The following is a 255,354-nucleotide window of genomic DNA, read 5'->3' as shown; positions in this document are numbered from 1 at the left end:
GAAAAATCTTGTAATTCATTAATAGAAAGAGAAAAAAGTCCATACTGAAATATCAAAGAAAGGGGATGTGGAGAAAGATGAGGGAACTGTAAAATGAATACTTATAAGGAAATTCAAGTAGTTCAGTCATCTTTTATTGCTGGTCAAAATTGAGAAGTTTCTCCATAGTTGTTTATTTTTTATTTTGACAAAAAGAGACAAGAATATATATTAAAACTTATCTTGCTTTATTTAAAAGAAAGGCTGAATAGCAAGCATGGAATTAATCTGTTTTGTTCTAAACTTTACACATTGAAAGGATAACTTATGTTGCATCTGATCATCCTGTTTTGACACCTATTTAAATTAGAAAACCTGTAAACTTAATTCGACAACAACAACAACAACAACAAAATAATAGGAAGTTATTTAAAGCAGAAATGCATTTCTCCTAATCCATTTTCCCTAGTGTTTGAATTAAACAGATGGTGGGTTTGGGAGGAGGAGGTTAAAAAATCTAGTTTTGAAAAAATACCATTTTGGTTTGGTTTGTTTTCTTTAAATAATTCTCTCTGGAAATCACTTTCCCTGGAAAACACCAAATGAAAACCTCCAATTTCTTCAGTCACCCATAGAAAATATCTCAACAAGACTTTTACATAAAGGAAAGCAGAACAAGAAAATAAAAATTCTCCTATCTCTCCCTTCTCTAACATCATGTCAATCATAGTCTGATTTTTGGAGGGAGTGAGCTATAGAGGGGGTGATTGAGATACTGAACTTCTAAAATAGGTGTAAGACTTGCCTCTGACAAGTGTTTCTACCACAAGAGAGGTGAGTTGGCCACATGGCAGACTATGGGTTGATGTGTCCAACTGTCATGGCTGGTGACCCACCCATGTGTTCCCTCTTTGTGCAGACACACAGCCCTGTAATCATGACCCCAGGTGACTGAAGATAAGCCTTCATACACTCTATCCAACCCTGCCCAGCAGCTGCCACCACTGACTGAGCTTCTTAAAACACCTTTCAGCAGAATATCGAATTGAGGAAAACAAAAAGGGGTATAACTTTTCTTTCCCCGTTCCCTCCCCCCCAAAAAATGTTCTTTACTTCGTGGCAACTTCTTTTTTTTGAAAACACAGGGGGAAATAAGCATAAGAGAAGTAGGGAGAAGTGTTTCAAGTCTATCCTCTGGAAAGCAATTTTTGTGATTTGAAAAGAGCTGTGGCACTTGATATCACTGAGGGTTTGAATCAGTAAATAAAAGTGGTGTTTGATTTTTCTCTGTTATGATCACTATTGCAACCTGGAGTCATTCAGTGCCCTGTGTTTCATTTCAGAAGCTGTGCAAAAGAGTGGTTGGACCAGACAGTAATCACTATTTAGTGAAGCACTTACGGACAGCCAGTGTGGTCGGCCAAAAGATCAGCAGGCCATGGATAAGAAGGGTCTGAAGCCCAAAAACCATTTTGCAGGAGCTGAAGTTGTCCCAAAGAAAGAAGTTTTTGCATCACTTTCCTCACAACCATCTTCTGAAGCTTTTGCAGTACCTCTCCCACCAGAAACAGAAGACAGTGAGAGTAGTCCAGTATCCAGTGTTTGGGGAAAGCATACGTATGTGCATGCGGAATGGAATGAACAGGATTGCGGAAAACAGGATGAGGTAAGGCAGGTACCAGAAGAGAACATAAATCCTCCTCAGTCTTAACCCTACGTTTCACTTTATGCCACAAAATTAATTCCCTTATCTCCTTGGGCACTCTGCACTTGTTAGGTCTAAGGAGAGGAGTACTTTTGGGATCAGGGCCAAACAGTCATTTGTGTAACTAGGAAGACAGATACATGCAATTAATCTACAGGCATAAAAAATACGGGTATAAAAAGGAGAATGGCAACAGCCTAGCAAACAACTTGATGTGCATCATGTATCTGTTTCGTTGGTAACAATTAGAAAATTTTAAATGGAAACCTTAAATTCTGAGACATTTTGTACCTGAGCCTCCGCTACCTTCAACAGAAATATGAAGAAAGGTTAATAATAACCTGTGTTGAATATTTAGCAAGAAAACCAGGTTGATTTTAAGTCTGTGTCATAGTTAATGGAGTTCATTGAGAATGGTTAAGATTTACTAACTAACAAACATCATAATGAAAATAGTGAGGAGGGGTTACCAGTAAGTTTTTTTTAACACCTGCCTCCAGTAATGCATGCTGTCTTTCTCATCTTGAAAGAAAAACTTGATCTGGTTGCTTAAATCTGTTTGATAGCCATATTTTCAGGGGTGGCTTTCTTAGACAAAGGTTATGTCGAGAAACTTTATATTTTCTTTTCAAAATACCAGATATGGATGTGCCTGGCTCATTAGGGTCTGTAAAATATTGATGTTCTCAAAATTGCATTTCTAAATGGAGCAGTCTGACTGCAATATGGACAGAGGAACTGGGAGAAGAGATCAGGCTAATCTTTATACATTTTAGCTGGGCATATTTAACAGCAGGTAGAGCAGTTTTGTGAAGGGCTGGAAAATATTCCGATTATTTTCATGAAAATGAAGAGCTTGTGCTAATATCTGGCACATGTATCAAAACCAAAAAATGACAACAATCAGTCATTTAAAACAAATCACTCATATGCATCCATTACCCTAGCCTGAAGCGAGGCAAAGATAGAAGAGCCATGATGACCTGAAAGATTTTAGCCACCTGTTAAGGTTGCTACAGCAGAACGTTTTGGGTGTCTGTGCACAAACTAAATCTTCAAACTTTAAAACAAAGATTTACTAAGCTATTCTGTACTAAATTATCTTATTACTGGGACTAGTCATCGTTTGCATACACATACTTCAGTACATCTGTAGATGAGTGGAAGAAAATAGCAATTACTTTAAAAAATAATTTCACAAAGCATAGTTAACAATGAGGTCTCCTTTTAACTTTACCTTTTCAGGATAGCTTACAAAGTTTGGTATTTTTACTAAGGATGGCCATTGAGCCAACTTGGACTGATTTTGTCATGTTTACAGACACCCGTTTGTAACACAGATGTGCAAGGATGCACAGTGATATGAAGTACAGCTTGATGACAGTACGTAAGGGTTACTAGAGAATGATGAGCTGGAAAAGATACCTAAAAGTTTATTTGTGGAAACAACTTATTTTAAAATTATGGAAAATTCATTGTAAGTTTAACTCTAACAGGCAGCAGAGCATACCTTGTACAATCAATATGAGGAAAAGATCCGACCCTGTATTGATCTCGTCGACAGCTTGAGAGCTCTTGGAATAGAAAAAGACCTGGCTTTGCCCGCGATCGCAGTGATCGGAGACCAGAGCTCTGGGAAAAGCTCTGTCCTAGAAGCCCTGTCTGGTATTGCTCTTCCTAGGGGAAATGGTAAGAATTCACCTTCTCAGGATTTTGCTTGCATTTCATTTTGATGAGGTGGAAGGTCTTTTTTTTTTTTTTTTCCTTTCTTTTTTTTTTGGTCTAGGAGCGGATAACTCCATGACTGAGACTATATCTAAATTGTGAGACTCCAGGGGACTTTTCAGCTCTGATTTCCAATAGAAGAAATAGATGTGCAGATGGGGCACTGCAGGGTAACTCCAACTTTATACATGTTCTGGGTGGTCAAGAGAATAGCAGTAAGAAGAACATAGTGTAGCCTACTTGTCCCAAACTGTGGACAGACTGAAAGGAGGGATCAGCTGAATCTGTGCATTTCCCAGCAATGATGGCTACAGAAAAGTATCAGTTTTACATGGAAGTCTAGTTTTGAAGTGTGCTTTTGGGGTTGGTTTGGGTTTTTTGAATGAGGTTTTCTTACAGATACTTTTTTTTTGGAAAAAAAAAATTATATATATATATACACAAATATCTTTATTTACAAACACGGGCCTTGGATGTATTTTAAGTCATACTAGATTGTTGGAAGACTTTGCAGCTCAAAGAAATTCACTTTCCAGCTCTGTATGTGTGTGTGAGTGTATACACATACATATAGGTTCCCAAATTCTGTATGAGTTGTCAGTACCATTGAGTCTTCCAGGCTGGACTTGAGGAAAAGGTTTTTACAGGATGAAACAGAATGTCCAGGGTGGTGCTAATCTCCATCCTCAGAGATCTTCAAGACAACATGTGGCTGGACAGAACCACGGCTGACCACATCTAGTGCTGGTGACAGTCCTAGTCTGAGTGGGAAGTCAGATGAGAGCCCTTTTGTCTCTTGGAACATTTCTGTGTCTCTATGTGAACTATTAGGCAACCCTGTGTAGGCCACACAGTCCATGGCTGTCTATCATGCATAACAACTGCTGAGGGAGTTAACTCTGTCTTTGGAACTGCTGCAGGTATTGTTACTCGATGTCCCTTGGAACTTAAACTGAAAAGAATACCTGCTGATCAGGCATGGAAAGGGAAAATTTCTTACCAGGACATCAGCAGAGAGCTCCAGAATGCCTCTGAGGTGGAGAAAGCAATAAGAGAAGGTGAGTTGTAATGTATTCCCCACTGATTTGGCTTGCTCAATCTCCTCCAAATCCTTTCTTCCCTTGGGCTGAGCAGCAGTCCCCAGACTAATACAGGAATTGTAGACACAAGTGACACCAAAAGCTGAATTCAGAGCAGAAGATGAGGTAACATAATATAGCTCTCCCAAGAGAGCTGTACTACTTACTGCTTTGGTGGTGAAGGGGATTCATGATGTCCAATAAATGCTTGGGCCGTGTCCTCATCCAGATGCCATCTGCCTGGTTTCAGGAGGATTTTTGTCAATTTATAAACTTGCAAAGCTATAAAAAGTTTCTGACAGTTCAAAAGCTCATGGAATGTTTGAGGTGTCTGTGGCTGGAAATCCTATTATTTGGCAAAAATTGTGAGAAGGCAGCATGGCAAGCATATGGGCCTTCTGTCAGCTAGAGGGACCACAGCCTCCAGCATTACCCTTCCCATGTCGCAGCTTTACTGTTATGGTATTTCATGCAGTGTGAGAAAACATTTTTCTCACCCAAAGGGTAGTAAGCACTTGCCATAAATTTGAAAGTTGGGTGGTCCTTATTTCCTTGATTAGCACAGCTCTAAAACAGTGCTATTCATCCTACTGTTTTTTCATTAGCTTTTCAATATATTAGTTGTGTATTTTCAAGATATCCTTCCAAAACTGGCAAGGCAAGTGGAATGAATGGATTAAGCTAATTACAGAGCTGAAAATCTCCCATGAGAATGACTACAGGGTTTACCTGCTCCTTTGTGCTGTCCGCAATTCTAAAATTATTGCATTATAAGACCTGGGATGAATCACTTGATCTCTCAACCTCACTATCAAAGTGTGAAGAATATAGAATAACACCTAATTTGTCTTTCAAGACAGTCAGTCAATGCCTAAAATGTGTCCTGATGTTGAAGAAGCTTTACTGCAACTGCCCAGTATCTCATCTGATCACTTTCATTGTGGTTTATTTACATGTATTTTGTCTCCATAAAGTCCATAAGTGTATGCTCTGTAAAACATTACAGTTCACGTTCCAAAAACACTCCACATATCCATGTATTGCATAATAATTTCCTTAGATTTTTGCTAGATACAAAAAAATACCAAGCCTAAAAGAACCTTAGGTGGTAGCAGATACTGTATGATGTCATTGTGTTCAACTTCATTTTCACGCATTTTCTGAAGTTTGTATTCATCAACTTGCTCTTTTCTCCTTACAGCCCAGGATGTCGTGGCTGGTACTAGAGGTGCCATTAGTGAACAACTAATTTCCCTAGAAATTCGGTCCCCAGATGTCCCAGATCTGACATTAATTGATCTTCCTGGAATTGCCAGAGTGGCTGTGGGGGATCAGCCAAAAGACATTGGGGAACAGGTAAAACTCAGTCTCATAGGCTGACCTATGCACAAGGTCACTTCTGTAACCTACCTCATATGCAAGTCTTTGCTATAGGACACTGGAGTAGTTCTGGTGAAGGTACACTAACAAACAGGCCTATTTTTCAGGCCAGGAGTTGCTGATAGGACTCCAGGATCTTCTGTCTGCTGTATCATGCAGGAGGGAGCTGCCCACACTAGCCATGAAGGAGCCACCTCATGTGCCTGGCACAACCTAGCAATGGCAGCATGGAATAACCCAGCCATGTGCACCCTGAACACAGTGCTGCCCCCTGTCCCTCAGCTAGACTGCAGTCTGGAAGCTAGATAAATCCCAAAATGAGTTGTATCTTACCAACTTTGTGATATATATTTGGCAAAGGTGAATACATCTGAGTTCTTGTAAGCCCTTTTGGAGCAAGGCAGCAAATTGGCTCTCATACAGGGTTGGGGCTCTGTCATCCCTTACTTACAGGGCACATCAGAATCAGATCCTTCCTGAATTTTCTCATCCTTTAAGGGATCCCAGCAGACCCTTTTTGAAGTAAACAAAATCTGCATTAAAGTGAAGGGGCTTTCTACTCTTCTTCTGGCTGCTTTTAGAAGAAACACTGAGGAATGTAAATAAAACCCTAGTTGGACAAGGCCAGCTGTGAGGGTGATGTGCAGGAGCTGAGTGTATTGTTTATCCTAGGATACCTTTAGATAGGAACGTGGAATAAGAGTAGAACAAACTAAACTAAGCATGTCAATAAAACTAGACAAGATTAGATTGTCTGGGCTTTACTCACTGTGAGAAGAGTAATTTCATTTCACAATTAGATAGTAATCTTTCTATTGTACTCAGAAGAAAGCAGCAGGTGTTACAAGATCTGCACATTTCCATCATCCCCAGCAGCCTGCATGCTTCAGAGATGGAGGCTATAGCATTGTAGCATGTCAGAAATTGGGATGGGTGGATGGATGGATGGATGGATGGATGGATGGATGGATGGTAGAAAAGAGAGGTGCCTTCATTAAAACTCAGGAAGACAAAAAAATAACTTGCTTTGGTATAAGCACAATACAGCTGTGTGAACCTTTTGCCATAACACACAAACTGTGAGAAACTCTTCTAGTTTGGCATTGAGACATAGGAACAACTCCAACCAGACATTATGTGTGACTTTTTTTTTTCACAAATATTCCAACGAAATGTAAGCCAAAGACATTTGTTCTCCTTTCAGAGATCCAGTTTTAGATTTACCAGCATAATCTAGCTTGGTTTTTTCTGTGTGTACCTAGACATCAGAACTTGTTTTTCTTACATGTGATTATTTATGAACTATCTTTAATATTTCCATAACGAAAGATTATATGCATGAGAGGTTAAACGTTACATAACTTTCAGGACAGGCATAGAAACAGTCTAGTCTCCTTCAAGCAAGATGTTTGGATTAACCTTGACATCGGAAACGAGGCTGCATTCTTCTGCATTTCCATGCCATCTTTTATCATGTAACACTATCCTCAATATTATGTAATCAGACAATGGTCATATCCTACATGCAAGAATCTGTTTTCACTGAACGTTGTTACTACTGTATTCTACTGCAGATCAAAAGACTACTTAAAAAAATTATTGGCTGCAAAGAGACACTCAATTTGGTAGTGGTGCCATGTAACGTGGATATTGCAACAACAGAAGCACTGAAAATGGCTCAAGAGGTGGACCCCAGTGGAGAAAGGACACTAGGTGAGGCAATTTTAAACTACAAGTTGAAGAGAAGTGCAGATCATCTTTTCCATGAAGGTCTAATGTTCTGTATGCCACACCAGATCTGTGAAATTAACTACTAGAAATAGGGAAAAGGAAAAAAAAAAAAAATAAAAAAAAAAAAACAACTACCAGCCTAAATAAACTACTTACAAGCTGGACTTGACCAGCAGCTCTAAGAATCCCTCAATTTTGAGTCCTGCTGGCATTCATGTTACGAGTAACTGGAAATTGAAAATATCAGAGTTAGTAGTGGGAAAACTTTGCTGCTGCCTGTTAAAAAGAGTTTGCAAGGCCAAAGGCATGGTCAGAGGCCAACTGCAACTGTAGAGCGTGTTTTACAGCACAAGGCTCAGGGGCTGAGAGCTTTCTAGGTGAGAGAAAATGAAACAAAGTTGCTTTTTAAAAAACACAGTACATATTCCCACTCTGGCAGCGGGGTGTCCTGCTGCACCTCTCTCACCTTTAACTTGTATATTTGACTAACTTTTTCTCTGGGTAACTACACAGGGATCCTAACGAAGCCTGACCTGGTGGACAGAGGAACAGAAGAGGCTATTGTTAACATAATACGAAACCTGGTCGTCCCTCTCAAAAAAGGTTACATGATTGTGAAGTGTCGTGGGCAGCAGGACATCCACGACAACCTGACCTTGGCCACTGCAATCTCGCAGGAGAGAAAATTCTTTGCGAGTCACAAACATTTCAGGTACTTCTTGCAGAAAGGACCTAACTGTAAACATATTAATTTCTAAGCTTCCTGTTGACTTACTGAGATTTAAAATAGGGTTACAAACAGGTAGTAATTATACTCGCTATTTCTCATTTCCCATCTACTGTTGCATTTCAGTAAGCCAGAAGAATTTTACATGTCAAATAATCTTTTAAAATGTATTTTGGATGCAAGTTCAATATACACCTCTCCTTCACCCTTGGAGAAGTGCAGTGAACTTGAGAAGTTCAGAATAGTCTCAAATAAGTCAAGTTAAGCATATGAGCACTTCAAGTCAAGCACTGAAGTATTTCAGTTTACTGGAAAACATGGTGAGAGATGCTACCTGTGCTGAGGCCACAGATTTCCCAGATGATGGCTCAGCAGCAAATCAATCATAATATGGAGAACAGCAGGTGAAAAGGGTTTTGAATCAGTGTACTTCCCACATGCAGAAATAATACAGCAGTACGTTAATCTGCTGTTAGAAATTGCTATTTTCAGGTGGTTCTTTGCCTCCCTTTGTAGCTATCAAACAACTCTTGCACAAAAGCTGTGGTGCCCAGAGGGTCCTGGGCTGGTGCTGGACCTGTGCTAGTATTCCCTAGAGGGCCCTTTCATTACTCAATTTGTGTAGCAGAAATGTGGAAAAGAAAAAAAAAAATAAAAAAGAAAACAGACTGGAACATCAGTGCTGCCTTCTTGACCTGCACACATGCTCTATCCAAAATCACCTTTTCCAATTTTTTACAGTATTCTTCTGGAAGAAGGAAGGGCTACCATCCCTCATCTGGCAGAGAAACTCACAAATGAACTTGTGAGACATATTATTGTAAGTTCCAGAGGTTCCGTACTGAGCAGTTTCTATCAGTTACTATCTAAAAATAAGTTCAGTCCTTCAGCCTTGGATTGCAAAATATTTTTTTTTCTTTATATGCATAGGTACTACTTAATTATCCTTCAGTCCAGGAATCTGAGAACAAATTGAGCTGAGAGGTATGGAAACCCATGCTCTGTCCTCAGATTTGCCTTTAAACTGAAGATTGGAAATAGGCAAATTATTTAATCTACTTGTGACTCATAACCTCTGCCTTTTCAATGGCAGCCATGATATTTCTTTTTGTTTGTGAAGAGCATTGATTGGCTGAGTGACAAGTTACTGCTGTGAGCTTATTAAAGCACAATAATTTGTATTCAACTGAAAAGGTCTTCAAAATTTAAAGATGCAATTGTTTTATTATATTACTATACTAATGTAGGTTAAGAAAAAAAAATAATATATATATATACACACACATGTACCTGTAAGTAATGCATTTTTTTTCCATCAAGTACAGGGAACCTCTAAATTCAGTTCTGAAGGAGAAAAAAAAATAACGCATTTGTCTAACCTTACTTAAAATAAGCAACTAGACAGTGATGTTCAGTCAGGTATTTATCAGGACTGGAGGGGTCACTACATTCCCTGCATCACCACCTCCCTGGCACAACCTGTCAGGACACAGTTTTTGGCTCGCAGTAGGTGAAATTATGCCCTAGACTGCAGCTACTCTGCCTGCCTTGCAGTGAGGTCCAGCCTAATACCTCAGGGAGATCCTAACCCCATGCCTTTCTCACTTAAGGCCATATTTGCACTTCCATGCTATCCCACTATCACACATGGGATGCATGTGTGATGCATGGAACTCCTAAGAGCTGCAGAGACTATGTGCAAGCATAGGTCACTCTTAGAGGGATTTTGTTTCCTCCAAAACCAGATGTATTCAGCCTCCCTAAGTGTCCTTCTTTACTGTCTACCTCCCCAGAAAACTTTGCCAACACTAGAGAATCAAATACGTGAAGTGCTCCAAAAAACATTCAACGATCTACATAAGCATACAAGAGGAGCACCCACAACAGAGCCTGAGAAGCTGATTTTCCTCACAGACGTGAGTATCAATATTGATTTTGTCATAGAACAGAGTGAGGAGGTAAATATGGGAGTTGCTCACCTAAAGTTAGCAAACCATTAGCATGGACCATCAGGGAGCTTGCGGCGTTTGTCACTTAAGCATTTTGAGAGTAACATAGACAAACCTCTGGCAGGGTATACCATACCTGGAAAAATAATGGACTACAAGAGCTCATGGCCCCTTTTGGCAATTTTTTTTGTTTCCGTGTGATTATGTGACAAGAGAACTGAGCAACAACTCAGCTGATTAATTGATCAGTCAAAATCAAGCATCTCAGAAAAGGAAAATTTACACTCCTGCCTGCCCAGCATTTTGAAGGATTTCCTTTGTTCACAGCACTCATAATACCATGTGCATTCAAAATACAGTTTGGAAGTCCATCTAAGTGTCTTCTCTTGGGGAGCTCATCCCTCACAGTAAGCTTCCAGCAGGCCAGCAGAGATGTTCATGAAGGTTCATCAGCCTTCAAAGACTCCATACAACTCCGATCAATTAGAATTTAGTAAATGGTTCTAGGAGTCCACAGGAAAACAAACCAAAAAAGTTCATCCTTCCCTAGTTGTGCTGGCTTTGGAAAAAACAAAATCAAACAAAGCAAAAACAAAATCAGGAGCTAAGAGCATAAAAAGTGCAAGGAAGGGATGTTTCAAATGAACCATGTCCCTTCTTTAATGTCAAATGTCTGTACATTAATTTAACATATGTAAGTTAGTCTGACAAAATGAAACTTTAACACATTGCTTGTTTGTTCTTTAATTCATCACAGTTAATCAGGACCTTTAATCAAGACATCTCTCAGATAATGCGTGGAGAGGAACAGTCGTTTGGAGATGAAATCAGGCTGTATACAAAAATCCGCAGAGAGTTTCAAACATGGCAGTTGTTTATCCTGAAGTCTGCTGAAAAGTGTAAGCATAAAAAACCATCACTTGCAGGTGACCCAAGATGCCATTTCCTTGCTTTTGATTAAGATACAGCATCATCAACAGGTTGTTTCAAGAAAGTGAAAATCAAAATCTGAGTATTCCTCTGCTGTAGTGTTAGGCAAGCTATGCTTTGGTCCCTAGGGACAAAGACCCAGATTGTGTTAAATGCTGGAAAGATCAGTGGATGTCTCTCTTCTCCGAGAAAAGCAAAAAAAGCAAGACTCTGAACCCCGGCAGAGAATCAGTTGGTGATTCTCTGAACCATTCTTCTAAATAACAGCAACAAAACTGATAATAATAATAATAATACACAGTGTTTCAAAAAGATTGACCCAGTTTCAAAGCAGTATATTTTACTATGACAACATGTCACAATTACATAAAAAATTACAAATGGCTTAATGAGTTATCATTTAGTAATCATTTGAAACCCTATGCCCCATCCTTTCAAGTGGGCAGTTTGTGGTTGCAGAGACAGTGATTTCAAATTGGGTCCATCTTTTTGAAAGACCTTGTATATTTTCATTTACAACAATTATGTTACTATTATTGTTATTATTATTAGGAGTGTTTTAGAATTTTCATAGAATTATAGAATCGTTTTGGTTGGAAAAGACCTTTAAGACCATCAAGTCCAACCGTTAACCTAGCACTGTAAAGTCCACTTCTAAACCATGTCCCTAAGAATTACACCTATGCATCTTTTTGCCTTTTTTGTCCTACATTAGCTCTTGTCGAATGTGTGGAGAAAGCAATTCTGAGCTCAAAAAAATGACAGCCTTGTAAAGAGTACCCCTTTTTTTGCATCACCCACCTTGCTAATTGCTTGACTGAACTCAGTTCTAAACTGAGTCGCAGGGTGACACATGCACACGAAACTCTGCTGCAAGCTCAACATCTTTTGCAGCATCTTTTTCACATCCCTCAGAGACCCCATCATTTGCTCTTAGAGACGAAATAGCATCAGCTGCTGGTCAAGGAATAGCTCCTGAAACAAGTTCTCTTAGTCCTTGATGCACACCTATGTCAACATCATTAGTGACTCTAAAATGATACGTACAAATAGGCTGCAAAGGGGCTATCAACCAGATACAAATATATATATATGTATGTGAAGAAAACCAGAGAGACAGACATCGGCATATATCAGTGTCTCTTATGTCCCATCCATGAGGTACCAATCAACATGATTTCATGGAGGGGAATAAAAGAGTAAGACAATGAAGGTGCAAAGAAATAGATGTAAAAATGGCAAAAAGCACCAGCAGAATGATACAGCTTCTTCAGAGGACAAAGAGCAACTGAGTGGCAGAAGACATACAGGGCATCATATGGCATCTGAACCACAGCACCGAGCCCTCTGGGCACTTTTGTATTATCCCCATTGATTTAAACTAATATGTCCAGCTTCACAATAGGATCAGATTAGCAGCACACAGCTGCAGAGTAAATTCACTCACATAGCTTGAAAACTAGAAGTAGCCTTAGCAAGTCCTTCCTCAATTAAAAGCATTGTTATTAGCCACCGCTAGGATTTCTGAAGGTACAGATTATTCCGTTTAATTTCTGCTTTCTTATAATGGATTAAAGTAGTAAAAATAGCAGATACTTTGGATACCTGAAGCCTTGAACTTTCTGTTGTAAAGCTGAAAAAAGTTCTTGTGGCCATGCTACAGCTTTGCACTACCTTAACTGTAAAGGTACATATTGAGACTCTCAACAAGATACTCAGCATTTACTTCTTTTTTTGCTTTTTGTCTCTTTTGTTTGTTTGTTTTTGTTATTATCCAGTCATGAGCTTATCTATCTGAATGTTTGAATTGAATGTATTCATGGCTTGACTTCAGTTTCTACATGTTCACTTGATCCATGATTCACAAATTTGACCCCAAAACAGATCAATATCAAAACGTTTCAAAGCGCTGAGTGCCTGAATATGTAAACTAATTCCAAGGGCTATATCTCATTTAAGATGGCAAATTTGTATAATGTTAACAGTGAAATATTGATTGTGATATTTTAAATAAAAATTGCTAGACAACAGTACATTCCCTGAAATAAGACTATTTAGTGAGTTTGGGATTTTTATTTAGTTCTGAAGTGACTGGTAGTGGCCACTTCTGTGAGTGGCAATTTGAAGGGACATTTTTGAGCCCTATTATCATTTCTGGATTGCTTTCTGTCAGTTAGATGCTTGATTCGGTGTGTGAGGTGGTTCACTCACAGAGTTGTAATGTGTGATAGCTCTGTTCTGTAGTAACAATATTGCTTGAAAGGTTATCTCAGTAGTTGTTCTTCTCAAGAGCTTTTCAAAGAGAAGAAATAGACTTCTCTCTTAAATCTGGAATTTGTAAATTGAGTGACTTAGTAGTAAAGTGATGTCATTTTAATATTACAGTTAAAAAAAATGTACCAAGTAAAGCATGGAAATACGAAAAACACTATCGTGGACGGGAGCTCTCAGGTTTTACCAATTTCAGGACATTTGAGGACATTATAAAAGAGCAAATCATAGAACTGGAGGAGCCAGCCATTGCGATGCTGAACAACGTCGTGGGTACGTCTCACAGACCACATGAAGCTTTCACATGGGAGACACTGGTGTGCCTGGCAATTTTTTTTTTTCTGGGATAAGTTGATGTGTTTACTGCTGAAGCAAGAGCTTCAGCCAGGGTACTTCAGAGTGGGAAGTGAATCTGATTAAGCCTGGGGGCTTGCTTCTTCTCTAGAGTCTTCCATCTCTACACGTGGTCTCCAGACTTTGTTAATACTTTTCCTAGTGGCTCGTGGAAGGGAGTTAGATAGTAATGGTAATAAATAACACAGTAAAGAAAGAGCATCATAGAAGTACCTGGTATCAGCCAAGTGGCTTGGTATTCCCAAGCCCAGGGAGGGGTATTCACAAACTTGAACTGGGAAACCAGATTCTTTGTCAATTCTTTGCATGAAGTTGTATGTATTACACAGCAGCTGCTGGGGCTGGGGGAAAGGCTGCACAATTCGTCCAGTAAAAAGCATCAAAGGAAAAAAAGCATGTCACAATCCTAGCCCTCCTCTGTTTGCCTTGCAAGGCAGCTATGGTATCTGTGCCAGACTCAGTGCATGCCACTCAGAGGGGAAGATGCAGATGTGCTTACATGGCCAAGTGATGACACATCTGGTCAAACAGGACTGTAAGCACAGAACTTGCTTTATCAAAGAAATACCAGAGATATTCAGTCTCTCAGGTGATAAGTGGTTACAGGAGGTCTTTAATGCTCACACTCTGGGACACAGACATCTAAACGCCTACATTGTGTTGGTAATAAAGGCATAGCACATCAGTACAGCTGCTCAGCTATTTCCGGATGAATACAGAAAATGAGTAGTTTTCCCAAGTCTTATACTAACAATAGCTTAAAAACTTCACTTGCTTCCTGACTTTCTTTTGTCTATCTGTTCTTCCCTCAGGCCTGGTTGAAGAGAGATTTCTGGAGCTTGCTAAACTGCATTTTGCTAATTTTCACAATCTGAACAGAGCTGCTAAGGTGAGAGACTGCCTATAACCTAAGATAAGACAAGAGCAAGACGGAATGTCACTTGCAAATACAGCCGTGCTTACAGTACCTATCCCACCGTATTATCTTATGCGAGCATGGAATTTCTTGCAGGCCTGCGGTTTTTGTAAAATAAGGAAGAGTTTGAAAAAAATAGCATGTTTATAATGGCACTAATGAAAGTGCGTTGTGCCTGTCGGTACAACTTTGACTAGATCTGAAACATACATTCCTCATTCATTCTGGTTACATTCTTGGTGCATACCACATAATGCAAAGAAAACCTGGTATGGCTGCCTTGAAGAGTTTATCATTAATTTCAAATTTAAGTCCTGCAATGTAAGCATGTGGGTAGCCTTAGTGCTTTTCCCTCTCTGAAAGGCAAGCCAGGATGTCAGACAGTGCAGCAATTTCATCTTTGATAATTGGGAGCAGCAAACAAGCTGAAAATCGCTCAACCATGAGAGAGAAAATGACTGTTCACAGTTTGGGGGCTTGCCTGTTTTGGGTTGGAGTTAAATGATATGGATGTCACTGAAGACCTTTTCTCAGAAAGAGTTTTGGGGAAGAGATGAGAAGCAATGCTGGACGGCCAGGAAGCAGAGTCCACTCACAGGGTACTGCTTAAAAAGGAAACTTAAAGGTGAATATGAGTGAAATAGATGGTTTGCTGCTTGGCTTGCACAACCAAACCTTACTGAGCTCCCACACCAACCAGACAGCAAGCAAATAAGCTAGTTCAGTCAAACACAGAGGTGTTCAGAGAGGGGTCTTAGGCATAACACAGTGAGAGAAATGAAGAGGGAGGAAGTTTCAGTAGACACTGAAGATGAGGAAAAAAGATGGGATGTTTTCTTAGGGATGCTAGGAAAGCATTTTAAGGGAATTTGAAGATGACTGAGGGTACTTTGCTGCCTCCACAGACTTTTAGATGAAAGTATCAAAAAGGCCAGAAAGCATTAGAATACTGCAATCAAAGCGCCAGACAGGGAGGGGTTACCCAGGGTTGGTTTACTGACAACAGACAGAAGACTGCAGTTTGTGAGAAGGACAGGAGGTGCAATGGAGTTCACATCAGTGCCTGCTGCCACTGCCTACTGCGACAGGGAGACACAAACAAAATGGATGCAAAAAATGAGGACAGGCTGCAGGTCTGGCCATTGCTAATTTTTCTGATCCAAATACCAGGTTTTGATGGATCCCACTCATGTTTAGGGAAGGGACAAAACCACCACATTTTTCTGCTCTTTCACAACAGAGGAACCAGAATCTAAAGCATTACTTAATGTTTCCAAGAACCCATGTGGGATTACACTAGGCTGCCACAAGGATTGTTGAACATTGTTCCCACCTTGTCATTCCCTGGGGACACTGCTAAGCACAAGCACCTTTGCAAAGGAAGGAAATGCCTGAGACTTTGTTGTTCTTTTCTTTCCTAGACCAGAATTGAAAGTATTAGAGAGAAACAAGCAGCAGAGGCTGCAAAACGCATCCGGATCCAATTTAAAATGGAGAGAATTGTATACTGCCAGGATGACATTTACATTAATGATTTAAACTCTGTTAAGGAAGAAAACACTACCAAAGATGGCAGTGGGAAAGAGTTTCAGTTTGGACCTGTTTCAAATCAAGAGCCCACCTTTGTCCAGGAAATTGTTGCTCACACGAAGGCCTATTTTCATGTAAGTTTACAGACTACAGTACTTCCACACCCTGAATGCTATAGCATATACCCCTCATCCACATCTCGCTGTAGTCAACATGAGTCTTTCATACAATACCGCTATGCAAGGAAGAGTAGCCAGAGGGTGTCTCTTGTCCAGGTATACACGTAGTTTCTATACAAATTAATCGGAGCTTCTGACCAGTGACGAAAATGCCAGGACAAAGCTGATCTGACGGGCTCTTGTGAGCACAGTCCCTGGGGAGAAGCAGTTGCACACTGTGGGATCTGGTCATTAGAAAAGCCTGCAGGCTGTTCAAATGACAACTAGCTCCTGAACTACTTGTCAACTACTCCCCAGCTGGCATGGCTCCCTAATGTAGCTGCCCCTTGCCCAGGGAACATGCCATTGGCAAGTAAGTCCTCTTCTCACCCTCCTCCAGCCTTTCATGGAGAAGGGGTGACTCCCTGCTGCCTACAAGGCCCACGCCACTACAATACTCTCTTGCTGGCTTTCCTACAGGAACAAGAGTTTGGGGGAGGAAAGGACAGTCATTTACCAGCATAGAGGAGAGAATAGGATGGGGAATAATCCTCAGTCCTGTAACTAGAAATTATTGTTATTCAGTGGATGGCAAGTCCCCTTCTCCAGAAAAGAAAGTAACAGTCCTAGGATTGCTTTCCCTCACTGCAAGTTTGTTTCATGGTTTTCAAATGACACTAGTTTCCACAAACTTAACAACATTGTGTAAAGCACTTCTGCATTTGGCACAGCTTCTGAGAGCTCAGGTCAGCCTCAAGATCCTCTGCAGACTCCTGCTGACAGCAGAAAGTGGTGTCAGTCAGCAGTTTGCAGTCAGATCCTAGACCAATGTGTCAGGAGGAGCGATAAGTAAAACATTAAGTTAAAATGGATTCAGATATCCATAGAGATCAGAGCGCATAGGCTGTATTGCAGGTAGCTCCACAGAAGTCTCTGAAGACAAATGAGGTGTTTTAACAAAGACTTAGTCAAAGAAAGACAGCAAAGAGACCACACAGTATCAGGATTTGCTTTTGATCTTTGTTTTGTAAAACTCCATCAGAAAGCAACAAGTGTAGTATTAATAATGCAGTGAGGTAGGTAGCAGTTCACCTTGAACTTCAATTGCAAGGTTTTGACAAATTCCTGCACTTAAATGCTCAGGCTGCTCAGTCTGGTTAGGAGAAATCAGAGAGCAGGAGACAAACGCAGAACTGAATAAGCTCTTCCCTCCTGCCTTGCTGTACTCTGCTATGACACAAATGTCTTAGATGCTAGTTACACATTTTTTGTAAACTCCCTGAGAGCTATTATCAGCAATAAGAAACGCCAGGGCATCATGTCTCCATGGGGCTTTTGCATGGCCAAATACACTTTGGATGAGATGGAAACTCATAAATGTCCACGGCCCTCAAGAATGGCATGCATGAACCTATCTCACCTATGGCAGACCTGTCAAGATTCTGGGTAGAGTTGGCTCCAGAAAAACACCCATATTTAAAGCACCTAGGCTTCCTCCAGCCAGGGTCAGTACTGCCTAGAGAACTAGCAGGCTCAGTAAGCGCTTTAGCTTACTCAGCTGAATTGCTTGCTACTAACTAGACCTCCACAAAAGAGTAGTCTTAGGTATTTTCACCTTGAGCTCAGCTCCATCCTTGTCCGTGAGAGATTTTCAGTCACTGAGCTCCAGAAGTATCTAAAGCCAGAAACACCTTAGACGTTTCTGGAAATTGACTGCTTAAACCCTGTAGGACCTACAAATCAAAAGTGCCTCTAGCTGGTCTTCCCACTCTATTTTCAAGTCATGTGCCACAAAAAGAAAGGAAGACAGCACCTCTGAATTTTAGCCAGTTTCTCAGGCATAAGTGCTCACCTGGCACCAGAAGGCCTGGAGGGAGCTCCCTCCCAGTGTTGGAGAGGTTTTGAACCTCTCATTGCCCAAGAGCACGAGCTGAGCGACCAAGTCCTGCAGATGTCTCTGGGGAAAGGGCGTCCCAAACTCTTCTAGGTCCATCTGTTTCAGTTTGCACAGATAACTAAGACCAAATAGTTTGTCAGGTTAAAGAGATAATTTTCTCATTGAGGTATTGATAGATGTAATGTAGACACAGCGTAGTCTCACTATTGCTGAAGACATTTTCCCTTTAAGGCTAAAGCTTACTCCAGAGCTGTCTTACACTTTAAAGGACAATCGTATTGTTAGAATACCATCTAAATACAGGAACTTACCACCTTTGGGAAAAAGCACTGTTTGATATCTTGTACCATAACATATTGTTAGTGTTCAGAGAAGACAGATTTGACGCCAGAAGTTGTTCACAAGTACTATCCATCAGGTATGTCCTCATACAACTCTTACTAATGATAGGTTGCAGAGCTAAGCAAAGAACAGCCTGCCTTGGGTTTAGATCACAGAGGAAAAAAATGCAATAGCTGACATTCCAGTAACTCATAATTTTTAGATCTTTAGGCACAAAATAGACTAATCGCAAATATCTTTTATTTCCTGGAAGAACTCACTTCTTGAACAGTAGCTCAATAACATTTTAAAAATATGCTGTCACTTTTCAACAGGTTACCTATATCCCCTTCCTTTTGTAATTACTTTCAGGAAACAATTCTTCTGCCTTTTTTTCCCTTCTTGTAGGGAGCAAGTAAACGCCTCGCCAATCAAATACCTCTCATCATCCTGTCCTCTACCCTTCATGACTTTGCGGATAACTTACAGGTTGAAATGTTGCATCTTTTGCAAGAAAAAGACAAGTTAAGTCATCTCCTTCAGGAGGACGCTGAAGCTTCTAAACATAGGAGCTACCTCAGTCAACGAGCTAATCGTCTCACCAAAGCCATCCAATACCTGAGAGACTTCACCGCGCTGTAGAGTTCTTAATTTTTCAGAAGTATTCTTCTGCTCCTATTTTCTAGAATTAATGAAGAACTTCATAAAATGCCCTAAAGATGCAATGTCAACATAGAGCTTTAATACTAATTTGTAGTGTTCCATTCTGCTTCATTTTCCATAATCATTTGCACATAAACACCTGCCCTTATGTAAAATGCTCCACTGGAGTTGTGGTTAAATAAATGTTATCCCATGTTATCTGATGATTATGGTTTGTGATTTCTTGATGTTTTTTTAAATGAGGATGAGGGCTTTCAGCTGTATAACCCACAAATCATAGAAATCAAATTATCTAATCTTCCTAGATGAAGTTTACTTCACAGCCCTAACAATCACTCACTTCCCTTTGTGTTTTTGCCTATTTTGTTGTCCTTCTGGCCATTGCCTGAACAATGACTGTGCAAGGTGTCACCACAGTTAAGTCCCATCCCAGTAGGTACAGGGTGCACACAACAGGCATGAACAGTTCCAGCCTAGAGGGAAAAGAAAGTCAACTCCACAGGATGCCATAGGGGCTGTTTCTCCTTTTTCAGTTCTCTGATTTTCACAGAAAGCAGAGAAAGAGATTTTTTCTTTTGGATACCTGAAATTTTGGGACTGATGAGCTATTCACTAGATGGCAGGATTTGAATGTTCAAAAGGGATTATATCAGCCAGGATGTTAAACATTAAGGAGAGTGTCTCAGCATGTGGCTTGCTGCCTCTCTCCTTCTGTTCCCCAGGGCAAGGAGAAACTTTCCAAAACATCTTTTGTTTCATGGAAGCCACTGCAAAATAAAATCCTGCACACTGTATTCATGACATTGAAGCCTTGTGGGTCCCTTCCAACTCAGGACATTCTGTGATTCTATGACATCTTTCATATGGATGATTAATTTTAACAAGCAAAGCTGTCCTTTGTGTAGCAAAAGTGATGTCTTCATTCAGGTAAAAAAACCAAAACAAAACAAAACACAAACCACGGTGTCTGTACCAGTGTGATGTAGTAATGTCCAGGACACTTAGAAGAGAAGCCTTTTCTTCAGGCTAGAAATGACAGAAAGTGTTTGCCCCTCTGACATAAAACTACAGCAGCAGAGAGCCGACTTCTGTGGCACAGTGTTCACCCTGGTACAGCATATGGCTTTCTTAACCCTGTTTAGCACTACACGCAGTTTTCCACATTTCAATATACTGTTTTGCTACTATTGACTTGCAGTGCTGCAGGTCAGAAGCCAAAAAAAGAGCCTGATAACAACTTATTTAATTTCTATTTTGAAAGCATTTTAAACTTGTTGACTACTTGATGGTATCCCCCAAGGCACCCTTGATGCTCATGTGCTGTTGAAAACACCCTCTGTCTCACACCTAGAGAAGAGAAGCAGGTACAAATTGCTTCAGGAAGCATGAGCGTAAATAACAAAATAGGGTGCAACTCCCTCAACCCACTGCCTTTAGGCTAAACTTCCTTGTTTAATTCAATTTCACAAGTCAGAGTAATTTCATCAGACCCAGCTACCAAAGACATCCAACATTCCTAGACACCTAGCTGTCTCTACCAGGGTTTGTTCAAGGACCTGAATTATTGAAATTAAAACAAAAGAGGATAACCCTCTTGTGTTATTTTGCTTTGGGATTTTTCTTTAGTCGTTTGAGGTTTTTTTGGTGTTTTGATTGGTTGGTTTGGTTGGGGTATTTTTGTTGGTTTTTTGGTTGGTTGGGGGTTTTTTAAATCAAATTTTCAAAACACTTCAGGCACTGAATCCAGCAACTGCTCCCAAAAAATCCAAGTAAACAGATATAAACCACTACTAAGGAAGACAGGAAGACTATTTGTGAAAAAAAAAAAAAAAAAAAAAGATTTATTATTTATTTGCTGCAGTGTTTACATGCAAGATAATTGCTTTCGGTACCAAAAGAAAACAAGACTAGTAGAGTAATTTAATTTAAAAGATTTATCCTTCTTAACAAAAGTGACTTGGTATGGCTTTTTGATCCTCTGTACTATGATTATAAATTATCTTCAAAATCCTAGTTGAGGTGGCACTCTGAAATTAATCACATTTGCTAAAAACATACATGCAGATACATAAAGGAGAGCTCTAAGGAATTAAAAGCCAAATTTAATAAATGAGGTAGTTCATCTGGTTAGGCAGAAACGTAGATTTGTGTTTCTTTGTATAAAACATCCACAACCTCTGTACGTGCATCTGCACTCAGAGGTCTATCGCTTGCAACACAGCCTCACTGAAAAACTTTGCCCTTTGCCTTTCACAGCAGGGAGGGGAGTTCAAGAGATAACCTCGATGTGCGCAGCCAAAGACTTCACCATCAGAACTCACTTGCTCCTGCTACAGCTCCGGAGCATCCCTCTCCACAGCCTACAGCAAGAGTGATGGCCAATCTTGCCCTTTTTTGGAGTCAGAGCGGATTAAGGCAGAACAGTACTTTTAATTACTGAGATAGTCAGACTGGTCTAACTTCGAACAATCTGACTTGGATGACTGCTGTGTCCAGATCCTGAGGATTTTTAACTACCTGAATGTATGGTATTTTTTTTCCTGTGCCTCTACCATAGTGCATTAAAACTTCCCTTCATATATACCACAAAACATTCATTTCTTTTTAAATTGCCAACCAGCAGCTCAGAGATTCAATGTTCACATTACTTAGCATTTAAAACACTACTAAACCATCTCAGCATTCTGCTACAAAAATCTTAAGTTAAATTGTGATTAAAAATGCCATTATAAGTCTGTACCTGATTATCAAGTGAGAGTTACTCAACTAAAGAAAGACATTTCAGCAGAGAGTTGACAGAACAACTTTCTGCCAGGCACCACATCAAGCAGAAAGGTGCTCATTGTCATTATCCTTCTCCGATTAAGGTCAGTCACTGTAGCCAGCACAGAACCAAGTGTGCAATCCTTCATGTTATCTTTAAAAAGAAACTTCAAAGAGAAAAAAAATCATTTGCAAAGTGAATAAATATCCCAGGCACCCATGGCTTCATTTATTCATGTTCTCTGAAACATCAATCAGCAAGAAGGACAGACAGCGTTGTCATCTGTTTGCCTGTTCAAAAAACAAAACAAAAAACAAAGGTTCAAGTTCTGCTTATCAATTACTTGGAAGCTTCTCAACAGCATAGCTTAATTACCAGACAAACCACATGTATGTATTTTTTATAAATAAAACCAAGTTTCAGGATTTGAGACATTTAAAATTATTAAAACCACCCAAATGTTTTACCTGCATATTTTTATAAATCCAATCTGTAAACACAGTCATGTTCCCATACACTCCAGGTCTATTGGGACTAGCACAGCCAGTTCCCCAGCTGGTATCTCCAACCAGCCACCATATGGAGTTTTTGTTAGTTACTAGAGGACCTCCACTGTCACCCTGCACAAAACACAAGCATATTGTTAAAGAACCTGCCACCATGAAAGACACAATTAATTTCACTTCAGGAATACAGATTAGGGTTCAAAAAAGGCTAGCCACCATTTTAAGGCAGTCACTAAAATAAAATGCAATAGCAATTACAGTATTAATTGCAAAAAGGATGAAAATTGTTTGCCCAAAGCACTAAATGAGATAGAGATTATTGATTTTCTTGTTCATAAGCATAATGCTAAGGTGTCTCTGTGATTATGAAGAGCATTCATTCACTTTCAAGTACCAGAAAGCAAAACATCCTCGAAGCATTAAAAATTACTGCCTCACCCTTTTTGGGTATTTAGCAAGAACTCTGGCAGCCTTGCAGAAGATGGAACAAAAGCAATCCATTCTAAAGGGAGAAGCCCAACCAAAATGCTACTTTTTTTTTTTTTAATTGGCATAGAATCTGTTTGTAATTAATAAATTATTAAAAAAACCCAACTAGTGAGACTGAAAATTAATCAGATTATTAGGTGTTAATATAGGAACAATTACCTGACAAGAATCAACTCCTCCTTCTAGAAATCCAGCACAGATCATTGTAGGCAAAATCATGCCATTATAGATATAGACAGAGTTACACCTAGAACGTTCTATTAGGGACACCATAACATAATTCAAGGTATTTGATGTTTTGCCTGAAATTGAAATGCACAAACATACAAAGACAAAATTAGAACAAGCATCATATTACAGGGTGTTTCAAAAAGATGGACCCAATTTGAAATCACTACTGCTTTGAAATTGGATCGGTTTTTTTGAAACATCCTGTACATTGCTATTACAAATCCCAGCAGCTAACACTGTTCAAAACAAAATAAACTTACTAGAAACATCAGAATGGACACTTAAGATGTATGATCCATTGCTCAGAGACAACTATGACATTAAAACTCCCTTCCAATGAATTACCCAGCTTTGCTGTGTACTATAAAGCAAGAGAACATGGCACCCACCTGCCTACTCCAGCCCTAAATCAACTGTGTTATCTACAGGGCTATTAAAAGCACATGGAGGCTGCAAGAGGGGAAGAGGAGCTCCCCACAGTTTCACAGTCCAGCACATGCCACCAGCAATTCCCATACTCTGTATTCAGCTACATCCAACATCCCCATCCCCACCCAGTGGTCTCTAATACTGTAGGAAACCTTTCCGCCCTTCTCATTTCTTGCAAATTTACTTGCATCATGCTGATTTCGCTTGAGTCAGTGAAAGGACATGCTCCTGCCCTTTTGCATGTCCACAGGGGACTGGCTTAGCATACAACCCTTGTTATAAGAGAGGGTATATGGGCACTGAATTGGCCAAGCTAGCAGGGGCACAAAATTGTTTCCTGTGTGGATATTTCTGGCCCCTGGCACTCATTTGAGGCTCCTTTGCAGCCTGCTGAATGCAACACACTACAAGTTGCTTTGGGACAGAATGCCTTTTGTAAATATTAGGGGCTGTAAAATGAGTGAAAAAACAGCATATCAACAGACCTGGTTCAAACTGCCCAATCAGCCCATATAACTATTATTTGTAGAATGAAGAGGACTGTTTTTTTATGCAGAAGACCGAAATATTCCAAAGCCACTCTTACCTCCTTGGTACTCTGCTCCCCATCCAGATATCCAGCACTGCTGATTAGGTTCAAACATCATTCCTGGATTAGGCAGACAAACTGGCCGTACAGTATCTACAAAACAAACGCAGTAACATCAGTAATCCCAGATGTCCAGACATAATGCAAAACAAATGTACATGAAATATCTCAGCATGACCACCACTTGCATACACACAAGCATTTTTGCTGCACTTTACTTTCCTTGCAGACAGGCAATACCATGCAGGCAGCAGCAGAAACTCAGCAGTTACCCTTTCCCAAATGGCTACCTAATCCTGATCTCAAAGTGAGGAACAAGCACAGTTAAGGGTTCTAGCTCAAGTCATCAGGCTACCCAGAATGATTAACACCAGCTCTTATTATCAGTAGAGGAGGACAAAGAAGAAGAAAGACTTCTAACTTCCTCTCTGCACTCTTTTTGCAAAAAACACTGTTGAAAATAATCACAATGCAAGCAGGATTCCACACCTGTATATAAGAAGTGTGAAGCAGAAAACCAGACAACCTTGCTACTCTCAGCAGCAGAAGAGGCCCTCCAGATTATTTCTAGTAGCTTTAAGCTGATGCACGGAAATACAAAAGACCTGTACAGACAGCATCTGTACACAGAAAGCACTTCAAGTGCAAATAATGCTTTGTCTGTTTTAACCACCTGCTTACAAACAACCCACATCTACATTTAAGAAAGGATCACAGTATCACAGTATCACAGTATGTTTGGGATTGGAAGGGACCTCAAAAGATCATCTAGTCCAATCCCCCTGCTGGAGCAGGAACACCTAGGTGAGGTCGCACAGGAACATGTCCAGGCGGGTTTTGAATGTCTCCAGAGAAGGAGACTCCACCACTTCCCTGGGCAGCCTGTTCCAGTGCTCTGTCACCCTTACTGAGAAGAAGTTTCTTCTCAAATTTAAGTGGAACCTCTTGTGTTCCAGCTTGATCCCATTACCCCTTGTCCTATCACTGTTTGCCACCGAGAAGAGCCTGGCTCCATCCCCATGGCACTCACCCTTTATATATTTATAAACATTAATAAGGTCCCCCCTTAGTCTCCTCTTCTCCAAACTAAAGAGACCCAGCTCCCTCAGCCTTTCTTCATAAGGGAGGTGCTCCACTCCCTTAATCATCTTGGTTGCCCTACGCTGGACCCTCTCCAGCAGTTCCCTGTCCTTCTTGAACTGAGGGGCCCAGAACTGGACACAATATTCCAGATGTGGTCTCACCAAGGCAGAGTAGAGGGGAAGGAGGACCTCTCTCGATCTACTAACCACCCCCCTTCTAATACACCCCAGGATGCCATTGGCCTTCCTGGCCACAAGGGCACAGTGCTGGCTCATGGTCATCCTGTTGTCCACCAGGACGCCCAGGTCCCTTTCCCCTACACTGCTCTCTAATATGTAATCTCCCAACCTATACTGGAACCTGGGGTTGTTCCTGCCCAGGTGCAGGACTCTACACTTGCCCTTGTTAAATTTCATCAGGTTATTCCCCGCCCAACTCTCCAGCCTGTCCAGGTCCCGCTGGATGGCAGCACAGCCCTCCGGCGTGTCAGCCACTCCTCGCAGCTTGGTGTCATCAGCAAACTTGCTGATAGTACACTCAATTCCCTCGTCCAAATCGTTAATGAATATATTGAATAATATTGGCCCCAGCACTGACCCCTGAGGCACTCCAGTAGATACTGGCCTCCAACTAGACTCCGCACCATTGACTACCACTCTCTGGCTTCTCTCCCTAAGCCAGTTTGCAACCCACCTCACTACTCTATTGTCTAGACCACACCTCCTCAACTTAGCTGTGAGGATGCTGTGGGAGACTGTGTCAAAGGCTTTACTGAAGTCAAGGTAGACCACATCCACCGCTCTGCCATCATCCATCCACCTTGTTACATTCTCATAAAAGGCTATGAGGTTGGTCAAGCATGACCTACCCTTGGTAAAGCCATGCTGACTGCCCCTAATAACCCTCTTTTCCTTGATATGCCTTGAGATGGCACCAAGGACAAGCTGTTCCATTACTTTCCCAGGGACAGAGGTGAGGCTGACCGGTCTATAATTACCCGGGGGTCCTCCTTCTTGCCCTTTTTGAAGACTGGAGTGACATTTGCTTTCCTCCAATCCTCGGGCACCTCTCCCGTTTCCCAAGACTTGGCATCTTGGATCTTCTTGAAACATTTGGGTTTGGGTTTTTGGGTTGGGTTTCTTTTTGTTTGACTGGTTTGGCTTTTGTGGGTTTTTTTTCCCTAATTGTTATTTGACATAACTTGGTTTAGGGTTTAGTCAGTTCCTCTACCACTACATCCTCACTCTGCACGTACAGGAACGGTGATACTTAAGCACTGTACAGCATTCTGGAGTAAAAGCTCATGACTGAGTTGAACCCACACACCATTCACCATGTTCCAGATTTAAATAAAGCCTAATTAGAAAATTAGAAGTTGTGCCCTCTGTCTCCACCTCCACCCTGTCTCTGCCTCTAGGTTGCCTCTACCCACAGTTTGTGTTCTTCCTGTAAATATTTACAAAGCTTTCTTTATGAACTTCAGAAGTTTCAAAATATGTGCTTATAGCTATCAGACTTTTGTCTTAAGAAAGGCAGAATACATACCAGTAAAACTCAGCGGTGTCTCTAACTTCATAAGGGCAACGTCATTGTCTTTAGAATCTGTATCATAATCCGGATGGGAAATGATCTGTTGCACTCTGTACCCATATCCTAAGAACATCTCATTCTGGTTCAGAATCCCAGCATAAACCCTCCAGTTGTATGGGTCAGAAAATTGTCTACAGAAAAAAGACAGGTTAGAAGGTCTGCTTCTCTGCTAACGAGTCACAGATTACAACCATCAAAAAAATTGTCTCCAGAAATGGCAGCAAATGCATGTGCAACCAACAATGCACATACATTTGACTACCATCTCTGAAGAACAAGGCAAACAAATTGCAAGACAACTAGCTTTGAGAAAGCTTGACTCTAATTTCATAAATATATTAAAAAAAAAAATCTTTGAAACGGGTTAAGTATCACTGTCACTTGACCCTTAGTCACTCAGCACAGCAAATTATAGTCTGAGACTGCAACACTGAAGTCTATTGATTTCCATGGCTGGGGGATCAAGCAGGTATTTCTGAGGTCTCGCATGTCAGTGGTATCACTCACATGTACTATCCAAAGCATGCAAGGGCAGGAGAAACCAGAATCAGTAAAAACATAATCTAGTGAAGGAATTTCACTATCTTGAAAAAGCTAGGGGTTTTTTGTTTCATTTTTGTGGGGTTCTTTTTAAATGTTAAGCATGCTCACTAGATGTAACTTAAGTAGCCTCTTGTGCTCCAGCACAGTTTACAAATGCTCAACAGAAAACTTTCCACAAGTGTTAAAACTCCCTCCATGAGAACTGGCAAGGCAGTAGTGCTCACAAGTTGCTCCCCCTCCAGGAAAAAAAAAAAAAAAATAAAATAAAAAAAAATCAAGACTTAGAAACCATTTTTCTGCCCTCTACAGCTTGGTTGCCATTCCTAAAGCTTTTGCATACTACAGAGATCAAATAAAAAAATGAAGGATAAGATCATCACATAAAAATAAACACTTACATTCCTTTCTCAAGGTTAAGGACAAAGTTATTTTTCCTCAGCTTAGCCTCACACCATGATTGAGTCAACTAACCGTTAAAATGTTATTGCTTAGTGGGTTTTCCCTCTAGCAGAAGTAGACAACTTTTAAACACATTCTTCCACTATACACAAGGTACAACAACACCCTCAATGCTCCTTTAAACTTCTATTTTCATCAGTTAAAAATAGACAAAGCACCATTTCTTTTTCTTATTGATGCCTATGTAAGGTATTCCTTGGACAGGTATAAATCTACATTTAATGCTGACTTTGGCTTTATTACCCCGTGGCATGAAGATGTGAGGAAATAAATGGTACAGGCATCTTCAAATTTATTGTGTCTACGGTTGTGCAATATTTGAGGGTTTGGCACATTTTTTTCCTTTTGTTTATTTTTCTGCAAAGTGTAATTCACCATCTTCATCTGTCTGGCATAACTTTGGTGTTTTGAATTTGTCTCTTAAGTTAGATGAGTATCTGTGCCCAACACCACTATCCAACTTAATTTCCGCCTTTAATAAATAAGTAAATAAGATTTTCTTCCTATAGAAAGCAGACAGACAACCTGCAGCTGACCTTCTGTGCAACAAGCTTTCCCTTAATACCTGAAAACCACACTGTTACACAGCCAAAATATTGTACCCAGTACCTGCATTCAAGGGAGTTTCAAAGCAGAAAGTCAAGAGACTTAAGTAAATCTGTGCTTTTCAGCCTGGAGCAAGAAAAACAGCCATTTGAGAGATGAACAAGTGAGCTGGTGGTCACAGTGGCCACATGGGCCAAGACTCACCCTTCCACGCAGTGTGCCGCCGTCACGATCCACTGGGGGGTGATGATGGAGCCCCCGCAGACGTGGGTGCCATGTACATGGAGGCTGACCTGCCACGGCCACTGCCCCAGCATCGCCCCGCTGCCACCCACGATCCTGCTCATCATGTTCACGCTTTTAGTGGACAGGCCGCACTCTAAGGGGTCAGTCACACACACGCAGGTGTTAGCTAAAGGGTGAGTTGGTCTGGAAGATGCTGTCTGCAGCTCAGGGTTTGTTGGCAGAGGGGAGCGCAGGCCATGTCTGACCTCTGCTTTGCTGCCAGTCAATAGGCTGCAGCTCAGGCCCCTGCCCTGGACACCGAAATCCTGAGTCTCTCACAGCCCAGACCCCCTTTGCAATGCAAACGTCAAGATGAGTATTTGGTAGCCACTGCCCTTGGTTCACCACGAACCATAAACCAGTGGTTCATTTCACCTTTGAGTGTGGTATGCAGGCATCTCTGGTGAGCCACACAGACACATGCCTTGATGCTGAGCAATGAAAGAGATGTCGTCTCGTGACAATCATCACCATCAGGAACATACTGCCTACCCAGACATTAGATGCACCACAGACATCCCACCACGGCTGCCAGGCAAGAGCTACAGAACTTCACCACAGGGAAGTAATTTAAAGGAACTGGTGGCAGCAAAGACAAAAGCAACTGGGGATCTAACAACCCTCTGGTCTCCTCTCACACGCTGCTCTTTAAACTGCACGTTTTGAAACTTGACAACCACAGTTAAATCACCAACCCATCAAAAGAGGGCAGTTATTTATGTAGATTCAAACCAACTTTCCAGCCAGAGCATTTCAAAGCATGAAAAGCAGTTTGATAAACAGTCACTTACCTATGCAGCGCAGAGAAACCACATTTCCTGATGCACAATAATCACTGCAATAGAAATAATAACAGAAAATAAAATTAAAACTACCCAAACAAAAAAACCCCACAGTATTTTAGGCACACAGTGAAGCAAATGGTGGGTAAAGTTCACCCTTCAGCTGCTGCCTACCCTTTCCAGCTATGTGCCCTGCCTTCACCCTCATCTTCCTGCTGAAGGTTCCCTCCTTTCTTCACTCTCTCCAGCTACCCTACCAGCAATCATCCAGCCTCCACCATTTCTCGCATTCACCAAAACTGTCATGTGGAAGACTGCAGTCACCAGTACAAAAGGTTTGTAAGCCTATTGAGGAGCAAGATGAAGAACAGCATGAGAAAAAGTTGAGCTGATTTATGAAGTAGTTGTAGAAGAACCTAAACAAGGGAACCACAGGAACTTTGCAGGCACAGCAGTCTGTAGGTTTAGAAACTAGACACTTCAGAGCTGTTTCATGAGTACAAAAATGATATTTTCCACAGTGAAAGATCCATTTGGCATGCTATGCGTTCACGTGACTGAAAATAAAAGCTGTACCAGCCTCTGTGTTACAGCTGGTAGCTATTGTCACCATACAGAAACTCCTGTTGATGGTCAAAGAGCCTTAGAAAAGTATCTTTCACATGGCAACCTTCTAACAGCAGGGAGGGAACAGGATGGGCCATCTCTTCTAAAAGAGGAGAGGAAGAATGGAAAAATGAAAGCTGTGTTTTTATATAGAAGGGAATGCAGTTGCTGCAATCAGATTAAAAATAAAGTCTCTTTCCCTCTAACAATTCCCATTGAAAGATGTGCTTACGTTATGCTACACCTCTTACAACAGCTAAAAAGACCGCTGATAAAAGGAAATAAGTTTGTATTAAAAAAAGATACCTGCTATACAGCTTTTTGTACAGGTCTATATTCCCAGCACTTGTGTTCAGCTTCATGTAGCTTTTAAAGCTGGCTTCAGCTGCTACTCCTTGACTGTAGTAGTATGTATCTCTGCAAAACAGAAAGTCCATTATGAAACCTGGTAGTTTCAGTTTTCAAACAGGCAATAAACTGTGCCAAGATAACATTTCTGACATGAACACTAAAAATATGATTTTTTTTTTAATTGAATGCCAATGTTGTAGTACAGTGCCAGAGACTCAGATTCTCTAAACATTCATCAAGTTCTGTTTCCCATCAAACAGTTACTAGATTAAAATAATATTTTCATCTAACATGCATAAAAGATAGGAATCCTCAGCCTCATGGAACACCGTATGAAAAAGGGATGGCTTTGCTGGTACATTTACACCGCACAGTTCCAGGTCCAGGCACAACAGAAGACAGTATTTGCCAACTGTATCAAAGAGAGGCAACATCAAGTATTTCAATTGCAGAAGAATTCAAGCTACAGCATTACATGGGGAGAACATGGGCAGCACTCTGGGCCATGAATGCTTATGGTGATCTTCCACACGAGCAGGAATTCCTTGTGTCCTCAGAAGATGAAGGCTTTCTATGCAATACATGTGATAACAGGTTAAGCCAGACTGGATGTTACTGAGCAATTATAATGATCTGCTACTAGCTGAGGCAAGCTCTGGAAGATGGTTGTGAGTGAATGTATTTAGATATCAGTGACCCCACTGAGTAACGACTGCATGCATGCCAGATGCTGTTACTCGGAGCAATGCTTCATTTTGATTCTGTAACAGCTATGATTGTTAAAATCGTACCCAGCAGGGTCCACAAGAACTAGATCACTAAATGCTTTTTCTTTCAGATATGCATTCTTAAAAATGACAAGAGGGAAATGTTAACTTTTCTATGCATGTGCAAAGGCTGATGAAGGTTAGACTTACACACTGTAGCCCATGTCTTTACATGCAGTCTTCCCATAATCATCATTCCAGTCATCTTGACAAACAGGATACCAGCATTTGCTGACAGGTGAATAAACTTCCAGGATAAAGTTTGGTCCGAAAAGTCTAACTGCCAGAAAAGGAAGAAGAGGAAAAAAAAACAAACCTGAGAACACCACAAGCTATGTTACTGCCCATTCTTAATACTTAAAGGTATTATTACACACAATTTTGCTTGTATTTACAAACTGGTGTTAATGCTGCCTTCAACTTAGACTATGAGTAGATATCAAGCAAACAGAAATATCACAATTACTTAATTCTTTTGTGTAAGGCAATTTAAAAGAACTACCACTTTAAATGCAAGACTGTTCATCTTTTCAGCTGTTATGCTCAAAATTCTTTCTCCTTCTACCACTGAGAAAGATTACAACAGCCAGTCTTATCTTTTATCTATACAACCATGTATTTCTTATCATATGTTGTGTATCAATAAAATATAATCTATTCTGCTATATTGACATACTATATCTTAGTACACCAAATTTCTCAGACAAGTGTTTGTAGAGCAAGAATGTAATAAGGAGCAATTACCTCTGACATTCTATGCCTCATTATGTATTTATTTGCAGAAGAATTTAATATAAAATAGCTCAAGCAAAAGAACAGATTGAACAAGCTTCTCCAAAATTGCATTATTCAACCAAATGGAGTGGAACATGTTTGGAGCATTCATCAGTAAATGCTAACACTGTATGAGGCATGTGCAGAATAAAAGTTCCCAAAGAGAGAATAAGAGCAGAGCAGTTTTCCAGAGTGGCACTGGTGCAATACAGGTGCTAGAAGCAGGATGCCACATCTTTGGAATGAACAAGTAGATTATATTTCCACCTTTCACCTTCAGCTCTGCACTAAACCTCCCCTGGGCTACTTCTCAGTTAGAAACACTGATCAGATCAGGCTTTCTTACACAAAGGAGTTAGGAAATAGCTGAAAATAAGTATTGGGAGAACAGGGAATGCAAAATATATGGACAATCACAAGCCTGATTAGAGACCACCAGATCTCTGTTATCACCTGAAGTTCTCCTAAGGAGTCAATGATGACTGTTCATTCCACAGACAATGTTACATCAGTTTTGCACAAACTCCATTCAAATCAAAAGGTAATATTTTAAAAACTGATTTAAAGTTAAGCCAGCTCAAACCCCTGAATCAGTGATTTTCTTTCAGCTTTTTAACTGGACTGGAAACAGACAATATCTAGATGTAGGCTTCAAAGCACTCAAACACCTTAAACCATTTTAGCAACATAACTTGGTCTAAAATGTAACTCATGCAAGCTTTGGACAAAGAAATTTGCTCAAAAACCCTTGCAGTTGACTGAAGGTCCCCTGTCTTGGCTGCCAGCACTCACCACACCGGTTTTCATCCTCCCCGTTGGGGCAGTGGTTCACTCCATCACACCAGCGCGAGGGCTGTAGGCACACTCCTGAAGATCCACACTCTATCAAGGAGCCGAGACAACGATTCTCTACTGCAGGGAGAGAGCAACACAGCTGTTAGGCTGAACATCAGCTTAGCTTCAGGTGACTATTGCCAACCCTCATCTTAAGGAATATGCCAGTTTGGCAGAGCAAAAGATCAGAAAGTGCTCTTAAATCCAGAAGTGGGAGGAGACCTAACCCAACACAACAGAAGATGTATTGCTCTATCCTTTACATCACTTGTCAGATTAAGTCGCTGATGCAGCTGTTTGGATTTTGCCCACAGCCTCCTCTGAATAAGTGAGCACCATTAAGTTGTGTAAAAGCAGTCAGCTTTGCACTGACAAAGCATAACATTTATAAACAGAGAAGGAGGAAGAAAGTGATTACTCAAATTACAACCTTTTGCTTTCTCTGCCATTTAAAACAAGATTACATTCATCTTGTATAAATCAGAGTAAAAAAAAAAATACCCTAACAACACAAAGCGTCATCCTAACTGTTTTAGACTAACTCCTCTCTTGCACAGAAAAGAATGAAGAGACTCCTAAAAATATAGCAGATTGGTTTTTAATTTCTTTTGAAAAGTGTCTTTCATTGAAAGGAAAATTAAATCAAACTTCACCTGAGCTGAGCAGAATTGCTCTAGCCCAGCCTCAGAGCTCACTCACCCCCGTTGGGGATGACTTCCAAGGCAAAGATATCATCTCTGATACAGCTTACAGTGGTGAGACAGGCTGGACTCACACAACTTTAACACACTTTCAGAGCAAAAGCTTCACAGAAACAAATAAATGGACATTAATTACTTCTGCTCCAATAAAGATCCCATTTTACCAAAATAAAACATATCTTGACCATTTACACTCTTGCAGTTAAGGTACACAAATTTAATTCAGTCTCTTTCCTTTATCTGAAATTAAGTGAAGTTCAAATTTGGAACAGAGCTCCATTTCAGAGAGGGCACATAGCAGTGACTTCCCTAATGAAATGCAGCACAGAATGTGTTGTCCACGCACAGCTATGTGCCAGCTATTCTCCAATGCAAAAACACTTGCAAGAGGTCAGACTAGTCTTTACTGACAGCTATGGCCCCATACCAGCTTTTGCCAGATAGACTGGAGCTTTCCAGAGAAGCCACCTGAATAAGCCACTCCAGAAGAGTCAAAGTTCCTTACTTCACTCAACGTCAAAAAGGGAAGGGGAAGGGGTAGGGGAAGGGGAAGGGGATCACAAACAAACAAAACTGAGTCATTAGGAAGCAATATTAGTTCATCTCTGGAGATAGGCAACAAAGAATTTCCTGTTCCTTAGTTCAGAATAAATTGGAAGAATGTATATTTCTAACTTTAAAAGTTTAATACATCTTTTCTTTCAGAACTGAAAAAAAAAAAAAAACACCTTACCAAAATACCAGATGAAGAAAGCAGCAACTGCACAACAAATGACTAGTAAAATTGATAATATAATGACTATGGTTTTCTTTGCACCTGAAATTAAAGAAAGGAGAAAAAGATAAAATAGTTTCACAAATAAGGCAACTTCCAGCCACCAGTACTATCTGTTTCCTTGACATCAAACCCAGACATCTTTTGCCAGACAGACTTTTCTCCATTTCACCGCCCTTCCTCCAAATTGCCCAGGTTCTTATCCAGTTACACTGGCATCCCATCCAGCTATTACTTCTTCATCCACAGGGAGGTGGCTCCTTCAACACAGGACTTGGAAGATCTCTTTTATTTTTTATATTATGTTGGAAGACCTTAAGTCTAAAATTGGAAGAAGTCCTGACAAAACTTACTTGGTGCACATGTTCTTCTGGATGAATGTGCTACTGGCCTAGTCGACTGGTAGGTAGCAACCCTTGGGACGTAGCTTGGCACTGATGGAGCATTTGTTGAGAAGTTCTGTGGATATGGGTAAGCACCTACTGGCTGCCTGGCAGAATAGACATTTTCTGGCTGAAAGCCACCATTTTCATAATATGGCGGAAGACTCTAAATGATAATGTTGAGGGGAAGGAAACAGGGAAAAAATGAAAAACAAGAGACAAGACCTCATTAAGGACAAAATAAGTTTCAGATGCCATTTACATTCAGAACCCTACTAAGTAATTCTGCCAGTGCAGAAATTCACCATGCATGCATACACATGCTAGTAACTCCAATTTGCACAGAGAAGGAGATTTACAGTATATGACAAATAATACCTTGCACTTTGAATAATAACAGAGATTGAGGCTGGAAGGTGTATAAATAGATCAGTTTCCTGCTCCAAAGTAGCTCAGCCTAAGGACTTTTCAGCCCAGCCCTCCAGCTGGCCACACAAACCACTGCACTGGAACACTTGACAGGGTAGAAATAAGCAGCAAGGATGGTTTTAGGCAGTACCGTCAGCAAAAGAAATCCTGAAAAGTAACAGCCTTTGTGTTCCCCGGTTGTCCAGGTCTAAGATAAATGCTCTACTGCTCTGTTTTGTCCTCTGGCAACACCAGGTATGCATAAGCTATTTCTGAAACCCACTGGCCTACAGCAGGTCATGGAATATTTACCCTGGAAGGGTTTTAACAACTACTTAGAAGCCATTCCAAACTATTCCTCCACAATAAGCTTTAAAAACACAAATCTCTCCTAGGAATACCTGAGCACCTGCCATGCTAGTTAATTCAAGCCTCTTACACCTGACTCACAGTATGTCTTTCCCTTTTTGCAGAAAACACAACAAATACTTACATCCACATTTTAAAAGACTTGCTAACCAGTGCGTCACTTATAATAGGCTATTACTGGTAAAGAAATAAAAACCCAATTAAAAAAAAACAAAAAAAAAAACAAAAAAACAAAACAAAACAAAAAAACAAAACAACAACAACAACAAAAAAAAAAAAAAAAACAGAGATTAATATTTTGAATATTTTGTTTACTTACTACAGTAGAGGTCATCTTTCCTGTGTCAGCAGTACCAAAAAAATTCAAGTGTTTGGAAGTAAAGTGTGAACCTGTATTTAAAAAAAAAAATACATAAAGGGAAAAAAAAAATCACAACCAGAATCTTTGTTTACCTCTGCTGTCAGTTTTTCCTTTGGAAAAACCACCAAATCTGGAGGAAAAAGGAAAATACGGAAGTATTTCAAGAGACGATACAAATCAAGAAGGTGCAGCATGAAATCGGATCTCAATAGCCTCTCAATACAACATTGAGGATTATACAGTGGCAACTATTCATTAACACGAGCGCCACACAAACCAAGAAGGTTAAGTTAGTGCTCACTCTCGCTGACAGAATGAGAGTTAAAGAATATCCTGGCAGCAACCCACACAGTGTCAGTACCAAGTTCAGGTCCTCCTGTCTCTCTCAACACTTACTCATGTATCGCTCAAGGTTTATGACACAGAAATGAGAACATGAACAATGCATCAGGAAATATACATTCAACTAGCTCATTTGATAACATCATGACTATTAGCCCCACAAGCCACATCTTTTTCACTCTTCTGTGTTACAAACAATTGTTTTCTTGGTTGTGTGTTGTAGCCACCACACCAAAAACAGGGAGAGAAGCACAACAAGGAAATACGCAACATCAATATGAAAGTTTTTCAAATAAAACAGAAGGAGCTACATCTGATGTTTCAACCATATAGCAGTTTATTTTAAAGTTAAACATTAACATTAAGTAAAACCACAGACTATCAAAGACACATGAAACATTAAATGTTTGCTGCCACAGTTCTAATATAAGCAGTTATAGACCTCCACAAGCAATAATTTTAAGAAATAGTTTAATCTATTGAGTCCTCTCATAATGTTACTACATATGAAAAAAGCCTAGACGTGCCTCAGTCAGGCACTGAGAAGTACCTTTCTCCAGCTCCCAGAGCAGTACCCTGAACACAGACACACTGGCACGATCCCTGTTGAAAGCCATGAGTATGAAGAGCAGTTGCATTAAGACACAGCATAATTCAGTTCGACGTATAAGGTTATCTTCTAGAACCTGTACCTAGGTGTCACCTCACTGCAAACTGAACTGCAAATGCTTTTGAAGCACCTCGAGCGTGCCAATACTTCGTGACAGTTTAGAAAGGCTGATTCTGGTGTTTGCCTATTAGCACTAACAACAAAAAAATAAAAGGTAAATAATAACACACTCTTGAACTCTTATTTGAATGGCAGACAGGGGAAAAACAAGTCTTTCTCCTACTTACAATAAGTCCATCAGTTTGGTGACTAAGGCTTCAGGACTTCTGCTTTATGTCGCATCCATTCTTACTCAGCTCTTCATAGCAGAGTCCGGAAGCGCAGCTTTGCCCAGACTTGGGGGACAAGTAACAAGTTGCAGGAAGGTATTTTTGTTCCTTGTTCTCTGAAAAGGAGGGGAAAAAAAAGGATTAGGAAGTTTGGTGATAGCAGACGGAAGAATACATCAGGTGATTCTGAGGTAAGCCAACAAGTACTACAACCAAAGAAAAATCCAAATATTTTTTATGTTACAATTTGAAAGGACTTGCAAATTGGCATGTGACAGTCTTCCTCATTATTTTTCTGGTTTGTTTGTTTTATATGAACAGAGGAAAAAAATATCTGGGTTCCTCAACTGGCTTTCAATGCCCACTCCCAATTCAGTTATTTTTAGTATATTTTTCCAACCAGCTTCTGATTAATAATAGTTTTTCCATTATCACACCACAAAATACAAGGAAGTTACAGGTATACGCAGATTTCCATGGTATTACACATAAACATTTGACAGCGTATTAAAAACAGAATAAACCAAAACCACTAGACTCCCATTAGTTTGCAAACCTTTAAGGCAAAAATTGATGGGTAACATCCAATAATGATAAAATCTAGTTTTCTTAAATGCATCACTGACATACTTCAAAATATTCTACAAACACATCAAGGGTACTGCAACAACTTCATAGATAAGGAAGCTGGGTCACGGAGAAACAAACTGACCTGTCAAACACTCTCCATCCCAACAACTACAGAGCTAGAAGAGACTGGTCTCTCTTATCTCAGTCCAATACTTTGGCCTCTAAGTCACCTCGCACACCAGACAGATTTAAATAGTTCCCACATAAAAGTATCATAAACCCACTCTGGTGCAGAATAGTGGGAAGATACAACTATCCTTCCTTCTTGCTGCCAGTCATTCCTCCTGATGTCTGTCCAGCTATAACAACATTTTATTGGGTACATCTGACAAAAGAAACCTCAAGAGTCCTTTAAAGTGAACAGGTGGAGTTAAAGTGTACAGAGATACCCAGACAAGGAAACAGATATGGAGCTCACCCCTGCAGCAGGCTTGAAGGAACAAGAGACAAGGCCCAGGGAGCCAGAGCCTTGTAGGTCAGCTTGCTAAACCCTTCTAGCTTTGGAAAAAGCATAAAGCAATGAAAGACACCCATCACTCATATGCCCTCAAGCCCTTCAATTTCAAAAATTTCCATTTACTCCAATGTGGAACAGAACCAGAATTTGGACCTCCAGCAACACAGAAGGTCCAAAATTGAGTATACTTTCGTTTCGTAAGTCTGAACATAAAGAAATAACAGTGCTGTTTCTAATGACAGGCAGTAATAAGAGTATAAAATATATAACCGTCACTGATATAATATACTGATGAATTCAGTGAGAGGTACTGCCTCACAGCTTTTACTTGAAATATTTTAGCTTCTTCTCACACGTGGCTTAGGAGTACTATAATTAACATTCTGTCATGGGTCATTAAGATTAAAAAAAATACTCTTTTTTTTTTTCCAGTAAAAGTTGTTTGAATTAAACAAACAGTAATAAAAAAAAAAAACTGAAAATACTACCTGCATCCAAGAAAAAATTAATCCAATAGCTTTTATAGTTTTTCTATGGATTTCTGCAAATCTACTCTTTATATTTAAGCAAAAGTTGCAAGAGAGTTGTTCTCTCCTTCATTTGATAACACACTACTTAATTAAAGAAGGACTTCCAAGATTATTAGTCTGCCAAAGGCTTGTCCCCCTGCTTCCGGAGTGACAGCCATTCTCTAACTTGGACAGGAGAAGCATTGAGCACAGAGTTGTGCTGCTCAGCTGTAAGTGGTCCTCACCACCCCATCTTCCTAATCCCTTCACCTCACTACTGGTGGGTAAAGGTGAGCCTTTGCTTTTACCTCCTTACAGCAGCATCAAGTAATGGCTCCTTTATACTGTGTGTGTCCTTCACTAGTCAGAAGCCAACATGTCCAAAAAGACAACAGAAACAACGAAAGACAAAGAAACCATGATTTTGTTAATAAAAAACAACTTGCTGGCTTTTACCCTTATTCTCCATGCAGGCAATAATAATGGTACACCCTTATGACACACTGTGATGTAGCTATTAATTAAGAGCAGTACTATGTCTTGGAGGCCTAGGTTTCCACAAGCACCACTAGCTATATTAGTTTCCATTAGCTTTTATACAGAAATCACTATATGTTGTTTCCATGCCTAGACACCTAAGTCAATCAATGGAACTATTACCTTCAGATATCCTACTAAACACTGTGAGTTCAACTTGGCCAATGAAGCCAGAGTTATATTTGCAATAGTATACTTCCTGCATTGACCTATGAGTTCAATACATATTTTGCATTATTTCCCAAAATAGAAACATCATCAGCTGTGTGCTAAGCTTTATGATACGTATCAACAATTGAAAAAGCAACCACCGAAAAAAAACAAACTAGTTCTTCACAGTCAAATCTACGTAAAAGCAACCACCTGCAAACAAGGAAGAAGGGAGAGGACAGAACAGTTAAAAGCCGAATGCATGAAGTCCAGTTCAGCTTCTAAAAGGAGGAAGCATGAAAGCATCCAAACACTCTACGTGAACACTGAATAACACAGTGTCACATCCAGAAAAACTAGCAATTCCCTTTATCTGGATAGAGAAACACAGCACATGCAAATGAAAGAACCGGCAAAATTCATTAAGATAGCAAAGGAGTAATTCCAGTGCAAAGATCAACTGTAGAAAAGAGTAAGTCAAACAACTATGGCTTTTGTTGATGATGCTGGGAAGGAAGTATGCTTTCATATTTTTTTTTTTTATTACCAACACTTTTATGACCACCTAGAAGTTTCGGTAGCATAATCTTAAACACAATATAACCATGATACCAACATGAGGAGGAAAGGGAGAAGGGGCAATAAAAAAATAAGAAGAGATAAAACAAGCAAAGACGTAATTCCAGGTTCACTTACATGGTCTTTTCCACACACTGGGCAATTTCTGCCTCTGCTACCTGGACAAAAGAGAAGAAACACGGTCAAGATTACTGTTGAACAAGCAACACTAAAAATTATCATGACCTGTAAATGAAGTATAGAAAGTTTTAAAAAAATACTGCTATGTATGAAAAAGGAAGGTAACTCTTTTTTTTTTTTTTTTCTCATCTCATTAACAAGATTTCCTTGATATTTCTTCAGGAAGTAGTGCTGAATATTTGTATTGCAATGATTTTAAAAAGTGAAAGTAATTTACTCCACAGGGTAAAATGTATCCTCTGGAAAGGGTCAAAGATAAATCAACAAGCAACTGAATGCCTCAAAGTCATCAAATTCAGTTTCTTCCAACATCCTGGCCTTTCAGCTAACCTTCTCGATACGGGTAAGGCTCTACTCAGCATGCCTATGCAGTAACATTACACACCTTACAGAGAACTATATGAGACTATATTTACGTGAAAGGTTGCCACAAATAGAGCCTCGGCATTCTTAAATCTCTTAAGAAATCACTTTGAAGCTATTCTAGGTTAGCTCTTAAAATATCATTAAACTGTAGAACTATTTATCAACAGGGGTAAAAAAAATAGTGCCTCTGGGTAAGCACTACCAGCAACTTGAATAAAGTCCAGAACAGAATTTCCAAGAGTGGCAAACCAAGATTAATACTACTTCCACATGCAAAGGAAAAATAAAAATTTAAAAAAAAAAAAAAAAAGCATTAAAAAGCTCTGAGCAAAAAAGCTCTGAGCGTAGCAGTCTCATTTTAAACAGTTGTAGGATGTTGTATTCATACTACGAATAATCATCTATGTGTCTTATCTGAAAATAAATGTTACCATGAAAAGACCATCACAAGCACATCACATTCCTTTCTTAGCAAAGATGGGATGGGAAAGGAAGCTGAAAAGATGTTGCCCAGCTAAGTGGATGACGACTGGCAGAAGACCCTAGACACACACACACAAAAAGACATTTCTGAAGTAGAAAGGGCCAAGGTAGGAGATGGACCTATTGGTCAAGGAACAACTGCAGAGGAAGCTATTGCCTACAGCACCCACCACCCCCCACACACAGATCAGTGTTGCTAGGGGGTGCAGCAACAGCCAGCCTGGCTGTTTAGATACTTTCTTCCCCTACAGTACATCCCCAGTTCTGCCTCTGCCCTTCTCCTTCTATGGCAGAAATAAATAACCTCATCTTCTGGTAGTAAAATTCAAGTCTCTGTCAGCAACACTGAGGGTCTTTGGCTGGTCCTGGTAGGGAATAAAGCTCTCAAGAATATTTGTTTACCATATTTCAGTTGCAAATGAGTATTGTATGAATATGGTACCAGTAGGTACCCACTCTGCAGAAAAAATAAAAATTAGTAATGTTAACAAATCAGACTTATTAAGATATTTGTCCACATCACCTGCTTTCAACATGTGAACTACAGGTCCTGAGGAGCTGTAAACCACTTCCAAAGGGTCTATGGCAGATAAGAAAGAAAGGCAAGCCTGCTGGCAGGAGGTTTAAATTCGCTCCACAGGGAGGCCCATACCGCCAGAGACAGGTTTAGGGATCCATGCATCAAAGACATGGGAGAAGTACTGATGTAGTAGCACAGACACAGCTGAGCTACCACTGCAGTACTGGAACTACTCAACATGGACTGATCCTTGACTACACAGATTGTCCATACAGGAAGAGGACCCCATATGTCCAGGAGTGGCAACTCCAAGAGAAATATTTTGAACAGCATCTTAGAATACTGTTTTGATTTGTTTTTCCATTGACATCCTAGAACATCATTTCAACTTATTTCAACTCCCAGGCTGGGCTACCATGATGGATTTGCTCTAAGCTGTCTCTCCTATGCATCAGTATATAATTTTAGAGGTTTAAGAATGAAAGGAAAATGGAAAAAGACATGCTAAGTCCTACTTCGACATCATCTGTTAACTTAGTCCACCTGTCTTTTGGGTTTGCATTTACATTGATACCCTTAGGTAATAGCCACAACTGCAATTGTTTCCCAGTTTCATTGATCTATGCCACACACAGATAGTCCATATCCTCCCCTACCTAACACTGCCTAAGTTGGCACAAATCATCTTTCAGAGGTGAAGCTGCTTCCTTTGGCTCTTTCTAAAGTGTTAAAAGAATTAGTGTCACTTTACTCAGGGCAAACAGGGATACTTTAGGACAAAGGCACAATAGGAGAACCATCTCTTAAATTCACTTACACGCACCCACCCAGAAACCTGAGGTGAAATTCAAAGTCCAGGTAAGCTATGATCATCAGTAAAGCCACCTGAGGGGAGGTGCGGGGTGGGGTTGATTTCAACATTGAAAGTTTTGGCCTGCCAGTTTCAATGATACAGCTCCTGTGGGAAGACTCTTATCAACAGAGTTACTCTTCCAAAATTACTTGATAAGTTGGGATACCCGTAGCTAAAAAATAGCACTTTTGCAAGAAAACAAAACAGCAGTGACATTAATACACAATGAAGAGGCTGCTCCAGTTTATTGTCCTTATGAGCGACTACTCGCTCCATGACCTTGAAAATATCTGCCTAATCTTGCAGCGTCTCGTTTCCCTTCATCACAACAGCAAGAAATGGACAACCTCCACTCTAAGAAGTACCAGGTGGGACGGCACGGGCGGGCGTAGAGCGCTCCGCACCTGGTCTCCAGCACTGCGTCGTATCGCGTTATCCACTTCACAGCACCCATTCACCTTTCCTGCGCTACTTTAGCTCCTGCCTCGCTTACCCACCGCCCCGAGAAGAAGCGCAGCATTTCCGCGCTACACCTACCAGTAGAGAAACCAGCTGCTTAAAAGAGGCAACCAGGTAAAGCAGAAAGGAGCACCGCTGAAAAATGGGAACTTATGTGCCCACACGATTTTATCAGCCGGCGCCTCCACTCTCTGGAGTCGCCGCCGCCTTCCCCGCTGCCCCCAGCTCCGAGGCTGACCGCAGGGTTCTCCGCGCTGACCCCCACCGTGGAGGGGCCTCCGCCCCCCCTGCCCCCACGGGACGGGGATCTTCACAGATGCTGCCCAGGTCCCTCCGCACCCGCCTCCCCTCTTCAAGCAAAGCCAAAGTTCCTTAATTAAAAACCAAAAACCGCAGGCGGAACTCAGGGCGGTGGTGCCCCCAGCCCGCGGGACCCGCCCGGCCCCGGAGGTGGCTCCTCCCGGTCCAACAAAGATCCCGTGCAGGGCGAAAGGGCCGCGGCTGGGAGCGCCGCGCTTACCTGGGTCTGCCCCTGCCGAAGAGGAACCGAGACGGGACGCGGAGCAGCGAGCCGGAGCAGCCGCTGCAGCCGAGGAGGAGTTACCCGGGACGCGGGGGGAGCGACGAGGAAGGGGCAGGTGCCACCAGGTGGATGCGTCGCCCGGCCTCTTCCTCCCGCCGGCGCCTGGGAGGAGGGTGCTGCCCGATTCGCTCAGCCCGCGCCCGTAGGGAGACGCCGCGGGTCTGACACGGGGCGGGGACAGCGGCAGTCAGCCCTCTGCGGGGACCGATTGTGCTGTGTCGCTGCCGGCGTGGGGTACGGGCAGCCCTTCGTGCCCGGTGGGTGCCGGCAGTCACCCCCAACCTGACCGCACAGGGGCTTCCTTTTCTCCCAGCCCTCTGCTTCCTCCCACGGATGTTTGCAAAACAAGACGGAGAAAAGCCAAGGGAGCCCCGGGCAGGGCCCGCGGCACCCCGAGGGGCGCGGCGGTGGCGGTGCCTCCCGGTGTAACCCCCACCCTCTCCCGGGACTCCTACGGGCGGACCTGTCCCAAGTTGTGCTTTCGCTGCTCCAGTCTAAGCGTGCTGTAGTGAGAGGCCCGTACCTGTTGTTTTTTCTTTTCCTTTTTTTTTTTTTTAACGTACACATCAGTCTTTATTTGCCTGCGTTTTAGGGTGTTGTATGCAAACAAGAAGCCAGAACGCTTCCTTCAACAGGGCAGGTCAGGAGCTGATAAAGATTGCTCATAAAATACCCAGGCCAAGGAAAAATACTTCCTTTTTCTGTTGCCTTTTAGGGCCGTTTTAATAAAGGTGCGCTCTGAAAAATTTCTGCGAGGTCCATTTTCACATTACTTATAACACTCTAGTGACTTGTAGTAACTCTTCTGTAAAGCAGATCTACAAATGAGTGAGGTTTTTCTCTGCCAAAGCTGAGCTCCACTGCAAAAATTCCATTGAAATGCAAAACCTCAGAGTATGACTGGCAAAGTGCATAGGTGTTTGCAGAAATTCCACTCACTTTTAAGAACTGCTCCAAATCAGCTACAATATTGCTGCATGCTACACTTAAGATCTCTGTACGGAGACTACAGATAAGGCAAAGTACACACATTTGGCATGATAAGTGTTTGGGTTTGTTTATATTTTCAAATGCATATCAAGCAATTACATCAAGTGCACCAAGAAGCCAAGATCATACTTTCAGTATTTTTCCAGCTCTGTGCTTTTATTCAAAGAGAACTATGTATCTTCAGACCTATTAGTACAAAAACGTTTTGGCTGCAACATCTTTGAATTTTAGGTTAGGCTTTCCAGCTGAACCTTTTTGTAGGGCTATTTCTGCTCATGCTCTCCCAAAAGGAGTCGGTGAGATCCAGTAATTTTTCAGTGTGGATTCAGTTACAGGAATTGGACCTCAAATGTCACCTGAAGTAAATCATAAGATTGTCCCAAGTCACATCTACAACCAAAATGGACTGCATCGTCACCTTCTGTAGTTCTCTGTAGTGTCTGCCTGTGTGGCATGTCCTTGTCTTTCATCTAATGGAACTCTGTCAATGGCCTTCAGAGGTTAAAGTTATTCTAGGTTTGAAGCTGGGTAACTGATCGTAAGGTTTCACAGTTAAGTGAAGATGGGGGAAAGTGGCCTTGCAGATTGTCAGTTGGCATTATGGCCACAAGGAGAGATGACCACAGGACCATGAAGGAGAGATCCCTCAGGATCTATTCTGCTCTACAGGAGAATTTAATCTTTACTTTGGAATTTCACATCTTTTTTTTTTTATTTGAAAGTCATTTGGAGGCTATGTAGTCCTGTACTGGTGATGTCTGTTTTCTAGGATACCTAACAATTTATGTTTCTACAGGTGTTTCTTCTGAGCTCAAGAATGTCCCAGATCTCACTTTGGATTTGTCCAAATGTCTTGCACAACGACTACAGATAAGGAGAAAGTGAGATGTAAAATATATAGGCTGATGACTCTGTAAGTAGGTGTTGTCTGTACACAGCCAATTCTAAGGTACTACATCAATTCAGGTGTTACAAAAAAAACTGGGCAGAAGGACACGGTAACAGGCAATAAGTATGCTGTGTTAAGGAGCAGTGTGCTCCTCTGCCAGAGAAGCTTTAAACTCTTTAAGAGGACCCACATTGCTTTGTGCGCTATAAAATAATAACAGACCTGCCATGGGGGGGGATTTAGTGCAGCTCCATTAAAAGGAATGGTGTTCTGCTCAGTTACAGACTTGAAGATCTGGGCATATGCCAGCAGCTTGTTGATTACCCCTGTTAACACCTTTTCTTCTCAGAGAGAGCTGAGCTGGTCAGTGAACAAGTATTCCCACCCTCTTTCCCCCAGTTTTCCCCTCCCCTCCTTCAGGCAGGTATCTGGCTCACTAAAGGGCTGGCCTTTGAGACCTCTAATGTGGTAAAAGCTTTATTTTTTTTTTTCCCTGGGTTAATATTCTCCATGGTTAACTCAGCTTGCTAACAAAGGTCAGATGAAAAGGAGAGCTGGAGCAGCAGAGGTGTGGAGCGGGACACTGCCTCCACTTGGCAGCAGAAGCGGTCAGGTCTGTTCAGCTAGTCGAGGACCAGGTCGTGGTCCTGTAATCTCTTCCAAAATAGTTGTATATATGTGTTGTTGTATTTCAGTTATGCAAGTTGTCTTTTTGCAGAGCGGGATGCTGCGTATTCGTTTTATTAATGGCTTATAAGCAAACTTATAGGAAAAGGAAAAGGAAAGATCAGGGTAGGGTTTGGTTTTTCAGAGTGGCTGCAATGCTTTAGAAGGGGCAAGTGGGTCTCCTGCCAGGGAGGAACTTTCTCTTGCTGAGGAGTTCATTGCTTGGCATTCAAAGTGTCTTAGAGTTTTAACGTGACCCATCCTAACACTGTTCATCTCCGCACTTACTCCAAACACCTTTCTCTCACTTAAATATGAATAGTTTAAATGTTCAGTGAACAACTTCCTCCTCCATATTTATATGAATGTGGAGCAGGGAGAGGATGTTTGGATGTTTTCTTTTATTTTTCCAGGCGTACAAGCTGATATTTCTATAGACTAGTCTGAATTTCAACATATAAAATAAACTGATTTTTCTAAGTGTCTGTCATCACCTACCATTGTACATCCTATCACATGACACCTTTGGCTTCCTATGACACCTCCTTTACTCTATTCTTTAAGGTAGCTCTGCCCACCCATTAATCATAACTTGCTTTGTTTCTGTGGCAGTTTGTCATCGTAGTTCATTTCATACTCTGTTAAAACCCAACATGTAGTTTGCTCCATTGTGTTCTGTACTTCTTGATTTTTGCCTAACGTCTAATCGAAAACACAGAGGAGTGGGAGATAAGGTCTCTCTAAAGCCAAACTGCAGAATAGGTACTGAAAACACTTCAGAATGATCTTGCCCCTGCCACTTTGGAACTACAGCACAAGCCTTCCTTTTACCTACACTGATAGAACTAGAATTAGAGTTATCTCAGGGAAATTCAGTACTAAAATCCACAATTGGAAAAAAAAAATCAGATGAGGAATTGGATCACCCAACTCAACACCTCCCTGGTTTTCACAACCCAGCTCTAAGCACCAGGAATCTCATTATGCCCTACTGCAGTGGAGTCCTCTATGCATTTTTATAAATCAGTACCATAAGAGAGAACTCTGTGGTTGACTCTTTACAACAGACGCTACAGTTGTGCACTCACCCGTAAAGCTACATCAAACTTGGGAACTTAATTAGTCATTTAATACTAAGCTTAAGCTAAATGTATGTTGACTTTGGAAGTACATTTGCATTTGCCAATATTACCAAGAATACACACACATAAATTTACCTGTTGTAGCTAGATTCGAAAATCAAAATAAATGGTCAGACATCTCCAAAAATCATGGGTTTTTTAAACTATTGAATCCCTGTGAAACAGGAGGTAGTCCTTCGTTAGAGTATTGACTAAATATACTGAAGAACCACAAGTCCTTAAACCAATTACCCTGTGATCTGGGAAATAGGAGAGGGTCTCATGCATCTACAGATTAGAGGGATGTGTCCCTATGAACATTCTCACTTCTTTCCCAGTCTTTCAGAAACATCTTTAGGAATTTCAAGCTGTACATAGATGGGAAAAAAAAAAAAAACAAACAAAAAACAAAAAACAAAAAACAAAAAACAAAAAAAAAAAAAAAAAAAACAAAAAAAAAAAAAAAAAAAAAAAACCAGAAAATCACCATGACTCTTCTTGGTTCTCCTGTTTGTTTGGTTTTTTTTCTTCCCAGTTTAGCTTTCTAGTATTGAGACAAGGAAAGTCTCAGAGTTATGAAATTCTTTGCTCTCTCCCAGAGGGAAGAAACTGTCAGGAATAATAAGTCATTTTAACTTCCCTTTAGGTATATGTTGTTTCAATGGGTTTCTTGTCTGTGATTGTAAAACGAGAGAGAATAAAAAATTCAAACACTGCTCTTGGTTGGATTTTTCTGGGTGTACCATGTAAATACAGCTGCATTTTCCTACATCAGAGCAGAGTTTAACTTGTAAATTTCACCTGCTGTCCACATTAAAATAATACTACTTTTGTGGTACATAAGTTGAATGACAATTTTAATTTGTACGATTTTTTCCTGATATTTAGGACTCCTTTCCCCCCCCCCACTCTTCTGGTTGTTAGCTTTGTCTTGCACTTGTAACACAAAGCAGCCATAAATCCAAAGTTCTCAGCCAGTTAAACCAGATTTATAGTTACTCTTGTGCCAGCAAACAGGCCTGAAGCAACTACAATGCATCAGTGATTAGGGGTTTCGATGAAGATTGATCTCACTGTTCTTATAAAAAGAAACTACGCAACTACAGTTGGACTTAGATTTTAAAATATTTTGTTTAACAAGAATTTGCAAAGGGAAAATTACTTAATTCTTTTGCATTTAACTTTAAACAATTAGTGACAGAGCCATGTTTCAGTAGGAATTAGAATCAAATATATTTAGTTTTGCTCATACATACAGAAAAACACCGACTGGTAAAATAAAAAGAAACAAACCATAATAAATCTTAAATTAAGATTTTTTTTTTTCCAATCAGGAACCACAAGTGGTGTTTTGGATCCAAATTGACAGTGGTTTAGTGGAGCCAGATCTTCCCAACTGATCATTTAATTATAATTTAGTTTTAAAATGTTGAATGTCATGACATCTTATATCAACAAATCACTTGTTTTTTATAGATCCAGGAAGACCACTGATTTTTACTTCTTTGGTAATAATTCTATGCAGCAGAAGTAGAAAAAAAAAAAGGAACAAGGCCTTTTGAACAGCTGAATTTTCTGAATACCTGCATGAGATAACAAGAGGTAACTTGTATTTGAAAAGAATTGCCTTTTGTTTGTCTGAATAATAAAGAGTTAGGATTTTTGAACTTTCAATCCTAGTTCAGCTCCAGATTTGCTGTATAACTTGGGTGAATTTGTTTACGTCTGCCTCCATTTCCTGCTCTGTAAAAGGGAATTAGTAGTATGCATTATCAGGAGTATAGCTGTTTTCACATTTAACCAAGTATTTTTAAAGGTACTTGGAGACTTGTTGATTAACCTGTTAAAAAGGATCACAACAAACTGTGTTCTTTATATTTACCTGCAGCTAGACAAGCTCTTATGGTCTGCTCCTGCAGCAGGTATAAGTATTTGATTTTTATCAATAATTGGGCATTGTTTTAATTCTATGATAAGCTGTTCAGATGAAGTCAGAAAACAGTAAATTACAGATTGGTCATAAACAAAATACTGATCCAGCTGACTGGATCAGGCATGTTACAAGCAAGTGAAAATGCAGTTCATTTTCACCTGTCTATATTCCTCTGCAAGCCCACAATTAATGCATTTAATTTCAACTACAAGAAAACGCTGTTTGCATATGCAAATGCAAGATTTCAGTTTCTGTTATTGCACTTCCGAGCAAATAGTCCTGATGAAGAGACTTTGACATTTCCATGATACTCTGGAAGCTGTTCTTTCTGTGGAAGAATCTAGATGTTTTATCCACAACTTTTCACAGGATAACTTTCTGCTTGCAAGGCAAGATTTCACAGATTGACTCCAATATGTCCAGTTACTTTTCTTAACATTTTTTAGTTTCAACTGAAGTGGCTCAGTGAAACTCTATTTGCAATATGACTATATTTTGGAGTGGATAAAAAATGGTGATTTCTGAAATTATTTCTGAATCACAGTTACCACTATTACACATCTCAGTATAAAAATCATTAACCTGTAGTAGAAAATCACACACTCAACACCCTTACTGCTTGCTACATTTTCTTGTTAATGACTAAAATATGTTTGCATTTATTTGTCTTACCTCATCATTCTTAATTTAGGTTGGACTCCATCAGTTTATTCTGGTTCAGTGGCTACATTAATTCCTTAAGAAAGAGCTGTGTTTGCTTGCCTGTTGCCTATGTAAAGAAGTCTTGTGTTTGAAGGGGCAAATAAAACAAAGCCAAAATACTTCTTATCTTTAGTGAAGGCAGCACGAGAAAACAGATCCTTTCTAGTGAATAATGAGAAATGCGGCATTACTGTTTTCCTCTAAGAAGTGAAAGATTGATAGATTGATGTTTGAATTCTACCTTTGCTTAATTGCCAACACTTCAGCATTAAGCCAGAAAGATTTTGAATAGGAAATTGTTATTCTGTTTTAGCTGCTTGTTTACCAAACCTTTTCTTACTAGTTTTCTATGACCTTTAGGATCAAATCCCAAACATTTTGAAACATGTCAAAGATTCATATGAAGCTAAAAGAAGCTTGCTGAAAGTTTTCTCTGGGGCTGGTTGGACATAGGTCGTCAAACTCCTGTACAGCTACTCGGTGAGTGATTTTCAGAAGGTAATTTGAACCCATCCTTGAGAAAGGAGAACAAGCTGGTTAACACGAGTTCTTGCTGGTGGTGGATGACTTCTCCTAAAGTCTTCTGTGGTAACAACAACAGTCCCCGTAAAACAAATAGTAGCTAGGGCTGGCATCTTCACTGCTGTTTTGCTTAAGATTGCCCAAAGTTTTGACTGTACAATGAAAAATGCTTAGACAGCATTGCACGTACGCTGTAGAAAATGGCCTTGGGAAAGGAGTTTTTTCCACAAATATCCAAAGCTGACAAAGCCCATGGTTTAGGTCTTAACAATGTGCCATTATTACTAATTATAACATTGGCCAAGTGGGGCTTACAGAGTTTCCTTGCAAAATACTGATTTTCTTTGCTCTGTCTGCCCAGGTTTTGAAAAAAAAAAAAAAAAAATAATCGATAGCATAGGTGGAAGTCAGGTAACAGAAGGAAGTAAACTGAGAGCTGATTTTGTGTTTCTACTCATTTTTTTCCCACCTCCAGCACCAGTAGAGCCACATGAATGCTAGAGCTGAAAGGATAACATATAAAACCTCTAACAGTAGGTAGACCATCTATTTTGGAAAGCTAAACAAGCTGCAGGAACTGATAAATATTTGAGGTACTTGGAAGTATAACCTGCCTGCCCTGTTTTGGGATGTTTGTTTGCTCGTTGGTTGTGGGGGTTTGGGATTATTTGGTTTGGTTTTGGTTTTAGATTTTTGTTTATTTGCTTGTTTGCTAAGTATCTTTACAGTTATTTACTGATAAAAATTCAGGTTGCTTTGAAGATATCTGCATGCAGCTATAGCTGTTTCAAAGTTTAATTGCTTCCGACCAATCTGTATTTTCCTGTAACATTTTTGTATTTAAAATTTCAAAAGCAGGCATTTGGTTTGCTTTATAGTAACTCCTTACATAGTTTTACTAAACAAGATTTCAGACTGCATGTTTTTATTATGCACAGAGAAGTTAGAGGTGAAAAATACATGAAAAATTAAGTTACTCTCTCCATTTGCCATGAAAAAAGTCCTGTCTCGAACGACTTTTCATGTTCCCAGACTTTTTTCTACCATTTTGCTTATGTGCCTTTTGTGCTACACTAGATTTCCCTTCCTTCCAATCTTTTTTCTGTCATTCGAACAACTATTTTCCACCTTTCTATATTTGTAGACAGACTCCACTTTTCACTCGTTCTGTTCACTTAGTCCTACTGGATGAAAAACATCCCCTCTCTAATAGCGCTAATCTATTCCTCCAGACTTGATAAGGCTTGTGTTGCTTTTGACCGCATAGCCGTTCATGCACAAACATAGGTATTGCAGTACCCAGGAACACATGGAATGTTGCAAGAACATTTCCTTGAGGAGTAAAAAGATTGCTTGTGAGACAAGCTGCTCCTGTATCTGGACTGGATTAATATTGCCACTTTTTTTGCTGCTATGTTGCTTCCTGATTCTGTAGATAATAAACAACCAAACCAACTGGGTTATAATTGTTTTAAGGGAGTTGTATTTCCTTCTCCTGTTTTATGTTTTGAAGTCTGTTTCTACAAGACTGTCCTCCCTTATTCAGATTTTGTGGGAGGTACACTGTAAATATCTAATGATAATTTCTAGGGGTCATTTTCATTTACTTTGCAATATTTTTTTGGCGATTTTCAGTTACTTGGCCCCCTACTAACGGCTCTGTTTTTGTTTAACTTCTACCTGTTTCTATATACATGTTGCAACTGTTAGTATTACCTATACAATAAGTGAAAAGATTACCTTATTTTCTCTCCATCATTGCATCTTCAAGACAACACAATCCTCTGCCCTGCTTCCTGTGAACTTAGTTCTAATGAACTACCCCAGCCTGATAAAGAGGATTTTCAGACCTTTGAACGCAACACAAATTCTGCAAGGTGCCTATTGTATGAAAACAAGGAGTTAACCTCTTCTTAAACTGTCTGTGCTGAAGTGGGTGAGAGAGAGTTATAACTTCAGATTGCTGCTCAGGAGTGAGCAAGTTCTTCAGAAATTATGCAAGAGCTTGATGCTTTTGTATCCTACTGCTTCCTGAGCTCTCCAGGCTTGTTCCCCAGGAGACTGGCTTATCAAGAGAGACCCAGCACAGAAGCTGAGGGTCAACTGGTAAACACTAAACTAATTCAAGGGATGGTGGATTAGATAGCTCGATAGTCTCTCAAAGAGCAGCAGGAACAGCTAAGATGGACATCTCACCACACTGCTGGCCACACTTGGCTGAGCTAGATAACATATAGAGGTTTTAAACAAATATTTTCCTATGGCTTATAAATTCAAAACAATCATCTTAAAATTATAAAGTTCTTTTGCTCTTGTTTGCATGTTTTAGTATCAGTCAGATTTGTTAGAAAAGCCTAGTCAATACACAATCTTTTAACATTGACTGCACTTAAAACAAGAACTGTGGGATTCTGCCTAGAAAAAATTGTTTTCCTGATGTCCTTGCAGAGACTAGAGTTAAGAGAGGAACTCACCCTTTAAGTGCTGGAAACTGTTAGGTCACCTTAAGGCAAAGAATCTGCAAAATAGCTGGACCTTTAGCAGCCCATCCCATGCCCAGAAGGGCAGGTATGGAACTGGCAATTCAGTAGATTCAGTAGAGTGCCCTGCTTCATCAAGCCACCACTTGTGTGAGCCTTATCTGAGAAGAACTGGAATTGTTGTCATAGATACGCTAAAGGTGACAAATTAGCCCAAATGCCTGTTAGTCATTTCATTCAGCACAAACTGATTGACCTTCGAACATTCACAGTTAGTGACTTACAAAAAGACTGCAAGGAGGCCACAGGGTATCCTGCATCCTGTGCACCCAGCATAGCTTGATAGTGTGTATTTTGAATGCAACCCATCTGCACTAATCCAAAAATTGTAGCACTATACGATGAGGCTACCAGAAAAAAAAAAAGTGAGAGCAGGAAACAGTATAAAGACACACCTCGTGTCCCATGAGAGAGGGACAATCCTATACTAATAGTCTCATGGGCAATAGGGCTCTTTGCCTAGACTCTTACCTAGATGGGATGCCCAGGCTACCTGTCAGGCTCTAAACACAAAACCAGCAGGCTTTGACTACAGTGAAATTTCACATGTTTCCATATAAACAGGGAAGCCTAGTGCTAGTGTATCTGCTTGGAGGCACTTCACCATCATCCTCAAAGACATCCCAGAGGATCAGCAGTAATCCTTTAGCAGCTTCCTCGGATGCTTCCTTCTGGAAGAATGAAGTGGGTTAGTAAAAATTATTTCAGCTGGCTGATTAGCCTGCTTGTCTTGTGAAAGAGGGGCAATGCCGAGTCTCTGGAGCACACAAGCACACAAATCAGCCCTTACGGCCAGGAAGGACTTGTGGTGCAAGCTCAGTAAGTTAGGGTTGTGTATCAGTCCATCTGCTCAAGCCAACTATCCTGATAAGCCCAGTTGCAGGTTGCCTAGACGTAACTAAGTGGAAGATGTCACCCATACCCAGCAGGCTGAAGATGGAGGGATTAGTCCGCTCCTCCTGGGGCAGAGTAGGCCCCATATAGACTATGCTGTGAAATACAGTAGATGCTAAACAAGGGATAGGTTAATAGTGTAAGTACTTCTTAATAGTGTAATGTCTCTTGCTCTCAGATGTGGTATGCGAAGACACAGTGATCCAAAAAGATCCGGTAATTCAGAGAGGAAATCAACCTTGCAAAGCTCTTCAAGGGTCAGGTGTATACTCCCAAAACAGTGCCTCCCAGGAGCAACAGTCTCTGTTTTGAGTCAGGAAATGTTCGTATCCTGTTGTCCTGGGGGCCATCCAGTGTCCCGGTACAGAAGGTGAGCAGTCCTGTGAAACACCGCTGAAACTGAGCATCTGTTTTTGTAGATGTTATGTGCTCATAGCTATACACCCAAAGCTAAAACTACAAAGCCAAAGGCAAGTAGTTTGTCACCCCTGTTATGGCATAACACCCATAACACTGGCAACTTTTTCAGAGTGTTTTTGAAACTGAGAGATGCCCCGATTGCTCTCCCATCACCTGAATAAAAGGAAAGCAAACATTAAAAGATAAGACTAAGAAGAAAACCTGTGCACCTCTCTCAGAGAAGCCCAAAAGATTGAGTCTTCCTTAATAGCAGGAGCTGTAGACACATGCTTGGCCACAGATTGGTTTAAACCCCACAAGAAGGTAATCTCTTTGGTGAGACTCTCAGGAAAAGGTTGCTGTGATGCCCCAGGAACAAGTATCTCAGCCACCTTCACAGCAAACTGGTTACATAGGGGAAAACAGCTTTCGTGGCAATGCTCTACCAGGCACTGGCACAGCAGAGAAGACACTGGGCAAGTCTGTAGCACCAAAAAACAAAGTTGGGGCACTTTGCTTTCTTTCTGATGCTTTTTTGGTTCTCTCTCTTTTTTACTTCCTGGTCAAGTGTCTGCAGAAATGTTAAAGCTTTTCTAGGTTACTCCATTCAGACTGCTCAAGTCAGGAGCTACCTCATAAATGTTGGTATCCACTGAAGCAACTGGAAGGAACACTGTTCGAATAAATGCATGAAATGCACCTTTGGTTATGTGTAAGAATATGGTGCTCACAGCTTCTTACAAGCAGCACATACTCTTCTCAGGCCAGTATTTCTGTCCCTCAGGAGTAGAGCAGTTGCAAATTACCTTTGCTGAGGCTATTGACTAGTGGGGTTATAGATCAGAAACTTGATTTTCCCTTTTGGCTTTTGCATAAAACACACAAAAGCCCACTGACTGAGCCACCCAGGTGACTGACTACCACTCACAAGTTCTGGATCAGTAGGGCATTTTGACTGAACTATAAAATTTATGCTGAAGTAAATTAGAGGGGCACAATGTAGAGAAATGGTACTAACTTCTGTTAACCATCCTAGAAATTGTCACAGACTTCAATGGGATTTCCCCCCACTCTCTCCTAAGAATGTTTATCTGTAAGAAAAATAGATCTATGACAGAGGTTTCTTTTTAACACACCAAAATGTATTCAGATATGTTCTGTCTTAGGTTCAAAGGCTGGTAAGTAGGCATGGCAGATCTGTAAAAAGCCTAGTTTAGCCAATGGAAGTGTTATGAGAGAACATGCAGCCAGCAAGACTTTAAGACTGAAATCAACATCTTTCCCCTACCTTCCCTCACCTCACGTGGTCCACACAGGCTTATGTCAGCTCATACATGAGCATAAAAAACCCCTGCCAAATACCTTATGTGATCTACAGAATCCTTGCCTGGAAAAACAAAATAGGCAAGCTATCCAGGACTACAAATCCATGTTTAATTAAGAAGGAGCTGGTTCTCCTTCCTGGTGCAGACAGAGGAGATACTGTACTTGTGTGAAACCTTTGCCATTGTTTTCATTACTGCACCCAGAAAACCTTTGAGCTTAGATGAGATGTAGACTGCCCCTGAGGCTTTCTGAGAAGCATTTCCAGAAATGAAGAGCAATGTTCAGCCTGAGGACAAGTGTGGAGCTGGCATCCCCATCCATCCTTGGGCTTACTTCTTCATCTTCTTCAGGTGCGTCATTACCATGTGTCAGTCTGACATTTACTCAGGCCAGTCTTAAGAAGTTATTAAAACGCCTCAGAAAGGCTAAGTACTTTATGATCACTGTCTTAATGAAGAGATCTTGTGAAATTCTTCTCCTCACAGATGCTCTTTGGTGTGTAGAAGTCCATAGCTAAGTCTGAGATCAAGGTACCTCATTCTGACAACTTTTTATTAGTATTCTTTCCACTTATTTAAGTGATGTGGTCACCTATATCACTGTGAGTCCTATCTATAGCTCTTGATGGCTGTTCTACATTCACTGCAAAACAAGGGCTTCAGCCTGCTCAAGAATGCTACTAGTCGATGTCGATGTTCTCCTGAGGGGAATGGTCAAGTGCAACCTGGCATTTGTCAGAGTGGTTGCCTTGTTTCAAAGCCCAGTTCCTCGGGATAAAGAGGCAGGTATGTTCCTCTTTTTCCTCATGACCATTTGCAGATGGCCCATCTCATATTGTTCTGCTTTCCACAGCTGCAGTGACGGACTCCATGAAGAATACCACTACAAAAAAATAAAAATAATGCTTTCAGGATCATGAAGTAAAAAATGTCTGCCTCTCCAGTAAAGAATAATCTTGATAAGCAGCAAATATAAGTGCTTTGGAAGGGGGAATCTGTTATTCTTTCAGCAGGTGGGTGAAAAAGACCATTCAGAATAGACCTTATGCCCAACATGAGAGCTGAATATAGCAATGAAGTGCATGGGAGTCAGACCTATAAATGGATCTTTAAGCATATACAGCTGTATTTAAAGGTGTCATGACTAGTTTGGGAAGTTCCTAAGTCAGTGACCATTTCTGCTCTTGGTGACCCAAGCAGGGAATGGTTCTTCAAGAAACGCTGGCTCAGATCTCAGCCAGTGCTAGCCTGTTTGCACCTCTGATGAATACCAGCAGCCCACTCACCGACATCCCACCCTTCAGCAGCTTTCAATAAGAAAAGGTTTGAGCAGGGTTAGAGCAGACCCCTGCACTTCGGAGCTTGAGGGTTGTTCATCTGTTCCTGCAGTTTCTTCAAACTGGTCCATTAGGACCTGCTCAGGGAAAACAGAATTTGTCCTGGGCTGCTGAATAAAAAAGAAAATTTTTTTTCAGGGAAGAGCCTTGCTGACTCTGTGACATTGACCACATCACATATGTCCTCTGGCTTTGTCCCAGATCATCTGAACTCAAAGCAAAATACAAGGGTGAAATTAGGGAATAGGGCTCTTGCAGGATGGTTTGAAAGATGAAAGATAAAGTGTTCACTACAAAAACTCTTCCACATTCTCCAGAGACAGACTGATGGACAGATATCCTCTTTGGGAGGTAGCCTGGCTCCATCAAAGGGGCAGACAGTTGGAACAGGTTTTTCATACTAGGAGTGCACCAACCTCAGAAAAAATAGGATGTAGAAACAACCCTCATCTGACAAATATTTAAAGGAGTGTTGCATAAAAGAGTCTGCCACAAGATGACTTGAAAGACTTGTTTCAGTAAAGCTGTGTGGGAAATAAATAGAAAGGTAGCTATTTTGTGTCACACAATAGATTTTTTCTTTTTTTTTTTTTTCATGTGTGTTAGTGAGTCTGAAGGTAGCATGTGCTTTTTTGTGCTTCAGAAACTAGTGCATATCTTAATTGCTCTGCTAAACATAAGTCAAGGTTGCAAGACACACTTTTGTATAGCTTTTCCTCAGACACATTTGTCCAAAGTGTCAGATGCTAAGACAACATGTACCACTGGTGCCTGCACACATTTTTCATCTTTGTGTTTTTTAGTGTCAGATGTCCCTTAGGAGGAACTAGAAGAACTCGGATCTAACGCAGCATTTCACACACCACAGGAAACAAAGGTTGTTCATGCCCCATCACAGACTCCCTCTGTTATTCAAGTTGAAATAATTCATTTATAAATATTTATCTCTAAAATATACTGCATTGTAAGTAGTATTCACTTATTACTAACTGAAATTAGAGGACATATGCCCAGGCTTTCCTGTGGGAGCCCATGGTGGAGGATCAGACTGCATCATTGGCTGGTTCTCTTTTCAAGGACTGAGGCAAAAGAGGAAAAGGTTTGACGTACTTGTAGGTCTCCAGGCTCGACCTGTAGGTATCAGTGGGGCCACAAGCTGTCCTGTGACCAGTGCTACAGCTAACCTGAGCATCAAGCCGCATGGTCAGCAGTTCTTCCATATCACTGAGAAACACTGGCCTGATGCGCTACATTTAGCTCATGGATTGAGACCTTCCCTGGCTAACAAGAGGGTTAAAAAGTGGGCTATGAAGAGTATTTTTTAAGAAAACACAGGAATTTCTACAGTTTTTGAGGCCTTCAGGGCCATGCAAGCAGGTGAACTGAAAAGGAAGTCACATATAAATTGAGAAGTTATGGCCTTGGGAAAAGTACTGATATATTGTAATAATGGCTGCAAGCTACAGGTATTCATTCACCCAAGGATCTGGCTTGGTCTGCTGTTGGAGACCTCCTTCCTGCCTTTCCTTCCTTCTATGCCCAGCCTGGCAGGTTTCTTAAAAAAAAGAAGTTTTTCTATTCATGCCTTCTGTTTGTTAGCTGCAGCTTTCTTCTCTCCCTTTTTTTTTTCTTTTAAGAAACTCTACCATGAGAACAGAGGCTTTGATAGCTTGCTATTTTATTATTTTATTCCTCCCCCTCCTACAAGGATGAGACCTAGTTTGTCTTCAAATGACTTGAGGATCTTGTTGAGGTAGATGCTGGCAAGATGCATATATAGAAACATAATGGCTCACCAAAATGTTAATGCCTATAAAGAAAAAAATACAATTTTAAAACCTGCAATTAAAAAATCTTTAAATCAATTCCAAACATTCATTTCTGTGAAAGCTACAGTAAAATCTGGATTTCTCCCCTCAAAATTAAAGTGACATAGCCCTGTGTGGCTTGCATATCATAAAAGGTGCTGCAGCTGGCATACCTCTATGTGTTCTGTTCTGCTCTGTAAGTGTAAACTACAATTTTTCCTTCAGGTTGTTCTTCCCACACGGCAGGTTGATTGTAGAGGACCTGCTTTTTGCTCTCACTTGTGTGAGGTGAAGCTTGCTTGACAGAGGATCATTGTTATGTGAACCCAAACAGCAAATAAGTGTACAGGTATCACCCTTGGCAGCTCTCCCTACCTATACTGTTGAAGTGAGCAGTCCAGGGGCTGTTTTGGTCATATTAACAGAGGTCAAGATGTGCTGGCAGGAGTTGCCTAGATGTGGACATGAACCACTTTCTGACCTGATCTGCTTCACTTTCATATGTTCCTCGCTGTGTTATCCACATCCATCTTTTGCTTTTCCAGCAAAACCAACATAGATGACCAGACCAGTTTCTCCCTCTTTTGCCCCAGCTTTTTCTCTTCCTGCTATGTTTTCCTGATCTTAAATTTGCAAGACCATTACATTGCTACATTCAGGTCCTTCTAAAAATGTACTTCCATAATAAAACCTCATCAGTTAACACAAGAGAAAAGGGAAACCTTCTCTCTGAGTGTTTTGTCAATATGAGAGAGAGTTTCAGAATGATCTTTACTTGCATTTTGTCATGAACTTCTGCCAAGTCAACTTTTATCACTATATAAAAACATTTTAATATTAAATCTATAGGTTATTCATATGATCCTCTATGTAACTGCAATGTTATGATCCACTATATAACTACAATGAGCACTCAGCTTCTCATAAACTGTGCTGAAATTACAAAAATTAATACATTGAAAATAAATAACAATACTCAGCTCCTTCAAAATCTGGTTTGTTTCTTCATCACACCCTAAGTGAGGTACCCCATTTTTAATGGAATACAATGTACCTCCATCCTTATCAACAAAGGCTGACCTTAGATAGCTCAATGTGCACAAGCGTGCATAGCTTATAACTGGCTGTTTCCTCTTGCAGTTAATCAGGTGGAACATTTTGCTTAAAAGCACAGGTTTAAGATTGCGAAGGCACATTTTTGTCCTTGATTGCAACACCGGTGAAGTACAGTTAATACCTGCAATGTGGCTCCAGCTATCGGGTTTAAGAACTGAAATTTCTAAGAGCAAACAGAGGCTCTGATCTGAGGGCCCCTTGCTGGGTGCAATACCCCCAGGTGAGCTCCCCTTGGACAACCCTGGCTGCAGGTAGAGCTGCCTCTGTGGTGGGCGGGAATGCAGAGGGCAATAAAGTGAGCCTGGAGAAGACCTCTGCTTTCTAACCTCAGGCATTTTGTCACAGTATAGATAAGGTCCCAGACATTCCCCTGGCTGCAGCTGGGAGACCTCGGCATGGTGGAATCCTACTGGCACTGCACTCCTCCAGGTTACCTTAAGCTTGGGATTAGTGGTGCAGAGAAGAGGCGGACATTGTTTTACATATCATGAACATATGCAAAAATCCATAGGTACTCAAACCAAAATCACTGTTGAAAACACAATGAATAGCTGTTAAAAGTCTTGATGCAAAGTGGAGCTGGGCATTTAAGGGGTTAGATTGGTGATCTGGGGGACACAGCTTAATCAAAGCCATAGCAGAAAATTCAGGCTACTTACAAAATGTACGCATTCTTCAGAAAAGTGTTTTGACTCAACTGCTACAAAGAAGAACATGATTTTCAAAATTAAGAACTTCAGCTTCATTTATCTTTTCCCACCTCCCCTTTGTTTTCTGGCCAAAATCCTTAAGCTTGATTCAGCTCTCAGAAAGACTTTCAGAAAATCAAATCTTCGCCTTTTAATCCAAAACCCAATCAGGAAATTGGGAAATGTAATCTTTTTAATATCATTCAGATATAATTTAATTAATTCCTAAACACTGAAATAACCACCATCGTGGCATTTTCTCCATTTTTTCTCCCTAAAATTTATTTCTTGGTTGATTGACTTATAAGTACCAAGATTTACCTAAAGTTTTTTAATAATAACTCAAATGGAGTAGAAACTGAAAAGCTATTAAAAATAAAATTAAGTGAATTCAATTGTTTTTGCTGAATATGAAAAATGCTGTAGAGAGGACAAAAAACTTGCATGTTTGGCTCCAAGATAGATAGATACATACATAAATAGACACATAGGCAGACCCAGGTTTCAGAATTTAAAAAGTGTGTGGGTTTAGTGCAAAAATTATTGCTATTCTAGTTGTTCAATACTACCTAGTGAAAGAGCTTTCCTGCATAAAAGTGAAAAAAAAAGTAAGTAATTGCACTGTATACCTTGTACTGTATAGTTTGCTAAAGCTTGTATTCTGCTGAAGAAAATTGAAATGATGAGAGTATGTGAGCTTCCCTCCACCTAACTTCTGATGGTAAATAGAAATTCATAATCAAAATGACAGGAAGAGGTATGAATTTTCTTATTCATTAAGTTTTACTTTATTGTTATCTACACTATTTATGGTTACTTGAAAATGTAACAGTACACATAAAGAACAGTACATGTTACCATTCCTATTGTTGCAGGTCCTTTGCTTGGCCATAACTCCTCAAATTATCAAGCAATAGTTCTTTTTAAGATTAGTACATTTACATTTCAAATGCGTGCACAAGCTATTGCATGAGTAAACTGAATTAATCACAAGTGTCAGAATAATAACAACTGTAGGCAATATTGGAAAGAGACATTGTTTTATTTTATGGGTATGTGAAAGAAGAGTGAAATGAGATTTTGGGGGATGGAGGTCTAACTTGAACTTACTGCTTCTCCCAAAATGTACATTTGGCAATGTGATCATAAACTTACTCAGATTATAAGGCAAAATTTCCAAACCTTGATATACATGGCTAAGTATGCTGAGTAATCCTGCTGAATTCCCTCATCCTTTGTGCAACAGGCATTACTGTCCTGCTTAGGTGATGTCAGGACTTGCTGCTTGAACCAGGTTCCTCCCTCCCAAAAGTACTGAAAGTATAAATGCCCATGGATTCTCAGTGGAGGTGGAGATGGCTTGGCTCACCTAAAAAACAGATTCTGATTAGCCACTCACTGGGATTTTTTTTCCCCAGTAAAATTCTTAGCCAAATCTATTTTTCACCTCATTAGCTCCAAGTAAGGTAGAGTGAGTGGTATACTCATGTGGTATTCTTTTTTATGTAAAAGGCAGAATGAAGAAAATCTCATTCGTTAGCCTGTTGCATTATCTATCTGACAATACAGACCTCTGTGCCTTGTCCCAAGAACCTTTACTATATAACAAGATGCAGATGGTAAATATTTATCTGATTGGACAACATCACAAGCTTTAAAAAATATACATTTATTGATACTGATGTATCCAATTAAATGTAGTAAGGCCATATTGTTGGAAGCTAGATGAAATGAACCCCAGGTATAACCAATTAAAGACAATGCAATTATACAAGTATTTAGTTGGAGGTTAACAAACACATATTTTTTCAGTCGCCCACAATTACACTGGTTCAACATAGATTCAAGGGAATATATGGAGGTTACTTTAACAAAATGTCAATGAATTTTAAATTTGGAAGTGATGTCAGCACAAATCAGAGGAGAGGTGATGTTAGAAGACTTAGGAAAAATGAAGACATGACCTTGTGCTTGAGGATAAAAGAGGCTGAGGTGCTCAATGCCTTTTTTGCTCTGTCACTGGTCAGATGTGCCCTCTGGCCATTGAGGTGTCTGAGCCTCCCAGCAGAGCCTGTGGGAGATAAACCATGCTCAGAGTAGAGGGAGACAGTGAATGCTTGGGCTAACTGGCCACAGACAACCTCATGGGACCAGATGGGAGGCATCTAGGGAGCTAGGAAAGCTGTCCCATATCACTGCAAGGCCATTTTCTGTCATTGGTCACAGTGGAGGTTCCTGATGATTGGAACAAGGCAAATATCACAGCCATCCTCAAGAAGGGCAAGAAGGAGGATCTGGGGAGCTAGAAGCAGGTTGGCCACAGCTCAATCGCCAGGGAAGTGACAGAGCTAATGCTTTTACAAGTGCATTTACAATGCATTTCCAAACACGGGAAGGACAAGGTGATTTGGAGCAGCCAACATGGATTTACCAAGGGCAAATTGTGCTCTTCCAGCCTGAATGTTTTCTGTGATGACAGGACCGGCTCTGTGGATGAAGAAAGAGAAGCGGACGTTGTATTCCTAGACTCCAGCAAGTCTTCTGACACTGTTTTCTTCAATATCTTTATTTCCAAACTAGTGAGATATGGACTGGATAACTGGATGATAAGGTGGGTGGAAAACTGGCTGGACTGCTGGGCTCAGAGGGTTGTTTGTGATCCGTTAGTGGTACAAAGTCCATCTGGCAACCAGTTATTAATACTAGCAGTGTGCCTCAGAGATCACTACTAGTGTTATGCCTTTACTAATGACCAAGGCAATGGAAGAGTGGGCGCTGCAAATTTCCACTTTGGGAGCAGTCAATAAGCTGGAAGGCAGGGCTGCTATTCAGAGGGACTGTGGTGACGGTGCAGCTAGCAAGTCCAGGGCAGTGATCCTTCCCCTCTACTCAGCACTGGTGAGGCCACATCTCAAGTGCTGTGTCCAGTTTAGGGCTCCCAGTACAAGAAACATATGGGTTTACAGAAACAAGTCCAGCACAAGGCCACCAAAATGGTTAGGGGGTTGGAGCACAGGACACAGAAGAAGAGGCAGAGGGAGCTGAGAATGTTCAGCCTGGAGAACAGACAGGTCAAGGGCAATTTATCAATGTCTGGATCTAGCTAATGGGCAGATGGAGAGAAGATGAAGCCAGGCTCTTCTCAGAAGTGCAGGGTAACAGAACAAGAGGCAACAGGCACAGGTTGAAACATGGAATACTCTGATTAGATACTAGGAAAAAAAATGTCACTACGAGGCTGGCCAGATCTTGAAATTGGAGCCCAGAGAGGTTGTGGGATACCCACACCTGTAGATACTGAAAATTCAGTTTTGCAAGTCCTGAGCAGCCTGAGCTAAGTGGCCCTCCTACAAGTAGCAGGTAATACTCAACAAGCTCCCTTCCAACCTCAATTCTTCTGTGATCCTAATGATTCTTCCTGTATTCTGGGATGTCCAATATTGTCTCACTTTTTGTCATTAATGTAGGCAAGTAAGCACATATTTTAAACAATTCTAACACAAGAAAAAAGAGTACCAAAGGCCTGGACAGAACTTATTTGCATAGCTTGGTGCAAGGACATGTCTGTGGAGTGTAATAAGAGGAGAAAAACCTAACCTGATTTTCAGGAATAGTATCAGGTCTATTTCTCCATGTTTCCTTTATTTATTATTTTTTAGGATCCAAGCAGATCTTGTTTCAGCATACAGTCTCTCCAGAGCTTTTTTTTCTGATCAGTTTTTTGTCCAAATTAATTTAATGAAGAAGGAAATGCACCTAACACCCTGGTTTTGACACAGTTAAACAAAAACCTAATTATTGTAGAATTATTCTGCGTATTATTTTACACATGCAATAAAGTAATTTTATTTGAAGTCTGAATTAGGTGTACATAATTTCACAATCAGTCATAAGTAGGGGAATATGTTTTTCACATATACCTGGTTGCCTGAGGAATTACCATAGCACGATGAAGGACATTAACAGTTAAACACCAGGCTGAGCTGAAGGTGCCCTTTGGTGCCTCATAATATGAATAAGTCAAAACTTAGAACAGCAACATTTCAGCTGGGCTGTTTTGCTACCAGAGTGCTATTATTTTATAACCTTATAATTACTAGTTGCACAACTCTGTTCCTCTCTGGCATGCTGTGTGTGTGGGTTTGGGGACTCTCAGGAGTTCAAGTTACACAGAACAAAGTTAATGTACAACAAGCATTTAAACAAAAAAACTCATGGAAATAGTTACTAGGAGATAACGTATTCAAATGAACTGTACAAATCTAAGTGGAAACCATGGGATTGTATATTTGGAGACATCCCTAGGAGTGGGTGTGTGTGCTGATGTACTCCTTCATAGGGGTGTGAGGTAGGGCCTGAGCTTGCTTTTCTCCTTACCATTTGTCTTCATTTTAATGGGAAATCAGGGAGGACGGTAAGTACAACTGGAATCTTCTGGACTCTGCAGGAGTTTGAAAGAAAGAAACACTGGGCGTGAGGGTAAAGATGTCCCTAAGGAAGGGCATTGATGTGAGGATGGGCACCCTTCATACCTGTGGAGTAATCATCATCCTGGCACAGGGAAGAGCTGCATTCAAGTTTTGGGCACAAATCAGATGGGAGGTGGACTGAAGTTTTGTTCCCCACCCATGTGCCACCTAGTGTTTCCCAACCTGCTGCCCACCTCATTGATGAGGGCACGCACTTGCTGCATCTGATTATCTGCAAGAGTGCAGTCTGGCCCAGCGAACACATGAAGATAAATGCAAAATTACAGCATCCGGACACCAAGATGAGGAAGTGAGATTATCTTCAAAAAAGGTAGGGAGTAAGGACATTTGGCTTCACTTGGCCTAACAACATGTGTGTTACACAAACCTGTGCTGTGGTGTTTGCATGGCACTGACATCGGCAATCTGCCAACAAGCAGCTATTGATCAACAGGATGTATGTCAGCACCTCTCATGCAGAAATGCTGTACAGGCAGTGCTCTCTCTCAAGAGGATGGGATATCCATCAAGCATTGCTTTCCCTTGTAATTTAATCTAAATTGATGGGAGAACGAGTAAAAATGCTTAGAGATATCTTGTTATAATTTATCACATGCTTTTGTACTGTTTGCATCTCCTCCATTTTTCTCACTTTCCTTTTGCATTGCTCGTTTTTCCTGTCACAACTGGGAGAAGAAGTAGCACAGTTAATAATCTCTGAAGCTTAAGTAAAACATGTTATCTTAAACTGTAGGTTAGCTAAAAAAAATAGCTGCAAAAGTGAACTGTAAATAAATAATAACATATAAATATTACTTTTTTTTAAATCTATAAAATGCCATTTCTTTCCTCAGTTCTGACCAGCTCTGTGTGGAACCATATCCATGCACTTTGGAGACATATGAGCTGGGGCTCATATTCTCCCTCTTTCTGTGACTCTGCAGAGCCCCTATAGCCCAAGGGAGGTGCCTGGATTCTTCCCTTAGCTAATGGTTAACAGAATTAAGTTCTAGATGAGGTGATAAAGACTGCTGCCTGCTTCAACCTATAAAGCTTTTTCCCTCCCACTTCTCCCCCTTCTCCCCCTTTCCAGTAACACTGATCAGTGAAGAGGTTTAACTGGGGATTTACATTTTTCCACCTTCTCCCCGCCTTCACACTGCATCCCTTTGCAGCTGCGTTGGAGATTGCTCCAGATTTGAACAAACTTCAGCGAGAAGAATGTGGGTGGTAGGTGTATAAATAAAAACACATCAGCTCGTGGTGTTTCTGTTGCTGGTCTTGTGCTTTTCCTGGCTCAGTGCCGGCTTAGTTTGCCCAGCATTCTGAGAGAATAGGATTGGATTTTAGGAAAGACAATCCCACCCTTCAACTCTGCAAGTCTGAGATCTTCTGCACGACAAATCAGTCCGATTTCTTTCTGTGAGTGGCAAACAAGCTTTGTTGAGAGAAGGTAGACAGAGATAGACAGAATGACAGGGGTAGGATATGATTCCAAATACAGATGCCTACATTTAGGTTCTCAGAGTGTAGATGATTTCATGTGAGCTAAGCTTCTACATTAGGATGAGATTAATTGCCCCCCAATACTTCTCATTGTATAGTGGAGACCTAGTTTGCATGATTGTTAACCATTTCCTTGCTTACATTTCTGTAGGTAAGTCAGAGAAATATTTTAATCTTGATAAATCTACTGCAGCAGGTCAGGAGTGTATACTGGCTCGGACAGATGTGCCCCAAGATCAGTTTTTGGTGGTTCAGTGTCAAAATGGTGGCACATTCTGCAGAAAAGACTTCTAGGGCTACAACTGGTCGAAAGCTGAGCATCAGTCAGCAATGCTGTGCTTTTGTGAAGAAAATAAACACAATCTGGAAGTATAAATGAGAGGATTGCCTGAAAATGCATGGAGGAATTCTTCCTCCCTGCTTTAGCTTTGGCGGGGCTGAAGTTTTGGGTTTAACATCTCAAGAACTGATCAAGCACATTTAAAGAAAGATCAGTAGAAAACCTCCCTCTCAGGTCTACCAAGGAAATGTTGTAGTACTGTTTATCTTGAAGCAGAGTAAGTCCAGGGGGAGTGTAAATTCTGCAAGTGCATAGAAGCTGGGACCTGTTCTCCATGCCAATGGATTTACAGAATATAGCAGAAGTTTTAGGTCAGACATTTAGGGAAATTGTGTTGGAGTAGAATAGGGGTAGACAGTCCAACATGAGTTTGCACACTTCAGTCATTGCAGCTAATCATCCTCACCAGGCAAACGTCTGTCAAGAGTGATATAAGTACAGCTAATCCTGATTTGGGACAAGAATTTATATTCTCTGGTACAGAAGGTATCTCACAAGCAGTTTTCATTGAATTTATGTGGGGTTACTCCTAGGGAAATCACCAATTTTAGCAACCACTTCTGAACTGTATTGACATATGTAGTTTCAGCATCACTTTAGGATTTTGCATGCAAACCAGGTTCATTTTTATTTCTTTGATGTACATACCCTGGAGACAATCTGCAAAGCAAACAGTATTCAATCAATAATTGCTTTTCTGAAAGCACACTAACTGCATAAATGTTTATAAACCCCAAAGGATGTCACGGTGCAGATGAATGACAGCAGAACAATGGTGAGGGCTGCACTCCTCTGAGCTGTGGAATTGTTCCCTAGCAACTGCCAAGGCCCTGGGCAGCCTTTGAAGCCACCACCAGTGCAAACAGGCCACTACCTGACAAATAATTGAGAAATCATCTCAGTACTGTATTTCACGGAAGAGATATTGTTTATCAATTGCCTATTTGTAATTTACAGATATAACTCTCTGCCTGGGGGTAAACTATTAAGTAAAAAATTCTTCTGATTAGCAACTGCATTGTTATTTCATTTCATATTTGTGTTAGTATTAATCACATACATTTTATATGCTAAGGTATTTGAATTCCAGGGGAATAGCGATTGGTAGCTGCTATTGTGTAACAAAAAGCACACTGAGATGAAGTTTGACATTAAGATAAGCTGATTGAATGACTGCTAAAAACTTGAGCTGATTTTTGAAGCACAGGGCTAGGCTTAAAGGCAAGAAGGAGAAAGGGGAAGAGTAAGGGCTTTATCTAAGACGCACAGCTGCTTATTACATCAGTTAATCATTACATACGAGCCCAATTAATAACTGTTGGTGCAAGGAATGTTGGTGCATGGGCTAAGCCACACTGATGCTTGGTGCTCCCAACAGATGACAGAAAGACATACTCTGTACTTCTCATGTGCCTGACTGCAACAGAGAGAGGATCAGGTCATCTTCTGAAATGCTGCTCCCCACTCTGCCACTGAGTTATTCTGTGAGCCTGGGCATGTCTCTTTACCATTTTATACAGCAAAGTTAATAGGATTTTCCTGTGTTACGGTTAATTACACTGTAGGGGTTTGTGAAGTGCTATGTGGGCAGATCTGGAAGTAGAAGGGCAAAACATCTCCAGTGTAGTCCCTGTCTTCAAACACCCATTGTCTAAATAATCTGCTTCCCTGAAAACCTGTGACTGATTCTGATGTTTGGCAATGATTTTGCTCAATTACTGAAATGAGCATCAGTCCCTCTGTACTCAGGTATGTGGAGACTGTGATGATGGACCCCTCTCCTGTTTCCGGTAAAGTCCAACCTATAGCCTCAGTGTATATACTCGAGATCATCCATGTGATCCTTCTTCAGCCACAGCCCCTGCTAATCCAACTTGTAGTCCATTGTATGAAAAGCTAGATGAATTTAAGCATTCTCCTTATTTTGTATTCCAGTTACCTGTTTTTTTGGAGGGGGAGTTCTGAGTATTTTGTAGTTCCTTATCTGTAGAATAAGCCACTTGAGAACTAGACCAGCAGAATTAAAGATCCACAGCCTCCATTAACCTGGGAAAGAAGAACATTTCCATGCAATTAGCCACCACATTTATATTACCACCAGTGGGAATTCCACAGCTGTTTCTCAGTATACTGCACTGAAAATGAATTTTAAGTCATAGATGGGCTCTTTCAAAAAGAAAGGCTCCTGAATATGCACATAACTTTATTTCTACCTCCGCAAAAACTGCTTTCATTTGATGAGAGGACTTTCCATTGACGTACTCCCTCTCCTCTCCAAGTAAGCTCATTTAATATTTGTACATTTACTGTATGCTAGACATTGGCTTCTACCTTGTATTGAGACAGGAATTGTCATCTTTGTCACTTGTCAATTCAAGGAAAGAAATTACTGCTCTATGGTAGGTCCCAGGATTTGTGGCAACCAATTTGGGAGAAGGGAAAGGAGCTAGAGAGTAAAAAAAATATAATAACGTACATACAAAGTGCTCTAATGTGCAGTAGGGGCCAAATCAATCCAACTTCAAATTTCAAGATTAAAAAGGAGTGCAAAAATCTTCAGCTGCAGCAACATGTTGCCTTTGGCAGGGAAGTTCAGCTTGAGAAATTCTTCCTGTCTTTGGCTGCTCACTCCTCAGCCACATCATTTGCTGCCTCCGCTGCAGAAATGTTAGTGTGGCCTTGCTGTAAACTGGATCTCTGAGATGATTTGGCATAAATATCTCATGTTCTTTTTTAGCTTATTTCTTTTCAGCCTAGATGTTTCAGAATGCAAACCTGAGACATAAGTAGTTGTACTGGGAGGGCAAGAAGTGTGGCACTGGGAACCAACATGTTTTGTAACACTGCCCTCATCTGACTAAAATGTAGTTTATCCGATGTCTTAATCTGTGGAGTACCCTTCACCTCCAAATTAAATAACTCATGCTCCGTTTATTTTAATTTCACAGGTAATGCAGAGAGAGTAGGAAAGGGTGGGAACTGGCAACTGAGGAGCTTGAAACAACAGAGATGGCAGAGGGAGGTATAGCGGCAAATAGCAAGTTTTGTCTAAAGGCAAGGAGAAATGTTCAAAGGAAGCAAAGCTGTCTGAAAGGTGGTTGTGTGGAGGAGCAGCATTATTGAAAGTGAGACGCACTCCTATTTTAAAATATTTGCCTGGAAGCAGAAGGGCAGGCTATGGTGCCACTAGTTGCTTGCCACAGAAAATTCCCCGCTGCTCTTTTCTCTTTTTGCACAAGCTAAGTCCTATTAATTGTTGTATCAAGAGAGATTGTGCACTGGAGAAGTGGGTGTGGAGGGAACACACTTTGTATTTCTCCATGCCAGTTTGGACAACCCTGAAAGCTGTCTTGACTTGTTCCCCTAATGCAAAATACCCATCCAGGTTGTCAACAGAAGAACAAAAATGTGCAGCAACAATCCCCTATTGAAGCTTGTAACTTGTCCTAAAACACCACTGAAGCACTTTCTTCTGCAGAGCCAGACCTTTATAGATCAATCATGTGAGAAAGTTCCCTGCAGCTGTGATTTTTAAAGGCTTCCCAGGTGCTTTGCATCTTCTTTTCAATGCTTGCAGAATTTGTAAGGTGGGGATTGAACAGGTTTCAGGGAGTTTCTCTTTTTCTGTTTTGTATGGTGTATGTAGTAATTTTACAAAAGATAATATTCCTTTTGTGCTAAGAGATGTGGTTATTCCAACTTGCCTCTTTTCAGAAGAGGCCTCATCTTGGAGGGTTAGTCCATGAGATAGCAGGTGAGAAGGAAAGCTGCTTATGGTTATTCGCTCTCTTGTTTGCTTGGTCTTGTTTTTTGTCATTTCACCACGAACTTGCCTGTGGATGCCCTGCTTTCTAAACAAAAGGGTGGGTGAAAGCGTTGAGTTTTGCTTCAGTAAAAGGAAGTTTCTTGCTTTCAGTGATTAGGCCTGTTGGTAGCTGCAGAAAGGTGGATGCTGTGAGATGCTGAAAGAAAATAGGTGATGCTAGGATGCTCTGCCTCTCTGCTATAGCATGAAGTACTAGTTACCATAATGTGAGACGCAGAGGTGCAGAAGTTGGTGAACTCACCAAATAGGGTAAATTGAAGGGCGCAAAACACTGAGGCACTTTGTGCAGATACACTTGAGGTTCAAACTCTGACCAGCTATTTTGGCAATCATAGAATCACAGAATGTTAAGGATTGGAAGGGACCTCGAAAGATCATCTAGTCCAATCCCCCTGCCGGAGCAGGAACACCTAGATGAGGTTACACAGGAAGGCGTCCAGGCGGGTTTTGAATGTCTCCAGAGAAGGAGACTCCACAACCCCCCTTGGGCAGCCTGTTCCAGTGCTCTGTCACCCTCACTGAGAAGAAGTTTCTTCTCATATTTAGGTGGAACTTGATGAAGGTGAGGCTCTGGCAGGGAGCCTGACGGGGTTCTTGTAGGCTGACTCCAGAGTACAGCTATCTGTGCAGCTTGGTGGCTGTATGAGAAATCCCTGTTTCTGAGGAATAACTTCATTCTGAATCGATAGTGCAGGGTGAAGCAGAGGTATATCCTCGCTACCTTGTAGCAACCCACTAATGCCGTCTGCGTATGTCGATTTTTAGAGGAATGAGGTGGAGATGCCCCCTCCCCTGGGCTCCGCCCTCTGAACTCCCGGTTACCCCTCGGCCAGCGCCGCCACACGTTCCTGGGAGCCGCCGCCGCTCGCTCCGCCCGAGGCTCAACCTGCCGGGCTGCGGCCCCCAGCTCAGCCCGGCCCGGCCCGGCCCAGGGAGGGCGGGCGCGGCCGGCAGAGGGCGCCGCCGGCCCGGAGATGGGTGTGCAGGAGCGGGGCCCGGGCCCGACGCCGGTGCTGTCTGTCCCACCGGCGCCGTGCAGTACCGCGGCCTGAGGGGCCGGTGCTCCCGCCTGCCCTCCTGGCTGGGCAGGGTGAAGAACTGTGTCATCAAAACGATCGAGGGGGTTAAAAATAAAAATTGAAGAAAGAAAAATGGTAAACTTCCTGTATGCATTTCTGGCTTCGTTACTAAATAATCATAGGGCTGGAACAGCTCTCCTGTGAGGACAGGCTAACAGAGCTGGGGCTGTTCAGCCTGGAGAAGAGAAGACTCTGGGGAGACCTTATTGTGTCCTTTCAGTGCTTAAAAGGGGCCTATGAGACCGATAGGGACAGAATTTTTAGCAGGGCCTGTTGTGACAGGACAAGGGGCAATGGTGTTAAACTAGAAGAGGGGAGATTCAGGCTACACATGAGGAAGAAATTTTTCACCATGAGGGTGGTGAAACACTGGCCCAGGTTGCCCAGAGAGGTGGCAGATGCCCCATCCCTGGAGACATTCCAGGCCAGGCTGGACGGGGCTCTGAGCAACCTGATCTAGTTGAAGATGTTCCTGCTCATGGTGAGGAGGTTGGACCAGATGACCTTTGAAGGTGCCTTCCAACCCAAACTTGTTCTATGATTCTCTGAATTGGCCTTGTTGCTTTGGGATCAGCCTTGGCTCTCTATGGTCCCTCAAGATGAGCCCAGCCCTGTGCAGAGGAGGGTGCGGTGACTTGGGCAGGAAGGCAGCGGTACCTCTCCCCTCCCTGAGGCAGCAGCTGCCCGGTGAGGGCCTCCAGGTGCCCTGATGGGCAGGGAGGGGCGAGCTCTGCCCTCCCCACGGGGGCTGTCGTGTGTGGCCTCCATCTGTGGGCCCTTCTGCTGAAAGGGTCTGCTGGAAGCACAGGGGCTCCTGCCCTTGGAGACCCACTGTTGGAGGCACGGGGCTTTCTGCTGCAGACAGCTCAGTGCAGCCTGTGGGGGAAAGAATTAAGGTGCAGTGAAAAATGGAGGGCCCCCAAATTGCTAAGACAAAAACAACATTGCCTGCTGTTATTCCATATAGAGGAAATTCCTATTTCCTTTGGGCTTTATTTTAAACTTATGTTAAAAGTTGAGGGGTTTTTTTAACTTTTTTAACCTTCCCAGAGGCTCTAGTGCTGCTGGGTTGGGGTGGGCCCTTTTAGGCCGTTGGAGTAAATAGTGATCCTGACTCTGGCTGCAAATAATTTTTCTTTCATTTTTCTATTTTATATACATAGACTGGAGAAGATTAAAAAAAAAAAAAAGAAGTTACAACAGAGATCATGGGATTGCAGATGTCACATGCCTTCCATGTACCTTTGTTAATAAATATCTGACATTCTCATAGTAGTACGTGACTGCTTAATGGGGAAATGGAATATTGAAAGCACCCCATCCCCAATAAATACATAAGTGAGGCTGTAATTGCACCTAATTCAGGAAGCTCTTGGATGAGAATTTTTCTTGACCAAGTCTCATTTTGAGAGCCTGATTCTGATCTGACCAGTTCTGTGTTTACTCTTTCAGATATTATGCACTGAAATAGTGAATGGCATTGCTACAGAGCTGAAGGGGTTCAGGTCTTACAGTAGTTTGCAAATGTGCCACTTCAGTGGATCTTATTAAATAAATACATAAATGAAATTGCAGACTCCTTAGTGGGCACTCTGCTATGTCTAGACCAGCGTGTGAACTTACTCTCTCCACCTAGTCCTGTTTGTCCACTTTCTCGCCTGTGATATTGTTGCCCAAATTTGAGGCTGTGAACTTTGAGTCTTTTGTGGAAGGGCATGTCTTTGTGCTGCTTGTTTAGATGGTGCCTTGTGTAATGGTGTCCTCATCTGAAGGTTCGTAGTGCTCTCGTAGGGTCACAATAAATAAACTCTTTGAAAGAGTCCATCAGGTGAGGTAATCTGAGTAATGTGTTTGTGTGAGAGCTTGCATGTATGCAACAGAGCAGGGACACATGCAAGTAATAGATGATATTTAAGCATTTTGTTAGTGAAGACACTAGCTGTCCGGTAGGAATAGGAAAGCTATTGTGGACTTGAATCTGCCTGTCTTCCTCTGGTGCCAGTGCTCCCTAAAGTATGCATTTTGAATCTTTAATTCTATTCAGCTTAGCAAAAGGTACAGCCTGGGACCTGTCAAAGGACATAATTAAAGAGCACTCAGCTTCCATCCCTCATATAAAGGTCGTGTATTCATATTTCAGTTATTTAAGTCAGCCTCCAGTGTTCATAAAGTGTCTGATGTTCTCTTAGTACTGTGTAAACAATAGCAAAAATAAAGTAGAATTAATTTTCAATTAATCTGAGACATTCATAGCAGGGATTAGAACAATAAACAACTTTAATAACCATCCTTTCTCCTTGCATATGAGATCAGTCAACCTGTTTAGACTAATCAGGTTTTATTTGTCAAATTCAATGTAAAATTCAGTATTAGTAATCCCAGACCGTCAAAACTGACTCAAGTTACATTCCCTCCTATTAGTTTCTCTCCAGGTGGAAGAAAAAAAAATTAAAATTAAAAAAAAAAAAAAAAATAAGACGTTTGGAATAGGAACAGTCCTGATATATTTTTTTAAAATTTATTTTTCTGCATCTCATTCAACATTTTTAACCTTTAGAATACATATATATATATATATGTATATATATATAATTTCAGAGGTCTGGATTTTTTTAATGAAACCTGAGATTCCTGCATAATTGCTTGCCTTTGGGAGTTCACATTTTAATTAAAAACAAAAAAAAAAGTGGGACAGTTGTGATAAAATCATAAGAACTGGCAACACATTTAAATTTCTAAGCCAGGTGGGGAAGCATTGCGAAGAAGAAGAAAACAGCCTGTCAGGAGACTTTCCTGATGATGAAACCCTGTGGGATCATGAATGGCTGCGGTGCCTGGAGGACACAGAAGGGACATGATAGGTCATCTATACCCATTGCAAGTGCAGGATAGCAAATCTTCCACCATCTAGACTGCCTTGTATTCATCGTCTTTACTAGGCTAATCCTCCCTGCTCCCCATCTCCTTATCTGTTGATAATCTTTCTTTATCACCATACACATTTGAAGTGCATGCACTTTTAGGGGAAAGGGTAGCACCAGTGCAGCCTCTGCCACATGCCAAGCAGATGCTTAGGGAGAATCCACAAGGCTCAGGGCAAAAGTTGAGACCATGACAGTCTGTTTATTGGGCTGTATTGTTTGCATGATGATTCTTTACTTGCTGAGAACAAGGCACTGGGCGAGACTTGCTGCCTTTCCCCTTTCTCTGAAGGACCCTTGTGCTTAACACCAAGAGTGGCGGAAAATTCCTGGTCTTCAAAGAGGGAGATAGTAAAAGTTCCGCTGTCAGAGGTGTTTTAGATAGCACTGAACAAAGTCTTAGAGAGCTGTTGACTACACTAAATCTGAAAAGGAGATAACCCAGCAGATCCCCAGTTTTGCACTGTAGTATAATTATAGGTGAGCTTTACTGTCCTGCAGCTGGCCATGTTCCTGGGTGCCGGGAAGAAGAGTGGTGATAACCTTACTGCTGTGACTCTGTTGTTTGGACACAAAAGCACACATCTCATGAACAGGCATGTCTAGTTGGAGAAAGAGTGTTGTGCTTAGTGTTTATGGTCTTCAGCAGTGTTGAGAGGTATTAATTCATGCTCTCATGAGCTCGTCTTACGTCTGCTTTTCATATCAGAGTTCTGAATAGCACAGCTTGTTATTATAAATGGATAGCTGGAGAGGGTCATTCTCCTAGCATGAAGTGTGCGCTTAGTTACCATAATACAAATCTATTGGAACTGAAATTTGCGTAACGATGGGGCCTGTATCCTGCTCTTAACAATACCCAATAATGCAATTTCATTCAGCAAGACAGTGCAAAACACAGTGTGGGTGGAAAGGAAATCTTCTAGTTCAGAAAGGCTGACCTAGCACCCAAGTGAATGAAAGTGCATCATCCTTCAGCTCCCCAAAGGAGCAGCGTCCTTATCTTGAGCTTGCCTTGTAGTCAGGGACATGACCCTGCTTTTTTGCCATAGAGCTTCAGTGTGCAAGCCATCATGGTGGCTCATCCCATCGCCTCATTCTCTTCCTCATACTGCTATGTTCAGTATGCATGTGTACTCTTGTACCCTGCCTATGCTCAGCACTTAAAATGAAGGCAATTTGATTTCACATAATTAAAAAAAAAAAAAAAACAAAAACAAAACCAGCAGTCTCGTACCAGTGAATTATCTTGCACATTCGGGTGAATTCACCCAGAGAGAGATTAAATAGTGGTCCAGTTACCAGTATCCTGTGGTTTTTCATATTAGGAAGAGATCTGAAATTATCCTTACTTTTCCATTGTGAATTCTGTCATTAGACTATATTAGAGCTGCTGCTCCATTCATCTTTCATGCCACCCCCGCTGGGTGCTCTGGTCTGTTTCAGGCTGATGCTTCTCTGAGGTGCTGTTGGTTTTATGTTACCAACAAGGAGAAAGGAGGAGAAATGGCCTTCCCCAGTCAATCTGCTCTTAAACTGAAGTATGTTTCAGATGTATGTTTAGCTTTGGTTGGGAGGGGTAGTAAGAGTTTCTGCTGTCTGTATTTGCCTCTATTTTACTTTGAAGCTATCAAACATCTTCATTGCCTGACTCTCAAACATGGGAACCAGCAGAGAGAATATAGTGAAACAGCTGTTTAAGGCAATTAAGGGGCAGGCTAGAGCATGGACTGGGTTATCAATCATTGCGTGATCTACCTGGGGAGGTGAAAGAACAGTGTGCGTGCTCAGCACATATCTGTTGGGTATTGAAGAGGGCTGTCTGGGGCTTTTTGTGTTGTGGTGTTTTTTTTTTTTTTTATTTTGATTTTTTAAAAAAATAAATCTTCAATGAAGTAGATAAAGTTGCAAGTTCACCTGCTTCTGTCTTGTGGTTTCAGACAGTGCTCTGAATCAATAGTCCAGAGGAGCTGAAAACAGGAAATCATTTTTCCAGAGTTCCTATCTAATAAAAGCTCAGTTCCAGGACTAAAGCAGAAGATGGACTGAGAATCCCAAAGTGACACATGGCTTTTAACTTTGGTTTTTTTTTTTTTTAAACCTCTTATACAGCTGCAATAAACTGAAAGTGCTCAGCTTGGAGAAATCCAGACAGTTAGAAAGGCATTAGCCCCCCCCACCCCCCCGAAAAAAAATCTGTCAAGGATTGGATTACATCCTAAAATATCTTCATCTTATTATTCCTGCTCCCAGAAATACAAACAATAAACTGATTTTTCCAATGTGCTCTCTAAAAACTTTGCCAACTGCTTCAATAACCTATTTGAACTCAATATATTAGTGATTCAACAGTAAGAGACTCAGGTGAGTATTTGTTTTATTGTTTTTACTGTTGACACAATAGTATTCTAGTCACTAGAAATGGGTAAAAGTTCTGCCTGGCCTCAGTTTAAATTATTGGTTTCTGTCCCGTGGTTTGGAGCTCTACTGGTACTTTGAGGCCATTGAGCCCTTCTAGCCAGTAATGCTGATGAGCTTGCTAGTGCTGATTTACTCAACTGGTGGACTTAAGCCCATGAAGCACTTTCAAAATATGGTAGTGACCTCTCAACCTCAAAATCTGAGAATCACCAGTCTAACCAAAACATACAGAAAGGGAAAGAAACTGAAGCAGTGTGTGGTGGCATGACCAAGCTTAGAAAATATTTGGGAAAAAAGATTGGCATTTTGTTCTTTTTGGGGAGTTGTTGTTTGTTTGTTTTTCTATAGCATCAGTAACTGAATTAAAACAAACAAACAAACCCACGATGTTTTTTAACAAATCATTCTCTAAGAGAAGCACGTTTTTGTCATGGTGTTATTTAAGCAAAAACCCACTAGATGTCCCTAGTTAGTAATTTGACCTGAGAAGTCACAATTTCTCATAGAAGCTTTGAAATCTGAAGTGTGGGAAACAAAGCTGGAGCAGCCCATTGCGGTTTGGAAGGCTGAAGGCTTCCTTCTCCTCCTCCTTCAGATGCCCACAAAACAGCACTGAAATTCGGCTCTGTCCCTGAGAGCGTACCTATGCACTCATCAGTGTTTCCATGCTACAATTAGATGCCTTTAGTTGTAAAGGCATAAACTTTTCTTCTGAATGTGTCTTGACATACACTGTAGATGTCTTGTCTACTTGCAAGCACATGGATCACCCTGTCCATCTTAAATGTCAGATGAAGGAACAGCTTTGAAGAACTTCGTGTTCATTTGGAGAATAAGGAGGTCTGTTTTAATCAATGAACTTAGACAATCAAGGAACCTCACTATTTATCAGGATTAGTTTGAAAATATCCCAGCACGTGTGCATACAGTCAAATTTTAGCCAAACTTGCAAACCTCTTGAGGCAATGAAGGTCATCTAGAAACCAGAAAGCTTTCTTCTGAGTCTTTGGGAACATTTTTTGCTGTATGGTTAGGAATACCCTAAGCACTCCTTTCCTATTCGTGTCTCATGTTTCCCCCTTTGCTTTGCTGGAAGTGGTGGGAATTGTGGAGAACACTCCAACTGCATCTTGGCTTCACTCAACCTACTTCATCCTGTTCATTGCCTTTTGGGTTTTGTTGATAGCAGAAGCTCAGAATCTCTATAGAAAGCAAAGATGTTTGAAGTCTTTCAGGCAGAAAATAGCATGTTGACAGGGACTGTAATTCAGAGTGTCTGAAACCCAAATTTAGCCTTACTAAATTAAAACAAAACAAAACAAAACATAGTAGTAATAATAATAATTATTAAAAAAATCCCAACACGCGCACACACATACACACTAGCTGTTTTCTGTGTAGTTTCAGAAGACTTGAGCTAGTGTTCCTGACAAGTTTTAAAAATAATCTTTAAAAGCAATCAAAAGCTTGACCAAAGCTCTGAGGGACATGATGACCTTATGACAAGGGCTTGGAATTTCACATCTGTGCTCAGTGTTGTTTCTGGTCTACTACACATCCACGCTAAAGTCTGTTGGATTGTAGGTTTTAAGAGGGGAGGGGAAAGAATGAAAAACTATTAGAAGGCAAACAAAGCACAAAGCCAAGCACATTTAGTTATATATCCCAGTGCTGTATTTGTTTTTAATATTGAATAGTGCTTCTGAAACACAACAGAAAACAATCTTATTTGAATGTTTCAGTAATCTTTTAATAAATCTGAACACTAGCTTTTCATGGGACCTCACATGTAGCTGTTTCAAAATATTGAAACCATTCTGTATTTCTAGAAGAAAATTGTTTTTAATGAATGAAGACTGCGGCTCAAAAGATACATTAATGAAAAACAGATTATTAAGTGAGTTAAATGCTCATGAGACTTGCAAATTGACAACTCTGAAGGAGAAAGTTCTCTGTATAGCCATGGGGCAAATAAAGCACGGGCAGAAGAAATACAGGCCCTGACAAAGTGCTGTAACATTGGCCCCAGGTCCTCCCATTTCCGGCTTGGTTGAACACTCGGCCTCTCTTCCCAAAGGCTGAAGTTGCTGCTCGTTCTCCTCGTTTCGACTCCTTCAGGGCACACCTCTTGCCCTGTAACCTCCTCTGGGCAATCTTTTCCCCTCTTCCTAATGTCAGTGTTCTTAATACAACTCTGGAATAACCAGCGGCTCTGGCACCTTTGTATTTATCTTGCTTTGATATGTAAGGCTGGACTTCCCTTGAGCAGTCACGTGAATTCACTGAAGGAAACTAGCGATTTTGTGGGCGATCGAAGAGGGGAACTTGACTCTTTCAGCAAGGCAGACCTCCTGTCCTAAAAGGCAGGAATCGACATGACTCACTGCAGGTTTGGAGTGGTGTGCTTCCTGATCCGACATTTCTTCCCGTGTATTTCTCATCTCACTCTGATCTTAGTCATAAAGTTTTATGAGTGCTTTTCTCCCTGGCCTTTTTACCCCAGCTCAGTGCTGTCAAGCAGCCCTTTGTTCCTTTTAGTCATCCACCCACAGCTTTCCCAGTTTTATTAGTGCCAAAATGAATGTTCTAATTCTCTAGGCCATTCAACACATATTGATTCACCCAACTTCTAATCAGCCTTTTTTTATTCCCAGTGTGGTCCTGGGAATTAGCTGAAATTTAAATAGAATCCTGCAGATTAGAATGTCTGCAGAAGCAGATCCCCTTTTGTATGGTGGAGAAGATAAGCTTTACGTTTCTAAATGCTCCAACAATCTTTTCAGCATGATTAGCACTCCAGGGAGTGTTCCTGTTATCCAGAAAGGCTTTAATTGTGCCCTTGGGGTATTGTGAGGTGGGAGGGGAGACGACATGTGTTAGGGGAAAGATAAATAATTTATTGCATTTCTGGATGTTTTAAAAGTCCACAGCAAACATCAGGTTGAAGCAGAAAGCTCAGCAGTGATTCCTGCCAGCAGGCAGGCAGCCCCATAGTGGCTCACAGCTGATCGCCTTGGCAGAGGAGGTTGGCACATCACCTACCTCTAAAACATGTGTTCTGCCCAAGGCATGCACTCTTAAGGAAGAGGAGGCAGCCTTTGGGGAAGACCAGGTGTGCTGTGTCTGCTCTCCCTCAGTTGCAGCACTGGAAGATCAGGGGGCATCTCAGCCCAGAGACTCCTCTCTGGCCTTGTGGACAGTAGATTTGTTCATAGTTCCTTCATAGGAATAACTAGCTCTCTGATCAGGTCTTTGTTTTGTCTATTCCTGTAGAAGAATCCCCGCTGTCAAGAAGCAGCTTGCATAGAGGAAGCAAGGATATAATTTTTCTCTGGTCTTTAATTAGTGGGGATTTTTTAAATGTTTTTTTCACAAGCTAGCCCTTTAGGTTGCTACTATTTCTGACTTGTCTGACTCTGTTGTCTCCTCTCCCTCCCTCTATGCCCTAGTCCTCTCATTTCCATTTTTGTATCTTTTTTCCCCCTCTTGTTGCATTTCCCTGCCTGCAGAATTTCATACCTTTTTATGATCTTCATACCTTTTTATGATCTTCATACCTAACAGAGTCTTTGCTTAACCTACAGTAAAGATCAATTGCTGAGGAACTGACATTGACATTGACCTGTCATTGCCATCGCTGTGAGATGCCCAAAAGAGGTGTTGTTGCTGAATCAATGTTTGGAGACCTCTGCAAGCTTGGGCATGTATGACTATCTGCACTTGGCTCTTTTTTTGACAGGCCTCCTCTGTGACAAACAAGGGCTGGAATCTTATCCATTAAAAACAATGAAAAACAAAGCAACCCTCTAACACATTCTTAGCATCTGGTTTTCTAACCAGAGCAAATTAGACTTACAAACTGCATGTTCTGTTGCCTTTCTGCCGAGACATGTCCTGACTTCCATGGAGTTTTGCTTTTACTGTTGTGAAAAGCAGGCTGGATTCACAGTCAGAAGTAGCACTGAAACAGATATTTAGATGGCCACCCAAGTCTTAATACCCATGGAAAGGCCCTATACATTTCCACAAAGTTTGGGATTGTTTGCAGACTGGGTAGATTCCAGAGCAAAAAAGTCCAGTTGTGGGTTTAGTTATGCAAAGTGGGGAACATGAGCAAGCTCAATCATGTTTGTTTTGAGGGTATTTCTAATGTAGCATTAAACTAACTTATTTTAAATAAGTGGTGCACTTGAGTCAAATCCCACCAGAGTCAGCAGCAAGGTCAGGTTCCACAAAGATGAACATAGTGCTTAATTAATACTAGAAGTTGTATGTGACCATTTGGCTTCTCATACAAAGAAAGAGCAGAAAGTAGACTGGGTGTGTATTAGGAAAAGGGAGGAAGAGGTGACTGCGCACAGGCCAAACCCTGGTTGCCCTCCCGTGTCCTCCCCCTGCACACCCCAACAGTCAGGGTGTCCTCTGCCCAGCTACCTCCCATGGGTGGGTGGAGGGAGAAGGATGAAGGAAGGAGAGCAGGAGCTTCCATTTTTGCTAACAACAAGTTACTGAGCCTTGGCATGAACTCCTGCCTTGGAGCAGGGCAGGGAATGCAAGGGGTAGAGCATGGGCAGAGCAGAGGCAGCAGCCACCCTGCCAGTGGTGGTGAGATGGAGCTGAGGCAAAAGCTGGGGCATGACCATGAGCTGCACAGCAAGGTCTTGGAGGAGATGCCTGTCTTTGGCCTGGTGGAAGAGGTGGCAGCCCTCAGAAAAAGTCTAAGACAGGCCTTTTTTTTGGCCACCTTTGCCACAGCAGCACACTGTTCACTCATACTGAGCTTGTTGTCCACCAGAACCCACAGGTCCCTTTCCACAGAGCTGCTCCCCAGCTGGGTAGATGTGCTGCATTCCTGGGTTATGCTTTCCCAGGTGCAAGAAGAGAAAAACTTAGAAGGACAGCAGTGTGGAGAGCAAAGAGGAAAAGCAAAGAAGTTAGGGTCAATTAAAAACTTATTAATTAATTCATTGAGTTAATGGGACAATAGAAATGATCTTCACAACCACTGACAATTAGAATTTTTAGTTTGAAAGAATCTAAAATGGTCTGTTTTCCTCTTGAGGCTTTCTTTCTTTGGTTTCAGAGTATGATTTGAAATACCTTCATTAAATAAACAAATGTCCAAATAGCAGGTTTCTTGGTGAGGGGAACAGGACAATTATTTCAAAACCATTTTTTTTTTCCTCTCTTTTTGGTGGGGTATCAGTGGGAAAGTGCTCCTTTTATTTATGTGTTTGTCTGTATATATATATATATATATGTGTACACACACATAAAAATGTGTCAGGAAGAGCCTTCAGAAACTTGCATGAAACACATAGATTTTAAAACTGTATCTTTCAACACAGAAATCTAATTAATAGACACAGCTTACTTTTTCTTCTTAAATGAAGCAATCCTCTCTAAGGCTGCTGTGCCATCTGCATGCTGGAGCTGAGAGCTCAGGCATTTGCAGACAAGTCACTAACGGGGTGCTGAAATACATGACCTCTTGTTTCTCACAACCATGAATGGCTTCATAATGAGTGTCTGTCCCTGTGCCATAAGGTAGAACCTGACACAGACCAATTTACATCGTAATGATGATACATTATTGATACAAGAAAAAGTATTTCACCCAGTTACATCGCAGACCTCTCCCATAATATCATCTTGTGCAAGTGCATTGAAATCTGTTGACATTGAGTGTGTCCGGCTGTGTCATTATGTTTCCAAACAAGCCACTCCTTCTCCTCATTGTTTCCTAAATCTCTCTCCAGAGAAATTATTTACTTCAGTGCTAACCCACAGTCAGGAAAAAATGCATATGTAAAAAAAGTAAGCCAAAGAAATATGTAGTAGGGCACTTTTCAACTAGGAATGGAAGGAAATCCTCTGGTGAGGAGATCATTTCATTAGAGTCTACTACATTTTTTTTATTCTTCATGCTGAAATTTCTTTAGGAGAGGAGACTACTCACACTAAGCAGATCCATCAACTGACAAGTGTCTCATCTTAATTTCAATAATGAATTGCCCTCAAAAGACACTTATTGCCACATATGTTTTTCTGCCCTAAACATTAATACTTTTGGATAGTAACTTGTCTGTTGACACATTGTCTTCCTGCTTCCCAGCCGAAGTACTCATCCACACTTAAAATACTTGGGATTTTTCAGGGGAGGAGAGACTCTTGTTTTTTTTATCATAGTGTTTGATTATCAGCAGTACTTGATTGTATGAAAGTGTGAAACAAAGGGAGCCTTTCATATAAGCACAAGTTTGTTTTCAGTACAGGAATGTCTTGAAAAAATAACAGGGGACAGTTCTTAGGGAAGGTGATTGTTCTATATCTTCACAGATATGAACAGATAAGTAGATATTTACAGGTGAATGAAACTTGGAATTCCTGTCTACTGAGAGATTTTTATATTTCTATGCGAATATGAAACTGTTTTTAAAAATCTGGTCCAGAAATGCTTCAAATTAGAACCTGTCAGTTACTACTACTGGATTTTGAGGTGTCCGGTTGGAATTGAAATTAGGACATGTCATGTTCTTTTTTCTTTTAGGATCAAGCTTCTGTGTTAAAACACATGCCCATTGAGGAAATGCTGTATGGCTTGAATGAGTAGAAAATACGTCATAAAAGTCTAACTGTTCTGAGAATTTCAGCTCAGCAGAAAACAAGAAGGGCACGCTATACCTCAATTTCTGGACTTTGTGACTGGTCTTAGGTGGTGTGAAGCTGCCCAGAAAAACCTGAAACTGTGCAAAATTTTAAAAAAATCTGAGGTCAGAGTAATCTTTCATCCAAAAATATTTTGGTCGGGAAACTCAAGCTTGTGTGTCCTTTATTTTGTATGGAAATGGCAGAGATGTTTTTGTGGGACTGTGCACGTACACTTGTTGCCTCCTGCACGTAGCCTGTAAAGCAGTCAAACAATGACAAAATCTGAGTAATGATTTTTTTTTTTCCTAAGAGCTTATGTATGCAGGGATTTATATATCCTGTCGCAATGTGGCTGAGTTACCCTGTATGGTAACTTCAGAAACAGATTCAGTGTGAACTTCCTTGCCAGTTAAGGGAAGTCATATACATCCACATATTTACACAGTAAAATGCGAGATTACAGACCAAGTTCTGTGACATCGATGGTGATGCCAAAAAATAGATCTGATAAGACTGGAGGCACCCTGCACTCAAGCTGGATAAGGAACTTGGCCACTTTTGGGTACTTACATCCCTATTTATTTCTTTATTTGAACACACTGATAATTGTGCCAGATAAACAGTGAAATGAGGTTAAAAATTGCATTTGGAGCTGAAATGTCCATGGTGTTTTAAGGGCAAACTGCCTTTGGTGGCAGAGAGATTGTGCACACCTGTTTTGGCTGTATTGATGCCAAGTGATTGGCCGTGACACCGTCTGAACTAGTCTATGAGCTCAGCCCTGGGGAGGTCGAGGTGCCAGCACGTGCTCTGTTCTACAGCCTCGCTGGTGGCTGGCCGTGCAGTGCAAAGGCCTGGGTTGCAAACAACTTAACAGGCAGCAGCATCTTAAATTGCTGCTATTAAACTTGGCACTGCATGCTTGACCCATGCCCTTAAAAGCTTTTCTGGAACCGCTCTCCTTTAAGCCAGTAACATGACCTTTGCAATTTCTGAGCTCGTTTTAGCAAACTGATCTTATCTGAAGATCAAAATAGATTTTAAGGGTGCCAGATGCTTGCAGTATAACTCTTATAACAACACGCTTGTCACAATAGGTGGAGGTTTCAGACTGAACAGCACACTGGGCTTGGCCACTCTTTGCTTCACGAGGCTGTGAGAGAGACATGAACCCTCCCATTTTACAGAGTGATATGACTTTTTGACCTGGCTGGAGTATGTGTTGCACTCCAGTCTCTGGTTTGATCTGCTGTTATCACTATGTTTCATAAGGACAATATTTAGTTTGACACACATGGTGTTTTTCTTTTCTGTATCTTACTATTAAATCCCTGACTGAAAGCACGTTGCTGCATAATTACATAGGCATCTTTCTTTGGGTTTAGAAATAAAATTGCAGTTGCCTGCAAGAGGAATCTTTTCTTCTGTCTATTCAAAGAAATACAAGTCATCTTGTAAAACTTGCAATGTGCTCTTTTTCTTTCAGCCTCAACCAGAATGAATTCTGCAATAACATTTTGTGACAGATGTCTGCAGGAGTGATGTTTTTTTATTTTTCGTCTTTGAAAATCATGTTTCAGTGATGCTGAAACACTTTACCAGCACTTAGAGGTTGTTATATAATAAGTTTAGTGTGTGCTCAGAGGAGTCAGAGAACCTTGACCAGGAAATGGGGCTGAGGAGGATAGTCATCACGAGTCAGGCCCACATCAGGGTGTGCGGCTGCTTGCAGTAGGGAGGAGGTCAAGCAGCCTCCGAGTCTTGGAACAAAGCCAGATCGTAGACACTGCTGCTTTGGGGTTTCTTCCCAAATGCAATGGTGTTAAACCACAAAGGGGATGACACGTCTGTCAACCTGTGGGCAGTGCTGGGGAAGTTTGTCCTGAAAGCTGAACAGAGAAATGTTTAGTGACCTGCACTTTAGGCAGTAAAAGTCTGCTTGTGGACAGAGCTGAAATCGGGGTGAGCAGATGGTGTTCAAGCACCTTCCTTGCCTCACAAACTCCAGCTGTCCCCACAGCCTTCAGCAAAGGCAGCACAGGGTGACATCTTTGCACTCAGTTGGCATAGCTGTGGCACCTTATGGGACAGAAGGTGGTGGACACAGTCCAGCCATGCACAAAGGTGCCTCTGCCTGGCAGAAAACTTCTGTCCATACTATAGTCCAAAGCAGAGTCAGGCTTTCCCTGTCACCGTCCCTGGAGCGTGCCCAAAGCCCATAGTGAGTTTGCACTTGGGCACCTTGTAGCTACACTCGGGTTGCAGCATGGAGATACACTCCCCCAGGTGCATCATAGATGCTATTAAACACAGGTGGGTGTAGAAGAAAATAGATTCGTCTAGTGCTGTTTTGTCAAAATACAACAAGGACAAGTGCAAACTAATTAGAAATCTAGACAACTCCCATATAAAACTCAATGGTGTGTCATGTGTGTGCCAACACGCAAAGTCATTACTCAGTTGTTGTTCAGGCAAAATTCCCACTGAGTAAGGTCAGAGTAATCACCTCAGGATCTGTCCCTCCTGTGTTCCCCTCCAGTTGTCATAGCGCTTTACATGTGACAAGCACAATGTACTTTCTGATTTTGGCTGGGGTGCGTTTCTCATGCTCACCACTTTGCTGAGTCAAGGCAAGGCTTGGCACAGCACCTGGATGTCACCTGTCCTCTCTGAGAGGAGACAAGACCTTGTGGACTTCTACACATTGTCCTTCTGCAAGCCCCTCCATCTCCACACCATGTTACCAAAATTGCCACAGGGATTAGGCATTGCTATGTGGAGGTTGCTGCCTATTGGGGTGATCACGGTCAATTCATCCTCATTATCCCTTCATTTCATCTTCCCCTGCCTTTCCATACTAGTGAGCAGGCTAACTGGAGGCAACTGGGGCCATGCCCTTCACCCACTCTTCTCCAAAAGCCCTGCAGGGCTTTTGCCCCACTCTGGCTGGTGAAGAAGGAGGGATGGTGCCTGGGCACAGGCACACCTGGCATGGGGGCACTTGGTGCCAGCCCTATGGTAGCCATGTGCTGCCTCAGCCCCCAGCCTCAGGACACAGTTTCCTGGCAGCACGTGCATGTCTTGCTCTGTTTGTACAAGTTTGGTGCTCCTATGTACCTGTGGCTTCACCTGTGCTCTCTTGAGACTGGTAATGGTAGAGATGTGGTATTTTTGAATGCTTTACTTTTTGTGGAGAGATGCTGCTTATCTGCCCAGGCCCTCCCTCTCCAGCTCAAGGACTGTCATCTGCTTCTGATCTTCAAGGGTGCGACCCTTCGTACACTTCTCCCCAAATCAGTGTTGTGCCTCAAAGACCAACTCCAGAGCCTGTCCTGAGACTTGCTAGCCTCTCTAGAGGTTCATAGGGTTGGTCTGGCTCCTTTATTGTGGGCCAGCTTTCAGGATCTGGACAAAAGTTTTCCACATGCAGATGGGAGGAGAAGGTGGATGCTTCTTTTTGAGGGGTAGGACTCCGGTATGACTGCAGTCCTGTTAGTAGCCTGGGTAGTCCTTAATGTCAGTGCTGTGAACGCTCCCAGGCATGAACCATGTCACGCTGTGTTCCCATCCCTCTATTTTGGGGGTTTTCAGTTCCCTGTATCCCTCTCCCCCCACTCTGCTGTCTCCCTGCAGGGATGGATTGCATGCCCAATTTAAATGCCAGGGGCTCCCCCTATCCTCCCATTGCTCCCCATTCACCGCACTGGGCAGGGAGCTTGTGTGCATCTCACTCCCTCTGTGTATTTCCCTCCTGGGTCTTTTCACACCAGCTCCCCTCTGCTCTCCTTTCCTCCCTGTGCTCCACCCAGCTGTATCTTACCAACAGACAGGGAGATATGACACATGGTATTCAGATCTTACTTCACTAGGCTGATGATCTGCCTCCAATTAACTTAAATGCAAGCTAGCACAGCAAGAAGGAGAAGTTGTTTTAGGAGAGCTTGAGAGAAAATGTCATACTCTGTGGCAATAGCAAAGGAAAAATAAAAAGGATTTGATTTACAGCAAAAGGAGGCTGCAAGACGGATTTCTAGGCCAGTTAGCAGGATATTAAAGATAAAAGCATAAAGTGTGAAAATTTTGGCCTTGATCCTTTGGTTGCTTTTGTGTAATAGGTACCTGACCAAGGATGGCAAGAAATGAGCCCTGGGAAATGTAGCTGTGGCTGTTTGATGTCCCTTTCTGTGCCCTGCCTCTCTGCTGGAGGCTGGTGTCTATGCAGTGGAGCAGCACTGAGGAGGACCTACAGCCCAGCTGCTGCTCTGCCTTGTCCAGCCCGATTCCCGAAATCAGTAATGATGGTAGGATTGCACTTAAGATGCTGTGAATCCAAGGGGGTTCAGGCTGGTCATAAGTAATTTTCTGGCCCCTCTTCTGGGAAGAGATACCCTTTGGAAAAGAGTGTGCTGAGAGGGTGGGAATGGTAATGTCTTATCCACTTTATCTTCCCCTTCTTCAGCTTAATATTGATTTTCTCTTTACGTGCCTCTGGCTTGATGGAGATATACCTTTTAACATTGCATAACAGCAATGCTTTGGAAAGAAATATCTCCATTTATGCTTGTGTAGGTATTATGTATGGCTGCTGGGAAGGAAAAGGCCTGTCCTTTAGAAGAGCCCCATTAAGGGAAACCAGTTATTAACAAGTATATATGGAAAGGGTGGGGTTCCTCATTACTCCACTCATTTCAGCATCTCCTATCTGCCTCAGGAGTGCATCATGGTGATATCAGCCTTTATTAATACAAAACTTAGTATTACGCACCCAAGATTACACCACAGGGAGCTAATTCAGTGGGTCTCTGACACTGCAGCCTATCTGATTAAAGTGGCAGTGGAGTGATCAGTGACAGCAAATTAAGCTCTTGGTGTCAAGAAGCTTTTGGTGCTATGCTATAAATGTTAAATGATATTCAAGGATTAAAACTTGGGTGCCTGTGATCCAATTAGCTGAAGTTTATCCTTTGAGTGGTTGGGACATAATGACTTGGAGATGAGGAGATGAAAATGCCCAATGGCCAATTTTCTCTGTGGGAAAGTAAGAAAGTAGTTGGTTTTGGTACGTGCTACATGACTTTTCTGTGTGCTTTTTGGATGGGTTCTGTCCAGCCTAAGGAATACGCCATTGTGGAAAGATGTATAACTTCAACTCTTTTCCAGGCAAGTGTAGGTTACGGAGTTTTCCCCTTCTCCTTGAGGAAAAGTATCTTTATCTGGTTCCTGCCTTTATTACAGGAGTTACCATGAAACTTAATCAGGGGAAGCATGTTTTAAGTGGTGGAGCTGCTAAGAAATTAGTACTTCTGTTCCGAAGTCTAATGTTGACATTTAAATCCTGTGTGGGAATAAAACGCCCATATTTCTTGCAAAACAAAACTCAGTTGTTCCTAATGAAAACTGTCCAGAAACCTTTCATTTTAACAGTGTGGACATCTTATACTCTACTGTTATACAGGTAAACATATTTTAATAGATATAACATAGTTTTAAAAAATCACCTTCTTAAACCAACTTTCTCATTCCATTTTGTTAATCTGAAAAATTGTTTGGTCTCTTCCTTTCTTGAAAACACTTCTGTAAAACCATTTCTACAAAACATTTTGATTCTGTTTAAACTGATTTTTTTATATTTTAATAGAAAACTCTTCCCTTATATTTTGATCGGTTTTATTTAGCATATGAGTGTCTTTGGATGAATTTAGCATGAGTGTCTTTGGATGTATTTAGCATATGAGAGGCTTCAGATGAATTTTAAGGGACTCAGCACTCCTCAGCATGAGTCCCACATTATTTACCCAGTGATGAGACAAGCAGGTGTAATTATATTGGCCTTTATCATTTTCTCATAGCTGTCTTGCTGATAAGTTGTCCTTGGTGAGAACTTCTCACAGACATTCAATGACAAACAATCGTGTTTCCATGCTTGTGTGTGCACACACATGTGTGCAGAGACATCAGGGCTGCCCGCTGGTACCGGTCCCAAACAGCCTTGGAGCAAGGGGGGGTGGATGTCAGAGCTCTTGCTGCCAGTGTTAAGCTGCTGTTGGTATTGTGGATTTCTGATACAATTCAGTGGTGGCTCAGGACCCCTGTTCTGCCCTAATACTCCTCCCTCCCCCATACTTGGCTCTGTGAGGTGAGGTCCCTCAAAGCTAATCCTTGCTGAGCTTGGTACCCAAGCTGGCCCCATTCTGCAGAACTTTAAAATAAACCACCTTCTCCAAGTGTTATTATGCTCCGTCCTCATGATAGCTGCCCTCTCTTCCTCATTTCCTCACTTCCTCTCTCTTTCCTTTTCTTTCTTTTTTTTCTTTTTCTTCCTCTAAACCCAGGCTGTGTAGATCTAGCGAAGTCTAGTCATTCTGCTCTGTCAGTGGGCTCACAGGGTGCTCTTTGCCTGGCTGAAGTTGGGAAGAAGGTTTTTGTCATTTGCCAGTCACTGGATGCAGCACAGCCTTCCACTGAACTTCTGTAGGGAACAGAGGATAATAGGGAGGGTTGTGCTCAACCAACACATGAACAAACAAGAGAAGTCAAGCTGTCTTTAAGGCAAAAGATGAACTGAAAAAAATTTATATCTGGATGACAGTGAGAAAGTGATATAAGGAATGAAAATAATTTGGTGCATCTTAAGAAATGAAAAATGTCTCAGATCTAGATTCTTTCCTGTATATCAATGTTTAACTGTAAAATTTTATAGAGGGGTTACCCTGGGATCGATACTTATGTTTCAAACAGTGCCTTTGACCTGCTTACATGACAACCTTGCTACTCCGTGTCCAAATAGAATGTCTGATGATCAGTAAATGATGCTGTTCCCAAGTGAACTGTACAGGAAATGTGCAGGTTATGAGCTTGGGAGACACTGGAGTGAAAGCTGAGTATGAGCTTGCTACCATAAGCAGTGAGCATGGGAAATGTTCATCATTGCTCACCGGCTGTTACATCAGCTTCCCATGCCCCACTATTCTTCTTTTCTTACTTGGTCAGGTTTTCTCTCTAAAGAGATATATTTTCAGGTCTTCTCACCTCTCTTATTTCTCTTTCCATCAGAACTGTACCTCCTATTGAATTTCCTTATACCTTAAAAACACTGCCCATGTCTCTTGTGATCAGGAAATTCATCATTCTCCTCTACATCATTGTTGGGGAGGAAGAGCAAAAGTATTGAGGAAGATGTGAGGAGCTGAGGTTTACATTTTTTTTTGTTATTTTATGGGCAAAGCTTTTTATTTGCTCAGAATTTATATTCATGTCAATCTGCATTTCACGAAAATAAAATCCTTGTTCCTGTTTCATTTTTAATTGGCACTTCTAATATATCCTACTTTGTGTATTGGAAAAGAGAAACATTGTCTCTTTAGTGCTTCCTCCCACTTTTTGATGCTTTTCCTTTCACCCTGTTCATTTCCAACATCCGATCAGCAAAGGTTTTTCAACATAAAAATATTATTTGGAAAATGTATGTACATGCCATTCAACTGAATAAAGATGAGGAATACTGAGATGATTTTAAGTCCTCAAATACATCTATATCATATTAATTTTCACAATAGCTTCATTAATTATTTGGGAGACATTTCCTGTACTGGAAAGGTTTCTCAGGCTTCCCCTCTTGATTTTTTTTTTTCCTTAACCAGAAATTCATGTTCTTTAAGAGCTGTTTGCCCAGTGCCATTTTTATGCTCCTACCACTATCTTCCATGCATACCTTTTGCTTTAAGTATTTAATTGGTGCTGGAGACTGTGTTATGTTTAAAACCAATTACATTAATTCCTGTATTTTTCACATAATGTGGTGTGTGTCTGCTGCAGTCTACAAAGGCTTAATAACATGGCTAATACTGTATGTGGGTGCAGTGAAGATTAAGCTGGGCTGAGTATGGAAAGTGCAGACATTAAAGTGGAGAGGAAAGTCCCTTGTTCGACTAGAATGAGAGAAACATTTTTCTTTTACTGAAGGCCAGAGAGGGCTCTCAGGTACCATAACAGTGGCTCTTGCAGCAGCACATGCTGGTGTGTATCTCCTTATTGCCCAAATCCCATAGCATGCACACAGACCTGTGACATGAACATGATTGGGGCTGGCAGTCTGCATGCCCCTTCTTGCCCAGCACCTCCCATCCCACACCACTAGGTTTCTTCATCTTGCTGAGCCCAGGGTCACTGGGACATGCCATAACCCCTGTGTGGCATGGAGCTGCCCCAAGCTCTGTGTGGGAAGCAGGAGTCCCAGAGCATCCTTTGGAGCAGAGGGGTGGAAATGGAAACTGGGGAAAAATCAATAGAAAGGATAGGGAACAGAGGTGGGACTTCACAAGGCATCAGGGTATACCGGGGGAGTTGTCATCGGGATGGAGGTTTCCCACATCTGTGCTTGAGAGTCAGCTTTCAAAATTAGCTTCACAAGGGAACAGTTCAGCCCCAGTCCTGTGCGATGAGAGCTGTGCATGCAGAGGTATGTTCCCTGGTGAAAAACAGCAGCCGTGGTTGTGGTAGAGGGAGAAGCACATCAGTTTGGGGAGGGTATTGGCAGGAGAGGATGGAAGTCCACACTGGTGTATGTACAGGCGGTGTGTTGCAGGTTGTGTCATTCTGCCAGAGGGGCTGTGACCCGGGGAAGATGATTCAAAATATGACAGGATACATTAACTTGGAGAAGCCAATATTCCCTGGCAGGACAGCAGCCAGCCCAAGCCACATGGATGCAGCAGGGATAATTTGTTGCCTTTAGCGTCACTGTGGAGGATTAGGTTGGGTAAAACACAGATTTATTAACCTAGGACTTAATTTCTAGTTTCTCCTGGAGGAGAAAATTCAGAGCTAATCTTGTTCATTTTTCCCCGCTCTTGACACCCTCAAAAGGAAAAGTTGAGGTTTAAAGCGTCTTGACACCAGTCCTGATGCAATGGTAATCCAGGTTGCAAACCCTGCCTGGGAGCATGGTAGATTGTTGGAGCCATGCTGAGGGACACGAGCTGCTGCTGATGCCCAAGCTGTGGCTTCCCAGGCAGCAGTCGCACCCTTTTTGGGCTGTGGTGTGGGCATTGCTTTTGGTGTGACTGGCTCAGCAACAAGAAGTGCTGAGCCAGGTGCTGTCTACTTAGGTAGGGTTCCAGGCCTGTCTCCCAAGGAAATCAGAGTTGCATAAGGGTACAAGTTGGAAGTCTTGCTGGGACACGGGGGAAGTGGAAGTTGTAGTGGGAGAAGTGTATGCAAGGGAAGATCCTGTGGGAGAAGAAAGGGTGGGAGCCAGCTTTCTGTCTGCTGGTTGGGGAGCAGACCACCCACCCAGCTGCCAATCTTATTTAACTTCCGATCTGCTCCTGGTTCATGGTCTTTGACTTAATGTAACTTGCTGTTCTCTGTTCATATCTTCATTCTCTCCCATCCAGTAGGTCCCTGTGCCATCACAAACAGCTGCTGGAAATATTGGACCAGGTCTTCAAAACTAGATCCCTCCCATTAGACAAAATTTGTTTGGGAGACTTGCATACAAATGTGTCCTGTACACACACACACCTGGATTGGGTGGTGGGTAGCTGTGAAGACACCATCTCACTAAGTTCCTTACAAGCACTCATGCAGTCATGCACACAAACCTTCCAACTACAAAAGGGAAAACCAAGGTAATGTGATAGGAGGGTCTGTCCTAGGAAGGCATGGATTTTTCTTTTTTTTTTTTTTAAGGCAGCTATCTCCTATGTCTGAGTAGTGGGGCCCTGTGGGAAACAGATATCTTGCTTTCCCAAAGGCCTGTTGGAGAAGCAGTCAAGTGGCCAGGTCCACCAACACAGTAGAAACAACTCATCTCAGCAATGGGAGTCAGGTAATGATGGACTGGCTATTTCAGTGTCTGTCCTGGTTAACAGACACTGATTTAATAATCCGAAGGTGGGAGTTAATTAAGTGATCATAAAATAAGCTGGATCACTATGATAAGAATCGTAGATTTCAGGAAAGGTATGGATTCGGTTGGTTGTTATCTGGGACAAAAGTCTAAAGGGTAAAGGATGACTGGCAATAAGATACTGTATCCAAAACACCCTAGTAGAATTTCCCAATGTAGCAGCCAGCTGGAAAGCTTTGTCTGGAATGTCATGCAGTCCCTGAAGAGGTGCTCGGTACAGACGGGAGTGTTCCCGCTTCAGGTTGTGGTGCAAACTCAAGTGTGGGGAATGGCTCCTCAGCAGCAGTGGAGCAGAAGTATCTGTTTGTGAAGACAGCAGGCAGGATGTCCAGTTGCAATGCAAACATGGCCTTCAGCAAGAATGGCCGGAGTCTAAACAGGCTTGTGGGCTCACTGGGTTTGTTTGTGTTTTGAGATTCCAGCATGTTGTACCTCGAGTGTTTCACATCCGCAGGAATGTGAAAAGCATTAAAATCAAGATTAGAATGATTGATACAGTGCTCTTCGTTTGCTAACCTGGTTACAAAGAGTATTCTGCTTTGTAGTGCACTCCGCATCGTAAGTGAAAGTAGCTTGATGTCTGAGTCTGCTCTGAAGCATATATAGCATAGCCAAATGTTCACAGTGCCCCAGAACACTGCCGACGTGTTGGCCTTTCTGCAGTCTGGGGATGAGAGGGAGTATTCGTTCTTGCCATAATAATATTAATAATTAAAAATAAGATATTGGAAATAAATCTCATGTAGTTGGCAAAGTCATCCGATTCAGCTATGCTTTTGTTGCTTTGTAGCCCTCCAAGTACGTTCTGTTAGCTAATGCTAGTGGTTCCTTTTACTGTTACAAAGCTAGATCATGAAGAGAAATATGTGCCGTGTCCAGCTTTTCCTGTTTGGGGAGTAATTTTTTCCATGACGTCTAATCTTTTTCTTTTGCTGAACTGTCAGTAAAGCCAGACCACTTTGGCTTGGCATTTAGCCCATATCCACCTACATATTTTTCTTAACAGCAAACAAACTAATTAAATGCCTTTATCTTATAAGGCATTCCTTTCTCTCAGGTAGTTACTGATTAAAAAAATAAATAAAACTTCTTGCTATTTTGAGAAAACAAGAGATGAGTCAGTGTGTTCACAGCCTGGTCTGTTATTAAATAAGAAGCCACGATCAAAAAATAAGCAGGGTGGAAAAAAATGTCAGTGCCATTGTATTATGTTTGTGGCCAGTGAAAAGAGTCTCTTCTCACACCAGTGAGCATTTCCAATATCTATTAAAATTCATGAGCATTATATTTGCACATGAAGTTGGACAGGAGTACACAAATGATGCAGAGGTACCTCTGATGTGAAAGATTACTGCAATAAAATGTAAATTTATAAACCATAGTTCGTATTGCTTCATGTTAGGCATGTGCTTCAATAGCCTTTCCAATAATGCTAACCTGAAGCAGAAAGGCAATTATTCAGAGTCAGCTGAGGTTCTCTAAATCTAATAGACAACAATAACCTTACTAATTGAAGTTTTGTCTTCTTTTTAACTTAAATTGTAGACCTATAAAATGAATTATTTGGAAATGGAAACATTCAGAGATATGTTCTAGGCCAACACCTGCTACTGGGGGAGTGGGGGGGAATAACTGCATGTGTATTCTGTAAGTTCTGTCTCCCAGGCCACTTCCCTGATGATTTGTGTGTGTTCCCTGTATACAATGCAGTCTTGTTTAGTCGGTATCAGGATGCATATGGGCTGCAGAATAGCATGGGGTAAAAAGAGAGCAGGAGCAAGGGGCAAAACGCCTGACTGGGTGGAGCCATGGAGGTTGGGGGGGGTGGGGGGTGCTTATGCCTCGGTGGCTCCACGTGCTGGGGCTGAGGAGCAAAGGTGCTGCCAGGTAGCCTGGTGAAGGCAGGTGGCTCTGCAGGTGCTAACCTGGACTAAACCCCATGGACCTCCTGGGCCTGAGCAAAAAGGTTTTTCATGCAACACCACCACCTGAGCACTGACCACAGCTCCCTGATCCACCCAGGGCACCAGCCAGGCACTGAGCGCTGGATGTATTCAGTAAGTTCCTGCCAGAGCAGCATCCACAGCTCTAAACTTAAGAGAAAACAACAATAAAGAGGTCTTTGGTCCCTGTTTTCTCCTTCCCTAATATATTAAGCCCCGTTCTGGGTTTGCCCATGTTTGCCTGAAGAACAATTTGTGCCCCGAGACAAACCAGGAGATGCTTACTGCTCTTATGAGCAGCCCTCATTCTACCTTGGGAGGTGTTGCAAAATGTGTAAATCAGGTTAGTTCTGCAAACCTTGGTTTTCTTAATCAGGACTTCAACTCCAGCCTTTGAAGTAGGCTTTACTCACAACAGACCTATTATGTTATTTGCTTTTGCTATTGTATATCCAGGAGATCCACACATGCCCCACAGTTACATAGAAGCCATCCAGACTGACACCAATATTTATGCAAATCTGCAGGATTTATCATTTGGCATAGAGTTTGGGCCAAAGTGCCAACCCTACATTTAAAAATTACTGTGCCATGGAGTAGCATCCCAGCAAACTCCCTCTGCCCCAGAAAAAAAGCAGGAGCTATTGGCTTCCAGTGGCACCATCTCTAATCCTAGCCTCCAAGCGATGAATCATTCAGAAGCAGACTGAGATCTTCCATGCATTGTTTTGATCCGTAATCCTGCCCAATCCTCTTCCTTTGATATGTATCAGACGGCTGCTTGCAGCTGTGGTGAGTGGTTGCTGTTTGCCAAAGGGTGATTAGGAGACACCAAATGCCAGAGCTGCTGAGGTATGTTAGCATTGGGCAGGGTAGAGTCAGCCTGGCCTGGAAAAGGAGATTTGCTGCTGGAGCTGGGAAGGTCCCACAGGTGGAGCTGACAATGAGTTTGGCCAGATAGTGCTCACTGAGACAGTGAGAAGGGCTAACTAACCGTGACAGCATGACACTAGCTCTCATCCTGCCTTCCCACTGGGCAAATTACAGCAGGAAAACAGGCTCTTCCAACCCAAGCATTAAGTGTGTGCCTGTAGAAATATGTGTAGTAGTATCTGCTTTGTCTCAAAATAGTCCAAATGTCATTTTCTCCTTTTAATGACAGCTGTCCTCCTGTTTATCTGAGCTTTGCAAATCATTTGGGCTTCTCAAATCTCACTGTTCCTAAGTCTAGCCCTTGCCTTAGCACAGGACCTCTGAGAGCTCATCCTTAGGAAAAACAATTAAGCCCTTGATGCTGCACATGCTCTCATGCCAGGCCTTCAGATTTATGTCATGGTAAAACAAGAAACTCCTCAGCTCCTGTTGAATGAAGCCCTAGCCCTGCCCTAAGCTTTCTGGGGCGTTTCCATTGCCTTTGGGCTTTGATTAGAACTGGTGCCACGTGGGTGGGGGTTTGTGGCTTCTGTGTCTGAGGGACCACATGGAAAGGTCTAAAGAGCTGCATGGGTCAATATGTGCATGCACCTGCAAGGCTAAACAAGCAAAAGTGAGGGTGGCATCTTGAGGGAAAACATAGATCTTTGATTCGTTCAGGTGTGTTTTAGAAAAACACAGCAGAAGGCATGATGTTTAGGGTTTGGCTTAGCATGGGCTGAAGATCTCTTGGGCTTTGTGTTCTGTTCTGCTGGGTCCTGCTACACATTTAAAAGTAGGGTGGCTACTTTGTGGGTGAAAGAGTCCTCATTCATTTTGTATCATCTCAGGGTCTGTAAGCAAGGATATCAAGCCTATCATTAGGGTTCAAACTAGTTCACAAAGAACTGTAATTTCTGTTTGGTCCTTGTAGTCCTGTAAAACCTAAGAGTTAGCATCACCTAGGGAAAAAGGGTTGTAATTCATATAGGTTCAGCTCAACATCAGTGGAATAAAGTGTTAATTGCAGAAGCTGAGGCATCTGCTGAGCCTGTCAGGATAAGATAAGGGTTGCATCATGTGGAGGCAAATTGGCTTTGATTTGCTCAGAAGTGGGATGAGATTTTTCTGTAAGGCTAAAATGAGCCGGTGCCTCCTGGTGGGAATCCAATGTTGATTATTCTGGGACAGATTCAACTCATTGAACAAGTACTATGGTTTGCACCTAGTGTAAAGGAAACTACAGTGTAAAAGTGGACAGGGTTGTGGCCAAGGCTTAAGACAAGGGGTAAGATGCGTGTTAGGTCTCAGAAAAGCAGAAGTTACCCTCATTGTGAAGAGGAGCAATGGCAAGCTTGGCTGATAACTGAATGTGATTGTGTGAAACAACACAGGCTTGTTGCAAGAAGCAATCAGACGCCAAAAATCCAATTACGAAAGGGCAAATTTATTTTAATTATCTTGCTACCAGGGGATCTCCAAAACAGCACCTAAGCTCCCAGGCAGAGGTGACACAAGCAGGGACGCAGGCGCTGCAAAATTCAGCCCTGGTAGAAGATCACTCGGCTTGCTGCATTTGTCTGTATTTCAAGGCTTCAAGCAGATGCAGCCTTGCACTCTTTCTCACAACAAAACAGGAATCTCAGGCACAATAATAAGATGCTTTAGAGTTTCTCACAGGCCTATGTTATCTAACACAGAGGTTCTAGTTGTCATGCACACAAGGTCAGTAAAACAATTAGTGTGATGTATATGATTTTTGCACACCACAGCTGCAATCGCTTGAGCGTATTTACAATAAGCCTCCTTGCCATTCTTGCACAATTCCCATACAGTGAGGCTGGTGCCAGGAGTGCTGAATGGAATATCTTTGTTTAGGACAAATGGAAATGGTTGAGTCTTACTAGGAAGACTGGTAGTTACTTGTCCCTACTACTACCATTGGCCTGCATTCACCTTCTAGGCAATGTTGCTCAGTTTATTTCTTTTGATCCTATGGTTCTTAACTCCGACTCTGGCCTTACTAGAACAGCCCAATGCAAAGCACACGCTGATAATCCCTGCTGGCACCCTCCCTTGTCCTCCATTTTTAGGCTGTGCTCTGAACTTCCTCAGACTCACCTATACCAGATGATTATCCAACCTACCCCTCCATCTGTGAGCTTCCCTATGGCCAGGAATCCTCAGCCAATTTCGGAATTATCTGCAGGCCTTCAGAAGCTTTCCTCCATGCCTGTGTACCCCAGGTCATCTTCTGTCAAGGCAGCTCTAAGCCCTAGCCCTAACACAGGAGACCACTGTGAAGCACTGTTAGCTCCAGGCTTGATGACCCAATTACCCCTGGAGACAGCAGCACTTACTGTAGGTCTTTAGTCCTTGCTTTTAACACAGTGGTAGACCCAGCTCCTTAGTTACTTCTGTCCTTGTCCATCAACTTAACCCTAGCATTAGCCCATTAGCCTGGTCAACTCAACCTAAACTGTTAGACAATTAGCTTTGTCTGCAATCTCTTGGCTCTGCTAATACCTCTTCCTTCCTCAAGAGACTCTACAATACACAGTAATGAGCCCAATTCTCCAGCTCCTAGACCAAAACCCTCTTGTAACTCCAGTGATACCTTGAGGCATGTCACAGGAGCTTCTTATCACTGGCCTTTCCTGGGGCTGTTCTAAAAACAAAGTGTAGGCAGCCTTGGTGGAATTTGACTCCCCTTACTTTGGCCAGTCCAGTTCCCTGGGGCTCACCTGGACAGTTTGTTCACCCTCTCTCTTCAGCGCAGGGCATTCAGCTCACCCAGAGACACAGCTTGGTGTCTGAGGAAGGTCGGACAAATAAATGCACTGGGTTTTCCTCTTTTTCTCCCCACTGACTGCTGAGAGAGCTTTTGCACACTTGAAGCTTGAAGGTGGGTGTGCTGCATTCCACATGGCTTTGAAAATTTATATTTAATGAATAACCTAAACAACTGTAATTGATTGTTGCTGACTAGCCCTATTCCCCCTGTTTTATTAGTCTCCACCTTGGTCCTGTATTTCTAGCACTTGCAGATGTGTTCTTTTGGTTCCTCGTTGGGCTCTCAATAATTAATTAGCCAGCACATTACCTGCTGTGGTCTGTGCACAGTCTCCTGCGCGGTGATGTGCGGGAGAGGAGTCCACGCTGCAGGGGCTGCCTGGTCCTGCTGTAAAAGGGCTGGAAACACAAGTCCTCGGTGATGCTTAGACAGTTGGTGCCATGGATTTCATCTTCGAGGAGCTGGGATGCTGTGCTTAGGCAGTCAGCTGAGCCCTTCCCGGGGCCATCTGCCACTTCTGAAAGAGCCTCTGAGAGTGTGCATTTGTGTCCATCCAGCGCGTGTTGAGCAGGAAGAGGTGGTAAGAGGAAATGATGGAGAGATGCAGCAGTTAGAGGAAAACAAACCAAACCCACAAACTCCTTTTTGTTAGGGGCTGTCAGCACTCCACCAGGTGTTTTTCTGATTTCAGCTGCAGTGCTGTTGCCTGATAGCAGTTTGATATCACAGTGCCATCTTGGGTGGGGTCTTTGCAGAGAACAACTTTGTTACAAGAACATTAAAGCTGTAATAGCTGGCTCAAACAATGCAAGTAAAGAGAAATAAAAGAGGAGGATAAGAAAGTAATTGTCATAATTAGGCAGGAGGAGAAAATTGAATAGGCTATGATGGGGGGATCAGAGGCAGCAAAATGCTGCTGGGCTACCTGCTGCAGGCGTTGAGCTGTAATGGCAAAGACTCAAAAAAAAATTAAGAGTTGTGTAATTAATACCCTATGAATAATGCAAATAGGTGCCCTCACAGGTAGTTGAATAACTGATTTTGTTACAGGGATGCTGGATAATTCCACAATGGGCTTTTCTTTCACAGTTGCCTTCTCGATTTTTTTTTTCCTCCTCCATGTCTCTGTTTCAGGAGTTGTTGACTTTCTTTTCATTGAATCAGGAAGTTTCTCATGTCTCACCCCATTTAAAATGCTCCTAGAGTGAGATGCCTAATAACCTAGTCCAGCTATGGCAGGAGGACGTGAAGGAAGGATTTCTGGGTACCTTCATCATAGATAGCAGAGAAGAAAACAAAGTCCCTGCAAAGGAGGGAAAATACCTGCAGTGACTGGGCTGAGTTACAGGTAAGGTGAATTGAAAAAGTCTGTTGCCAGCTGTAGTCCTGCAGAATGCTAGAACAGCTTCTACAGAAGAGCAGACACCTGCTGCCTCCAGCCCTCGGAGCTCCCAGCTACAGCCCTGACAGATACAGAGGGGAGGAAAAACCTGCACCAGGGGCTGAAACACCCCTTGTGTTCCTTCCTCCCTACCTGCCATGAGTCGTTGAGGCTTCACCTGTCAGCTCTGTATGCATCCAGTTACTGACAGCTCAAAGGGCAGGACCCAGAAGAGGAGCAGCAGATGAAGACAGCAGGCTTAAGCAACCTTCCAAAGACAGCTGGCACACCTAAGGGGAGAAAAGGCAGGCTGAGCCACTGACGTGTGTGGTGGCTGTAGGCATACCTCTGCACCCAGGAGGTACAGCTGGGTCACCCTGTGGTGACAGCACCCCTGGTACCTGCTTCTTTCAGGGACAAGCAAGTATGGGCATCTAGAAACTGTCTTTAAGGTCTGCTGGGTTAAGGCTGCATTCAAGAATGAGGTCAAAGTAAGAAGGGACAGATATGTTCACAGCTTAATGGCCTTTTTAAGACAAGGGAACAGCATCTAATGTAATCTAGGCACAAAGTAGACTCTATTTTGGAGCAGGCATTCCTTGGAGAGATTCGTAATTTCTTATTTGCATATATGTTAGAAAAATATCTCAGCTGATTGTATTTCCAGTGAGAAACAAAGACAGCTTTCTGGCCCAGGTTCTTTTAATGACTTGAACGAAGGATGGGATGTCAAATAGGACTAAATGTAATCTGTAGTTAAAGGATTATTTCTTGGCTCCTCAACAATTACGTATTCAGTGGAAACCTGGTGATCTTAAGTATGTGACAATATAATATTAATAACCTCATTACATATTAACTGTGTCACAACTCAGATCTGCAGCCAAATTCTGCTGGCAATAGACATGTTTGTCCTGACATCTTAACTTCACTGCTGTCGGCCAAATGCCTTTTGGGCAAAGTAGGAGGATTGGGTTGGTGGTTCAGGAAGGTCATTAAGGAGTTAAAAGCAGTGGAGACAGGCAAACCCAAAAACGGAGGCTGGCTCTGGGCTTCTGGAAGGTTTCTCCAGCAGCAGCAATGACTTACCTCCTCTGGCTCACCCACCTCCCATCCTCTTGTGGGGAGCAGCAGAACTGCCCCCAAAGACCCAACATCTTTCAAGAGCAGGCCTCTTCAGAAATTAAACTTTCTGGGGAGACCCGGTGCTGGGGCTCGCTCTCCCTGCGGGCAGCCCTGCTGGGGGGCTTGGTGGCAGCGCCCTGCTGCAGCCTTGCCCAGGAGCACATCTTCTCCCTGGCTGGGTCTGCTCCTGTCACTCACTATTGGCAGAGAAGCTTTGATATCTGATGGAGGAAGATAATTAAAGCTGTTTGGGAGACCTTCGAGGAAGCAATATTCCTCTGGCATGTCGATGGGGAGCAGCTGCTGCTCACTGCATGGCTAGAGAGGAGCAGACAGGACTAAGCATGGAGCCCCTGGCACACACTAGGCATTGGGACGGGGCAAAGGGACATTTTTAGGTGAGATAAATAAATCTAGCTTTGCTGGGGTTGTAGTTCACTTGGCTGAAAATTTTGGCCCCTCGCATCTTAGTTTCCAGTGTAGTTTTTTAGTCTGGAACATACGCAAACCTGTGAAAATAAACAGAGCTTGGGAAAACAGCAGAAGAGCAGCAGAAGGCTGGATACATTGCTGCTTGTAAAAGCCATCTAGCACTGTGACTGATCACTGACTCTCTGTGTGTTTGCATAAGTGTGCAATGTATGTAAGAAATGCACCTTCTCTATGGGCCCAAGAATTTCCTTTAGTATAAACTTGAGGCTGTTGCTGCATCAGTAGAGACAGTTATTAAAAAGTGTGTTGAAGAAGGCAGCTGGGGGAATGGGGACAGGGACAAGAATAGGAATAAACCACTGCAAATATAAAAGGTCAAAAGATGTTGCTCCAGCTCCTCTAGGTTTTGGCGATGCGGCAGCAGCAACAGCAGCAGCCACATGTACCATTTTGGACCCAATTCCTTGCTGCTGGGTTTGTTAGGGTGGGATGGGGTTGGAGCTGTTGTCAGTAAGTGGTATCATAGAGGAAACTGTAAGAGTTTGTATCCTGTATCTCATGTGACTGCTAAAGAGAAGGTAAAGATGAGCTGCTTTGCGCAACAGAAGGTAGAAGCAGAATCCAAAGGCAGCATGTTTTTAGACGGATCAAATAAATGCTCTCAAGGGTTTTCATGTATATACACACATATGTCTATGTCTGTATATATTTATATATAAGTATTAAACATATACATATACATAAGTATTAAAAAATATTAACTGTTAAGAACAGGGTAGGATTTTGGAAATACTTAAATATTTCTTATGGGTATTGTGAACACTGTGGTAAGTGACTAGAAAGTAGAAGACATTTTCCGTATGAGCATTTTATTTCCTCACTGCTTAGAGCAGGATTATGTTTTGATTCTTCCTTAGGCTTTTAGCATGGGAAAATCTGAGGCAAAACACTGAATTTGGGGAATGTTGGTCTGATCCAGCTTCTGTTTACTGGGTTTGGAATACCTGAACAGGAACAACTGTTTGTGGCTCTGCAATTGAATGTTTATTCCTCTTTCTTTTGCAGCAAGGATTTGATTTCTTTCTGACAGCAGCTGTATCTCTCTGCAGTGCTGTGATGTGTCTGACTCCATCCTTTGGCAGCCTCCAGGGGTACACCCTGAGGCTACTTTTAGCGTCATGGATGCTCTGATAGACCACAGGGAGCTGAGATGGAGTAGCCTAAGGAGAGAACTGCAAACTGCTGTGGTATGGAGTGTATGATAGGATGATGTTAGTAAAGCATTGCATGAGCAGCAGTGCATTACTGTCGTCACCTCTCTGATTTTTGTAACCCGTTTCTGGAAGCAAAGAGTCACAGCCCTGTCTGTCTGTGGCTTGGGCTAGGGTGAGTTTGGTGGATGTAGTGATCTGAGTGCTCCCTGCCTTGAAAAGTGGCTAATTTTCACCATAAAATTAAGAAAAAAATATTGCAATTGTGAATGTGTGTGTGCAGACTCAACGCCCATGTGTGCGCAGGCACGTGTGGGCCTGTAAGCCTGCGTGTGCCTGTGTCGGCAGGTACACATGCACAGGCACCCGACCATCCCTGTGATCACAGTGAAGAAAGAGCCACATTAAAAAGCTGAAATAGCTTGAGATCCCATCCTTATTGCCTCGGGTCTCTTACCTCACCCAGCCTCGCCCTGTCCCGTGTCCTTGTTAATTGCTCGCAAACAGCAGCGGCGGCAGCCGGAGTTGCTGCATGCTCACCATGGGGCCGATTAGCAAGTCAGGTCCTTCTGTGGGAAGCCGTACCACCTTGTTGTGACAGCCCGTGACACCATCTGCTTCAGAGCAGTCAAGCAAAGGACAGAGAGAGATGGGCTGAGCGAGCACCCTGCCCCAGAGCTCACAGAGGGCACAAACTGGTGGCACACTCAAGGGCGCCTCGTGACACACCTCAGAGCACAGTTCTGAGAATTTTACACAGAAACAAACCAACTTTAAGCCCTGTGGGGTGTTTTCTGGGCGCCTCAGAGCATGCATGGGGCTGTTGGCTGGAGGGAGGCAGCAGGGTGCTGCAGTGCAGCCCCCAGCCTGGCACCTCCACAGGGCAGGAGGGAGCGGAGGAGGTGGCATCTGAAGGAGTGGTCCTAGCTGTCTGCAGCTGTCAAGCACAACGCTGGCCAAGTCCCTTAGGTCGGAGTCCTTCTGGTTTGAGTGGGAGTCAGATGTGTAAAATCCCTTGGAAAAGGGATGCCATCATTAAGGGAATGACAGCCTCCCCCTGGAGCAGCTTTTCCTGGCTTACTTCAGCCTGGAGAGACTCAGTCAGAGGGCTGACACAGCCCTGCCACCCCAAAACAGTATGGAGCAAAATGGTCCTTCTCTGAGGGTGAGCTTGACTAGCCGTGCCACTACCATGGAGCTGCTCACTCTGCCCAACACCGCCTTTCAGCTGCCAACATGTATTCCAGCAGGGGAGAATGGGATGCCCTCCCTTCAGGCACGTCTCCATCAGCAGGGAGAAGCTGGTATGTTCCGCTGCATTTCTTGGCCTGTTAGTTTATTTTTTCTTTTAATTCATCCAGGAAGGAGGCAACTAATTGGCAGTTGAGGGAAGCTCAGAAGGAGGAAGGAGAGGATCAAGGAGGCTTCATCTTCCCCACTGGCACAGGCTGGTTATAAGCTGTGATGACTACTCAGCCATTTTGGTTCTCTGGGTGTGCTGCCAGCACAGCTAATTACTGCTGCCTTTACCAATAGGCTTTACCCCAGCTTAAGGCCGGAGCAGCTGTTCTGGGTAACCAATGGGGAGAAACAAATGGAGAAAGTCCAGCGGCATCTGCAACACTGCCTCCCTGCCAAAAAGTCACCTGGAAAACCTCTCGTCTGGGCAGGATCATCCCATGATGGAAAGGCAGGCGGCGGGGAGCAGGAGCCACCTGTAGCACCGTGCATGCCGGCACATGCCAGTTTGCTTGCCACCCAGGGCAAAGGGCTGCTGCAGAGCTGCCTAGCGCTGACAGACCTGCAGGGAGGAAGGAGAAAGGGTGCTTTGCCAAAAGCGTGTCTGGGGCTGTGTCTTTGGCACTGCTGTGGCCCCTGGAAGGGGATGCTGGGAGCAGTTCTGTACCTCTCTCGTTCCCCAAAGCCAGCAGAGCCAAGGATGAGAACTGAGTTCCTCAGATTCCAACTCGGCAAAGCTTTTTGCTTTAGAAATGTCGCAGCGATGGGATCTCTTCAGCAGAGAAAACACTGCCCCAGTGAAAGGGAGAGCAATGCCATTGCAGGTTGTAGTTGTGGCAATGGGCTTGCCTGCATGTGCACGGATTGGCCTCATTTGCCGCACTAAAGCAAACTTCTGAGAAATGTGACAGGACCCCAAAGGGTGAGGAGAGAACAGGGGTGGTCTTATGAGCGGTTTGACTTAGAGAGCAATGGAGCAGTACCACCTTTCCCTAATAAACTACCATCTAAATCTGGGTTTAGGTCAAGTGGAAACAAAAACTCCTGTCTGGTTGTCAGCAGTCGGTGGCCCTTTGCTGTTCTGCTCTCTCAGGCCACAGTTACTAGTGTAGCAGCAGCCGTGCTGTGCAGCTTCCTCCTCCTCCTCTGCTTCCCTACTGCTGCCCATGGGGGAGCTCAATTGGGGCATAAGCTCACACATCTTTGTGTGGAAAAACAAGGAGCTTCAACATGGGGAGAAAGCCTGGTACCTCCCACCTGTTCTGAAGGTACTATATGAGTTGTATCCCAGCCGCACTGGGCAGAGACATGCTGCTGTCCTCAGGAATTGGGACCAAGTGGGAAGATATTGGGGAATAAAGGCTTTTATGCTTTGGAAAGCTGGTGGTCAGGCTAAGTTAATCTCAAGGCATGTATCATTTTCTTCAAACTGGGATAGACTAGTCTGCTGATTAGATTTTTAATTTTATTTTTTTTTTTCAAAGGAAGATGTTGGAGATTTTTGTGAGCTCCTGAGATTGACAGGGGAACTTTAGGTTAGGCTGAAGTCAGCCTTTCTATTCACCACATACAAACTTCTAGACTTAGACATTTGCAAAATCAAAGTGCCGTTGCACATATGCTTTTGCATATAGCTACTGTGATCAATGTTCCCAATGTCCATTATAATTGTGGCTTGCTTAAGCTCCTACAATGCCCTTAGCTAAGCATCTTTGCAAAGAGCGAGACAGTGCTGGGAGAAAGCCAGCCTCACCAGGGGTTTTAAAACACATGGCAAACATCAGTAAGGGCAGCACAGGATTTGACATGTTTCACCTGTTAGTGGACCAAGAAAAGAAATCCCATTTAAATAGATAAAAAAGAAATGTATTGGATGCAGTCACTGTTGAGACAAGGTCAGGGCATGAACTCACGTGAAAACTGGCTCTGCCAGGATTTATTTACCCTGATCTGATCAGGCAGTGGAGGCTGAGGGGGGACTCATCAGGGAAATTTGTCTCTCATATACGTTGTGAGTCTGCAGCCTGTGGGCCCTTATCCCTGCTGTGGCCAAGGATTACTCTCTGCCTTTAGGGCAGAGTCTGCCCCAGGGAGCAGCACCTGCAAGTGGGCCCTTCCCTCCTCTTCCAAGGAAGAGCATGGAGAATCTTTTCCCCTTGTCATCGCCACAGCTGTAGTATATATTTTGTGCTTCTGCATGTACTTCCCTCATGCAAGAGTGAAGGTTTCCCAGCCTGAGCTGGGCATCGTGCCTGCCTACCCGCTGGCACAGCCTCCCCATGCCACTCCCAGCCTGCCCCACAACACGCTGCCCTGGCCCCACGTCTCACTGCTGGCAGCTCATGATGCTCAGCTGCTGAGCGACCGCAGCAGCTCGACATGTTGGGATCTGCCTCCCGTTGAAAGGGCTCCCTGTGCTGTTAGGCTGCTCTAGTTGATCAGCGCTCGTTTTGATTGTGAATCTCTCCTGGGCTTGGGTGGTCGATAAGAGCAACAGTGTTTTGTGTTTTGCCACACACAGTTAAAGTGCATCCCAAAAGCAGGGAGAAGGAGCAGAGTGTCATGCATGATCCATCCCTCCACAGTACCAATCTGGTGTTGCAAAAACAGTTGAAGGCTTCATGCAGAGGCCTGGGTGCACATGAGGGTGGTTTTGGCCAAAGAACAGGACAGGTTAAGCATGGTTGATATAGTCTCAAACTTCTGGCCCCAGGAGTTGTGCATATAGAAGCCTAGCACTCTCTTCCTTGCTTGTGTGAGTCTTTTTCAAAGAGAAAGATCAACATCAACTCTGCCTGAAGAAAGTTTCAGACTGGAAGGGAACAGGCTGGGTGTCCCGTCCCCAAGGCACAGGGGTGATGGGATCTGATCAGCATCTGGGCTGGGGAGCTGGGGAGGTAACATAGGTGTGCACCCTAGCAGCAGTGCACCAAGGCACCCAAAGGTTTTGTCTGGGTTTTTGGGGACACCTGCAAGCTGGTCTGCACCCAGCTGGGGTAAAAGGAGCATAGAGGAAAGCAAATACCTTTCCCCCCAGACTTCTCTGCTAAAGGAGACCTTGTGGAGCAGTTCCCACATGGCTCCTTTTTCTTGCAACCCTGTTGTGCAGAATGAAGGTGGTGCAAGCGAGGAGGCAGGAATGAAAGGGCTGAGGTTTGCCTCCAGGCCTCTTTGCAATCACCCAGCAATTCTCTCCCCTCACTGGCACCGCTGAACGTGTTTGAACCACAGGCTTGTTGAGTCTTCTCAAGGCCTGTAGAAACACGGCGCTGCAGAATCTCGTCCTAAGTAGCAGGTAAATAAAGCTACCGAGTGCTGGGAACAAACTGTTGCTAAGAAGGGTAGTGCATGCATCAGGAGCTGCACTATCGCCCAGAGGCAGAGGTTGGGATGGAGGAGCAAGGAATGGGGATGGTCTGAGGCACCTTCCCCACTGCTGGGGCTCCTTCAAGGGGAGCCGGCACCAGTGGGTGCTGGCAGAAACTCAGACTACACCACCGCAGGCCTACAGGCAGAGGCTGGGTTGAAAAAAAAATCATGTATAGATATGAAAAGGTGAAGCTTACAGTCAGTAACACCATTTCATTGTATTTTTTTTTCCTACATTTTTTACTGCTTGAGCTGAAATAGCCACCTGGGTCCACGGTCAGGAGCCCTAAGGCAGCAGGCAAGCACAGCGTAGCAGAAACCCTGCAGGCAACCTCTACCTGATTTTGAAGGTGAACAAGAGGAGCTTATGCTCATCTTGCAGCCCTTTCTCCTTCCAGGGAGCAGTTGGGCAGCGTGGGGGATCTGGAGCAAGCCTCAGCTCTGTGGAGCCCTCCATGCCTTCACACCATGTCTCAAAACTGCTTCCCGAGCATGTGCATGGTTTGGGGGTTTGCGTGAGGGCTGGGGCTGGCGGGTGAGCGGGCAGAGCCTGTGGCTTAAGCACTGGTTCACACCCCTATCCTTGGCTTGCTCCAGGGCATGCCTGAAGTTGAGAGAGGAGGGAAGGTGACAGAAAGTGTTGTGGGGAACAGGTTTCCTTTCAGACTTGGGACAGCAGAGTTCAACCTCCCAACTCAGCTAGGCAAACGATGTCAAATGATAGCAAGTCTGGGGATTTCTTTTTTCTTTTGATAGAGGTTTATGTGTTGTTGTTTTTTTTTTTTTTTTTTTGTAGGTAAGTAGCAACAAAGCCCGATATTGCCATTGATCATTCTGTGTACTTTGGGGGGTATTTTTTTAAAGAACATGGCTAAGATTGGAAAGAGGCAAATAAATGCCTGTAAGCTTTAGGTCAGCAGCCCAGTCAGGCCTCCAGCTAAGTCAGAGGAGTACACACATGACCAGGAAAGTCACCTGCAGGAGATCTTTACAAAACAACAATTCATAATTGTTGCATTAGTGCTAATTTAGCATCCCCCATTCACCCCTCCTGCCCCAAGGAAGGCTGGTTCATAAGGAGAAATACCCACTGCAATACTGGTAGCATGTCATTGTAATCCCTTCATTTTTTTTTTCCAGTGCCAGCTGTGTTGCCTTCTGTATAAAGCATAACTGGTGCTTGTTATTGTGAAAGACGGCATGGAAAATAAAGACTCATGAGTGTGGCCTCATGTTTAATTAGAAGCTAATGTGCTATTATTATTAGGCACTGAAGGAATGCACTGGTAAAGCAGTGTTTGAGGTGTTTTAAAAGCATTTTATAAGTGTACTTTCCCCTTGCCTAGCTGGCATGCACCACCTTTATTAGGAGGCACAAGACTGCTGTTACCCGGCCTTACAGCTCTTTTGCAGTTCAGGCAAATACCACTGGAATTAAAGTATCTCAAATCTCATTGTTTGGAGGACTTTGACATAGGAGGGTATGGTGTGGGCTTGGCCAAGTGTTTAATCACAGTGGCACAGAACTTGAGAGACTAAGTGGTCTGTGGTTGAATTTGCTATAAGGAGAGACTGATTAAGTAGAGCTTAATGAAACATGACAACCTTATTGGTCTCAGCAGAAGTTGAAGGAAGCAGTAAGCAAATTACAGTTTTGCTCACTTAATGAGAAGTTTCACTGTCAGCACCTTTAGGAAGTCTGCTGTGACTGCCATGCTCTGGTAAGAGGTACATTGCTTGGTAACCTCCATATACTGGCATGAATGTGGCTTCACCGTCTATCCTTTAACACAGTTTCATTAGACAGTCAGTGAACTGTCTTGAAATTCAGAAAGTTGAGCTAGGGGAACTGCACACTGGTACGTAGAGGTACCTACTTGGCGCCAGGAACAGCATGGAACAGCAGTAGGTTCCCTGCCCCATCTGCAAGCGCCCATCCTCCTTTGGTTATCACTCTCAGCTACTACACTCTCCAATAACAGATGTGGTATTTTATGAAAGTATTGACTTTCCTGGGGCTAGATTCCCACAGGAGCACCTTGAATCCTCAAATTGGAAGAAAACTAAACTCCCTGAACAGCTACAGCATAAGTAGAAATCATCCCACTTGTACATCAATGTGTTATGCACATAAAGGCTAGGTTATGTGGGGTTTTATTCTATACATTTATTCTGCATATAACACCTCCAATTCATTCAAGCTCCCTACCTTCTGTATAAAAGCTAAGGGGGGTGTAAAACTGAAGACAGCCTTACCTGTCAACAGTTTAGTCTTCAACATCATTAATCACATTACAGTTGTGTGCTGATTCTGGTCAACAGGTTTTCAGTTGCTTTCACAATTACAAAATACAGACAAATATGGAACACAATCTTTTATTAATAACAGATCACATTTGAACTTTGAAAAGAGTGAAATTAAAAGGTGTATTAAAACATACCCACTCTAAGCAATCTATTTTCTTCAGTAGAAAAAGTATACAACAGGTAGAAATACTATATACACAGTATATCAGTCTAGTCATCAGCCCCTCCAAACATTGTTTTGCAAATTGGTATAATGGTGTTAGAATATACCATCCAGTTACAGTCCAGTATGAATTTTAGCTTTTGACTTTTGCACTTAAGACAAAACACTGAGCACCTAGTTCAGATTACTGATCTCAGCATACATACAAGGTAGTAGTGTATATGAAAATACAAGTGTTAAGCTTTTCTGCTTATGTGTTTTTGGGATCCTGCCTTGTTAATAAGTCTGCCTTATCAGTTTTGAGTACATGGAATTCTGTAATCAATGTCTCCATTAAACAGTGTACGTTCTTACACTGAAATGTGATTATCTATATCTTGAAGAGCTGTCTCCTTGCATTAATTTCAAGCAGATTTGTGTTGTGTTTATTTTACACTGGAGGCTTTCAGCCCAAAATATAGATCACTGCAACAAACCGGGAATCTATGCCTTTTTTTTTTTTTTTTTTTTTTTTTTTGAGGAAAATAAAAAAGCAGAATGTTAGTTCTTAAATTAGTTTGGCACATCAAAAAAAAAAAGCAAGGCGGCGGGGGGAACCCACAAGCTGCATCCTTCTCTTACAACATCCTTGGGAAGGGAATGCCAATATACAGCCAGGGCAGGCACATCATGCAGAATGGCTGATACAGACCACAGCATGGCAGACTCCAGCTCTCAGCCTTACATGTGGCCTTAGTCCACGTGCGCTCTCCCTCGCACACTCAAACACAAATAGCTTCTGCTGGTTGCACCTCAGTCCATCAGCTGACATGGCTGATGAGCAGGTCACTGCACAACTAGAGTAGGCCTTCATGAGTCAAGCTCCAGCAGCCTTCTCACACCAGCTAGCAAGGTAGCAAGTTCTGTACCTTTTCCTTAAGTCTCACTCAACAACACAGCAACCGAGCTCTTACTGCTCTGCTGAGCGAGCTGTAGCAGGGTCTGACATGTGTGCCTTTGCATGTCAGCGTGTGCCCCATGCTTCAGAAGAACCTCAACTGTTTTTGTGTGCCCTCCTCGTGCAGCCAGATGAAGAGCTGTCAACCCTTCGCTGTCAGAAACATTGATATTTTCTGAACTGACAAGTTCTTCTACTACTTCAGAGTGCCCGTTTTCTGCAGCAAGATGTAATGCTGTCCTATTTAAAGGGCCTCTGACTAGAACATTGGCCCTTTCATCTATCAGCAACTTTGTGGTTGCTAAATGGCCACTGCGAGATGCCAAGTGCAGAGCAGTGTATCCTTCTGCTGTTGCTGCCTCAATGTCTGCACCGTGTTTAAGGAGTAGCCTCGACGTGCTTGTGTGGCCAGTTTCAGCAGCTATGTGGAGAGCAGTCTGCAAGAGCGCGTTCTGGATGTTGACATTGGACTCCAGGTCTATGAGAAGGCGAGCGACACGGTAGTGTCCTCGTTGAGCGGCCAAGTGTAGCGAGGTCCTTCCATCCACAGTCTGCACATTCACGTTGGCACCCTGTTGTTTGGCCAGAAGCTTTACAATGGGGAGATGACCTTGCCAGGCAGCATAGTGCAGTGGTACCCAGTCATCCTTTCCTTTGATGTTCACATTAACGCCTCTTCTCAGTAAGATGCGCACAATATTCTCTTGGCCATACTGACAAGCTATGTGGATGGGAGCTCTGCCTTCAAAATCTACCTCATTTAAGGATGCATTCTTATCAAGGAGCATTTTGGTGCTGAAATCATCTCCATTTTGGGCAGCAAAGTGAAGAGCAGTCCACTGATCCTCATCTTTGGCATTAACATTGATTTTCCTAGCCATTATCAGCTCCACAATGCTTTTAAATTTCTTCTCAATGGCTATGTGAAGAGGGGTGGATCCTTTCTTGTTGGTGAGGTTAGGGTTAGCATTGTACAGGAGAAGCCATTTGACACATTCTTCCTGACCAGCTTCAACAGCCAAGTGCAAAAGACTGGAGTTCCCATCTAAAACAATATCAACATCTTGAGGCTGAAGGATTTTCATTAGCTTGCTGGTATCTCCAGATAAAATGGCTTCCGTTAGCTTCCTCTTCTGTATGTCTGTAGTACCAATATCTAGATGGATATAAAGAAGAATTTTTTTATTACAAGGGTGGTAAAACACTGGCCCAGGTTGCCCAGTGAGGTGGCAGATGCCCCATCTCTGGAAACACTCAAGGCCAGGCTGGATGGGGCTCTGAGCAACCTGATCTAGTTGAAGATGTCCCTGCTCATTGCAGCTGAGGTTGAACTAGACAAACATTAATGGTCCTTTCCAACTCAAACTATTCTATTGTTCTACATGAGAGGCTATCGCAGTTTTGATACCCAAACCTAACTTGCCCATGACTAACATATCTGGTCACTTCAGCAATGACTTGACTGCAAAGAAATCCTCCCTCCACATCCCCCACAGTAGTTTCTGAACAATTCCAGGTCAGATTTGGAGCCCCACTTACTCTTACTCTGTTTGTTGTGAAATGAAGAACAATGGGATGCTGTGATTATCTCCCTGCAATAAGCATTGTTTGCCTAATTGGGAAATAGATGCCCATTTTTTGCAGCATTAGATTGAAAAGGGAGGGGCGTGTATGCAACAGCAGAGGTCTTCATTACAATCTTCATGGGGGCCGCTGAGAAGGTGGCCTGAGTCTTCTCAGAAAAGGTGCTCCAACTTGGGCTCAGTGTAACTGAAAAAGCCACAAACTCAGCTGACCTGACTGGACTTTGGCTTTAGTACCACTTCAAGCAGGACACTGGACTAGATGACCTCCCTTCCAATCAGCCTTTACATGACTGGTATGACTGGTTCTGTAATTGCTTTGGTGAGAATTCAGGTCATTTCTTTTCAAAAGTAAATGAGATTTATTGTTTCTCATTAGATCATGTTTGGGAACCATCTCACTTTTTTGTTTTTTGTGGGTTTTTTTGTTTTTTTTTAAGAACTAACTCCAGTACAGAAATTTGTAGTGCTGACAGCAAGAGAAAGCAAGGATAGCAGTGATTTCCTGACCATTACCTGAATTCTCCCTTTCAAAGGAAAGTGAAAGGGAGCCTCTGGATGAAAAAGCTGAATCTACAGATGAAACTCCTGAAAGCCGCTTGTCACTGGAGGCAAGTTTGGACTCAGAAGAGCTGCGGCTGAGATCCTCAGGGCCTTCCATGGTCTGCGAAATCCCCGAATCCAGCTGGGACAACAACTCTGAGAGACTGTAATCCTTAACTGATGGTAGAGCAGGCTCCTGTTTTGGCTGGGGTAATGCAGACATCACCTTCAAGAGAAGCACACAAGAATTTTACAAAGGCCTCTAAAGTAAACCAAGCATGAGGCCCTACAGGAAGAAACCAAGTTTGTTAGTTTGCAGGTAGCCTTTAAGCACTGTTGCTACTTAATGAAACATATTAATAAGGTTACTGAAAATTTTCAGATGCAGGAGAGTGGCTTTCATCAGTACCCACACAGTCACTAAAGCCGCATGGCTCTTCTGTCTACAGCATTTTTTAAGATCAGTCACACCCACATAGTTCCTGCCTTTATTTCCTAACTGTCCTGCTCTCCCTCAAAACTTAGTCCTGAGCTGGTCCATGCATCTGCTGTCACTTTTGCATTCTAGTCCTTCACCAAGACCCACTTCTATCAGGCAAGAAGGTGCTCAAAAGCAGCAAAGAGAAGGTTGCTTGGGAAGTTACAGGTCACAGAGTAACCTGTTCTTCACAAAACCTAGTGCACTTCATCTAGACACAGAAAGAGAAAATACCTCAGGCTGCTGCTCTGGGGAATTCTTGGTGTCCAGGTGCTGAGTTATCGTCTCTCTTGTTTCATCTTCTGGTTTTTCACAAAGGGCCTCTGTTTCTGAAGTGATTTCTTTGAAGAAAGCAAGAGAAGGTTTTGGGTTTTGTTTTCATAGGAAACTTTTCTGAGATGCCCTGCTGCCCTTCCTTTTCTATCATTAGAGCTTAATAGCTTTGAGATACTGTGGGAGAAATACTTAAATTTTCACTATTCCATCTACCACCTCATCAGTAGGTACAAGGGTGTAGCAAAGCAAGAAGTGCATAGGGCTGACTGAAGAATTTATTTGCACATTCAGACCAGACTGATGTTACATAGTGGCTACGCTGCAGGACTGTGAAATGGGAACCAGTCTACTGCTGACAGACTTAGACATCAGCTTTTAAAAAGATGGGATCCCTCTTTCCTCAGTCCCTGTATCTTGTTTAGTCAAGAGCAAAAGGAAGAGGCAAATCTCACCCATTAATGCTAAATGAAGCTACCTGGAGATAGCGCTTGCTATATCCTTCTGCAAATTTGAATTCATAACAGGTGCTTTGGACAAGTTCAAACCTTTCACCAGACTTGCCTTTTATTGGCAGAGAAACGACAGAACAAATTGTTTTGTTACAAGAAAGCAACTCAGTTTCTCAGCATGCAACAGTAAATTTCAAGAACCAGGGCGTTTCATATGGTGAAAACCACACCAACTCCAGATGGGCATATGATACACACAATCAGAAATGAAGATGATTTCTGGCTAAATGTATTAACTGGTTCAGTATAGGTCTTATTCCTGAAATGTTTACATAACATGGCCATGGTCAGACTTGTCCCCAGATAATCCCTTCCTCCACAGATGAATAAGTGGCCTGTACCATTGTGTCTACCATACAATGTACTCTATTTATTGTCACAGAGGTTCACAGCATTTACCCCAAGATTAACAGAGTCCTGAGCAATAACGTGACTCATAGAATAAATGGGCAGCCAAGTTACAAGGAAATCTTACCTTGAAATGTTGGCCGTTCACCAGGATCATCTTGCCAACATTTTTGCATCAGTTTGATCAAGTTGTTACACGAATGAGGTCTAGATTTGGAAACAGCAGGTAGCTCTGGGCGGTGGCCTTTAACTACTTTTACCATAATATGTAAAATGTTGTTTTCCTCTGTAAAGCAAAAGCGCACAAGTTAAGATCCCCCAGCAAAAGGAATTATTTCTCTTTTGTCTAAGAGCATTAACAGTGTGTTAGGCAGAAACGTTGTTTTCATGCATTTTTTCCTACACTTAGAATGCTTTCTTTTAACAGGGAAGAAGTTAGTCTTATTTTTCCACAATAAAATCATCAACACAGTAACATCTACTTCCCATGTATCAATTAAAAACAGTTGTCAGTGAGTGACTGTGTTCTTTTTCCACCCATAAAAGACTCAAACAGCTCCTTGCTGCATCTCTTTGGACATCCATATCTGCTGTAAGAAAACTGAACCCGGCGTTTATATAGACCAGGTACCTGAACTTTTCATAAAGGTGAAGGGAGAACACAAATCAAGCAGTGCAGTAATGTGGCTCTGGACTCTGAAGTCAACCATTGGGCTAAATGTGTTCTCTCACTCGGAGGAAAATTAATAGTACGCTGGAATCTGTTCGAACATGTTTGCTATACATAGCCTAGTCACACACAGGAAAAGTCATAAAGAATAAATAGCTGCCTGTTGATCGGTACACTCACTGTGGGGTGGAACAAGGCTTATTCTCACAGACAGCTCTTTTTTTTTTTTTTTCCTTTTTTTTAAAAGCGCAAATCTGTACCCACAATCTACAAATAAACTACAGGACCTCTCTACAGAGAAGCTGTTTCTGAAAACAGTGCAGTTGGCTGCCAGTTGGCTTTGCTGTTCCTCCTTGGCCTCAAACATGCCAGACGTCTGCCCAGGCCACACATTCATCTGGATCCGTATGGCAAATTCCAGCAGAAGCAAAAAGGTGCAAACTAGGCCCCCCTGCAGCAATATGGATTCTTCTTTCACAACGTAGGACAAAGAAGGACTTGCATTTGTGATTAGAATTTGAGAGCTTAAAAGTGTCTACCATGCAAGACTGTGGGAATTTGGAGGCCGTGCATATAATATGGGGCCTATGAGGCAGGAAGCGCGCTTATCAACAGGAGAAAGGAAAAAAATCCCAACACAAGCCACAAGACATCAAACTTACCTGCAAAAGGCTTCTTCTGTGTAAGAACTCCCCAAACCACGATGGAAAAGCTACAAAGAAATGCAAAAAAATTATTTCTAGAAAAGCTTTATTTTTAAAAACGAACAAACAAACCAACGCCACACAAAACAAAATACTCCAAAACCTCACAGAAATATAAATTATTTTCCTAAGTTCTCTTTCCTTGTCCTTCACTTCTGCACCTAATTCAGCTGATGAACACGGACAGCAAGATGCAGCCACGAACCCTGATTTGAAAGTCTAGTGTTTGCAGGGAGGAACCTTAGGCAGCAAATACAGGGATTTGCTGGAGGCTGTTGAGTTTTTGTAACGTTTACCAACTACTTCATACCAACACTGACAAAATCAGAGAGCCTCAAAGTATTGCTGTAGATTTTATTTAATACTTCTACCCTGCAAGGTAACTTTAAATAAATACATTCTGTTTAGAATATATCGTATTTTAATCCACAGCTATGATTTCCTTTTCTTAATTACCTTACTATGAAAGAAGAATCAAAGACCTAGTGATGAAATCCACTGAAGATAACTAAGAATTTTGTCACAGACTCAAAAAGTAGGTCAGGATATACCTTTTCAAGGGGAAATTAAAGGTGGGCAGAGTGCCTCCCATGCCAGCTACTAATAAATGTTACTTTGACTTACATTCAAGATGCAGGAACAGCTGCAGTTTGTTAAAAGACCTCTACCCTATCAAAACTTTGCAAAAAGCAAAGCAAAAGTGACCTTTTGCAAGATGAGGCTCAAACTAGCTTGAGGGATTCCATGCTCAATGAGGTTTTATAACCAGAAAAAGAGGGTTCATTTTACAGTATTACTTAAAGTGCTTTTAAGTGTTTCCATAGTTAACTGACCTGTACACATCATGTTTGGTGTCAAAACACCTGTTTTTCTCTTTGATGCGCTCTGGAGGAAGGTATGCAATTGTGCCACATAAGCCGTCCATGCTGATGTCATGGGAATGGGACAAACCATTGCACTTTGCAAGTCCAAAGTCAGAAATCTGCAAAAAATGGAGGAGGAAGAGGGGAAGAGAAGTGCATGCTACCATTAGACTCCAGAGGTGTTAACAAAAAATTTTCTGTGAAGAATAATAGATACAGCAGGATGACCCAACAAAATATAGTGAGCTGCCGTTCAGAAATACCAAGCTAAGGAAAACATCTCTGGAAACATTACACTTTTCTTTATGGTTAAGCTAAAAAAAGACAAAAAAACCACAAAACGCAAGCAGTTTTTTACAAGCAGTGACATGTTAGCCCATTACATAGCAAACACAACAGTCAAGACAATTTATTGTAATTTAAAACTAGTCAAATTTAGCTAGTGCAAACTACTTTAATGTAATTATCGGCCTTGCCACCCCCTTTGCATGCTGCGTTCAAGTGTTCTGAGCACCTGTTTTCAGACCATGAGCTCTCCAATGAGTGCAAGAGAATTCCTCTTTCAGATATTGCTGTTACACTGACCATGCCAACAAGGACTAAACCTGACACCAGAGGCACCCAGTGTTAAAAAGAACCCAAACCAAAACACACACACACATCAAAACCCCACACAGGGAATTCTTTTTGGCAACTGGGAGATACAGCAAGCTGGCGCAGTGACGCAGTGAACACAGCTGAAATGAACAAAACAAGTGACAGCAAGTTTATAAAAAGGAAAACACACCTCCACTTTAATTTGAAGTGTCAAACAAATACGCATTCATTTGCTCTCAAGGGCATACCAATCATCAAGCGAGCAGATAGACAAGGAATTTCCTTTGTCTTACTTATTTCCCACTGGTCAAAAATGTCTATTATGCTAAGTGGAAATTTCAAGAAAAGTCAAGTCTTTTTGGACCACTCAGCCCACTGACTTTTGTCTACATGTTAGATAAGATTTCTTCCTCCCTCCCCCGACTTTTACACTCTTTTTATCTAATAAATAGTCGGGTTTTTCAATGACTCATTCCCCTTTTGATCTTCATAGCTTCTCCTTTGAGAAAGTTCTCCCTCAAAACAACAAGCATAATTAAAAAAAAGCTTTTTTTTTTTTTTATAGGCTCCAACTTTACACTTTCAGAAGTTTCTGTCTAAAGATACCACAAAGCTGGTCCTAACATGCATCCATTACTGGAAAGGGAGAAAACTACTGCCAGCTTCAGCCTCCTGGAGAACAGGCAGCTACAGAGGCATCGGTCTTCGAATTCTCAGAATATCCCTTTGCCATAAAACAAACAATGCAACCCACACACCTTCACGAAGAACTTCTCCCAGGGACAAAGAGTTCAACAGAGGCATTCTGAGGAACTAAGTCCTGTACCCTAGTACACAGGTATATCTAACCCATTGGCCATCTGTATCTTAAATCTGTAGGGTAATGTGGAAATGACTCGAGAGGGAAGAAGGATTAAAAAAAAAAAAAAAAAGGAGGGAAAAAAGCAAAGTCATCTGGAAAAATAGCTTCTTGTGCTTGTAGGACTACACTTTTAGAGGGAGATCGCTGGCCTCCTCAGCAAGCCAGGCACTGGAGCCCAAGAAAGCAATAAGTAGTCAAAAAACCCAGGTTCGCCAGCCAGCTTACCCTGGGAAGAGCTGAATTGACCGCCCCAGGAAGCGCTGCATGAGTTTGGGGTGCTTAGTGCTCCACGGGAGAACAAAAGCACAACCCCAACATCACACAAGCCCGTGGTGTCAGGTTAATAAACGAACCGACTGCTGCAAGCCTGAACAGACCCAACTTGGCGAAGCGCTGCTATCCTTTGATTAATGTGAAGCAGAGGCTTGTATACACCTCAAGAAATCATATGGTATGCAGGCATAATTAAAGTAATAAGCCTTCCTCTTTGTCTAAACAATACTGTCTTTCCTACTGTGTAAGTTAAGAAATAAAGATGAAATACAGACAGCACAGTGACACTCCTGTGTTAAGAGCCACCAGCTACATAGCATGAATCTAAGGCTGGGGCTAAGCACACTAGATAGAAAAGGTCTCAGTCTCAGCCTACAAACCAAGAGACACCTAAGGTGCATAGTAGTGTACCCTCCCCCAGGCTAGCAAGAACTTTGCCTTGTGAACCAACCGTGAAGGACTAGCTTCTATACCAATTAATAGGAAATTCATCTGTAGAGGAGAGCTTCAATCATATCGAATTCTGCAGAAAGTGCTGGAAATTGAAGAATTGTCATCTTCAAGGCTGCAACAAAATAGTAACATTCTGCAGACAGCTTTTGTGGCTTTTACTAATTCCTTTAGGGTAAATTTTCCACACTGCATGGTGTATTTAGTCACGCAGTTTCTTTAAATATCAGTGGGAACTGTGCAGTGGGTGGAAGACACAGCCATTTAATTTACCTATTTTGCCTTTAAATTGCTTGCCAGGTACCTCGTTCTGCAACAGCAGGCACCCTTGCTGGTGAAGGTAGTGAAAGCGGAGCAACCCTCCCCAGTTCTTCCTCCGCATCCCCGCTAGCCCTTGCAGCCCACCCCGGGATCTGCCCTGCCCCGTGACCTGACAGAACCCCTAATCTCCCTCCTCACATCAGTTATGTCAGGTGGATCCCATCACGCTTCAAAAGCATGCCTAATATCAGCAGAGTTAAGAGGAGACACGGAGGCGACAGACTGCTTCATGCAAAACATGCGGTGAAGAGGTAGGAAGAAAAGAAAAGAAAACATTGGCCAAAGCCCACACAGACAGTGGGATTGTTCGTGTTCAGACAGCTCGCCTGGGCTCTGCTCTTTAAAGGTCTGCATGAGAACAAACACGTGAGTAGCGACTGCAGAGGGGAGCTGTACGTGCTTTTCCTGCCCACTTCCCAGCAACACCTACTTCACTGAGAAATTTCAAGATCTGAAGATAATTTTTTTACTTTTTTTTTTTTTTTCAGTTTTGTTTGTTTTAAATTGAGTGTACTGTGCACACAGGCTTTTCTCTACTTCTGTCACACATGGACATTTCCATTCCAGTTTGTAAAAAAAAACTCGCTTGCAAAGTTTTAGATGCTTTAAGTTTGCTGAGCTGTTTTTTTTTTTTTAACTTTTTTTTTTTTAAACCAGTAGATATGCTCACGTAACTACAATGGTTACTAAAGTCAGCTACTCCCGAACACTGCAGGGATCTAGCTCTCAGGAACAAAATTGGTGCTTGGAAAGTGCTTTCACTGATGACTCCTGACAGGCCATCCAGAGGTGTGCATGTAGCTTCTGCTGCTGTATGTCATGTTTCTGCAAATAAGACTCAAGAACCCACTACAAGAGACTGAGGGACAGAGTTCACAAAAATATTCTATTCATCAAATAGATAACAAAGCCATCGGATTAATTTTTAATCGCTGCTGGCATATCTACTGTTTATCTCTGTCCAAAGTCTCCATGCACCTGGATTTTGGGAAAACCACATTTGTCTATGGGGTTTTCAGGTGTTGGGGGTGGGGGGGCTGATCTTGTTTGTTTGTTTTTCTGGGGGTGGGGGAAAGGCTGGTTGTTTCGATTTTGTTCTTTAAGAAATGCCAGAAATTTTTAAGAGAATTACGTGAGTCACAGATTTGGACTACTAAAAATTAAGAATGAAAATTAACTCCAAGTGTAGGCACAACCAGCATCTGCACTTCAAACGTATGTCTTCACTCCAGTGTTTATGAATATCCTTCAGTTAGCTACTAAAGGAGGTCTTTCTTAAACAGACTGTATTTCCATCTTTTTCCAACCTGACCTGAAACCTTAGCTCCTCAAAACCTGTTTTTGGTGTGACATTTTTGGTGTGACACTGTCGAATATCCGTTTCATCCGTAATAAATCTGCATTACCGTACCAGGGATCGTCTTGTTCCCTGCCCTGTGACACCACCATTAGATCAGAGAATTGATCAAGGTGAAAACCAGCTTTTTTGTTGGGATTAAAGAGCCACAGAACAACAGCCCTGCATAGAAACCTTGATCAGGGGGGTGGGAAACAGGGGGAAAGGACACACAAGACAACAAAGCTTCTTCTCATGTCTAATGACAGGAGAGCATTTGCAGCTGATTAAGAGAAGTGACTGTGTTAACTACATCAGCTTGTCTAATAAAAAGAGACAACCGCTCCTTACCAGCCTGGTCTCTGCGTACATTCTGATAAACGAATTTTCTGTATGAGTAGGCTGCTTCTAACCCTACACTTTAGAAATTTTGCCACCCCTTCTTCAGCTGAACCAAATGAAGGTGAAGACCCCAGAGGCAACCTGTCCATGTTTAGTAGGATCACAAGCACAGCACAACACAGCAGCAAACCTCACTCTCTATACTGGTTTTAACTGGAGCACCAGGAAAAATTAATTAATTAATTAACTACATTGAGCTTAAAGTAGTGCACATGTAAGACCAGTTCATCCTGATTCACATCCTTTAAAAGAAAAATTCTGGGAGAGGAAAAGAAGTGGTGGGATATCTGTGTGTGTTTGTGTATATGACAAGCTGAGAAGCTGCAAAAAACAAGCTGAATAAGAGAAACAAGAATTCTCCCCAAATGTATTAAGTTGCAGGCTGACTTCTTTTTAAATACCTGAACAAAAACTAACACTCTTAACCATGAGATATTGAAGATAAGAAACCTGGGAAGCAGCGACTGAGTGAGCACATGGTCATGGTAGCTGGCAACGAATTAGGGTAGGGAGATCACTGTATTGCAGGGTGTATTCTCTTACTGAGAGCCATGCAGAGATCACACTGGCACAGGGAACAAGCAAACTAACAGCCCGAGAGGGCAGCGCTGGAATGTGGTGTTGCTTCCCCGGCAGCAGCTCCCCGCAAGCGACTGCCACATCACAGGGAGCTGAGGGGACACATCCAGAATGCGCACAGAGGGCAGGAGAGCTGAAGAACAAGTTCATAAGACGTGGTCCAGTTAAGTGAAAACTAAATGTTAAAACCTAGATGTTAAGCAGCCCATAAGTATCAGAAGGCTGCAGTTATTGAATGCTAGAGAATGAGGCAGGGAGGATCTTGTTGATACAAATAGAAGCAACAGCTGGAAGTTAAAGAAAAAAAAAAATTCTGATCCTGGCTAGCAAAGACCATCCAGGTATGGAATAATCCTCCCAAGGAGACTATACTGCTTAAGGCAGCCAAGATCGAGCAGGACACAGAGAGGAAGGGAGCTCCCAGCTGAGGCTCCTGTCAGTACCAAGCTCTACCATGGCTTGCAAGTGAGGAGGCATGCAGGTACACAGCCTCCAAAAAACAGCAAAGCCTTATCTGGAGTCATACGTATTACATACATGCATTTAAAAATCACCAAGGACTCCTCCAATATGCCTTTGAAAAAACTAATATCTCTCTCTATCCCTGCTCAGGCTAATCCCATCCTCTTAATCATCCTCCCAAGAACAAAATTCAGCACACACTTATGTAACACACATGAGACGGCTTTATGATAGAGGCACCCACTTGATGATAAGCTCTGTACAACACTGCTGCATTAGTCATCAGCCTCACTTGGGGTTTCTACAGTAAGTGGTGTGCTCGTAAAAGAAGGGCGTGTTTCCATATAACTAACCAGCAATATGGCACAGAAGCATTTCTAATGCACTTGACTGGAAGACTGGCTGTTTCCTGGCTCAAGGGCAAACAGTTTATAAAAGTCCTCCCTAACTGCAAACTCTTCTTCTTTTGCAGTCTGCAACATCTCTTCACTCACCTTAGAATTCTATTAGGGACAGGTCACCTACTAAATTAACACCGACATTTAAAAAGTAAAAACACTTCAATCAGCAGCTCCATTAGCCTTCCAGCAAGAAAGTGTACATTAAATCAAGCTGCAGGGTCTGAAATTTAATTACAAGTTTCACATCAGACAAAAAGAAGGTTTGAGGCCACATTTTTAAAGTGAAGGCACCTCACAGAATATGTACATCTCTTATTTTGCATATAGGTTCCTATGTCTGCCTTGCTGCTTGGAGGAGTTTCCAAGATACCTGCAGATGTAAAAGACTGTTGGCTGGAAAAAGGTTTGGATTAGACCAGTCTTTTCTGAACTTAATGGAAATGGCCGGAAGACCTTCACGTGTTTCACAAACAGAGTGACTAGCAACAGCTTATGGATGTCAACAATGACCTCACCAGAAACATTTTTTTGTACATTTTGCACTTTGCCCCCTTGTATTCCATCACCACCCAGATACAGGCTATACAGTAAGCAGAATATCAGGCAGCATTTCAACCACCCGAAACAGTGAGAAAAATACAGCCTCCTTATCTTGGCTTGTAGATGAGTCAAGAATTAGGAATTTAAGCAGTTACGCAAGAAAGCACAAACTTTAGGTAAATAAACACTTAGCTGAGGCCTCTCAGCACCAGTGTGTGAGAATATACTTTCAACAGTTCAGATCCTGATGCTATGGTCATAATACCGTAGACTGCCTGTAGATGCCTCCTATTCCAGAAAGAAAATCCTTCTAAGAAGTAAAGCACCAAGATGCCTAGTAAAAAGCTGAGACTGTCACAGGTGTGATTTCATTAGAGGCACCTGCTTCTTATGGATCCAACCCTCTCATGACTTCAGAAGGTGTTTTAATTTCATTAAAACTTCATTTTTAGAGTGGTCCAGGCCAAAGCTATTTGACCAGTTTGAGGGGGACAGGAAAATGGAGCAGATGGATAATGGCAGTAATTAAAATCTATGACTACTTGTACTGAGTTGATCAGCCAGCCAGCATGATTAATCCTCCAGTTCGAAGGTGAAGAGTTTGGCCACTGATTCAAAACCAAAACAAAACAAAACAGGAAAAATATATATTTCAGTTTCTTTCTTCTCCAGAAGGAAGGATCAGAAAGCAAGCACAACTTCCTTAGTCCAGCTGTCAAAACAGAATGTCCAAAGGAAAGGCCAACAAGTTTTGCTAGTTTACCCTGGAAATGGGTAACAAAAAGAATTTTGTGCTGATACAGCCACAAAAATTGCCTTAAATGACATCTGGTATGCATAAGGAGTCAGGACAGAGATGCTTCTTCACTACATATGCTCTGAGCAAATGAAAGAAGAAAATTAGTTGCCTCCAGGAAGGTTTCTCTGGACTTCAGCTGTAAATTAGATTTGGGTATTTAGGGAAGCATACAAAGCCAGAAAGACCTAAACAGAACCAGGTTGGCACTGGGAGCTGTGGAATTGGCACAGATGATTTAGAGGTTCACACCACTTTTCTCTCCCTGTTCTCATCTGCATCATGACCCTACTGCAAGGAAATTTATAGCAGGACCCATTAGGTGTCAAAACCAGAGTTCACTGCACTAGCACCCTCGTTCTCACAAGCTCGCTAACTCCACCTCTATTTATGTACCAAAATGGTGCACAAATCAAGTAGACAAGTTTGGGGATTGGAGTGACTGGGCTGCTGGGCATTTTTCTAATTCAGAAGGAATGCTGCTGGTTTCTCTCAGGCCTTTGAGCATTGCAGGAGCCATACAGGAATATCCAAAAGTGGGTCCCTGGTAGGGAGTGCCCAATGCGTACCTTGACATGGTAGTGGGCATCAAGCAGGATGTTTGCAGGCTTGAGGTCCAGGTGGAGCAGTGGAGGGGACATGCAGTGCAGGAAGTTCATACCCACGGCTGTCTCATGGATGATTCGGAAGCGCAGTTCCCAGGGCAGAGGTTCAGAAGCCAGGAGCTTCTCCAGAGACCCCGTTTCCATGTATTCCATGACCAAGCCAACAGGCTCCTTACAGATGCCATAAACAGGGAGGATGTAGCGAAACTTGGCCATTTCCATCTTCCTGGCTTCTTCCAGTAATTCCATGCGCTCCCTGGGTAGAAGAGAACAGATGGTGAAGGATAGAGTAGCTGTTTCTCCCCCCACCCAGATATGCACAAAATGTTTCTTATGAAGCTGAACACCACATTTCACGCTTCTTGCTTTCACGACCACACTACACCTCATCAGCCTGTACTCCAGTCGTTTTTCCACATTTACTAACTTTGTTTTGTGCTTCTAACGGTGGGCAGCTCACAGCTGCTGAGCCACAGACAAGTTGTATACTTCCAACACTGCAAAAATCCCCACCATAAAGCCCGTCTCCCCGCTTTGATGTTTATGCTGTGCTGTTCAGACTGAGGACGATACATGTAGTGCCCAGATTTACCACCACTGCAACTCCTTGGGCTAAAGTCATTAACTTTTTGTGAGTCATAAGACTGCGTTAATTAGGAGCGAGCACAGACAGCATTGCTTCAGCAGCCCCACTGCACAGGCTGCCAACGCACAGACCCAGGCCTGGGAAGAGGAACCCCTGACACCCACCATTTAGGGGAACAATCTTCTCACTGTAGCTGGGGAGACACAGCAAAAGCCTCCTTGTCCTCAAAACTCAGCCTTGGCAACTTCGATGCTCACTTAGCTCCAGCGGATGCTGAAAATTCCCGCCATGCCATTTTTGGTGATGTAACAGGCCCAGCACCTGCACATGTAATGAGCATCCCTGGGTTGTTTACAGGTCACTTTAGCCTGGCCCTGCAGAGCACCAAGCGTTACTCAGCCCAAGCTGCAGCCTCCCAGGCCAAGACCCTTAATTTCCACACCTCGTGCATGGCCAAGCTGCCGGGGGTCAAGTTCAAAAGAGGAAACAGAGGTCCTGTCCCCAGGCCAACTGTGCCCCCATAGAGGAGCCACATGCGATGGGTGACAAAAATTTCAGTCCATCAAAAGCTGCGTTATCAGTGACAATAGGCAGTACCCAGGGCAGCTTTGGGCTGCCGGTACTGATGCATTACTGTTGCTCCCACCCACCAGTTCACAACTGAGGACACAGGGAGGTCACATAGATAATATTCCCTGAACAAGCCCTCTTTTATTACACTTCGGCTCTTGTAATCTACCCAAGGCACGTACACTATTTAATGGAGAACAGTACCTGAAGTGATAGGACAAAGCTTTAACACAGACCCCTAGTAAAGAAAGAAAAAAACCACATTGCTTTGACATGCTCCTGCCGCACCCAAGCATTTTGAGACGACCAGCTCTCCTGGAAGACATCAGGGTTTACATACAAAGCTCAGCAAGCCACATTCACAACAGCCACAACAACTGACAGAAGAAAGACGCTGACACCCCTCTGCAAGGGAGAAAGCTCCATCTTTCCTGCCCTCTTTGCCAGACCCCAACAGCTCTGGAAAACACCTGGGGACTGATCCTGATCCGGTCACAGTTTGTGCCCTGTGCCACTAACAAATTATACTGTCTCACACCACTATCTGCTCAAACATGCCTTTAAAAAAAAAGAAAATAAATAAATAAAAAAAAAATCTGACGCCATCTAGAAGCACTCTCATGCTTCTTAAAAGAGAAACACCCAGTCCAACCTTAATGCTGTTAAGTCTTCCCTTCCCATGTGTTCCCCCAATGCCCAGGTGACGCAGAGGACAGCACACACCACCCACACTGAAGCTCAGCCTGCAAGGGACCTTCAGTGCTCCCACGTGGGAGTGATTTCAGACTTGACATTTAGCCCTTAGACCCCGCATTAGGACACTTCCGTTACCCCATCCATCCCCTTCCCCACTACTTCGCCTGCTGTGGGAAGCACAGAGCTGATATTTGCCCAGACAAGGCTGGAAACGCTGCCTGCTCCTCACTGGCTGTAGCAGCCTACAATAACCCCACGCAGTTCACATTTCGTGCTAGGGGCGAGTCTAGCCTAGCAAGAAGAGGCAGACCTATCCCAGAGGCAAGATCAGGCTGAAAAAAAAAAGTTTAAGAGGGACATACACATTGGGAGTTTAAAAAAAAAAGGAAAAAACATAAGGGAAATCTTTTCTCTCTATTAACCATGTTGGCTCCTGCTGCTCTCTACAGCAACTTTCTTGTGAAATAATTGCCTTTGTAGACAAGTACCCAGTTTGCTCTTTGGCACGCTGGAAGGGAGCGCCTATGAATAACACAACCAACTCCTTGCCCCCAAGCCACATGCATAGCCAGCATAATTCACCAGGCCTCGGCAGGCTGAGCTCTGGAGTCAGGGATGTAAAATACCTGTCTGAGCCCTCCAAGGCAAGGCAAGATCCCAGCAACAGCTAAAGCCTAACAAGAACCACTAGAATCCAAGGGACAGAGTTCCCAGGCTAACGATAGCCTCAGAGAGCATTACCAATATCACAGAGATCGGCTGCTCAAAATGGGGCATTTTGCCTACAAAGAGAGAACTTCCAATTAAAAAAAAAATAAAATAAAAAAGAAAAAAAAATAGCTCCCTTTCTGTTCAGACCAAACCCAGTTAGTTGAGTGAATTAACTAAGTAACAGACAAGTGCCCTTTATCTAATTTGCCTGTTTAAATAAAACCTCCATACAACAATTGCCACCTTTAGCATCTTCCCATACCCAGGGTGTTCAAAAGTGAATCAGCCAATGATGTGGCTTAGCCCGGGAAATACATGAGTTTTCAAATACAGGTCTTTGTCACTTTCAGAAAACAGAAAAGGAAAAGAGACAAAAGAAATAAAGAGACAAAATACAACTCAGTCATCAGCCAAGTGCTGGAGTGCAACTTGTATTAATTGCATTAACACAAACAGATTGTTTAACTAAGGTCTCCTCCATCAGGCAAAGATGAAAGGTCTGTCCTTTCCCTTTTCCCTTAGTGCAAGGTGCTACTGGAGCCCATCACAGTCTTAGTTGTTCTCGTCACACCCATCACTTCAATACACAAATGCCAATGCCCCAACCAAGGATGCTGTAGGTATCCTTCAAGTTCATACTTAACAGATCAAAGTATGGGATGGGGTGGGTTATGATGCTCAGTTACTCCTAGTGCCTAGAAATCATCCTGCACTGTCACCAAGAAACACTCCACTCCAAGGTGAAGGAAAAGAAAAAGCTCCTTACAAGGTTTCTCAGTCAAGAGACATGAGACAAGCCTCTGTTATAATGGAGTTTCTTATTTAATACCTACACAATTAAAGAGTCAGAGTTATCTTCTCTAAGCACCTTGGCTCCATTCCCCTCCTGCCTCCAGTAATTTATCTCAACATTAGGATAATAAAAATTAAAATAAGAAAAATAAAAAGCTTGCACATAGGACAGCTGAGCTCATGTAAATGACAGGATGCATACCCTTTCACCTGTAATAGTATTAGAAGACAGGGAACACACACATCAAGAGACTATTAACTGGGTTCACTGCTAAATAGCATCTCTCTCAGAGAAGAAGTCAATGACAGATCAGACATTTTCAAAACAATCAGAAACACTGCATGAATGGGGGACCTCTCACAATCCCGAAAGAGCTGTCTGCTTCTGCTCAAAGTCAGACCCCAAACGGAGAGGGCTGCACTCTTTGGATTCTCCTGGAGAGACAAGGGACTTACTCCTGCCCACCACCTCACTCCCCAGGGACAAGAGCCCAACCCTTGTACCACAAACCCTGCCACAAGAACAGCAAGAATTACAACTATATCCACATTTGCATGTACCCAATCTTTATGCCCTAAAGATAACACCGTGTTACAAAAATACAACTTTAAATTCACAAGGCAGCGCTTGCAGTTTTATATTCCCCCACCACTACCATCACATTTCCCTAATAGAGTCTGAGGCAGAGCAGTTAAAATTGCTGCAGAGAAACTCAAGAAGCCCTGAAAACCTGCAATAAGGCCATTTGTGTGAACCACCTCCAGACACAGAGCAGCCAGGGTTCTCCCAGCCCAGGGGAGATCCACTCCTGCACAGCCACACTTCTCTCCAGTGTAGAAGGCAAGTTACCTCTTTACAAACTGCTGGCAGTGAAGATGGGGTCCACATAAATACAACACCCTGTAATTTTTTCAGAGACTCTTGCATCTGCATCAATGCATAAATACAGCTTTAATGACCTTCACACTGCTGATCCTTAGAGAGGAACATGAATGAGAGAAGAATAGAAAAACCACTGCATGGTCAGGACAGAATATGGGGGAGGCGGGGGGACAGGGACACAAACAAACGAACAAACAAACACAACAAAAAACAAAACAAAAAAAACAAAACCAACCCTTCTTTCAGGTTAACACGGATCTCAGCCTTGCTGACAGGTCTTTGCTGCACAGCCCTGGTGCGAGAGGACTGCAGGTTAACCTGCTAGACTCACCTTTATTCTTTAAGGAGCACCAGGTGAGTATTAAGTTGTACCTACACATCCAGAGACCACCAGAACAGATGTTCATTCACCTTCATCACCTAAATAAATGCAGCATCTGCTAACAGCAAGGCATTTCTAAAATCTCCTGAATTTCTAAATTCTACTCCATTCCTAAATCCAGGTCCTGCAGAGGGACGTACTTGCAGGGCTTTGCTCATTTTCTATGTTCCAATCAAGAAGGCAGACCTTTCCACCTCCACACTCTGTAGTCTCCCCCACGGGCTAACACCTCCAGAAAAGAGCCCTCTCTGGGAACCGTTACATCCTTCATACTCCTTAAAGTCTGCACGTTCTGTTCAGCTATGAGAAATCCACGAAAGCTTCCAGGTTATCCTGTGAGCCCACTGTCCTTTTTCTCCAGACCATATCTCCATTCTGGCCCACGGCGGTAAAGAGAAAAGACTTTGCGCCCTCCACTGCAAGTCCTGGGGGAGAGGCTCCTCCACCTTTCTGGTTCATACTCTCTTTTCTTCAGGCTTACACTGAACTTTCCCATCTCGGGAACATCTTGAGTCACATGCGGGAAATGTGATCTCAGGAGACAGAAAGTGGAAGCAAATAAGGTGTTAGGAATGGAATTTGGCTCGATCGCCTGAGAGGGCTTAGGCTTCAAGGGAAAAAACTTCTGGCTGTACATTCAGTTTTTCTTCTGCTTGAGGCCACTTGGCTCCATGCTGTGATAATTGCCAAGGGAATTACTTCGAATCTCTTACTGTCTGCAGAAACACAGTAAGAGAGACTACAGAGTATTACCACCAGCGAGCCATTACAAACAGGGTTTTAATGTGGTACCAAATAAATAAATAAATGCGCCTGTGTTTTTCAGTTAATGTTTCAAATACCACTGATAGTTCTTCTAACTCTGCTGCTTCACAGGACTAAAAAAAAAAAATGGCTAGTCAAGTTAACCTCCTGGATTAACAATCTAATTATACAGGCTTGTTTCAACCTGTGAACTACAGAGGAAGTGTTTTATTTTGTCTGTGCCCACCACCCCACCCCACCATTTAAGTGGCACAACTATCTTAGAAAAGTTTTGGGTGAAAAGTCTCTTTGGGAATCAGGGATGCAGCGTCACCAGCTACTGAAAGGGGCTTGGTAGAGCAGCCTAGAACCAAAGGAGAAGCATATACAAATTCATCTTAGCCTTGATTTTGCAGGAACAGCCTTTTTAAAGGCCAGGGACCCTCCAACTTATAATTAATGCTCCCCCTAAGCATCCAAAGCACAAATTCTGCAACAAAACGAATTAATGCTTCAAAGATTGGACTGTTAAAATTAACCAGGAGCTGCAGAACTCCTACACCCTCAAAGTTCCCAAATTCTAAGTGTTTTTTGTTTATGGCACTACGTATTCATATGGTCTCCCCAGTATCTGCACACCTCATAGCTACTGAGGGACAGGCGGTTCTCTTAACATACAGATTTAGTAGCAACTCTCAAAAGCAATTGTTCAAATTACAATAGGTGGCAGCATCCTTCATCTCTGACTGTAAATGAATTTTGGAGTAAATTTCTAAATTCGTTCTTTAAGTGAAAAGTATAACAAAAGTACTAGCTTATTTTAAAGACATGCTTTAATTTCAACTGCAAGATTAGTCAGCTACAATACAATTTTGATTAGAACCCGATGAGCATCATATCTACTTCAAAGTTTTAATGGTAGGAGGGCTTGCAGGTTAATCCAATAAAACACCCTGTGCAATTTTGAGGTCTTTTCCATTTTACTCACAGGTAGCAGTTATCCTATACATAAAATCTCCCTCTCCCGTTTTAATCAAGAAAAAGTTTAATCTTATTTACTATGCTATATAAGCCATGCCTATGGCAAAGTCAACAATTCAGACAGTGGGCAAGATGCCCCTCTACCCTAGTCATCTTGCAGGAGATGAGCTTACAAATGTTTTCAGTCTTGGGCCAATTTTGCCCCTCCTCCTGCAGGAACTGCAACAAGGGAAACCTTTTGTGATCGAACCAACCCACATCTCAAAAAATGAACTGCAGAATCAGCTTATGAGTTGGCAGACGTCCCAGAGATCAAGGTGGAGCTGGAAAAGCTCCATGAATGTGACTTGGCCATGTTTCCCCCCACTTCCACACAGACACCAACCTACTGGGAAATCACTACCATCCCTCAAAGCAGAAAGATGTTTCCAAAGATGCATAGATCGTTGTTTCCAAAGACCTGATAGCCTTCCTTTTCTAGGAAAGCAGAGCTGCACTAGATAGGCCCCCATCACACGCAGACCAAGCTCGATAGGCCCCCATCACACGCAGACCAAGCGAGAACAGTGTAGTTGACCATCTTCCTACCATGGGCCTCAGCCTGTCACAGTGGGCAAGTGAGCTGGAGGGGGTTCTGCCCATGTGTCTTTACCTGCAATACGATACAGCTCCACACTGGACTACCTAGCAAGGATTCATCCTGGTCAGACACAGGGAGAAGCGATGGCCCTGAAGCAATGCTGGAGAACATATTTCCCAGCACATCTCCTTTCAGCACCCACTCCCGAAAGACAGCACAGTCCATATCCCAACACCCCCCATGCTGGGCCCGCTGCTCACCCCACCAGCATCTACCACACAGGAGTCACAATAAATGCATCTACAAATGCAAGCCAAAGGGCTGACTTTTCTCAAGGTAGGGAGCTGACTGGAGTGACACACAACAGGCCTGAGAAACCCCTGGATTCCATTCGGCATTCCCGCACCTCCTGCACTTCCCATTCAGGACTGCCTTCGATGACCTTTGGAGCTGCAGCAGGCGTAAACTCTTCAGCACAAGCCAATACATGCACGACAAGGGCAGGGCAAAATACTTTCCGAATGGCTCCAAGGGAATAGACAAGAGCTACAGTGCAGCCGTGCGGTGGCTTTTTCCAAACTGCTACAAGTGGCAAAGCAACAGAGCTTATTCTTTAAGCAAAGCCAGCCCCATTATGTACGAATTAACTAAAGGTGTCAGTCCAAGCTTTGCTTAAGTGTGGCAAAGGCCACGTTTGACTAGGAAATATTTAATTGCGCAGCTCTCTTCGCTGTGTTTAGTCAGACCTTCATACCCGTTGTTGCTGTTGGTAAACACGGCTGAGATGGGCTGCAGCTACAGCTCTTCAGCTGTGTCATCGTGGGGCTGAGTTGCTTTGGTTTGTTCAAGTACATTTCCCAAGATCTGGGCTATATCGCTTGGTTTGTTTCCTAGGCAGGGCTGGAGAGGGGGAGCCCTCAGTCGCCCCGAGGCTCCCCAGCTGTGTGAGCCTCGGGACGACTGAGGGCTCCGGGGTGTCCGGAGAGGGTCGCTGCTGCGGGTAGAGCCGCTTTCCCCCCGTTCCCTCCCTCCCCATCACTTCTTACTTCTCATCCACATGGAGGCTGGGCGAACACTTGATGGCGAGCCAGGTCTTCCAGTGGAGGTGGCGCACCTTGTACACCTGCCCGAACCCCCCCGAGCCGATCTTCTCCCAGCTGCCGAATTCGCTCTCCTCGAAGGTTTTCAGCAATCCCATGGTCCACGGGGAACCGCTCTCCCGTGCCATCCTGCTGCTGCGGCTGCTCCTCGGCCGCCGCCCGGCACCGCGGTGCGCAGCGCCGCCGCCACCGCCCGTCCAGGTGAGTCAGGTGTGACGGGAGGGGGGGGAACGGGGGTGGCGTCACTTCCTGGGCCGGGCCCTCCCCCTGTCTCGTCCCGTCCCGTCCCGTCCCGTCACCACCGCCGCGGGGAGCTGAGCGCTACGGGCGCGAATGGGGGGCGGTTGTGGTTCGGTCCCGGTTGCCGGTACCCGGGTCCCGCTCCCAGGCGTAGCGCTCTCCTTGGCCCCTCGGAGGCGGCCAAAATGTCCCCAGGGCCCGGGCGACGCTTGGTGTCCAGCTCCTGCTTCTCCTGGCAGCTACAAAGGACAGACCCCCGCCCTCGGGGGGGCTCTCCGGCGGCCCCTCTTCTCAGCCCGGAGAGCTGGGGCAGCTCCCGGGTGGCAGCAGCCCCGAAGGCCGGCAGTGGGGGTGCAGCACGCGTGTCCTAAAGCTCCTGAGGCCAAAGCGATGGGCCAGGAGGGGAGCGCTGCGTGCGCTGTCGAGCTGTGACTATTAAGCTATTAAATAAAGTGGAGGGAAGCACCAGCAGCCGCATTCCTTCTTTTTTTTTTTTTTTCCTAGGCAGGAGCCCCAGCGGGCTGCGTCCCTCCGGCAAAGGAGCACAAACCCTTCATCTGTGCATCCTGCTCGGGTCTGAGAGGCTCAGGCCAGCCTGCTCCCAGTAACAGAGGCCAGAGTCTGCCCAGGGACACTCCGAAGGAGTTTTAGGCTCTGGGAAACTGTACTGCCAACAACTGATGTATCTATCTCTCGGTTTTAGTTGTCCCTGGGAGTAGGAGCTTTGATGATCCCAGCGGCAGATTTCAGTGTCTAAATCTTCCTGTGGATCTAATTGTAGGTACCACAGGACTCAGACCAATGGATAAAGAGTCTTACTCTGGTACTGAGATGCTGCAGTTGGAAGGAAGGAGTCTGCAATCTTTGGTATGCAACGTGACAGTAAAGAGGCTGTTCGATCTGCACCCTGACCTTCACACCTATCACATGTCTAAAGGTTAATAAAGCTCGTGTGTGTTTGTTATAATGAATATCAGACTCAAGCTGGTTGTTCTAGGCAGTTAGTGTACGATCATTTTATCTCGGCAGGAAGGCAACAGATAGAGGACAATGTGTTTTAAAGCTGGGATAATGGCAGTAGTTAGCCTTGTCTTTGCAAAGCTCTATTTAAAAAGAAATCTATGGAGACAATTACCTTCAGAAGACGTGTGACATCAATCTGCTCTCAGGGCTTTATTCCACACAGACTTGTTCATGCTTAATTTACGCCAGATTAAACTAAACAATTGCTTACTTTGAATGAGAACATCTATGTATAAATAAATCAGGAATAAGAAATAGCTGTTTGTAGAGACAAACCCTTAGGTCACCTGTGTCACCCAACAATACACCTCTATCTGACCTCCTCTTCCTGGCTGTCATCCTAACTTGTTCCTTGCTTTGATTTGGGACTTCAGCTGTAACTGGATCAGGGTGCGGAGCTCTCTCAAGGAGCTCCACTTAAGTTGAAGTGATTTGGAGAACAAGGGCCTTGGACACGGTATCTTCTGGAGGTGTGCATGACTTTGTTCCAAATAGCACACTGGATATTTTATTGTACTAATGATACACTATCATTCAAACTCCTGTTTCATTGGGAAGATGGTAAAAATTGTAAAACTAAGCGAGTTAGAAGAAACACAAATTGCACTTGGTTGGCAGTTGAGTTTAAGCAAGAAGTACGTCGCATACCTTCTACCTTCACTGTGATTTGAGAGTTAATTCAATGAACACCAGCAACAAAGGAGTGAGAGCTCATGACAGAACATTAAAAGAGCTGATCCAAGAGAATTTTGTCTATTTAAGTGCTTTCAAAAAGACTCGACCTAAATGAATTTGACATTTAAGATGCTTAGAGAACTGACTGTCTGGACTCTGAGCTTGTAGTTGGTGAAGCATAAAAGGCTGGAAAAGGGCACCAGAAGTGCTTGTCTTCAAGAGGCAGAAAAAGGAGGTGGCAAAAGAATTTCTAGAAAAGAATTTCCCTGACTAAAAATAAATAAATACATAAAATGTGCTACTAGCTAGTCAGGCTGACAAATAGTCAATACTAGGTTTAGTGAGAACAAATAATGTGAAACCAACCTAATATATCTTTTTGTGGCAAGGTAACCAGTCTTGTCTAACTTTTCCTCTCCCATGCATGCACCTGAGCACGATCATCACAAAGAAAACTCTCTTCTTACTCTGTTTCATTGTCTGGCAGTATTTTTCAGTCCTTTCAGAGAACAGGATTTAATCCAGTGCTTTAGCCTCTTCTTTTTAGAATGAAAGCCTTATAAAGGGCTGCTTGGAGTGTATGCAGTCAATCAACCTGGAGCTTTAAGAGACTGTGAACAGACAGCAGATGGCAACTATGTAATAACTTTATCACTGATACAAAAGAGCACTAATTTGCAACTTGCAACTTTCCAAAAGATAAAAAAACCACGTGTCTATTCGCCCACTCTGCAAACATTTAAGCTATGTTTAGGTTTTTATACACGAACAGTGCAATACTACAGCTGGCTTAAGCTGATCTAAAACTCCATTGCCTCTGCAGAAGGCTGTGGTCCCACCTTTGTGTCAGTGCAAGTTTTACTTGCACTCACGTGGTTGAACAGTAACTGAATCAGCTCAATGATCTCACTTAAAAAAAACTCCCTCAGTTTTCAGACAGATGAGAAAACTGGCTTGACTTACCAGATGCTTGTTCATGTCAACAGAAAAGGAGGCGAGTAGGCTGGAAGCAAACTACTTCCGAGGAGGGTGATGAAAGGGGCATGGTTGCACATCATAACAGATGCTGGAGTTCCTTGCTAATCTTGTTTAAAGCACACCCTCGCAAACAACTGGAAGTGTGGTGTGGAGGTAGAAATGAGCAGTAGGAAGAGGGTAGGAATTCTTTAACTAACTTTTCCACTGATTAAAAAAAAAATATATATACAGTGCAGGTAACCCTACTGAAGTCAACTACATACTCCAGCTGGACTGCTCCCAGTGTCCAGAGTCAGGCATATGCATCAATTTTTGCTTGTTCAGAGCTTAAGTTAATGGTAGCTCTGCCTGCTCAGCACCCAAAGAGTCAATTCCTTCATAAATTGATTTGAATGCACAAAAACAAGCCATGAATTAAAAGGCAGGCTGGGAACCGTACTTGGGTCTTCATCAGCGTGTTTCTAGTGCTTGTGACTGTGGTAGCTGAACAAATCAGAACACAAGGTAATAAAAATCATGTGGCTTCCTTGTAAGGCTGAGAACTCTTCTTTAGAGGCAGAAGACTGAGGCACATAATAATTTGCTGGAGAAGAAATAGACTCCTTGCTGTAGAGACAGTAACAGAACTTCCTCTGTATTTTATGTGATCTAGTAAGGAAACAACTGTTTGGGGGCTTTAGGAAGGTTTTTCAGATATTACTTCTAATACATCTTACTTCATGGACTTATATGCCAAAAATCAAACGAGGGCAACCACTCCTCTCTCAGATGCTACACTTTAAAGTCCATGCAAAATAACAGCACTGCTTAATGATCCAGTTTTGAGATTTTTTTTTTTTCAAAAGACAAATATTGTGCTTTTTCATAGCTGCTTTCTTAGAAACTACTGAACTATTTTTGCTGACATTCTTCCTCCATAAGGATAATAAAAAGCTCTGCTTTCAGAACCTTATTTGACAATTATTAAACAATCCAAATATTACATATATCTCATTAGCAGTTCTGTTTATGATGGTATAGAGCCTGTGCAAAGTGAAAAAATACAAATAATAATTTTTTTTTTTTAATTGATTACATTCATGTAAGCAGTGAATGACTAACACAGCTGTTTCTGTGGTATTAAGGAAAAGAATGCCTAGTTTTAAATTTTTTTTCTCAAAGCCCTGAGAACAAAAAAGGTGTTCTGCATGAGTTCCTCAAGCTCCGTCTTGCTCTGCCTCCTGGCAGGCACCATCATTTTAAAGTACATTTTAAGGCACGTTTTTTCCGCTGTTAGCTGTGCTGCAGGGCACCATCTCCGAGGTCATTATCAAAGGGTTTCTTTTGTCAGCCTGGCAGCTGTCTCCTCTTGCCTCCACAAAGCCAAGGGCTAGTTTGGTCACACCGAAATCCACAAAGGCCCATGGTGCCAGAGCCGCAGCGAGACATTATCCTGGTTCTACAGACTCCAGTGGACCTGCGCCAGTTTACCTTATCGGATGATCTGGCTCCATGAGAACAAGTCCCCAATGACTCACGTCCACCTCACACCTGGTGTTCATGGGAAGAAGTTGTTTTTCAAGCTGGGTCCCACAAATCCCAGCAAATAATGTCTCATTTCTCATAGAGCTTCTGTCTTCTAGGAGGCACTGGATAAAGTATGTGTTCAATGAAGATACTTGCTTAACACGTACCCCATGTCACACTATGTGGTGGGACAAAAAGGCAGAGTGTGCCAGAGCATTGGGTCAGCAGGCATGCTCCACAGGCACTTCTGTGGGACAGCACTTGCTGGAGAGAAAGCGACTTCAGAATCATGCTGAAAAAAATCAGCAGAAACAAAAATCTAGTTTTCAAACTGAATAGTACAAATAACTAGCATTAAAAATGTATAGTTTGGTATCAAAATAAGGGGGGAAAAGCCTCTTTGCACCAAAGTGCTTTCATTCAGATAGATATTTTGGTTTGCTTTGTACATGCATACCAGCATCTTGGAATGCTACTGTAACACTGAAATCTTAATATAAAAATTGAAAAAACTCTGAAGAAACAACTTTGAAATCCATTGTTGCTAACTTATATTGCCTAGTAAATACACAAGTGTTAACAAAGCTTCTGTATAGAAACTTATATATGAATGTAAATTCTAAACTAGATGCTCGATGAGAACAAGGATGTTACTTTTTAGATTAGCAGCAAGGCCCTTTTGTGAATGCAAACACTGAATAATAATAAGGAACAGGTACCTAAGCAGCAGTAGAATAAAACTCTGGAGTGTCATTAAGCAGCACAAAAAGGGAAATGATTTTAAAATACCAGTTAAAAAAATAGGTCTCCCTTAACAAATTATCATCCCATTGTATCTGTCCCCACAATTGATTTTGTCTTCTAAAATGTATTTAATAGGCTCACAGGAAGTTGTAGAAATTTAGAACTTACAGGTCATACCCTTGCCCTGCCAGTGTGGTTCCACAGCTCAAGTACAAATATATAATGCCATGTTTAAATCTGTCATGTGAAGCCCTGAATGGGCTTTATGTAAATTAATCTTGGTACCTGCAACACAACTTGCACCGAAGGCAGCAACCTCCAGATCTGATCCAGCAGGCATGAGATGGAGATCTGCCCAAAGGAGTAAATTGTTGGATATTGGATTAGAGGATTCTGGTAAGCTATTGAAAAAGATCTGGAAGAGGCTCCTCTGTATTCTGGTTGACTAATACTTTCCATTATAAAGGACTCTTTCTCTGGGAAGCATTAACACCTCTGTTGTTTGTTGCAGGCCTTTGATATTTAGCAGGAGAAATCCCAGAGGCTATAGTGGTACCTATGCATTGCCCAGAGAAACGTGAGTCAGTTTTACCCCTATTGTAAAGTATTAAAAGTGCTGTGTCTCTGATTCATGCACACAGGCAGATAAAATCAGACTGCCACCCACATCTCTCTCACCTGCCCCCACTGCACTGATGGCTCAGCTGCTCTTGAAACAGTGGCTGAATTGTCACAAATTCCAGTCTGGCATATTTAATAATACTAAAACCTGAGCACAAAGATCTCAGCTGTCTGCAAAGCAGGAACTTTAAAGGCAGCAACAAGGTACACAGCTGTGGGAGGGGATTTGTACTGCCGTCACATTTAATCTGCCTGTTTTCGTGACAGGGGCCTTAAATTCCTTTCCTCTCTCCGACCAAGATTGCTAAGCATTGTAGACAACCTGGTTGCTAGGCTGAAGCAGAAGCAAACACTGCTGTCTGAGCATGGTGCAGAGGTGTTACTTAGAGCTCCATCCAGCAAGCTCCACTCCAATTCCTAATGCAGCCATAGCACAGACCCTTCACTTGGCCCACTGTCCCTGTGCTCTTCGTGACAGCTTTTTGTGAGGGCAGAAGGAACAGTTCATGTAAAAGTGTAACAGCTCTTATGCTGATGCCACCTCCTCAACCACTCCTGCTAGCCTTTGTGAGAGCCCCAGGCAGAGCATGATGGTCTTCCAGCTGTGGGGATGAGAGGAAAGGAGTCCTTTCCCTTTCTTTTCCTTTTCCTTTTCCCTTTCCCTGGCCCCATGCACTGCTCTAGCACATCCTCCTTGTCCTCACACAGCAGCAGTGATGGGCAGTTGGGTGATGAGGGGCCAGTTCATGGGAGACACTTTTCTACAGAAACAGTATAAATCCTCCCAAATGGAGGTGCCACAGAATCCTTGGGATTACACCACAAGCTCACTTCCATTTCAGATAGCCTAGTTTTGCTCAAACTATTCCCAATCTGATACCCCATTCTGCTTGGCTGGGGACTCAATCATGTGCAGGCCAATTGCTTGTCCTGGGCTCTCAGTATCAGTTTGTCTGCGTAAAGGAATGAACATTCAGGAAGCAGTGGTGATGCAATACTGCTTTGCTGACGTGCTGAAAGGTGCTTGTAAAGCGGTGCAGCTTTCTTCTCAGGGAAGACCTCTGGGTCCTCACGGGACGCTGGCTTGCAGTAGCTAATCTATGCTAAGTTAGTCATCTAGCTGACTTCTCATGTGTGTAAATCTTCGGCATTTTGGTTGGAGGGCTCATTCAGTTCTTGTTTAAAAAAAAAAACAACAAAAAACCAAAAAAACCAAAAATGTTTCAAAAATTGTAAGTCACTTTAACTGTGATGAAAGATACCTGGCTTTTTGTCTATGCCCTTTATACAAGAATCAAATAGAAGTCTTTGCCAAGTACTTTTCCTAACAGTTTAGTATAACTATGGCTATGTGGAATTATTTATGAAAATACAATTAGGTACAGTTAGCTATGCTGCCAATATTATTAATTTACTTTCTCATCATTGTACGTGCAGCACCCAACAAATGACTGTAAAATTTCCCCTATAGCAAATAGTACGTAAATCCTGAACTCAGTTCTATTAACATCTTTAGCTGTTTTATTTAGACATAAACCTCTTTTTTATCTAAATGTATTCATTTAATGATACACTGTAGCTCATAATCCCCTTATAATAATGTGTCTCTTATAACTCTTGAAATAATTTTAAAGACACTAAGTAAAGCTAAGAAACCTGCCAAAATTGTAAATTTTTATATACATCTGACAAGCTGTTGTCTCTAATAAATAACATAGTGGGCTACTGAAAAATAGGATGTTTTACCTACCAGTTCAAACTGTCTCATACATTGGCTCAACACTTTACCCATGGGCTATATTTTTTAATAAATACCGCCCCCCCCCATATATATATTCTATATGAATATACAGAACTTACAAGCTTCTTCAAAAGGCTATATATGAAAGTAGCATATGTGCATAATATTGTCTGTATCTTGCATATATTCTCTAAGGACATTAGAATAATTTAACATGAAAGCGGAGAAAACACAATATTATATACAAGATTTGACAAGGATAAAAATGAAGACTTTAAAACACATTTAGTTTAAAAAAATAAACTTCTTCTGAAGAGCATAGTTTTCACAGTAAAAAAATCCACAAAAAAAGGTTGTTTTTCTAGAAAGCTGTCTGAATTCCCAAGCCCAGTTCCATTTCTACTTGTTTTTCCTTTACATTCACTGGTCTTGCTTCATCGGTTTAGGAGAAGTACAACAGCATTCAAACAGCTGTACGGTAGTTTGAAGTTGAGAATACACAGGCTCTGGTGTAGAAGTCTCTGTTTCTACCAGAACATTTTCTCCAGTAGCTTGTGACTATGGCTGAAGCTGTGTGAAATGTACTTCTGCTGTTGAAGTGTCTCCTTTGCAAGAGTCTCCTCCTTCTCTTCCAAAATTGCTTGGACTTGGTGAAGACTTATTTGTTACCATCTTGTTATTAGGAGCCTGACCTAAATCTGTGACAGCATTATGTACTGCTAAATTCAAACTCAAATGACCCTCATCATCTTCTTTCAATCTAAAGGAATAAAATTAAAAATATTGAAAATTCGAGCTACAAAGACAGCATTTACAGCAGAACATAAGAATAACATGTAATTAGATTGCTAAAACTAAGAATGTCAGCAATTAAAAGAAAAAATAGATTGCTAGTTTTCACGTGGCACTCAAACAAAATACACTCTATGTGAAGGAACACCTGCAAAAGGGTTCCAAAAAGTATTTTTTATCAAAAACACATCACTTAACAGAAAATAAGAGATACGTATTCATAATTATATTTTATTTGCTGGATTTTCTTGTCCCAAAATGGAGAGTATGGCTTGTTTATACTACAGAAGCTGTTGATACATTTATGTACTCTCTTTGGTGGATACAACTTGCAGGCTCAAAAAATTCCTTTCGACAATCTAGGTTACAAGATTTTAACACTGGTAAAAGCTAGAAAAGCAAAAAGACTTTTTTTTTTTTCCCCCCCTTGGTTTTACCACCTTTACACAAGGTTTTCCATCATAATAGTGAAACCTAAGTAGTTGTTTCACTCTCAGAATGTTTAAAACTGAACTAAACTTAAGATAGCATTTAACTAAACATCTGGATGTCTTAATCAAAACATGAAAAAAATAGCTTATGATCTAAACAAGAATCAACTGGTAACATACCTGAAATGAGAATGACTGCTGAGTTCATGAGCTTTTCGAAGATGTAGCATCAATGTATAACTCCAGGAGAAACATTTCTGACAGATGTGGCATTTGTATTTCAGAACGCTGTTACTCTTGGAAAGAAAGGCTGTTGGAGTCATTGAAGGCTTGCATGTATATATATATATATATATATATATATATATATATATATATATATAACAAAAAAGAATTCTTTGTTGAAAAGGGGAAAACCACACTAACTAGCGGGAAACCTTTTTGAAGTTAACCTCCTAAAATGTTTAAAATTTATGGGTTTTAGAACTTGTCTGATTTAAGGAACCCCAGTGAACATGGAAATTCTCTGCATTGGCCATCAGTGCTGCAGATATGTCCAACAGCAGTATGACACACAGCTTTCATGAAAATATATACATTTTACAACATAAGAGTGATCCTAACTCAGAAAGATGAAGAAACAGGCAACAAGTGTGCATAAACTAGAGTGGCCAAAACTGCGTTTTAATGTTGTGGCCAGACTCACCTGATTAAATGTTATGTAAGCTTTACACACTTTATAGTCTCTCTATTTTGAGGTAACACACTAGTTCTAAGGATGGAGCACCAGCATGAGGAGAAAGGTGACACTGGATTTTAATCCCTGAAAGGGGGTGGGGTTGGCCAGAGTTCAAGACTTTCAATAAGCAACTGCACGCACCTAAGGTAAGCACCAAAATCTATAGGAAAGGATGAGTCAGGTATTTGCATAATACTTGCAAGAGTCCAAGAAACGTGTGAAAATAAATACTTGATTTGACGGAAAAATGAAACATTTCATTAATTCACAAGAAACTAAACACACATAAATTTGTAACTTTAGTCTCATTTATAGCAATATATTCTATTCTGCTATTTAATATACTCACCACATGCACTCTCTTGTAAGGCCTTCTCAAAGTTTGTAAAGTCTGTGAAGTAAAACCACATCCTTCAACATCACAGCTGTAGGCATCTGAATCATTGTGTGTTTCAACATGTTTATGCAGATCATACGCATTCTTAAAACTGAAAACAAGGTAAAACAAATAACAGATATAATAGTACAGAGAAGTAGTCTTGTGGTTAGTGTTTAGGACTGGGAGGTAGTAATTTTTGGCTCTGAGAATGGCAAGTGAAAGCGGAAATGTGTAAATCTCTACCTCAGTTTTTCCACCTGTGTAAGGGGGATAGTACAGACATCTCTTTGATGTGCTCTAGATTTCATTTTCCATTCCCTCTTTCTTCCCACACATCCACGCCATGCCCAAATCTGGGTAATTTTTCTACAACCATGTTGCAAGGCATCACCCTCTCTTTCTGTTCACACAGTGAAAATTCTTGCCCATTATCCATCAGGCACTTCATCCTCCCTGGTCTAGAAATTCAGATTATTTCCTTCTGTCCGCCCACAGTGTGAACGCAAAACTACTTAAATATTTGTTCACTTTATCCCACTTCCAGTATACAAATGCTAGGCCTCTCATCCTCTCTGGCAAAGTTAAACATAATTTGTCAATGCTTATATATTCAACTTGGTCTATCACATCACATCACATCACAATGCCACTTTTTTTTTTTCTTTTTACATTATTTCATGGCTTTGTGGCATCCTATGGTGAAAGCAGAAAAGAAACCACAACAGAAAAATATAAGTGAATACAGCAGAAGGTATAGTAAGCCTGCGGCAGAAAAATCATTCAAAGGAGAAGACTGTGACTCTCCCAGCAAACAGCAAGCAATCATGGTAAACCCCACAGTTTAAGGCACTACTCCTATACATTTCAACTTGCCGTGATGACCATTTCATAGTACACAGTGTCCTGCCAAAAAAATTCACCTTTTAACACTACTTGCACCAGAAGTTCATGAACTGCAATGTCTTGGCAGCTGAACACAGATGAGCATATTAATCTATTAGATTTCTGCATTTAACAGTTGATTATTTTTGTGGTTGAAAACTTTTATTTCTTCACTAACTTCTATGTAAAATACTAACTCGATTCTACAGTTTTGCTCTCATAGCTATGAGCCTCAAATTTTCTTACCTGCTGTCCCAGAGGTGACAATGGAAGGGACGTTCATCACAGTGTTGGAATCTGATGTGTGCCTTCAGCAAGGAGACACTTGTGCATACCATATGACAAAAAGCACACGTAACATGACTAACTAGAAAATATAGTACAAAGAACAATACTTTAAGTTCTGTACCACAGCTTCACCAGAACATCGTCTGCTATGATATATGACAAAAAGTGCATTAAAATATCATATTAAAATTAACAGATTGTAATACATCTGGGAATAAAGTGTACAGAGGAAAAAAATACAAAAATGGAATGGAGATACAGTGAAGTGAGTAGTGTAATAATGGTCAACCTTACAACGTTTCAAACTATATTCAAAAAATAGACGGTAAGGGAAAAAAACATAGAGGATCACGTTTCACTCTCTAGGCACTTACAAAAAGGATTATTATCATCTTGCCCTTGGCATTTTGGGAGGATTTCTAAGAGGTGCGTGCTGTCTGGAGGCCTTCTGACAGACAAGCACTGGCAAATCTACTTTTAGTGTTTAAGGTATTACCACTCTTCAAAAAGGTGGCAGAAGGAATATGTGTCTGTCCTCCGCCTCCCCGTTTCACATTTGGGTATATTTGCTTAAGGCAAAATAATGCTTGGTGCCAGCGACGCTGCCAGACTACGAACTACAATGGCTGAGACGCAGGTTTGCTCTGACGACTCTGGAACCGAGGAGAACCTCTGGTTGATTGGCAGGCAGGAGTGTAACATCTTAAGCTGAACAAATGCTTGCTTTGCTGCATATGAATCAGTGACCTAATGAATGCAGTAGGAAGAGCCTTAGTAAAGAAGTTTTGGATTTAGACAAAATCTGTTACATTAAGGACCTTGAATGAAAACACTATCTTATAATCAGCCCAGTGCTTTACAAGTGGCCAAAGAAAAACATGCAGTTGAAGTGCTCATGTTTTCTCAAAAAAAGGAAGTACATCTAATGTATTGTAACTATACTGGAATCACTCCCTGCACAGGCACTTTTTCCTCATAGTTTGTCTTCAACCACAAGATTATTTTTTTTTCTCTCCCTAAAATAATTAGCTTCATATGGAAAGCTAATCTGGAATAACTTCTGCAAAACTGTATCAGCAAAGTTCAGCAATCTCTTGAAAGAGGAGTATCCAACAGTTTAGTTAGTTGTCTGGCATGTAAATGTGTCCACGTAGGGAATTATTTCAGAATACCTAGAGCATTTACATTCACATCACAGCTTATTTCAGAATAATTTCTTATAAGTAGGCAAGTTCTTTAGAAAACAATTTCAATATTTATCTATACCAGCTATTATGAAATATGCTGGGGTAAGAATCTGAAAATGTCATGTCTGCACTGGCAGTCTGAATTAACATGCAGACATGTACGCTGCCAGAATTTTTAAAGAAAGCTGAATCATGAACCAGGGAAGTAAATGCCTCTAATAACTGAAGGGATTTAGCTTGTGCCTAAACAGTTGGACCCAGGAATGCCTCCCAGCTCCCTCAGCCAAGTTCACATTGCAGCTGGTTTGCTGTGGCTTACTGGCACCTGACACAGGTTCACATCACCTATGTTCAGCCACCTTGTGATTTTCCCTGGCTGTGCAAATAGAACATGGTCTGAATTATCAGGGGACAAGGACAGCCAGGCACATTGTACAATTTACAATGGTTTAGGTGCAGCCAGAGTCACCAGAAACAAATATGTCAGTTAGCCACTTGCTTTATTTAATATATCAAATCTATCTTAATGTGTATTATGCTTTAAGAAAAGCAACAGCATATTTAAACTGCTTCATTAGCTAATAAAAACAAAACAAAAAGTTAATTTGTATTTATTTCCAGTTTCTATCTAAAATTGCGAGGAAAAGGAATAGAAATATTCTAGTTAACAAAATAAAAATAATCCTCTGTTTTCCAATATAAAATATAAAAATTAAGATACTTTAGTTAGATGCATGCCAACTATAAAACCATTAAAATACAAACATTGTCAGTTCTGGTAGTTCACAGTAAGCATAAATCAAATGCATAGCTGTTTAAGCATCAATGTGTTGACTTGCAGACAATAAAAAGTCATGTTTCTTTAAGAATGCAACTAGAAAGTAGAAGCTACCCTGACTGAGCAAGCCTGCACAAAGCTACTTGTATGTTTGTACAAACTAAATGACTGGTGCCCAAGTCTGGCTACATGGTTCAAATATTCCTGTTCCCAAAGCACAGACCCACCCGCCTCTCCGCTTCCGCATTTCCTGTATGTCCAACAGCAATATCACATGTTTCCTTGTGCTTGGATGCTGTAGGATTCTTTCCCAGCAAGTCATAGCTGTTGTAGTATAACTCGTGGGAATAATTTGGGGACCTGAGGGAGATTGTGGTTAGGTCAAGGAAGGACTACACCATTTGAGTGAGGCCAACTATGTACAGCAAGGTGAGTAGAGGCGCAGGCCAAGCTAAAACACAGCTTTGGCTTTAACCATGCCCCTGGTCGTGAAAGCAAGTAAACAGGGATGCAAGTGAAGAACAAGCATCTGCACGGGAGCTACTGCAAAATAGGAAAGCCTCTTAAACTTATCAGAAGGCACGGAGAATGGAATTGCCATGCTTCAGAGAGACTGGCAATGAAATTCCTACTGTCCAGTATTTGTAACATAGTTGCCCTAGTTCCATATATTAATTTTCTTAGCTGATATAATGATACTTATAATAACTCTGCAGTTTAACAAACCTGTTCTGTACAAGGTGACCTTGAGAAAAGTACTTTTTATTTTTCAGAGCTCTGACTTACCATGTCCCCTCATGTGATCTCGTAGAAGCCTTTCATTGGCAAAATGTTTCTGACAGTTCTGGCAAACAAATATTCATTCTGAATTTAAATACAAACTATTTAGTGGCAATACAAATAACTTAGGAAAGATTTATTAATTAATAACCTATAGCTGCCAGTGTCATGAATAAACTAACAAAGCATTGAGACAGTTTAAATATTCTTCTTCGTTACCAAACTCTTCAGATGAAAATTTAGTTTAGGCTTAATGAAAATGATTTTTTATCAGTGAGTTAATTGTATCCTAAACAGAACAACAATCTGTGTTTTGAAATTTGAGCTCTTCTGTCAATTACCTAGAATAGACCTACTTTCCATCACCGAAACATCCACAGTTCTTAAATATATTTCAAACACTTGAAACCAGGAAAAAACAAGCACCTCTCCCTTCCTCTTTAGCATGCAGGAAAGTTTGCCAACTAATACAGAGTTGATCAAGGTCGGGAGTGTTCTGGTGAAGAAAATACTTACTGGAAAAGCAAAACTAAAAAGAAAAATTTGCCTTTTGATTTGAAAGCAGTTAGATGCTCATAGGGATCACTTGCATAGATTTTTGTAATCCAAGCCTGGCGTCTGTGGACTTTCTCTCTTCGATAGTCAAAAGCCTTTCCCATTCACAGGCAGTTTCCCAGTGTCAAGGGAATGTCCTACCGGTGCCATGAGCACTAAGGGAAGAGAGGCAGTGAGGTGTTATAGCTGCCAAACAAGTAGCTTTTCTGCTGAAACATGGATCTAAGGGTGTTCTGTTGCTCACTTTCTTTACCCTAATTCATCAGATGTGCAGAGTCAAGAGAACTTCTATGCTTTAGGAAAACAACTGTCTTCCTGGAGCAAAGGATGTTTTCATGCACCTGACTTCTACAAAAAATAGAAATATTTATGAAATTACATGTCCACGTTATCACAAATCACCTTAAATGAAAATCCCTTATAAACAGAAATTAATATATCCACTTACTATCTTCTGAAACTTGTTTCTTCACATGGTCAAAAAACTTAGTGTTATTCAAGAACATTCCTCCACAAGTAGGACATGCTACAACTCTTTCTTGTGCGGGGGTTCTTAAATGTTCCCATAATTTACGCTTTTCTTTAAGTACACCTAAATGATCTAAAACAAACAAACAAGAAAAAAAAAATCTGCACATGAGTACTGTAGTCTTTCTTATGTAGAAACAGAAAAGGCTATTGCATACTTATGTCTTACTGTTACATTTCAAGCAACACACAAAAAAAAGCTGCTTCTAGGGAAAAAAAAAATAATCAGACTGGTACTATTACAAACATCACATGACATTAAGCCCACAAATATCCATGCCGAAGCCAGATTATTTGTTACTAATCAGAATTCTTCAAGACATGTTGGTCATGTGTTCCTCTTATGAAAATTTCAGTTTTGAATCAGCAGAGAGCATGCTACTATACTTTCTATTCTCATGTATCAAAGATTTTACCTCCACGTGTGTGTTCATACAGCAGAACAGAGATAACATTCTTTAGTACTTCTGTTGCCCCTCCCCATCACAGAACTCCAGCAATCTGCATGGTCTCTGGAAAATCAGGAGAACAAGATGAGGCAGTGAGTACATGTCAACTGTACATCTCCATGAACTCTGCTCACTGGCCTTTTTTTTTTATCTTTACATTTTCTGTCTTAACATACACGCTCACACAGTAGTTAACAGCAAGCAATCTGCTATGCACCGAACAATCCTTGCATATAAGTAGCTATGTGCTCATATCTCTTGACATCAAGAACAGCTTGGTACTGTGGACATAGTGTAAGTTTTAACAGTAGAAGTAGAAAGCTGGGGCTATTGACATGTGGCACTTAGGGGGAAAATGTCTAGTATGTGAACATACTGGTGTAAATGAAGCTAAAAAACTACTTTCAGGAGTAACTTCAGACAGATGTGAAGGAATTGTGTACCCTGTCACATAAGGAAAAGCAGCCATTAGTCTCTCTCATCTACCTAACAAAGATAACAGCTATGCAGAAAGCTACTCCCCTTGCAGAGCAGCCCACTCTTGCTGTACCCTTACAAATTCAAACAACCCAGACCACCAGCTGGTACACTGAGTGTCCCTGGAAAAGACTGATCACTTCCCACCTGTTGTCCCAGTTCCATGACAACTGCTTCCTCACAGAAGACCTTACTGAGACCTTACTGGCCTGTGCTTGCTTGTTGAAAAAGTTGAAAGTTGTCTTTCACTGCCTGGACATTATGATTCACTTTCAAGTGCATAACACCACCCTGAATGTCAAGATCTCAGACTACAACATACCCTGTAAGACTCGGGACCTATTCTTTTGTTCGGAGGCAGGATCAATTATACCTTGGTCTCAAAAGAGGTCTTCTCACTTCCTCAGTGATAGACAATCTCCATAATTTCAACAGGCAACCGCTACAGTATTTTAAAATACCCTATTAAAATGGCTTTCCTAACTTATAACTTGCACTTCTCTTGTTAGAACTGAAGCTCATCACTTCTCATCATTTCTAGCACAGATATGGAGAATAGATGATTTAACTCTTCCTAGCAGCAGGGCATTTCTTAAACATATCAGAAGACATACCATGTACCTTTTCTTCCACATTTCCTTTTCCCCCATTCTGTTATTTAGCCTGTACAGTCAGAGGAGTCCCTTCACATGTCATAATGGGCTGTTATTTTCAACAGCTATAATCACAGTGATATGTGATTTTTGTTCCTCTCAGGACTACAAATTCTACACTATCAAGATACAGGAGTGAGTTCCACAGCCAAAAAAAAAAAATAGTGCTAATCTCAAATCTAAAAATTGCTAATCTCGAGAGGGAAAGGAACAAAATGATGTTGCCTTGTACCCACTGATGGGATTTTGTCACCATTGCAGTGAACAGCTAACCCCAAAAGTAACTTTAACCCATAAATTGAAAAGACATATATCTAAGGAGGGTCACCAACAGGATTCCAACTAAGCCCGGACTTTGCTGACACATTTTACAAGACATAGCCAAACTGATTGGTTTAAAGCTAGCACAGAACGATCTATTCCAGGACCTGAGTTCCACAAGTTGTCTCATTATTCTTCAGCAGAAAGTCTTTTCTTCTGGAGAGGTTCTGCTAATACACTGTGTAGCTCTGAAGCTGAATGGCATGCAAATCAAACAGCAGTTCATAGTTTAGCCCTTACTCAAACAATCAAGGCATCTGCTATGAAAGACTGTCAATGGAATGTGGCTTCTACAATACAGCCAAGGGCAGAACATCAGCTTTGAAACCATGACAATGATTTAACACAAGAGGCAGCTAGCAATATAGAGAATGCATTAAAAATGCTCATTCTTATCACAGAGTTGAAAAAAAATAGGATGGTTATGTGTGTGCTTCCCTTGTTTAATGGGAACAGATAAAGGAAAGCAAAGAGTAAGCTCACCATTAAAGATTAGCATAAGGAAAACAACCCTGATCCTGAGCAGTAGAATATAAGTGAAAAGGCTGTTTGAATAGTATGTGAACTATCAACCACAGGCAGAATTATGAAGAAACCCAAACCTGGTCAATACTGGCAATTCTCAGACTAATTGGGAGCTGAGGTCATTCAACCCTATGGATGACAGGAACTATTCCACTTGATTCATGGTGCCTATAAAAGAGAAATGTTTCTGCAACTATTTAAGACAGATGAAAAAATATCTGAAGATCTCTCACAAGTTCCTATGCAATATGTAGCACTAAGTGAATTTTATAACAACAGCTGGATTGAAATACTTTTTGAAACAATTTTTTTATATAAACTATCTTTCCAGTGACAGTAAACAGCTTTCTTCTGATCTGCAACAGTTTCTTCCTCAGTAGCATAGGCATGAATAACAACAAGTTGATAAAACCACACTGGGTTATTGAAGGTAACCTAAAAACAAAATAGAAGCAAGGAAAAGACACAATATTTTTGGCAGGAAATCAGCAGACAGGAACTTTGAATTAAGTGTTTTTAGAAACCAAACAGACACCAGTAAATATTGCAGTAACTTTTAATTAACTCACCCCAACACAGGGACAATTACATCAACTACAAAAATGTAGAACATTCTACAGTATCCACCACAAAAAAACATGTACAGAATTTTCACCTACCATCTAGTAGTTGAAAAGTCTGTCTAGACTAATTGAGTGAATGCTACCCATTCTTTGGGTCAGGGATCTTTCTGTTAATGTATTTCTGTTGATTTATTTCTTTGGTATATTTTTACCTCCTCCCTTCACTTTTACCTGCTCCTACTCATAAGAAGGCTATGAGGGCAGTGCAAGTAATTCCAACAGAAATGGCAAGACTGCACAACAATTAAAGTGAATTAGGTGTTATGGACACAGCACTCCACAAGTCAGTGCTTAAGTGACAAGGGGGACTAAACCTTAATTAGCCTCTGCCTCACTCCAAATAAATCCACACCTGCAGAGTGAAAATAGACTGCATATTGCATTTTCCTCAAGTAACACAGGGTGTCATTCAGCCACATACTATCATCAGCCACAATTCAAAGTTTTCCTCTTGGTTCCAAATAATTTAACCCCTTAACCTCTCTGCTGTGCTGGCACCATTTTGTAAGGCTACACATTGAACTGGGACAAGGAATTGATCTGGCTTTCATCCAGATCAAAACACTGGGGAGAGGAAATGGGAAACATGTGAAATTCCTTAGGCTGATATTGCCACCCCTGATAGCTGCCAAACGAAAAAGGACCTGGGGGTGCTGGTTAACAGCTGGCTGAACATGAGTCAGCAGTGTTCCCAGGTGGCCAAAAAGGCCAACAGCATCCTGGCTTGTATCAGAACTAGTATGGCCAGCAACACTAGAGAAGTGATTGTCCTCCTGTACTCAGTACTGGTGAGGCCATACCTCAAATTCTGTGTTCAGTTTTGGGTCCTTCACTACAAGACAGACATTGAGGTGCTGGAGAGAGTTCAGAGGAGGCAATGAAGCTGGTGAGGGGTCTGGAGCACAAGTCTGATGAGGAGCGGCTGAGGGAACTAGGGCTGTTTAGCCTGGAGAAAAGGAGGCTGAGGGGAGACCTTATCGCTGTCTACAACTACCTAAAAGGAGGTTGTAGCATGAAGGGTGTTGGTCTCTTCTCCCAAGGAGCAAGTGATAGGACAAGAGGAAATGGCCTCAAGTTGTGCCAAGGCAGGTTTAGATTGGACATTAGGATAAATTTCTTCACAGCAAGGGTTGTCAGGCTTTGGAACAGGCTGCCTAGGAAAGTGGTTGAGTCACCCTCCCTGGAGGTGTTTAGAAGACCCATATATGAGGTTCCTAGGGACATGGTTTAGAGGTGCACTTGGCAGCATTAGGTTAATAGTTGGACTCAAGGATTTTAAAGGTCTTTTCCAACCAAAATGATTCTATGATTCTTATTTAAACACCTTTTTTTTTTTTTTTAAGAAAAAAATATAAATAAAAAAATAGATTTAGAATTATCTGGTTTTAATCATCCTAATCTTAGTAGAGTGGATTAAACTAAGCTGCTAGGCATCCTATGTGCAGAACAGAGCATTCACACAAGGAGTTAATGCAGGCAAACTACTGCATTTTAAATTTCATACTCTGATGTATTTCACAAGAGCTCCCTTAGGGAGACAAGCCCTTATTTCCTCTGAAGGGCTTGAAACATGATCTGAGAAAACCAAGGTCCTGTGTATATGAAAACATATAGGCATATTAAGGTGAATCAACTATAAGTATTGAGCTAGACTGTGATCGAAAGCCTCTTCACTTCTTAATCAGAGTAACCATATGGGTGTTAATCCCATTTTAATTTGTTGGCACCTTCTCTCTAAGTATTCTGTTGGAACTTTCTTAAACATTTTTTTTATATGTAAATAGGAGAGGAGAGAATTTTTTGGGGCTGTTGCCTGAGTCAGAAGCTTTACCTTTGGGGAAACTGAATCTGACACAGTAGGAGGCACCACAAGAGTCAAGGGAAGCTGTATAGGTGATTCTCAAAGAGAATTATATTCATAACTGTGGGAACATATTTGCAGGAGGGTGGGAAAGGCAAGTAGTTTTCCCTGCCCTCAAAGTTCTCTTTCGCAGCGTGCCCTACCCAACCTCCTGGGTCTAGTCTAGCCTGCCTACTAAGTTGGGAAACATTCTTTTAATTAATAAAATTCACAACATAGTTTGAACTTGAAAAAACATGTATAAAAAGATTTAAGAAAATGCTACGTACTACAGGATTCTATTGGCCAAACCTGCCCAGTTACATAAATAGAAAATGAAACATGAAATCAATTAACAGGAAGATTTTTCTTCTTTTTTTTTTTCTTTTTTTTTTTTTTGAAGCATGTTTTCCAAAATACTGTGCTTACTGACATACAGCAAAATCAAAATCTGAGGGCTTTGAAGTTTTTCTGAACCTCTTCATTTTTAAAATAAATAGACCAGTCAAAGCAGTATGTGAGTAAAGACTGATTGCTATGTATTAAAAAGCATTAATAACCAAAATAACTACTGTAAAAAATATGATTCCTATAAGCTATGAGCCATAATGGCAGTAAGATTTATTTGTGACAATAGTCACAAATAAAAATCAAACTATGCAAACAACACAAAAGTTATCATAAATAAAGCTCTGTATTATATGTTTAGGCTTCCAGTTTTAAAAATAAGAGAATGGGGTACTTCCATGCTTAATTCACTAGTAAATAAAAGCCTTCATTTACAGAGCTGTAGCTTCTCACATATTGGCTCAACAACAGAATTACCTCTCCATATAAAATTCACTTTCAGATTTTTATGTTGTTCCTTATTACATGCAAGGAAAACTAATTAAAAGAGAGGTATCAAAGCATTATATAAGTATAGATATTCTAAATTCAAAGCCAAAAGAGACAAATGGATATTTCTAGACATCCTGTTCAGTAATAACATACAGGTGAGGAGGCATTCGCCTTCTATATATGCTATGGCACAAATAATTTGTGAGCTGAAACCTTAAGAGGAAATTGGAAATAACTTCAGATCTAGTAAGCAGAAGGTTAGCAAAGCAAAGAATGGGCTATCACCGCCAGCAGAAAACCAAAGTAATCTCACTCCATCACTGCAGTATATTTACTCAAACATCACACTGATTCTAATTCAACAATGTGATGCATGTGAGGGATACAAGACCTATGTAAATCACCACCAGTCTGACATTCCCTTCAACAGAAATGTTTTCAGCCTCATTAGTGTTTGTTTATAACCTCAAAAAGCATAGTTTATGTCATAAATTGTTTTTATCACAACTTTGATATAAAGAAGTCATTGGTAATAGAGAACTAGGATTTAAGGATGATAATACATGAATCACTGAAAGGCCTAGAGAGACATAAAGAAAAAAGTATCAAAGGCCTTTGTTTCAATTTGTTGTTCAACATTACTAAATCTACATCAGATTTGCCCATACGTGGTTTGCAAAATTGTTTAGTTTTACAGGTTTTCTGGTTGTGCCAGTACAACACATTTCAGTTGTTTCTTCCTCACCAATATTTTATGTTTTCAGTTATATCATTTAACTCAAATTAAACAAAAACCTCATCGAACATGAAAAAAGATAATGCAGACCAGATAGACAATTTTCCTGAACTATTACTTTCTCTAAAAACTATCTTGCTCAACAGTTACACAGAAGGAGATGGTAAGAAAATGTAATCTGCAAGGCATCACACTTGTGGATGCAAAAGTAATGCTCACTAGCCATAAATAACAGCTGAGGTTCTGAGGCCAACAGTGACAGAGAAAGTTATATCAATATGATGTCACTTCTGATCAGGAATGAACACCTCCAAAAAGAAGGAAAAAAAATGTATATAGGCAGCACTATATATGTTATCATTGTTAATAAAGGTAGCAACTGCTAATCATCTTTGCTTACTTGATTCAGAAACAGCACAGTCAAAACTCAATGGATAATGATTTTATTTCATACAAGACACCAAAAAGTGGTCAAGATACAAACTATTTTTAGTTGAAACCAATCTTTGCCACATTTGGACATCAGACTTACATGAACAGCCCATTGCAAATGTCTGATTTTTGTCCCCCCCAAAATATTCCTGCTGACTATGGAAATGTCGTATGTTCTGTTGCCTTTCTTCAGACATACAATAAATGCTCTGAAGCTGTCTACAAACTACTAAGTCCATTATTTTATCATTAACTTATATTGAAGTTTTGAATATATGCTCTTAAAACACAAGAGAAGTTGCAACTTTGTCAAAAAGATTATTTTAGTCACCACAAAAAGAAAGAAAATTTGAATCGAAGGTCACAGATAAGATGCAACTATGTTGTTTACATTTTTGTGAATGCTATTGTAATAATTAGCATTATTACTTACAAAGAGAGTGGAAAACATTGTTCAGAGGTAAGATTAGCAAAAATTCCCAATAGTGAGTCAAATCCTAAGAACACAAAGGTAAAGTTAAGAAAGGAAAATATAGCAAGATCCTAACATGTTTCACTTACATCACAGTTCTCCCAATGGCAAACAAACTCCTCTGAAGTCTTTGGTAACTGATGCCAGCTACGGCTGTTCTGCAAACATGCTGGCAAATCATGGTGCAGTGCCTGTACCTGAGAACCTATGAATTTCAGTTTGGTGTGGTAACTGTGAAAACTGACATGCATTATCAGCGCTCTGGGATCTTTCGCCCCAAATTCACAACTTCTCCACCAACACTGGTACTACTCTAAACATAAGAAAGACGCAACATTTTACAGAACACTGCATGAAATCTGCAACCATGTGCCACAACAGTGAGAATGCCAGTAGTAACTTCATAATCTGCAAGTAAGCTCAGCAGAGAAGCCGGTAATTGCTATCTACAGATAATGCACTCAATAAAACTTGCAAATCTCTGTGGCAAATAGGTTTTCCACTGTCTCACAACTGCAGCAATACTAGAGTGCTTTGTACCTTAAAACACAACTTTTTACAGAAAGGCACTTCATAGATTCATTAGGAAAATTTTGTCAAAATAAGTATTTTCTTAGGTATATATTATGACACTTCTTAGCTTAGGTCATGGAGACATTGTTAATGTTAGTCTAATGCTACTTTTTTCACCTTTAATTAAAGCTCATTCACCTTTAATTAAAATGTCTACACCTGTAATTATACTTGATTACAGTCTTAAGAATAAAGAACAGGATGCACAGGGGCCAAAATAGCTATATTAAAAAATCTAGTATATTATTGCTGTTACATCCATAGAGACTGCCTATCATTTTCTGCAAAATCGGATTTTTTGGTTTTCCTTTTAAGTATACTTAATACTATTAAAAAGATGTAAAATACAATACCATCATAAAATAACACTGGTGTATGTATTCAAATGAGGCAAATACCATCCAAACAATAAAAGTTTCAATTTTTCTATAAAGATTCATACATGTGCTACTTTGAACTTAACATTCTTAAGCAGCAGGCTAGTTCCCTGAAAGGGAAGAATTCTGACATTCAGAAACAGTTTGCTAAATTCTGTTTTACACAATTGCATCTGCTGAGGCCCTAATCTTAGAAAAAAAAAAAAATCCTCAGCAGAAGTTCTCATGACATCACCTCTCCAGTCTCTTTCCATATTATAATAGTAATATAGTAACAGCTATCAATACAAACAAATAAACAGGACAATCAGATACGAAGTAAAAAGCAGGTATAAGCCCTTGTCTAAAGGCTTCATGCAGCTGGGTATCAGAAAAGCTATGAACATCTGCAGTGCAGGTAAAGTGAAGGCAATTTTATTTTCTAGGCTAGGAATAATTTTCCAAGCTGCAATGTAATCTCTCTGACAGATGAGACATAACTGACCTGCTGTTTCCAGGGGATGCTGTAGGTACCCTTCCAAGTGTTCTGCAATATGATTACAAAATTCCTCCATGCACTTCCCTACAAAGGAGCATTCTTTCCATTCACATAGTAATATCAATTCAGTGTTCTTAAATTTGCTCCCAGGGATGCCATCACCCAAGATCATTAGATGTACAGAGAAGTGTTAGTTATCATATTACATTTCTGTAAATTTCTCTTGTAAAAATAGCAGTTAAGATTACATGACCCTAGATGACATGAGTGTTTTTTGGTTGGCTTTGGTTTGTAGTGGGTTTTTTTTTTTTGTTGCTTTTTTGTTTGGTTGGGTTTTTTTATCACTGGATGTGTTATTTTAAGAATTTAAAGCCATAATTTGCAAACATTTACACCTTGCCAGAAGCCACAAGTTGTAATATTTTCACGATAACCATACAATAAGAGTCTTATGATCACCATCCCAAACATCTGCTGAAGATGCCTTCATTGCAATTTAACTTCACAGCACTACTGCAAAACCTCTTTCCACATGGTAGCCGTTACCAAAAGTGTAATTCTGACAGTTCCTTTAGCCTGACATCAGTAGGGGCTCCTACTGAACAAGGCTGGTTCCATCCACCCCTTCTTGTTCTTCTGAAGATCCAGCTCCAGAGTTGGCACAGCCAGGCACTAAACGAATGAGAAAACTGATCCAACTGAAAGCTAATTTTTTGGGGGGAATGATCAACAGACAGCTAAATCACTCTTCTGCTCAACTTGATACATGTTCATATCAGTATAAAGAAAGCAACAGGAATATACACCAAGGAGAAACATGTCAACTGTTTTTTCATGACTGAACAGATATAACAACAGCAAACTTCATTAAAAACTACTGGCCCATTATAAGTGGTTTTCTAGCCCCCTGCTCTTCCCTGTTTTACCAGCTTCAAAGATCTGCCCGTTCAGCTGCTCAGAGCACCACTCCCTGACTTGCATTATTCCCAGCAATCTGAATTAGTTTTAAGAGTTTAAATAGCCTCCAAGCAGATCAGCTGTTGGATCTCAGCCAACGGCAGACTTTGGAAAGAGGATGGTAACAAGCAGCTGGGAGGAGGTTCTTCATTTTCTCATCAACACATACAAATCTGGAAGACAAACTGTCCAATAACCTAAAGCATCACTATAAAAGTCTGACTGTGTCTTCCCTGATGCTCTTACTGATTCTATTTATTAAAAAAGTCAGGCCCTGACATAATACTGGGTTAAAAAAAACAGTGTGCAAGCAGAAAAAGCATGCAGGGAATCAGTATGCCAACTAAATGGCATTAGCAGACATTGTCAACATTACTGGCAGCATCTTTGTACTTTCTGCTACCAAAAATACCAATTTGGAAACATTGCCCCACCAGTAAGTTGATTACCAGAAAGCTTCTGAGAGAATTGATGACCAGTCTTAGATTACAAGTGGGACTCTTCTCACATGGTAACAGTTTAATCTAAACTGCTACAGCCAACCCTTTTATTTCACCAATGCCCCATCTTACCAACCTGAAGCAGGAGATGTTAGCATCCCTGAGGGTAGACCGAAAGGTGAGAAGACTGCCATTTATGCTCCATGTTAAATAACCCATTGTCAGCAGGTTTAAAGCTATTCCAGCCACAGTATTAATATTACTGGAACAAAATATTAAATTAATTAAATATTAAAAGTTATCAGTATTCTAACAGATTAATGCCGGTCTTCACAGTGACCTAACAAGCAGATTAGCCAAAGGCAAAAACGACCCGAGCGAAAAACTCTGCAAGCAACCTTGAAATCCTCCCGTCCATAACGACAAGGACCCCCAGCGGCTCCCTCTTCCCCCGCTGCCTCTACACCCACCCCGAGCCGCCCTGAGCTGCTCACAACCGGGGGATCCAGCGCCCCCCGGGCAGGGAGGCTCTCCACACGCCTGACCAACAGCACTAACCAACCCCGGACTCGGAGGACGGGGCGAGGGGACGTTGCGGAGCGACACAGGTACGAAGGCGCGCCTGCGGCGGTTTGCGCATGCGCAGAAGCTGCCCCCAGCACAGGGGCAGCGGGGTTGGGGCTCTCCCCTCAGCCCGGGGGAAACGGGCGAGCTGCGGCCTCCACCATCCTTCTCCTCACGGCCAAGGCGTGAGCGGTGGCCGAGAGCCAGGCCTTGGGCGCCTCTCAGCTCCGCTGCTGAGCGCCGCATTTCCGCCTCGCTCCCATGCCGCGGGAGGAGCTGCGGGTTACCCTGCGGGGCTACGGCCTGTGACTTTACCTGAGGCTAGAGTCAGCGCACGCGCAGGCGCGCGGCCCGCCGGCTGTTAACGGCCGCGGTGGTGCCCTGTCCCCGCCCCCGCTGCTGTGTGACGGCAGTCCAAAACGTTTATTTCTCTGTTTTCAAGCTCCTGCGTCGAGATGTTTCAGCAAACCTGAGGGTGCCCGGTGTGGGGCCGCGGGCGGTGGCCGCCGGGGGGTGGTGCAGGCAGGGCAGCACGATGCCATAAAATCGGCAAATTAATAAATTCTTAAAAAACACGTGTCAAGGTTTTAAAAGTAGCATTTGTTATTCAGCACTGGGGCTGGACCGGTCGTGTCCTTCCACAGGTCTGCCACCAAACAGGTGGTCATACATGGCTTATATTGACAGAAAAATTACATAATCATTACAATTCTTTACAACCATTAAAATATTCCATGCCTATTCTACCACAAGCTATCTGTTTAAGCAATGCTAAGCAACATTCACAGATTTCTCAGTTACTTCTCACTTACCTGTTTAAAAAAAGAACGTCATAAATCTGTGTCAATTTTAAGAATGGGGTATGATTGCTAAGTACAAAGATTCTATGGTTACAAGGTTGGTTAATCTTTAAAGGTTGCTATCTTAATATCCTCCTAAACTATGAGTTCTACAAACCGTTAAAATACAGTCTAACAATTAGAAATACAGGTATCAGCACACCTTGGCTGGTGCAGGCAGCTGTGTGTGTAGGCGTGTAGATGCAGGTGGTGGGGACGTACCTTTGCCGGACCCAATCCCTTTTGCTTCCTTTATGGTGCAGGTTATCGAGGCCTCACAGTTCATGGAGTTCCCCAGTTTCAAGGAGGCTCAGCGGTCGAAAGTGGCTTGTCTCACAGGACCCCTGGGAGAGCTGTCAGCCTGCAGCTGTGGCACAGGCCCCCATTTCTGGTGCTGGAGCTGAGGCTGCACTGCCAGCTCATGAGCAGGAGTGGGAGAGCAGCTGGTGGGAGGTGAAATGTCAGAAGAGAAGCAGGCAATGTGCTCTGAAGGCTTTTTGGTGGTTAAAACACATCTTTCTATGACTACCGTTGTAGCTGCCCCTGAACAATTCCACTCACCACCGCCTGCCCTCTGATTTTTTCTGTTTATAGTGCTGTTAGTTTAGACTAAACTCCACCATTTTCAATATCTTTCACACCAAACACAGGCACCTTTAAAGGTAAGACTGTATTAGCTGACAGTGCATGCTGTTGAGAGCAGGAAGTCATTGTAGCCACGTATAGGAGACCACACACATTCGGTTACTCCTCCCAGACTCTGGCAAGTATCTTGTGCAACAAGAATTTGTGATCTCTTGCAAGTATTAATTGATTACAGCAAGTTCTTGCTCTACTTGAACTACTTCTTAAACCACTCTTCATTTTGATAAAGTACTTACTCTTAGTTTCTAGACATTTTTTTAAAGTAGGTAGACTCAGAAACACTGGCTATACTGCGAGAAGACAAAGTAAATTGAGGAAATGTGTATGTTGTACAATTAGAATGACAGCTATCCCTTTACTAATGAGAAATGCTCTTGGGGTGACTGGATTATTTTAAAATAACAGCAGTAAACACAGTGCTCTTTTCTAAGACCCTTCTGCCAGGAACAGCTCATATCTCTATGCAACCCACTTCTTACTTCAACAACCACACAAGTGTATCATGCCTGGAGGAAACCTTTGAGCATGTTGGGATTTGCATGTATTTCATGGGAAAAAAAACAGTGGAAAAGGGAGGAGAGTGAATGAGAAGTTCATCTGCCTTCAGGACAAAGTTTCTCATTTTTCTCTTCAAATTATGCAATTTAAGCTCTTCTCTTTTGCACCTTTAAAAATGGCGCTTTGTCACTAATTCCACTGTCTCTTCAGCAAAAATCTGTTTGCGTCAGCACGGACTACACAGGAGAACAATAAAGTAAGTATTCTGTACTTTTTAAGACACACACAGCCCCCAAATTAACCCGCACCTGCCCAAATAACCCCAACCTATGCACCTTTATTTACTTTGAAAATCAGTCCTGAATTCTAGATAAGTAGGGCCCTTGGGCAAAAGTGCCATCTAAACATCAGTCAGGGAAAGGTATTTATTCATGAGAAAGCTCAGACTAGGGTGTTAGCAGAGGCACGGGTGTGGAGAGCTGGGAAGAGGAGCTCACACATGCTGTTGATTTATTTTTTACCTACCAACAACACAGCCAGCGTTACAGATTGAGAGCCATTCTTTTCTATCTCCGTCACCTTGGCACAGAAAGGAAGTGGGGTTAGAGCTTCATCACCTTTTCTTTTAAGGAGCCAATTTGATTTTTTTTTGCTTTGTTTTTTAATTGTAAAACACCCCTCTCTATTCCAGTGTCACATTCTGAATGGCGCTCCTGTGTCGACTGGCACGCAGATATCCCGTACGCAATAGAGCGGGTCTGCTCTGTGTGTGAGAAAGGACCGTCACTCTTGAGAAAACGCTGCCCACAACCCTGCTTTCACTCTGCCCCAAAGTGATGAAACGTGGACCCGCTTCATTCCCTTACCATTTGAGCATCTTATCCTTTGGTTTCTGCATATAACACACAGTGTGTTTTACCTTTGAATTTAATTTATGGTAAACTGAACACACACTAATGCCTCCCTCTATACAAGTAACAGAATATAGGCTCTACTAGAAAAAAGCATCTGAATGCAATAATCACTAATATTTCATTAACAGCACTGCATCCACCACAACTGCTCAGTACAGCAGGCTGCTCATGTGTTCTCCCACAGAGTTTTTAGCTGTGCTTCCATTGTAGTTCCTTCCCTCTCAGCCCTCAGGTCCTTCTTTCCCCACAGTTGTGGATCTGTTTCTTGATGTTTGCTACATCTGAGAGGTGCAAGTCTCAGGGACACATTCGTGTGAGCTTGGTGAAAAGAGCCAGCTATGTCGCGAAGAGATACATAAACGAGCCTGTGGCTTGCAGGAAGGCTGGCAGAACTCTGCCGGTATCTGCTCGTGCTAACAGCGCCCAGCGCGTCAATCCCTACACAAGCTGTTCTGGCAAACAAGCCAGAGCATGTGCTGTCTCCTTCCTTGAGCGAGTATCACAGCAAGAACCTCAGACTCACACCGGTAGGAAAACGGCAGAAATCTATAGAAAAATGGCATCATTGGTTTCTTCTAATTTTAACTCCTCATTCTGCCATTACTACACTTCCTTTCTCATAGCCATTAACATTTTTGCTACATTTGCTGAACATCTTAAAAACTTTTTTAGAATAAAAATCTAGAAGTAAACGGAAAAATAAGGGAAAGCACTCAATTGACAGCAAAAAGACATTAAAACTTAAGCATTTTGCTTTAAATAAATCCCCAAACTCAGTAATCGCTTTTGACATTGGCTGCGCTACAGCCACTGTAACTACTAAGCAGCTTTTCGAAAGTTTTAGCAATTAACTAGGCACTGTAACTGGTTGAAACAACTCATGGAAGAGGCAGAAAGACAAGAACATTATGCTACAAATATTGATGAAATCCTAACTCCAGGGACAAGACTGAAGTTTCCTGGACAAGCCTTACCTTCCCTGCTGCACTCAGAACCTATCCTCTCTGCCCCTCTCAGCTCGGCTGTTGGGAGTTTACGTTTTGCTACAGTGAACGTGGACTTTCTAGAGAAATGATTGAAGGTGTCAGCCATCATTAGCTGTACTGCAGGGGCCGAATCCCAGCCTGAACTGACCGGTGTGCTTTGTTGCTGGCAGCAGTACACATGCAGAACATCACTTCAGCATTCATCAAGGAAAAGAAATTTAGAACAGCTTTCTCAAAGCATTGCAGGGCAAGAAACATGTTTTCCAACCATGTTACACTGTCCAGTAAAGTACCTGTGCTTTTCTACTGTGTTCCAACATTTTTAATCAAGAAAACGGCTTCCTGTCATATACAGTGCAAATATCATGGTAGCATCTCAGTACTGAACAAAATAAAATGAGATGATGACAAACAGGAGGCAAACCCTTTTTTCCTTTCTCCTGTTGCCAACATGACACTTCAGGTTTGCTACAGGGCAAAAGCCCTTATATGAAAACAAATCTCATTAACTAATCTTATGGATGGACGTCACTTGGCTGCACAGTCTGTTTCCAAAACTACTTCAAGCAGAGCTTGGCTGTAAATCGTGGTGTGGATCAGCAGCATCCTCCTCCAGTGTATCTCCTTCTTTTCCCTTTACACCAGATGAGGCCAACACACAACCACCACGAAAAGGCATAACAAAAATACAAAGGGTTAAAGATTTTCCAACAGGTGTGCCTACATCAATAATAAATGTAAGGCCAAAAGTGACATTATTACTTTAAAAAGTACTGAGGAAATCTCATGGATCAAGAATTGACAAAGCAGTAGTAACTAAGCTATTTACCCTATCCATTTTCATGTAGTACCTATAGTATTTATACGATTGTCATTTGGATGTCTGGTATTTTTTCCATCCCTGGTTTTCAAGACAAGAAATTCAGGCATCTTTATGTATGCAGAACACTAACACATCACTCTGGCAAACTGACAGAAAATTCAGTTCTAGAAATAAGTTCAACTGTTACCTAGTTGTTAACTTCAAACAACTTCTGGAACAATAAAGAGGTACAGAAACATAGCTGGTTAGACTGATAGAAGGCTGACTGGTAAGTTTCTGCAAAAACACTCAGTTTTTATACCGACACATCTAAAAAGAATATTTTAATTTTAGAGAGTGTAATAGCACTTGATACAGGTTTTCCTGAGAGAACTCACCACAGACCATAAGCCAAGAAAGATTCAATCTCCCCTGCTTTCTGTTATTACCCAGTAACAAGCTATAGAATAAATATTTTAGAATGCTACCCCATGTAGGATGTACAAAGTTCTGAGATAATGATTAAGCTTACTTTGAAGCAAGTCTATGTGATCTGAAGAAAAAAAAAATATTTGATGCATTCATTAAGGAACAGAAAATAATAACACTGGTAGAGAAAGGGTTCTGTACCTTGATGCTCTTTTACTTCAGAGCCCGTGTGCCATAGACAGCATTCAATTAAATAATAGTCTTAGCAATAAACAATGACAATACATAGAACACTACACAACATCACTCCTTTGGCTCAAAGTAATTCCAGTTCGTTACTGAACAGTTGTTATATGCAAAATCTCTACCACACGGCTGAAAATAATAACCTTCACATCCTACAGCTTAAAAGGCTCGTAACAAATTGGCGAAGGAAATTTAGATTGCACATCCCTTATGTAGTTTTATTTCTTGTGCAGTTTGAAACAGCATCAGTATAACTTTGGTATCCATCTAAAAAAGGCTTAATTGGGAGAGCAGCTGGCAGTCACTATTTGTCCAAGGTAAGCTCTGTCTGAAAAGACATCAATGTCCAATGTCTCCAAACAAAATAATTTGTTTGAAACAAAACCAAACAAAATAATTTGTTTTGAAATGTTTCATGTTGCAGCACACCCAGATACAGTTGTGTTCTCACAGGGATGTTAAGAACAGTAGTAATAACGAAGTCACACTGAGAGATTATGAGATACCATAGCGATGGTTGCAGGGACAGTCAGGATCATTTCTAAAAGGAGTGCTCTAGGCAGGTTTGCTCTTAGAGAACTTCCTATTGCCTGGCCTAGTCAAAGCCCTTCCAGTGGTTACATTTTTCCCTCCTGAAGCAGAATATTATTTAAGCTAATTTTTACAGTAAGAACAATCATCCACTGGGACATGGTAGCACCCCTGTCACTGGAGGTTTTAAAGATGCAATTGTACAGGTTGCTTGATAATTTCATCTAGGCTACCCTTCCAGAAAAGGGCTGGACCAGATGATCTTTCAAGGTCCCTTCCAACCTGGGCTGTTCTGTGATTTGGGGGATACTGAGAGACTGAGATATGTGACCACCAATGTGCAAGCATTTGTTGTGTGATCATTCCTTTTTAAATCAGCTAGAATTACTCATGAACAGAAAACTAAGATGCTAACTTGCCTGGATGGGATTACGTGGGCCAGTTAGTGTGGGAGGGGTGCTCAGCAGCGCCGGAGTACAGAATACCAGAGGATAACATTAGGACAAAGAGGTTTTGTAAAGTCAGAGAGGTCTCTGTAATGGCTGATTACCTCTATGTGCAACTCTTATCAAATAGGCAATTACATGTTACAATGACTCAGGCTGATTCAATGCATTGTGAATGCTACTATCACTAGTATTAATGTAGAGCAGATGTACTCACTCTGCAGCTAAGGCAAAAAACCTCATTCCCCATTTAAAAGCTTAATCACCATTTATGTATGTCTAAACAAAACCCTGACCTTCTAAAAACTCCATATGCAGCACTGTAACCCTCCATGTGCATACATATATATATATATGTATTTTTTTAGATATTAGCCATCTATTATTTATCATAACAACTTAACCTAGGACCTCTGCACTTGCTTTCCTTTGTTTTTTTTTGTTGTTTTTTTTCTCCCCCCTCTGAAGTACCCTGCCAAAATACAACATGCCTTTACCAATTAGGCACCAAATACGGGAAGAAAAAACCAGAAGTTTCAAGTACATAAAAAACTTATTTCATAAGTAAAACCTAGATTTTTCTTGGGCAGTGGGTGTGAAAGGGAAGCATTTGTGGACAGAAAAGCTGAGGAGAAACTTCACTGGCACAAGAGAATGGTGAAATAATCCAGGTGATAGAGGAGCATAAAATTATACTTCTCAGGATATCGGGAGGCTAATAAAATTACAGGATCTCATGGTGTTGTGTGAAAAGGAAGACAAGGAGCTTGGGAATGAAAAACTCTCTTTCCCACAACAGTAAAAGATATTTTCTCTTTCTGATATGCATCCTCATCCCATCAAATACAGGTCCTTCCCATGCAGACATTTTATAGGCTTGTTGACATTTACTGAAAAGTAGTTCTGCTCCTCTGACACATAATATCTGTCACCAGAAACCTCTTTCTCATTCATGTCCTGTTGCAACTAAGGTTTACACAAAGCTAGCACAGTGAGTCTCAGGACACTGCTACAGCACCAAGAAAACCACTGGAGGTTAACTTTAATATTCAGACATTTAAACTTTGGAAGAGTTTGTTGTAGAGATTATAAGGCATCCGTTAGGGGTTATGTAGTCCATGTTAATACAGACTTTCAAAGCTGAAGTCATTCCTATTCATATTTTTGCTAATACATCAAACATTTTCATAAATACGATAGGCACAGACAGGATTTTTACAACCATCAATCTATCTTCACTGTCAGACACAGCAGCTGCTTTATCCTCAGCAAAAACCTTTAGCATGGTTCTGTGGCTCAGTCTGCTGACCCAAAGGACCTTGTTCTTCAGCCATAGCTGGAAGGACAGATTTGCCTTCCAGGATTACATGCAGCAACTTTTTTTGTTCATTCCTTTTTGATATCAGCTGCTTTTTCCTCGGTGGGATAGATACTATGTTTTTGACATGCAAAAGTCCAGAATGCACATCAATGTATGGAGAATGGACTGAAAGTGTAGTATCAGCAATGATGTATTTGACCCAACCCACTATTTATATCCCCAACAGTCACACAAACCTTGCCTATTATACACTAGGGCATACTGCCTCCATGTGGCAGCATATGCTTCAGACATTCTTTTTTCTTATGTTTCACACTGTCTCGTGTGTGGCTATAAATTTTGATATAGTTTTGGAAGAGAACCCATACATTATTTCTGTGAGAAAGGGCAACATGAGGATGTAAAAATTAATGTATCATATTGGTAACCGTGTTTTCCACACAAATATTCACCAGGAACACACAGTAAAGTACAAGGGCTATATATATATGTGTGTGTGTGTATATATATATAAAAAGAATGCTTTCTCAAATATTTATTACACGATGAAAGAAAACTAATTGAAAAAAATTCACATCCTGAACTTGATCAAAGGGGACTGATTGCTCTTCAGATCTATTAGTTAAAAGCAAGACTGAAAGAGCAGTTTTGAAAAATTACATAAAACTGTATCACAAACTTGACTAGAAGACCATAAAAGTTGCTTTATCATTAAACCGGCTTTCTGACTCAAGTAGCACTAACACTGTGTTATGTGTACACAGTTTTTCCCATGACTAAAATGGAAATAATTCATGAAATCAGTATTTCTTCCACACCACACTCATCCCTGCCCCAAACCCCCAACCTCCACCTACTTTACCAATGTTGTTAAATACAAGACCTAAAGAAGATAAAAACCATTATAATTATTGTTTTGCCAGTTTGTGTCTTTACATTTCAGTCTCTACCAGCTGACCACCAGTACATTCCACCTCACTGGGAACAAGGTCTTCATATGTAATTTCCATGGAAAGAAATGACATGGTATGGCTGAAGGGGTTTCGTAAATCACCAGTGCCATCATATTTAGGATTTCCCTGCTTTGGTTATGATGTATTATGATGCTCCTGTCAGTTCTCAATCTTACTGCACAAAATACACAGTGGAAGAGGGTGCTAGATTTATGGCAAGATTTTTTTTTCCTCTTCCTTTTTCTTTCTTTTTTTCTTTTTTTTTTTTTTTTTTTTTTTTTTTTTTTTTTTAAGACAGTGTAAGGTCTAGAGACAGTGAAAGAATCCCAAGGTTAGTGTGTTGCAGGGTGCTATGCCAATTTTAGCTTACATTTAATTGTATAAACATGTTCCTATCTCTGTTTGGTATCCAGCAAACAATGTTATTAGAAATTTTCCAGACATCTCTGTGTTTTTGTCTCTATGTACTGTCCATTTCAAAACTTTTCCAAGTATAAATTAGTAGCTGTACATCTGTTGTTGTTGCTCTGTTTGAACCTGTTGCTGTCCTGACTGCTGTTGCGTTGGCTGTGCCTGGGGCTGCAAGACATCAGTCTGAGGCACTGACCTCCATGTCAGAGGATGCTGTTCCGTTATCTGGTTCCCTAGAGGAGCAATGGAGTTCACCAAGGTGGTCAGGTTTATAAAATGGGCCACAGACTGAGGATTGGCTGCCTCTGGCGGCGGCTGGATGTGAATGTCATTTTGGCGGTTGTGCAGCATGGCTGAACCACTGACGGTGTCAAATGTCACAGTGAGAATTGAGTTGTCCAGCTGTAACTGGCGATCAGGTGCAGTCAGGTGGCCCACGGCCACGGGCTGGAGGTTTGTGAATTGGGTTCCAGCTGGCGTCGTAATGGGGGTAACAGTGATATTTGTCAGCCCGACAGAACTGGAAGGTGCGGTGACATTTGGGTCACCAAGGGTCACCACCACCTGAGGAAAAAGATAAAGGTAACTTCAACCTTATATCTTGCAGCTGACTACCAAATATCAAGCATTAAGAAAGATGAGTCCATCAGCACGCCATTGATGTGTTGCTACTGCAAGCAAGAGAAGTCATACACACAGAGGGAAACATGGAAAGCTTGGAATATAACAACTTCCAAGCATAGAAATAAGAAGGTAATGGGAGGGAGGCATCTGCGGCATTCAAAACAAGCAGCCGAATCAACCTGCACACTTTTAATCGCAGCTTGAGCCAGTCAGTGGTATCTGGCAAACAAGGAGGTGGTAACATCAAAGGAAATTAAAACAAACATGAGGAGCTTACTGGTCCAACTCCTTATATTTTTAAAGTCTCTATTCATCTTTGTTTTGCCACAATTTATCAATTAGCTCTAAATGTTCTGATCACTCTCTTGTGTTTGCTATTAGGAAAAAAGAAGGGTTATCCCTCCAAGCAATGCCTGCTACTCATCACCCTGCTACTGGAGCTCACCTGCTGGATGCTCTGAACAGCTGAATTAGTCTCATCTCCAACATTCCCTGTGAATTCACTTTCCTTCTCTGTGTATTCACTGAAGGCAGGGTCCTCAGGCACTTGAGTTTCCTCCTCCTCACTTAACTTTTGTTTTCGTTTCTGGCCGCGTTTAGGAGTTTTGATATGCTGCTTCCCTTCTGGCAATTCTCCCTGTTCCAAGGCTAATTCCGGCTGGAGCAACACATTTCCAAAGAAAACACTTTGCTTAGTGGAGTTTTAAATAAGAGACTATCACCTGAAGTTGGTTTACTGTCAATTCTCAGGTGAAGAAACAAACTTTAGCAAAAACCTGATTTCAGGAAATGAGACCTCACCCTGTAATTACCTCAGTTTTACCAGCACCCATGTTATACAAGAACACAAATCAACAGCTTGCATCTGCTTATATGCATTAAGCTGATGGTGACTCTCTTAAAAAAGCACATTCCTTGCCCATCAGCCTATGCTCAACTATGGTATGTACCAAAAAAGTGACATCCCCACCTCACCCTCCAGTAGGCCTGGAACCTAGCTGCCACCAGAATTCTGCAATAGCTAATTTACCTGAACAATCCCAATTGAGGAGGCATCAATGGTAGTTGTCTCTGGCAGCTGCTCTAAATCACCAATCCTCACTGAAACAATCTGTGGACAAAGAGGTATCAGCTGGTGAAGTGCAGCAGTGCACACCACCGTCAGACAATACAGTATTGCCCTTACAAATCCTGCCACAAAGTAAAAATGATGTAATCTAACATTTTACACATATCATTTAATACAAGGCTTTTTGGCATATGATCTTTTCCTTTTCACTGGAAACCAGCAAAATTTAAAGAAAACAATAGAAGAAAATGTTTACTTTCATATTCTAGGCAGAACACAACTTACTGGGAAGTGATGAATTCTACAGAAAAGAAATAATGTGTTTGAAAAACAATATTATTATTTTTGGCATTTCTATTTATAAACCTACCAACTGTGTCCTATTCTGTTATTTTCAGCTGAATCTATACATCTCATCAAAGAACAGAGACAAGTTGCCCCCTGGATTGCAGATTTGTAGCTGCATTTCTAATCCAAAAAATCAATCAATAAAGCTTTTTGTTGGCTTCCTTCCCAGTCATCATGATTAAAAAAATGTCCACAGCAAAGCAATACTAATGATAAATTGATAGTGAAAAAAAAAAAGCCTCAAAGGGAATGGAGAAGCCTTCATCAACCTAAACAACAAATGCTGAGGAGAAACACAATAGCTATTCAGAAATTTAGAACAGAGAAAAAGCCCCACTGAGGTCAGACAAAACATCCCTTTAATCCAGATTCTCTGCAGTCAGCATTCATCTTTAATAGTAAGAATAATTTTCTATCATCAGCAGATGCTGCCATCACCTCTCTATTCACCACTTCTTTCAGATCACTTCTGAATACAGAGAAACACAATGGGTAAAAAAGAATCAATTATACTCACTAATGGATAAAAACAGAACATGAAAAAAATATACATTTAGGCCGAGGCAGAAAAAGAAGAGGGATTTAAATAATCAGGACTTCATTTTTAAGGACTGACAATCAGATATGTTTGCCACTGAAACGTAACATAATGAAAGGGCTGATTCAGTTAAGTACATGCTTAACAGACACTACTGAAAACTGGCCCCAAAAGAACAGAAAAAAAGAGGGAGGAAAGAAAAAAAAAGTAATTCCTTTCAAGTCACTGAAAACCATAAACTTCCTTAAAAAAGGAAAAAACAAAAGCAAAACAAAACCTACCACCCAACAATCTACCTGCCAAACTAACTCACCTCTGGGTGTTTACGCCTCATGTGTCGACTCATGGATGCTCTGGTAGAAACCTTTGTCCCACACAGCTGACAGCTCTGGGCTTCCACCTTATCATGAGTGAGCTGGATGTGCTTCTGTAGCATGTAATCCGTGACATACTTCTTATCACAGACCGAGCAAGTCCACTGTTTTCCTACTGGTGGCAGATGGAAGGAAATGCTGTTAGCAACAGCCTCAGCAAATAAGTATTGTGTTGTCAGCATCTCAACAAATTTATGTTGGTAACATGATGTGTGATACTAATTCCAAGACTGGCAAGTCTAAAGCAAGCCTAGGAACAGAATTAAGATACTGTCTTTGGATACTGTTTTTTAGAGGATTTACCTGTATGAATCAGCTTATGAGTTTCCATTGTATTTCTCTCACTAAATGTCTTGCCACAGAGCTCACACATGAAATCTTTGATTCCTGCATGAAAAGCACATTTACTATCAGAGTGAAAACAGCCTAAGTTATCTGCGACAATTCTGAGTCTCATATTAATAAGAAAAAATAATGAAAGATCATAGCCAAACAAGTAGAAGCAACCCAAGTTCACCAGCTACTTTTATCTAAGCCATCCTACTATATCCAGCAGAAAATGAATCCAAGTGAAATTGATGTGGGAGGTAAAAGTCTGTTTCATGAAATAAGAATCTGAAGACTAACTTAAAACAAAACCAACATTCTAGACCTACCCTAGACCAAAACAACCTCTCTTAAAAAAAAAGCAAAACACGAAACCAACTAAACTATATATTTTGGTTGTGTAACAGGTGGCCTTGGCTGACGAGAGGACAAAACCTCCCTTTGCAAAAAGCAGAATATGCGTATTGTTTTAATTAGCATTCTTTGTACTCTCTGACTGTTGCACCTAAGAGTTCTCTGGAAGCCTTTAACTGATTCAGTGCAACTTTTGTACACCTTTAGAGACCTCACCCGTGTGTCTTTTGTAATGCTTCAGCATGTTGACTTTCTGTGCAAATTTTCGGTGACATTCCTTGCATTCATATTCTTTAATCCCTTTGTGAAGTTTCATGTGGTGACGAAGTGCATGTTTTGTCTTCATTCCTGTGAGACAAAAGGTACAGCATGACAATTAGTCCATTGCTCCCACCTTTGGAAGAGAACTCAGGATGCTCATGTTGTCAACCAAGTGCTCTAAGACTGTAATTGCTGCATGTCCACAATTGCATATTTTTAATTGTTTAGGTAGCAGTTATTTTAATTCCAGGCAAAAGCTCTGGAAAACACCTAAATAACCACTGAGGAAGAAGCAAACAGCAGGGACAAGCAAACACAAAACATCCCTATGGATGTCAGAGTTGCTGCCTTCCACTAAAATACCAGTTCAGATTTGTTCAAATTATGACATGAACAATTCAAAAAGTCAAAGCCACATTGACTCAAGGCTCTTTCAGAGAGAAATTATTTCTTAAGCCTGAAAGTAGCCTAAAATGAAAAAATTAACTTGTATTCACTTTTATGCTGCAAATGCATTGGAACTCAGGCAAGCACTACTCAATCTGACAGAAGCAAATTTGATTAAAATCAGTTTTGTCTTACAGGCCATGAAACTAAGTTGTATAAAATTAGGGGCAATTTATTTACTCATAAGGGTCCTGATTAATACTATTTCTGCCTTGCAAAACTGCAGAATCTACAGCACTCCAAGGATCTTCCCAACATTCTAAGAATGGAAGTAGTTTTAATTCAGATATTCACCTGATATTCAGTATCACAATTAACGGAAAACAAGGCATTAGACATACCTTTGCCACATTCTGCACACAAGTATTCTCGGATATTATCATGGACTCGCATATGTTCTTTTAACATGTCTTTTCTAGCAAATGATTTGCCACATTGCTCACAAGCATGACTTTTTACACCTTAAAAATAAATGTAAAAGACAACATGAACAAAAAAAATGTTAATGAAAAATGTGCATCTCCTAAAAACTGACTAAACTGGTGAATCAGAGGGCAACGGTCCACCTGTGTTGTCAACCACATTCTTCATGCATTTTGTAGCCCAAATTAATTTAGAGAGAGAGAAAAGCTGGCTTTTAATGTGAAATCTGAAGAAGAAGATAAAGCCTGAGGTAGGAAAACACTGAATAGCATGAAATAATAATGAGCTGTTAAAAATGATTTTGCAATAGCAGTTTTCAGCCTGTGTAATGGTGAGAAGGCAGCATGGATAAAAACTTGGGGCAGAACAGAATACAGAATTAGGATTTTTAGCAGGTGAATCCTGCATCATATTAACTTGGAATCTGGACTGTGTGCCTAGACCAAGTATTTTCACTAATGCCACTTGCTTTAGAAACTCGGTTTACCCTAGAGGCATAAATATTACATTTATCTTATTGTAACTTACAGTAAAAACTCGTAACTTATTTCCTCCTGAAAAGAATAAGGCAACCAATGGCAAAAGAAATTTCTTTCTAATATTGATAATAATAAACAGAACATTTTTACCTGTATGTATAAGCTTATGTCTTTCCAGATTTCCTATACTGTTAAAAATCCTTCCACAGATTTCACATGGGTGGATGTATCTGAAACCAAAGAGACAAAAACTGACATTCTTTTCTTGAGACAGAGGTGCCTTTCAGGCATTTCTGTCAGTAACTGTATTTCATTTGGTAAAACTGATTACTACAAAAGTTCCTTGAAACAAACGCATTTTTAAAATGAGCCTTAAGAAACCCGTAAGTTCACTGGAAGCTTGGAGTGCTCTGGCATTGCTATATCCTCAAATCATAGTTTTTAGAAAACATTTACCAAAAGCATAGATTTATACTTTACAAAGCCCAAACTGGGAGGCCGTTCACTAATCACCTGTGTGAAGTCAATTGTTAGTGATATATATTTCAAGCTTTTAATAAACATTTTAACACCCATCATACAGTTTCAGATATTTTGGTACAGCCCAATTCTCCAAAAGTATCAGGTGGCAGAACCACTGTATCTTCAAAAAAGATAGCTCCTTGTATCAGTCCAACATATCCTCTTACTTTTGCACATTAGGATCGGGCAGGTTCTCCCGATGAATGACCATGTGGGCATGGTAAGTAGCCTTCAAGGCAAAACGTCGATTACAAATGCTACAGCCATAGCCTTTCTCCTTGTGCACGTCCATGATGTGCTTCAGGTACTCCTTCCCTCTGCCAAAAGTCAACTGTGGAAGGAACCAATAGTGAATGAAAAGGGAAGAAAGCCCTCAGGAACAGCAATGATCTAGTAACACATTACCAGGATCTTGAGTCAGAGCTAGGAGATATAAATAGCCCACATATCACTAGATGAAAAATCTGTGAAAGTTGGTTTTAGGTCTGAAGCTCTTTGGCTATTACAAGCACATTGCTGCGGGACATCAGTTAACTCATTTGGAAAACTAGCTTGAGATGGTACCTCTGCTTCTTACACTGCACATGTTGAAGACCTCCAACTATTTGTGCACCGAGGAACAGCCTTGAAAAGAACCACGTCTAACCTCTGCTAGCTGTCAAAGTAAGGGTGCTACAGAGAAAACGTCTTCTGGAAAAAATGTCTTCTGGGCTCTAGGGACACAGTAAGCCCTAGTCTGCATAATAAGCTTTGACACTAGCTCCCAAAGAGTTGGTATTTCCAGGTGTTGCAGGGCAGTGATTCTAGCGCAGCTCCTGGAAGTGCTACAACTATGAGAGACAGGTGCTCCACTACTTTGCTCCCTGGGCGAATTAACCCTGCAAAGTGCTGTAATGACGTGATCTTTTGCTCCAATTTTGGAACTAGTCGAGGCATTTCTGACAGCACTGCATAGCTTGGCAAAGGTGGACTTTGGGATGGGGGGAAAAAGAAAAAAAAAAAAAAGAAAAAAAAGATAAGAGATCAGAAGGGATAATTCACTAAGACTCATTTGTATGTTGTTCTCCCTTAGGAATGTGTGAATAGCTATTTTCGGGCAAAAAGAGCCCCTCCATCTCATTACAGTTAACACTCATTTTTCACAGCTGTTGCCTTACACAACTGTTTACTTCACAAACACTTAAAGCACTAAAAAGCCCCCAAAAAACAGCTTCCAAAAAGAACTTTCTAATTTGAATGGCACAATTTGCCTCATTTGGAAGCACACAATTTTACATAGTTCATGTACCCGTTGAGTGTCAGGAGCTAAAATTACCACATTGAAAGAAAACACGTGATTAACTGCTGTGATACCACATCTTCTTATGCTTACTACCACAAGCTTAAAATCAGTTTGCACTTAAAACCAGCTCACAGATTAGAACAGAAAACTGAAATATTATTATTGCCATGTCTTTAAAATGGAGCACTTTCACCACATTAAGTGTAGACTGAAATAAGCTCTGATTTCCAGGGGCCAAGCCAGTGCCTCAATTACCAACATTCCCCTGTCTATACATCAGTTTGGCCAGTTTTGCTCTTCTCACTGATTCCTTCTGCATCCCACGCCCCAGCAGAGCATCCTTGCCCAGTAGGGTACAGAATCCAGACAGGCCTTAAAGACGCCATTCTTCCCCATCACTTCTTTACAAAGTGGCAAAAGACTAGCAGTAAGAGATTTAAAGAGTATTCCCCTCTCATCTGACAACTAAGTATGTTCCAGTAGTAGTTCTAATGCCATTCTGTTAGTATGTAGAGTAGGCCAAGAATAAGCAGTCACACTGAACGTAAGCAGCAATCTTAATTTCCCAAACTGGATAACCACTAGAGAAGCATCTGATCTCATAAAAATTAATCAATTTGTGGACTGTATCATTCAGAAGTGCTATAACAAATTTAATTTGCACATAATTAAAAGGTAGTATAAGTTTCTAAATACTCCTTTATTGTTTTTGTCCTCCAATTTTGCTTGCTTGCTTGCTTGCTTCCTTGCACACAGATAAGCATATGTACGTGTAGGTCTCTTTTTAAGTATTAGCATTCACCTTACAGACCACCTAACATCCTATGGAACAGCATCACTTCATAGATTAACAGTAGCAAGCACTGCAGAAGAGAGCAGACCTATGGACTCGCCTTCTCTTTGTGAACCCTTAAGGTTATTTAAAATTCTGAATAATTTATTGACATCTCCACTCCATCCCAGACCCCCCATCCCAAAACAAGTTAATTTGGAAGTATTTAAAGCTACCTGGCACCTTTTGCAGCTATACTTGTGAGGTTCAGAATCTGCACTTTCATCGGAGTTGTCATCGTTCTCCTCTGATGAGATTCCAATTTTACCAATGAACTCTTCTCTCTGGTGATCATCCATCAGTGCTATGTCCTGTGTAGAGTGCAAAAGAATATTCTGTTTTAATAAATTAAACATTTATTTCAAAAGGTAACACCTAGTTGTCAGCTTTTGTTGACATATAGACTGCCTTGCATTAAGAATTGCTGTAACATTTAGAATATCCTCCTGCTCCATTCAATTCAGGTAAACAAAGTTCCTCTGTCCATGACAAATCAAGGAGCAACTGTTTATCTAAACAGGTAATACTCATTTTTTTGAGTATAAAAGGAACTTTAATGCAAACACACACTTCACTGGTGCAGTATTACATCCATATAAGCATCTTTATGAGCACCACTGAGTTAAACAACCCCTTTACAATAAATTCAGTGTTAACCTAATTACATCAAAATAATCTGTGTCTAATTCAGTGCTATTAATAGTTGGTTTTTTTTGTCATTTGGAACATTTTGATAAAGCCAGGTGGGGAACTCAACACACAGGCAGTTATGCTGGCATACACAAGAGAACTACAATCACTGGAGTGGGAAAGGCAGAAACAATTAGTTTTCTTGTTTGAATTTTTTTTCATGCAAAGAGAGGGTAAGACAGTAAACCCTCAGCCCAACCAAAGTATTGCTGGAACAATACATCTGTCTGCAACCTTCCTGTTAAATTATTCTCTTTCCTTTAAACTGAGCAACGACTGTGATTCACCCAAGGTCACTGAGGTGTTCTTTCCATAATGCTGGGAACAGTGTTCTGCAGAGGTAGCTGAAATAACTTCACATATGCTAGTCCACATACTCTGTAGCAATCCAGCTATGGAAAAACAGAGCCATGGGTAAATCAGAGCACAACCCATGTCAGGCTGCTCTAGGAACATCACTGCTTATTAATGGCTGCTATGTACCACACCTTTTCTAATAAATAAATACCTTAAAATGGACATGAATATGATCTCTCAACACATCCACCCTGAAAAATTTCCGTCCACAGATTTCACAGGTATATTTCTTGTCTCCATGTGTTAGAAGGTGTTTGTTCATATTGCTCCTACATGAAAACACCTAAAATAAAAGGAAGGAAGGTATGGAACATATTTACTGTCCTATTTTATTCATTCTGGCCAGAAAGATGTAGAAGCTCCTGTTAAGCAGCCAGCAGACTACCTCAGAAACTGCAGGCACAGCAAAATATAGGTATACAGTTGTAAAGAGCTGACTGAAATTGGCTGTTCATCAGAGGTAGACTTCCAAAAAAGCTACAGCAAAATTATATAGGCTAGATTTAGAAATACTTAAATCTTTTGAATCACGAATGTTGCATCTATCTGCAAAAGGACACATCCACAAAATCTACCTCCATTGATAAGTAACATATTCAAAGTATTAAAAACAAAGGTCTATATACCAACTTAAGAGTTGCATGAGTACATCTTGTGCCATGAACCATTAAACATTTATAAAACCAATAGTTAAACCCACAATCTTCATACTTGTGATAACAGCAACTTCAGATTGTAAGCATTTAACACCCAAACACAGCAGTGCCGTGACTACACCATGAATTAACTTTGATTTCTAATAGAAACTGAATTCACACAGTCAATTCCGATTGTTTACATTCTGGTAGAAAAATTTCACTCTAAGTAGCATAAGCCATGAGATTTCACAGACAGACAGACAAAGTGGCCATGTTACACTCTATATTGTGCTACACATCATGAAAAAGAGTCTGATCTGAACCCCAGTTTTGTTCTTATTTTTAGCTTAACAGCTCCCTGGGCTTGGATATAAAATGGAGCTATGGCAGTTTGCAGAGTAAAGACTTGGCTGGGCAACAGGGTTCACTGGTAAGTGAACGGTGGCCTGCCCAAGTTGCCAGGCAATCCGACTTGGCACGTACCTCAGTGTATGTCATTTACTTCAACCTTTTAGCAGTCTGTGTACTTACTCAGATAGGTTGCTACTGTGTTTTATTACACAGGTGGTAACTTGTTATGCCATGGTAGCTCGTTTGGAAGTGCTGGGTTGAGGTGCACCATACCCCTGTCTGACCTTGGAGCTTCACACACTAGCAAAGCCACCTACCTTCCCGCACACGGGGCATCCCGAAGGCTCCTTCTTGTAGCGAACCATGTTTTCCGTGCTGTGCTCAAAGTCTTCTCTTTTCACACGTCTCACCCCTTATCAGAATAGTCCCCATCAAAAAAACAAAACAAAAAAAATAAACCATGGTTTTCCACTCCAATCTGTATGCCCTCTCAGGTGAATACTGTAAAGAAGAGTGAAATACTGGGAAGATCCTCAATGCAGAATTCAATTTCTAACAAAAGGATAAATTCTAAATTAAAATGGTGTCTGAAGAATATAAAAACAGTCTGCCAAACTGATGCATTATGGTTTACTGGTTATTACACCAATTGTAAAGTGTCTCAAAACAGCCATTTATTGTCAACACCTAGAAACTGCCTTGGCACTTGGATCAGGTATCTGGGCCAGAAATTCCCCCTTGCAGTCTCTAATGAGACAAGCAACCACCAAGCATCACCTTTAATGCTCAAAGAGGATTTCCAACCTCTTTATCTGCTGCTTTCAGGAGGGCAGACAGCTACTCCTGTTCTGTGACAGCTAAACATGAACCACCTTGCCATTGTCGTTCAACCTCTTGTCCTCCAGTTCACGACACAAAGGCCTGAACCTCAAGAGCGGACAGTGTCAAACGGCTACTCCCAAAGCACCAAATCAGACAATCTGGCCTTGGGTTTTATCACCTAGATCACCAGAGGCATTTTAATACATATTTCAGCCATCTGCCATCACCCAAGTTTTTCCAGAGTCTTTGAGTAGCTATAGCATCCTTAGATGTTTGAGATTTTGAACAGTAAACTCTTATTTTCATACATGCTCAAGATTTTGAAAAAGAATTTCATATAGCATCCCATTTATACTATATTTATACAGCAGTCACTTTCCGTTGTACATTGCAAGTTAATTCTCTGCATTGCAAGTTAATTCTCTGCCTTCAAATTTCCAAGTTACCACTTTAAAAAAAAAAAAAACCAACAAAAAAACAAAGAACAAAATTCAAGGAGAGAAAAAGATATAATTTAATGATCTAGTCTAATCTACTGCATAATAAGCCAAGCAACTTTCACATGACTGTTAGTAGCACTGGATCCAATCAAGTGAGGCTGAAAGAAAAAGGTACGTGCACTTCTGGAAAGTTTTTCTTAGAATCAGACAACTCCCTTCCAGGATCCATTACTATTATTTTTTTTACAAGCCAAATTTTGCTGAAACTTGCTACTCTAAAGCAAGTTAACTGACAAAAAAATGACATCTACCATCCAGAGGAAGTAATGCGCAATCACTTCCTTAACCTTCTCACCTCTACTGCTGTTTTACTAGCATTAATTAAGTTGATCCACAGTATGCTTACCTTCCAAGTGTCGTCTTTGATGGTCTAGCATGACATCCTTCCGGTAGAACATCTTATTGCAGATTTCACATGCAAACTTCTTATCCCCATGCTTTTTCTTGTGTTTTGAAAGATTACTGTTTGTAGAAAAGAATCTGAAACACATCTCACACTGGAATGTCTTGTCATCTGTAAGCAAGAGAAACCATACAGCTCTTTACAGGTGAAAGCACGTTTTGTATGTTTGTGAGACAGATAGTTCTTTTGTTAGAATTGAATTTTAACATATAAACTGTCATGACATGAACTGAGGAGGGAAATGCAAAAGCACCTGTTTCACTTCAAAATTTTTTTCAAAGGCAATAAAAAAATGTGATCCTAACCTGAACACAGAATCTAGCATTGTGACTTCCTCACATGGGCTGTTTCCATTGTGGTCTAGCATACATTGAAATTATGTTTGGAGTAGATTCTGTTGTTTCCAGTTTTAATGTTGGTAAAATCACTACACATTCAGCAACACAGCATCACATGAACTGCTATGTCTAAGCACCAGAAAACTTTGCTAGCACTGGCTCCTAATACCAGCCAGTTCAGAATACTCCAGAAGAAAGTATAAAATCTTAAAAAGACACCGTTACATGACAAGCAGCCTATGGGGAATTTGCTTTGTATTCAGTAGTTGAGACTTCTCTTAGAGCACGAAAGCATGGTCCTGTAGATGGAATCTGCCGGTGCGGAAGCAATCACAAAGAATGAACAGTTTGGTGCCTTGAAGAGCAGAGCAAAAACTGCTGCTCCTTTTGGTCAACTGGGAGAGAAAATGAGCTGCTGCCCTTGAATAAACAGAATACTGAGGGGTTACTTGGCATCACTTGCCACTTGTCATAAGGTTGAAGTTTTATACATGCTGTACCTTCTGAAAGGAAATGAGAAAACCTACTTTGAATGGTGCTGTAAGAGGCAGAATCACCCAGGTGATTCTGGACTAAGAGTTCTCATGGGTCCATAAAAATAACCAGGATATCATTTGCTAAGCGTAAGACTCGGCATAAATAATAAGTAACCACAAGGGGTGGCTATGGGAGAAAAAGACAGGCTCTAGTGATATGAAGAAAAAAATCTGTAGAGACTACTGGAAGTATACAGAAAGCATGAGAATGCAGAAGAAAACTGTAATCCCAGAAAACTACAAACTATTGATAGTTCTGGCTCCCTTTCCAGTTCCTCTGTTTCAGAGAAATGAAGTGAAACCTGGTTTCAGGAAAGAAAACTAAACAGAGAAGGTGACAGGGTATCTGTGAACATACAAATGAAATACCAGTGAGGATATGAGACAGGTGCGCAGGAGATACTAAAAAAAGCAGTACATAGTAGACGTGTTGCTCTGCAGATTATTTGTTAGACTTTTCTTATCACAAAAAGTTTTATTGAGGGAAGAGAAGCAGGTTGCTTGTTGTGATGATGACAATAATCTAAATTCCTGCTTCCTTTCTGTCATTACTATGCTGAGATGTATTTGTGGACATCTCTCAAAGCAGAGTCGAGGTGCCAGAGGAATCTGAACAGTTAGCCAGTCTCACCTGTCCTGCAGTTATGGAATTCCAATGCACTCTCTATCCGGAAGGCTTTTTCACATGTGGTGCACTTGTATCTGTACTCACTGTCAACCTGAGGATTGCAAACAGTAAGTGTTTAAGCAGGGAAAAGCCAAGTCACGTCTGACAGAGAAATTCTAAATCTCAACTACTTTTTCTGCTGTCTTTTCCATTTTTTTTTCCTTCAACAGGATATTTAAATACTCACTGATGCAAAATTCCGATGATATATCATCCTGCCATGTTCCTACATCTAAGCTCGCTCTCTATACAAAAAGTAGACCATGCACCTGTGTGCATGTAACAGTCTTTCTGATAACCTCTCATCTAACACAGAGACAGAATTTTTGAGAAGCAAGATACGATCTTTCTCATTCTCCCGCTCCAGAACGGATGCCAGCAATCTGAAAGCTTAGCACCTTGATGTCAAGCAGCAAGGGAAATATTCACTGATAAGGCCCCACCACAGGCATGCTTAATATTTATATGGCAGTCACATTCGGAAGGCCCTCATGAACCGGAATGTTGCTACTACTGTAAGCACTGTAGGTTTAAACAGGTATACACAGCCCTTACTGACACAGCCTTTACCCGAAGAGTTCACACATTAAATGACACTACAGGTGGGAATAAATGAAACAGGACAAGTGAACAAGACTGGAACAATCCTATTTAGTACCATAAACTGAAGTCAGATCTCACCTCTAGATCGTGCAGCTCCAGCTAACTCCAGCTTGCCTTGCTGTAACTGATGCCTGAAAACAACTTTCTATAGAAATTCAGACACAAAAGAGGACTTGTGTGCTCAAAAGCGTGTCCACAATTTGCAAATTCATCAACTGTTCTAATAGAAGATATTACCTCTCCCTGCCAGTCTTGTCTCACTTATACACATGGATATGTGCTCAAATATAACGGACCCAAGCTCCCCAGCCAGCAGCTGGACGCTCACGGTACATTTTCACCTAATCTCAGAAAGAGCCCGCTAGTCATTTCCACTCACTTCATTCCTGCTGTGCTTGTATGAAACGTGCTGCTTCAAGCTCTCTTTACGGCTGAACAGCTTTGCACATTCCTCACATTTAAATAGTTTGTCACCTGAGGGGATCAATCAAGATAAAAAAAAAGAAGTCAGCAATTGATAATAATCAACTCCATGCACACAGGGGAAACAAAGCACAAGCAACTGCAAACAAACAGGCTAGTGATGAGAAGCTTTAGTAATTCAGGAGAACCAACTAGTGGACTTTAACCTTTTCCAACAATTTTGACAACAATTTTGCTTGGTTCCCCCACCCTTTTTTAGTGCGTATTTTTCACAGAATCCTTAGAAGTAGGTCACAGACCCCTGGAACTGCATCTCACAAGCTAAAAAGCACTCAGCTGACATTTACACAGCAATGTTACCCATGTGCCTGTGAAGGTGAGGGACTATACATATGCATATATCTAAAGAGAAGAACAGTTTTGGAAAAAACATCACATCCTCACTCCCGTTTAAAACATGTATCTAAATTAAACTTATAAATACTCTAATTTCAACTTTCAAGTATTATCTTCTCATGCTCTGGTCTGCAAAACTAAAAGAGTTCCCTAGAGAGAGTTTAAGAAAAAAGCACAAAAGAAGAAGGAGTTCTATTAAAATTATGTATCCCATTATCTAAGGATAGCCTAGCTCCTTTTCTCAAAGGTGAAACCACCAAGAGACAAAAATCAATATGCACACAAGGCAAAAATCAAACCTACCATGAGAACGGATGTGCCTGCTGAGGTTGCTGCTGTTCTGGAAAATCTTACTGCAGATACTGCATTGATAGACTCGCTTGTGCTCCCCAAGTTGTTTTATAAGCTTGCGCCGTATACCATGTCTACCGGAGAGAATTATACTTCTTTTGATGGACATGGCAGCTTGATGAGCAAACCTAATGGATTAGAGAAAGAAAGGCAGGGACTGAAAGGTATCCCACAGCTGGCAAAAGCTAGAGGAGTGTTATGCTCAGCTTCTGGCAGGAAAGGGGGGGCTGGAGTTTCCTCATTGCCCAGGCACCCTCCTGGCTACCCCCTGGAAGCAGCAGATTCAGAACGCGTGGCTAACTTCAAATTATCTTTGCCCAGCACAACAAGAAAAAAAAGCAGCAGCCACCAACCTCAGAGATTCTCTTTGCAGACCCCTCAGAGGAATATAAAGGATGTGTTCTGCTTATCCTCTGAAAACATTAGCACCATTCCAGCTCAGAAAGCTTAGCAGTTCGCATGCAAAAGGTGCATATATGAGAGCAGCAGGGGGCCAAGAAGTGGTACTGTTCTATTTCCCAGCACAACCACCCCTTGGAATGCATTTTTAATGGCTCTGTGTCGACCAAGGACTTCAATATATAGCCTTACCAGCTAATTTAGAGAAATCAAGTACTTTGTTATACAAAAAAGAATTCAAAAAGCCAATTTTACCAAGACAAAAAGACATAAAAGAGTCTAAATTAATCAAATTACATTTAAGAGTCTCCCTGAGGTTCTGTTATACTAAAGTTTTCCCTCCCACTGCTCTAAATCTGAAGTATCATATGCACAAATCAACATGAAGTCATTCAAGAGTTAAGATGACAAGCAAGACTGAATAATAACGGTTCGCGTAATTTTTTTAGCAAAAATCTCTTTGCCTGTTTTACCACCAGTATTCAACAGGAGTAATATTTCACCTGTAGCTGCAGGAGGCTTTTGGAATCACACTGAATAGAGCAGTAACATGATGGAAAATGAAATTCTCATGGTATGCTTCTAAATTCTACCACAAATATCTCACCATCTGTGCACCATCCTCCAGTGCACAAGCCATCTTTGTGGCACTCAAAGTCAGATCTTACAGCAGCAGTATCACACAATTTTATACTAACAAAACAGAGCATCTGTGGGCTCAGAAGCTGAGCAGAGCTGTTACATGCTACATAATCTTAATTAAGCCTAAGAGGAAATTCTGCATCCCAGAGCACTTACTTTGTCACTGAACTGATGCTATTTGTGGTGCTAGGCATCTTTCCTAAAACCAGGTCCATAATCCTCTCTTCTGCATCTGAGGGCAGGGCTGTCTCTTCTGGTGGAACTTCAGTTACAATTTCAGCTACATTTTCCGCTGCAAACATACCACAAAAATACAGTGTTAATTTGGATAGCTAGAAAACCTCAAATGCAGGAATTTGCTTTTGTAATGAGATATGGCACTGAATGTACTATTTGTCCATGACAAATAACAGATTGCAAATAAGTAGGTAGCACTCACAAGATAAAGTGGCTGCTGAATGAGTAACATGTAGCCAACATCTCCTATAGAAATGTAATTTCTTACCTTTCCAACCTATTACTAAGGGGTCAGTTGAATATGCATCATGAAATTTCCTACTAGAACTTCCCTTAAAGGAAGGTAAGGCCCTGAAAAAGGCCCCTTTCAGGAATAAGCTTTAAGGTAGAGAGAGGAAGTTATCTCCTTTTGAGAGGGAGGATGCTTCCTCTTCTGTTCCTTCTTGCCGAAAGCTAAGCAGGTTTCTCATAACCAGTATCCTGTGTTTCTCTGGGCTTCTCTATTACTAAAACTGTCACAGGATAACGCAGGTAATCCAAGTGTAGGTGCTGCAGTGTTTAGTGTAGACAAGGACCTCAGACATAATTAACAAAGTTTGTAAATCGTCTGCTTTAGTGATCTAACTAAAAATCTCCATCCTGCCTCTGTACTGTTTTTTAGGCCTTTCCGAGACGGCATCGATACAGACATATGAGGGGACAGATGTTTAGCATTTTCTTAAATTTTGTTTTACCTTCAGAATCTTTCTCTTCAATAATGACAACAGGTGTTTCTACTTTAGTTGTTTTGGGCTTTCTTCCCCGCCTGGCCTTCCTCCTTGAGTCTGTACCGGCACTAGCTGCATCACAAATCACTGGCTGATCCACAGGGAGAACCTCCGCTGCTTTCTCTGCAACAGCCTCATTTTGGCTGGTTTGGGGGGCACCCTTAGCTTGCTCCAGGTGACTCAGCAAATGCTCTGAGTGGATGGGAAAAAACAAGAGAGTAAGGAAGAAAGAAACTGTCATGAAATACTCAAAGTGATAGATCCAGCTGAAGCCTATCTATCAGGTCAACCTGACTTAGCAGAGACTCACTTCAAATTATTTCAAAAGCAGTCACAATACCTTCTTAAATAGAAGCATGCAGTCTATTAAAGATGGAAGCCATTACTCACAAGGACTGAAATTCTAAGAGATCTGTTACATATCACTGGAAAAAGGTTGTGCCCCCGATAATGGCTACATTTTTCCAAATGCCCAAGTTATTTAGCAGCCTGAATCCCCTTTTCAAAAATGATTCAGTCAGTCAGAGCTCTTAAATATTTTAAGTTCCTTTGAAAAATGCGTGAAATAGCTGCAAATGAAATGCAGGAGAAAAATTTATTTCATTACCTATACTAAATCAGTGCCACAAATACCAGACAGACAATACCACTAAATATAAGCTGACATCACTGATCTTATACACTGCTCATGCAGTTTGCCATCCCTGGTATTCCCAACATGCACATTATCTTCTGGACAACAGTTTTATTTCTTCTAGATTCAACATCACAGTTGTTTGCCCAGAGACTGACCACAGTCATATAAAAAATACTTCCTGATTTAGCTTCCCCACTACACTTGTTTCTTAAAGGAACACAAAAATTAAAACCTTTATCGCACTGCATCACGGATGGGGCATGGTTTCATGGTGTCCTGCTCTGGAAGACCAGAATTCTCCTGGTGCTTCTCAGTACTCTCTCATGAATTTCTAGCACTTCTTACCTGTCAGCAGCTGAGGCTCCAGGAAAGCAGATGAACATACTTTACATGTCCACTGGCTGGACTCTGCTTCTGTGGCTCCACTGCCTTCTGGAGTGTTCACTAAAACACAAGAAGAAATACTCAAAAGCTCTGAAAATGAGAAGGTGGTAAATCTCTGTAGCTTCATTTATCTTGCAATAACTCCCCAGGTATCACAAGTTATGATTTAAGCAGCAAGAGGCCCACAGTGCCAGCTGGGACCACCTGAGGATTTTCTAAACATGAACACTTGAAACATCAGAAAAGATACTAAATGATGCCAGGAAAGAATATGAGTGCTCGTGTAAAAGTCTTGAGGGTCCTTTTATCACTTTCTAAAGAACTGTGATTATCAAAGGCACAATATAAAACAGTTTTTAGCACCTTTAAGACCAGGGTTACTAGTCCTCTTCTGGGTCTGCTGAGAACAGAAGCAGGAGAAGCCTCCTTGCTCTCTGTGAAGAGCATAGCAGAGTAAGAACATTTGGATTATTGGAAATCAGGCTGAGGTTTTGAGCAGTTTCATTAATTAGACACCCTATGAAACCACCATATTAATGTTTTAATTAACATATCAGCTCATGCCAGGTAAAGGAAATAAAGAAGAAATTAGGGGGAAACGGAAATATGAAAATAGGAAAATGGTTATTGTCTTTAGGTCCTTGGATGACATATCTGAATTTGTCGAGAGGACCTGATAAACCTGGACTGGTTCAGAGATTTTTTTGGTACACACAAAGCTCAATATTCCACAGCCTGCAAGACCACCCAGAGGAGGAAGATGACACTGAAACTAGGTTAAGTGAATGGCAGCACAGGAGATTCAAACTGTACCGCAGCTTCTGCCACAGACTGCCTGTACAATTGTTAGCAAGCCAGTTAATCTCTCTGCTTGAGGACCCTATCTGTAATGAGATGATAAACTTACTTCCTCCTTTTCATTGTTATCTCTTAAACCAAAATGAAAGATTCTCCGAGGCAGAGGTTGTTCCCTGCTACTACTTACATTTAGTGTTCGGTACTACAGAGGTGTGTGGTAAATAAATGCCTAGACAATTCAGTAACAGAAATTCCTTCTTCACAAGCTATATAAAGAAGTTCTTATTTTGAGAGCCCTGTCTGGGAGGCCAAAACCAGCAAACCTAAACCCCAAGATTCTGCATAATGTTAAAAAAAAAGTCAGACTGGTAAGCAACATAAGCAACACATAAGCTACTGTATATGTCTCATGAAGTTGCAGACTAGTAAAACTGAAAAAGCACTATGTGTAAAACTGAAGTCTGTCTTGCAAAATTGTCCCTTGTTCTGCACTTCCCTTGTTCCTGAGCTGCCTCAAGCAGTGAACCTATAAACCCTGGTTGTGCACTGGTCTGCCAAGAAGAGTTAGGCCCTGTTTAGGTTCCCACTCCTTCAGGCTTCCAGGGTGGCTGCAGGGCAACCCAGTTTACTTGGAAGTACAGACCTCTCAATTGACAACAGCTTTGTATAATTTGAGGCAAACAGCCATAATCAAAAGAGGCATATTTGGTTTTTGGAACACCAAAACAATACATTAGTGGGAACACTTTAGGGTTCCCAAAGTATAATAGGCAGCATTTTGTTTCTGTTGAAGTTGGACTTTCACACAGTAGGATGAAGGACATAGGAGGCGTTGTTCAAATTCTTCATATTTTTTTTCCCCCTGGAAAAATCAAAGATCTCAAACTGCAAGACAACTCCCCAGTCAACGTGACACTTTAGCTGTGGCAATATCCAAGTTAAACAAATGGATCTTCTGATTAATTGCTCTGCAAACATCTGCAGCTACTCTCTTCCTCCTGACTACTTTTAGTATTAGTAAGCAAAATCTAGCAAAGTAACTTTTTCAAAGAACAGACCCAGAATGGTTTTCTCTTGATTGTGATCTTCATACTACATACTCCAAGTTTCCTTTTAGATATGGCAATTATTGTTCAGTGGGCTCTTGATTTCATTGTTACACTTATCAGAAATTACAGGGTGGGGGGCATTGCTTCATAATTGACCTTGGGGACAAAGCTCCTATGACACCACTAGTTATTTCCTGAGTCATATGTTCCTTGTCAAGATCACCTGTATTGCTTATTAAGTTTATCTAAATTTGAGTTCCTGTAATCAAGTACAGTCTGAACTCTAATAGGCTGCTGGTATTATTGTAATTTGGAGACAGCCAATGTTCTTGTCATTTCCAAACAGCACTGTTCTCATGCTCACTTACAGACTCATATTTTCTTCTAGAACCTGATAATTTGAACTACTAGATTTTGCAAAGAGTCCAAAGATTTTCTTCAAAATTGCCCCCACCTCAACCCTAATTACCTCCAAAGTCAGAAGCAGTTGTGCTTTTCATGAAAATCATCCGCCTAAACGTTTATCGGCCCCTCTGTCTTTTTTCAAACTGCATATGTATTTTAAGCACCATGCTCATGAAAATAAAAATCCAGACTTTCAAATCCTCTCTAAGTTAGTATTTGCTGAAAGTTATATAACTATAGTATCCACATAGGAGTGGTAAACCTAACAGCTCTTTAGATCCATATCTGTTCTCTATCTCCCTTAAAAATAATGTAATTTTGCATACTTGCTGGATCAGCTGCTGGTATGTTGGATTTCTTCATTTTTTTATGGGGGAAGACAGCAGACGAGGGTTTTGAAGAGATTTTGTTCCCCTCTTTATCAGATTCCATTACTACCAAGCACACATCTGTGAAGAGTAAAAACAGTTCTTTTACTTTCCAGACCCTTTCATTCTCTTGTAGGACATTCTTATGCCTGCATCTCATATAATGTGCCTTTTGTATTCTGGAGTGTATAGTGAATGTGCTGAAAAGAGAAAGCAGGACATACCTAAACAATATTCTTAAATACCCATATGCACACAAAAATACATCAACAGGTAAAACTAAAGATGAAAAAGATGAAACCTCTCAGTTAATACCAAATGGAAACATCTTAGAATTCAGAAACCTGTTAACCACAACGATTCAGCTGTAGCACTTAAGACTCTGTTTACCATCAAGATCAGCCATAAAGCATGCTGATGGCAATGGCCTCTCCCCAAGCCATTTGTCACCCCAAATTATACACAGCGTAGCAGTAATACCGTTTGGGGACTAGTCCAAACTTAAGAGCAGAAATGAAGTGCCCTTGCAATGCTAAATGATGACACCTTTTCACTGCAGAAATGCAAACGCAGAAAAGAGGAAAGAAAGACTTCTGGCAATTCTAATTCAGATTCTAAAAAATCTGCTGCCTAGCTTTGCCAATGCACAAGCAAATATGTTGAATGGCAGTTCGTTCTTGAGCTTATCTTGTTCTAGTACGTCCCCTGTAAGGCTGCATAAGATAAAAGTAATTTTTTAGAACCGTATAATAGTTCTGAGCCAAATGGAAACATTTTCACTTCAATTGAAATAGAATAGCTTCTTTAGCAAACCTGCATATACATTTAGACTTAAACTGATACTTGTGTTCCTTGGCTCTTTTACCCAGGAACGTTTTTGATGCAACCACCAGTTCTTTAGTTAAGAACCATTTATCCAGTTTGTTCACTATAAAGAGGATTAATCAACTAGGCCATCCATTTCCAAAAACTCAGATCACGATGAAGAATCTATGCCTTCTTCTTGCAGGGCAACCATGTGTGCAGCTTAGCCTGACTCTAAAGGCTAACAAATTCAGAGTCAGAGCCTATTTGATAAACAGCACTGTCAACTGTAACGGTAGGGGACTATCAGTCCCTACCAGGACTGGGCCCTTAGGAAGGAAAAAAGGCCCCCACACATACCATTGGCAACACTAGTGACCTGCTTCAGCATTGGCTTTTCCATTTTTTTGGCGTAAAAAGCTGCATACCACACTCGCAGCTCAGTTCCTGGTGGGATGTCCCGGGAGGTGGTGAAGTAAATATCATTGTCCTGCTGGAAGGCAGTTAAGTTTTGATGCTCATATTCAGTGGCTGGTCGCACCATCATCATCCAGTTGCAATCATCTTCATTTGAGGTGTCAAAATACACCACAGGCCCATCTTTCTGGAACACCTGCCAAGCAAAATATGCATATAATAAAACCCTAAGAAAATATTAAAAGTTAAGAAGAACTTTTACTTTCTGCTTTTGCAATGGCTTCCATTCAGTGTACAGCAGAGACAAAGCAAACCTCAACACCCGCATTAAGCATGTTTCATGTTATCAGTCACATCTTCAGATGAATAAGTCTGAGACAACCAGGAGCAGGATCAAAACAAAATGAACTTCCATCCTAAGGATTCCTGCTATAGCCACCAGTTACTCACAAAATTTGAATGACTGAATACAGGAGAATGGAGTGGAATCCCAACAGCACACTGTGAAACACTCATCAGCCCAAGCCACATTCTAAATCTCTGAGTGAGGTATTACTGAAAATGTAAGACTGAATTCACTTATTAGTGTAGCATTTTTCCTACCAAAACTTGTCAAGAGAAGAATAAAACAAATGCAAGACAGAAAAAAAAACCCCAAACATTTATTCTGCATGTTGCATAAACCTAAAGCATATGTCATTCATTAAGCAAATACAATCAAATTGAAAAGACTCATTAAAACAACTGAAACGAACTGCTGTAGTCACAGCCCCTCTTGTATCATCATACACAGAAGGTGAAAGACCAGCAGTTTTGCCCATTGCATCCCAGCCCTATCTCCTATAATGATGTTAACTTCAAACATGTAGAAGGAGCCTTTAGTTTGGTTCTTCCGTATCTTGCCCAGAGAATGCTTCTTTAGGTAGTCAGTTATAGGGCCTGCCTCAAAAATGTCCCAAATAACCCCCCCTACACATATTTTTTTCCATAGCGGTAGATAGCATGAAACCATCATGGGTAAAACTACTATTGCTTTTCATGTGGCATGTCTTACCTTCAGGGGAAAAAATGATTCTTTTTCCAGCTTGGCAACCCTCTTGGATTCAAACGGGCCAAACTGGGTACGTTTCACTAGCTGCGTCAGAGCAAACACTCCTTCAGTCCCATCTTCCAGTTGCCTTATCTCCAAATTAGAAGGCAGAGATGATCTAAGAATTGAAAAGAGAATTGAGAAAAAAAACAACTACACATGGGACAAAACTGCAGAAATCCACTGGAGAAATAAATGCTGACTTCCTTCTTCTATCTCCAGTGATAGTAAACTTTTTTTTCTGACTTCTATGAGGATTTATAAAAAAACAGAGAACAACTACAAGCAGTGGAGGAGGGCAGAGTCAGGGATTACTTGAGAGCTGAACTCTTGTAAGTTCAAGGACCCAAGAGGCTGCACCTGAGGGTGCCGACAGAGTATTCCAATACCACAATGAGACTATTCTCTATCATCTTCGAAAGATCATGGGCATCAGGGGAGGTGTCTGATGACTGAAGAAAGACAAATATTGCACCCACCTTCAAAAAAGCTCAAAAGGATGATACAAGGAACTACAGGCTGGTCAGCCTTACTTCAGTCCCTGGGAAAGCCATGGAACAAGACCTTTTGGGGAGCATTTAAGAGCATATGAGGAGAAGGCTACTGGAGACAACCACCACGGATGGACTAAGAGCAACTCATGTCTGACAAATGTTTGCCTTCCAGGATAAAATGACCAGGTTTGTGGATGACAGAAGAGCAGTGGATGTAATTTCCCTTGACTTTAGCAAGGTCCTCAATACAGTCTGATGACATTCTTGTATACAAGTTGGGATGTTATGGTCTGGATGGGTACACAACTAGTAAAGTAAATAACCCCTACCTGGATGTCAGTAACAACTGGGGTGCAGCAGAAGTCTGTGCTGGTATCTGTCCTGTTTAACACCTTTATCAACAATCTAGAAACAGCAATGGAGTGCACTCTCATCCAGTTTGCAGATTACACTAACTGACAGGCACAGTCAATACATCTGAGGGTAGGATTGCCATTCAGAGGGGCCTGGATAGCCTGGAGAGGTACACCAACAGGGATCATATGAAATTCCAAGGACAAATGCAAGGATCTGCACTTGAGAAGGAAGAAGCCCTGGTGATGGTACTGGCTGAGGGAAAGACCCTAGGGGTGGTGGCAGGTAGCAGGCTGGACATGAGGCCATAGCTTGTCCCAGCAGCAGAGGGCCAAAAGCATCCCGAATGGTATGAATGGGAGCAGCCAGACTGAGACAAGTGACTGTCCCCCTCTGCTCTGCACTTGCTGGATCCTATCTACCTGTTACCTCCTGTTTTGGGCCCCTGATATGGGAAAAAACTACAAACTGGAGCAAGCTTAGGGAAGGACCACCAGGATGGTCAGGGGTCTGAGAGAAGTCACCCTGTGAGGAGTGGCTGGGGAAGCAGGGGCTTGATCAGCTTGGGGAAGAGATGGCTGTGGGGTCCCAAACAGCCACCCTGCACACCTATGGGGACATCGCTGAGACCAAGAAGTCAGGCTTTTCTGAGGGGCGCATGGCAAGCGCAGAAGAGACAATACACATAAAAATGAAAAACAAGCAGTTCAGCCTGGATATTAGTTCTGACTGGAATATCCTGAGACCTCTTCCAAAATGAATTATCCTATGACTTTATAGAACTTTGTTTTTAGTCATGCTTATTTTAAAAAATAAGTTATATTCCTCCCCAAATTTTAAAACCTTACATACTTAATGCAGAACACAGCCCTTAAGATGAAAGTCCCTTCTGTCTTCTAGCCCTCTTATTGCAAACATTAATCACAAGTGCTTTTGTGCTCCCTACCTCTCTCATTTACCAAACAAGCTTCTGAGAAGAACTACATATAGTAAATATTGTTACTACATATAATCACAGAGAACATCTTCCAAAACAATTGCAACCACCATATTGGTTTTGCAGACACCAAATGCAACCCTGTGTTTTCAGCTCTGTGCTAACAGATGAAAAGCTAAAAATAACCAGACAGGCTACTGACTACTCTATAGAAGTTGACACTGGCAGATCCATTTTCCTGTCTAGAAAATGAAGAGAAATACAAAAAGATTGAAATCTTAGCGATAAGCAAAAAAACGGAAAAATACTTTCAGTTTTAATAACAGAATATGCAATGTTAGAGGCAGTGAAATTCAGCAAATGCTTCTTAACACTTCTTTTCTAACCATAAGGCATCCAGTTTATCTTTTCAGTAGGACTGAGGAAACAATGATCATGTATGTGGTCAAGCAACTAGGCTGATTTTAAGAGATTCATATCCAGTTTGTGGCTGAACTTGCTCTCAACCTCAGGCAACTCACTCTCTCAGCTACTGTTTGCCAGATGTAAAATAAAGGCCGCAATCATATTTCTTCTTTCTCTTTCTTATCTTACTTGTTTTCAGCTGTAAGCTCTTCAGGAAAATAAATACAGTTTTCTATAACACGGCCATTTTTAAACTCTGCTTTCAAATCCACTACTGGCAGCCAACATTTCCACTAAGCAACACTTAGCATCTGCACGCCAAAACAGGCTGAAAACCAGTGTTCACAGCTGGAACATCTGGACACTATGGTAACTGTCCACCATACAAATAACTAAGAGCATTAAATTGCAAGGCAAAAAAAAAAAAAAAAAAAAAAGAAAAAAGAAAAAAGGTAAGAAATATAGTTTAACTTGTCATTGAATCTGCTTAGTGCAGGCTAGAGACTTTGCACTGCACAGTTTCCATGTATAAGTACGACACCTCCATCACCATTTTCTATTACTCCTACAGGCATTTTGAAATGACCCTCAAGAACAAAGTGCCCCTAGTGTCAGGACTGTTAAGACAGCAGTTCACACTAGCACTGGTTGCAGAAGATCACCCACAGTGGGTTTCCAGGCACAGGATGGCAGTGCCTGGCAGGAGCTGCAGGGAAGGCCCAGAAGAATGGCCAGGGGCTGTGCACATGTGCAGTCAATGTGCACCATGGGACATCAAGAGCATCCTACCAGGCACAGAGGGGTCACAGCACTGCACAACAGACCCTGCACATTCAATATTTATTACAAAATGGTCCTGGGAAAATGAAGTGTGGCCTACATAGCCAGCATGTGTCAGACTTGCTCCTCACACACCCGTGTTTTCTGTCCATGACTTCCCAAGAAATACAGAAGCCCTAAGCACATTATATCATACATGAAGCCATTTGAGCCCTCTTTCTGGATTTGTATTGTATCTTCACAATATTTGTTTCTTTTGCTTAGCCTTATATTTCACATCTTAATATGAATTTTGCTGACAATGCCCAGTTGCCTTTATCTGTAAAAATCACTATTCGGTGTTGTTTTCTCCTAACTAGATTTAGTCTATTAGTTTCTTTTGGCAAGCATGAATGTTTCTGCTGTGCTGTCACAGATTTTCCAACAGGAGCATTATCCCTAATCATTCATAAAGATTCACAATAATGAGAACAACTTGTTTTGCTTCTCTGTGGAGGAACTTCAGAGTTTACACAAAGCAGGAGGACACAGTGATTCATACAAATGAGAAATCCACATACACTTCTCTGAAACTAATATGGTACACCTGAGGCAGGGAAAAAGTTGCAGGTACTCAACCAAGACAGAAGTCATCACCCCACTTGGCATTATCTGACTTTTTTTCCAGCAATCTCAGTGAAGAAGTTATCTTTTGGCTTCGACCCAGTAGAGCACTTAAGTGTGTGCATCAATTTTTCTATTTAATCAAGGCCATGTGTCTTCCATAGATTGGGACTTCACTTTTCAGCTGTCAGTTTGACACCCATTAAACACCAAACATACTTTAAAGAACTAACATGAGTGTTGTGTTAATCAGAAGTAACACTAATGTTCCTTACCTTGCCCTGCTCAATACGAAGGAATCTTTGACTGTCACCACTGGGCCCAGCTCGGGACACTCTGAGTCATGGTACTGCCCACAGTCCTCGCACCCTGCAAGGAAGCAGACAGCGTACAGAAAGGCTGATGAAAAACACCTTTGTAAGACAGCTGCCTCCTTCTTTCAAGAGCCAAATACAAAACCTAGCACCAGGCAAAAGACATGCATATGAAGGCAGAGGTTTATCTATATTGCTTAAAAGAACATGTGTAATTGAACATCAAGTTGATAGCTGGCACCTGTGTAGGTGAGATAACACACTATGATCAGTGGAATCAGAAGACAATTGTTTAGATTTTCTCTCAAATGAAAATAATTGCCTTACATTCACAGTAAACATTTTGCCTAAAGATGGCATTAATCTCCAGATGAAGTGTCATAACATGTAGCAGCTAAACAAAACATTACTACCTTCAGTAGAACCCAGGTTTTTAGAAACAGCTTGGCTAGCGCGGTCTTTTTAGCAACAGGAGGCATAAACCCAGTAGCAGAACTCTCATGGGGCCTCTGCAGGGCACGAGCAGGCAGTGGGAGCCAAGCTCTGCCTGGAGCAGCACCTGGCCTGCTCGTGCTCCTCACCCGCTGCGCTGGGACAGACGCCTCCAAGATACCTTCTGGTGCCTTTCCAAACAAGTCAGCTGCCTGCGTAATATACTTTGGCCACTTCTTAATTCACTGCCAGCTTACCTAAATTAACTTCTAGTTTAAGTGGCTGTAAATTACCCATAACTGCATGGTTCCTAAGAAACAATTTTCAGACCAGGATAATTTGAGGCTATTTTAAATAAGCCAATTTAACAGAATTTCAAATGCACATACATTGCCTCACTGTGAAAAATAGCTGTCAAACTGCCCTGCCTGGTAAGTTGCTGACGCAGCTCAAGAAGATATCATTGCACAGATGTTATATTCCTATAGTGCAATTTCCATCTGAGCACTGTGCTCACAAGGACAAGTCAGGTAACTCCAGTAAGGATGCAAAGTAGAGAGTGGTTACACCTTGTCTGGCAAGAGAACAAGACAAACCCCACGTCATTCCAGGGTATGTCCCCCTAGTAAAGCTACTCTGTACTCCTAACAGGAAAACTCTCCCTCTCAGTATTTGTCCCAGCGAACTAACAAAAGGATTTCTTCTAAGATGTGGAAAAGGGAACCCAAAATACAGTAACAGAGCTCCACGTTGTTTTTTCTTCTGGCAACAAAACCAGCTTAGCAGTGAAAATCTACATACATCTGACAAACGGCAGTACCAGCTCATGCAGCCCCCAAGCCTGGCCCTGCTTCCTGTACAGCTGCTTGTGCTGCCTCCTGGTGAACCAAGGAACAAAACAACCAGCTTTTCCCACCAGTTTATTTTTCAGCTGAATTAATTTCCCAGTCCACTTTGCTGTAAATCACCAGACAGCTGTATCAGAGGAAAGGATCAGCAGGCAAATGCTATCCACATAGACCACCATCAAATCTAAGCCTATATGCAAATGGCCTCCCCCATCCTGTGCTGTTTACCATACCACCCCCCTTAGGTGTGCCCGTAGCTCACACTGTGCTTAGTATTACTGAAATAATCTGGGCTAAATACAAATTTCTAAAAGCACAGAGAGTAGAGCCACAGAGGAATGTGTAAACCATACTGCTGAAAAGAACTGGATTATCATCCACAAAGAGTTGTCATAACCAACAGGGACAGAAAGGAATAGCCAGAGTGACAGCTTCTTAAATAGGCTTCGCTGTCAAAGGAAATAAAGCCCTTAGTCATTCCTCTTATCTTTCAACTGCACCTCGGCCCTCCCCACTTCAGCCACTGCACAGGTTCAACAAGATGCAGACAGCATTGTCCAAAACTGCATGCAGGAATAAGCTACACATTTCTCTCACTCCTTTGAAGATGAATGACCAAAGCAGGGAGAATATGACACTGACATTGCGTAGCATGTCTCCCAAAATCTAAGAGATGCCTTACAGCAGACATTCCCCAAGTCTGTTACACTCACCCTATGTGACACTTCCAAGAGACTTCAGCCACAGGAGAAATATAAAATTACTCATGAGGATAAATGGTAAAATACCCTGGGGGGAGTATATGCAGAGACTTCTATAAACATTATTCCAAAACTCTCTTGTCTACAAAATCCGTAGTCAATGATGTTTACTATGGAAGCGCACAGTATCACTTATAAAAAAATCACTTTTTCAGAAAATAAGCCATCCACATATCCCATGGTAAAAACTTAAAGAGAGCACAAGACAGCCTCCACTGGAAGGGGGAAGATAGCATTGTGCAACACCTTCTATCTGTGCAATTAGGGAATGCTGTCACATCTCAGTCCTTGTTGCTATTCACCAGGGTCTTTTTATGAAGGGGAAGAAAAGGTAACTTCACCACCAGCATCTGCAACTCAATAAAAATGCCTATTGAGCCAATACTATTTTTTAAGGAAACCTGGTGAATCTGTGGTGGAAGGAAAAGTGCAACTTTCTTTCTGATGTAGTTGTCATAAGGTTAATGCGCAGCTGTGGAGCCAGCAAGGGTAAAACACTGCAGATCCATACCACCGAAGACATAGGCTCCACTCTGCTCTTCCCAGATCAGATCCACAATATCTAGGCCCCCTCTGCTCATACAAGTAGATAAGCTGACTCTACATCTCCTTTACATCTTTTTTTTTCCACTGTAACACTAGATTCTGCATGTCCAGGCTGGTGACAAAGGAGAGGCTGCAGGGCTAGTATGTCACTGAGAAAAAAGCCTACTAGCCAAGCTACATCAAGCATGGGATGCTGCCCACCAAACTCCATGGTCACACCACCGCTGCAGCCTCTCTTCACACACCATGACCTCATGAGTCCAGATCCCAGGTCATGGAGCCCAGTCTAGCGCACAGGGTTACGCAGCAGAATGTGGAACACAAGACAAGCTGCATGAGGCACAGGCCCAGCAGCAGGGGCACAAGAACACAAGCCACGAGTGAGACTTGTCAGGGCAGTCGATGCATCTTAAACAGGGCTTGTCCAGAAAGAATAACGAGGCTGCACCCTCCCCCTGTGGAAATGCAGATCTTCAACTTAGGCTAGAGGTCAGAGTTCTCCAGAGACACCCCTGGTTGCTAAAGCTGGCTGTGTAAACAAAGAGCTTAGACTCATGTTAGGCCTTCAACCTCACTTCTCCCATTTAAAAGCTGTTCTGCTAACTCACATTCAGAGGTCTCTTTGTATGTTTGCCAACAAAACCAGGAGAATGTGTATGCTTAAAATGAGCAACCTTCTCTCTACTCCTCCATAAGCTGTTTGAGCTTCCTTTACATAAATACTTTTCTAAATAAAAACTGTTTTACTCTTTAATTGCAAACATTCTGAGTAGACAGTCACATCATGAGAAGCAGGTCATTTTCCTTTCTAGTACTTACAAATAAACACAAGCTCATCACTGCTGTCTTCAGCCATTTTTTAAACCTGCCAAAATACAAAAGATGACGTTAGTTCTGAATGACTTTTGCTTTCCATATTATTGAAACATCACTTTACGGAGTAAGGATGCTGACTGACCCAGAGCATACCCAAACACATTGCCCCAGCACAAGTATCAGTGGAAAGTTAAAGAAATTAAAGTTCCTAAAAATCCCCCAGTGACTGCTGTATCATGTGTTGCCGAAGTCACCAACGAGAAGCCCAAAGGTCTGCATGTTCACAGGCTTTTCTCCCTGAGGCAATGCTCTTTCAGACCATTCCCCTTCCCTCCTCTCATCACCTCCAGCCATTCCTGTGTGACCCTCAACCCCTGCTATAAGCTCCTCTGGAGCCTCAGAACGCTCAGGGACAGATGACTGACCTAGGTCAGCAACCACTGCAAAAACAAAGCCCATCTGATTCAGTGCAACATTTTGTTGAAGAACAGGTTAAAAAATTATCTCTGAAGGGTGGATTACTTATTTAATTAACACAATAATCTTAAGAACCTAAAAACTACAGATACAATCAAAGTTTTGTTCCAAAGGCAAAGTATACTCTAGTCATGAGCATCAGAAAACTGTCACTGATCTTCCATAAAACAGTAACCAATTTGCTTTCACCCATAAAATAAGGATAATCTATATTCACTTTTATAGATCAGTTTTGGCAGTATATATTAAAAACTTGCATAAACACTATTGCTCTCCAATGACACCCAGACTGGGGGTGTCAAACTCATTTTCACCGGGGGCCGAACGTGATTCTAGGCCTGTATAAATCCATTTATATATATATAAAAATAAATAAAATAATATAAATATAAATATAAATATAAATATAAATATAAATATAAATATAAATATAAATATAAATATAAATATAAATATAAATATAAATATAAATATAAATATAAATATAAATATAAATGGATTTATACAGGCCTAGAATCACGTTTGGCCCTTTGAAGGCAACCGCGAGGCTGACGCAGCCCCCGGTGAAAATGAGTTTGACACCCTTGGACTAGACAATCTGAATTATGGTTGGCAAGCAACCTGTAATTATGTATGGCTACGATCACGACACAAGCAGAATCTAGAAGATAGTCTTCCCTTTTCTAACCATGAAAAAGCTCTCCTCCCTTCAGTTTTTCCAATGCCCCAGTGAGAGGCAAAGCAACACAAAGATCGTGACCCAAGACTAAGAGTGAATTAGGCTGCAGAAACAGAAAGTACATTGGTCAAGAAGAAAACAGAGAGGATTAAGAGACTACACCTGTGAGAGGGAATAGGACAGGAGGAAACACAAATGAAGACACACTAAGCTAGCAGAGCCCTGTTCGAAAAAAGATAAAGCATTTGCTACTGCAATAACAAAAGCCAAGCCAACAAAAAGATACACACAAGCACAGCCATTACTCAGGATCAGCGTAGAAGCAGGAGTCCCTGTTATGAGTTTACTCTGAACACCGATGCTTCACAAGCTCTGCCTGGCTGGACAGTGGAAATACGTCTCAGGCTGGAGCCCAGAGCAGCAGCTACTTCTGTGCAGGTACAGGCTCTACTGACCTCTCAGCACAAGTGAAGCTCCTGTCCCACACAACCCTTATCACTGGCTCAGGAAGGACTCCGTACTTGTGCCAAGTCTGCTCCTAACATCACTATAGCACCTGTGTGCCAAGGAGCAATGTCTGATACGCAGCTGCCAGCTGCACCCACGCTCCGCTCCACCCTAAGCTTCCACTAGAAGCAGCCAACAGGTTCCTTCACCAATCCATAGCCTACTCCCAATTAGCAAAGGACAGTCTATCCCCACACGGATATGTGCTGCATGGAAAGCCAGCACATCCAACTGATGGGAATAAAAAGGTACACCTGGTTGCTGGGGCTCTTGGTCACAGTAGGAGAGATCCTGCTGCTCAGTTATCTGGGCAACAACTTCAGGAGGATTTTGGTCACCAAGTCTGGGCACCCTGGCATTCCTCCACAGCCTGTCCCAAGCACTGCCCTCCCTGACTCCACTGAATGTCAACAGCACGATCCCTCCTAACTCCCGCTGCCCCAGCGAGGGGCCAGCACTGCCCATCTGTGGCACAAGCTGGGCCTTCCTCTGCTATGGCTTTTGGGGACTAAACTTATGTAACAAAACAGTTAAACATTTACACAAAGGCCCAATGCTGAGCACGAGTTCGGGTAATGTCCTGAAAACACTGTAAATAATGAGACACGTATTCAGGGCAAACCAAGAGTAAAACCACGTAAAACAAGCCAGAGAAAAGTGCATCATAGGTTGATGTCAAAAATGGTTTTGCTTTTTGTGGATGTTCTGTGCTATTCCAAGAGGTCTACGTCCAGTTATTTTTAGATAGTTTGTGTCCTGACAAGACTTTAATCCTAAATATGGTGAAATTAACAAATACTCTTCTTGGTCAACACCTGCATGTTCCAATACGTGAAGGACACAGCGCAGTAAGACCAGCTATACTGCTGTGTGACCTACTCCTTTAAGGCATTCGCCTTCTACGACCTTCCTGTGTCACATTCTGCACAGACAGCAAACCGATGACACGTGGCGTTACAGAAGCAGCCGCATCAGTCTTGTTCTAGGGGCCGTCAGATGAGAATAGCAACAAAGGGGCGGAGAAACCATAGTGGCATAAATGTTCAAGGTGGCAGGAGAAACTGGGAAGGTCCCTCAAACCCACCTCACATAGTTGATAAGGACACTGCATCTCATTTATTATCTGTATTAGTGTAACTCTCATTTTTGTTGCAAGTACTTTGATTTCCCACAAATCTCCTCATTCTTCATCCATCTTTCCTATGCTGAGCAGAATAACCTGCTATGCTCAAAAATAAACAGGAATGAGTAGCATATTATGTATCAAATACGCTCACACCTTAACATACAGGTGCCAAAAAGAGGACGACCTTGCATTAATATTTGCACCTTGTTACAAATTCCTGCGTAGACTTTTTTTCTCCCTTCCTACTTTACAGAAAGCCTAGGAAAGGAAGAACTGCACCAAAATGGGTTTAACAATTCTGATTTGCAGACATGTAACTCTTCCCACCCTTCAAAACTCTGCACAAATCTCAACTGTATTTTCCAATAATTTTTCAAACAAATGACATTATACCACCCACTCCAGCTGGTAAACAGAGTCAAGAAGCAAGAAGGGCCATGCTAGCTGACATGATGGGACTGAAGACATACTTCAGAGTTTTTTGCCCTCATCTGCTGTTGTTCTGGGCCATGTCTGATTTTTCTCTTTTTCTTTTTTCCTCAAGCATTTGTATGAGACAGATATTCCTACCACACACACTTAGGTCCTTATCTTGCAAAGATCTTCAAAGCTTCTGGGAAATCCAGATATTTTTATATAAAACAGAGATCAATCATAGAATGTCCTGAGTTGGAAGGGATCCACAAGGATCATCGAGTCCAGCTCCTATCCCTGCATATGACAATTCCACAGTTCACACCATGTGTCTGAGGACGTTGTCCAGTCTCTTCTTGAACACTGTCAGGCTTGGGGCCGTGACACCTCCCTGGGGAGCCTGTTCCCATGCTCCACCAGCCTCTGGGGAAAGAACCTTTTCCTAATGTCCAACCTAAACCTCCCCTGGCACATCTTCCTGACATTCCCTTAGGTTCTGTCACTAGTCACCAGAAAGATCTAAGCAGTGAACAATCAGGCAAAAACCTACACAGAAGAAATCAGATCACAAGCACAGAGCCTAATTCTGACTGCAGAAGAAGAGAAGAAAACCGGAAATTTCTGCTCGTATAGTTAGCTGAATGATTTTTGTACCTGAGAGTAGAACCCACAACTAAGCACACAAACTCCAGTGGCAACACAGGCCTCCGAATACTTTTCAAACTCAAGGGAACCCAAATGCAGACACTGAGGGGCTGCAGCTTCACAGGTATCTGCTTGCAGAGCATGACATGCAGCATTACTGTCAGGGAATCGCTCAAGCCATAAGCTATCAAAAAACGTAAGACCTGGTATAAATGTATACTTTCCTCTTATAAACTACTGACAAAAAAAAAAAATAGGCTCCTGTGGCAAGTTGTGTTTGATCTCGCAAATTGATTAAAAAAATAGGAAAGAATAATGAAAGAAATAAACCCAAGCTGTACTTGAATTTAATAACCAAAGTAAAATTGAAGTTTCCCTTTCTTCAGTTTTCCATAAAAATTCTACAATGGGGTTCTACTAATGTGAATAAGTAACTTGAAAACACAAGTGGATGGGTACTGGAAATACATGTGTGCAAGCAGAATGCACTTAAAACTACCCCTTGTTATTTCTTCATGGTGTAAGTCTAATTTGTTCACACTACTGCTCAAAGTCGTTGGAAACTATCTGTCATAATACCTTGTAAACTACAGCGAGGCCTTGTATTTCTAAGAAATTATGACCACTCTGTCAGTTATTATAGAGAAGGGGAACAATTTCTGTATGGTTAGGGGGAGCAGAGTGGGTGTTGAATTCATGCCACCTGCCCTTTCCAACACTTGCTGCCATCACGTTCACCCAGCCTAGGGTGAACTTACACACACGCCAAGTTTAACAAATGTGAGCAGAAAACGAGTGTATCACAGAAAAAAAAAATCTATGTGTATGAAGCAAAGCAGACTGGGGCTTCTCTTCCTTTAGTCTTGCACCCCGCACATCACATCTTCTTCCCGAAACGCCGGTTCCCATCCTCGGTGACCGACCTGCTCCCTTCTCCCACCACCCTCCCACCTCTGCATCGCGCCCCCCCAGCCCTCCCCGAGGCGGATCCGTGCCCCGCCGGGGCGCCCCGAGCTCCCGCAGCCAGCGCCTCGGCAACCGCCGCCACGGGGCCTGGGAGAGAAACGGGGCGCGAGGCCCAACACGGCCGTTTCCCTCACAGGCCACGCGCCCTCCCTGGACCAACGGCTTTACCGGGCACCCCCCGCCCTCGCCGTGACACAACCCCAGCGGCTCGTCCCGCAGCCGCCACGGGGGCTGCCCGAGCCCGCCGGAGCCTCCCAGCGCCGTGGGGCCTGCCTTCGAGTGTGCGCGTGGGGGTGTGTGAGGCCCGGGCGCGGCCCCGCGCCCGCCGCGGGCACAGCCGGAGCTGAGCGGCGGGACCGCGCGGCAGCCGCCAGGAGCCCGGCGAGCGGCAGGGCCTGGCCCGGGATCCGGGAGCGGCTCCGCCGGGTTTTGCCTCGGACCCGCCTCGCCCCCCTCCCTACCGCCCTCCCTCCGCGCGCCGCGGCCGCTGTAACAAAGAACAGGCGGCATGGAGGAGGCGGCGGCCGCGGAGGAGGAGGCGGCGGTGGCCGCGGGCCGCAGCCGCCGCCGCCCCGTGCGCCCTCACCGCCGCTCCCGCCTCAGCCCCGTGCGCCTTGGGGAGCGGCGGGGCGGCGAGCGGAGGCGCGGCGGGCCGGGCCGAGCGCGGGGCGGGGATCCCGCGTGGAGGGTGCCGCGCGTGGGCCGGGAGACGGGGGAGAGAGGAGCACGGCGGGTGGGAGCGCGGGGAACCGGCGTTACCTGCCTGGGGAATGGCCAGACCCGGATCGGATCCGGACTCCGGGTTCCGATCCGCTCCGGAAACCACGCGCCACCGGAAGCCGACTCGACCGGCCGCAAAGCACGGTGGGAAGTGTAGTCCCCGGGCGGCGGCGGTTGGGGAGCGGCCGGGGAAGGGGCGGGGGTCGGTGGCGACTCTGCCCTACTCGCGGCGACTTCATCGCGCTGGCTCGCCGCTGTCAGGGCTGCGGCGGATCCCCCGGGCGGGTACAACACCTGTGCGAGGGGCGGCCGCCCCCACCCGGTCGGTTTCTCCGCACCGCCGGCGCGGCGCTTCAGCCCTGGGCTGGAGAAAGAGGAGGAGAAGGAGGAGGGTGGCTGCCGTTGAACTTGACTTAGCGACCCAGGTTGCACAAGCTGTTTTTTCCCCTCCCGTGCTAGGCAGCGCCAGCCGCAGGGCGGGAGTCCCCTGAGCCGTCTGTCAGAGGGCAGTGCGGGATCACGGACATGCCATGTCAGGCGCAGGGCTGGCTGCAGGCCCCGTGGGCTTTCCTCAGTTAATTCCTGAACGAGCACCGGAGCACCTGTGTCCTCCGTACCCACGCTCCGCTGAGGCAAACGTGTTCAGCGCTCCTCAGTCTGGCCTTACCTGGATGTTATCAGGGCCGAGCCCTGCTGTGTTCATAGCAAACAGCACGGCCACATGTACCACTCAGGAACGGGATTTCACTGAGACCTGGCGCCCAGGAAACAAAGGATGTGGACTCAGTGCCTGCAGCTCAAGGGGATTTAAACCCCCAGTTTGCGTTGTTGTGTGCTTGCCCCTCTCCCAGTTGAAACTTGCACTGCACAGCAAAGAACTCCCCTCCAGGGGAAGAAGAGGCCAGGGCCAAGAAGTGCATATGCTTTTTGTATTCAAGAAAGATGCCCCAACTCTGGCAAAAGGAAAAACTCAGGTAAGAATTGTCACCTACAATGAGTCCCCCCAACACCTTGTGCAGTGCTCCCTGCCACTGTGGTGTGACTGGCCAGTCCCCACAGTAAGAGCACCCCTGAAGATTGAAAGATGTTTTCCAGAGAATGTGCTCTTCTCATGGCCACATCTTGAACAGCTGGCAAAGGCCAGACCCTTTTGTGTTTCTCACCCATCCTACGTCCCCTTCTGCACAAGGTACCCAGTTTCAAGAGGAAGGTGTAGAGACTATAGTGATTCTCTTTTTTTAAGTGCTTGGGTAACTGGAAACAGTGCAGCTTTTGAATTTTGAAAATGATGCTGCTTGGCAAAACAATGTTAATTTAAGGAGGGGGAACAGTTTATTCTTTAACAATGACTCACCAGAAGTTTTCAATCGGGGAATTTTTCAAAGATCTCAGTGCATGTACAGGTCATTTACTTTTTCAAAGACGGAAGCCAGCTGGCCTTTAGTTTTGTGTAGTTTGCTTTCACTTATTTTCCCTGTACATCTCAGTGCATATGCACATTCACCATGTTGTCTTAGGGCCTTCACACAGGTTTCTCCAGCATCTGGTGCACAAGGGTGGCTATCCTGCTTGCAGAGTATTCACTTTGTCAGAATAACTATTAACTTACTCAGAAAAGTTCTCTGTATGTTTCCTAGATGAAGCAGCCTGGATTTACAATGCATGGGACTCTGGATTCTGCAGCTCCAAAATGATTTGTGTATTTTTTTGGTCAGTATTTCTACCTTTCTGCAGAGCTAACAGACTGTGAACTTACATCAGGCTTGCTAGGGTAGAGAGATGAAAAAATAAATGAAGATCCCTTCCATTCATTGTTAAGAATTATGAACTGTAGGAAAGAATATGGTGCCAGACTTAGTGCTACATCTATTGCTGCTCTCACTCTGATAGGCCTTGTCACTTTTGCTAGTGTACACGAATGGCATCACACAAGTTGATAAACCTCACCCAAGATTAGAGCAGAAAGGAAAAGAAGGATTGTTGGGAGACTACTAAGAAATTTCAGCTAAGCACTTCAAGAATATAAAATAAGGCGTAGAAACATAGGCACTAACTCCCAGTAAGGATACATACCATTTCCTTGTAAAAGAAGGTATAACACTCACTTTGGGAAGGGAAATAAAAACACTATCGTGGCTACTTTCATATGAATGCCTATTTTTGGTGGTGTTGGGTTGGTTTGTTTTGGTTTGTTTTTTTCCCTCAGTCTGGTGGGGCTTTGTGGCAGCATTAATTTAGAACAAATCTTTTTCAGTAAAATGATCACAAGAGAACCTTATTTCCAGGCTGTACTCATTTTAGTACTGGTGTTTTCTATATAGGATCTAGGCCCTAACACTCCTGCCCCTTTGTCTCCTAAATGACAAATGTTTTCAGGATAATGCATCATTACTGACAACAGAAATAAGTAGTAACCACAGTGCTTTCTTCCATGAGATTCCCACCCAGTCCATGTTTCTCAAAGAACAAGAAGGGGCTACCTGGTATGGCCAAGGTTATCAGAACAACCCAGTGTCAGCACAGCATAGGTGGAGAATTCTGCTCCTGAATAAACATGTAAATGGACTATGTTAAGCAACTGGTAAAATTAATGGAGGAGATTAGAAAACCATCTATTACACTTGACACTGCACAGAAACAACTGGCTTTTATTGTATGTACAACAGTAGTTATTTCTTTAAAAAATCCTCAGGCTTTTTAGTGATATAATAAATCTGTACAACACAGACTTCTTAATTGCACCAACTTAATTTTGTGTACACACAAAGAAAATAATACCACAGAAGAAGTGACTATCACAGTTGAATGCTAGAAAAAAAATGTTTTACTGCACCTAGAATATAAGAATATAATACATTATTGGGAAATACAGAGTTACAGTATTGGAAAGACCTCAGATCCATCCTTCCCAGCTATTTTCACACCATGACATCACCTTGCATAGTAGCAGTTTGGATATCCTGAGTGAAATTATATTATTCACCCTTATCTTAAAGTAATTACCTTGCTATATAGTTAGAGTTGTTTGTCAACAAGACTGTGGCTTAGAAACATACAGAAGCATATGCTGACTTTAAACACAATAGTAAATCCACTTAGGTTCTGTGGAGGTCAAAGCCATGAGGTCAGCTGTTCCCACTCAGACTGGGAATGTCTTAGCCCAGAACTACAGTATACTTAATTCTGTACCAGGATAAGCACTTATCTCAACCTTTACCTCTACAATTAAAAAAACTGCAATAAACTAAAATGAAAAAGACAGGTGGCTCCCACCTTGTATAGAGCTCTTGCTGCTTGTAACACCTGGAGCTGAAAAAGGTGTTAAAACAAGAGCAAGACTCTTTCTTCCCCATACACATTTGGTAGCACTTTATGTCATTGACTTTGCTTTTTCCTATGATATTTTGCATATCAAGAACACCAAAACTTTACAAGAAATACACAGCAGAAAGCTTTTATTTGAAAACCACTTAGAACCAACGAGGAGATGCAGTACACGAAATGCTGCAAAATTTCATTAATGCTCAAAGCTGGTATCATTGCTGGGCAATAGAACTCCCTGAAACAAGCAGTGCTGGAAGCCAAGTCCTCTTAAGAGCCAGACAGTAACTACAGGTCTGTATGACCTGCAGCCCCAACCTCTCTCCCAAACGAAGAACAGGGGAAAAAAATAAAATCTATCAGAAAGCCTAAGAATAAAGCCCAGTATTTATGCCTGCACAGGATCATGACCTGTCCATCAAGCCGAAGAAGATTGCCAAAGGTATTTTACTTTTTAAAAGAATATGAACTTTTTTCCATGACAGCATTCCTTTTCCTTTCTGCTGCCTAAGGTTCACAAGTTTAATATATAGTTAGGAATGAAATGACTTGTCATTTCTTCCTGGGGTGAATTGGATACGAAATAGTGGTGACCCTCCTCTTTAAAGTGACTTTTAAAGTGATCTCAGACACTTTAAGAAAGTTAACTAAGTTGTATTCACACTTGAGATTAGGTAGTTTTATTGCTTTCATCTACAAAGACAAAATGAATTCTTACACTACTTACTTGGTCAAAATTCATACTAAAGCTAAGGCAAATCTTGGTGAGGTAAGGATGCAGGTTGTCTCCATCAAGGCAAATGAAAAGCTAAAATACCATGAAGCAAAACAAACCACAAACACAGAATAAGAAGGTTCAGTTATGGGCAGGAAAATTCTTTAGAAAGGAAAAGCAAGCCTTTATCTCTTAGTACGCATAAAATAAATACCCCACCTTCTTTGCTGTAGAGAACATCCAGAAACACAAAAGTGTAAGAAAAGGGGCAAAAAGGAAGACAGATTTCACGGGTTATTTTCAAGCTACTGTTCTAAAGTAATTAAACTGGAAGACAGAAAACAAGAAGTCTTCAGTGTAATATCATGCAGAGATTTGTTCTGCTGTTCAAACATGTAGTTATTAAAATTATGAAGACTGCAAAACATAAAAGAGCAAAATTATTCCCTCCAATATCCCTCACGCAACTGCACAGGAAATATTTAGCACTGACAAGGTACATTGCAGTGTTAGTTACAACAGTCTACAAATCCAGTCATCCCCACCCAAACCTGTAGTGTAGCTTCCACTGGTTGTCAGGACCCAACTCAGGCTGACCCAAATACTAGTACACAAAAAATGTACGTACTCAGATCTCCTGATCTTAAATAACAACCTAATCATCTCAGAAGAGGGGAATGGGATTGAACATTATGGGCCTTTGGGTTTGTCACAACCCAGCAACTCAATTCTCCCTTTGTGTTTAGCACTTGAGCTTGTTTTTACAATAGGACATAAACTACTTTTAGAGGAGTAGGAAGAGGTGAGGAACACACCAGCCAGATGTGGAGGCCAAACATCAAACCAAATGATGTTTATTTTCCTGAGGAGTAAAGGCAATTAAAAACCAAGATTCCCTTTTTACCCCAAATGCCTTGCTTTCCTCATCTTAAGCCCAAACCTTCACACAGTTTGCAGTATAGAATGTTCTCGGTTCCTACCATCAAGACATGCTTTTAGGCAATCACCAAGACCTTAAGAAAAAGGAACCAAAAACCACTTCAGTGTCTATCTGTTCTTTGGGATAAGCTGCAAGCAAACCCTACTCCTGCGTTCTGCAAGTTATTCAGTGGTATTTCCACTCCATTCTATTAACACAGTACATTATAAAGCTTCTGTAAATTAAAATTGCAGTTCAGTAATTTAAGCAGACTTCAAGTAGTGTTATGTGCTCTGTTTACATTCCCAATTCCACAACTCCATTTTCAGTGTAAGGGGGTGCTGCCCATGGAGCTCAGTCTCACTTTGATTTCTTCAACTCAGTGACCAGTTGTGGTTTTCTCCTTCAGTGAACAAGAGGGAGCATTTAAAACATGGCAGGGATCTGATGCCCTACCCTGCCCCATCATGCAAAGAGCTCCTAGCAAAGTCAAGAGAAAAAGTGTATGTTGAGAGAAGGTAACATCAGGTTTTTTAATGTTCATATCATGAACCACTGTATAACAAATGAAGAAACAGAACTACTTTGTATTAAATTAACAATAAACAAAAACGTTCAAGCACATTCAAGCTGGACAAAGCTGTATTACTGAACTGGGATTTCTGAGCACATTTCAGCTCTAGAAGACTCATTTGTAACCAATTTTCAAAACAGAGAATTTAAAAATGCCTTCAAGTGTTTTCATAATAAGCAGCATGCTTAAATGTACAACTTTTTGACAGTCTGGACTGCTGTACTACCACAGTGATTTTATGAGGTTTCACATAAAAGTTATTTTTAAGCAGCAGGCTCAGTTAAAAGATTTTGGCAGTTAATTTCTTCTAATCTCTTTGTTGGTAAAAAAGAATTCAAATCCCCTCTACTTTTATATTCTTTGTAAAAGCATTTATAAAGGAATCTAGAGTTCATAAGAAGATTTGAAACATGTTTCTGTTCTTCAATGACTTTCCATTTTTGAAGAATGGTTTAAGTTGAAAGTCCAAGTATCTGCCGAAGTGTTGGATGTCTTATGGGAAGGAAAGGCGGGGGGGAAATCACTGTTGGCAAAGCAGGCACAAATCTATCATCCATTCATGTTGGTAATTTAGATGGAACTAATGTTTTTCTTGGCTAAAGAGAACAGGCTTGGTCCTTTGTCCTCAGCAGGAATGTATATGATGGAAAAGTACAGGTATGCATAAAAGATGGTACCTGTGAAATACTGACTGACATTTCACTCTTCTTAATAGCCACAACAAGAACTATGGCTTTACTTTAATCAGTTTTTCCTTTTAATTTAAAGGAGCCAACTGCAATATTTAATAAGGAAAAAAGTAAAAAACCTCATTCAACCAACTGCTCACCACATGACAACACTGGTAGATCTAGAAACCGACTAAGGGAATTGTTATTGTTTTTTCTCAGTATGTGTTTGGCAAGTAAAAGAAGCTGTCTAATGAAAAGCAGTATAGGGTTAAATATGCCCTATTCATCACTTACTGCTCCTAGCCTTGCATTTGATATGATGGTTAATATACTTGTCTAACCAGTACTTAGAAAGAATTAGAGCCCCTAGGATAGGTTTTTACATTAGCAATGCATCTTCTTACACAGGGAAGAAAAGCTATATCTAAGAATTTGTAAATGTTTTCTTGCAAGCTGACTCAAAAAAAAGTTCTGTTTTTTTAAGCATAACTTATGCACAGAACATTAAACAATATGCTAAGTATTTGCATAATTTATTGATTTATGGCTAATATCAAAGGCATCTCTCCACCTACATGGACTGAGCAGTTATTACAGCAGGCTACAGTTATTACAGTAGGCTATCTTAATCAGCATTTCAGTTCTGCTTCTGAAAACTCACCCATTTCCAAATTACAATACAAACTGGATCTGGGTCTCTTTTCCCTTTCAGCCTGACTAGAAAAACAAGTTAAGACTTGCGTTGCTACTATTCCAGGCCGCAGTAAGGAAGCACAGTGGTATCTTCTCTCATTATAGTGGTTCCCTCATATATAGAAGGTATGATGTTTCAGTTCTTAGCTCCCCGTTAATGTAAACTAGGTGCTCACACACAGGTCTTCCCCACCTGCACCATTCCCCATCCTCCCTCATCTTCTACAATAAACCACATGGTCCTCCAAAAGCCGTCATGATACAACTAGCACTGCTTGTATTTGGAGGAGCAACTTTATAATCAGAGAGAAAAAGCATTCTAGAAAAATAAACAAAAAATTCAAGCTTTCTGTTTATTCCTGGACCACTGTATTAATGAACATCATCTTCTGCAGGTCATCAGCCGTATTTGTATTCTCTAGCACTGCTCTGTAAACAAATGGTCAAGTGATGTGCAAGCATCCCAGCAGAGAGTGTTCAGTCTTGAATGTATGGTTCTGCCGAAGCACCATTCAGTTTGTTCTTGCTTTTGTTTTTGGAAAGGAGCTTTCTGTTCAGAATACGTGAAAGCGTGCCTCCCTTCTTGCGCGTTTCCTCTGACAGTGGCTGTTGCAGGTAGACAAGATCGTTGTGTGATTGACTCATTCCTGGGTCCTTCTGATGATGTCGCCGGCGGAAAAAGAGCTTTGCGCTTTTTTTCAAAATCCCACCTGCAGAAACAGAGCAGAGGCACAGGACACTTTAGACAGAACAGGCTGCTTTCCTCTTGGAGCTCAGCTTTAACTGTAACTGCAGCATGACTGAAAAAACCTTTGGTCTTAACTTTTCCAGTTTAAGCATCACCCTGGTAACTATTCAAATGATGTTAGAAATCTAAGAGCGTGGTGAATCTAAAGTGCGAATATGTACGGTTTGTAACTTAGAGCCCATAATTATATGAGTTCCACCTTGGAACAAGTGATTTCAAATACTGGCAAACGCGAGCAATCATCATGCTTTCAGACAGAGGCACACATACATACAGTACATGCCTCTGAATCTTCCCTGCCCCACTGTTACTCCAGCTCTCTCCCAAGTGAACACCACTGAGAACACCACTGCTTCTCCTCATTCCATGCAAGTACCATGCAAACTGAATAATGACAGTGGCAGCTCTAGATCTACACATATCGACACACTTGTACAGTTAGCAGAAATGTTCAGGAGAGAAGAGCTCACATATATTGCTAGAGGAGCACTACAGAAAAAAGGAATTTTCCTTCGGTTCTTTAAGAAATGATACTGCTGATAAGGAAGGAAAGCTACTGTGAAACGTGCCTGTGAGCCATCAGATATTAATCTTCTGATTTCAGCTTCTCAAGTCAATCCACACATCTTGTGGAAGTCTCCTTCCTTACACTTCACTAGTTTCTAAAGCTCATCTGAAAGCTGTGGTACTGTTCAAACATACACATGCACAGCATCTGGTGTGGGTTGTACACTGGGTTCTCACATGTCAAACAGGCATATCCAATCTTTCCAACACAACAGAAGTACAGTGTATTTTATAAAAAGAATGACATAGAGGAAGTAATGTTGTTCTTCGTTATTTCAGAGATCAAGGGAGCTGAAGAGATTAGCCTGTGATGCAGAACATGATGGTGGCATTTTGAGGTGAAGGACACTGTTAGTGCCAGAGAACAGTTCCTTGGCAGTCAACCTGCATGCAGTAGGCCCAGACAAGCCAGACAGCACATATTCTATACAAATTTGGTAGCACCACCACCTAGAAAAAAAATCACTAAGCATCTGTTATTTTAAAATCCTGTTAGGAACAGCAATTCACTTCAAGCAGATTAAAAATAATATTATATCTGCTTCAAATAGGTTCAGAAGTTTGCTGAAATCCCTTCTGTGATAAATTAGGTTGCTTTATTTTGTTTTATTCCTTCCCTTGATCCCATGTCAAACCTATGATGCAGCCAAGGTAATTGCAGCTGTCATCTCACCAGGGACTCGGGACTCATGTTGCCAACATCAGGCACCAGTACGCTTCTCTCTTTGCAAGCCTGGGTTGTTTTTACAGCCACTGTTTCGCCAAATTCCACCTTCCCCTTCCATGTGCCCGATGTGCAGTGCCCAGTGTTAAAAGAGCAACAGTTTTGTGCAGAATTGGGTAGTGTCATTGTCTAAGCGGCACCAGCCAATTTGAACACAGGAGGACCCAGGTAGCAAGCCAACACAGGAGCCTTCTGGCAGTCAGACTAGTACGTGAGGACAGTCATCTCGCTGGCAAAGCTTCCACACCTTGTTCCTACAGGTTTCCCTATGAGGTTTCCCAATTTTTTATCAGTTCAGCTGTTAATTCTTGTCACCACATAGTCTTGATTCTGCTTTTCCCTCCATTGCAAATGGATACAAAAGCAACAAACAGACCAATTCTTTCATATGATTCTGTGCAATATATGTATCATTACATATTTGTTCCCTAAGGACTTGACACAGGCTGCATGTCATTTTGCACAGCAACAGCTGCAGAATAGGTATTTTGTGGCAGCTCTGTTGCATGCAGCCAGATACTTCTTTGTGCAGACCACAGCACTTACAAACACGTGCTTGGGATTATTACTTTGTATTTTAAGGACTAAGCAGTCAGCACCTGAGAAGATGTTTTAGCATGTTTTGTCTTGCTGCTGCTGAGACTCTTCTCACAGGGCACAACAGGATGGAGGCAGAAGTCAGCTAAAAGCAACTGGAACTCACAGATTTGAATCTTGACTGCTCTCCCATCACCCTCTGATTGACATTTTTGGCAAGGCAGTACCACTTCAGGCTGCTGTCAACAGCATAAAAGAAACAGTGTTCAACCCCATGATACTGACAGTTGTTAATATGCAAAGACTGGGGGGAGGATGAGTTCTTGCTGCTGTGTGGCTTTTGTTTTAGCAGTCAGCTGTTCCACCCAGCAGTCCTGGCTGCTGCAGCTGAAGCTGTGCCAGCAGAAGGAGTAGAGCAGAAGGGTTTATCCATTCCAACTGATTTTCCACACTAGGAAACAGAACCGAATCAAGAATGCTGGAAAAATTACTCCGGCGGCCTGGGACAGCCCACTGCAGCTGAAAAACCGCAGGCAGCGCTTCCCTGAGAGCAGAACAGGCTCAGCACGAGCAGCAGCCCCCCTGACACAAAAGCTCCCTGTGTTCTCAGAGGTACTGAGGTTGTTCCTACCTGGAAGCTTGCCACATCTCCACTGACACCCATCAGTTTGGTAAGTGCTGCCTGACAGTGGCTCCAGCTGCTGTGGAAGCATGCATCCCCTGCCAAGAAGGCAGGGCAGGGCAAATCACAAGCCTGGTGATGCTCGTGCTGTTTGCATGCTTACTTCTTAAGTTCGACAGGATCCATATGCCAACTCTGCCCCTAACACCAGGATATTAGCAGAGAGCATGTCAAGAGTGCTGTACAGACTGACTGGCCTTCACAGGCTCCTCTGCACTAGTTTAGGGTGTTCTGAAAATGCTTGTGGGGCTAGGATCACTTCTGAATCTCATTTTTGTTAATGAAGGAAGACTTCCTTCCACATCTACAAGGATACAAATAGAGATAGCTTCTTTCCATTTCTTCCCAACTTCCAAAACAGTTTTTATGCAGGTGGCTTTGTAATACCTGCTGAGGCCCTGGTAGCTCTACAGGTTAGACTAGAAAAGAGGTCTAGAAAACTGTAAGCAGCAGGTTGTAAAATAAGCTTTCTGCATATGCATATCCAGTTATGGGGTCACACATGGTTTGCATGAGCAGATGTTTGATTGATAACTAGATGCTACAGGAACGGACATGACGGAGAGAGATCGGGAGTGTACATCACCCCTCCAAGCCTTCCTTGTTGTCCATTGTGTGACCCACCTGGACAGCACAACCACCAGTAGAATGACTTGTCACAGCAGATGAGTCTGCTAAGACACCTGGGTATGGGAAGGTAATTTTGGAGGGAGGAAAGAAATGGATGGGGAAAGAAGAAAATGGGTGCCAAACTATGTTTTGCTTCTGTTTTTACAATGAGTGTACCATTGTAAAGCTACATTTACTTAAAAAAATAAGACAAAAATAACTTACTGTGTAGGTAATTAACTCTGGTTGGCATAGTAGTCCTCTTAGTTTTTAAAAGGGAATGGGTAAAAAAGAGGAAGTCAGAAAAAAACATGCAAGAGTTAAAAAAAAAGACAGTGCTAACTATAAGACAATACATACATAAGGCTTTTTAAAGCAGAAGGGGTTTGTTTGTTGTGTTTGGGTTTTGTTTGGATTTTTTTGTTGTGTTTTTGTGTTTGGTGGGGTTTTGTTTGTTTTGTAGAGGGAAAGCATTTCACAAAACAGAAACCTTGAACTATTCAAAGCTAACAGAAGGCAGGAGCGTTGAAATTTTTTCCCATCTTGCTCCATAAAAGATACTCAGCTGTGACAAAGTAGAGATTCAAGACTTTCACAAAGAGACCTATATGTAAAGAAAGGGATTTGAGACAGTTTTAAAAAATATTTTTTCAAGATGAGACAACTGTCTCAAACATTAGAGATACTTTGTGCTTTTTAGCAGCTTTATACTACATTGTGTTAACAGGACCTTCAGAAGCCTGATCTCTTTGCAACGTACTGCACAGCAAAAACAAAAACTAGACAACAACTGACATACAAACTTCTACTTGTTAGTTTTAGAATAGCAGATTAAAGAAGAGTCCAGAGGTTTTGCAAAGTCTCATTCAGCTTCCTAAACTTTTCCAGGCTCCAAATGAGACAAATCTCTTCACAACTAACCCCCTGCCCTCACCCCAAACACACCCAAAACTTTCCAATGCCTGACCATCTATGTCAAACTGATGGCTGCTGTACCATCCTGATCTATCAGGTGAAGCAATACAACTGCAAGAAGGCCAGAAAACCTCAATGCTCTAAGGGAAAGCCTTGCCGAAGAGGTCCAGTGTAGGCCTTACGTGAGCGCGGATCATGATAATCTAGTCATATACTGAAGTTTTGTAGTAAATCATTTTACAGTATCTCTGTGTAAGGAAAGAAAAGAAAATAATAAAGTGAAAGAGGGATGGATATGGGTGAGAAACACAACACTTTTTGCAACTTCAACATCCAGCCCACGAGACTGGTGTGCCGTTCTGCTGTTCAGGGCACAGTCCACTGCACTGGCTCTTGTGTAGGCCTTTCTGACAGCCTCTGTGTTTACCACTTGGCCACAAAACAGTGCTACAACCTCAGAGGTTAATGGATTTGTAAAGGAAACACAAAGAAACATAAGACATTTTCAAACTGCACCTATCCAGGTGTGTAACTACATAAGCAAAATGATCAGACCCCTTATTGACTTATTAAACTACCCTTTATTCTATTTTCTTTAGCAAACTACATATAAACGAAATCAGTGAAAAGGGAGAAACTGTTCACAAGGCAGCTAAGAGAGAGTGTACTTCTGGTTTAGCTGTGATACTTCCTGGACACACGCTTCAGTGAGGGCAGGGAAGTCTTGTGCTCAGAGATGTGAAGGAGGAGAAGAGAAGGAACCTACCAGAAAGCAACTGTGGAACCCTACTATTTTCATGTTAGTAATAAGGCTGCTAATATAGTACAAGTCCTTGTTTACAAGAACACAGATTTCATGGAGGAACTGACAATGTGGGTAGTTTTCTCTCTCCCAGATAACTGGGTTGGGCCTAGTGAGCTGCCCTTGAACACTGGGTAATGATTAATGGGATGAAATTTAACAAGTCCAAATGCCAGATTCTGCACCTAGGATGGAGTAATGCTGGGCACAAGTAAAATTTGGGAGAGGAGTGGCTGCAGAGCAGCCCTGCAGAAAGAGATCTGGAGATGCTGGTCAACAGCAGAGTCAATATGAGTCAGCAGTGTGAGCCCTGGCAGGCAAGGGCACAGAAACTTTACCCTGGGGTACACCAAACATGGCATAATCAGCCGGTCGAAAGAGGTGATTATACCACGGTATTCAGTGGTGGTGTGGCCTCACCTTGAGTTCTGTGTGCAGTTCTGGCCCCCCAGATTTAAGAAGGATGTGAAGGTCCTTGAATTTGTCCAGAGGAGGGTAACAAAACTGGTGAAAGGGCTGCAAGACATGTCCTGTGAGGAGCGGCTGAGGGGTCTGGGTTTGTCTAGTTCAGAGAAAAGGAGGCTGAGGGGCGACCTCATTAGTTTCTACAGCTTCCTGAGGAGGAAAAGGGGAGAGGGAGGTGCTGATCTCTTCTCCCTGGGATCCAGTGATAGGACGTGTGGGAATGGTTCAAAGCTGCATCAGGAGAGGTCTAGACTGGACATTAGGAAGGATTTCTTTACCAGAAGGGTAATCAAACACTGGAACAGGCTCCCTGGAGAACTGGTCAACGCGTCAAACCTGTCAGTGTTTATGAGGCACTTAGACAATGCCCTTAGTAACAGACTTTAACTTTTGGTCAGCCCTGAAGCGATCAGGCAGTCAGATTAGACAACTGTTGTAGGTTCCTTCCAACTAAAATATTCTATTCTATTCTATTCTATTCTATTCTATTCTATTCTATTCTATTCTATTCTATTCTATTCTATTCTATTCTATTCTATTCTATTCGCCTTCCTGTTTCCTGATGGAGGGGAATGTAAGAGAGCCTGACTCCACTCTTTATGCCTGATAGTAAGACAGATTCAACCAACACCACAATCACAAGGAGTTTAAATCAGTAAGAAAGGATGAACTACTACAGTGTCGCATGACACTGCTAATTACATAGAGAAAGCAGTCATTCATTCAAGCAGAGGTAAGGATCACATACCTTTAGATTTTTTCATGCTCCCACTTTCTGAAACACTTAATGAGCTCCCAGATATTTCTTCACAGGTCTGGTCTAAGAGCGTGTTGGTGTCCCACTGTTGGCTGCCGTTCTCCAAAACCCAAGCCCTATGGGCACTTTGCTGTGGGTCAGTATCAAGTACTGCTTCTGAAGAACCTAATGATAGCTTTTCATCAGAGGTGACTTCCGCAACAGCTTCCTCCACAGCGGGTGGTACTTCTTTGCAGGAGCTATCCATGGCTGCAGCATAGTCCATCATCAGTGCAGCTTCACTGTCCTGAGATAAAGAGGTCTGCCCCGTGAAAAAAAAAGACAACACTGACACAGGCTGGTCTGCTGGAAAAAACAAGCCTCTCTGTAAAAGTTCTATTCTTTGCTTTTCTTTACACTTTTATTTGTGTTGCTCAGGGCTATCAGAAAGCCACTTCAAGTTTCTTTAGCTCTACTAAAGGAGAGGAGTGTATAGCCAAGTTTTAATCACGTAGTTAAAGCCACATGACTGGGAAAAAAAAAAAGTACATGCCTCCCACTGCAAATAACGGGATTCTTTCCTACATGTGCTGCTGTAATTAAGTTATCTGCATGCATAGACAATCTTTTGGTCCTTTTGAGAAAAGATGTTTATTTGTAGAGGGACTTTTTGTCAGCTGCATCAGGTAAACAAAAACCCATGCAGTTCCACTGCCTCCATTTCCCAAGTAGATACAGCTGGCACTGTGGCAGCTGATCCTTATTTCCTGCCTCCCATCACAGCACAGTGATGATGAGGGGATCCATGCCCAATGGCTCCGTTTTCACTCAGGGATCTTTAGGGGTCCTGTGCATAACAGCAAGACTTGATAGCAAACGTCCATACAGCAGCCTGCAGGGAAAGGACTACAGACAGACACCAAGATGGTGTCCCATCAGATGGGAGACTGAGGCTGTGGATGAAGAAAGTCTGCAAGAATGCAATGTACCAAGTGAGAAACAGTCTTCTGTTTGCCCTCCCTCTGGAACACAGTCCGGAGGACTAGGAGGTTTTTTGGAGGGTTTTAACAACTTTTGAAAAAATAGAAAAATCTTTTTTTTTTTTTTCTGTTCATCTTCCCTCCACAGGCAAAACACAGAGGACTAATTATCCTCTGTTCTCACCTAAAATGGCTTTCCCAAATTCCTAATCATGCCACTCCCATTCAAGGATACCATTCCTTTTTAGTTAGGCTGTCAAACCTAACAATCAAAACCCAACACCCTCCCCAACGAACCCATCCTGATTTGGCTTAACTTGAAACAGTTACTGAAACAAACTGGCACACAGACCTAGATCCTGCAGAGGCTGCTGAACGGGAAACAGAAGAAGCATGTGAACGTCACAATCAGTGGAGCTAGGTCTTTACAGTACTAAGCATTAAATGTAAGTGTTATTTTCTGCCCTACCTTGGACACCCCTGATATGATAATGGTGCTTTTCTTTCTAGGAGACTTCAGCTTCTGCTTTGCAGACTCACTTAACTGCCGAATGGCTGCTTCTGCAACAGGATCGGTGCCATTCAGCACCAGCAGTTCTGAAAAGAAAGCATTGTTTCAAAGGGAAGAAAGAAAAAAAGAAGGAAAAAACAGAGCAAAGAGAGGCAGAGTTTGTTCTTGACTCAAGAATTCAGAGAAATTAGTTGAAATGGTATAAACACCAGGCATACCAAAACATCTTGCAATTCACTACTCAACTATCGGGTCTTGTATTTCCCTTCTGTTACTCATTCTTTTGAGAAAAGGTACCTAAGTTGCACTTACAAACCCTTGCTCTGAGCACACAGGAGGTTATGGAAGCCTACACAAAACATCCAACTATTTCACTGCATTGCTACACTGTGGTGACTATAATCCAGAAGCAGTGGAGAGGTACGTCATGAAGAGCCACAGTTCTAACAGGGTACAAAGCCGATACGTGCTACTACTTCTTCAGGTAGCTAATTTGCTCTTTTTCCAGACATCCTTTTTCAGCATTTCCAGATTTGCTATGGCACTATGATAGGATGGAGAAGGCAAAGTGGCAGTTGTTCTGCTCTTTGTCAGCTGCCTCCAGAGCCTGTAAAGTGCACCTCTTTTCCCCCCTCCAACTTTTGTACAGGAATATAAAACCTTCTTTATAAAATGCTCTTTAGTGACAAACACAAGTTTATTTTTAAGCATGGCCATTTTTTGGCATCTAGTACGCAAGTACTTTGGGCACAGCAAATACACACTAATCAAATTCGTCAAGCTTAGGAACAAACAAGGCTAAGAAAGTTAACAAGACAAAAATCCCTGTATATAATTGTCTGAGTTGGCTCTTCTGTTAGGAGTTTTAAACTGAGCAGTGCCTTTTGTTACTGTGACATTAATGCAATAAAATACGAGGCCTGAATAATTACACTGCACCAAGAATCTTGGATAGTTTTGGAATTCAAGAGTATGTGTTCACAAGGGGTATGCACGCCCATGCATGTCTGCACACTCATTATAAACCTCTGTTTTTCCATCTCCCTCACCACTGCAAAGCCCCCAGGGATAGCTGAGGGCATCCAGGACAACATCAGTGGCACCTGCTAATTCTTATTTTTGCCATCGCTTAGAACTATGGCACAGCCACGGTACCTTTTCTATAGTGCTTGCTGCTATTTTGACACAATGTTTGTAATAACTACTATCTAAGTTACGGACATACCAAACACTCCTTTGTATTTGTTTTATTTGGCTTAAACTTTCATTCTAATGAGTAATTCTTCCCAGTGTGTTATATAAACATTTCACAGAAATTCCCCTGCATTCCCATAAAAACACTGTCCATATCAACCTGCTCTAAGTTCTCTTAAGGTGAGTTTTCCAGTAAATGCTTCATACCTTTAATGTCATCAACAGTTATGAGAGTCAACTCATAAGTCTATGACTATCTTAACGTTTCCCAAATTGGCTTAGTAATACCATGCTGCTTCATGGTATCAGAGTACTTCTTAGTCTAGAGGTAGGTAGCTATTACAGCTATTCATAGTCACTGGTTCATGTTCATCCCCAGATTTCTGCCTTTTGGCCAATCTATTTCTCTCTCTCACCAAGCCTTCTGACTGAGCCAGGAGCAGTCTAAATCATTTCCAGATTGTCACATCCACACTCAAATCTGTGCAATGGCACCATGTGCCATTTGCAGCTAGACTGGGTCACGTCTTTCATTACTGTTCCATACAGAGCAACAGAAAGATCGAATGGTGACCACACACGGGAGTGAAAAACATGCTGAAGATTCAGCGTTGCAACTCAAAAGGTAAAATGCTCAAACTAAAACTCAGGTTTAATACAGTCAAAAGTGAATTTATAATTAAAGTTATTATCAATGCCACCTGTCACTCTGAAGGCATTTCAACTGTGTGCCAAGTGAGTTAGGAAGGCAGACAGACAGACACAGCAAGATTGTGTATTTGCATTAGCATGAATAAGCCCAGTGGCAGGACTGAGAAAGGAGTTCAGTCTTCCTTACATCAGTCCAGCCTCTCTTCAGATAGAGGGGAATCACAATGGCCTTAGAGATAAGTTTCACAGCGCTTTCATCTTGTGTTGAGTCCCCCATGTTTTTATAAAGGAGGAATTTTTCATTCAAAAGTAAGAGAAAAAACAGCCTGGCTTTTCTGCAGTCACCTCACCTCTCCAAACCACAGCTCACTGTTATTTATTCAAAATTAGCAATTTAAATCATCAACTAAAACCAGAACTCTGTTACAAGACTGCCATATGCCTAACCACAGTACTTGCTAACATAAACATTTCAGTGCCTGTTGAAAGGCAGTGGCCGTGTGGGTTTGCTGTTATTTTAACAGGATTACATTAATTCCATGTACAGCAGAGAGAGACACATTCTCATTAGCACCTTTGAACACTTCTATTACCTGTATCTGAAGACGATAAAGTTTTGCTGACTGGAGCACCATGAGAATGGATAGCTTGAATAGAGAAATCCTTTTCAATCATCTTTACTTTAACTGGAGTTTTCACAGGAGAATCTAAGGACCAAGGTTTTGGTTACTGAAATTATTCAAGAAATTGAATTATTGAAATTAATAAGAATGTATTATACCAACGTTAAAGCCTGTTCAAATCATGTTTGAGAAAGTTGTTTAATACAAATTCTTAATGCATGCTCTGTGGTAACCTGACCCCAAAAGACCTGTCAAGTGTAGGAATTTATTATTTTTAAACATTCTACTGTAATATGCTAGACAACACCCACTTAAGTAATAGATCTTGATTTCAACTTAAAAGAATGCAGTTCTTGGTGAGACTTCATATAGAGACTGTTTAGGGATTTTACTTTCATATTTATCCAAAGAAGAAGAATCTACTCCTGAAAGATATGCTAATTAAAAAAAAAAACTTTGTCACAAGATGACACCAATCCTCATTAGAGATTACAATACAGATCAAGGTTAGAAGGCACAGGATGGTCTGTCATCAGCAAACACTCTAAAAGAGTCTGATACTTTTGTCATGCGGAATACCAACCACCAAAACCAAGCTGTTCTGCATCATCACCCTACCATGAAGATTTACAATGTGTATTAAAAGGAGCATTAACCACCTCTCTTGTAAGAACAAGGTTTCATGAAAATTAAAAACCTGATTCTGAAGAATACAAATAATGCCCAACCCTTGCCCCCCAACACATCGGAGAAGTCTGGACAACAGCACCTTTCCTTATAACCCATGTCTCCAACTTCTCCTGGTCCCCACAGATAACCCCAAGAGCGAACACAGGGAGAAGTGGATTTCCTCACCTGTGCTCAGTGGAGATGATCTCCCTTCTAGACGAGGTTTGGTTTTCACAGCAGTTACAGTAGTGACCACAGTCCCACAGGGCATCACAGTGCGATCCTTTTCTACTTTAGTGGCTGGCACTGGAGAAGACACCTGCCACGTCTTTAACTCATTGGGTTCTATGAAAAAGAACTAGGAAGACAAAAAAAAGTCACCTTGGAACCACAGCCAAGCAAGAAGGACACTAACATTTCTAGCTAGTACTCCTTTAATATTTTTATTAATGTTCAAGAGCCAAACAGCTAATTCTTTTGATAGACACAAGAACCATATGAAGTGTTACCATGCAATCTGAACGCACTATTACTCAGCCACAAACCACAATGCACTGCGAGTGACAGTCCAAAGCACAAGATGAGTAGTCGCAAGTACTTCCTGACGTAAAAAATCCACCACAAAACCACCCAGACGCAGCAGTACCTCTGCGCTAATGGATCCCAGCCCGGGCCCCGGCTCTGGGCTGCTCTCGCTGGCCCCGCTGCTCAGCACAAAGCTCTGCTGGCCAGAAGGTTGTTTCCTGAACAAGTCTAGAGGTACAGTCGCCGTTGCAGACAAAGGACCTGGAAGAAATAAAATCAACAAAATCAGCTCACATCTGAGCTGTCGGTATGTCTTAAGGGTGAGAAGACAGGAGAGGAGAAGGAAGGACAGAGGCTGCTCATCGCAAGAACTGTTTCTGCACCGCAGTGCACAAACACGGCAGTTTTCACAGCTTGCTTTCTGTTTTAACACCAGGCCTCAGCCTGGCCTAGTACTGTGCAACAGGAAAGAATGGAGACATTACTTATTTGTCACTATTTTTTCCCAGTATTTTCCCCTGCATATACTGAATATTTGGGGTAAAAGAAAACACCTAGAAATACTACTATTAGGTTCTGGAACAATCTCCATAACCAGCTACCTGCATCTTTAATTTCAGAGAACCCTCTGGATTCCTGGTAAACTGGTGCATCATTAAGAATATTCTTTCTTAATTTCAACTTTAGAGCAAGTTCAGCATTTCTCCTGTTGCTCCCCTTACTTTATTTGCTACACTAGACTGGAGCAAACTATTAGCAAAACTACTGCACAATTTCAGAGATGAAATTCTACTTTTCTGTTTAATTCAAAGACAAGTAGAGATTTACATTATATTCACATTACTCAGCTCTTTCCTCATTAATGTGATGCTACTTGGAGTTTTCTATTCAAATTTTTGGGAGAATACCTAAGATGGTTTGGGGGTGGCAGGGAGGGGAGGAAGACGATTGTCACTGCAACCAATTGCAACCTTTTTCTTCAAGAAACCAGGCTGGTAGTTACACTCTCAGTAGGATGTAGAACATTACTGGTTTTGTTTCAAAGACCCACTACTAAAGATGCTCAGGTACAGGTAAGATTAAACTTTATGCAACAAACGATATACATTTGCTGACTGTACATAGATCATATTTTTTTTGCTAAAAATAAAAAAATAGTATCCATACCAGAGAAATTTTAAGTATTTGTCTACGTTTGACTTCCCAGTCCCTCCAATAATCACAGATATGCAAGGTATTGCACGTCTTTGTGCATCTAGATTATTCAAAATAAAAATAGAGTAACCCCAAATTAAACACAGTCCATTTGTATATACTACCTTTTTAACTGTGGCTTAGATAAAATATTATGACCTAATAAACTACTGGCCAAGCCTTCATCTACTATCACAAGACACCATGAGTACGGTTATTTTTTTAATCACTGGGTATGAAGACCTTCGGCCAACGTTTTCCTGAACTAAGATGAATATAACTGATAGTACTAAACCACAGAGAAATAGGTGTCAAAAAGTAATATTTCTTTTGTTTGTTTTAGACCTGAAACCTCACATAAGGAAAAAGCAAACACATCCAAGATCTGAAATGCAGTTACTATATTTCTAGCTACAGCAAAATTCTGTATCAGTAAAATAACATGCAGTGTATATGAGAAGAATTTATGATGTTTTGTCACCACTTCAATAAAGCTCAAATAATGAAGTACTTGGTGCAAGTTTACAAAGCTTATGCAAACACCTAAACACGCTCTCTGGTCTCAGCACCCACCTACCTTTTACCCCCACTAGGAAGGTAGTGCTTCTCCAAATAAACCAAATGCAATAGAGTAGTGGAGATTTCTTGCCACTAAAGGCTAATTGTAAATTACAACAACAGAATCAAATAGTAAAAATGTTTCAGCCCCCATGTTTTATACTTAATCCAATATAATCAGAATTAGTGTATTTTATACCTGGTAATTGCGAGGCAACATCTGGGGCTTGAAAAGGAATGATTTAGGATTAACACCCATGATTCCCCTTCAGTCACAGAAAGGCTTAGAAAGCTTAACTAACAGTGGATCTGTTAAAAGTTTAGAAACCTGACTCAGTATGTTTAGAAACAACTCAGTATGTTGACAGTCTAGAAAGAAACTCAAGGTTTCTCTATAACCTTAACTCAGAGGAGGAGAGAGATATGTGAACAGTAGATTCTCTCTTCTGTCCATGATTACTGATAGAAGCAAGACTGTACACATAGACAGCACTTAACCCAGGTCAATCAGTGTTGCCCAAGAACTCTGCAACTTTCCATGGATTCCAACTCTGGGACCTACATTTGAGGACAAGCTCAGAGAGTTTAAAAACACAAACTTAAGTCATAAATTTTCCCCAAGCTGCCTGTTTTGTACAAGTTTGGCTGGCTATTTTCAGCTGATATCCATTGCACAGCTGTTTGTTCCCCTGCCCAGGCTCCCTAGAGCCAGGCTTGAGGCATACCAGATTTCACTGCCAGGACATGTGTCGCGGTTGAGACGGACAAACGACATGGACCAAATTCTTTCAAGATGAAAGTAATAGGGTGCCATTTATTACTACAAGTGCATTTTTATACAATTCTACCAGTTCATGTGTCTTTTCACTATTGGTTACAAGTTACAGCACTAACATCTCATTGGTTAATTTTGCTATCATCCATGTTATTCTTCTATCCCCTTCTCTCTCACGGGTACATCTCTCCTCTCTCACGGGTACAACTCCATACCTCCGGATACTCCTTTACTCCCATCCTTCTCAAGGGTAAATCTTAATATCTTCAAGGCTGATCTCTACTCCCATATTTTCTGTCAAGGATTCCACAGACCCGCTGCAGTTTCCCACAGACATGTCAGCAGAAGACATCTATGTCTTAATGCAGGTTCAGAAATCTGTCAGTTGCTTGTTTGACTGTGCAGCCAGGTAGGACTTAAGGACTTATGTCAACATTTAGCAATGCTCACAAACTGATCATGCAAAACAATTCAGTTTCAATACTTACTATCCAACTTTCCATCTTCTACTATCTGCAGTTGCAATGCTTTTGATTTGGCACTTAGTTCCCTGTGAAGTAAATGAAACTTATGTTAGGTCTTTGCAGGTGAGCAGATTTTCCTTCTCACTTAGGTTTTCCCCTTTCCGGTTGCCAATACACAAACGTTTCCTGGCCCGCACCAAGCCATCCAGCACCACTTGCTGACCGAGCTGGGCAGCACCACATGGCAGCACTGCTGGGTATGCTGCATGCGTAGCGTCTTTTTCACCTCAGGTGAGACTGACTGAAGGGATCATAAGTCAGAAAACCACAGCCTGGTTCCCTCCAGCACTGCTGCACAAGGTCTATTTCTTAAAAATTCTGAGGCTTTCTTCCCCCCAGTAATTGACAAACACTGCCCTTCAAGCTGATGTTGGTCCCTGTCTGACTGCTATACCACAGCACTAAGAAGCTACTTTTTCCTGGCAGGATCAAATTTCTAAGTCAAGATCCCAGAACAGGTCCAATCAACAACCTATTCAAAGCCGTGGGATATCCTGTCAAGGCAGGAAAGTGTCCTGCAAAAGCAGGATATGTGCAAGTAAACAAAAGTAGTTACAGTCTAAGGTGAGAAGAGTAAGTAAGACTCAAGGATGTTTCTTTTTGACTGAACCAATGTGAACTATCAGCAGAATTACTGGCATATGCAGTGCCTCATAAGATAGGCTAGACAATGGATACAACACAGGGAGATTCCAACTGGACAAAAGGGGGAAATTTTTCATTACAAGAACAATCAGCCATCGGAATAATCTCCCCAGGGAAGTGGTGGATTCCCCAACATTGGACAATTTAAGATTCAGCTGAACAGGGTGCTGGGTCACCTTGTCTAGACTGTGCTTTTGCCAAGAAAGGTTGGATCAGATGATCCTTGTGGTCCCTTCCAACCTGGTATTCTATTATTCTATGATTTGATACAAAACATTTCCTCTAATTGAAACAGTGAAGAAAACTGAGTACCCACTGAAGAACCTTCCAGTAAAACTTGATTTTATAACCTTCTCAGCAGGTGCTCTGCCAAAAACCTTAAAGGCATATATTTAAGTATTTTATTTTTATGCCTTCATTTCAGGACAGTGTGATCTTGGTTACAGGCATCCCACCTCCGTTAGCTGCTGTGGGACATAATCTATGCAGCAGGTATTAAGCTTTTCCCTGCCACTCCCATCCCCTCCTGCATCTCCAAACCTTGAAAGGAAGCACCTTGATGGTACTATTGACGCTCTTCCCATGAAGCTAAAGCAGAGCCTGACATGGTGGTCAATGCAGTGGTCTTCAGACTGGTAGGTATTTTCGTTTATTAAGAAAGAAAAGGGGATGGTGCGGGAACGTAAGCTTGAAAGAAGGTATGCAGCCAAATCCTGATCAGTCATCTATAGAAGTCCCCAAGCTTACCTCATGCACTTTTGAAAGGCAGCCAATGCTGTGGAAAACCCAGCATTATCCCTAGCATCAAGGGCAAATTCCAGTCAACTTAATCACATCCTGCCTGCCCTCTCTCTGCATTTTCAGTTAGAAAGGGTATTATTCTGACAAACTTCCTGTCCAAAATCGCCAGGAACTTGTCTGCTCTGCAACACAGAGCATGGGTGCTGTTCTACCAACAGATGGCTGAAGTGATTCACAGACCCAGTGGCTGAAGCACTTTGAGATACTCTAGAATGGAAACCTGTTACAGAAGTCCATTTTCCCCCCTCTTATTGTGGAGAAGAAATTGCATCACATTAATCCTTAAGTCTTGATGGCAACGCAGCACACTGTCACAGAAGAACACTGTCTGATCTGTGGCCTTCCGCAAAAACTGTAGGGCCTCATAACTAAAATCAGACTTTAAAAGCCATCGGACTGTGCGTGTCTGAAGGAAGAGAGCTTCCTATCTGGTTTTCCACTTGACAGCAGGAGGAGAAGCAGTTCCACACACCACCATCAGACTACAAAAAAATGTGAGGCCTTTCAGTGTTGCTCTACAACGTCACTTTTTCTTTACTGACTATAGTGACTTCTAATCAACTCCAACCCCTGCAACACATGCAGAGGTATCCAGCGTTCCCAAGCCCTGTACAACCTGTGATGACCCATCCTGGTGCCTTCCTTCAAATCAAGCAGCCCCTGTCGCACTTCCCCTCAGCTCTCCCTGTTTCTGCAGTGCACGCTCCATAACGTTCACAGGCGCAGTCCAGCAGACTGCGATAGGAGGCAAGAAAAGGTCTCTGCACTGCACAGTTACTCCCCCTTCAAGCTGAGGAGGAGCACACAGAAGTGCGCTCCGCTCCCTAAGGAAGGGAGCGTTCAGCACAGACAGGCACAGGTCTGCATACACACTCAGTTCCTTGTAAACTAAGACTCGTGCTTTGCAAGAGAAGGAAAGGGTACAGTGGATGCCAGCCTTTGACTAGGCAGCGAAGAAAAATGTCACACAAAAGCAAATGTCTTACCCTCTAAAATATATATTTCTATACATATATGTAGAGAGAGAAAATGAATTGACATGGGAGAAGAAAGTTACAGAAAGAACCAGAGAGACTCCACTGTGCGTGAAGTGCCTCTCACCTTAATAATCTGCTAGAAAAAAACCCCAAACAAACAAGCAGTATTTGCTGTATGTTGCATGGCAGCATCTCTATGCCGTTCCACCGGGAAGCTGCTTCTGCCTGCCTGTGCGGGTGTTTAAAGCCCCTAGAGAAACATCCCTCTGACCCACCCTGCCATCAGTGACTCCCCCTTCCTCAACCTGTACAATACAGAAGCTACCAGATACTTCTGCTCTGCTGATAGAAAGTGGAAATGAAAAGAGTTTTACAACTGGTCACTCTTGACCTTATTTACAGAAGCTGTGTGAATCACAGAATACCATGCAGGCTGCCCAAAAGTCTCATTTTTGTTCTACAGAAAAAAACCCAAACAAACAACAAAACACTCTAGTTAGTTTTACAGTCCCTTTTTAACCACAGCCACCATTCTTTTAGATGGTCATTTTTTTACACGTGTACATTTTCCACTCAGGGGAGGGAACAGAGAGACATCAGATTTCCTCAAATGCAGTTTTCAAGGTAAAGTGACTTTAAAACCTTGTTAACACTTTTTTTTTTTTTGGCACTGTATGAAATGACAGGGTGATTTATTATGCTTGTTACTGCTGTCGTTTACCAGAAACACGTATCTGCCATGAAAGATCTAGAGACCTATTTGATCTCATATCCATGCAGAAGGTAATTAGATACCCTGAAGTCCCTGCCAGCTCCAGATTTCTCTGAGGCCACACGACTGGATGTATTTCAAAATGCCATTCTTCCCTCAGAGACCTCACATAGTTTAAGTAAAAAAAGATGCTTTACTATAGAAGTATTCTCAGTAGGTAAGTTACTTACAAGATAAACTCTTCCTTCCAAAAGGGATTTGCAGCATTTTTGGCTACAGAGCTGGAAAACTTCTGCATAGGGTCATTCAACTGAACTATACACACAAGATTTGTGCTGCCTGTAAGGACGAGAAAAATCAATATCCAGTTATTAATACTCCATCACCAAGAGGCACACTTACTCAAAAGAAAGCAAAGAACCCCCTTCCATACATACTGCACTTTTGAATAGACTATTGCAAACACTTCCCCGCTCTCCCACAGGATGAACTGCTTTCCTCTGTTTGCATACCATCTACATTAATCGTGATGGTCCAGATTGCAACATCATTGCCTTACACACTGTTTTACATAGTATGAAACATGACAACCCAATCAAAATTCTGGCATGAAGCAAAAAAGGGCAGGCATGCAAAGATCAAGCAGGTTGGGGAGACAGAATGAACAGCAAGGAGGTGGCAGTGTGGGAGTAAAGTTGCTTTCAGCTGCTTCAAAAAAACCAGAAGTTTTCAAAGTTCCTACTGGCCACAGTCACAGTGGTTTCTTTGGACATCAAAACAAGCTTTTTCTGCTAGCAAGTGAATTATGACAGTAGCATTAATTAACAATGGCTTTGTAGACTGCAGCTTTTAACAAGTTCATGACATTCTAGAGTACTGATGCAGAATTATCTCTACCTTGATCTTGAAATTTAATAGCATGGCAAATTGGCATATTAGAGTAGTTACTAATATATTGCTGCTCCAAGGGGAAATAGTTTGCACAATGTGCTCTTCTTGAAACAATTTATTTTGGATGGCTTTCACACCATCAGAAATAATTTCAGTCCCAGCATTCCAAAATATCAAGGAAAGCAACAAAATGCTCAGCACTGACTGTGTGAAAAGCAAACAAAAGATATGTTGCCTCCAGTTCTCCAGAAGGATCTAGGTTTATATTTACTACCATCAACTCTCAGTTGTCCTCTGGTGGTGCATCAGGGCTGTGGATGAGCCCTACCTCAGGCACAGAAGCAGCTTGGGCCTGGCAAGGTTATTAGAGGAGACCAAGCACGGTGTACACACAGCTTATTTGGGATCCCAGCTAACCCTGGAGTAAGTAGTTTAGCTGCTTTCAGAGCGAGCTGAGCCCGAGTTAATGAACCTGGCGTGGTTTTCTGTTAACCCAGCCATATGTCTCTGCAGCCTGCTCTTGCTGCCAGCAGCACTCAGCAGCCCGGGGCAGAAACGCCTGTACAGCTCCGCCTGAAATGACACCGGAACCACTGACCGACTGATACTCAACAGGGTATTTCAGCATTTCTGCACCCCACACCCTGGTGTGCACAACTAACAATTTTTTCCTTAACTGCAGAAATCACTTTTGCCCTATATGATACACCGTGGACCACACGGTACTAAATCTAGGATAATCTTTGTTTACATACACAAAGGAGACAAAAATGGGCACAGCTCAGAAACAGAGACCAGTTCTGCTACTGGTTACGCGGCAGTTGAACGTATCTATAGGAAAGCCACAAGCTCCTATAGACCATGTTAGCATCCATGGTTTATAGGATGATAATGATCAAGACAGGCAAACTGCTCCTCCTCAGCCCTCTCTGTATCTATGCAGATGAGCCTGCAATATTGCACACTCAATAATTATTGAGTCTCAGAGTTGTGAAAGGATAAATAAATTATTGCTGCAAGACAAGGCCAGGAAAAGGAAGGAGAACAATAATTAAAAGGCAGCAAGCTATGTCCAGAAGCTAGCATCTTCCCAGCTGTGCAGTATTTCCACTAGATTTCTAGTGTACCAGCTAAACCCCACTATGAAGCTTTATTTCTCACACTCAGTTCCAAAGCGTTTACACTCTCAGAGCTGCTAGGGAATCAGCAAAATTCCTTCCATCTCCTTTTAGGAAAGCAAATGGTGATTTTGCCTCTCAATATCTGGGTTCCCAAAGCAGAGCACATTAATTGTACCCTCTTCCTCTCATTTTCAGGGAGGAGGCAGTGAGGCTTTCCATAAGATGAATCTTCTGTTGCATGCACATAAAGGTATCTCATCTCATGACTTTTAAAGGCAGCCAAAATGATCTGCTCTTGTAAAGTTTACTTTAGCTTGCAAAACTGTAGAGTAGTAACAAATTCTGAATGAGTTTTCCTACAATCTACAGTTTCCAGCACAGTTTTATTTATATAGGACATTTCACTGCAAAGAGTTCCAGAAATGTTTTAAAAATAATTTGTTTAAAAAAAAAACGGTCTGCAGAAAAGTTTTAAGGGAACCACTTCCAACCAGGACAAGCAAAGCAGCATTATGCAAGAGTCTAGGGCAGAAACCTATTACATCTAACTGAAAAAACGAGTATAGCAAGTAGGATATATTTATCCAAAACTAATGCCTTGCCCAACTTAGCAGCCACAAGCTTCCACTAAAAAGGCTGCTACAGAATTGTTAGTGACCATAAATAACAGAGCCTCAAATTTGCATTTCCACTGACACTATCTGAAATCTGCTTGCTCGTGCCTCAAACAGTGATGGATGCATGTTTGCACTTGAATAAGTCTGAATACTTGCTAGACAGGCTTGGTGCTTCTTTCCAAAACCAACACTGCAACTTCACTAGCCAGTGACCTCCTTTGTGGTTTCATTCTCTACTTGCACTCCCTCGCCTACCTACAGAGGTACTTTATGAGGGGGAAGAAAATCCCTGACAACAAATCACCACCGTTGAGAAGAATTTACATTGATAATTAGATATTACATAAATCAGCAAATCGTTCAAAAGTAAAGCAAAGCAGCTGCAAAAACAAGGTAATACTGAACCAAACCAATGTCACTGCTAACAATTAATGGAGAGTTGGATTTGAGTGTCTCATCTTAGGTATACCCAAAGTGATAAGTTTTAGTAATTAAAACTAAAATCCAAAAAATAATCAGCCAACTTTATAAACACACTCACTTCTTTTTCAACAATGATGTATTTGTTTACAAGAAGATCAAGATGTTCAGATACTCAAACCAAAACACACACAGTTTTGTAAAAGAATGACTAAGTCTCTTTTTCAGAGTACAGCAATTTATTACATCTTCTTTTGAGAGAAAGTTGTAACCCAGAACTTTCAATTTATTTCATCTGAAAGGAATAAAACCCACAATCTTGCTTGAAAAGGAGCAGCATCACATGGGCTATGTTACCTGCAGCACTGTGATCAGTTAGGTTCACCGCGATGTTTTTCACCAGCAGTTTGAGTTCATGAGCCCTTGGAGGTTTAGGCGGACTAGTGCCCTGAGGGAGAAGGCTTGTATTCTGTACATTCTGTGAAAAGCAAGCAGAACAAGAGGGATCGCACATACACAAATACCAAACGCTTTTAACTTTGGTCACATTGATATAGGGAAGCAGATGTGTGATGGGGTGTAACATCAACAGACAGCCACACGAGAGTTATGATCACAAAGCTTTCACTTCCAAAGGCTATATTGTTTTAAATAATGTGTTCCATTTGTTTCTGATCACTGAACAGTGTTAAACTTACATTTGTGGGTCATGAATATATAACAAAAACGCTAAGCAGAAGGACATTTCTCAAAAGATTTAGGTAGGAATAAGACTTACCTGAACCTCCTTTATATCTGTAGGCCTTGTACTCAACACTACAGATGGAGAAACTGAGCTAAAGAGGTTCTTCAAAACATCTCTGAGTGTTTCAGTTATTGCACGTGCCCCTGCTGTCTGTCCCTAAGAGGAAAGAAACAATCAATGCTTCTCAAAACTCTGAAAAAAGAAGTTAAGGTAAAATTTAATTTGGTATATCTAAACTAGCAAAGCCATTGAACATTAACTTTGTCAGAGAGAGACATGGTTTCTGTTGCCAACAACAAAATATAACAAGAAATCATGCAAATAATTACTTGAATTTCTATGCTGTGCACTAAAGGAAAACTAGAAATTTACACTGAAAATGCCACATGCTATTCTGAGAGTTATGAAGCCACAGCTATTAGCCACAAAACCAGAAGTTTCATTAACATTTTATATCTTACGATGGTATTTTTAAAGTTTTTGTACTGCTTTGCAATTCACCGAGAGAGCAGATCAGGTCATCAGATAAGCAGATCGGCACTGTTCCAGTGATTTAATGGGAGTTATGCCATCTTGCAACAGCTGAGAAGGAGCTAATCCTGTGCTGCGCTGAAAAAAATATCACAGTATCTCCTGGAGGCCTTCAACCTTGCTGAAAAGTGCCCTGTATGGACCGACAGTCATGCTGCTCTGCGGGACTGACTTGTACGTTTGTCCATTCAAAAATCTCATGGCAATCTGTGCTTAGCACCAATATCTCTGATGGATGAGAACAGAACACAGATTTTGCTTAAAAATGTAGCTTCACACGATTAATTGTAAGTTGTATGAAGACTGCGAACCGTCCCTGACCTCCCTGCGCTCCTGGAGAAGCCTGCTTCCCATGTCATGCTCTTCAGATAGTCTCTTATGCTCGGTTATCTACAGGGAGTGGATTTTTAAATTAAACTGTCACAGAAAGTGCAGTCTGATAACCAACTGCTTTAAAGGTGGGACAGGAGAAATCTGACAAGTTTCTTTTCTAAAGAAAGGACTGAAGTAAGACACAAAGATCAAACCTAAATAACAGAGGGCTCATCCACCTTTTCTGATCTGATACTGCACCTGAGAGACTTTGCTATTACAGAACTAGGCTTTAAAGGAAAGGGAACTGATTTATAGATGCAGATACAGAACAACTGGAGAATCCAATAATCACAGAAAGCAGAAAAAGGTACCCTTCTGCATGCTGCTGGAGAGTGCCTACAATCAGTGTACCATGACCAACAAACACGGCCTTGCTGCAAAGAGAAGGCAGACTCGTGACAAGGACACCCAATTTGCACCAGCAGGGAGATCAAGCCTAATCCTGGTAGATTCCCTTGGTAACACTGCAGCCGTGCATCACCAGCAGTCAGCACTACCCATCATAGAATTATAGAGTGGTTTGGGCTGGAAGAGACCTTCAAAGCTCATCTAGTCCAAACCCCCCTGCCTTGAGCAGGGACATGTGCAACTAGATCAGGTTGCTCAGAGCCCTGTCCAGCCTGGCCTGGAATGTCTCCAGGGATGGGGCATCTGCCACCTCTCTGGGCAACCTGGGCCAGTGTTTCACCACCCTCATCATAAAAAGTTTCTTCCTCACATCTGCCCTGAAACTCCCCTCTTTTAGTTTTAAACCACTGCCCCTTGTCCTGTCGTAACAGGCCCTTCTAAAAAGTCTGGCCCATCTTTCTTATAGGCCCCTTTTAAGTACTGAAAGGTAACAATAAGGTCTCCCTGGAGCCTTTCTCTGCCCCAGGCTGCTGCAGCCATGCAGCACAAGGAAGGTGCAAGGCAGGAACCGAATCTCCCACAGCCGCATCTCTGTGAATGTGGCAGAACACGGGCTTTGCTCTGCCACCCTGGACACCCGGCACCACACTCCTCCATTACAGACAGCTCTCAGCATGAGCGCCAATCTGTCATTTCAAAAGACTTGGTCCTTTCTTAGGTGCAGGAGAATGATGGTGCAATGACTTCTGCACTCCTAAAGATTTGCTTGCAGCTTGCACAACAGGTCAAATAGATTTGGAGTAACAGCCCTTTCCCAACTACCCAAGTGTTACAGAAACATGTAGGGTGTTTCATAAAAATCCCAGGAATGCTGTGTACAGAAATCCTGTTTCACAGCCTGCTTACCTAACCGCCCCTTCACGACAGGTCGCTACGGTTCAAAACACACAACAGCATCAACCAGTCCCAGAGAATCTCTGCTTTGTTCACACTGTGATCCCTCAAACAACCACCAAAACAAGAGGCAGCAGCACATTTCTGCAACTTGCAGATAATGCTCTTTTACTTTAAAAAAATATTGAAGTAAATTAAGCTGCCAAAAGCTTCAGTTTCAGTAATTTCATTACCCATGTTATTTAAATAAGCAGATAAATCGTGGTTAGTTTTCACTGTTTTAGAGGTAATTGCCCTCCCCTGTCCTTACCTAAATACTGTTTGATGAAGAACACTGTCAAATTGCAAAATCCTACCTGCCTTTCACTTTGCTGTCAACCTAATCTAACATTTGTTATTTAACAGTAAGAACAGCAACCATCGCCACTGGACTTCTACACATAAGTATTTTCTGGTGTTTCCATAGTAAATAATATTTGGAAAGTAGTTTGGTTCAAGACCTTCCTGTCAGCCCAACCTCATTTTTAGCCATCCTTATTTGCAAAGTACTGCTGCATCTCAACGCCCTCTACAAATAAAGCTATAATGGCTTAATTGTCAACTAAAAAGGTTTAAGACAATGCGTTTTACTCTGGGTTTGACATGGGTTAAGGGCGTGCAGCCAGAGACCACAGCCCCTTGGGGCACATGAAGTCACCACATGCCAACCCAAGCCCTGCAAGTCATCCAGATTGCCAAACGCAACTCAGGTTCACCCAGTTATTATCAAGAGAAAGCAGGTTATTATACCCACCTTGTCTGACTGATGACAAAACCACTGTGTAGATAATCACAAGCAAGTATTTATTTGTAGACACAAGCAAGTATTTATTTGTAGACACAATATTGCTTCCAAAAGAGGTAAAAACAAGACACAAAAGCTGGCATTTAAAAGCTGAAGCAATTTCCAAGGTGGAGGTTGCTCACCGATTTTAGCTCTTTGTTTATTGCCTTCCCTGTTCCCTAAACGCTAATAGAAACTTCAAAGTGAAAACAAAGCCCTTAGCTATTAAGAACTTAACAGGCTCATTTTAAAACCACAGACTAAGCACAAGAAGTTGCAACTCCTTTGCAACCCTGGACGTGGGCATCTCTCAAAAAACAGGTTGTGAAGTCCAGTGACTGTAACAGAGTCACCTGCATTTGTTAGTAAGTACTTAATCACTGTTCAATATGTGGATGATCAGCATGCCACCCCCAACATGTGAAGCTCATTTACACTGCTACGCACACACAGTAAAATCTACCTAAAAACCCACTTCGAAAGACTCGTCTGTCTTTAGTTATGAATTTCACATTTTTATGTACAAAAATTGTGGTAATAAATTATTAAGATTCTGGGTCACTCGCTACAGGTCTTTAGAAGTAGCTCTACTATACAATAAACCTATTTTTTAACGACGCCTTCAGTCACAAAACCAACTTCACAAAACAAAAGCAATTCTTCACTCACTGTTGTAAGAAAGGCTTTAGTCACCAAGATTGTGCCAAAAAAAATTGTGAAGGGTCAAAGGCAGAAAAGAATCTCTGTCATGAAATTATTTCAAGGGACATCCCAAATAAAGTCCTCCAATGAATAAGTGTTAATAGTAAGATAAGGTGCAATTCCAAAAGCATCAAGATATTTTTAGATCATCCACCATTTCCTGAAATAATTGTATTTTTTTAGAGCTGTTTCTGAACTACTGCCAGATTTCAAAATTGGTCTAAGTTAAGGATGGGGCAACTTTGTAATTCCTTTGATGGAAATACCATTGCAACTGTTTTCTTTTGATTATTATTTTAGAAGTGCTCTGAGAGAACGTTTTTAGGAACAGATGTTTTTCACATCTTTGAATTTGGATGAAAATTTTTTGCGAAGCCACTCGTCTGTCTAATATGGACTCAATTTATCTTTAATGCTTCAGTACTCTTGGAAAATGCTCCTTGATTTCAGAGGTGTAGGGTTTTGACAGGCGAGCCACGGCAGATTTCACTGAAGCAGCTCAAGATGGAAGTGCCAACAGGTGCCAGTCCCATGCTTCTACCAAAGGCAGCCAGCAGAACAGAATCGGTATTTTTGTTTCAGCTCTTCCAGCCTCACCGGACACTTTAACTCTAGACACTGCTACTGCTGACCTAAAGCATTACACTGGTTTTGCACTGAAGGGGTGGAGACCCTTCTTCTCTACATTATGACAAAAGTTACCGACTGACCTCCTGCACTGTTGGCTGGATTTCAAAGTTGGTTTCATTGGCGTTAATGAGGAACCACTCAACTTTGACATCTTCTCCTTTGTCTTTCACGTAGAGCTGAAGCTGTGGATAGGAAAGCAGTTATTGGAGAGTGTTCTTGTGTCCTATAAAGAATTGTAGTTCGAGCTCCATACTAAGGCTCACCAAAGGAAGAATGATACCAGTTTCTAAGTATGTAAATTCAAAGCGACAGTCTAAGAAGGCAGAAGTTACTTAAGCTTTGAGTGCATGCCAGTCAAAAAAAGGGTATTGTTGTTCTACACATCCAGGGAGTTTACCCAACATGTTATTTATCCACACTCTCCTAAAGAGGCAGCTTAATTTATGAATTTATCACTTGCTCCAGAGGGAATCTGTAATATTATTAAACATTTCAGATGAGACATTAACTAAAAGAAGAAGAGAGAGAACAACTCTACCTGCAGGTGAAGTGGAGACAGTTTAATGCTGTACGACTGATCTTCTGCAGCCACGGGTGAAGTATCTGAGACAGTGACAACAAATTTGACAGAATCTCCTACAACATTGCAAGAAACCACCTAAAGAAATGAAAGGAGTGGGGGGAGACGAAAGGAAAAAAAATTAGTCTTCAGAAGAAGGTTTGGTGAAGGCAAGAAATGAACTAAGGAAGGACTTTAAGCTACCAGAATTATGCTAAATTCTGCAGGAGGGAGATTTCTAAGCAATTTCTTTAACATCCCTACGTCCTTCTGTACATTCACTTCTAAAAACTGTAGTTCAAGTGTTTGCTCTGGACATGGAATTTAATAACTAGAAATTCTCGTATTTTCCAAAATTTATTTTGTATTGTTATCCAATACAATACTAATACCTTACAAGGACTCCTTTGTGTTTCATGTTTCTATATACTAAAAGCTCAAAGATCACAATTTTGCATAAGGGAGACAAAGAAGTTTGCTCTTCTTCCTCTTCTGCTCTGAACTAAGTAGTCTACCTCAGGACAGCTGGTTTCACCAAACAGTATTTGGTTTAGAGGTATCCTACAAATGTGAAACTTTGGTATAACTCTGCTGCTGCAAAAGAGGATTTTGCCTGAGTAATTCCAGTTCCAAGTGGGGTGGGAAGGGGCAGAAGCCTTTAAAAGTTTATTCAAGTCTTTGACTAAACTAAGAAAGGCCCTGAAATTTGGTGATGAACTCATATGTCTGGGAAAAGTCTGTATGTCACTTGAAGGCAATAGACTTCATTGAATACACTCCCTCACTTTTATGAGCAGTAATTTAACTTGTTATCACACTGAGTTTACAAACACCAAAATTGTTTTTCCTCCTTCTCCTCCGCAAACTGACTGAGGTGCCAGAGCTGCTATGCAAAATTCCTGGAGTGTGCAGAAAGCGCCTGGTGGCACAGGAATGCCCCAGGTACACAAGTCAGAAATCACTTATTACACCGGAGAGAGAAGCTCCCTTTGCAAACAGCTCTGCTGGTTGAAGACAGCTGCTGGTCACTGTCCCCAGAGCTCCACCTTGGAAAGGACACCTGAGCCCTCCTTCAACTGACTCAGGCAAACTCAACCACGTTAATGCAATGTGCAGACAAATAATTTGCTGCAAGATTGATGCAGCAAATGATGAAAACTCTGCATGTGTGCTATTAAGTTATATTTGTGCACTTACTGCTTCACTTATGGGCACTGGAATTGAAGATGAAGGCTTAAAAATGAATAATGTACGTTCTGGAAGATCCTTATCAGTCTCTCGTTAAATACATTTCATCTCTCTGGGCTGTATAGCATACATTTTAAGAAGGACTAGAGCATTATCTGCGGCTCCAGAGCACATCCATTAAGGTGGAGACTTAATTACCAAGGAGTGGGGGGAAGGGGTGGACATGACAAAAATCCCAACCACACCCACAAGCAACAAGATTTGCCTTTTCAGGTTTATCTTCTATGAATTATAGTTTAGAAGTGGACAAATCAGTTTCCTTCACCTCTCTCTAAAGTCTAAATTCCTTCAAAAGTGATTTCTGACCCTTAATCCCACATAATCAACATGAACACCCATGACTACGTTATAACATAAAAGATTTTTAAGAATTTTTAATAGCTAACAAGACCAAATCCTTTGATTTGTGAGGATAGATTGGCATGATAGCTCGTATGCTCTTCCCTCTTTTTTGAGAGTGGAGGAGAGAAAATGACAGGTCTGATGCAAAAGCTGCTGACACTTGCATGTCCTAAATGCAGTGGTTTATCATCTGTGAACATTTCATGAGACATGCATAGGAAGTTCAGTGCATTGAGAACAAGTTGGACTTGCTGCACATGAGATGTGAAGCCATTTGTCTGGAATTTCTGGATGCCTAAGAGCCAAGGTTGCCAGGTACGTGGTTGATTACTGCTTTAAAAAAAAAGTGGTAGGAGAGTTGATAGATGAGCTCACGTGCCAGTTTTTTCTTAATCATGTTTACTTCAAAGTAAATGATGGAAACAGGCACTGCAGGTGGTGGAACTTTCACTCTTCTTTCTACACCTTGTCAAGAGATGCTAAAGCAATTTTTAAAAATATTTATACCTTTAGTTTAGGAGGTAAATAAATTAATCAAGGAGACTGATTAACCAGAACTTACTGGTTTGGGCTTTCAGTCTCCTTGATTAATTTATTTTCTGCCAAAGACATCTACCAAGTCCTACTCCTCTCCTCCCCTCACTTTTAATAAAATAACTGGTCCTCAGGTACAGAGGTCTGTTAATATTTAATCCAATCACAAAAAGGAGTGGTTCCATGAATATTAATGAATCCCTTTGTTCTGGGAGCAGGATGGATTATGGAGTCAGAATACTGAGAGGAGTAGAATTCTGGGCTAGAATTTGAAGAGAAAGCTATTCTGTTTTCATCCAAGATGCTGCCACAAGTGGTAAAAAGTTGATTAAAGAGACTGCAACTGCCGCTTCCCTTTTTAAGTGACACTTCTAAAGAAGTGTAGCAGATTATTTTGGTAGACCAGAGCAGAAATGTGTAGGCCATTTTCCCTAGAACAGTCACATGAAGAAAAATACTGAAGCTTCCTGTGCTACGCTCCTCTTCAGCCATGCCCCCATCCAACCTGTTTTTCAAACTCATTTTCTCTGCATCAGTGAAGAAGAAGAAGGGAGGGTCAGGCAAAGCACCCCTTTCTGGTCAAAAAGGTAGAGAAAGAGGTAGGACAGATGTCCACAAAGAAAACCTGGACCAATATGAAGGGAGTTGCTCTTCAACTTCCATTTATCTTCCTCATCTCTCTTGCACAGCCCTCCTTACCAGGGACATTTTGTGTTTTAGAGTCTGGAAATCCTGTCATTTTTATAACAAACCACTCCTTAAAAATTAAGCCCTTGCACCACTGCACAGCAGCTGTGGATGCCTGGAGGGGTCACATCCCAGCTTGCTTTTCTTATCTTACATCTGGGAAGGAAGACCTCCTAAATTAGTAGAAACAGGGCAAGGTGAAGTAGCAGCACAAAGAAACCAGGACTCTTCTACCAGCAGGACCAAGGTATTTTCTCTCTTCATCACCTCCATAGCTCTAGCCTCCCCCAGCACAAACACCCCATGACCAGCCAAGGTCTCTCTCTGCACTTCGGGGATCTGCCGTCAAAGGGCTTCCCAGCCCCTCCTCAGGTGCCTTCACAGGCAAGGCTTCCCTGCTCCTCCTCAGCCCTCTGCCATCCCTTTTGATGCTCAGCTGACTCCTGACACTGGATCACCCCCATGCCAGGGCTATTCTTGCCATCTCCTCAACATCTTCCAGCCTCCCCCCTCACCGCATTTGCCCACGATGTGGGTGAGCTGCTGTGGCAAAACCCCTTGACCTGGCTGGGCTCTGTTCCCCATCTGCCCGATGTTGGCACCCAGCTCCAATGAGCTGCGGATGCTGTAACACACCTTGCTTATATGTATCTAAAACTGTTAGCAAAATTATCCATTAAAAAAAAAAAATCATTTTTCACATAAACAACTGCAGGAATGAAGAAGACTGAACAAGCACTACAGTTGGAGTAAAACACGTATTCTTCTGAGAAAGTAAAGTGCCCAAACTTGTGTACTCACAGCTATTAAAGTCCTCCCCCCTGCTTTGCTCTCCCCCTCTATATACTGACTTTTTATTTTTGTGGTTCCTCTGGACAGAGCTGCAAAATTTCAGTTTCTTTCCCTCCTGAAGTAGCAGAAGAAGCTGCTTCATCTCAGGGAGCACCAGAGTGCTTCTGCTCCTCACATGTGGTGTCTTCTCGCCTTGAGAGGTTTCAGTTTTGGCACTGGCACCCCACTGATTTGTGCATTGCACGTGGCCTCTTTGTTCCTCCTCCCTCCCCTCTCCATGTGTAGCAGCAGGTTCCTTCCCATGGCTCAGGGAGGGTGAAGGGCCATGAGTTCATGGGGAAGTTCTGACAGCTTTGCAGAAGTCTTCACCTTCCTCAGGCCCCAACCGCATCACCTGTGCATGTAAAACCCTCAGCATTACAGGCCTCTTCTCTCTTTTTTTTTTTCTGGAAATGAATTGGTTTTACTGTGTTTGGTATTTATTTCCAGAAAGAGCAGGTCTTTAGCATTTTCACAAGAAAATGAGTATACACCATGAGGCAGCCACAAAGCAAAAGCTGCCTTGACCTCAGCTGTAGGTACCAGTGTGCTATTAGATTTAGGATCCTCTCCCACTTCCCACGTTTGTTTTGGAGTACTACGCTGAGGAGAAGGCTCTTCTTTGGCATGGAAATCTCATCCATGGCCAAACAGGCAGTTTGTGTACTCAGCTTAAAACCTCACCGTAAGAAAATTTCCAGTCAGAAACTTCTGCCTTTTCACAGTCATAACACTCAGCTGTTCAGAAGAATTACACCATCTTCCTTGGTTACCAGAGCCTATGCATTAACTTCTGGAGCAAGTTTCTGTAGCTCTTTACCATTCCCTCTTTAACCAGAAAGTTTACTGCATGACACAGACAAACTGAAGGAGAGACGACAAATGCAATGTCTGATCCAGGCACAGCTAGAGATCAGTTTTTAGAAGTCAGTATCAAAGCAAGTTTGCCTGCAAATATACTGAGACAACCCTGGACCAGTTTTCCAAAATTATGATTAAAAACAGGGGAAAGGCAGGGTGAGTGATGGAATGAGCACACAAGAGAGAGTTATCACATCAGCAACAGAAACAAAGAAGAAACTGATGTAACATGTGAATTTATCTATTCCTTTGAGACCAGCATACAAATGCAAAAAAGTGGAAAAAAAGGGGAGACAGGAATAAAACAAACAAGCAGGGAGTACAAGGAGACAGAACAGGAATAATTTTCTATCTGGTCACCAAGTAAAGTGAATACCAAACTGTGCAAGGACAGGAAGCAGTACTTATATTTAGGAAGGGGGAAAATAAATAAATACCAGAAATAGACTTTCTAGTTTGGCCCCACTAACACACAAACCTTACAAACCAGAAATAGACTTTCTAGTTTGGCCCCACTAACACACAAACCTTACAAACCATTTGGGTACAGCACAGCTGAAGACATAAACAGAAAACAACAAAACTCAGGAGGGGTTTGCCACTTTGTGCTAGAGTACCCTGGAGAGAGATCCAGTTGCAGAGATGGAGGCACATCGTGCCATCGGGGTGCTAAGGCACCCCTGACCCCTGTGCCAGGCTGGCAGGTGTGGCACAAGACTAGAGGAGGCCCACACACATCTGCAGTAGCAGCTGGAAGACAGGCAGGCTACCAAACAGTGCCAAAACCAGTATTATCTCCACTGACACAAACAAATCCCAACCCTGATGTCCTCCTTCGACAAGGTACTCAGTTCTTAGGCAGGTTAGATCAATTATGTTATCTATTTTAGTAGGGTCGCCCCACTGACAATTAAGCTCGTACTCCATCATTCCCGTGTTAAGGTGAAGGGCAATACACCTGAGAGGGAGAGGACAGTACAGTGAGCAAGGAGGTGAAAACTGGAAGCAAGTTACAAACGAGCCTGTCAAGCACTGACCCTATCACACATTTAACATCCAAAATTCCTCAGAAGTCTGAAAGGAAGTGTGATGCTGAGCAAGGCGAGCTGGGAAGCAGCAATATAAAGGAAGATCACAACATCATACAGAAAAGCTGAAAAATCTTGAAGACTAGAAGGGAAATGCAATTCAAAACATGGAGCATGTGTGTATGAGCATTAACAAATATTACTCCTACAAAGGGCAGTTTATCACTGGGAGAGCACCAAAGGAAGAGAGACCTGGACACATCAAGTCAGCAGCTACAGGAGGGGCAGACTGGGAGCCCAAAATGCATCAAGAAAGTACTTTCAGAGACACAAAGAAGCAGTAATCTCTTTGCATGGTGAGACCTCACCTGTAAGTGCTGTGTGTCACTTCAGCCTCCAAGTTCAAGAAAATTAATTTAAGTGGAGCTTCTGCAGAGAATGAGTGCACAGGAGTGACTTATGAGGCAGGACAACATTGTAAAAGGAGACTTAAGTAACAGCTTATTTAAACAAGGTAAACAAAGGCAGAAAGAAAATATAATTCCTTCATAATGTATTTACTGACAGCAAGCAGCATGGAGAAAAAACAAATGCATAAAGGATAAAGGCTATATTAATACAGAAACTAAGAAAAAAAAATTAAAAGCTGCCTGGGCCATGATTCCACTTAGGCTTGTAAAAAAAACGCAGTCATGAAAGCAGCAAAGCTCCAGGAAAGCTTTTCAAGCAAAACAGAGAGTTAAAGGACAATAGGAACTGCATGTGATTGTCAGAGCAGTTCACCCCACCAAAAATAATCAGAAATAAACACACATTTGTAACTAGGAAGGAGTCCCAGTTAGTACTGTAGTAGCGACAATGAGAAACCAGTCTTTCCTAGCGCAGAAAACAGCCTTTGCTACACGATGTTTCTACCTGCTTTAGAAGTAAGCGGAACTAGAAGCCCCGACATCCCAGTGGGGCATGAACACAGGCTACCAGCGTGCAGCAGGGTGGCTGCAAACAAAATGATACCAAAACGAAGCTACAACAGCATTGTGGGTGAATAAGACCTTTCCAGGCATGTTGCACAGCTCAAGGGAAAACAGTTCTCTCTTCTGTCCACTTTTTCCCCCAGCAGGATTCATCACATAAAAATTAACATGAAGTGTCCACATTTGCCATTGCCTGTTGCGATCCAAGACAGTAATTCCTTGAATAGCAAGTTATTATCACTCATTCAAGGAATGGCACTCTGAGGGTGTTTTACCCCTTTCTATTTAAGCTTGAAGCAGGAAGATATGCCAGACTTCTGCTGTAGCCTGCTCCATTTAAAGCCCCTGTGCCAAGTTCCCAACAACAAAATCACCTTTTTTGTTGCCTTTTTTGTTGTTGTGGTTGTGAAGTTCAAAGGCTCTGGAAACAGACCGCAGCAATGGAAAGGTTGGCGGAATTAGCTAAGAATATGCTAATGTTTACTTTGTTAAAACAAAACAACCAATACCACACAACAAAAACAGGCCACTTCATTCTATATATTTAGGCTCTGGCCCAAAACTGGAGTGAAGGCAAAGTATAAATAGAGGCTTTGTCAAGAAGCAGTGTGGTGTAACCTTCAGCCACAAGAGCAGCTCTGTCCCCATCACAATGGCTTTGGCCAAGCTCGCAACCAGCAGCTTCCCCAACCATGTCTGCAGCTCTGCACTGCGGAGCATACACCAGTTTTACATCTTCAAGGCAAGGACAGTATGTGTATATCTACGGACTGCAGGTGTCAGCGTGTGTCCCAGACATAAATAGAGCTGTCAGTAGTAATATAATAATTACAGTCTGGCTGGCAATCCTGTATTGTTTCAGAGGAAGCCTGCATGAGAGCCTTCCCAGGCAGGAGACTCACTGCCAGCACCAGGCAGGCCCATCACCTGGGTGTGCGCCAAGGCGCAGCATTCAAGAGGACAGAGGACCACTCACCACAAAAGACATACCACAGGACTCTATGAGCGTACAGCTTCATTAAAACATTACACACCCCATGCTTACTGCTATTTTAATCTCTCAGCCTCAATCCTCCACTTCCTCTGATGACCACAACCTCTTTCTGCAAGGTCAAATACATATTTGAAATGACATGCAATGAATCAAGCCCTGACTGCTGAACCAAGACACCTGTATGCTGTCACCATACAGATCACCAATAAAGCAGCATGTTGAACCAGTTGCAGGAAAACAGTCTTGTGCCAGCTGATGCCTCAGGCAAGTGCAGAGCTCAGTGGGATGCTACAACGCTGACAAACATGCAGCATATGGTCACAAACTACACTCAGAGCCAGTCATGCCGGTAGTGAGTTACAAACACATATCAGAAGTTTGAGTTTGGACAAGCTGTAGAGAGAGATTTGATATGCAAAGACTAAAAGTCTGAAGACCAAGGGAGGAGGAGAAGAAAACACCACAAAAAAAGCCCTTTGGACACTTGGACACATACTACCTAACGAATATGAAAAGAGACAATTACCTTGTAAGAGAACTTCTGAGGTGTTTAGAGAAAGGTATGCATTTAAGGAAGGAGGGAAAGTAGCTACTAGAGTGCCACTCCAAGGTTATACACTGAAATCCAAATATTCAGGTTGTACCTTAACTGAAGGAGTAAGATTAATTCAGAGAAATTTTTCCAGCAGCTGTGCAGAAGATTATGGAATTGGGTTTTGGGACAGTTCAGAACAACCCAGTTTACGTAAGCAAACCTGTTTTAATCCAATATATTTTTAAATGTGTTTATATTGGTTTAAGCTGCTGCTAAACACATCAGATTGCTAGCTGCAGTATAACAGCTCGATTAACATACTGAAATGGCTCAACCCAAGGTCAGACAAAGACCAGAGGCTGCACAAGGGAGGGTGCAGGATTGCAAAGCCACAGGTAGAGGAAAGCAAGCAAACAGCCCTACAGCAGGCAGAAGTTCCCTTCGCTGCCTCCTTCTGTCCAAGCTTAACCACAGCAGATTAAGGTGGCCATGGGGCACCCTGGGTGCTGCCTTACCTCGCTGCTATGGCAGTCAGCATCTACATTTAAACAACACAGAAGTTAACTGAGGACTGCAGCAGAGATGTTCCCAGTGGTACAATGTGACTTCAGGGAACTCCAGGACTGCAGCGGCATGTTTTGATTCTGGCACACAGGCAAGACCAAAAGCAGCGGATTTTAGGCCTGAGATGCCATTCTCATTGTGGTCCAGCCACAGGCACAGTACTCTGAGCACAGAGCTGGCCTCGTGCACCCCTGCTCAACTTTGATGCTAGCCAAGAGCAACCAGCAGACTCAAACCTCCTAGCCATCTCCCATGCAAACATATTTGCAGCTCTGCCCACCTTCCAGCAATATTTTACATGCTGCAACACATGTGTTTTTTGTGCTGTTAGTCTCTAGCTTTTATTTGCAGCAGATCTCCCTCGGCTGCTGGCTTCACACACTATACAGCACATAAGACTTCACAGTCCCCTCTGCTTACAATTTCCCATTGTGGTGTCTTCCAGCAGCACAGAGTAACACTGGTGCAAACTCTACAAGCCCTACAACTCCAGTTTCTCCATCCCCACTGCTGGGGCAGGGACCACTGGTTGGAGGGGAAGACAAAAAAAAAATGAAAAAAGGAAGGGAAAAAAAAGAGAGAGGACAAGTGCACAAACTTTACATGTTGGCAGCCACCAGCTGCCACTTATCTGGGCGTGCCTATAAGTTGTATATGAGGCAGATAAGCATGCATAGTTTTCAAAGGAATCATAGTAGAGCTAAATCAGACAAACAAACCAAAATAACAAAGCAAAATAAGAAGAAAAGCATAAGGATAATTTGATGCAGCTGCCTAAAGCTGAGTACCAGTTCAGATGTGACTAGTAGTTCCAGTCACTAGGATGAAAACACAGAAGCTAGCATTGCTAATAAGCATATATACATTTTTACCCTCTTCTAAAAGCCACATTCTGCCGTACTTTAATTGTATATGCACTAAGCACAGGGAAAACCACTTCCCAGTATGTGAAGTGGGAGTGCAAGAGAGAGACCATTCACTCCCTACTGAATACAAGATTCAGTAAAGACTTAATCCTCAGGACTTTGCAGCTGTTCCACTGGTCGCTACCTGGCTTTGACTTAGGAAGCAAACCTGTGATCAGCCACATAAACAGCAAGTGGCAGACAAATATGTTTTCCTGTCCCATAGGAGAAGTGTCCCTTTCCTTCTTCATGAAGTCCCCACCCCACAATTCAACAATAGGATGGAGAACCATTGTACCGATGGTGCGGGAGAGGGCTGTTCACTTAAGGCATACCTATAAACTTGGTTGTTGTTCATTTGGTAGAAGCCCTGGGGCACATTCTGCTCATGAGTTATAAAACAAGTGAATCAATGTCAAGAGTTTGCATAGGTTCATTACAGAGGCAGCCTCCTACCAGCCTCAACAAACTTAGGTCAAGTGTACAGAAGTAATAACAAATAAAATTCTCACTGATGCTAATAAGAAAAGTTAACATTTCCAGCCCAGAAGTACACTGAGACAAAACAAAACTGAAATTTACCTTCTCTTCAGCTGACTTTACAACACTAACAACGTGTTTAACTGCTAACTCAAGCGGCTCTGCAGGGTCATCTTCCTCAAACGTAAGCAACTGCGAATCCTAAGAAAGAAGAAAAAAGGAAACATCATTAGTGCACTGCCAGTGAAGTTCCTGGAGGAACTGGAGACAGAATTGCAAATGTATGTCAAAACTTGTATGTATTAATTGCATGACACCTCACTACATAATACAGGGTAAAGCCTGAAAACCTATACTTAGGATATAACTATGGGCCTAATTATAACTTATCTTTCTCTGTAGCAGAATATCAAGGTACACGGCACAGCACAAAGTGAAGTCCATGAGCGAGGACAGAGTTCAGTGAAACCATTCTACTTGAGAAAGGATTAGTCAGTGCTATAGTTTTAAAAGGTGGGCTTGGTTTGGCCTAATAATACGGCTGCACTAGGATACGCTGAAACTAAGAAAACCCAAATATCATCTTACAGAGGTGAGGAAAGAAGCTTTTCCCTCCCCAGTCTTCCCTCGTGTGACGGCAAGCAGTGATGACAGCTACTCAGTCTTCATGTAGACAGCAAGGAAAAGACAGAATATACCTGTTTTGGCAATGAGGTCATACTTTCAGAGACATCAGTACTTGCATTCTCCACCTGCTGCCCACAGTGAGCAGTCAGCGCTGCTTTCCTCATCACCCAAGGTTGTTTTGTACGCAGGAATTTCATTAGCAGTGCACTGTTGACATTTTTTTGGGATGCTGACAGCGGGAGCTATGCCATGCTGCAGTGCCAGGCAGTGAACTCATGGCAAGGGACGGCCTCAGATGCTTCCCCAGGGAGGGAGGGTGCGTGTGTCCCTGTCCAAGCGGCTTTGGTCTCTGGCCGGGGATGGGAAGCTGCTGCTTGGTTCTAGTTAGTTCAGTTCCCAGCACCTCTGCCCAAGCTGTCTGGGCTCTCCTCTTCCACAAGTGCAGGGCAAACCTTCAGTTCTTAGCACAACTCACACTTTTCTGAACCGCACCGTGCAATTTGAGAGGGTAGATTCAGCATTTGTTTTTTTAAGCTGCCCTAACATACAGTAATGCCCGGAAAGTGTTAAACTGCTTTGCTTATCTTCCACACACACATTGCCATGCTCTTCCTTCTCCCCCCAACATGCAAGAAGCAAGCACACTGGGGCTGCCAGGAAATGAACCTCCTAAACCTGAGGAGAAGGCTGTGCACAAATTTGGAGCCTCGGCTACATGCCTCAGCATTTTCCACTGACACTACAAAGGTTCAGTCCTCGGGAGCAGAGAATTAGGTTGCCACAGCCTCACCTAACCTCCTTGCCTCTTAGACCTGGGTATACCATTACAAACCACCCAGCGAGATGTCATGCTGTGCCCTTTGCATAAGAGTAGGATGGGAAGGGGTGCTACATTTTATGCATCTTACCTGACCTGGGTTAAAAGCAAACTGACCAAAACCTGTGAATCCCACCAACCCATGGCCGCCTGGAGGGCGCCAGCCCTCAGCGCTACTCTGACACGCACAGCATGGCCAAAGACAACGCGAAGGAAGCCCAGCCCCGAGGAGTTATTTGCCGAAGGACCGGCCGCAGGCCCCGTGCCTGCAACCAGGCCAGGAAGTTTCCATTGTTTCCCGCTCCCGGCGCCCGAACAATGCTATCGGACGCGGGGGTCCTACCCTGCTCTCGTTTGTGCGCCCACACTGCACCTCTGGCCGGCTCCTTCCTGCAAATTCCTGCCGAGCGGCAACCAAACGTGTGTATACACACACACGTATATACACACACACGTGCACGGGCAGCAACACGGCAGCAAGCGCTGTCAGCAGCCTGCTGGTGGAAGCCCCGTGTATCATTGGAGCCAAGTCCCGCTACCCCTACAGCCGCTCCTCGCCCTGGGTGGGGAGTGCCCCCGCCGGCACAGGAGCACACGCCGCCCTCGCCCGCCCCGCCATGGCCCGGGAAGCCCCGGCCCCAGCCCGGCGGACGCGGGGGAGCGGCCAGCGGCGCCGCCCGGGGCTCCTCAAGCGAGGTGGCTCCCGTCTCCCATCCCGCCCGCCCGCCGCCCCTCACCTGCGTCCCCGGCACTCACCGCCCGAGCCGCCGCCTCGGCGTTGAGCGCCGCCAGCCAGGCCCGCCGCCACTGCCGCCGCCAACTGCCCAGCGACAGCGCCCAGGCCAGCACCGAGCTGCCCTCCTCCAGCAGCTCGTCCCGCCGCGGCGGCGGCAGCAGCTGCGGAGGCGGCGGCCGGCGGCGCCGCAGGGCCAGCAGCGCGTACTGCACCAGGTAGACGGCCAGAGTGGCCAGCGCCGCCACGAAGAGGGCGACCAGCGCGCACCAGCGCAGCTCGGCCAGCCCGCCCGCCAGCCACGCCATGGCTGACCATAATGGGAGCCGCGCTACCAGCCCCCACCAAGACGCGCTCGGCGACGGGGCCGGGCGGCCGCAGCCCGCGCAGGGTCCCAGCCGGGAACGGCGGCACGCCGTCCGGCTGCCCGCCCGAGAACGCACCGCACCGCCCGCCCACGGCGCAGTCACCGCCCGGCCCGCCCCTGCCGGCGGGGCCGCGAGGGGAGGCCCGGCCCCGGCCCCGGCCCCAACCGCGGCCCCAGCCCCGGCCTCTGCCCAGCGCTGCCGGAGTGGGCGGTGGCGAGGCGGCACACAGCGCGGCGTGGCCGGGCCGCACATCGCCCGGCGGCGGGGGGCGCTCCGCCCGCGGCTCCCACGGCGTCCCGCAGCAAAGCGCGTGAGAGGGCGCCCGGTGCTTCGTGGAGCGGCTGGAGCGGGAGGCAGTGGGGTTCGGGAGGCAGTGGGGTTCGGGAGGCAGTGGGGTTCGGGAGGCAGTGGGATTCGGGAGGGGCGGCTGGGGCACAGGCTGCGGCCGGGACAGCTGCTGGCGGGCGGGATCGTGTGCGCCCGGAGCCGCCGCTTCTCGAAGAAACCATTTGCTGTTTCGGGCGGTGCTGCGGGCAGATTGGGACGAGAAGAGCGCATCCAGGGCTGGGCAAAAACAGGGAGTTTCAACAGAGACAGCGAGGCAGAAGAGGCATTCAGAGGGCCAGGAGGGACACAGGTGTCAAACTAGTTTTTCGTTGTTTTCCATATACCAAACAGGTTTCCCTTTACATCAGTGTTATTTAGTGATGTTGTTCGCACCCTAAGAAACAACTGCAAATGAAAAATGATGTGAACAGACCCTCTCATCTTTGCACACAATAGATAAATGTGTTAATGCCAGCCTGTGGAAAGAGTGAGAGTCAGTTATGACTTTTTCCCCCAAAAAGATCATATCATCTTTGTGTTCAAGGGGCTGCGGCATACTCAGCTAGTTTATGTCAGAATTACAAAGCCCAGTGAATAATGGCACAATGTGTGGATGAACACCAGTAACAAGTGGTGTCCCTCAGGGGTCCATACTGGGGCCAGTACTGTTTAATTCATCAGCGCATAAACAGTGGAATCGAGTGCAGGTTTAGAGATGACACCAAGCTGAGTGCTGCAGTTGACATGCCTGAAGGACAGGATGCCATCAAGAGGGACCTGGACAAGCTAGAGAAGTGAGCCTCATGAGGGTCAATAGGGCCAAGTGCAAGGTCCTGCATCTGTTTCAGGGCAGCCCCGGTATCAATACAGGCTGGGGGATGAAGGGATTGACAGCAAGCCTGCAGAGAAGGATTTGGGGTTACTGGTGGATGAAAGATTGGACATGAGCTGGCAATGTGCATTTGCAGCCCAGAAAGCAAATTGTATCCTGGGCTGCATCAAAAGGAACGTGGCCAGCAGGTCAAGGGAGGTGATTCTGCCCCTCTGCTCCACTCTGGTGAGACCCCACCTGGAGTCCTGCCTCCAGCTCTGGAGCACCAGGTACAGGAAAGACATGGGTCTGTTGGAGAGGGGCCAGAGGAGGCCACAAAAGTGATCAGAGGGCTGGAACAGCTCTGCTGTGAGGACAGGCTGAGAGAGTTGGGGCTGTTCAGCCTGGAGAAGAGAAGGCTCCAGGGAGACCTTGTTGTGGCCTTTCAGTATTTAAAGGGGCCTATAAGAGATGTGGACAGACTTTTTAGCAGGGCTTGTTATGAGAAGGCAAGGGGTAATGGTTTTAAACTAAAGGAGGGGAGATTCAGGCCAGACATGAGGAAGAAATTTTTTACAATGAAGGTGGTGAAACACTGGCCCAGGTTGCCCAGAGAGGTGGTAGATGCCCCATCCCTGGAGACATTCCAGGCCAGGCTGGACAGGGCTCTGAGCAACCTGATCTAGTTGAAGATGTCCCTGCTCATGGCAGCGGGGTTGGACTAGATGACCTTTGAAGGTGCCTTCCAACCCAAACTGTTCTATGATTCTATGATAAAATTTCCATGCTGCTCCTCAGTAGAAACTGAGCATTTCATGGAAGGACACCTTCATGTAACAAGGTTACACTTAGAGGTCTGTGTTCAGCCTTCCTGCTCACCCTTTCACAGCACTGTGGGCACAGCTAAAGAGACTATGAGACACTGTATTTTTCCCTCTGCTTCCTATCAAAAAGTGAACACAAGCTTCCTGTTTTTCCTGGTGCCTCAGCATCTCCTTTGCTGAGGATGTCAAACTCACTGGAAGGAGGAAAAACAATTCTGTGTTTTATTGTGATCTGCAATCTGGAGCATAAGTTCAGAACTAAGTACTTTCTGCAAACCATGCTGGATGACTGTTTTCATCAGTAGGAGGTTTGTGATAAGGGGGAGGAAATTGTTGTTTGATAGGAAAATAAAAGTTTCGTAATTATTTATTTCTGTCACATTCATTTTTAGTAAGTTCCTGTTGGGTTTTCAGAGTGCTACCTCATCAGCTCATCTCTATTTGTGCCCTCATTTTTCTTCTACTCTTCTTTGCTCAGTTTCTTTCATAGTGGCTTTCTTTAGCCATGGCAGCTCCCAGCTGATGAACCTCACTTGTATTTTTTGCCCAATCCACATGCTAAAACAACCAGCGATTAAGTCACTGAGGTTGGTAGTGAAATGTCATTGTCAATTCTTGCTCAATCAGGTTTAGACTATTGCCACTGTAGCCTTAAAGGACAAAAACATCTTTTCCTTGCTGGGAACTGTAATTCCAGACTATTGGAGTGCATGCCGTGGATCAGAGAGGGGAATCACCAGGGATCCCGTGGTGCCTGGCTGCAGCGTGCCTCCCAAGGGAGCCACGCACACGGCAGGTGCCAGGGCGCAGAAGTCATGCGGGCTCACAGACCAGATGGCAAAAGCTTGTTTGGTGGACATTTCAAGCTAATTCACAGCTAGAAGCAGAGGTAAAAAGGAATAGGAAGTGAGTATGTGACAGAATCACCAAATGGTCAAGGATGGAAGGGACCTCTGGAGGTCATCTGGTCCAACACTGCTGAATCACAGCTGCCCAGAGCCAGTTGCCTAGGACCATGCCCAGGCAGACAGCTTTTGAATATTTCCAAGGACTCTACAACTTCCCTGGACAACCTGTTCCAGCGCTTGTTCACCCTCACAGCGGAAAAGTGGGTTTCCTTATGTTCAGAGGGAACCTTCTGTGTTTTGGTCTGTGCACATTGCTGCTGGTGCTGTCACTTAGAACCAGTGAAAAGAGCCTGGCTCCATCCTCTTTGCACCCTTCCTTCAGACTGATATATACACTGATAAGATCCCCCTGACCCTTCGCTAGCCTTCCTCCCCCACACTTCTCTCAGCCTTTCCTCACATGAGAGATTCTCCAGTCCCTTAATCATCTCAGTGGCCTCTCTCTGGTGGAGACCCAGCATTCCAGGTATGGCCTCACCAGTGCTGAGGGGAAGGATCACTTCCCTCAGCCCACTGACAACATTCCTCGTAACTCAGCCCAGGATACCATTAGTGGTCTTTGCTATAAGGGGATGGCTTTGGCTCATGTTCGATTTGCTGTCCACTAGGACCCCCGGGTACTTTCTGCAAAGCTGCTTTCCAGCTGGTTTCCTTCCAACATGCAGTGGTTGTTCCTCCCATGTGCAGGACTTTACACTTAGCCTTGCTGAACTTCTCGAGGTTCCTGTCAGCCCATTTCTCCAGCCTGTCAAGGTCCCTCTGGATGGCGGCACAACCCCCTGATGTATCAGCCACCCCTCCCAGTTTTGTGTCATCTGTAGACTTGCAGAGAGTATGCTTAGCTCCACCATCCAGATCATTAATGAAGGTGTTGAACAGGACCAGACCCAGTGTTGACCCCTGGGGTACACCACTAGTTACTGGCCTGCAACTGGACTTTGAGCCCCTGATCACTACTCTGGGAGCAATCATTCAGCCAGATTTCAGTCCACCTCATTGTCTGCTCATCCAGCCCATACTCCATCAGCTTCTCTACAAGGATCTTGTGGGAGACTGTGTCAAAAGTCTGGGTAGACAATGTCCACAACTCTCCCCTCATCCACCAAGTCAGTAGTTTCATTGTAGGAGTTTATCAAGTTGGTCAAACATGACTTTCTCTTGGTGAATCCATGCTGACTACTCCTGATGACTTTCTTGTTCTTCATGTGTCTAGAAGTGGTGTCCAGGATTAGTTGCCCCATAACCTTCTGTCCTAGTTTTGTTAAAAACAAGTTTCTCTTTTAGTGAATTTGCCTGTCAGCTAAAGCCTTCATATTAACTGCATTTTCCTGGAGAACCAGACACATGTTTTGGTAAACCTAGCAATGGAATGCAAACTTATTGATAAGCATGGATGCCCCTCACGAGAGGGCAACGAGAAACCGGTGACCAAGAAACTGACCAACGGTGTATAACATTCCATTCACGTGAATACTTCATATAAAAGTGGGAGATCACAAGGATCTCATCCCTTTTTCTTTTTCCTTTTTCCCTTCTGCTTATGGCTGACATTAGGAGAGGACCTTGCTAGTTGTCCCTGCGAACTGAGGCCTAGTGAGAGGCTGAATCCAGCTCCGGTTGGCTGCAGAGTCCAATCCAGGACTTTGGGTGCCAGCCCTGCAGTTGCTGAGACTTTCAAGATTGGTTTTGTATATCTTGTATTATTTTCTCTATTCTTATTAGTAGCATTAGTAAAACATTGTTAATTTTTCCAACTCTCTTCTCTCTGTCCTTCTTTTCCTCCCAATCGCCTGTCCTGAGTGGGAAGGGGGGAGAGGGAGGGGCAAAAGGGGGAAGTGGGGGATGGAGAGGAGGTTAACAATACATCTGCCAGGGTTTTATTGTCACCCCGCAATCTAAACCCTCGACACCTTCCCGGGGATTCAGGTGAATCTGACTGGCCTGTAGGTCCCATGGTCCTCCATCTTGTCTTTCCTGAAGTTAGGAGTGGTGTTTGCTTTCCTTCAGTCCTCAGGCACTTCTACCAATCACCATGATCATTTGAAGATGATTGAGAGTGGCCTTGTAATGACATCTTTCCGATTCCTCAGCACTTGTGGGGGCATCCAATCAGGGCTCATGGACTTATATATGTCCAGTTTGTATAAGTATTCCATGATCTGATTCTCTTCCACCAAGGGTATGTCTTCTTTACTGTGGACTTTCACCTTCATCTCTGGGTCCTGGGACTCCCGAAGGGCTGTTACATCAACATTTAATACAGTATTTATGAATACAGGGGCTAGGCCTCTGGGAGAAGAAACAGGCTGTTGCCTGAGAAGCTATTTGATCATTTTGTGTTGGAAATAAATTGTCCAAATTTGCACCTATAAGCTGCAAACTTGACAGGGGCAGAACATGGTTTTATCTTCTATAGTTGGTTTACTGTGTGGACATATGAAGAAAGGGCTACTCAGAGCTCAAAGTACTTGCCTGGGCCACAGGGAAATCCCATGCTCCAGTCCCTGACCAGCTGCCTTCTGCCTGCCTGGCTGCAGGCAGGTGATTTAGAGTGACTTAGGGTACACCTACATGGTACCACAGAGCAAGCTGCTGAGATCTCCAGAGATCCACAGCCAGAGCCATATTGCTCAGTTAGTACAGCACCATACATAGGTTCATTGACCCTGCTGAGAGACTAGATTTATTAGCCAGGCCTGTTCATTTTAAGATCCGAACCAGTATCTTTGCTCAGTGTTGCATGGCGCTGTACCAGCTTGTCTGCAGATGGCTCAGGGATTTCTAATACAGCACTGCACTGTGGCAGACAAACCCGCCCTTAGTTTGTCTGAGGTTCCAGGTCCCC

At 42.2% G+C, this 255,354-nt stretch overlaps 6 protein-coding genes across 13 annotated transcripts in view; 1 reads left to right on the top strand and 5 right to left on the bottom strand.

The window, feature by feature from the left end:
• Positions 1-19,518, top strand: part of LOC309435459 (interferon-induced GTP-binding protein Mx-like) — a 22,378-nt gene extending 2,860 nt beyond the window's left edge. For 2 of the 3 annotated variants that reach the window (XM_082043688.1, XM_082043690.1), the window contains exons 2-14: positions 1,323-1,645; positions 3,181-3,373; positions 4,330-4,467; positions 5,690-5,844; positions 7,443-7,581; positions 8,113-8,311; positions 9,068-9,146; positions 10,120-10,242; positions 11,033-11,174; positions 13,591-13,749; positions 14,643-14,719; positions 16,168-16,410; positions 19,061-19,518. In XM_082043688.1, the coding sequence (XP_081899814.1) occupies positions 1,418-1,645; positions 3,181-3,373; positions 4,330-4,467; positions 5,690-5,844; positions 7,443-7,581; positions 8,113-8,311; positions 9,068-9,146; positions 10,120-10,242; positions 11,033-11,174; positions 13,591-13,749; positions 14,643-14,719; positions 16,168-16,410; positions 19,061-19,294 (2,109 nt within the window). In that variant the 5' untranslated portion in view covers positions 1,323-1,417 and the 3' untranslated portion in view covers positions 19,295-19,518. Of the gene's footprint in view, positions 1-898; positions 1,044-1,322; positions 1,646-3,180; positions 3,374-4,329; positions 4,468-5,689; positions 5,845-7,442; positions 7,582-8,112; positions 8,312-9,067; positions 9,147-10,119; positions 10,243-11,032; positions 11,175-13,590; positions 13,750-14,642; positions 14,720-16,167; positions 16,411-19,060 lie in introns of those variants that run through there. The other variant, XM_082043689.1, reaches the window with a different exon arrangement.
• A 2,839-nt stretch (positions 19,519-22,357) lies between these two features.
• On the bottom strand, positions 22,358-35,913 carry TMPRSS2 (transmembrane serine protease 2; the record flags this gene model as incomplete). The annotated part of the gene is made up of 13 exons (XM_082076357.1): positions 22,358-22,369; positions 22,547-22,699; positions 23,234-23,376; positions 24,321-24,416; positions 26,952-27,127; positions 28,749-28,923; positions 29,621-29,664; positions 30,524-30,634; positions 31,486-31,615; positions 32,902-33,021; positions 34,378-34,461; positions 34,773-34,968; positions 35,899-35,913. The coding sequence occupies 13 exons, from the start codon at positions 35,911-35,913 to the stop codon at positions 22,358-22,360; spliced, it is 1,455 nt and encodes a 484-aa protein (XP_081932483.1).
• A 74,451-nt stretch (positions 35,914-110,364) lies between these two features.
• On the bottom strand, positions 110,365-133,222 carry RIPK4 (receptor interacting serine/threonine kinase 4). 2 transcript variants are annotated; one of them, XM_082061138.1, is made up of 8 exons: positions 132,964-133,222; positions 124,957-125,248; positions 117,339-117,487; positions 116,464-116,513; positions 115,259-115,417; positions 114,233-114,339; positions 113,494-113,746; positions 110,365-112,550 (listed from the first exon to the last, which is right to left on the bottom strand). In XM_082061138.1, exons 1-8 carry the CDS (start codon positions 133,143-133,145, stop codon positions 111,373-111,375), a joined length of 2,370 nt encoding a protein of 789 aa, XP_081917264.1. In that variant the 5' UTR covers positions 133,146-133,222; the 3' UTR covers positions 110,365-111,372. The 2 variants fall into 2 exon arrangements, with proteins under 2 accessions (XP_081917264.1, XP_081917263.1); XM_082061137.1 differs by lacking the exon at positions 132,964-133,222 and adding an exon at positions 129,562-129,762.
• Positions 133,223-140,727: 7,505 nt separating this feature from the next.
• On the bottom strand, positions 140,728-156,852 carry LOC309453138 (histone H4 transcription factor-like; the record flags this gene model as incomplete). Its single annotated transcript, XM_082076347.1, is given in 8 exon segments — positions 140,728-141,305; positions 141,949-142,097; positions 142,860-142,995; positions 144,015-144,135; positions 146,808-146,880; positions 146,884-146,885; positions 147,805-147,957; positions 156,687-156,852. Coding segments are annotated over 8 exon segments (1,002 nt in total). The 3' UTR covers positions 140,728-141,103.
• A 9,149-nt stretch (positions 156,853-166,001) lies between these two features.
• Positions 166,002-204,391, bottom strand: PRDM15 (PR/SET domain 15). Of its 4 annotated transcripts, none has more exons than XM_082053930.1 (25): positions 203,478-204,391; positions 197,908-197,953; positions 194,463-194,556; positions 190,579-190,732; positions 189,468-189,720; positions 188,262-188,384; positions 185,645-185,743; positions 184,630-184,854; positions 183,815-183,950; positions 182,570-182,745; positions 181,827-181,921; positions 180,809-180,896; positions 179,247-179,414; positions 177,896-177,990; positions 176,741-176,872; positions 175,719-175,853; positions 173,596-173,759; positions 173,057-173,136; positions 172,346-172,465; positions 171,513-171,644; positions 170,919-171,002; positions 170,555-170,730; positions 169,317-169,397; positions 168,732-168,944; positions 166,002-168,226 (listed from the first exon to the last, which is right to left on the bottom strand). In XM_082053930.1, exons 2-25 carry the CDS (start codon positions 197,942-197,944, stop codon positions 167,750-167,752), a joined length of 3,537 nt encoding a protein of 1,178 aa, XP_081910056.1. In that variant the 5' UTR covers positions 197,945-197,953; positions 203,478-204,391; the 3' UTR covers positions 166,002-167,749. The 4 variants fall into 4 exon arrangements, with proteins under 4 accessions (XP_081910056.1, XP_081910057.1, XP_081910058.1 ...); XM_082053931.1 differs by having other exon boundaries at positions 170,555-170,727; XM_082053932.1 differs by lacking the exon at positions 184,630-184,854.
• A 1,675-nt stretch (positions 204,392-206,066) lies between these two features.
• Positions 206,067-249,792, bottom strand: C2CD2 (C2 calcium dependent domain containing 2). Of its 2 annotated transcripts, none has more exons than XM_082053966.1 (14): positions 249,295-249,792; positions 247,197-247,295; positions 237,091-237,210; positions 236,633-236,734; positions 232,283-232,405; positions 231,862-231,982; positions 228,686-228,794; positions 225,285-225,346; positions 222,391-222,530; positions 221,931-222,102; positions 221,046-221,159; positions 218,566-218,693; positions 217,129-217,438; positions 206,067-211,041 (listed from the first exon to the last, which is right to left on the bottom strand). In XM_082053966.1, the coding sequence occupies exons 1-14, from the start codon at positions 249,577-249,579 to the stop codon at positions 210,809-210,811; spliced, it is 2,118 nt and encodes a 705-aa protein (XP_081910092.1). In that variant the 5' UTR covers positions 249,580-249,792; the 3' UTR covers positions 206,067-210,808. The 2 variants fall into 2 exon arrangements, with proteins under 2 accessions (XP_081910092.1, XP_081910093.1); XM_082053967.1 differs by lacking the exon at positions 249,295-249,792 and adding an exon at positions 247,793-248,644.
• Positions 249,793-255,354: the final 5,562 nt, after the last annotated feature.

The sequence above is a fragment of the Streptopelia decaocto genome (assembly GCF_964273445.1).
Source record: "Streptopelia decaocto genome assembly, chromosome: 1".
Lineage (NCBI taxonomy): Eukaryota > Metazoa > Chordata > Aves > Columbiformes > Columbidae > Streptopelia > Streptopelia decaocto.
This window is presented reverse-complemented; position numbering and strand designations above follow the sequence as displayed.

Excerpts from the sequence above, each read along its gene's own strand:
- C2CD2 (XM_082053966.1), bottom strand. The coding sequence starts at position 249,579 with ATGGCGTGGCTGGCGGGCGGGCTGGCCGAGCTGCGCTGGTGCGCGCTG. Across the intron at positions 236,735-237,090 it reads TGTCTCCACTTCACCTGCAG|CTTCAGCTCTACGTGAAAGA; the intron begins GTAGAGTTGTTC and ends TCCTATCCACAG. Across the intron at positions 218,694-221,045 it reads TTTATCGTCTTCAGATACAG|AACTGCTGGTGCTGAATGGC; the intron begins GTAATAGAAGTG and ends CTTTCTTTTCAG.
- PRDM15 (XM_082053930.1), bottom strand. The coding sequence starts at position 197,944 with ATGGCTGAAGACAGCAGTGATGAGCTTGTGTTTATTT. Across the intron at positions 183,951-184,629 it reads TGAAGAGAAAGATTCTGAAG|CGGAAAATGTAGCTGAAATT; the intron begins GTAAAACAAAAT and ends GTATGTTTGCAG. Across the intron at positions 171,645-172,345 it reads GTGTGCAGAATGTGGCAAAG|GAATGAAGACAAAACATGCA; the intron begins GTATGTCTAATG and ends TTTGTCTCACAG.
- RIPK4 (XM_082061138.1), bottom strand. The coding sequence starts at position 133,145 with ATGGCACGGGAGAGCGGTTCCCCGTGGACCATGGGATTGCTGAAAACC. Across the intron at positions 117,488-124,956 it reads ATGCCCACTACCATGTCAAG|ATTTCTGACTTTGGACTTGC; the intron begins GTACGCATTGGG and ends CATTTTTTGCAG. Across the intron at positions 114,340-115,258 it reads TGAACGGCCAACATTTCAAG|AAATCACTTCAGAAACAGAG; the intron begins GTAAGATTTCCT and ends CTTTCTTCAAAG.